Source organism: Podarcis cretensis (genome assembly GCF_951804945.1).
Source record: "Podarcis cretensis genome assembly, chromosome: 7".
Taxonomy (NCBI): Eukaryota; Metazoa; Chordata; class Lepidosauria; order Squamata; family Lacertidae; genus Podarcis; species Podarcis cretensis.
In genome coordinates, this window is record NC_137176.1 from 77,747,080 (window position 1) to 77,954,512 (window position 207,433).

A 207,433-nucleotide genomic window follows, 5' to 3' on the forward strand; every position below is an offset into this window, starting at 1 on the left:
AACTCCTTGAAAGATTCCATCAACGGTGTCTCCGAAAATTTTTACACATCACTTGGGGAGACAGATGAACAAATGCCCGTGTACTGGAGGAAGCAAAGATCACCAGTGTTGAAGCAATGATTCTTCAACATCAGCTTCGTTGAACTGGTCATGTTTTTCGGATGCCTAATAATAATAATAATAATAATAATAATAATAATAATAATAATTTATACCCCGCCCACCTGGCTGGGTTTCCCCAGCCACTCTGGGCGGCTTCCAACAGAATATTAAAATACAATAATCTATTAAACATTAAAAGCTTCCCTAAACAGAGCTGCCTTCAGATGTCTTCTAAAAGTCTGGTAGGTTTTTTCTCTTTGACATCTGGTGGGAGGGTGCTCCACAGGGCAGGTGCCACTACCGAGAAGGCCCTCTGCCTATTTCCCTGTAACATGGCTTCTCGCAGGGAGGAAACAGCCAGAAACATTGGGAAACATTGGCCTGCAAGTGCTCCAGTTGGAGAACAGCCTTTACCAAAGGTGTTATGGGCTTTGAAGACACTTGAATTCAGGACGAAAGGGAGAAACACGATAAGAGGAAGGTACATTTGTCAAACCCTTACCATGATCAACTCCCACCTGGAAAGCTATGTCCCCACTGTGGAAGGATGTGTGGATCCAGAATTGGCTTCCACAGTGACTTATGGAATCACTGTTAAAACTGTGTTCATGGAAGACAATCTTACTCAGCTACAAGTGATTGCCAAAGAAGAAGACAAGTGATACCTAAAGCTCTCAACCTGAGATGCTCATTTAACCTGTCTTCCTGGTGGGGTCACTTCTCAGTTCAGTTGTTGAACTATTAAAGAAAACCAAGTAGACTAATTTAGACTCGAGCAGCCAGGAGCGTCTTTTAAGTTTAAAATAATAATTAAAAAAATTAAAAGCTGGCTGTCCGTTCGTTTCATGCAATGCAAGCACCTACATGGTCTGTGGCAGAAATAAATTGAAATTGTGTGACAGATTGCTATTCAAAGCTAAAATTAAATAATCTGCCAACATGGAAGGGGAGAAAAAAATGCTTGGATAAATTTTTATTAAAATCTGCCTGCGAGCCATCAGAGGTGGGGGCCTTTCCTGATTACATTTTTAGACTGGCCATCTGGACTTCCCCAGGAGATGCTTTCTGAGAATATTTTGAGAGAATATGTTATGTGTCTCTTCTCTTCTCTTTCCAGCCCATGCTCATCAAATCTGGAAGGTGCAGGAAAGGAATGAGAGGTCAGGCAGTGGAGATGTGCTTTCGGGGGACCTGAAGGGGGAGAGGCTATTAAAACCTTGCTACTGGGCAAGAGGGAGAAATTTAATGAACCCTCAACTTCTAACAGCATTCAGCCCCATCCCTAGTAAACGGTTTCAAAACGGAGACCACCTCTTTCCTGTCGCTCATTTTTAAAAGTCTGTATTGAGTACTGAATTGGGGCAGATCTACACTATATGTACATTTAAAGCACATTCAATGCACATTTAAAGCATGTGACCTCCCACAAAGATTCCTGGGAGCTGTAGTTTGTTACGGCTGCTGGAAATGGTAGCTCTATGAAGGGGAAACGGCAGTTCCCATGACTCTTTGGGGATTTGTGTTGTTGTTAAAGTTGTCTGTTGCTGCTTCAGTTTTCTGCCCACTGCTTACAGATCATTTTAATAAATTAAACGGTATAGAAATTAATCATAATCATCACCACCCTCATCAAAATCAGGTGCATTAAATAGGCTTTAAATGCATAGTATGGCTCTGCACTGTTGGCTATTTGCAGTATGGTAGCACTGCAGAGAGCTTGCTGGGGAGACCATGCATTAAAAAGAAAGGGACTCAAAATAACTTAAGCAAGGTTTTAATTACAAAAAACAAAAACTCCATTTACACTAAATACATCAACAAACCAGACCCAACCACCAACCCAACCCCCAGGGTAATGGGAGAGCTAGGTGCTGCTCCTTATATACTACAAGCAAATGCTGACACACCTTAATCAATGCAACTCAGCAGCACCTGCTATGTTTCACAGCTGTAAAGCTGGGTCTCGTTATCTTGCTCTGGCCCTTGCTCTGGCCCCTTAAAGACATACACATTAGGTGGAACAATGATGAACCTTTACATTTAAAGTAACCATTCAACATTTCCCCTGCGGTTCATCATTGTGGAACAAAAACATAAAGCATACTTTGTACATGTTTTTCATGTGTAACCTTTGGAAGTGCTTTTGTAAAAATGTCTGCAATTTGATTATCACCTGGGACATATTCAAATACAATCATTTCATCAGCAATTAGTTTCTTTACAAACTGCAAACGTAGCATTTCAACAAGGTCATCAATCTTTGCAGTTTGATGAACCAGAAAAGATCCATTTTTGCCTTTCTCAATTTGCATGGATAAGTAATTTTTAGCTATGCCTAATTCCACCACATCAAATTTCTTCTGTAACTGTGAAACTACCTCTTCATATTCCTGTTTAGTTTTTGTAGAAATTAACACGTCATCTACATACACACATATTTTTGTTACAGAGTTTGCCCTTTCCTTTATAAACACACAATTGTCTGCCTTTCCTTGTGAAAAACCAATATCCAGCAATTCTTTTGCTAAAGTTTGGTGCCAATTCCTTCCACTTTGGTGCAGACCATAAAGGGATTTATTTAATTTGCATACCAAACCTTCAGCAGCGTCTATGCCTTCAGGGACACACATAAAAAATTTGTTCTTTTAAATCTGCAAACAAATATGCAGTTTTTATATCTAGGTGATAAACAGAATGTCCACGTTGTGATGCATCTTTTAACAAAAGTTTAACTGTTTCATATTTTACACTTGGCGAATAACACAAATCATAATCTTCGCCTGGAATTTGTTGAAAACCCTTAGCAACTAATCTTGCTTTGTACCTTACAACTTCATTTTTGTCATTCATTTTAACTCTATAAACCCATTTTGAATCGATAAGTCTCATATCTGGGGTTTGTGGTACAAGAGACCAAGTGTTATGCTCTTTTAAAGAAGCTATCTCGGAGTTCATAGCTTTATACCAATTTGCAGCTTGGTGCTTAGGTAAATTCTGAACATCATTGTAGCTTTTTGGCTCAAAAACCGCCTTATTGGCATACACAGTATTAAAATGTTCATCTGCAAATCGTTGTGGCTTCTGCCTCTTTCTATCTGAACGTCTCAGTCCGGAAGGAGAGTCAGACTCCTCAGACTTAATAGGACTAAGGGAACCACTAGTTTCAGGTTGTAAATCATCATTGTCAGACTGAAGAGGTGCCTGTAGGCTAAGCTCACGGTCAGAAAAATCAAGAGAATCTAACCTCCCCTCAGGTGCCTGTGACTTTAAATCATCAAACAAATTATCAGATTCAACAGGCTTTTTGTCTTTTTCCATTAATTCAGAATCACCATTTCCTGCTGCTGCTGCTTCTTCCTCTTCTTCCTCAGTACTATCTATACCGTCAGTATCTTGGAAAACAGCAACTCCATTCCAATTTACAGTTTGTATCATGCTTCTGGTAATATGAAATTTGCCAGTTGCTGGTATGTAAATTCTGTACGCCCCCTGCTGGTAGCCCATTAATTTTCCCTGAACACTACGCTCACCCAGTTTCTGCTTAGCGGGGTAATGCATAATTACATCTGAACCCCAAATGCGTAGGTATTTCAGATTAGGGCGTTTTTTAAACAGCTTCTCATAGGGGGTGACATCTAAACCAGAATGATAACTGCGATTTCTAACATAACAAAATGCATTAAGCGCTTCAGCCCAAAAGTCTTTGGGCAGATTAGCATCGTGCAGATAAGTTTTGACCCCTGCTTGCAGATCACGCTGCACAACTTCAACAAGCCCATTTTGCCAGGGACTTCGGGGGCAAGATAACTCATGAGTAGTCCCCTGCGCTTCCAGGAATTTCTCAAAATCCTCAGAAACAAATTCTCCACCCCGGTCAGAAAACAGGTTCTTAATTGGTTTGTTAAAGTGTGTTTTTACCCAGTTGCAAAAAACTTTGTACTTCTCAAATGCTTGGGACTTCTCAGCTATTGCATAAGTCCAACAATATCTACTATACTGGTCTATTTCCTCTTCGAAAGAAATAAACAAGCTTCGATTGTTGCAAACGTGGTGAGAAGCTCCTGAGTCCACAATAAAAGAATTCCACTTGGCACCTTTAATTCTTTTATGATCTGCAGTCCGAGCATGAAAAGCTCGCGGCTCATTTCTGTCTTTACGGTGCGATGTTGGCTGCTGAGATGACAACCGTGACTGACGAGCAGAAACAGGCTTAGGAGTACTTTGCTTTCTTTTGGATCTGCAGTCCTTTGCAAAATGTCCTTGCTTATTGCAGAACCAACAACGCTTTGCAGCTTTAAATGCAGTCGCATCACCAAAAGGTTGCATATGGCGTTCCTCGTTACTTCTGGAAATAGGAGTGCTTATGGCACAAGCCTCCCTTCTATCCAACTCGCCCATTAATCTTGCCGTCACCCCTTCCACAGTTAATTGTGCTGGTGGGACGGCAGATATCTGGCTAGCTATACCATCAAAGTCCTCATTAAGGGAACAAAGAATGATAAAAACATACTGAATATCAGGTATGTCCATGTCCCTTCGAATTAATTCGCCACGTATTGCCTCCAGACGTCTCAAGTGTGCTGCCAAATCACCACCAGGCTGCAACTTCGTCTGGTACAGCTGCTTGAAAAACGTCAATGCAGATGCTGACTCCTTTCTAACATGCACTGCTGCAAGACTGTCCCACATTTCTTTGGCAGTTTTCTTATTCCTTATATAGACTACTTGCTGGTCGCTAACTGCCAAATTAATTATCGCCCTGGCTTTTGCATCTCCTTTCGACCAAGCATTAGTTACAGGGTCAGGAGGGTCATCAGTCACATAGGTCCATACTTCCCTAGAGGTCAAAAGCGCCTCCACCCAAAAAGACCATAAACTATAGTTCTCATCTGTTAGCTGTGGGAAGACCAGAGCCTTCTCAGCTTCAGGAACCCGGTCAACCATTCTGGAAATCTTCCAGACCCACAAAAACTACACTAACAGGAGAAGGAGTTTTCAAACCTTTCTCAGAGTCCAAAAATATGCAGTCATCCACTCAGCAGCTGGGCCCATAACCAAAGATGTTGGCTATTTGCAGTATGGTAGCACTGCAGAGAGCTTGCTGGGGAGACCATGCATTAAAAAGAAAGGGACTCAAAATAACTTAAGCAAGGTTTTAATTACAAAAAACAAAAACTCCATTTACACTAAATACATCAACAAACCAGACCCAACCACCAACCCAACCCCCAGGGTAATGGGAGAGCTAGGTGCTGCTCCTTATATACTACAAGCAAATGCTGACACACCTTAATCAATGCAACTCAGCAGCACCTGCTATGTTTCACAGCTGTAAAGCTGGGTCTCGTTATCTTGCTCTGGCCCTTGCTCTGGCCCCTTAAAGACATACACATGAGGTGGAACAATGATGAACCTTTACATTTAAAGTAACCATTCAACATGCACATGGTCACCTCTGTAAACAAATGCTTCCTTAATTTTAAACAGCAGCAGAGAGAAAAACTTTATTATTCATACCCCACCCATCTGGCTGGGTTTCCCCAGCCACTCTGGGCAGCTTCCAAGAAAATATTTAAAAATACGATAAAATATCAAACATTAAAAACTACCCTAAACAGGACTGCCTTCAGATGTCTTCTAAAAGCCAGATACAGCGGTACCTTGGGTTACAGATGCTTCAGGTTACAGACGCTTCAGGTTACACACTCTGCTAACCCAGAAATAGTACCTTGAGTTAAGAACTTTGCTTCAGGATGAAATTACGCGGCGGCAGCAGCGGGAGGTCCCCATTAGCTAAAGTGGTACCTCAGGTTAAGAACAGTTTCAGGTTAAGAACGGACCTCCAGAACAAATTAAGTTCTTAACCCAAGGTACCACTGTAGTTGTTTATTTCCTTGACATCTGATGGGAGGGCGTTCCACAGGGCAGGCACCACTACCAAGAAGGCCCTCTGCCTGGTTCCCTGTAACCTCACTTCTCTCAGTGAGGGAACCGCCAGAAGGCCCTCGGCGCTGGACCTCAGTGTCCAGGCAGAACGATGGGGGTGGAGACACTCCTTCAGGTACACTGGGCCGAAAACATACCGGGAGCCAATGTAGGACTTTCAGGAATAGTGTTATGCGGTCTCGGCGGCCACTCCCAGTCACTAGTCTAGCTTCAACATTCTGGATTAGTTGTATGTAGTTTCCAGGAGATAACTAGAGCTTGCACCACTCTGGCGAGATAGTCTGTGGGCAGGCAGGGTCTCAGCCTATGTACCTTGCAGGGTTGTTTGTGAGGATAAAGTGGGGAACTTCCAGCCCCCTTTTGCTGTTCCTCCATATGGTTTTTTGACTTTAAACCAGGCTTGGACTGGACAACCATTTAAAAAGATAAGCTACCTCTTCTGTACTGATCTGAATCCTCGAACAATAGGATCCAGAATGCAGCAGTCTGATTGGTCCGCAGGAGGCACCCAATCCAGCTCCAGGTGGAAGTGAATCAGTGACCTGATTGGCCTGCAGGAGCAGCCAATCAGGCTTCTGGAAGAGGTGAATCCACAACCTGATTGGACTACAGGAGCAGCCCGGAATTAGCCAATCACCTGGGGCCCACTGTGTAAATAATGTATATATAGCTAGATGTTTTGGGGAAAGTTTCATTCATTGCTACTATGAGCTGAATAAAGAGCATGAAATTCACACTTGACTCCAAGTATATTTCACTACTCCACGCCTTCTATGATGTAGGCTCCATTGTTGTGGTTGAGATGTGCAAACTGATAATTTTCTTAGGCAGTGTCTGAACTTCTCGGCTGTTTTGTGAAAAGCGGAAATAATAGCATTGTTGGAGCAGTGTGTTCTCTACTGGACATGGGCCCCTGGAGAACTGCCCCTCAAAACTGCCACCCTCTGGGCGCATTTATATTCTTTGAAACAACTAACTCTACTTGCAGCCCTGCAGTCCTTCAGTACTGGGCTCTTGTACTGGGATATGTAAATCATGAATGCAATGCAGCAGAAAGTGACTTTTGCTAGGAGATTAATGTTCTGGATGAGATGCAGCACAGTCAGAAGTTCATTACCAATGAAAAAGTGATCGAAAGTATTAGGAGGAATAAAGAAGATGGCCTGCTAATTTATGGATCAGCACGCCTGTTCACGGATTTATTGGCAATATAGACTGTCAAGCTTGGGAGTCTCTTTAAATTTTAACGTTTAATTACCAATATGTGCTCCTGTTCTGGCTGTCAACCAATTAAAAGGTTTTTCATAGATCGACACTGGCTTTTTAAAGCGATTGCTCAATCCGTTCCATTTGCATACATTTGGATGTTGATAAAGCTCAGCACAGATAGTTTTGCAAACTTCCTGCAACAAGGTGAGGGTGAGGGACTGCATTTCACGAAAAAGGTTTGCTCACTGTGAAATACTTTCCAATGCTAATTCAAGGAGCGGGGATGCTCTCTTATTCTTAGCTATGCAACAATTTGGATTTGCAATGCCAACAGTGCAAATCTTTCTCATGCCTGCTCAGAAGTCCTACTGGTCACACTCCCGCTACAGCTCTGCACCCTGCCCAAGGGTTTTTGCCCGGCTAGAATGTGTCTTTGAACTCTGATAGTGCTTCTTTTTTGCCTGCATAGAGGATACAGAGACATGTGTGTAGAAACCTCTTGACTTTTTGCGTGGACGGAATCTATCCCACTGTGCAAAGGAGTCACACAAGCTGCTCTACCCAAATTTATGTTAGGGGCTGAGTGAGGAGGAACCTTCCCAAGAACAGGAGGACAGCATAGAATTACAACAGCCATAGTTCAGAGGCTGCAGAGGGGAGGAGCTGGGAAATATCGTAAGAGGAACAGCAGGAAATAGCAGCACCAGGGGAGAGACAGCTGACAGACTCAGTGTCTTTGGAAAACATTCCTGACCCCATCCCTCCCAGGAGAAGGCGGGCATTGAGAGTAGTACAACAGAAAGCTCAGAGGCAGAAAGCTCAGATCAGCCAATATAGGGGTGATGTATATGTTAGCAAACCAGACCTCCGAAGCTGCATTATGTGATGGCCTGGGACTTGGGCTCAGACTCGGAGCCAGAGGAGACTCAGTCTGCACCAGATCCTTTGCCTTAGGCGGCAGCTGAACCTAGTCTGGGGCCTGATTCTGAAGAGCCCCAGTCTGCACAGGTTCCCCTGCAACAAGCACCAGCTGGGCCGAGTCAGGGGCCTGAGCCTGCCCTGGCTCCAGATGTGGGGATTACCTCATTGCCTCCAGTTGGACACTCACTTACAGCTGCTCCACTACCAGTTGGGTCAGGAGAGGCTGAGGCGGCCTCTGGGTCTAGTAATCCACCAACATCTCCTGAGCTGTAGAGACTGAGGTCTGAGAGAAGGAGAGACCTTAGTACTCGCAAGAGGAGTGCTTGCCTTCGGGCGAGACAGGGAGGTGAGTCACTGGGTGATCAGGACCGGCTGTTACCCCGACAGAGATAAAAGGCTGCTGGACCCCGCCCCAGGTTGTGGGAGCAACGTTGCTGTTTGCCAGAACCTGCCTGTGATCTTGTGACTGACCTTGCCTGGTTTCCTGCCTTGGCCCTGTCAGACTGACTACTCGCAGAACCCTTGGATTCGGGACCGGACCTGGACCGTGTTACTTGGGTTACCCCCGGGCCCAGCACACATTTTATGCTTTGTGTGATTCACACGTCTCTCTGTGAGGAGCGAGAGAAGGGAAGACAGGCTTATCTCTCTTGCGGTATGAGACTGTAAAACTGTACTTTCACTTTTACGCTGTGGATTCTTCTGCTCTTGGAGCTGAGAGAGAGCACCATGATTGCTTGTCTGTATATTCTGTAAATAAATTAGTAGTTTAGAACTACAATGTCTCTAACTTCTTGCTGTGTTGAGCCAGAAGGATAGTGTGCTTACACCAGCTGGTGTAGGTTGCTGGGAGTGCCATGGAAAAGAAGGAGATGCCTTTCCCAGAGCTACGCTCACCGGAGTACGTACAGAGGAATGGGGGCTGCAGGCACCCCAGGGTGTTTTCTCTCAATAGTATAGTAGGAGAGACAGAGGAGGTGGTACTTGGAGCATAACCGTTATTATAAGAGAGACCACATTCCTTTGTCTCTCTCTGTGAATATTGAATAAATGACTTGGTAAGAACTCTTCTTGTTTACCTGCTTCTTGGCTGCTGCTGTGGGAGGGATAAGATTCCCTGAAGCCTGACAATTTACCTTTCCCCCCGCCTAATTTTTGCCTCTGGCCTTACCTACGCTCTCTCCTCAGGAGGTTGGCTATAAGCAGTGCCTTTTTTCTGGGGGTACTCATGGGTACCCAGCACAGCATATATTTTTTTCCTTACAAGAAAAGCACTGGGCTGAAGACAAAGGAGGGTGGTACTTGGGCCTAAGTGAAAGCAAACAAGCCTCACCTAGCTTTACCCCAAATTTCAATGTTAGCTAGAAATAATAAGTTCTCCTCTCCTTCATCTCTTCAAAATCAGTCAGCTACTATTTTTCATGCATGCACATAGACGCTCCTCTTAGGCAGGCCATCACCTGCCCCAAGTCCAGTTGAGTATCTCATTCAAAAGCACAGAGAGGCCCATAGCTCTCAAGAGACCAGCTCCAAACCAGCACGTTTTTTGCTCTATAGGACGCACCCGACCATAGGACGCACCTTGTTTTAGAGGGAGAGAACAAGAAAAAAAATTTCTCCCCCTCTCTGCTCAGTGCCCCTTCAGCGAAGCGGCAGGAGAAATGGAGCCCCTTCCATTTCTCCTCCCGCTTGGCTGAAGGGGCGCCGTGCAGCTCTCCCTCTCTGCTGAAGCCAGGAGAGTCTTGCTCTCCCGGCTTCAGCAAAAGGAACCCGAAGCCTGCGGAGCGCAGCAGGAACTCGTGCTGCGCTCCGAAGGCTGCAGGCTTCAGCGAAAGCAACGTGAAGCCTCCGGAGCGTGGAGGGAGCGCTCCCTCTGCGCTTCGGAGGCTTCGCATTGCTAGCGCTGAAGCCAAGGAGCCTGCATTTGCTCCATAGGACGCACACACATTTCCCCTTAATTTTTGGAGGGGAAAAAGTGCATCCTATAGAGCGAAAAATACAGTATTCTGTTCATATCAACTACTGATGGAACACCAGTGGGACATTTTAACCTATTAACTAGCAATCAGGGATGCTTTCTTTGCATTCTGAACTGCAGATCCGGAACTGAGCAGGGGATGTTTATAAAAGACCTTGATGCCCCTTCCAGCTCTAAAATATGCTCAGTTTTGCTGTGTCCTGCGTCCAACAGGTTGGAAATCTTATTTTCTGAATTCTCAGAGAATTCTCATTATCTGAATTCACCGTGTGTCTCTCATTTGGCTGTCTGAAAAAAGCACTTAAAAAATAAATGGCATCTAATGGTTTAGATGACCCACAGGCCATTTAGATAGATGAGGTTATTCTGTGTGTCACAAAGATGATTACCATCACAGTTGGCACTAATTAGCACCTTTGGTCCAAGCCCCAGAACCCTACCTCCACTTCAGATTTATTGCATCTAGATTTTTATCTAGCTCAGTTCCATGAGCCTGGAGCAAGGAGCAATAGTATGGAAACAAACCATTGCTTAATTTCCAAATGCTGGGATTTAAGCCTCCCTGGTCGACTTAGCCCTGGTAGCTATAAGATGCCAGGGGTCCAGAAACAGCAGGAGCCAGGAATGCAAAGTGCAGGTTGTTTAAAACTCTTCGTAAGATTGTGTTTTAATGTTGTAAACCACCTTTAGGGTGAAGGGTGGGTAAATAATAATACTAATAATAGGATCTTAATTGTTTTTTCAGTAGCGGTGCATCAAGGAAAGGATGGGGGAAATGTAGATCTGGATCAACTGGATCTCTGGGTGATTTGCAGCAGATTGGCCAGAGTTTCTGACTCCTGGTTGTCTAATAATTTCTGCATTGCACAGGGTGGGTCTACATGACTCTTCCAACTCTTCTGCAGTTCTTTGAATCTCTACGTCTCAAGGCGATGTGCAAAACAGAATAAAAATAGCTTTAAAATAGTAGAAGATGAGGTTAAGCTATACAAGAATGGGGATCTATGAAAGAGACCGGTTCATCCAGCTGGGGAAGGTTGTGTGGTCCCAATGTTTCATGTATTACCGACTTGACCTGTTCATCTTTTGTATGCCGTTCTAAAAGTAAACTATGTTGTTGTTGTTGTTTAGTCGTTTAGTCGTGTCCGACTCTTCGTGACCCCATGGACCAGAGAACGCCAGGCACTCCTGTCCTCCACTGCCCCCCGCAGCTTGGTCAGACTCATGCTGGTAACCTCGAAAACACTATCCAACCATCTCGTCCTCTGTCGCCCCCTTCTCCTTGTGCCCTCCATCTTTCCCAACATCAGGGTCTTCTCCAGGGAGTCTTCTCTTCTCATGAGGTGGCCAAAGTACTGGAGCCTCAGCTTCACAATCTGTCCTTCCAGTGAGCACTCAGGGCTGATTTCCTTCAGAATGGAAAAGTAAACTATACATTTTGGATAATTATTTGACATTGTTTTCTAACAAACCTTTTTGAAAACTTGATCCCTTTTCTAAGGCATGGATCCCTTTTCTAAGCACTGTGTTGCCACATGCTGGCGATGGTCATGTTTTCAACATTGCAAAGGAGTCCCTGCAGATTTCTCCCATGAAGAATCGAGTAAACCTCTCCAGTGACTGAGCTCTGGGGCACAGTGGAAACTCTCTCTGTACTGCTTGCCTAGGTTTATGGCTGAGATGCTGCTGTGTTTTTCAATCGATAAACTCTCTGCTTATCTGATTCTTGGGCCTTGTACACATCCTGATTGCAACCTATGACATACCCCACACAGAACTAATAACTTGTTGAAGGTCAACCTTACCCCCAGCAGGAGGAGGTGGACGCAGCAAGGCTGTCCGGGACACAATAAAAAATATGATGGATACTTTTCCCTCCCTTCGGCAGCAGTCATTCGATAATATCTATTTTTTCCAAAGTTTTCCACCCCCACACCCCCCGAAAAAGTGCAGCAAACAATATTGATTTTCTAGTCTAAATTTGTTTAAATGTCAATAGTTTGCTAACCTGTGGCTCTGTGGAAATGCAACTCACCCAAAGCTATTTTTGTCTACCCGTTTTGTCTCTGAATGGCACGTCAAGAAAGGCAAGGGGTTCAAGAAGTAAACTGAAGAAAACAGGTATCTAAAATCAGTCGCTAAGGCCAAAGTTGAAAACCAGTTTCCTCCTCCTCCTGCTTGCTTGATGGCTTAAGTAAGGATCAGAGAACCAGCAGGTAGAAAGCTTTTAAAAATGAGCACTCACACTTTACATTGTGGGTGCCCTTACAGTTCCCAGGGAACTGACTGGCAAACAGGGGCTGGCCTGCCTCTCAGTGTTAATTTTTGGAGGTTCACGCCCAGCCTCAGTAGGTGTGATGGCCTGGGACTCGGAGCCAGAGGAATCTCAGTCCGCACCAGATTCTTTGCTTCAGGCGGCAGCTGAACCTAGTCTGGGGCCTGATTCTGAAGAGCCCCAGTCTGCACAGGTTCCCCTGCAACAAGCACCAGCTGGGCCGAGTCAGGGGCCTGAGCCTGCCCTGGCTCCAGATGTGGGGATTACCTCATTGCCTCCAGTTGGACACTCACTTACAGCTGCTCCACTACCGGCTGGGTCAGGAGAGGCTGAGGCGGCCCCTGGGTCTAGTAACCCACCGACATCTCCCGAGCTGCAGAGACTCAGGTCTGAGAGAAGGAGAGACTCGCAGGATTACTGCTCGCCTTCAGGCAAGACAGGGAGGTGAGTCACTGGGGGATCAGGACCTGCCGTTACCCCGACAGAGATAAAAGGCTGTCGGACCCTGCCCCAGGTTGCGGGAGCAACATTGCTGTTTGCTAGAACCTGCCTGTGATCCTGTGCCTGACCTTGCCTGGTTTCCTGCCTTGTGTTTTCTGGTTTCCTGCCTTGGCCCTGTCAGACTGACTCCTCGCGGAACCCTTGGATTTGGGACTGGACCTGGACCGCATTACTCGGGCTACCCCCAGGCCCAGCACAGTACTCAAGTTTTATTGCTGGGAGGTGGGGCCAGTCCCATATATATATGGGGGTGGAGCCGGCAGTATCCAGGCAGTAGGCTTAGGAGATTCACCTTCCTTCCCCTCCCTTAGTTTAATGTTTTCTCGTTTGCAGGTTAACTTTTTCTTCCTGTTTAGCGGGTGCTGCTATGGTCTATGACTGGTTGCTGTAGTGTTGAAGGACCGGGAAGAATTTTTCCTGCACTGGGAGGTTTTGTCTTCCCTGTAGCAATTTGTCAGAACTTTGGCGGTTATGGCCTTGGGTGGAATCCTTTAGTCTTTTCTTCTCTATATGGGGTGTGTGTGTGAAGTGGTGACTCACCCCCCTGTGGCGGCGATTCCAGGGTCCCCCTCCTAAAGCAGTTATATATATGGGTGTCACTGGCCACACACTGAAAGGTCATCAGTGAATTACACTGCGTGTGGGGATATGGGCTGGGCTGCCTGCTACACTTATGTCTCACAGAGCACCCCCATATCCCATTTACCCTGATGAGCCCCAGTTCCCCCCGGCTGGGAGGGATACACGCCCAAGACCTAAGCCAAGGTCTTCCTACATTTGGAAGTTTAATAAAGTTATGGACTATTTTTAATTCCATATAATGTTTCCAGAGTCTTTATTCCTTCCTTATGATCCCTGGGGGCTGGGGCTGTTGCCGCCTGGTCATGCAATGGTCTGGAAAATTCAGTTGGTTCAAAACAGAGTCACAGGATATTACCCGGGATGGGCCAATTTGATCACACTATGCCAGTGCTTTAAGCACTTCCAGTTAGTTTCCAGTCCATTTCCAATTTGCAGTGCTGGGATTGGGTGGAAGGGGAAATTTCTGCCATATTGAGGGAACCTATCAAATTCACATGGCAATTGTTGTTGCTTTCATTGTTTCAAAGGTCCAACATGGATATTAAATCCAAGGAACTACTTTCCTTTTAAATCACAGCAGTTTAACTTGCAAAACACTGCAGGACTTAGAAGCATCGGCACAGTTACGTGAGGAAACTAGGCCAATGCTCAAAAATTAACATTAAAAGGGCAAGAAAAAAGGGAAGGCTTTTAATACTAGATGCTACAACTTTTATGAATTTTACAAACTGGTCAGCAAGAGAATCTCCTTCTCCAGCTTGTCTCCAACTCTGATTTCTATGAGGCATAAATGTAACATTCTAGCCAGCCATGCCCTTTGAAGGATACTCCATTCCATCTCCCCCACCTCTTGATTTTCCTTCCCACAACTCCGCAACCATCTGGCAATATTCTGTGGCCGCTGAACATACCCCGTGTCCATTGGGTTGGGTCTTTTTGATGGGAGAGGGGGTCTCCCCTTTAAGTCCCCCCCAAACTTTTTTTATACTTCTGGGAACCTTGACATCTCCCACCCCAACAAATTATCAGCTGATAGCCTGATACCTCCGTCTTGCACATGGATGTTGCTGCATTAGCTACATAACAACCCATGCTTGTGAAATGTGTTTGCAATTAATATACAGGATAGCAACAGTAGGGGTTGACCAGCAGATGGCAGGAAAACTGCATATTCCTGCTGTTTTGTTTGACGATGCTAAGCACAGTCTGTCCTGGGATAATGATCAACCATTCACCGAACATATGATGGCAGGATATACTTTTGTTTAAACTTAGCTCTGCTCCAATGAGTTGTAAAGGAGCGTGTGTCTGCTATTTAGAGCAAAGGGGGAACATGGCTGAGAGGAGCTGCAGCCTTCTGTTACTCACTGCTTCACTCACTTCAGGCTCCCCTGTCGGATGGTATTCTCCTAGCCAGACTCTTCTGGTACTCTGGAGAAAAGTCCCATTTGGATAGAGAGTGGGCGGAGGTCAGCACCCTTTTTGTGTTTCCTTTGTCCAGCCCCCACCCAAATCTTCCTTTGCGGATTGCTTAAACTCATACGTATCTACCTCAATAAACAGGTTCTTTCCAGCTACAGCTGGTTCACTAGCCAGAGCTGTCCTTGAACCAGAATAATAATAATAATAATAATAATAATAATAATAATAATAATTTATACCCCACCCATCTGACTGGGTTTCTCCGGCCACTCTGGGTGGCTCCCAACAAAATATTAAAAATACAATAAAACATCAGACATTAAAAACTTCCCTAAACAGGGCTGCCTTCAGATGTCTTTTAAAAGTCAGATAGTTGTTTATTTCCTTGACATCTGATGGGAGGGTGTTCCACAGGGCAGGCGCCACTACCGAGAAGGCCCTCTGCCTAGTTCCCTGTAACTTCGCTTCTCGCAGTGAAGGAACCGCCAGAAGGCCCTCAGCGCTCGACCTCAGTGTCTGGGCTGAACGATGGGGTTGGAGACACTCCTTCAGGTATACTGGGCCAAAAACATACTGGGAGCCAATGTAGGTCTTTCCAGATCAGTGTTATATGGTCTTGGCGGCCACTCCCAGTCACCAATCTAGTGGCCGCATTCTGGATTAGTTATAGTTTCCGGTTCACCTTCAAAGGTAGCCCCACGTAGAGCGCATTGCAGTAGTCCAAGCGGGAGATAACTAGAACTCCAGTAAACTCTTAGTTAGACTATTGCAGTGTGATTTTGAGGGCACCTTGAAGATGTCACCCCAAATGTCAACTAGTGCAGAATACAGCCAATGGAATCACATAACACAAGTTCTGCACAACATGTACTCCCTGCGTGAATGCTAACAGGACCAATTTAAGGAGTTCTTTCCAGTCAGAACTTGCTGGAACTCAGTTCCAGCACCTCTCAGGTGGGCGACCTTGCCATCCCAAGAGAATGAGGGAGGTGTTTATGGGTGAGTTCTGGCACCTCTCTCCCCCCCCCCTAGTAAAATAGCCCTAGCTGGATCTGTACCCTCCAACATTCCTCAGATGAAAATAGGGGCAAAATAGGAAGGAGGTTGGCAGTGGCGGTCATGGAGAGACCATGGAGAGGCCATGGGAAAGTGACTGGGCAAAGGCAAAACTGCTGGGACCCATGTCTAGAAAAGCATGGGACAAGCAGGACACTGTTCAGACCCATGCTTTATCGGGTCCTCCCTTAAAGAGGGAGGTGAGACCTGGCAACCAAACCCTGTGTTAGCCACAACACCCAATTGATGTAGGGTTCAATCAGGCCAATGGGACGCAGGCTAAATGAATCAAGGGACCTATTTATACCCATGCACGTGACCCAGAGCTTCCTCTTTCGGTGCGTGCATTGGAATACCCGCCCACCTCTCCCTACTTTTAGGGCTTTGCGCTTGACCTTGCTATGCCATCGTGTGCTGTCTGTCGTTGGGGACAGGGGCATGTCAGGAATTTTCCCCACTTGGCTGATTGGCTGTTGCCATTTGGGTTTTGCCTGCTGTGTAGCAAATCGTCACAACTTGTAAGGTTGCGGATAGGCTCTGGTTCAGGTGATAGGGATGGGAGAACGCTCTCGCCATCCCTATGTGAAGGGTATTCCGTTAAAGGAATCCAGGGACTCGATGGTTTGGTCAACCCCTGAGAGGGGGTTGTGCCCATGCCTGAGTCCAGGGGAGCATCTGGGGAGTGAACAGAGTCTGTTTCCAGGCTTTTCACCTGCCTCAGATGTTCACCCTTGGCTGACCTATGATAGAGCACTGGGTCAGTACCCAGTGCAGGGAGTAGTCAAACCAGAGCCTATGCAACCACTCACTTTCTGTAATCAATAAAGTTGTGGCCTAAATTTAGCCAAAAACCAAACCAAAATTTGAGTCTTGTCTGAATTTATTTAAGGGGAAGGTTTAAAGGTCTGAACACAAAACCAAGCACGAAGCGAGTGGAAGAATGGACCAGCCCTATGTCTGCGCTACAGATGGGTGGTGAGGAGCGCAGTGATGGGTTCTGACAGAGTGAGACATTGTCTCCTCCTGGAACAAAAACTCCATCCTTTAGCTTGTTCTTATAGATACTCTTATTTTCCTATGCAGTTGTGTGTTAACCTGCCCTCCAGTCAAAAAAAGGCCTCTAGTTCTGGGTCTACAAAGCGAGTAATCTGCCGCATATGAAATAAGGACTGAAATACTGATTGTGTTTATAAAAAGGTGCCTGTCAGAATGCCCATGGGGACAGGTGTTCAACTGTGCGTTGCCTTGAAAGCTATTTGGTGCAGGTAGGTGGCACCCATGCTTCAGTGCACATCATTAGGTTGTTGGTTTTTTTTATCCTTTTTTGGAAAACATTTCAGTAAAACAAAATAAAATGAAAAATAAAAAAGAAACAAAAAGTGCATAAAAGGGAATAATAATAATATACCTTCCCACTATAATTCTATACATACTTACTTAATACAATAGTTTATAAATGAAATGACTGTTGTAATACATACACAATTATTTATAACCTTCTATATTTTTTATAAATGTTTTCCAAATATCTTAATATTTGTCCATATACCTATATGTCTATATAAGCTATCCATCTGTATGTTACAAGAGTTGTCATATCTTCTATCCATTGCTTAAAGGAGACCATAGATTTATCTTTCCAGTGGATCAATATCCATCTTTTATCTGTAGTGAGGGCATGAAGAATCCATTTACATTGACCAGTTGTCAAATTCCATGTAGTAGGTATATAATTTAAAATAATACGATCCCTTGACAATGCATTATTCTTCAATATTATGATAAAAATACTTGACGTTCCAGTGGTATTTGATGCAGAATGGGTGCACATGGATCTCTTTAGCCAGATCCGGTGGATGGAGAGGAAAGCGATCGGCGTCTGGTGTTGGCAGGGAAGACAGCTCCACCAAGTGAACTCATGAAACACATTCATTAAAATCCAAGGGGTGGAAGAGATCCGGCAGATTTTATAAACATCAACAACTCTAACCGCTTTTTGATCACAAACAGTTTCTTCAGGTTGTTACAACAAACCGGAAAAACAGATATCATAGAACACACCACATCTCGGTGGTTAAAAATGGCACGTGGGCCTTAATTATACAGTTTGAGGCAAAGTAAGGCTGAGATTATCATCTTGTACAAAAGGGCAACATGCATGAGGGCAGGGCCCATCGTTTCATTATGAAAGGGCCCATTTGATCTAGGAAGTGGTCTGGGCTTGGCTGCTTTCAGATGGGTTTGGAAATGTCCTCGTTATGTAAGCCTGAAATAAGATCGGATGACAGCCCAAGAATGCAGTCGCTTTCAGAGATTTATCGCAAGCATCCAGGCCTTATGAAGCAGGGTATACCGGAACACCAAATGCATAACTAAAGCAACAACATTGCAGCAGCATAATTGTCTGGAAATGTATCCAGCTAAGTTTTGCACAGAGCTGACCCATTGAAATCAATGGACCTAAGTTAGGCATGTTCATTAATTTCAATGGGTCTGCCCTGAATTGGGTTAAGCACTGGAGACAACCTATTGTTTTGCAGCAACGGCATAACCTCCAACATTTCTGCGATGAAAATAGGGACGTCCCACTGCATAATGATAATTTTGCTATTTATACCCCATACATCTTACTGGTTAGCCCCAGCCACTCTGGGCAGCTTCCAACACACATAAAAACATAATTAAACATTGAACATTAAAATAAAAAAACTTCCCTATAGAGGATTGCCTTCAGACGGCTCGGGGGTTGCATAACTCCATACCCTCCAACATTTCTCCAGTGAAAATAGGGACATCCTAAGGAAAAATGGATCATTCCAGGATCAAATCAGAAACCAGGATGGCTTCTCTAAATCAGGGATGTCCCTGGAAAATAGGGATACTTGGAGCATCAGCAACTGTCAGACTCCAGATTCAGTCTATTGTACGTCATTTCTCAGGCACTTTTGGGGTTTGCAATGCTTCATAAACTCATTTAGGGTCAGAACCACAAAAATACCTACTATAATAACAAACTTTAGGGTCAGAGCCACCCTTAGACAGAGGATAGTTGAATTTCATGATGTCCAGCAGTGAGTATTGCAGCAGAGATTTTTTCAGCCACGGTCCTCCAAGGCCAAACTCAGTATTCACTCAAGCACCACTACATACATACATACATACATACATACATACATACATACATACATACATGTACAGTGGTACCTCTGGTTACAGACGCTTCAGGTTACAGACTCCGCTAACCCAGAAATAGTACCTCCGGTTAAGAACTTTGCTTCAGGATGAGAACAGAAACCGGGTGGCGGTGGCAGTGGGAGGCCCCATTAGCTAAAGTGGTACCTCAGGTTAAGAACAGACCTCCAGAATATGCTGCATTTCCAGTTCAAGCCATGCTCAAGGCTGCAACTTAACTACAACATAACAAATGTAGCAATAAACAATAAATAAAACATTTTTAAAAATGCACAACCAAACTGAATGATTTCCACAAAAATCACAAGGTCTAAAATAAAGCTACAGAAAACCACCACCAGCAGCGCTCCTAAATCATGGGTTTTCCCAGCCCATGATTCTGTTCAGCAGCTTCAGCTTTTGTAGCTGGAGTCAGTCAAGACCCCACCCTCCCAGTCCAGATGGGAAAAGGCCTATAAGGCAAGGAGCAGGTATTCCAGGACTCACAGCCAAGATAGTGTTATCTGGTGCTTTTAGGTGCAGATGCAAGGGTAACCATTTCATTCCCTTTTCTGCATTGTGATAGAAATAGAGTGTTATGTACTGAGTTGAATAGGATCCAAACTGCAGCAGTCTGATTGGTCCTAGAACAATAGGATCCAAATTGCAGCAGTCTGATTGGACCTAGAACAATAGGATTCAGAATGCAGCATTCTGATTGGTCCTAGAACAATGCAGCAGTATGATTGGTTGGCAGGAACAACCCAATCATGCTCCAGATATAAGTGAATCCACAACCTGATTGGCTTACAGTAGAATTCCAGAATTAGCCAATCATGTGCAGCCCATTGTGTAAATAATGTATATAAAGCAGATACTTTGAGGGGACTTGCATTCATTCCTCCTCACCACTATGAGCTGAATAAAGAGCATGAAATCACTTTGCGACTCTGAGTATATTTCATAGAGACACAGCAGCTTTGGCCAACCAGGTGCCTTCAAGATGTATTGGACCTCTATCAACTCTAGCTAATCCCTGCTGGCTGAGGCTGATGGAACACAGAAACATAGAAAACTTCCTTATAATGAGTGAGACCATCAATTCATCTAGCTCCATTCAGACAGGCAGAGGCATTCCAGGGTTTCAGGTAGGAGTCCTCCCTGGTCCTACCAGGAGATGGTGGGGATTGAACTTCAGATTTTCTACAAAGCCCAGCTCTACCGCTTAGCCTCCCCTCCCTCTTCTGTGCTTTTTGCAGTCCAAAACATCTGGAGGGCACCTGGTTGGGGAAGATAAGGCAGGAATGGGAGAGATGTCCTAAGGTGGTCATTTTGGGTGGTCACGAACAATGTGGAGCCATTGCTCAGTGCCTTGACAATGACAGCTCCTCATTAAGTGAGGAAATGTCTCACCTGGGGTGGAGGCTTGTGACGTCTCCCGTATGAGAAAGCCTAATTGTGCTTCCTGACGATTTGACTGGGATAACAAGGACAGCTCTGGAGTGTGCTGTTTGTCTAGGAGAGCAATCTTTTCCTTGTCTCGCCGCCCCTCGGCTCCTTGAACTGAAATTCTCACCAAATGCTTTCAAGTGGCTATTAGTGCTTGGAATAACCAAAGAACATTGCTAGGTTGGTATCCTTTTGGTTAGCATGACTGTGCCGTTACCCTTTTGTCTCCCGGAAAAGCAATTGTGGAGCGGGGGGAAAGGAACACTTGGGCTGTTCTCTTTTCTCTTTCCTGAGAACATTGCATGTGACTCATACAAAGATGAAGGGGCTGCCAGGGTCCCCACATCTACCAGGCTTTCCTTTTTTTGTGCTGATTTGCATATGTCTTTGGAATGAAGACTTGGGTTTTTAAAAATACAATAACTGACCTTTTATACAGACTCCAGAGCATAGTATGGTGGAAGAAACCAGAGAAACAGCATAACCAACAGAGCCACCTATCTGCTTTTCATATCTTATGAGTGATAGGGTGGCAGAAAGGGGAGCCAACAGTTGGTGGCGCTAGAGCCAACGGTGCTCCATTTGCCCTAAAGACCACATACCCTTCTGCTCTGGTCCTCTGTAAAATGAGAATAAGGTTGGCCCGTTTTCAGAGAGTTGTTGTGAAGATGAATGAGACAACTGCTCATGGACAGCTGATGGTAACGTATCTCATAGAAGTTGGATCCTCCTAACAGAGGGTCTATGTTGTGCTCGGCCCTGGAACTCTTCCCCAACCAGCTTGTGGGTGGGGCTTGCCCCGCTCCAGCCGATGGTGCCACAGTTATGCCAATGGCCTTTAGACAATTGGCAGCATTGGCAAGGTTGGGGGTTGGGGATATTTATTTGGTAGCGTGACGTGGGGACCTCCTTTTGCTTCACGCTGCCAAACACCTGCCCACCTACCCGTTAATTAGGTTGTGTTTGGCCTTGCTTTGGACTTCGGTTGGTTGCCTGTTTTGGAACAGGGGCCAGGTAGAAATTTTTTCCAATGTGGCAGATTGGCTGTGGCCACTTAGTTTTTGCCTACCTCTTAGCAATCATCACAACTTTGTAAGGTTTGGTGGTTAGGCATTGGTTTAGGGGAATGTGGGGAGGGAAGATGCGGCCATCTTTTCCAGCAATCAAAACGTCATCAAAAAATGGCAAGACCCCCGGCAGACCTCTTAACAGGCGTCCATGAGCCCTTGAAAAATCCCTGGGGCCACACAAACTCCAAATTGTAATCTGTTAACTCTGAACGCCCCTTTATGTGTGACAATAGTCTGTGCTTCCGCTGATTGTGGGGTTACTGGCAGCTGTTGGTAAGCTTGCGCCAGGTCAATTTTGGCAAACACCTTGCCCCCAGCCAGTTTAGCCAATAGATGTGATACGACTGGAATGGGGTATGAGTTTCCCCTGAGTGCCTTATTGATAGTACATTTGTAATCAGCACAGATCCTGACTTCCCCATTTGCTTTAAGGGGCGTGACGATTGGAGTCTCCCACTTAGAGAGAACTCCCTGCTTGACCAATTTATCCAGCTCTGCTTCGATCTTGGGTTGCAGTGCAAATGGCACTTGCCTTGGTTTGAGTCGGATTGGGGCCACCCCAGGGTCCAATTCGAAGTCAGCTGGGGCCCTTTATAACAACCCAGTTTTCCATTAAAGAGACCAGCAAATTCTTTGCATAATGCCTCGCTCATCTCAGGGCAGGTTTGGATTGAATTAAGCCCTGATATACTCAGTCCCAGGGCAGGGAACCAGTCAGTGCCCAGGAGACTGGGGCGACTGCCCTTCGCAATCACCAGTTTGAGTACCGCCTGTTTGTACCGGAACTGTACTCTCACGGCACACATTCCCATGACATGGATGCAGCCCGCTGAGTATGACTGCAAAGTTGCCGGGAAGGGCTCCAGAGGGGGCAACTTACCCCTGGGAAAGAATGTCCTCGCGGTCTGGTCCGACACGATAGTGAATCCAGATCCGGAGTCCACCTCCATGTCACACAGCTGACTCTCAATCTTCACCTTGACGTGTGTCTTGCCTTGCACTGGAAACTGCACGACCCTCCTGTTGATCTCCGTTACGTAGTGGCAGTCCTTTAGAACATGGTTTGCTGTGGGCGATCTGCGATGCTCCAGTCTAGGTGCTCCTGTCGCTCCCAACACCGCCAATCTACAGACCCTGGCGATGTGACCTGTCTTTCCGCACGTCCGGCACATAGCATCCCAGAAACGACAACTCTTCCGCTCATGGTTTCCGCCACAACCAGGGCACCTGCCTCGGTGATCTTTGTGCACTGTGCAGGCCTGACGCACTGACTCAACCCCATGGACTGGGCTCTGGCTCGGAGTAGTCTCTAGCTCGTCCATGGCATGCGCAACTTCTATCTGTGGCTTAGGGGCCCTGCGACTGGCATCAAGCTCCTCTCTTTCATAATTCTCCGTGGCGGTGGCCTCCTTCAAGGCTGAAACAAGGGTAACCTCTTCTTTGGCCACGATGCGTCTTCTGGCTTTCTTGCTGCTCAGACCACCGATAAACCGATCCAGGAGAGTCTCTTCCAGATCTTGGAAGTCGCAGTGCTGAGCGAGCTTCTGCAGTTCAATTAGAAATGCAGATACAGACTCCCCAGCACGCTGCTGCCTCTTATGAAACTCCATCCGCCGGGCCATCTTGGTCTCAGTAGGCGCTAAATGGCTTGTTAGGCAGGCAAGAATATCTTTGAGAGATGTCTCACTTAGCTTCGCTGGGGCAAGCAATGCCTTGGCCAGCTTGAAGATCTCAGGCCCACAGTAGCTCAGGAATGTGGCCCTTCTTTTGCTGGCATCGGTGATCCCTTGAGCCACTGCGAAGAACTCGAAGCGTTCAACGTAGTCTTCCCACGTGTGGGGCTCTGATGGCTGGAAGGGCTCCAATACCCTTGGACTCTCCATTGTCCTGTGGGCAGGGTCGTCTTCTCAGCTGGCCAGTGAGTCTTGTTCTTGGCTACAATCCGGACTCTGAGGCAGGGCTGTGTTTAACCGCTCCTCAGCATTCCGGATCCCATCCTCGTCGCCAGTTGTTGTGACGTGGGATTTGTGATTTCAGCTCTCTTGACATAATATGCTGGAGACAGTTCTCTAGTAACACTTCTTTATTAAAGCAACAAGACTGAGACCTGAGGAGGGGAGAGCTACATTTATAGGGACAGGGAACTAGCTAGAAAGGATACATTTTGGAGGGAACAATATCAGGCAATCACAGTCCCGTCTTTTGGAGGAAACCAATAAGACAGAGGATCCAAATACAGCAGCTTAAATAAACCAATAGTAGCTGTACCCTCTGGAACCAAAAGGCAGTTACTTTACCCTAATGCAAATACAGGCAATAATAATACAGATATAAAATCCTTTGACTCAATACACAACATAATGTATATAAAAGCCTGAGCTTTTCCAGGTTGGGGGGGGGGGGTAATTCAATCACTGTTTTACAAGCAGCAATAAAGAGCATGAAATCACTACAGGACTCCGAGTATATTTCAGTTACTTACATATTCATTGATGTGTAATTACTGCTGTGCTGGCAGGTACCACATTGCTTTGCTATTTTTCCTAAAGTGTAGTTTTGTTTACTTCTGGCAAGTTGTTTGTTGCTAGAGGCAGCCTGTATGCGCTGAGGCTGCAAGCCTAACCCCATCTACTCACAAGTAAGGGCCATTGGATTAAATGGGGCTTACTCCCAGGTAAGTGATAGTTAGGAGTGTCGCCTTAAACTCCTTCCTGCTGTGGATTTTAAAAACCAATGAATTGCATTATTCATTAATGGCCTTTTTGTATGGGAAGAAGTGATCTCTTTTGTTACCTGTGGACTTTAGCTGTGCTCCTAAAGTCCAAGCATCTTTGTCTAATCCTCTTTTAAAGCCATTCAGGTTGGTGATCATGATTGCCTTCTGTGGGAGGAAGTTCTATAGTTTTAACTATGGGCTGCCTGAAGAGCAACTTACTTTCATCTTCTCGCTGTGCCCATAGCCTAAATTTTTGTTTTAAAATGTTGCCCAGCTTTTCAGCCAAATCCCAATATTTGAAACATACATCAGCGTGAGCATTATGTGTCAGCGGAAACATGCACATGACCATTTTCTGAATAAAATATGCATTTATGGGGGAAGATGTTGCAATAAAAAGGGACTTATATGTGGCGGAAAAATATTACAAATGAGTGAAGGAGTAATTTATACAATCCATGGTGCAAAGAGCAAAATATCAACAGGGACAACTGTCCCCTGCCCCGTGATGGAAAGGAGATAGGATGAAAATACAAAATCAACCTAGCAAGATAGGCTGCAATCCTAATCTCATTTCTCCCAAGCAACCAAACACCCAGGATATATCTATTTTTTAAAAATCAAGTTTTTATTTTTTTATTGAGCAAAATACTGCCCCTTCCAGTTATTCTGAACTACAGTGGTACCTCTGGTTAAGAACTTAATTCCCTCTGGAGGTCCATTCTTAACCTGAAACTGTTCTTAACCTGAGGTACCACTTTAGCTAATGGGGCCTCCCGCTGCCACCACACAATTTTTGTTCTCATCCTGAAGCAAAGTTCTTAACCTGAGGTACTATTTCTGGGTTAGCGGAGTCTGTAACCTGAAGCGTCTGTAACCTGAAGCACCTGTAATCTGAGGTACCACTGTACATAGAAAGGGGGATAATTTAAAAACCGGGGGGGGGCGGGGTGTAAGAAGGAAGCAAACTGAGAGGAAGGAACTTTGATGGGATGGAAGAATGGATAAAATTCAGACGTTGCCGAGACGGCACATAAATGAGGTTGGGGCCACAGCTGCAGGTTGCACAGCTGTGCCCCACATACCGTATTTTTCGCTCTATAGGACACACTTTTCCCCCTCCAAAAATTAAGGGGAATTGTGTGTGTGTCCTATGGAGTGAATGCAGGCTCCTTGGCTTCAGCGATAGCAACACGAAGCCTCCGAAGCGCAGAGGGAGTGCCCCCTCCGTGCTCCAGAGGCTTCCCGTTACTTTCGCTGAAGCCTGGAGAGCGAGAGGGGTCGGTGCGCACCGACCCTTCCCGCTCTCCAGGCTTCAGGGATAGCCGCCTGAAGCCTGTGGAGTGCAGCACAAGTTCCCACTGCGCTCCGGAGGCTTCAGGTTCCTTTCGCTGAAGCCGGGAGAGCAAGACTCTCCTGGCTTCAGCAGAGAGGGAGAGCTGTGCAGCACCCCTTCAGCCAAGCGGGAGGAGAAATGGAAGGGGCTCCGTTTCTCCTGCCGCTTCGCTGAAGGGGCGCTGAGCAGAGAGGGGCAGAAATTTTTTTTCTTGTTCTCCCCCTCTAAAACAAGGTGCGTCCTATAGAGCGAAAAATACGGTAAATACACTATGAATTTCCTTAGCCCTCTCAACAACAAGCACAGATAAGCAGCGAGGAAAGATGACAGAGCAATGCGCTCCACTAGCAACATTGTGGTGTGTGACTGCCATAATGTCTAGCCTTGCCCTTGCAGTGTTCTGTTTCATAGATGTATCCAAGCACTTTAAACAGCCAACAGAGATCTCCTTCTAGGGATAATATGGGGATTTTTCCCTCTCTCTTTCTTAACGCTTGTGAAACGCAAAACAAACACGCACGGCCTTTCCAAACCTCAGGCCATTTACTTTGGCCACCAATACACCCACAGAAAGAGGGCTTTTCGATTTATATATTTGTACTTTCCTTACTTAGTATTGATTCTAAATAAAGAGGAAACCATGCTTGACGGGAAACCTATGAGTAAGGGCCTGCGAATTAAAGAGTTTGTTTTATCTGCCCACTTTCCTTTTACTGTTGCCAAAATAAAGACGACATCCCAGCCCCAAGCCTCTTTGTAGTAGTGAGAGGGTCCTAGATAGAACGAGTATCCTAGATAGAACGAGTATTTAACAGAACTTGACTTTTCTGAAAGACTTCTTGACATGCAAGCCCTTATCCCTACACCTGAGACTTGGTAGGGAAAAGGGGAGAAGGACAAAAACCTGAAGTCACACTTGGAAAGAGTCGCTAAGAGAAATCACAAGGCCAAAGAAGAGGAAGGTCACAACCCATTGAGCAGCTGGTGGGAAATCCGTTGGAACCGCAGAGCTCATTAAGCCCAAGCCTTGAAAACAATACAATAGGCACACAGGAAGTGAGGGAGAAGTCAGCCAGAGTTATTCATTCTTCTGGAATCTCTCTGGTGCCATGTGAGAGGCAAGGGTGCTTTTGGGGTCTCCACGAGTTCTGCTGGTGCCTAAAGGGCCTGTTTTGATGGACAGGTCAAAACGTAGAGCTTTCACAGCGAGATCATGATCCCGGAGCAATTGCCCAGAGGAGGCAGTTTTGAGGTCTGGTGTCTCTTTGTGGGCCACAGACATAAGACCACAGCACTTTGTGCGATTGAAGTGGTTCAAGGAAAGGGCTGTTTAATTGTGTGCAGACTGAAGCCGCCACAGGGCATAGTAATGGGCACCAACTTGGATGGTTTTGAAAGGGGGATTAGGAAACTTCTTGGATGAAGGGCTATTAATCATGATGGCTATATTACCTCTGCTTTCAGAGGCAATACACCTCCTGGGGAACAACAGTGAGAGACTGCTGCCCACTGAACTTGTTGGACTCATGTCCTGTTTGGGGGCTTCTCCTAGGCATCCGATAAAGCTACTATAGGGCTTTATTTCAGCTGGAACTTACAGGAACTCAGTTCTGGCACACCTCAGGTGGGCACCATTGCCATTATAAGAGAACAAGGGAGGTGTGGTGAGTTCCGGCACCAATTTTTCTTAAAAAAAAAAAAAGGCACTGAGTAATAAACTGTAAGCATTTTTGTGCATTTCTCCTAATACAGGCATTTTTGCAAGCCCTTTCCCTTAATATAATGCATGCTTGTACAGTGGTACCTTGGGTTACAAACACTTCAGGTTACAAAGACTTCAGGTTACAGACTCCACCAACCTGGAAGTAGTACCTCGGGTTAAGAACTTTATCTCAGGATGAGAACAGAAATCGCGTGGTGGCAGTGGAAGGCCTCATTAGCTAAAGTGGTACCTCAGGTTAAGAACGGTTTCAGGATAAAAACAGACCTCTGGAACGAATTAAGTTTGTAACCAGAGGTAACACTGTACGTTATTCTCACTCGCATTGGTGTGTACACTTTCCCAGAACAGATGAACTGTGGAATTTGAAGGACAGCTGCTTTTTGGTTTGCATATTGGCTGAGGAAGTGCAAATTAGGTAGGTTCACATTAAAATGTGAACTGGATGGATTTGCCCCCTTTCCCTTCCTTTTTGATATGCACTGCAGCCTTGCCAGAACTATCTCAAGCCACACCGAGTCTTTTGTGTAAGCCATATATACACAGTATCTGCATCCAATATACATGCTGTTGTGCACAATTCAAATGTGAAGCCATTCAGAGTACAGATGGGACAAAGTATTGCATTCTGGGAGCAGACCTTAGGACGACTTCCCCAACTTGGTGCCCTCCAGATATTTTAGACTACAGGGGTACAGGTGGATGGGAATTATAGCCCAGAATATCTAGAGGACACCAGGTTGGGGGAAATTGCATCAAGGGGGGTTTGTTGCAGAACATTTGTAACTCTGCAAACAGAACCGCTGGATGTGTGTGCAGCTGCACTGCGTGGTGAACTTTTGAACAACAGTTGGTGGCATCTCAGTGAAGAGGACCGTCAGACTGACTTTGCCCACCCTGGTTCTCCATGAGGTCCTCTTACATGTGTCCTCTTTTTCCAGGACATGTCCTCTTTTCAGGGGTAAGATTTCTGTCCGGATGCATTTTTTAAATTTGTCAAAATGTCTCTGGGTATACTTTCTGGATGAGACATACTAGACATAGTAAAGGTAAAGGACCCCTGGACAGTTAAGTCCAGTCAAAAGCGACTATGGAGTGTGGTGCTCTCATCTCACTTTCAGGCTGAGGGAGCCGGTGTTTGTCCACAGAAAGTTTTCCGGGTCATGTGGCCAGCAGGACTAAACCACTTCTGGTGCATGGGGGACCGTGATGGAAGCCAGAGCGCACAGAAACGCCGTTTACCTTCCCGCTGCAGTGGTACCTATTTATCTACTTGCACTGGCATGCTTTTGAACTGCTAGGTTGGCAGGAGCTGGGACAGAGCAACCGGAGCTCACCCCATCGCGGGGATTCAAACCGCCGACCTTCCGATTGGCAAGTCCAAGAGGCTCAGTGGTTTAGACCACAGCCCCATCCATGTCCCTTGTTGATGTTTAGTCGTTTAGTCGTGTCTGACTCTTTATGATCCCATGGACCACAGCACGCCAGGCACTCCTGTCTTCCACTGCTTCCCACAGGTTGGTCAAACTCATGCTCGTAGCTTCAAGAACACTGTCCCTTACATAGACATAACTGGTGGTTGAAGACTTGCTTTCCTCTTCTCGTCTCCTACACCCTTCAGCAATATATCACAGCTTCTGCAGCCTGCATATAGCAGGGGTATTTAAAATGAGAGTCGTCATAGCGTCCTCTTTTTTGCTCTTCAAAATATGGCAGGAGGGATTCTTGTTCAAGGTGAGCCTTTCCTGAATAGTAATGTCTTCCTGAGCTCTGGCGTGCTTGTTGCTTCCTTGTTGTCCTTTGTTCCTGACATTCGGTTTGCTCCTTGAACCTGCCTGCTATTTGGCTTTGTAGTTATAACTTGCACTCTGAGTCTCCAAATCTCAGACTCCAAGGCTCAGAGGGTCACAAGGATGGTGGTGGTGTTGGGGAGTTAAAGCTCTTCTCTCTGCTCTGCCACAGCGCATGAGGGATTTGAATGTCTGAGCATGACTTGCGTCGTCACTGTATGAACTTGGCGCACAGACCTTAAGAGGGTGCTGTTTGTTAATTTAAAAATTGCATCAAGTATGTAAGTACATACACTTGTTTCTGAAAATTGCACCAGTATATAAGGGAGGTGTCTCCTACACTTGAATCACCAACGAGTTGGTGACTCAAGCCGTGAGGGACATAAACATGCAATTGGTTATCAGACCCCATTATTCTATGCGGCATTGGGGTCGGGGAATAATCATTTCAATTTAAAAATCACAGATTGTCATCAATTATATAAGGCACCCACATTTGTTCAATGGATAAGTTTAAACCAATATTTTTGTTTTGTCTGTGAGATGCTATAAGAACATCAAACCAGCTCCCAGATGCAGGTTACACCATATAATTAGGTACTCTAGATAAACATTACTGTAGCAGCTGGAACAGAACGAACTTTTAAGGGACATCATGTTGATCCATTGGTAGGAATATAATTTTGACTTCAGCCAAGTAACGACGACTTGATGATAGCTTTACTCTCTTGTTTTAGTAAACAAAATTATATGCTTAGGAAATAAGTGAGATTTTTAAAGTGGGTTACTCAACTATACAGCTGTGCATTCCACTTTGACAAAAGTATGGTGAGGAGGAAGGAAAGGCAGGAGGGATGTGCAAGATAATAGTTTGTTTGTTTTTCTAAATATTTTATTAAATTTTCAAAATACATAATAAAACAGAAAAAAGAGAAAAGTATAACCAACCATTCAATAAAGCTTTTCCTATAACTAACTGGACTTCCTCACATCTCCTTACCCTGCGTTATTTATAATCAGAATGTCAGCAAATTATTACCTTATTTCATACCTTATTTTATACTTTCCAAATATTATACTTCTAAGTTTAAAGCAATTTTTATCAATTACTCATACCTTAAAATTAAACAAAATGTTGCCTTAAATTTTGACCTTTTCTTACTTATAACTTAATTTTCTATCTTACAAAGCCTATTTGCTGGAGCTGGTATTTTCTAAATCGTGCAAATACTTAACATTCATACAACTTATAATATTTTTGTAGATAATCTTTAAACTTCTTCCAGTCCTCTTCCATTGTTTCTTCTCCCAAGTCTCAGATTCTGCCAGTCATTTCAGCCAATTCCAAATAGTCTATCAATTGCGTCTGCCACTCTTCCAGTGTGGGCAAGTCTTGTGTCTTCCAGTACTTTGCGATGAGTATTCTTGCTGCTGTTGTCGCATATGCAAGATAATAGTTTTAATTTAATAATTCCGTTTGCTTTCACTTGGGGTGGGGATCCTGTGGCCCCCAAGATGTCAGTGGACTCCCATCAGCCCAACAAAACCGGAAGGGCCAAAGGTTAGCCAGCCCTGGCTTACACCAATAAGGACCTGCTTGGTCTTGTTATTCATTTGCTAAATTTATATTCAGTTGATTTCTTGTATTCATATCATGTATTTGCTTTACATATAAATGTGTAAGCAATCTGTCATGGCCTGGCTGGAAGCAGAGGAGTGGTTGGAGGCACCAGCTGGGGAACCCTCCAAGGGAACCCCCAAGACAAGAAGGCTCAGAGCTAGGGGTTGGGTCTGATGAGTAGAGACTATGAAGAATAGCTCTGAGCAGCTTATTTTTTTTTTTTTATTATTAAATTTTGACATAAATATATTTCACAAACATACAAAAGACAAAATGAAAAAGAAAAAACAGAAAAAGAGAAAAAAAACAAACAAACAAAACATGAAATACATACAACTTTGATGACATTGATCGACTTCCCTTTATCTCGATTTCGGAAATTATTATCTTGTTTATCTATCTGCTGTGTCTATTCCTTAATAAAACTTTTTACGTAGTAAGCGTTATCTCATGCCTACTGTGATTTCTATAAGTACATATGTGTTTCTGATCAACATTTTAATTTTCCCCTTGTCTCTATTTCCATATATATCCTAAATTTATCCCATTCATTGTTAAATTTTGCACTTCTTTGATTTCTTATTTTCTGTGTCAATTTAGCCAGCTCCAAATAATCGGATAATTTAAGTTGCCACTCCTTTAGTGTTGGGATTTTTGGTGTTTTCCAGTACTGTGCTATGAGGGTTCTGGCGGCCACCGTTGCATATTGAAAAAAGGTTCTATCTTCTTCTTTGATATCCTTACCAATTATCCCCAGCAGGAAGGCTTTGGGTTTTTTAACAAACGTGTATTTAAGAATTTTTTTTAATTCATTATAGATGGATTCCCAAAATTTTTTGAGAATCTCGCACGTCCACCACATATGAATGAATTCGCCCTCCTTGCTCTTACATTTCCAACACAGTTTATCGCCCGTTCTATACATTTTATGTAGTTTTACCGGCGTTATGTACCATCTGTACATCATCTTATACATGTTTTCCTTTAGTGTCGTGCATGCTGAAAAATTCATATCTTTACACCACAATGCCTTCCATTTGTCAAACTCTATGTTATACCCTAGGTCTACCGCCCACTTCACCATTACATCCTTTACTTCCTCGTCCTTGGTGTCCCACTCAAGTAACTGGTTGTACATTTTTGATAATAATTTTGTTTTACTTTCTATTATTTCAATCTGAAATCTAGATTTCTTGTCATTTATTCCGATCTTATTATCTTCTCTCCACATTGAATTAATTTGATGGTATTGAATCCAGCCAGTCAGCTTGCTTTTTATTTCTTCATAAGGTCTAATCCTCCACCCGGATTCTGTTTTGGTTAGTAAATCTTCATATGTCCATCTTTCCCCCTCTATATTTAATTTTTTAATTGTTAAAATGTCTATTGGTGATAACCACCAGGGCGTTTTCTGCTCCAGCAGTTTTTTATTCCTTTCCCACACTTCCAGCAGTGGCCCTCTGAAAATGTGGTTAGAAAAACCTTTATGAACCCTTCCCTTGTCTCGCCATAAATAGGCATGCCAACCGAATCTTAGATTAAACCCCTCTAGATCTAACAAATTTTTGTTTTTGATGACAATCCAGTCTTTTACCCAACAAAGACATGCAGCTTCGTAATATAACCTCAAGTTTGGAACCGCAAGGCCACCCCTATCTCTTTGGTCTGTGAGCAATTTAAATCTGATTCTTGGTCTCTTTCCCTGCCAAATGAATTTAGAAAGTAATCTCTGCCATTCTTTGAATATTGAGGTTCCTCTAATTATCGGTATATTCTGAAATAGGAAGAGTAATTTAGGTAGTAAGGTCATTTTAATCGCCGCCATTCTCCCCAACCACGAGAGATGTATTCTATTCCATGTATCCAAGTCCTTCATTATTTCTTTCCATGTTTTCTTATAATTATTTTCAATCAGATTTATATTTTTCATAGTTAACCAGATTCCAAGGTATTTTACTTTTTTAGTTATTTTAATTCCAGTTTGACTTTCAAGATCGTTTTTGGTTTCTTCTTCCATATTTTTGGTCATTATTTTAGTCTTTGCTCTGTTCAATTTAAATCCGGATAATTTTCCAAATTCCTCTAGTAGCTTTAACACTTTGCCGACGCTCTCTTTTGGTTCTTCCAATGACAGCATAAGATCGTCTGCATATGTTTTCAGTTTATATTCTTTCGCTCCTATTTTTATGCCACGGATCTCTGGAGCAGCTTAGGGTAGTAGACTTATCATATACCACATAATTTCTTGCTTGTCTGTTTGTTGCACTTACACCATCCTTTTCTCCAAGGACCTCACGGTGGCATACATGGTTCTCCCTCTCCTCATTTAACCCCCACAACAACCTTGAGGTAGGCTTGGCTGAGAGGCAGTGAATGGCCCAGTGAGCTTCATGGCTGAGTGGGGATTTGAACCCTGGTCCGACGCTCTAATTAGTCAGCATAGAATCTTGGGGTACAACCCCAAGCTTGTGGTTTCATTCCGTAGAGGATGATCCCAAAATATCTCTTTGTTAAGTTAATGGCTCTCACTGTCAAGTGTATCTTTGCATGCCTAAAGAGTACAAGTCACTGGTTGCCATGGAAACTACCAGCTTCCAGAAGATGGGCTAAATCGAGCACCCACACAACTGGAGGTGATGATATTGATGAGTCTAAGAAAACAAGAGTCTGAAAGCCAATCTCATCTTGGATTGGGAAGATATGCACAGGCTTGGCTTATTTTCTGTGCTGATCCCAAAGCTATGGCTTTCCTCTTACCCCTCCCCCAAAACCCCTAATGCAGTTGGGGTGGAGGGAAAGTAAGAGTTATTGGAGTGCTCATGCTATGAAACTTCCACCTTTTGCTCAGCTTGTGTGTGTGTGTAAATAAAATTATATAATAGAAACACCACAGTCTCCAATGACTTTCATACCATGGAAACCAGCCTGTGTTATGTGCTCGGACCCTTGAAATAGCACACGGAGATTGTGGCACATGTAACACCACAAAGGCAGAAAGAGCCAATAGCAATTAATTTAATTTCTGGCTAGATAATCAGGGGTAGAATACTGAATTTCCCCAGGTGCAAACAATTACAGTGGTACTTCAGGTTACATACACTTCAGGTTACAGACGCTTCAGGTTACAGACTCCGCTAACCCAGAAATAGTGCTTCAGGTTAAGAACTTTGCTTCAGGATGAGAACAGGAATCGGGCTCCTGCGGTGCGGCGGCAGCAGGAGGTCCCATTAGCTAAAGTAGTGCTTCAGGTTAAGAACAGTTTCAGGTTAAGTACGGACCTCTGGAACAAATTAAGTACTTAACCTGAGGTACCACTGTACTCTTCAAGCATCCAGAAAAGGAAACCACACAACCAAAATGCAACCTTGGGAGAGAGACATGGTGAGGTGCTTAGCCAGTGCACAAAAAATGCACATTTATTGCCCCCTAAAGTCTAAGGCTTCAAGACTGCAGAACGTTTGGGAGATGGGCTTGTAAGATCCAACATGCTTCATTGCCATGTTTATGTCTCTTTTCTTCAAGTGAAATTCGGAAGGGAAAGCAGTCCAAACCTTTATGCTCAATTGTATGCTAAGGAGTAAATAAAGCATTTTCTGGGAACAGGGATATGTCTGGTAACGCTATATTTAGGGAGCATTTAAAGAAACAGAAAATAAACAGGGCCATAATTCTGCATATGTCCAATAAACACAGCTTGGTTTTGATACCTGGGGCTATATTGACTTCAGAGCATCACAGAACATAGCATTAATTCCAACTTTGCCAAGCCCCCTCCCCCTGAAAAGTGTGTAAGGCTTAAAAATAATGGATCTATCTAGCTATATATGTGTCACCTTACCTATATTTAGGAGTTCCTAGCACATGAGGACTAGACACTGCTGTGATAATAGTCATAGTGGGTGTGCAGCAGGAAATCCATTTTTCCCCCATGGACGGAAGACCGGTCCCCACAGATGCTAAAAATGCAGAATAACTAACAAAGGAGGAAAATGCCCTTCTGAACTCCACCTGAACTTTGGTGTGTCTGCTTCATAAAAAGCAAACCTAAAAAATAATCTTGATGAATTATCTGTGCAGCCTTTTGAGACAACTGAAGAAAGGCAGGAGTGATGTGTCTGGTCGACCTGAATTCTTTTCTGGTACAAGAAACATTGGCATATCACCTGGCACGCTACCTTTTGAGATTGTCTGTTGCACTGTTGAACACCTCATACCACCAGGAAGTTCATCCTGATGTTTAGTCTAAAACCCTTTTCTGGTCATTTGAACCTACTGGTTCAGTTCCTATCTTCTGAAGCAACAAAAAACAAAGTTACTTCATTATCTAATTCAGCCATGGGTCCCCAGATGTTGTTGGACTACAACTCCCATCATCCTTGAACACTGGTCCTGCTAGCTAGGGATGATGGGAGTTGTAGTCCAACATCTGGGTGCTCAAGGTTGAGAAAGGCTGCTCTTTGTGATGGTCCTTCAGATACTTGAAGAAAGTTGTCTTACTGCCTCTTCATAGTCTATTGTCCAGGCGAAACATACCCAACCCATTTATCTCACCCCACTTTGTGGATAACCTTGTGGATACCATCGGTTGATATCCTTCTTAACCCTTTGAGGCAATCGATCATGTATCCTTCTTGCTGATCTGCCTTGGTTGGGGTTTGGAGGTACATGCTGTGGTGGTTTCACCTCTACATGGTCAACCAATTTCAGAAGATGGTGCTGGGGGGGCTATTACTTGACTCGCTGGCATCTGTGATGTGTGTCTTGCAGGGTTTTATTTACCACTCATGCATTTTAACATCTACATGACATGGATGAGATAATTTGGAGGTTTGGCATGAGGTGTCATCCATAGGCAGATGGCACCCAACTCAATTTTTCACCCATTATTAAAAAATCCAATTCATGCGAGGTGGTGATGGTGCTAAACTAGTGCCCGGGTGAGATAATAGACTGGGTGAGGGCTACTTGAAAGAATCACAGGTTGGTAGATGAGGAAAGACCTCCACCACACCACCCTCTGGCCTTGGATAGCTATTGCCCATCAGTATAGTCTAAAATGGACCATATTCTAACAGCATAAGGTTGATCCACATGCAAGACTCATGGCTTTTTATAAGCACCACCACTTTTGTCCCTGATGATGCCAGTGCTTTGCTCCCTACCATCTCTCCACTATGTATCACTCACTGGATAGCTCAGCTGGTTAGAGCCTGCTGCTGATAACACCAAGGTTGCAGGTTTGATCTCCACATGGGACAGCTGCATATTGCAGGAAGTTGTGCTAGAATGATCCTTAGGGTCACGTCCAGCTCTACAATTCTATTATTTATTTATTTTTATTTATTAAATTTGAATACCACCCTTCACCCATAGATCTCCGGATGATTCACAACGTAAAAATACAAGATAAAAACACAAAATAAAAACAATCGCAAATCAAAACAACAACCCCCAACCCCCTCCCACCTTCTTTCATGGTCTTCAGTGAAAGCCAGCAAGTGAACAGGAATAGAGCAAGATAGCTTTGCCATATTATTCTGAGACAGGACAAAAAGCGAGGTTGTCACGTGGAAGTGCCACACTTTGTCATTCATTATTATTTCACACTGGAGGCAGTATTTGTTTTCCACCCCCCATCTCAAACACTGATGTGTCTTGGGACAGTCATATGAGGTTGTCTTAGATCAAACAAAATGAAAAAAAATCTTTCCAGTAGCACCTTAGAGACCAACTAAGCTTTTGTGTGCTTGCCCACTTCTTCAGATACCTATGCGCACCAAAGCTCATAACAATAACAAACTTAGTTGGTCTCTAAGGTGCTACTGGAAGGAATTTTTTAATTTTGTTTCGACTACTACGGCAGACCAACACGGTTACCTACCTGTAATTAGATCAAACAAGTTACTGGTTCATTTAGTACTCTATCTATCAGGGGCATGCAACCTGAGGCCTGGGAACTGACTGTGGCCCTCCAGGCATTTCTATCTGGCCCTCAGAAATCTCCTCAGGCCACATCCCTCACTGGTCCTGTCTCCCACCCTCCTCAAGTGTTTTCGCCGGCGACCTTGAACTTGATAATGCCTCTCACTTATCTGGATGCAGGATCGATGTGGGAGCATGTGTCTAGTTGAAATGTACACAAGTGGCCAAAATTGTGGAAACCTTTCGGAAAACGTGTATTTCCGAGGTTTGATGGCTCATAACACCACTTTTTTTGGGCAGTAATTCCATAAAAATTATATATCAATGGAAAGATAATTTAGTGAAGAATGTAAGGCAATAACTTTTATGAAGGATTATTTATTACAACAGCAGTCGTAAAGAAGAAACATGAAGCACATATAAAAATGAACGCCTTCCCATGGAGTGAACCAAGTTTTTTAGTTCTGCAGCTGTAACAATGTGAAACCAAGATTGAATTATTACCTCTATTAACTGGGTTTTGTTGCTGGTTTGCTTCTTTCCATTGATATATAAGTTTATGGTACAGTGGTACCTCAGGTTAAGAACTTAATTTGTTCTGGAGGTCCGTTCTTAACCTGAAACTGTTCTTAACCTGAGGTACCACTTTAGCTAATGGGGCCTCCCGCTGCCGCCACACGATTTCTGTTCTCATCCTGAGGTAAAGTTTTTAACCCGAGGTACTTTTTCTGGGTTAGCAGAGTCTGTAACCTGAAGTGTCTGTAACCTGAGGTACCACTGTATTACTAAAAAAAAAAGTGGTGTTATGAGCCACCAAACCTCGGAAATACACTTTCTCTAAAAGGTTTCCACAATTTTGGCCACTAGTATACACTTCTTGTTGAGCCTTGACTCGGCCCCCATCCACCACCAGCCTGTGGCCCTCAAATGGTTCCCTGGAATGGAATGTGGCCCTCAGCATAAAAAGCGTCTTCTACCCCTGCCTCACATTGTCTTTTCAGAGAAGCAGTAGCTCTCCAGGGTCTGAAGGAGACTTTAAAAAAAAAAAAAAAAAATTGCTTCCTGAGATACTTTTAGTCAGAAAGATTGAACATTGGGGCCACCCTGAGGGCGCTTTGCATAAACGACTTCTCCCTTTGTTTCTGAGGAAACTGTCAGGTTTATTCCATTGCCTGAGGTGCTCGTAGCAGCCTGTTTGTGGCCATTTCTCACCCCAGGCCCACGAGACTCTTCACGACAATCCAATCGAAAGAAAAGATGGAAATCGTGGTGTCCCTTCCCTCCCAATCCAACACTTTCTCTCTCTCCCCCTCAACAACTCTTCTCTCACATCTCCAGTAAATGTCACTTCTCACTAAAGACATCCATTCTTCTGCTAGACAGTCTTTTAAAAACTCCCTGCAGATTAGACAGTGCTGTTTGGGGAGAAAGCAAGTCTAATGTCTTGTGACAATGAATCAATATGGATTTGATTAAAGCTTTCAGAAAGGCATCTCAAAGCATCTGCACTGCGTGATGCATTCAGGGTTAAGCCGATGGCTTTTTATATCCCTCCGTCCTGCGCTCTCCCCGGGAGATGGCAGGAATGGATTTGACGCCGTCTTGGAAAACTCCAAGATCAGCACTTTAAGAAAGAATTGCGCCATGCGCAGAGCAGTAATTCAGAACGTCCCGAGAGAAACATTGTACCAGGTAAGAGGGTATAGGTTTGCAGAATAAACCTATAAATAAGTATAAATAACTTAGGGTTTAGGGCCATTACCTATGGTTTTCCCAGTAGTGATGTATGGAAGTGAGAGCTGGACCATAAAGAAGGCTGGTCGCCGAAGAATTGATGCTTTTGAATTATGGTGCTGGAGGAGACTCTTGAGAGTCCCATGGACTGCAAGAAGATCAAACCTACCCATGCTGAATGAAATCAGCCCTGAGTGCTCACTGGAAGGACAGATCCTGAAGCTGAGGCTCCAATACTTTGGCCACCTCATGAGAAGAGAAGACTCCCTGCAAAAGACCCTGGTGCTGGGAAAGATGGAGGGCACAAGGAGAAGGGGACGACAGAGGACGAGATGGCTGGACAGTGTTCTCGAAGCTACCAGCATGAGTTTGACCAAACTGCGGGAGGCAGTGGAAGACAGGAGTGCCTGGCATGCTCTGGTCCATGGGGTCACAAAGAGTCGGACATGACCAAACAACAACAACAAAGGGCCATTACCTGATAGGGAACCAACATGTATTAGGGACATTATATAGGGAGTGTCATCTGCTTCCTTTTTTTGCATTTATAATTGAATTTATCAAATTCACACTTTCTGAAACAAGAACCAAAACACAGCTATCTTTTGAAATTTGTGCTTATCTGAATCGTGTGAAGTAGTTCTCCGATCCCAGTTTGCAAAAACGCATATATTAGGGGAAGGTATGCATGAAAATGAACCTATTTGTGAAAAGAACATAAAAATGCACTATGTTTGGGAAAATTGCTTGCAAAAATGTGTGCATTAGCAAAATGTGTATATAAAATGGGCTTGACGGAACAATGGTCTAATTCTGTGTAGGGCATATTCACATGTTCATAACTGTTGCTGTAAAGAGGGTCAGAAGTTGCAGAACCACAGATATCTCTGAGTGAGCAACTGGTGGAAGTGAAACAGTGTGTAATTTAAGGGTTAAATCTGTTATCAGTATGTCAGCTAGGCAGGGTATACACGGAGGTGTCACATAGAATCATAAAATCATAGAGTTGGAAGAGACCACAAGGGCCATCGAGTCCAACCCCCTGCCAAGCAGGAAACACCATCAGAGCACTCCTGACATATGGTTGTCAAGCCTCTGCTTAAAGACCTCCAAAGAAGGAGACTCCACCACACTCCTTGGCAGCAAATTCCACTGTCGAACAGCTCTTACTGTCAGGAAGTTCTCCCTAAGGTTTAGGTGGCATCTTCTTTCTTGTAGTTTGGATCCATTGCTCCGTGTCCGCTTCTCTGGAGCAGCAGAAAACAACCTTTCTCCCTCCTCTATGTGACATCCTTTTATATATTTGAACATGGCTATCATATCACCCCTTAACCTCCTCTTCTCCAGGTTAAACATGCCCAGCTCCCTTAGCCGTTCCTCATAAGGCATCGTTTCCAGGCCTTTGACCATTTTGGTTGCCCTCCTCTGGACACGTTCCAGTTTCTCAGTGTCCTTCTTGAACTGTGGTGCCCAAGCAGAGTTGTATGATCTCTACTGAGAAAGCACATATGCTAACTGGCTGTGTAGTTCTGAGGGAGTTCCCTCCCTGTATACTTGGTTGAATATCTCGCTGCTCTGTACAAGGCCTGAAGTCAGCAAGACAAAACCTCTCACTCTGTTTCTTCTCAAATTATAGACTCTTTACTATCCAGTTTCCTTAACAAAATTAATTAATTATTGACATTAACTTAGTTGTGGTTCCTGCATTGCAGGGGTTTGGACTAGATGACCCTTGCAACTCTCCAATTCTGTGTGAACAGCCCAAAAGACCACACAAGTCATATTATTATGGAAAAAATGGTTTATAAAACATGATCAACATCCAACCTGGAAATCCACCTTTTTAAATATGGTACATTCATCTTCTAAAACAATACTTCATATACAGCTTGTTTATGATATATTTCTACCATATAACATTATTTTTTAAAAATGAGCTGAATTAGGAAATTACATCCACGAGACCTCTCAACCTATACAGACGAACCTAAGAAACAATCTTTAAAAATCCACAGAATAAGAATGAAGGATGGGTCCAATATGAAACATCACATATGTGCAGCTTATAAATACACCTCCTCATTCCCTTTAGCTTGAAAATAGACAGTGTACAATCCATTCCCCCCCCCCCCTCTCTCTCTCTCTCTCTCTCTCCCCCTCTCCTTTGAGGGTGAAAACAGATGAAAAGCTTCCTAACACTGCAATTCGGTCAGCATTAAAAGTTGGCCAACGACAATCGATGCAACAATTGTTGCTGGGCCAGCCAATGTAATACCATCCAGTTGTTTTGAACTACAACTCCCATCACCCCCAGCAAACTTGCCCAATGATCAGGGATGATGGGAACTGCAGTCCACAACCGCAGGAGGTCACCGCTGCCTTACTGTGTCCCTGCTCAGTTGAGCTCCCCATTGCTCTACACCTGGTACCGGGGCCGTCTTACCCATAGGCACTAGGGGTGCGAGGCACCTGGGTGCCGGGCTCTCAGGTATGCCAGGCCGAGAGGCTAGGGCCCGAGAGTTGAGTCTGGGGAAGAGACGGCCCGTCAGTTGGAGCGCCGCGGTGGGCTCTTCTGTTGCCGTGAGTTCGGGGGTGACCAATCCAGCGAGACGCTGAGGTGGCCAGCTGGCTCTGCTCTCCTGCACGCCTGGGACTGGGCAACCGGGGTGTGTGTGTGTGTGTGTGTGTGTGCCAGGCAGATCGTTGCACCCCGGCACCGCATATGCTTAAGACAGCCCTGCCTCGTACACAGAGGCACTATTTTCAATTTTGTTAAAAAGAACCAAGTATTTTACTCGGGGAGAGGGTAAGGTTTGCAGCATGGTTCAAAGGCTGACTTTTGTCAATATTTATTATTATTATTAACCCCCAAACCTCACAAATAAACCCCAAACACACAGCTTTTAAAAGGTCCATTTTAAGAATTTTTGGGGCCCGGGGCAGATTCATATCCACTATGTGTGAGCACTGGTACCTAGGAGAAGAGGGGAAATCCTTTGGATGCCAATATTTCATACCTAGGAAATAGGCCCTGCTGAATCAGACCAATGGCCCATCAAGTCCAGGATCCTGTTCTCACAGCGGCCACCCAAATGCTTGTGGGAAATCCACAAGCAGGATAGGAGCACAAGGTTACTCGCCTTTCCTGTGGTTTCCAACAACTGATATTCAGTTGGGAGCAGCCTTTCCCAACCTGTGGGTCCCCAGTTGTTGTTGAACTACAACTCCCATCACCCCTAGCTAGCAAGGCCAGAGCTCAGGGATGATGGGAGTTGGTAGTCCAACAACATCTGGGGACCCACAGGTTGAGAACCGCTGCGTTAGAGGTTGGGAAGGGAGGGTTTTTGGGGGGCAGGGAGGCTAATGTGGAGCTGCCACTTGAAGAGGGAGCTGAAAAGCTCTTGTGCGTGAGTCAAGCAGCGCCTCACACTGCTTCGGATCCTGCTCTGTACCAGAGATAGAGGTGTTCCTGAGAAATAATCTGAAACTGGAGCTCTGTGTAGGCACTGGGGAAAAAGGCACCAGGCCACAAACTGGGGTGGGTACATTGGCGCCGCAAACACAGGCCTCTGCGTCTTGCTTTTGTGTGTTGAGTGTGAAAGCCTGAAGGAGAACTGGGTTTGAATCTTGCACAACCCTAGTTCCCAGTGCCGGGGAGGACCCTACTAAGCATGTTCAACAGGACATACTTAAGAGTTCCTATTGGGGGTTCATGCTCACCATGCAAAGGCCAGGAGTGAAGGGGATGCTGGCATGGGCGTGAACATTGGCCCTGCATCACCTACAATGGGGGTCAACCTGAAGATGCTGTGGACTACAGCTCCCATCATCCCTGATGCTGTGCTTGATGGGGTGATGGGAACGTACTGTATTTTTCGCTCCATAAGACACACTTTTTTCTTCCTAAAAGGTAAAGGGAAATGTCTGTGCATCTTATGGAGCGAATGCGTGGTCCCTGGAGATGAATTGCCCAGGGGCAAAAAGCAGATCATGCGCTTTTTTTTTTTTTTTTGAAAGCAAAAAACTGCTCCAGCTAAGGAAAAGACACTAAGGCAAACAAGAGGGAAGGGAGTGTTGAAAGGAAGCAGCTGATCGGCAAGCGATCGGGGAGGGAGATAAGGGACGCTAGAGATAAAGGAGGCTGCCTGGGAGGGAGGAGGTAAAAGCCCATAGATCCTCAGGATTTTTGCATTGGGTCACCCCAAATTCACCATCAGATCACATAGCACGTCCATGGCTACAGCCTGCACCAAAAAAATCACGCACCCACTGTTGTGTGGGGCAACAATGACGCAAAAACGTGGATCCACATGGATTCTCAGGATTTTTGCATTGGGCTACCCGAAACTCACCGTCAAATCACATGTCTGTGGCCACAGCATGAACCACAAAAATCATACATCCACTGTTTTGTTCAGAATATTTTTTTTTTGTTTGTTTTCCTCCTCTAAAAACTAGGTGCGTCTTATGGTCAGGTGCATCTTATGGAGTGAAAAATAAGGTAGTTCAAAGCATTTGCAGTGCACCAGTCTGGCTAGCCTTGCCCTGCTCAGTTGGTGCCCTCAAACACTCTTTTGAGCATCTGCGTAAGAACTATGTTGGGGGAGCGAGCGGACGAGCAGCTGCCCCCAGGAAATGACACCCTTGTTCCCCACCCCACAGATTCACCATATGGGATGCTGCGGCACTGACCTCTCAGCAAGCGGGTCATCTGTTTCTACCCTTAATCTCAAACTGTGGCCATTCAAGTTAATAAATATGTACAACATTCTAGAGTTCAGTGAATATAAATAGCAAATATTTGTTCTGGTATTTCTCTGCACATCTGTTTGATTTCACTGGAAATCTTGGACATCCTAAGATTCCAGATCAGGAGCTTAATGTAACAACAACAAAAATATTATTATTATTTTAAAATGATCTAGGATAGCTCTGAGCTATCCCAGTCAGACGTATAAATATAAATAAGCATAATATAGAAAAATATTCCCCCTCCCAATCCACATACAAAAATGTAATCGTTATTGCTAGCAGCAAGTGGAGTATGAAATACTGAATAGCTAAAACTATGCGCGCCTCACTTTCACCAAATGGATCTGGTTTCCAAGCATTTCTAAGAAAAGCTTCTGGTATAATTTGTACATCGAGAGGCTGTGGAGGAACTTGACCACCTTCCGGAGGCCTTGGATTGTCGTCTTGGGGAAATGGTATGTTTTCAAATGCTTCAGCCCATACGTCAAGCCCTTGATGGTGTCTTGGTCTCTATTTTTTACTCTCCATAAGCTGAGAAGCCTGAGAATCGGCTCGGAAGATTTGCACAGCCTCAGAATACGGTTGATTTCTTCCTTCCCCACTTTCTTCCCTGGCAAATTTTCCATCAGGATGCTGAGCTGCTCAAAGGTGATGTTGAGGTGGGCAATGTGTTTTGAGACACTGTTTTCACAGTGGTCAATGCCTGCAAAAGACAAATAGAGAAGCTGGTTTGTTTCGTGGACTAACAGGGTCGTAGAGTTGGAAGGGAGCCCAGCCCTCTGCAACACAGGAATCTCAGCCAAAGCATCTATGACAGATGGTCATTCAACCTCTGCTTAAAAACCTCCAAGGAAGAAGAGTTCATAAATAAATGTTTGGATTTGATACCTCGTTTTATCACTACCCGAAGGAGTCTCAAAGCGGCTAACATTCTCCTTTCCCTTCCTCCCCCACAACAAACACTCTGTGAGGTGAGTGAGGCTGAGAGACTTCAGAGAAGTGTGACTAGCCCAAGGTCACCCAGCAGCTGCATGTGGAGGAACGGAGACGTGAACCCGGTTCCCCAGATTATGAGTCCACTGTTCTTAACCACTACACCACGCTGGCTCAGTGTATGCATACACTGCTCTGCTTGTATACTGGTCTTACCTTGCTTAATGTTCTTGACCGCAGTGTGGCCATTGTTCTGCTCCTTCCATAATTTCAGTAACTGAAAGGTCTGTTCCTGAGGACTGTGCCTTTGTTTGAGCCTTTCTGTAGTTTCTGTGTTGACCTTTATACCTGGCAGACTATCCCTTAGCATGTTCAGCCAGTTGGGCGTGAGTTTGGTTGGAACGGCAAACCTGAAGAATGCTTCCTCACATAAGGTCACATCTAAAGAAAAAGAAGAAGAAGCGTGTTGATCTTTCAAAGTCTGTCTGGTCTGGATCAGCCATCCAAACATTGCACCTGTGCCCTTTCGAAAAGTATAAAAAATCCCTAGTATTGCTCTACCAAGGCTGCAGTCCTCTGCATGCTTACTTGGATGTAAGCCCTATTGAACATAATGAGACTTGCTTCCTGAGTAAATAAGCCTGGATTCTGTGAAACTACATTTTGACCTGTGTTATTTATTCATTAAATTTATGTGCTATTTTTTCCTCTAAGGACCTCAAGGCGGCATAAATGGTTCCCTCTTTCCTCATTTAATCCCCACAACAACCCTGTGAGGTAGGCTCGGGTGAGAGATGGTCCATAGCTGTCAACTTTCCCCTTTCCTTGCGAGGAATCCTATTCGGAATAAGGGAATTTCCCTTAAAAAAAGGAAAACGTTGACAGCTATGATGGTGACTGGCCCAAGGGCACCCAGTGAGCTTCATGGCATGGGGAGATTTGAACCCTGGTCTCTCCCTGGTCCTGGTCCGACACTCTCATTATTCTGCATAGAATCTTGGGGGTGCACCCCCAAGCTTGTGGCTTCATTCTGTAGAAAAGACTGCTCAAGCGGCCCCCAACTTCCTCTTTGTTAAGTTAATGGCTCTCACGGTCAGGTGTATCTTTGCATGACTAAAGAGTACAAGCGACTGGTTGCTATGGAAACTACCAGCTGGAGGTACTTTCCAGAGCTGGAGTCAAGCAACACCTAGGGGGCCCAAAGGTTCCCTACCATAAGCTAATGAAGTGCTTTCAGAAGTGTCACTCTGGATGAGGAGCAGAGCTGCTACACTAGCTTCACAGCCAGTGGATTGCTGTTGTTTATCAGAAAGGATGAGCGAGGCGAAAAGAGGATTAGACGAATTCATGGAGGAGAGGGCTTTTGATGTCTACTAGGCATGATGACTGTGATCTGCCTCAGCAGTTGGAGGCAGCCATGCTTCTGAATATCAGTTGCTGGTATTCAACATAAGTAGGGGAGTTCTCTTTTACACAGGCCCTGCTTGAGGGTTTCCTACAGGTATTGGGCTGGCCACTGTGGGAATAGGATGTTGGACTAGATGGGCTGTTGGTGGGATTCAGGAGCCTCTTCTTATGTTCTTATGGTGGTGGGAAGTTTGGCGCAGTGCAAACACACTGTCAGAATCAATCCAGTGTTCCTGCCAGCGTGTTTGCACCATTCCAACTTCAGCTCTTCCGCATTCCCTCGGGTTAAGCAATGGTGACCCCCCCTGAAGGGAAGGTCGTGTAACAGTTCTGCCCCACCCAGCAAGCTACATGGAGAACAACTTCTATTTCACATCAGTCAGCTGAAAACTATTCCTTGCTTTGAAGCACAAGACTAAACTAGTAGAAATACAACAACTGGTAAACTGGCACGTACCGATTCCACACTTCTGATCTGATCTGTCGCTTTTTTCTCCCTGGCAAACATTGTCACGTGTGGCGTCTCCCTTGCGCACCATTTTGAGACCCAGCGCGCTGCAGTTGGTGTGCTTCTGACAAGCTTCCTTGGATGACGTTTCATTGGAGAAATAGCCTTCTGGGCATCTCTCGCAAACCGTGTCACTTTCAGGGGTACCTTGGGACAAAAGAAAGAGACAATAAATACGCTTGGCAATCACTTTGTATACAGCACTTCAGGGGCTTCTTATATATATGGTGAAAGGCAGCATGAAAGACTGAGCAGAAAACCAATCAGATAAGTGCCTGATTTGTGTGTTCCCAAAGATTCTCTTTCAAAGGGGGAAGCTCGTTTCCCAGGACAGCTTCGCCAATTAATGTTTTAAATCTCATCTGCTTTGTTTTTGTAAATGGCACATTCAGAAGTCTCACATGGGGCAGTGCATGCCCCAAGGCACTGAACCACTTTCAAACGTAGGTGGAAAGACTCTCCTCCTGCAAGAGAGGGGAGTGGTTGTGGTCGGGAGCCTCCCACTCACATGGCTGGCACCCACGCCCACGGGCAGGCACCTAACCAGGTGCCTGCAAGAGGGCGTGTTTAGCAGCCTAAATTGCTGCGGCACCAGCCTTCCGGCCTCACTTTTCGGCGTCCCGTCGCGAGTCACCCACCCTCCACTCCCTTAGAGCTCAGGGTCTCAGTTTTCTTTGGCCTTGCTATGGACCTTAGGTTGGTCGCCCTGGTTGTCCGGGGGGCCTGGTAGGAATTTTTCCATTTGGCATTAGGCTTTTTGGTTTTTTCGCCTACCTCGTAGCAATCATTACAACTTTCGTGGTATTGGTGGGTAGGTTAGGCATTGGAATAATGTGTTGTGCTGTGTCGAAGGGCTAGGTGTGGCCATCGCCTGCCCCTTTCAATTTTGGGTATTCCGTTAAAGGAATCCAGCGGTCGTGTATTCTGTCCGATGCCTGCGTGGCGGGAGGCCATGGCACGACCCTCGGTGACATCAGGGGAGAGCTTATAGTTGGATTAGCATCAACAGGCTCCACCTACTGGTGAACAAACCCCCCTGTTTTAGACTCACCCCTCTCTGAGGGGGTGGAGTCAGCTGACATAATCCAATGCCTAAGCCAATACCTTTTCACTTGCTGTAATCAATAAAGTCGTGGCCTTTTCTTGCCCATTAACCTTATATCACGTGTCCTTGTGTTTTCATTCCACTACACGGGGATCGGGTCCTCGAACCAAGAGACAGCATTATTTGCCAAAACGTACTTCCTAATGTTAGAAAGTTCTTCCTAATGTGACTTCTGCACATCTAAAGCTCCCTACATATTTAAAACTAGTCCAGAGCTGGTCCAAAGTCAACTCCGCTCAGACAGTTGGGAAAAGTTGCTTGTCTACTAGGTTTGATTCCTATGGACCAGCCCAGCATATACCTGCCCTGAAGACCCCCCACATCAACACACGATGAGCTGCCATTTTATATTTCCCACAGTGACCCAGAGCAGGGCCGGCTCAAAACATTTCAACACCTAAGGCACCGCCTCTCCAGTGAAGAATGGGCGAGTGAAGATCTGAGTCAGGAGCAAGGATAGGAGGGGGGCTGCCAAGGAGGAGGGAAGGTCAGGGCTGGCCCAAGTGTGATGTGAGGTGAGGCGACCACCTTGGGATCCACAGGGTTAAAAGATCCAGCCTGCAAGGAATGCAGTGGCTGCAGCAGCTATGGTGCACTCCCTGGAGTCCAGATCTTCTGCCCCTGCCAGGGAGGGCACCAAGATATGGGTGGTATTTTTGCCCAAGTTCTTCTCAAACCTGGAGCAGAGCTGGCATTGCCCATGGACGATGTCATTTCTTTTCGCAAGCTTTGAAAGAATTCTTTCACCAGAGCACCGAAACCAGTGCTTTGGATAACTCCATGAAATGCCTTCTTTCCCTTAAAATCTGGCTTGTCACGCTCACGTTCGATGTGGCATGCCAGCCATGTGTTATAACCTGCTGGGTGGCTTAATAAACCCAGCCTGTGCAGGCAATCTGGATTTAACTCAAATGAAGGGTTTATCAAACACCTGATGGTCTGTGGTTCGTGGCTGCAAATTGGACAGGGCTGATTTAAGCCCCTTCTGAGCGGCTTTCCATTCCAACATAAATGGCGATAGAATTAAAACAGGTGTTGCATTTTTCAAATCAAGCTGGCATTTTCTGCCTTTCCTATGTAAATGAAAGCTCTTGCTGCACTTAGTTGATATAGATTTGAGCTAGAGTATGAAAATTAGAGTTCTGTAGGTAAATTATGCTGCTGGATACACTTAAATGAGTTTCCAAACATTTTAAAGGTAAGGAATAGCTCAGGAATGTGACACAGTGAAGAATATGCATCGATTTTCCTCTTTGGGCCTGGCTGGATTATTGTATGTGCCCTAAAAATACGATGCTAATATTTAATAAAAAATAATTCTAAAGAATGCATATTTGATGAAACTTCTGTTGTAAAGCAATCAACACAGAAGGTGTTATGTACGGGTGAAAATATTTTTAGGATCCTGGAGAGCAAGAAAGTTGGGGTTCTGTCCTTTACTAAAAGATCTACAATGATGAATTAAATGTGCAGTTAGGGAACAAAAGCTGTCATGGTTATTAAGATGCATAGCTTCTCACAGAAAAGCAAGAATTGTGATCCATCCATATTCAACACAGCAGAAACTCTAGGAGTATATCACCCTGATTGCCAGTAAATTTCTAGCCTTCAATTCTAGTGTTCACTTTTAAGCTCAGAAAGAGCATGGGTTGAGTGGTCCCTGTGTGAGTTACCCTCTGTTCTATATTTCTTTGTCAAAGGTTATGTGCAGGAGCTAGCAGCAGGGCCTTTTCAGAACTGGCCCCACTTCTGTGGAATTTCTATGTCAGGGTAGTTCACAGCATTAGTCTGAATGCAGTCAATGGGTTGCATTCAATCTTCCAGGAATGGATCTAATGCCTGCATACTCCTTCCTTCCTATGCTCCTTCCTTCCACTCTTCAACTGAATGGCTTAACACATTAATTCCTGGTTTGATCAAACCATAGTTTCCTGTTACATCCAGGCTGGCAGATTATGGTTTCAGCAAGGCCTTTGAACTAGAATTGCTTACTAGAACAAAACCAGTTTGTAATCCTGGAATGGAGGGACTGCTTAAATAACAGCCTGAAGTTTTTTGCACAACAGCAAACAATGGATTGATCAAACCACACATGAGGGGGAGGGGAGATCAGATGTACACGGGTCTCTTTCCCAGTCCCCAAAAATGAATGAATGTATTTTGGAAGAATGCATTACATGAGCTCATGTAAATATTTTTATATTTCCTGTTTGGCATGCTTAAAGCATTCAATCCAATGTCTAAAATGTAGCTGTAGTTTAAAGTACAATTTACGAGGATTTTCACACCTCTGGGCATTCTGGAAGCCACTTTATATGCAGCTAGCTAATATTTTTGCAGTAAAAGAAATATATTAAAAACCTACACTATGCATCTGGAGTTGAAATGAATTAGGAGACTGGTTTTCACTCCTCCTTAGCTTCACAAAATGATGACACTAGTATGTGCCGGGCCATTTTCAAGCAGATCCATAAAGTTTCTGCATATCTTTTTGTTGTCGTTTCTAGACAAGGATTCCTTTAGTCTTTATTTTCTAGATAGTGCTCTTCGGTGGCAGTATTAATTTCCATCAATAAAGAACATGCAACCTCTTTTATCTGTCTCCCCCCCACTCCTGAGAATTACTGGCTGTGCATATATATATATATATATATATATATATATATATATATATATGCATGCTTTTCTAGGAGTATCTACTTGCGACATTGGTAATTAATTACTGCCACACATTTGCGATGACTTTTGCTATTACACTAATATTGTTATAATTACTCTCTGGGTGCTATATCAGTCCGCACTTCTGCTGTTTGTCAAGGCGCACAGAGGCTTGAAGCAGCACTCTTCCCCCATGAAAAATGTTATTAGTTATAACCCATAAATACTGCATCCCAGATAATGTCCCTGTGAATGAGGTCAATCCATCATGTTTCTCATTAGAAGGCAATTTGCTGGTGCCATTAAATTACCCATTACAGTAAGAGCAGAACATTTTGCTACTGTGAGCAACATCACTTTTGGCAGCAGTCCAGCGAGATGTTTAGGAGGACAACGGCTGTTTTTCACAGGCGCTGCAATAAATTTGTGATCCATGCGTTGCCTCTGGGCGTACTCAAAAGTTGAAAGCTATGCAAGGGTCTCTGTGTGAGAGCTACACAACTGTGTGTGTGTGTGTTGGTTTTGTAGTTGCTGTTGTTGTTGTTTAGTCGTTTAGTCGTATCCGACTCTTCGTGACGCCATGGACCAGAGAATGCCAGGCACTCCTGTCCTCCACTGCCCCCCGCAGCTTGGTCAGACTCATGCTGGTAACCTCGAAAACACTGTCCAACCATCTCGTCCTCTGTCGCCCTCTTCTCCTTGTGCCCTCCATCTTTCCCAGCATCAGGGTCTTCTCCAGGGAGTCTTCTCTTCTCACGAGGTGGCCAAAGTACTGGAGCCTCAGCTTCACAATCTGTTCTTCCAGTGAGCACTCAGGGCTGATTTCCTTCAGAATGGAGAGGTTTGATCTTCTTGCAGTCCATGGGACTCTCAAGAGTCTCCTCCAGCACCATAATTCAAAAGCATCAATTCTTCGGCGATCAGCCTTCTTTATGGTCCAGCTCTCACTTCCATACATCACTACTGGGAAAACCATAGCTTTAACTATACGGACCTTTGTTGGCAAGGTGATGTCTCCCAGCAGCAAAACCAGGATGCTTTGGAGAATTTTGACTAGGCTGCCATGCACAGCTGTTGGGATACATTTGCCTTGCAATCCATGCAGGCACTTTCATAACTGTGAATCAGGGACGGGGAACCTGAGGCACCTCTGGTTTGCAGCTCCCATCACCCTGACCATCAGCTGGGGCTAATGCAAAGTTCAAGTCCAATAACATCTGGAAGGCCACAGGTTCACTATGTCTGATGTAAGCCAGCCTTGCAATAATAATAATAATAATAGTAATAATAATAATAATAATGTCCACTAAAGTTAACAAACTACCAACCCCCAACCCACCTGCTGTCATTCCAAAAAGCTGTAAAGGAGCGCAAGCCAAGATGCCTTACTCTTTGCATCGTTGAGTCAGCACGACTCCATGCACCAGTGTCCTCTTAGGGCAAGGAAGGAAAGAAGAAGATGCCGATTTGCATGGAATCTGTATAGGCTGATTCATATGCACAGCTGCAAATTTAGACTTGGTAACTGCAATTTAAATAGCAAGGCAAGGCAACTTGGTGTTAGGGTTCTTGCCGTTTGCAACAGGATTTGAACGGGACAGAGGACTCCTTTAAAGAGGAGGCTGTTCTCTGAAAAGCAAGACATATACAGCCCTCATATACATCTACTTGACTGCTTTGATCTGGGGAACGGGCGCTGTTTACAGGTGCCGCAGATTTGTTCTGCATTTGTATGAAACTGACCTATTCATGTTGCAAGCAGCACATGAACACTGGAACTCCCCGCCTATTGACACCTTTGCTTTGCAGTTCCTGCTAAAGACAGTTTTGTTCAGGCAAGCCTATCCAGGCATGCGGAAAGCCTGCGTGCATTTTAATCTGTTTTTATCTTAACTGTTAGTTTTAATTCTATTTTGAGCTTGTTAAATACTTGTTTGTAATTTGTCCTTTTCTTCTTTTCTCTTTTTTGGTAAGCAGCTTATAGGTTCTATTTACAATCAAACGGTACATGCATATTGTCTAGTAAATAAAAACATACAGTTGTTGCCCCAGGCTTGGACCCTTAAACTGAGCAAGTTGTCTGTGAGCAAAAGTGTTAAACAGACTCCCCTCCCTTGTTTCAGCCTCTCTGTATCCCGACCCTGCTGTCTGTCTCAGATCGCATTCATCTCCCTCTGGCACTCTGATTCCTTGCTGACTTGCTCCGGATCCTGACCGCCAGCCAGATTATATCACACTGACACTGAATTCTATGCACCCCAACAGGAGTTTAGCACAGCTAAAGGTGCCCCTTTGTTTGAACCTCACAACAACCCTGTAGATCAGGTTGAGAGACTGGGACTAGCCTAAGGTCACCCAGTGAGTTTCATGGCCAAGCAGGGATTTCAATCCAGCTCTCCCTGTTCCAGCACAGGCTTTCACTAATTGATCTCCCTTATATATAATGCTAGTGATCTGTGGTACGCTGAAGGTCCTGTGGGGGAAAAGCACATGCAAGAACCCATTGTTTCCCAGTACAGTGGTACCTCAGGTTAAGAACTTAATTCGTTCCGGAGGTCTGTACTTAACCTGAAACTGTTCTTAACCTGAAGCACCACTTTAGCTAATGGGGCCTCCCGCTGCTGCTGCGCCGCTAGAGCACGATTTCTGTTCTCATCCTGAAGCAAAGTTCTTAACTTTGGGGCCTCTATTTCTGGGTTAGCGGAGTCTGTAACCTGAAGAGTCTGTAACCCGAGGTAGCACTGTATACCAAAGGGTGTGTGTGCAATCTTCCTGGTCTGGTTTCCTGGAGAAGTTTCTTCCTCGCCCCAGGCGAACAGGCACGAGGCCATCTCTGGGAAACAGACACATACCTTTCTCAGCAACACCATATCCCGGCGGACATGCTGTGTGCTTCAAGCAGAATTCCAGTTCGAGGTACCGCCCTTCGATGCACTCGCAAACACGGTTCTGGGTGCTGCTGCATTCGACTTTCTCGTATTGCAGCTCCTTGCACACCACGTTGCAGTACTGGCACTCATCGTTGTTGTTCCATTCGTCTGCGTAGAACTGATCCGGGCAGGGGGCACACTTGGTCTTCGACGAAGTCGTGCAGTGCTGCTCAATGTAGGTTCCGGGGGGACACTGGTCACACAATATCTGACGGGAGGTTTCCGGGTCGTAATGGAGGTACTTTGGGGGAAGATCCTCCTGGACAGTCCACTTCACAGATATGTCCAACAACTAGCAGAAGAGACACAACACAGTGTTTTAGGTTACGTGGTTGGCAACACACTGGTGGTATAGCTGTTGCTATTTACATTTCTCAGAGGCATTGCCCTTAAAGCAGGTAGCAAGAGACAGGGGGACACCACTAAAAAGGCCCTGCCCCTTGTTGCCACCCTCCAAACACCCCTCGGAGAGGGAACTTGGAGAGGGTCCCCTTGTTTTGAGGGCAAATGTAGGGAAACTTTGAATGATGCAGTTTTGTTTGTGTGTGCCATCTGCAAATCAGCCAAACAGTGAAGGACGTGCAACAAGGCAGAGATTCATGAGGGACAGGAAGTGGGCATCTTAGAAATGCTCATATACAGTACAGAATCCTTCACATAACCTTCAGCTTCCTTTCTTAACATTAATGATGAAATAATTTTCTGCCATAGCAACTCATATAACTTACAGCACTGTTAAATGGCCTGTAGTACCCTTAACAAACATTGTGATGTTGTTGCAAAGTTCTGGTTAAAAAACCTACATGTTTTCAAAAATATCCCAGGATCAACAGGGGGTTTATTGTCCCTCCCTCACCCCCCCCCCATACAGAGAAAAGGATTTTGAAAGGGAAAATGACATTATATTGATTTCCTTTTCTATTGGATCTTTCACACCATTCTCCAAATGGAAGTCAAATGACATTTGAGCTCCACCCACTCGTGTGAAATAAATGTGGATTTGGATGACAATTGCAAAGACAGCCAAAGATCCTACAGGCATCTTTCCCTTCAATCACAGCCTTGTGAAAGTAAAGAAACTAGTTTTTCAGCATACAAAAACATTATTATATGTCTTGGCTTTGGGGTTTCACGCAGACCGCAGAAGAATGTTTGGATTTACTGAAAGAAACAAATAAAGCAGCCTCTGTTTTGCATCACAAACACATCCTGGTGTCTCCTTTGCTTTTGAAAAGGACTGTCAAAGTCTGGATGGGATCCAATGTCAAATCCCTAAACTGTGCTATTCACTGATTCAGGTAGGTAGCCGTGTTGGTCTGACGCAGTCAAAATATATTTTAAAAATTAAAAATTGTCCAGTGGCACCTTAGAGACCAACTAAGTTTGTTCTTAGTATAAGCTTTCGTGTGCAAGAAGTGTGCATGCACACGAAAGCTTATACCAAGAAAAATCTTAGTTGGTCTCTAAGGTTTTCCCAGTAGTGATGTATGGAAGTGAGAGATGGACCATAAAGAAGGCTGATCGCCAAAGAATTGATACTTTTGAATTATGGTGCTGGAGGAGACTCTTGAGAGTCCCATGGCCTGTGAGAAGATCAAAACTATCCATTCTGAAGGAAATCAGCCCTGAGTGCTCACTGGAAGGACAGATCGTGAAGCTGAGGCTCCAATACTTTGGCCACCTCATGAGAAGAGAAGACTCCCTGGAAAAGACCCTGATGCTGGGAAAGATGGAGGGCACAAGGAGAAGGGGACGACAGAGGACGAGATGGTTGGGCAGTGTTCTTGAAGCTACCAGCATGAGTTTGACCAAACTGCGGGAGGCAGTGGAAGACAGGAGTGCCTGGCGTGCTCTGGTCCATGGGGTCACGAAGAGTCAGACACGACTAAACAACAACAACAACAAGGTGCCACTGGACTTTTTTTAAAATATTTCATCTTGCTATTCACTGCTCTACATAATACAAGTGCAAATGGGTCCCAAGATCCATTGGGCCACCAATGTTTTTCCAGCAACGGGTGACTAGTGAGACCCTCAGAAGCAGGACATACAGGGCAATAGTCATTGCCCCTGTTTGTTTGTATCCAGGATCTAGTTTTCTGATATCTGTGGCTTCTAAACCTGGATCTATTTTTCACCTGGGTTTTTGCCTTTCACTTTCCATGCCAGCATGTTACCAAAAACCCATGAGGGGACAGAAGCCCACCCAAAACCAATGACCCACTGGCTCCTTGCTGGAAAGTGACATTTCCTCCTTCCCTGAGGGTTTATGTCTTTCCTGGGGGGGGGGGGGTTATGCCATTTTCCCACCACCTTTTCCATATGCAAGTCAATGGAGAGAGGTATTTATCTGAGGGAGAAAATGCTGTGTACCTGAAAACCTGTTGTGGAGGAGCCAATCCCCACCAAAGACCCTTGGGGTAACATGTTTCTTGCTGGGAGACGGATACTGTCCTCACTTTTTCTAAGAAACCATGCTCTTTTTTCCTCACACACCCGGATTCCTAATGTACCCACCCCAGAACAGTTCTCTTTGCAGGGGAACCACTGCAGCTGTCAATCTGAAATCTGTCAGGAGTCATCCCCTCAGTCAGAAGAGAGGACCAATCTTCATATCCCTGTGAAAGGGATACACACACACAGACACACACAATTTTTTGTTGTTTCATCTGATAACAAGAATTGCCAGTATTTAGAGATGACTTTAAATCCTAACAACATTCTAATAATAAATTCAGTTTATGCAAACTACTGGGAAGTTGATTTCTGTTCTTCTTTTCATATTGAGTATACTGTTGTTGTTTTTAATGGGGCAGAACCCACTGAGAAATGGGGCTTATACAGGGGAACATACCCAGTGGGCTGACTCCCATTTTTAAGAAACAGAAAATCCATTTTTCCTAAGTGTTTCTATATGATCGGCAATAATAACTCACTGAATACATGATCTACCAAATGCTCACATGAAGCAAAGTTGACAGATAACAGGAAGCATTCACAGTTATCTGATCAGCTGTTGCTCCATGTTGCACAACTTCTAGGTAACATCAAACATCACTTGGGTTGATTAGTCACCAGGCAAACTATTCTCAGCTATGAGATCACTTCTAAAATGTATTTGTAGGGTTGTAATCAGTGCTTATCACACTCAGAGAAGACCCTTGATGTTGATGGACACAATTCACTTAGGTCTATTGATTTCAATGGGTTTACTCAGATTATAACCTACTTGACTACTGCCCATAGATTTTGGATTCTTAGCTTTCCCAGAGTGGGGCATAAATATATGTTTCCCTAATGTACATCTGAGAAAGGTTAAAGTGGAAAAAGGGTAAAGGAGATTGCAAAAATAACAGACATCCCAACCCATTGATTTTGGGGCACACCTGGCAGTGTCGATGTTCTGTGGATCTCCTTATGAGTGAAGGAGCTGTCCCATTCTCTTTAACAGACATCTCCACACATGTAATGGGAGCCAGTAAGAGACATTTGCCCAGTTGAAGAGAAGAAGAGTCTGGATTTGATATCCCGCTTTATCACTACCCTAAGGAGTCTCAAAGTGGCTAACATTCTCCTTTCCCTTCTTCCCCCACAACAAACACTCTATGAGGTGAGTGGGGCTGAGAGACTTCAGAGAAGTGTGACTAGCCCAAGGTCACCCAGCAGCTGCATATGGAGGAGTGGGGAATCAAACCCAGTTCACCAGATTACGAGTCTACCACTCTTAACCACTACACCACACTGGCTGGGCACAGAAGAGCCACAAACTATGACCATTCGCATCAGGAGAACTGGTGGCCGAGCAGAAATTGCAATGCTCCAGAGATCTTTCTCCATACGATCATTTTATGGGAAGATTCCAGGGATTGTACCTTAAACCTTCTGCTCTGTCTGTCACCAGTACCTTTTCCACATCCAGCTACCGCCCTTAGACCATCAGAGCATCACGATAAATAATCCAGTACTCTCTGCCTATCTGAGCCCCATATATCCATACATTTGTGCAATATATAAAATTAAACATGGTATCTGACAAACCAGTCCGGTCTCACAGATTTGCTCCTGTTCTTTCCATCTGCAGTGGACTAAGGCTCTCGTAGGAGGGTCAGAACTAGGAGATTTAGATGGCCCCTATTTCTTGAAAATGCAGCATATTAATTCCTTCCTCTACCCCACACCCCAGAAGCCAGGAATGTCTCATCCCTTGTTAAAACTTCGCAGCCCACTACGATTTGAAAGCTAGCACACTTACTGAAAGACCTGAAGAGGAAAAGTCAGCCAGCGGAGAACAGAGAATGATATCAATGCTCTGATCGTGTCAGTTCCAAAGCAATCGTCAGTCTCTGGGCAAGGACTTACCACAAGTGTGCAGCACAGGAACTTGTTCATTGTGGTTGCTTTCAAACCCTCAGGGATCTGGGAAAGCAATCAGGCAGTTAGGGAGCGCTCTGGTCTCGTAGCAGCTTGCAAACAGTGGCCCAGCACATTAAAAGCTCGTTTATATATATATCTGCAGCCCCATGCAACAGGAAACCCTGGCTCAGCTTTGAGTACTCATTCCCTCCCCACGAGCAATTTCTTTTTGATTTTTTTTTTTTAAAAGGAACCTGTCGATGATTTCATGCAACTCCTTTCAGCGGTATTTAACCACAAGCTGGAAAAAAAAAGGAGGGAGTGTCAGGATCCGGGCACAGCGATGGGTTAACTAATTACTGTCTGGCAGTCACCGCCTCTGCTGTGTTACTGCCCACCCCTTTTCTGGGCAAAGAGGGGGAGTCCAAAGCAGACTCACCTCCAGGACAACAAGGGGCGAGTTATTCACAGCCTGGCTGTTCTAGAAACAAAAGTATAAAAATATCCTCCTGCAACCAGCTCATCCTTAAGGTGTCTTTCCTTTTTGGTAGTAAAGTTTTGGGGTTTTTTTTGCTTCCGATGCCCTGAACTAGAGCTGAAATGAGCAATCCTTCTCACTTTGTGATACATGGTTTTACACTTTACCTCCTTATCCAGTTGACACTGCTATGAAGGTCCATATTTTTACTGATGCATTCAAGACATTTTTTTCAATTATGTTTGACGCCGCCATAAACCCTGTAAGGTAGCCCATTCTTAGTCCTACAGTACAGATGGGGAAAGAGGGTTAAGACAGCTATAGCAGGTTTTCTTTGGAATTAAGTATTTTTGTTTGGCTCATGTGTCTTGTTTCTTTGAAATCGTCAGAATAGAAATATCATTTCAAAATGACGATGGGTAGGAACATATCAGGGAAGCTGCCTTATACCATCAGACCACTGGTCCATGTAGCTTGGTATATCCAACTCTGAATGGTAGCAGCTACTTAAGAGTTTCAGGGAGGGGGCATCCCTGTCCTACCTGGAGATGACAGAGGTTAAACTTTCCCTTTAAACCTTTAACTTTCAGCATATAAAGCAGATGTTCTACAACTGAGCTATAATCTTTCTTTCCCCCAGAGCTAATTCAGGATGAATGTCCTATTCTCATCTTCCCCTTGGCCGTGTTTTCCTCCCCATTCACAAGGCTGAGGAATTAAGCTCACAATTTCAGCAAGGGATTACTGTAAATGTTGAGATAAAGGTTGCCTACTGCATTAGATTCGTCTATCGGTGTTTAAATTTGTTCCTTCACAAAATAACATAGACACGAACCAACTGTGGAAGATGGAAACTGTTTGAAAGTGAATTTACAGACCTCCTCCAAACAAATGTACAGTTATCTGTCCTGTGATGTGGTTCGGGGGTTAGTGGGTTTGGGGAAGGTTCAATCTGAACTGGAGAAAAGTTGGCTGAACTAGGCACATATTGGCTAGTGCCCATGTTAATACCAACACTCCTCTACACGGCGAAGCCTCAGAGCAGTTTTGCAAGTGTTTCAAAAACGTAAATGCATGTTTTGTTTTGGGTTGATTTTTTTAAAAAAACAACAACCCAAGGTGGATAAGCAAATATGCACAAAGAAATGTGTTACTTAAAAAAGAACTTGCGGACAGCTCTCTCGATGCAGAAAGGCTAACACACCTCTTCAGCATGGGAAGAAACTTGCCAATTCAACTTTCATCTTGCTACTATGAGTGCAAGCACAGGTTGAAGTAAAATGAACTCACTGTGACCACAAGGCTTCACAACAACTCAGGCAGTGGGGGGGGGGAGGGGGGAGAGGTGTTCCTCAGACTCTCTGTCACTGATTATTTATAACTCAGAAATTCATCTCCTGCCCACCCACCCCCCGCTCTGAGTTGGTTCAAATGACCATTCACAAAAGGCAGATGATTCATATGACCACCTTGACTCCAGCCTTGCTTTTTTTAAAAAAAAAAAATATTTTTTATTAGGAAATTCAACAAGAATTTCAGTCCAGTTCATTTTGTTGTTTCTTTAAGTACTTTGTAAAAGCTTCCCATTCTTCCTTAAAATCACAGTTGCCCTTATCACGTAGTTTTTGTGTCAGTTTTGCCAATTCCACATAGTCCATCAGTTTCTCTTGCCACAGTTCTTTGGTTGGAATTCCTTCATTCTTCCATCCCTGTGCTATTAGGACTCTTGCTGCCGTTGTCACATACATGAAAATGTTTTTTCAGTTTCCTTGCTAATAAGGTGGAACAACGCATTGCTTTTAGGCCTGTGATTCTTTAAAGGGGCTGTTTTCATTATATATTTTTTGCAATATGCAGCTATTGAGGCTACAATTTGAAAGGGATCTCTAGTATGAGGTGTGTGTGTGTGTTTGTTGTGTTTGTGTGCATGCATGTTGGTGGGGAATGCCTTCTCTACTCTCACCTCTTGTGCAATTTTCCTGCCGAATATCCTCCCCCTGCTGTTTTTACTTCCCAGCCCCATAAGAGGGGGGTGGGGGAATATACAGCATCCCATATCCATTCCCCACTGGATTGGCGTGGTTGTGGGGGCAGCTTGGAAGGATTTTCCTTGGGGAAACAACCTGAGGGGAAAGGTTACAAAACCTCTCCTTCCTGTCCTCTCCTTCCAAACTCCTTCTATGGACTGAATTTCCAGAAAACAACAACAAGGACGCCTAAAAAGCATCACCAAGCTACACAGAACATGCAGTTCCGTCCTAAGTCTTCAAACGTCATTGCTAGCTCACCTGACCACATATACCTAGGTTAGTCATTTGTGGCTAACAGATGAAAGGGAAAAAATAAGTAACTTTCTTCCAGGTTACAAAAGTGTCTTGTCTGGCTTCCCAGAGGTCTGTTCTTATTTGCCATGATCAACCTGGTGTGCAGCTATTGACAACTCTGCTTATTATCACCATCATCATATCTAACCCGGATCTTTCTTTCCTTGGAAGATCACTAGCACGCACACTTGCTTCCGGCAGGAATCTTGGTTTTGGGATTCACACCAGTTTAATGCTTTGAATTTGCTTTGACGTTCAGCTTTGATTCATTCACATCTGTTAAAATCAAAGCAGGGCATTTTTTCTGCTGCTCTCTGGTCCCAACGGCAAACACCTGACCACAACCGCAGGTTCCGTAAACATCTTACATAAATCCCCAGATTCATAAACACCGATTCGCAAATAATGAAGCGACAGTAGTTTCGACAACATAAAGTTTTGACAGGGAAATGCTCTTCCCCCTTGCCTCGCCAAACTTAGCCCCCAGCATTCAAACTGACCAAAGAAGGGCAAGGAGGATGGGGGTGAAGAGGAGCAATATCATATAACCACATGTGGCCATGGCTATCCCAGGTGATTCAAAGGTAGGGATGGAGGGGGGAGTTTGGCTCAGTTAATATTTTTAAGGCGAACCTACCTAATTTGCACTCCCTGAAACACTGCATGAACATCCACATACAAAATTTTGAATTTTGTCCCACCTTGGAAGAATGGCAGATGCAAGTAATAGACTATATGGAGATGGCAGAAATGACTGGCAGAATCCGAGACCTGGGAGAAGAGTCGGTGGAAGAGGATTGGAAGAAGTTCAAAGACTACTTGCAGAAACACTGCAAAATTTATGAATGTTAAAATGATGTTGGAAATAGAAATAATATGGCATTAGTGACAAAGTTAGAAAGAGTATGCAAAAATGAATCAAAAAAGGGTGAAAAACTAGAGTTATGTTATGTCAAATGTAAATAATATGGTATAAGTAATGAATTAAAAAGAGAAGAAAGATCGGAGACATAATAGGTTGAATTATATAATTAACAATGAGATTTGAAAGAGGGTAAGGATTTGCTGAATTTGATTGGGCAAATGGGAACACAAAAAAGGGAGGCGTGAGGAAGTCAAGAAACAGGGTTAAATAAGTATAAAGTTTAAAATTGGATTTTTTCTTTTTTATGTTTTTTTACTGTCTTTTTTGATGATTTTCTTGGTGTATTTTTTTGTGTATTTTTTTTGTGCATTTTTGGCTATATCTGTTTTCTTTTTCCTTGTTGTATGTATGTATGTGTCTTTTTGTAAAACCTTAATAAATATTTTTTAAAAAAACAACAAAATTTTGAATTTTGCAACATTGTTCTCCAGCAAAGTAATGTGTTCAGAAATGCGTGTACTAGGTATTCTAATAATAATAATAATAATAATAATAATAATAATAATAATAATAATATTTTTTTATTTATATCCCGCCCTTCCCAGCTGAGAGCTGCTCAGAGCAGCTAACAACAATAAAGGTAACACAGCATTCTAAAATCAATTCATTCTTAAATCAATTCAATTCAAATTAATGGCAACCATTGGGCATATAAATGCATATACTTGTGAAAAGAACATAAAAGTGTGTTATGTTGCAAATTTTTGCAAATTTGGCAAAACTGCATGCAAAAACACGTACTGGTATATTAGTAGAAATTTGCACTGAAATACGAATGAGGACTTCTTTTCCCCAAAACTAATGTGCAGATTAATTCTGCAATCCTAAAGCTGCTGCTGCTACTGGGAAATCCAAAGCCTACATGCGCAAAAAGGCTGTCAATGGCTACTAGCCATGATGGCTATGCGCTGCCTCCATGGTCAGTTATGCTTCTGAATACTAGTTGCTGGGAACTACAGGAGGGCAAAGGTTTCTTGTGCTTGAGTGTCAGGGCTGGTTCAGCTGCAGCTCAGCAGCTCAGAGATTGGCAATAAAGTTGATACAATACAAACAGAGAAACCTGCCAGAACTGATGATCGGGGCCTCCCACTTCCCCCCAATTCTCCTCCCCATCCGGCTGTTTCCCATGCAGTGTTAACCCCCCCCCCACTTGGGGGGGCTGCGCTCTCTGTGCTTGTTGCTCTGCTACATGCAAAAGTCGCTGAGACCTTGGAGACAAGGGAGGAGGGGAGCTGAATACAGTAAGACTGGCAGGCTCCTGTGAATCTGTTGCAGCCTCAGCCTTCCCCTCTCCTTCAGCTGCCTGTCCTATGTCTGCAGTGCTTTCTGCCTCTTCTTCCTCTCTCTCACTTAAGCCTGTGGTTTGTTCAGCATCCAGCCATTCTGCCTCCCCCCTTCATCCTCTGACCTGCCTTCCATGTCCCAACACCACTCCCCTGGCTTGAAGCCTTCCTCTTCTGAGGCTTCTCTGGGGGTTTCTCTGGCAGGAGCCTCACAACACTCTTCATTGTCCAGCTAGTCTCTGCTTGTTGGTTTCCCACAGGCATCCAGTTAGCCTCTGTGAGAACAGGATACTGGACTAGACAAGCCCTTGGCAGGCTCTTCTTATGTTCTGTTTAACTGTCCATCCGAAGCCCTGCTAGGCTCTCAGCAGCAAGACATAAGTCAGGTCAGCAGAGCTCTTGCTCTTGCACTCCTCCAGGCTTTTGGGTTTTATTCCCCTTTGTTAAACACTTTCCCTCCTACTGGGGACAATCAGAAGGAAATTCACAGGGCCAGCTTCTGAGAACATACTACAAAGGCCAACTGCTGAATTGCCTGGGCTGTAAGCATTCAACAGAGCTAGGTGCACAGCTGTAATGGGAAACAGACCCAGGTTGCTGAAAAAGTTAGATTTAATTTTTCATTTTCCTGGAAATATAAGAATGCTGCGTATTTCATCATTTTGTAAAAACAGAAGAATCATTCTAGGAGTCAGCGCATGAGCCCATCTTGGCACAGGGCCACCACCCAAGTCTTCTTTTGGACTGTGCAGACGTTGTCAGTTTTTGGAAGAAATACTGTCACGTTTGGCTTTGTGATGCAAGATACTAATCAGGCCCGGGCACTGTCAGAAACACGAAGGATTATGGATAACTCAGTCACTGCCAAAAGCAACTGCTTCCCTTTGGGTAGTGCATTGTAGTGCCTCAGCAATCATTTTGGATGATCTAGCAGGTGTTTAAGCCACAAATTTTACTTGCATTTGCCATTCTAGTTATCAGAATGGTTGGTGGGAGGCTCTTGTTACGGATTTCCTACTGGATTTCTGTGAGCAGGCCTGTGTAGGTTATAGACATCACTGGTGTTTTTTAATTTTTTAATTTATTTCATGAAATGTATACAGTGGTACCTCGGGTTAAGTACTTAATTCATTCCGGAGGTCCGTATTTAACCTGAATCTGTTCTTAACCTGAAGCACCACTTTAACTAATGGGGCCTCCTCCTGCTGCTGTACTGCCAGAGCATGATTTCTGTTCTTATCCTGAAGCAAAGTTCTTAACCTGAAGCACTATTTCTGGGTTAGCAGAGTCTGTAACCTGAAGCGTATGTAACCTGAAGCGTATGTAACCCGAGGTACCACTGTACACCGCTCGATTGCAGAAAAAATCATCAAAGCGGTTTCTGAAGGAAAAGGAAAAGATAAAACAATACCATTATGTCTACAAAACTTACCCCTGCTGAAATCCCTCATGGCTCAGAGAGAATCTGAGTTTTTGGAAGGTGTGTGAAGGACAGCCACCTATAGGGTTGCCATAGTTTGAAGAGCAAAAAAAGAGGACACATTTGCCAACTTTTAGCTATGGATTACTATGACGACTCTACCCATGAAAAAAAGAGGATGTGTCTGGGAAAAACCCAGGACAACCTGTTTCCTGGGAAGCCTACTCCATATTCTCAGCAAATAAAATGGCCTGAATGGAATCTTACTGCCATGTTATCTATGGAACAGAAAAAGCAGCCTCTCTGGGTCACACGCTGAGAGACATCATCTAAAAACTACAAGCAGTCGCTTCTGCCAAAGTTTCATGAAACATGAATCAGGCATTGTTGGTTACACCCTGAAACCACCCAGTGCACACTTTCGGGGTGTGAGGAACTTAAATTAACAATGTAGCTGGTGTGTAAGAAGTTATTGGAATTTTGAGAAATAGGAACAGATGCTTCTCTAGCTTGGTCTAGCAAGGATCCCACATGAATGTAGCAGCAGTGCTACCAGAAAATGAAACAGTTATTAATATTCACTACCATTTACTGGAATAATACATTTAGGTCGCCTCCAGACTGTCAGTATTTTACAGGAGGGATCCATATCGGAAATTTAGGTTTGCACAATAGAGTGGATTTTAAAGCGCAACAAATCCACTTAAAAAAATTAGAACTTTTTGTGCTTCAGATGGGGGAATGCGCTGAAAAATGTGGGGCTTCAGTTACATTTGAAATTTTATTTATGTTTTAAGTTAACTTTTTTGCATGTGTCTATGACTGAAATTTTAAAAATGATTATTATTATTATTTATTTATTATTATTATTTTATAAGATTTTTATTGGGTTTTCACATTTTATAAACACAGACACACACACACGGACAAAGACAACACATATAAAATTTCATATCCTTACTTTCCTAACCCCAGTTCTTGACCTCCCCCCACCCCCCCTTCATACATCCTAATTCAATTAAATTAGCTCAGCAAGTTCATATCTCTCATCCTTTACATATTATTATTATATATATATATATTTAAAGAAATACTTAATTCTTATTACTTGGCCAAATTTTACTTATCCAGTTTCCTTATAAACATTAAATCCTTTTCTAAGGTCGACTCGAATTCCTTCCACGAATTTCCCTTTTATCTTAAAAATAGGTCATAATAATCAAACACAAAGGTCATAAACATATTTTTAAAAATTCTTTCCCCCCCCCCGCCCCGGTTTCTGTCCCTTCCCAATGTCCCCATGTCCACAAAAACAGTCTTTAGCCTGGATTCCTCACATCTGAGGCCTTTAAATCTCTGTCAGTCTCTCTCTGCCGATTTTGTTGGTAGCCCTCTTTGTTGGTCCTCAGGTCTCGAAGGAGTTCTAGCTCAGTTTCATCAGATTTTCTTCCATCCAAAGTACTTGACACCAGCTGCTGCGAAAGGTCAGCCAATCCATGCTCAAAGAGGAAGCCCCAATCATATTTCTTATTTCTTTTAAATTCAAATATTCCAAGTGTTCCAGGGGCTTCCTCCCTCCTCTTTCGCATCTCTCGCAAGTTTGTAATCCAAAGGTCTTCTTCTTTGTATTTTGACAATGTAGGCTTGTGGTTGGTACTCTCCATCTGTACTGGCCTTTGTTCCCTCTCCTCCTGTTCCGAAGTTATCTCTTCTAATTCAGCTGCAGATTTTTTCCCGGTCAAGTCCATTGTGCATTCAGCAGAGTTAATTATTTTAGAGTTCAAGGTTATAAGTTGTTTACTCATAACCGTAGTCTGCTCCTGCAACTTTCCCACAAGAAAGAACATTCTTTCTATTTCTGCCTGTAATTTTCCATCTGCAGCCATTGTAGTGTTTCAATGTTTCCCCTAGGGGGATTCTGGTTACTTAATAGTCTTTTCCCAACAGTCCGTTACTTTGTTATTTCACTGCTTTGTTCCCAACCATTTTAATTCAAATATAACAAATTTAGTCCAGAAAGGTGTTAAATAATAAGATTTTTAACTTTCACTGCCCGTTTGACAGCTCCTTTGACAGCTGTCAAACTCCTTGTTCCTTTTTCTCCAGCTCACATACAGGACACTCCCGGGTCTGGGGGGGTTTAAACAAAAACTTCTAAAATTCCAGTCTTACTCTCCAGCACAAATCTTCTTGTGTCAAATTCATGAAAATATTATCTTTTAAAAAACACCAAAAAGAAAAAACTCTCCACCTTAGTTCTCCGATCCTTGCTTTAAATCTTCTGTAAGCAGGGGGGGTGCGGACTTCCCTTTAGCACATCCCCCGATCGTACCGAATTCAAGGATAGAAATTTTAAAGTCCAAATTCCATTCTACTCACGGATTAATTAAAGTCCAAATTTCAGGGAAGAAAGTCAGCAGTCTCCGGCCATGGCTCGCGGCTTCGCTCCACTGCAGTAGCGGTCCACTCACAGCACCACGCCACTCCCCGTACCCTCTCCGCAGCCTTTAAAAAGGCTCTTCGTGGGTCGGGGGGGCGCTTTAGGTGCCCGCCGAGTCACCAAGTCCGCAGGCTTCCGCGCCTGCAGTTTCTGAGGGTCCCCGCGTCGCCGTCGCGGTAGAACCCTTCTCCAGTGGAGCCGATTCCCTCCGGAGCTCGGAGGGAATCCGCCATTAACCAGATCGCGCTAACCCGGAAGTCTGATTATTATTATTATTTAAAAAAGAAAGAAATGAATGTGGGATGGATGAATGAACGAAAGATTAATAGGAAGACACAGATAAACAACCTGCAAGTGAATTGGGATGAATTCAGCGTGAATGTTCATTGTCGTGTAACCTCCCAGCGAGCTGTATTTGCAAGGGACAAAGAGGGCATTCCATCACGTGACTCCGGGTGGTTTACAAAACAATACAGTGGTACCTTGGTTCTCAGATGCCTTGGTATACTCAAACAACTTGGAACCCAAACACTGCAAACCCAGAAGTAAGTGTTCTGGTTTGCGAACTTTTTTTGGAAGCTGAATGTGCTCCGTTTCAAGAGTTACACTTTCGTGGTTTGAGTGCCACACTTCCGTTTTGAGTGTTACGCTGAGGTCTTTCTGTTTTTGCTATTTATTTTGCTTTTTTGTTTTTGTGGCTTTGTGTGTGTGTGTGTGTGTGTGTGTGTGTGTGTGTGAGACTGCGTGGAACCCAGTTCAGCTACTGATTGATGGATTGATTGTGCGACTGCAGTACATTGTTTATTGCTTTCATTTTATAGATCAGTGGTCTCATTAGATAGTAAAATTCATGTTACATTGCTGTTTTAGGGGATGTTTTTAAAAGTCTGGAATGGATTAATCCATTTTGCATTACTTTCTATGGGAAAGCACGCCTTGGTTTTGGAATGCTTTGGTTTTGGAACGGACTTTCGGAACAGATTGAGTTTGAGAACCAAGGTACCACTGTACAAAGAACACAATATAGTAAGAATGTAATGATTGCAACATTGTAGATGTTCCTTTCCCCCCTCCAATTTTTTTATTGATTTTAACAGATATAACATATAAAACATACAAAAGAAAACACATTACAATACTACAAAAAAGAAAGAAAAAATAAGAACACATATTCCTTCTAAAGTTCATTTTAAATTCCATTGTTAACTGACTTCCTCAAATCCTCCCTAACTGAGTTTCATTGTATCACCTTGTAACAGTTCTCCAAGATCATATTTCTACTACAGTTAACTCCTTCAATTTACTATCTTCATCTCTTTTCTTATTGACTTAAATCCATATTACTATACAACATTCTTATTCTAATCCTAGGCCTGTTTGATGCTTTCAAGTACTTTCAAATTATCTTATATTACAATATTTAGCTAAGTAATCTTTAAATTTCTTCCAATCTTCTTGGTGTTCCTCTTTTTCTGATCGCGGATTCTTCCAGTCAGGTCAGCCAGCTCCAAAAACTCCCAACATCTTCATCTGCCATTCTTCTACCGTTGGTATTTCTTGAGATTTCCAATTTTTAGCTAACAGCAGTCTTGCTGCTGTGGTGGCATACAAAAATAACCTAACATCTTTTGGGGGCAATTCCAATCCTATTATTCCAAGTAAAAAGGCTTCTGGTTTCTTTACAAATGTATACAGTGGTAGCTCGGGTTAAGTACTTAATTCGTTCCAGAGGTCTGTTCTTAACCTGAAACTGTTCTTAACCTGAAGCACCACTTTAGCTAATGGGGCCTCCTGCTGCTGCTGTGCCGCTGGAGCATGATTTCTGTTCTCATCCTGAAGCAAAGTTCTTAACCTGAAGCACTATTTCTGGGTTAGCGGAGTCTGTAACCTGAAGCGTATGTAACCCAAGGTACCACTGTATTTCAACATTTTTTTCAACTCATTATAGATCTTTTCCCAGAAGTCCTTAACCTTAGGACACAACGTTGTAGATGTTTCTAACTAGCTTCTTATTGATGTAAACTCAATAAAACCCTACTTTCTCTTGCTTGATCATTGGATGATGTGGAGATGGGGGAGTCTTGGAAAAGGGAAGCCTTCATCAACCCATTTCACTTGTTTCTTCACACCTACAGGGATGGCTATTTGGGATGCACAAGCGAAGGCAGAAAACAACAGAACCGTGAAAGTTGAAAATTCCTGCTTTTGCTCTGAAGTGTTGTCCATAGAAGAACCTCCTTATTGATTCAGAACTATCCATGTTGCCAGCAGCATCTTCTTTTCCTCTTCTTCTTGCTCCCAGTATTTGCCTTCCCGTCTTGCCTGTTATGATCGTTAAAAAAATCTATTTTCTGTCCGGCCTGTCATTATAATAACTGAATCTATAAATGGACTTGCGCTTTAATCCTTCCTTCGCTCGCGGTGAAGGGAATGTGGAAGCTGAATACAGTGAGTCAATGTACGGTGGCAGGTGAATATTGTATCATCGAGGCAACCAAGTTTTTTTTCCAGAAGGATATTTCTGGAGCTCTATCAACAAGCAGCAGCCAAACAACAGCTTTCCTGATTCCGGCCGCATCCTTAAAAATAACTTAGCAAGCCAAGGCCAGCTCAGATGCTTGCGAGCCAACATGGTAACATAAGAACATAAGGAGAGTCCTGCTGGATCTGGCCAATGGCCCATCTAGGCCAGAATCCTGTTCTCGCAGTGGCCAACCAGATGACCCTGGGAAGCTTGGAAGAAGGATCTGAAGGCATGGCATGTGGTTGGCAGATCCATTTTCATGGGAAGCCCTTATTGGGATTAGAACACGCAATGTTTCTTCCTTCCCAAATGGAAGCTCTGTGGCAGAGCCATACAAAAGAAGAAGAAGAGGAGGAGGAGGAGGAGGAGGAGTTTGGATTTGATATCCTGCTTTATCACTACCCGAAGGAGTCTCAAAGCGGCTGACATTCTCCTTTCCCTTCCTCCCCCACAACAAACACACTGTGAGGTGAATGGGGCTGAGAGACTTCAAAGAAGTGTGACTGGCCCAAGGTCACCCAGCAGCTGCATGTGGAGGAGCGGAGACGCGAACCCGGTTCCCCAGATTATAAGACTACCGCTCTTAACCACTACACCACACTGGTGTAAGGTCCTTAAGTTCTGGCAAAGGTGCTTACCATTCATCTGAGGACTAAATAGAGGCTGCCTCTCCCTAGTACAGTGGTACCTCGGGTTACATACGCTTCAGGTTACATACGCTTCAGGTTACAGACTCCGCTAACCCAGAAATAGTACCTTGGGTTAAGAACTTTGCTTCTGGATGAGAACAGAAATGGTGCGGCGGCAGCGGGAGGCCCCATTAGCTAAAGTGGTACCTCAGGTTAAGAACAGTTTCAGGTTAAGAATGGACCTCCAGAACGAATTAAGTTCTTAACCCGAGGTACCACTGTATAGGAGATCTCCTACCATTGGCATTCGTCTGACTGAGTCCTGCTCCTAATACCATTGCTTTGCCAAAATAGTAAGTCATGAGGACAAGACATTTTGCTGAGTGCTCACCCCACTGCTGAGACAAGCTTTTCTAAAGGAGTTTGGACCTCTTTACCCCTCTTGGCATTTTGGAGATAATAATAATAAAAAAACCTTTCTTCTTTGAAAAGTCTTCAGGTGCAAAGGCCTGTTTTCCTGCTGTAATTGTGCTTTCACTTAAAAAAATAAAATCCTTGAGCTTTGGAAAGGTAGCTTAAAAATGTTTGAGAATAAATCTACGCTGGCATTTTGAACCGCTTTGAAACTGAGTTAATGATTCTTACCAGGGGTGCCAACTTGAATAAAATATTGGGGAGGGCAGGTCAGCTCTACCGCACACAACACAACACAACACAACACAACACAACACAACACAACACAACACAACACACACACACACCATTTGAACGGCAATGCATGCCCCTTGAGTCATGCAGAATAGTTTCTCTCCCTCCCTCATAACACTACAACTTGTAGACATCCAATGAATCTGAATCTGGAAAATTCAGGAGAAATAAGAGAAAGCACTTCTCCACACTGCATAGTTAAACCATGGGATTATCTTTACCAGAGAAGAATGGCAAAATAAGCTGTTGGATTATGCCGAAATGGCAAAACTGACCAGAAAGCTCAGGAACCAAGAACACCAAAACTTCAGTAAAGAATGGGGGGGGGGGGATTATAATTTACTTGAGCAACCACTGTAAGCTGATGAAAACAGTAGCAGGATTGCAATAACACTTATAATGTAGAAGATATTATGGATAAAAAGTAGAAGCATATAATTTGGATGATGAAATAATATGCAGTTGAAAAGGTTTATAATAGGACCCACGGAGGGGATGGTGGGAAGTCTAGAGATTCGGAGTAATCTCCAAATATGGATATGTATTTTGTATTGTTATAGCTCTGTGCTTGTAAAATCAAATAAAAATTATTTCAAAAAAACCCCAAACAAACATGGGATTAACTCCCACAAGATGTCGCAATGTCCACCAACTTGGTTTTCTATAGGCATCTGGCCGGCCACTATGTGAACAGGATGTTGGACTAGATGGACCATGGACCCGAACTAGCAGGACTCTTCTTTTGTCCTTGTTATTTTCATTCTTAACTAATTCCTGGTGCAGGTTAAAATTTTGGGTTTTTTGACTGGGCAGTGCCCATTCCGTTCTAGACTCAAAGTGATGGCCTACCACTTAATCCAAGAGATTGGTTATGTATGCATTGCAGGCATGAACTCTCACCCTTCAGGATCAAAGAGCTGCTCAGAGATGTTCCTCATCAAGGGGCTCAACTGATGTGGTCAACCTTGTTCTGCCATTAGAGGCTGAATTCCTAAGTGCCCTTATGGGAAAGGACCTTCTTCCAGAACATTCTTCTCCAATCTACCCATCTAGAAGGTCAAAGAGTGCATTGGCTTTGGTGAGATGGCACAAATATCCGAGAAATCCAATTCCAGGGAAACGACTGCTATGTTTGCTCAGTGCCCTCTTGATCTTCTTGGCCTCGGTTTGCTTACTCTATAATGAGCGCTATTGAAGTGGGCAGGAGTATTCCTGCAACATGATTCAAAGAGTCTCCATCCATCCAGACAGCTTTAATCGCTTGCGCAAAGACCCACTTTGACACTGAAAGCTCATTATTCATGGCTGTATCTGATAAGCCAGATTTGGCTGGTGCCAGTTTCAACATCTCCTCCAGTTACAAGCCATTGATCCAAAAGAAGCAGCAAAGTGTTATCTTTTTCTAAATCTATTGCAAGTTATGGACGTTGGAAGTGATACAAGATAAGCTCTGACCAGTACATTTTCTTGACAGATTTCTCCCGCCGCCACCTCCTTTCATCTCTGGCTAAATTATGCTTCATGACGCTGTGATTTGGTTAACCAGCGGCAGCAGAGTTCTGTTATTTCAAGAACAGTTATAATCTATACCTTTCTTCTTTTGGGGCATCAGATCAGCTCCATTAGAATGACAGGAGGAGCTCATTTGAGACCTGGGTTTGGAATTGAATCAGCCTTGGTCACTCTGATGGATGGCCATTATTGGGAAAGAGACCAGAGGAGTGTGGCCCTGCCTCTCTTGCTTGAAATTTTGGTGGCTTTTGATACCATTGACTATGGTATCCTCCTGGGCCAGCTCTGTGGGATGAGTATTAAGGGTGCTGTTTTCAGTGGTTCCATTCTTACTTGCAGAGAGTAAAATCTGGAGACTGTTCCTTGGACCCACATCAGTAATGTCATGGCATTTCACAGGCCACTATTTTGTCCCCATCTAAAGGAAGGCTTTGGAAGTGGTCATGAAGAGGTTTGGGACAACGTGTTATCAGTATGCTGATGAAACCCTACTCTGTTTCTCTGATTCAGGATAGACTGGGGACTGAATGCCACTGAGCTCAGCTGAGATGGAGATCTGTTGCACCCTAAGCTGCACGCAGTAGGTGGTCTAAACCACAGAGCCTAGGGCTTGCCGATCAGAAGGTCGGCGGTTCGAATCCCCATGATGGGGTGAGCTCCCGTTGCTCAGTCCCAGCTCCTGCCAACCTAGCAGTTTGAAAGCTCACCAAAAAGTGCAAGTAGATAAAGAGGTACCGCTCCGGTGGGAAGGTAAACGGCGTTTCCGTGCACTGCTCTGATTTGTCAGATGCAGCTTAGTCATGCTGGCCACATGACCTGGAAGCTGTATGCCGGCTCCCTCGGCCAATAAAGCGAGATGAGCGCCGCAACCCCAGAGTCGTCCGCGACTGGACCTAACGGTCAGGGGTCCCTTTACCTATACCTTTAAGCTGCACACAAATGGGCTACACAAAGGAAAACCGGCTAAAAACAAACCATAGCACTCACTTTGTTTTTACGGGTCAAGGTGGAAAGAATCTTTCTTGAACCATGAATCATGCTGCAGTTCTCCAGAACCCCCCAAACTGCCCTGTTACAAGGGCAAGAGAAACAGCTATGAAATGCAGTTTGCTGTCAAGCAACATCTGGCGTCTCTCCTTCTGCCTTAGATGGAGAGAAGAAACTGGGATGCTGCATTGGCTGCAGGCATCTCCTTTTTATACGGATGCATTGAAAGCAAGATAAGAAGACGCCTTTAGAAATTTCCCTTCTGCCTCCATGTGCTATTCAAGTACATATTGCTGCATTTCCAATGAAAACTTCTTCGTCTTCCTCTTCTGTGACGTGCTTCTGTTCAGGGTTCCAGACACTTCCTTCCCACTTGCTCCTCATACCCAAGGTTACCATTTTCTTCTCTTTTCTCCTCTGTTTGTAGGGCTGGCAAAGAACCTAATGCCAAAGAATCCAAGGAAAGGAGAACAGATTCCTTGAAGTTGTTGATCAGCAGTTAGCAGTACCTGCACAGGAACCCATGGTCTCCATTCTGAGATGAATTTGTTTCTAAATGTACAACTATACATGCAAATACATACATACATGCAAATACATACATCATGTATGTAGTGATGCATGGAAGTGAGAGCTGGACCATAAAGAAGGCCAATCGCCAAAGAATTGATGCTTTTGAATTATGGTGATGGAAGAGACTCTTGAGAGTCCCATGGACTGCAAGAAGATCAAACCAATCCATTCTGAAGGAAATCAGCCCTGAGTGCTCACTGGAAGGACAGATCCTGAAGCTGAGGCTCCAATACTTTGGCCACCTCATGAGAAGAGAAGACTCCCTGGAAAAGACCCTGATGTTGGGAAAGATTGAGGGCACAAGGAGAAGGGGACAACAGAGGACGAGATGGTTGGACAGTGTTCTCGAAGCCACCAACATGAGCCTGACCAAACTGCGAGAGGCAGTGGAAGACAGGAGTGCCTGGCGTGCTCTGGTCCATGGGGTCACGAAGAGTCGGACACGACTAAACGACTAAACAACCACAACAATACATGCAAATTAGAACAAAATGTAAAACTTAAGCACACATGCATCTTCTTTGATCCTCTTTTTGGGTGATCCCTTTCCTTTATTTATTTTCGCAAGGCATAAGTGGTCAATCCAGTCTCTGCAGCCTGGCATTCAGAGGTCCCTTGTAGCATGCTAAGTACTCCCTTGGCTCTTTTGTTGGTGTCCCCCACCCCATCGGTATGTCTCCCCTAAGGATTTTCTGTACTTCTGCAAACCTTGGGGTTCTCCCAAGCCCAAAGTGGGCGCTGTCATTTTGGATCCACAAAGCAATAGCATTCACAGCCCGTTGCTGGTAATAGAGAAAAGGATTGTTCGTGAAAGTTTAGAAGCGGAAGAAGCAACGCAGTCATTTTGCCTCTGTTAGACAGCTATAAAAAAATGTTTTCTTTAAGCCTAATTATGTTCGGTTTCAGCTGCCTGTTGGTGGGCATGTATGTGGGTCCCTCCTACAGTAGATTTCTGTGTCTTGTGGTATACTTTGTTTTGCAGAAGAATAGCAAGAATACTTTTCATTTTCATTTGGAATAGACGAGGGAGGGTATTTGCTCTCTCTCTCTCTCTCTCTCTCTCTCTCTCTCTCTCTCTCTGTGTGTGTGTGTGTGTGTGTTCTGGTATAAACTACCCAAACTGTTGGGGTTTTTTTAATAATAAAAAACCCCCTAGAGGAACTGAATCTTTTGGAAAATCCCAGTCAGTTAAAAAGGTACGTTTTCTCTGAAACTTCCAAGCAAAGTGGGAAAAAATGGGCAAAGATAGGTCTTCATGTGGCCCATCTCATGAGGATGACAAGGAGGGAAAAACATATGTAAATGTTTACCCTCTTTCATCCCCTTCCATTTTTTAAAAAGTAGCACACTTCCTATTGTTTTTGCATACAATGCGTAAATTGCCATCTTAGCTCCCTGCATCATTGATCTGGGATTCTGATCTCCAATAACCCCTTCTGTGTAGCATTTGAGGGAGTGGGCTGGGCTGAGGACCAGCAGTACATTCAAGACAATCTGTTGTTGTTGTTGTTTAGTCGTTTAGTCGTGTCCGACTCTTTGTGACCCCATGGACCAGAGCACGCCAGGCACTCCTGTCTTCCACTGCCTCCCGCAGTTTGGTCAGGCTCATGCTGGTAGCTTCAAGAACACTGCCCAACCATCTCGTCCTCTGTCGTCCCCTTCTCCTTGTGCCCTCAATCTTTCCCAACATCAGGGTCTTTTCCAGGGAGTCTTCTCTTCTCATGAGGTGGCCAAAGTATTGGAGCCTCAGCTTCAGGATCTGTCCTTCCAGTGAGCACTCAGGGCTGATTTCCTTCAGAATGGATTGGTTTGATCTTCTTGCAGTCCATGGGACTCTCAAGAGTCTCCTCCAGCACCATAATTCAGAAGCATCAATGCTTTGGTGATCAGCCTTCTTTATGGTCCAGCTCTCACTTCCATAATCTACTTCAATATCACTTCCATGATCACTTCAAGACAATCTACTGAGGTCCAAACTGCATGTGACTCTTAACACATGCAAACAGCAGCCATCAGTCAGGATCATGCTTGTGACAGATTGGCAGGGGCATCCAATGTTTCATCCTCTGCTGTTGGTCGATCGGAAATCAATGCCACCTCTCAGAAACTGTCATTTGCCTTACAAGGGTATAACGGATCCCCACCAATTTTATATACACAGTGGTACCTTGGTTTACGAATTTAATCCATTCCAGAAGTCCGTTCTTAAATCAAAGTATTCTTAAACCAAAGTGTGCTTTCCCATAGCAGTGGGGGACTCAATTTACAAATGGAACACACTCAACAGGAAGCAAAACATGTTCTTATTCCAAGGCAAAGTTCACAAACCAAAACACCTGCTTCCGGGTTTGCAGCGTTCTTAATCCAAGTTGTTCATAAACTAAGCTGTTCTTAAACCAAGGTACCACTGTATATATAAATTGTACTACAATTTGCTCTTTGTAACTTTAAAAGGTATGCACAATGTTAAACATTGCATGGAATTTTGCCCTGAGCTCATGGTGATGGCGGCTTTTTCATAACTTTATTTTGTAAATTGTAGTACAATAAAAAAACCAACAGTAAGGAAACAAATGGTTACAGATCCCTCATGGGTCGTTGTTAAAGTATATGATTGGAAAAGTATGTCAAAGGATATGATTGGGGAGGAAGTGATGAGCATTAAAATCAGATGAGCAATATGGGAAACAGCTATCTGATATAGCCCCTCCAAAACCCAGCATGGCTAGTTGAAGGTCAGGGCTCTCAAGAGAAGCATTTATAAAAGTTAGGAATGGAAACCCATGTCAAATTGATTAGATGTAGTTTTGAGTTCATGGTTGAGGCAAAAATTCATTATTAGGGGCTTGGTGGTTGGCGGTTAAACCTCACTGGCTGCAGTCCAAACCTTGGCTTCCAACTATCAGAGCTCAGCAAGCACAGCAGGGCCAATACCCCATCAGAAGCGCTGCCCCACTCAATGGCTAGGATGGAAGGTGGGGGACTAGGAACATAACCACACCAGGCTGGAGCTGGACAGCCGTCAGACCTGGAATGGGTCGGATGTCGTTGCACAACAGCAGTGGAAACAGCTGAGGATTTAACAGCAGAAAGCTGGCTTAGCCTAACACACGCCCCTCCAGTCCAGTGCAAGAGAAGGTTTGTATTGCTCTCTTTGCTGGTAGGCTACATCTTCCTCGAAATTGCTTCTTCTTTTATGGACTGACATAAACTCGTTCTACCTTTTCCAACTAAAGGGGGTGGGAATATTCCACAAATGGAAAGCAAACATTGACTCTGGGCGTCTCGGTTGATGCCCATTAAAAAATAACAACGGTTCATTATTTCACATTGTTGGTTTAGCTGTAAATAAAAAAAGACATTTAGGGAACCGAGGAAGTCAGACGTGTAGATTTGATAGGTTTCTCTTAATGGGAAAATGTCACCGAAACCTGAAATCCACTTTTGTAGCACCAAGTTAACTTCTGCTTCCCAGGAACTTTGCTGCCTGGCAATTCAGGCCAAATGGCACCTTGCATGTAATTCCCTGAAACTGTCATCTAATGGTGTCTTATTATTGGGCAAAAATAATCTTTGGGTAGGGGCGCTTACATGCAGACCATCAGGAGAGTTGGGGGGCAGTTGTCCAGGGTTGAGAAGGGGGGTTTCCTTGGCAGCAACAGCATCTGAGGGGTGGGAGCAGCAGAACTGCAATCAAAGCTCAGAGCCGCCATTTAAATTTCCCACAATTCCCTAGGCCAATGGGGGACGCAGTGGGCAGTACATTACCAAGCCAGCTTTACAGTGCTTGTTTTTTGACACAGAAAACCTCGAAATACTACCTTGGCTCCCTGCCCACTGCTTCAGCAGATGCTCTTACATGTCAGAAAGTAAGTAAGCTTTATTCAACGCCTGCAGGCACAGATTACACATGGCCACATTGGCACCAAGCATTTAAAGCACTGTTGATGCCACTTTAAACATTCATGTCTTCCCCCAAAGAATTCTGGGAACTCTAGTTTGTTAAGGGAGCTGAGGGTTGTTAGGGGGCTCCTTTCCCCCCCTCCCAATGTGATTTAACAATTAATTTCTCTTCACATGAAACTCTGGGAATTGTACAGTAGCTGTTTTTTACATTAAGTTGTATCCTCCCTTTTAACCTTCAGACATTTCTTGAAGACTTTTTTTTTATTGCCCACGGGCCCATTCAGTTGTTCAATTTTCTTTGTTTAGGTGAGTCAGTCATTCTTGTGACAGCTTTGCATTCTTTCATGATACATTATGTCCTGCACAGCCTTGTTGTGTTCTGTTAGTGGGTGATAGATAAGTAAATAAATAAATAAAAAGGTCAAGGTCAAGGACCCCTGACGGTTAAGTCCACGACTCTGGGGTTGCGGCGCTTATCCTGCTTTACAGGCTGAGGGAGCCGGCACTTGTCCGCAGACAGTTTTTCCAGGTCATGTGGCCAGCATGACTAAGCCACTTCTGGCGCAATGGAACACTGAAACCAGAGCAGCGCATGGAAACGCTGTTTTCCTTCCCACTGGAGCAGTACCTATTTCTCTACTTGCGCTTTTTGGCGTGCTTTCGAACTGCTAGGTTGAAATAATCAATATCAAAAGGAAATAACAATTTTCTTGCCTTTTAGGGTCGTTCCAGGCTCTGTGGTAGTGTGAACAATGACAAATCATTTCCATAAATAGATAAATCACACGCTGACTCATACAACACCCAGCATGGTTTGCCCAGGGTAGATTCTGGCATTTCTAGAGGGGTCCTTCAAGGGTGCTGAGTAAATGCACCTTCGTCTCTTTTGCTTCCTGATCCTCAATTGTCCCTTCCTCAAATGTCCCTTCCTCAAATGGCCTTCCAGAGTATTTTTTAAACGGATGTCAGACTATGACTATGGGCCTTTGTATGAAATGTGTAGCTTGGCCCTCAGATTCCCACTCTATGTGGCTATTCAAATATTTGTGCAAGAGTTATACGCAGAAGATAGTTATGACTCAAAAGCTTATTATGTCTTGACAAAGGTATCTTTGCTAGTGATCTGCCTCTGCTTAGAAATGGCCCAAACATATCTTGCTATGGGGGAATTGTTTTGGCAAAATGGTTCATTTGTTTTATGCCACAGAATATTCATGTAAATGCTTTGATGATCCCTATTTATAAAAATAGCAGGCCAGCCTCCGGACTTATTCTGTCCATCCATAACTGCTGTTTCTTTCCTTTCCAATGTGCTGCACACAGTTGTACTTCAAGCAGGAGCTTTGGGTATGGTGGGGCATATAACTCTAGGCCAGTGTTTCCCAACCTTGTGCCTCCAGCTGTTTTTGGACTACAATTCCCATCATCCCTTGCCACTGGTCTTGCTAGTCAGGGATGATGGGAGTTGTAGATCAAAAACAGCTGGAGGCACAAGGTTGGGAAACACTGCTCTAGGCAGATGAACAAGGGTTTGCATGCAAGAAAGGTAGAGACTTTGGGTGCCCATATTATATTATATTATATTATATTATATTATATTATATTATATTAATATGTTGTTGACATCTGTCTGTCCCGAGAGACAATGGAGTGTGCCTCCATGGGTGAAGTCAAACTGTTCCATTAGCCGTACGGGATTGAAGTTCCATGGTACGCAAGCTTGGGCAGTGTGTAAGCAGGTCCTGGGCTGCCAAGACTGTTGGAGCCTCCATACGACCGAGCTGTAATGGCTATTCCTCCGGACGTATCATCCAGGCTCTCCTCCAACAGTGATTAATGACCTAGGTCTTTGAATGAGACTTCAGGCACGCTGTCCATTGCGCGAGTACTCAGAAAGCAGCAGAAGGAGCCAGAAATATGTGTGCTACATTGCTACTTTATTTCTAACTACGCAAGACAGAAAAGAATATGCGTCTGGTCTCTGTGAGAGACAGAAAACAACATAACAAAGAAACAGGAAACCAGTAACTGCAACATCCGTCTCCCATCTCCCGTGAGACTTCCAACAGTCTGGAATGTCAACAGAGTCTTATGACTCCAAGAACTGCACAGTGGCATAACAGAAACCTAACAAAAACAACATGACCCCCCTCTTGGTCTCACTGATGTGGTCCAAAGGAATACATTTGGCACCAGCTTGGCTGCAGGAGTTGCCAGAAGGAGGTGCCATCCAACTGTCTTAGGGACTCCACTCTGGTCTTGTGTAGGGTTTACTCCTTAGACTTTTCTTCTCCTGAAGAAATCCCACAAGAGCCTTCCTTCTCCTAGATGGGCTACCTTCCTAGGCTGACAAGCCACATCTGCCCCTCACTTCTCTCTACAGACTTCTTGACCATTGGACCCACTATTGGTCTGGTCCGGTCAATCTGCTGGAGCCTGTCTTTGCATGCAGGGGAAATCCCTAACTCACCGAGGGTTTGAGATCCATCGGCTATCCTCACCTGGTTTAGCCAGCCAGTCAAAGCCATTCCCCAGTGTGTGCCTGCTGTTGCATGCTGACAGCTTCTAGGAGCCACAGGTGAGTGCTGAGTGGGGACCAAAGGTGGACCAACTACCCCAGAAGGAGCATGACATATCCCGCACCAGAGATACTCCTCCTCCCTAACATTCCATATACCCCATGGAATAATCAACACCGTCATAATGGTTTGTATCCAAAGTAGTGTTAAGTAAATTGTATCATCAGCCAAAGTATTTCCATTTGCACAACAGAACTTTCTTCCTTTTCCTCCCCCCTCAACCTCTAAATCTCTTCTAGAGGGTTCCCTGGGGGTTCCCCCAACCCTCCACAGCAGATTTGCGGAGGGCAAGGGGCATATGCAGGGGGAGGAGAGGGGGGAACATTCTGTTGTGCTAGCAGAAATCGTTATGCTAATGGGGCACATTAATTGGATGACACCCAGTATTCTTAATTATTGGGTTCTAACTGTTTTTAGAACGCTGTTTAAAAATGCTTTACATCATTGATAAGTTTGCCACCCTGATCTCCTTCAGGAGGAAGAGTGGCAAACAAATTGATTGATTGATTGATTGATTAAATAAATAAATAAATAAATAAATAAATAACAATAGTATAGTATTCCTTTCCCACCCTATACCAAAAGTTCCTGTGGCAGGTTACATAATAAAAACAAAGCAGTGAAAAAGCAACGCCACCCATAACCTCAAACTCATAACCCATCCAAGACGTTACAGAGATGACACCAAAATCAGTCCTTCGATTTTCAATACTAGGTACTGAGTAAGTCCTAGCATGTGTGGTCCTTGTAATTCAACATAATAAGTAATAAGGTTGATACGGCTAAGTTTGTCCCTTTCCGATGCTGCCAAAGGCTATTATCCATCTTCAGGGATGATGATGTCTCTAGAACTCCGTTGGTGGTCCTGACCATTCTTGGCAATGCCAGAGACAAATGAAGAAGCAAACAAACAGCCTTCTCTCCTGGGTCTGCATCTTCTCAGAATGGTTATGTGACTGCAACGAATGAGTCTGCAGCTCTGAGCACTGGCTATGTTACTGGGCAGAGGCACACAGTAAGGCAACAACCCATTTCCAACAACCAGTAATCAGTAAAGGCATGTGGTGCAGTACTCTTGAAAGGGGTGTCCACATGGAGCAATCCCAGGGCCCAAGTCCGCAGGTCATTTGTGCTGGTCTCCAGATCTCCTGCTCCTTCCCTAGCACAAATCTGTGTCATGTTGGACCTGTTCCTCAAGTCTTTTAAGTCCTTGGCAATGCCCCTGTGTTCTTGGAACCACATCCCTTCACAATGCAGAAAAGGGGCCATGTGTTTGAATGCACCCCTGAGAAACGTAGCCTGTCAAGTAGCAGGGTTCTGGTTATCAAAACAAGAGGACAAGGTTGCTGTAGTTGCTCTGTGGAGATCCTGAGGCAACATTTCCCATTCAACCCCATTTTCATAATGATTTCCCTTTCCTTCCGCATTCTCTGGAAAATTCTTATCTTATTGGCTTGCATTTAAGTCTTGCATATATTACTGTTTTCCCTGCATGTTAGTTGAAGCAGTTGTTTTTTAGGCCATTCCTTTTAGAATGTGTTCCAAATGTGACGTCTTAAGGCTAGTGGAGCATACACACACACTAGCCTGCTTCAGACATTCAGAGGAATGTGTGATGGGTCAAAGGGATTGGGAAAGACTGCAGAGCATTTGTCTAGCATGCAGAAGACTCCCAATTCAATCCCTGGTTGGATCAATAGAACTGTGGTGGCCATGTGTCTTACCTAACAGACAACAGTCCTATATTTCTTGGTGTCTATCCAAAAAAGTATTTGCTCCAAATCCGCTTAGAGATAAAGAACCACAAGAAGGGAGCTGCCCATCTTCTGAACAGCAGACTGGCAATGTACGCTAGTCACCTGGTCAGTCTTTCTCACTATGGTGAATTTTTGCACCAACAGTGGAAAATCAGCCGTGCTGTCTTCCAGAAATATACTCTCGTAGCATGTAGACCAGTAGGGGATGGACAGCATAGCTGGACCAGAGTCTGGTGATGCTGTTCCTCTGAAACCAGGGTGCTTATCCTCTCGCAGATCGGCTACAGAGTCAGCTAGCTACAGAGGGGGAAAGAAACAGCACTTTGGGGGAGAATAAAAGGAGCAGTTTCTGAGGGAAAGCGTTGGATAGGACTTGTCTTAGAGACGGCAGTTAGGGAGTGAGATTGGGAGAAGGATAGGGTTTGATTGAGGGACAACTGGTTCTAAGTTAAACATACACACAGCTGTGACTATCCATAGTGAGAAGACAGAGCCTTGCAGCTTGGATAGGGAGACCGGGTTGAGGGTCTGGGAAAGACAGGAATGGTCTGGTAGGGCTGAGTCTGAGCCAGGAGAGGTAGATCCTGTCAGAGTTCAGGCTACCTGGGTCTCAATATAGCCAAGGATGGGAGAGTTCTTCATATCTATCATCTATCTATCTCTATCTATCTATCTATCATCTATCTATCTATCTATCATCTATCTATCTATCTATCATCTATCTATCTATCTATCTATCTATCTATCTATCTATCATCTATCTATCATCTATCTATCATCTATCTAGCTACAGTTGTACCTCAGGTTACATACGCTTCAGGTTACATACGCTTCAGGTTACAGACTCCGCTAACCCAGAAATGGTACCTCAGGTTAAGAACGTTGCTTCAGGATGAGAACAGAAATCATTCTCCAGTGGCGTGGCATCAGTGGGAGGCCCCATTAGCTAAAGTGGTAAAAACATTAAAAACTTCCCTAAACAGGGCTGCCTTCAGATGTCTTTTAAAAGTAAGATAGTTGCTTCTTGCCTTGACATCTGATGGGAGGGCGTTACACAGGGTGGGTGCCACTACCAAGAAGGCCTCTGCCTGGTTCCCTGTAACCTCACTTCTCACAGTGAGGGAACCGCCAGAAGGCCCTCAGCACTGGACCTCAGTGTCCAGGCTGATCGATGAGGGTGGAGACATCACAGGGCATACGTGTTAATTGAAATGTTTTTTACCTTGCTTTTTGTTGTTTAGTTTGTTTTGGGTCAAATGTAAGTAATACCTGGCCACACCATTTTCCAAAATGCTATTTCTTTCCCTGCTATGCTGGTCGCTGGTTGCTCTGCTCCCCCTCTAGTGTCACATTTTAATTCTTCCTCACTCCGTCCTTCCCCTCCCGTGTCCTTTATTATCTGCCCCTCGAATACCATTGAAGGGGGGGGTGTCGGCATTTGAATGCAGTAAAAAAAGGTAAAAACTACATATGAGCAGTGTTTCACCCATAGAGCAGCATAAAATGAATAAAAAATTAAGCAATAAAAAGACAAGGTAATAACACATTATGAATGTAAAAAGTAGGACATCATGTGTCCATCTACATTATCAAAACCATTCCTTAACCCTTCCTTAATGTTAAAAACCATGTGTATAGATCTGACCCTGGAGACTGAATGTGGCCCTCCAGTCCTCTCTGCCTGGCCTTCAATACTCTCCCTAGGCCACTCCCCCTCTCCCCAGGCCACACCCCTTACTGGCCCTGCATTGCACCCTGAACATTTATTGCCTCTCTAGAATGCCTGCAGAGAAGGGTGTGCAAGTGTGTGAAGAAGCTAGGCTACGGGATAAAGGAACATTTTACATGAGTTGCTCCATCCACTTTGGCCTCTGGCTCTGGCCCTTGATAGGTTGCCCAGTGAAGAAGGCGACCCCCATCCCTGCTATATGAGCTATATCCCCTAATCAAGCACCGTCCCAGACATCCTATATTCCTCATTTCCTTAGATCAGTAGAGGAACGAAAACTCCCTTTCCTGGCAAGTGTAAAGTCCGTGACAGACGACAATTACAGCCAAAAAAACAGGTGCATTCTCAGAAGAAGAAGAAAGAGATTTGGGGAAAAAAAATGACCCAGTGAACGTCAGTCTCCTTCATGCTGCTTTTTAAAAAATATTTCCCACCTGGCCACACGTAACTTGGCAACAAGAGGTTTCTGCCTTCGCACGGTGCAATTTGCATTCATTTGTCGGTTCCTTCGCTGTCTTCCAGGGACACCAGAGAGACATCATTATGGGATTTTCCAAAAGGCTCCTGGCTATATTTAGTGATGGTGTGCAGTGAGTCAAAGCACCCACCTGTGTCCTCCACAAATAGACGTTATAAATAGCAGTGACTGAAGTGACTAAATCCCAGCTAAATAGCAGTGACTGAAGTGACTAAATCCAGTTTTAGCATGAATTCAAATAGTGTTCCTGGTTCCAAGAACTGTAGGCTGTAAACTAAGGGGGCGTGGATACTGGAAATCTCGCAGTTACTTTTACTACCGGCTGGGCTAGCGGAAGGAAGTTGGAAAAAGGAGACGTAACTTCACAGTGCTGTGATTCCTTTCCCTCCCCTCCCCATCATATCTGCTTTTTCACAAGTCTTTGCTTATTATTCATTAGTGCATTAGGTGCACAGCCAGATATACTACAAGCTTAGGTTTGCATGCTAAAATCAAGCTTGGTTCAGAAGCGTAACTAATCTGGATTCCTTTGCATTTTTGCTCATTTCAAAGGACAGGCTTTTCTGTTGTCTGTCTTGAACCTTGACTACACATATGGCTAACCAACAGTTTCCTTTAAAGGGATTATATTCTGGGAGAGCTCTAATACAGGTTTAGAGTTTGTTAAGGCTGCTGGAAGTTGTAGCTCTGTGAGGTGTACAGTTCCCAGGATTCTCTTGGGGAAACTCATGTGCTTTTGATGTGCATTAGATGTACTTTAAATGTATGGCATGGATTACTCCTAGTTTAAGAAATGGCCATCCAGCTTCTGTTTAAAAACTTCCAATGACTGAGAGCTTCTGAGGGAGTCCCTTCCACAGTCGAACAGCTCTTCCTGTCAGAAGGTTATTCTGAATGCTTAGCCTACCTAATGAGAGAATGCAGTTATTTTACTGTGCCTTAATACAACCCCAGGGTGGACATTTTCTTTTTGAAGTTGTGATTCTTCAAACATTCGCCCAAGTGCCTCCAAATTCCATGGTTATGAGTTGCCCAGGCAACTTCTTTGGAGCTGCCTGAAATCTAGGATCTGAAAAATTGTGAGGCCCCCATGTAACATTTCCACGTGGGAGGGTGTCCATGTGATGGATGAAAGCCCATCTTGTTGCTGCATGGTAACGCTTGCTAGAAACTCTTAGCTACTGTAGACACTTTCCCAGCACAGAGCAAGGCTATCCTTGTTTCAGAAAGCCCGCAAGCCTCGGGGGGAGAGAAACAGGGTGCCCATAAATCGCTCCACCAACTATTAAATTATAGCCAGCTACCCTTGAGAATAGCCAGGCTGTTCTAGGAACACAAGCAGCTATTATCATGGTGCCAGCAATACCACACAAATGGATGGGAAGGAAATAAAGACGAGCGAGCCCTGGCCTGCTAAAGCAATAAAAGAATTGAGGTGATTTTTCCATAGCGTAATGCTGGCCAGGAGACCAGGACAGACAAGGCTATTCTTGCAAGCAGAAGTTGTCTGATCTCCTGTGAAGTGGTTTCGGAGTCAGGATCTCATTTTTCACAACTCACCTGAAAGTCGCCGCCCACCCACGGCAAAGCAAAGGAAGCTGCCATTGCTGGGTTCATGTGGTTAGCATCTGAATCACCAACAGCCAGTCCATCAGGGCAAATGAGGCACTGCCACACCAACCTGTCTGCCCTCAGCCAGCCCCCACCTGCCTGACTTCTGACCTACAACCAGTCCAGGGGTTGCATTGCTTGTCAGCACCTTCCTCCTTAGTCTCAGTGTCGCCCCCTGTAGAATTCAGCAAGGAGGAGGAGGGTGGGGACAAAACTAGAATTAGCAGGCTCTGTCTGCAATTGCCTCTGGTGCCACCTACTGGTGGGTTCCTGGTTTTCTGCCCTACCAGACCCAACGAGCAATAGCCACCAATGCCAGCAGCTCTACTTCCTGTAGCACTGTTTTCTAAACCTAGATTAAACCCTTAGCTTAGACCATGTTCCTCAAACTTGGGTCTCCAGCTGTTGTTGGACTACATACAGGGGCCAGCAAGGTTTACCTTGCCTGGGCCGGTTCACTCCAGCAAAGATCCCTCCATGGGCTGGATCGTGCACGCCCCCACGATTTCTGGCGTCTGTGTCTGCACAGACGCGATTTTTGGCGCCACGAAAGCGAGTCCCCATGCACCGATTTAGCACAACATGCGGGAACTCACTAAGCGAGCGGCTCAGTTCAGGGGCGGCTCGTGAGCTGGTTAAATGACCCCCATTGGCCAGTGTGGTGTAGTGGTTAAGAGCAATAGACTCGTAATCTGGTGGACCCGGTTCGCGTCTCCGCTCCTCCACATGCAGCTGCTGGGTGACCTTGGGCCAGTCACACTTCTCTGAAGTCTCTCAGCCCCACTCACCTCACAGAGTGTTTGTTGTGGGGGAGGAAGGGAAAGGAGAATGTTAGCTGCTTTGAGACTCCTTCAGGTAGTGATAAAGTGGGATACCAAATCCAAACTCCTCCTCCTCCTCCTCTTCTTCTTCTGTTGCCGACCCCTGGACTACAACCTCCAAAATCCCAAGCTAGCAGGCCCAGTGGTCAGAGATGATGGGAGTTGTTGTCCAACAACAGCTAGAGACCCAAGTTTGAGAAACACTGGTCTAGGCCCTTAGTGAATGTGATCCTCTTTAGAAGTTGTTGGACTCCAGTTCCCATTCAGCTCCAGCCAGCTTAGCTAATGTCCAGGGGTGATGGGTGTTACAAGCCCAACAACATCTGGAAGGAAAAGATTCATTGCCTCCTCCACCAATCCACGTAGACTATTTCAAAATAATGAGCTCCAGCCAGTTCATTCACATTAAATACCCACATCCTTAGGGACGCTTGTCCACATTAACAATAAATGTTTTCTGCTTTTCATACCATATCAGAGCCAAAAACAAGATGTGCCTGAAAGGATGCTAAGAAGCAAGAATGCTTAAGGGAAGGAAACCGGAGGGGAGCCAATGAACTGAAACAAAGGAAAAGAAGGATCTGTAGCCATTTGGAACACATTTGCCAGCATTTATATCTTATAAAATTAGACCTGCGCTGCAAACACTGCAAGTCTTCTGAGAAAGCATCCCTCTTGTGAACAAATTTAATTAGCCGTGCTGTATAAGTACTCCCCAATCATCGAGAAGTCCAAAGATAATTCTGCTGGGCTTCATTTGGATGTAGGAGAGAGAGCTCTGGAACAATGGTGCCTTTGTAATATTTGCTTAATTGGCAAATATATACAAAGAGAGCATAAAGGGAGCAAGCAGGAAAGAAGCGTCACGTTCCCAAAGCAGCTGGGTGGACCTCCTGCAGGGTCTCTGGCTCCTACCAGGCCAGCTAAGTGCTCTCAGCCTCTCCAAGTGCTTACAATTGACTCTCTAGGCCTCCCTAAAACTCTCTAATGTGTGTTGCATTTTGCACTCTGGAACGAGACTCCACCAAGACCAGGAACATTTCTTTTGTTTTGTTATGTCCTTAAGAAGCCAATGAGAACTTTTGGAAAAGAACAAACTAAGCCCCATATCTATGCTGGCGTGGGTTGCTATTTTGGAGTTGGTTGCAGCTAGAGATGGAAGAGACGAACTTCCCCACAAATTGCATACCCACCCCTCAACTTTCTCAGTTTTATCCTGTTTCTTCATGTGAGAACAGCTGGGGGAGAGGCAGCTGGTGGACCGTTTGGGCAGCACGGAGCCTACGCGCCCAAGCCACCGTGTCTCACCATGGCTCGGGCATGTTGCAGGCCCTGCGGTGAGTGCCGCCCGACATTTTGTCTCCCCCCAGGGGTGACCCGCCCCTACTGCACCCCCTTCCTCCGTCCCTGCATGAGAGCACAGTAGCCATTTTGGGTGTTGAGATCTTGCACTGTGATCTTGCTTTGAAAAAGCACTTTTTTGGGGGGGCTGTGATCTCATGTGAGTCACACGATTCACACAGGAACGCGTCCTCGGAAGATGCGTATCCCGGTTTTTCATTTCGGCGTGTTACAGGGTATGCAAACTGAGATCCTGTTGGAATAAGCAACAGCCTTTAATTGAAACCCACTGTACAAGGAAAGAGACAGACAGACAGACAGACAGACAGAGAGTGAGTAGCAAACATTATGAGAGACAAAGTAGTATTTCACTTCCCGATTTTTCTGTATCGTGATACTTCCCATTTAGAACAAAGTCCATTTCTATCATTTTAATGTAAACCCCACCTTTAGGTCTCAAAGATCTTATCTACCTACTGGAATTACCCTTTCAGGCAGCTCTAATATTTTGTTCTCCAGAGTAGACAGAATGAACAACGCCCCCCCCCCCGCCATTGTAGTCAGGGGCTACCTTGTTAGGGGGTGTTCCAGAGGGGGGATGACTGAGCTCCAGGTTCCATCTACTTGGGTCCCTAAACCTTTCTGGCTCCTTTTTAATTAGCTGACAGGACTGATGAACATGCTGCAAAAACAAAGTAACACGGAGAGACCCCAGCCACTCAGGGACCTTAATTTGTGTGTATACACATAAATTAGCATATGCAAAATTTATGCAACTATGTGCCATGGGCCTGTGTCCCGAGTATTTCCTCTCTCCTTCTAGTGTTGTGATGGATTATCGTGATTTTGCTTATTGCTGGTATGTTTGTGCTTTTGTGTTATTGAGTTTGCCATACGGTTTTTGTCTTGGTGTAGCACCCTGCTTGTGGTTAACGCTTAGCTGGAATGAAATATTCAACGCAGCAATAGAGAAATTAAAATAATAATTTATTTGTCAGACAAATAAATATGAGGCACAGTGGTATATGGTTACCAAGCTCTGGCCTGGCCTCCTGCCATTATGGCCAGCACTTATATTTCCTTAATCCAGCCCCCTTGCTCCTCCTGTGGCTGCCTCTGTCCAATCAGCCTGGTTGAAATTCCTATTGGCTGTTTGCTAGAACCAATCACAAAAGATACACCCATTTCCTCTTGCCCTTTTATGGGAAACAAAAAGCTATATATTCTTCTATCTATAAATGACAAATAAGTAGTAATATATATCTTACATGTGTCTCAACAAGGAACCTTAATTACCAGCTCACCTCGCCCTATTGCCCTCCAAAACAGATGGTTTAATCTTAAATTTTTATCTTAAACAGATGTCAAGGATCTTGAGTTCACATCATCATTGAAAGATCTCCTTCTCTTGGAGGTCTTTAAACAAAGGCCTGACAACCATATGTGTGCTCTAATGATGTTTCCTGCTTGGCAGGGGGGCTGGGCTGGTGGCTGATGGCCCCTGTGATCTCTTCCAACTATATGAAATAAGAATCTAGCATAAGGATTTAACATTTCTTAGCTTCTAATTCCTTTGCATAATTACATTTAAGCCAATATATTTAATACATAACATAGATAGCCTTTTAGAAGAATAAACCTTCTCAAAGTAAAAAAGGAAGGAACATTTTACAGCCTCAAAATAAAATAGAAAGAAAACCTCTTCTTCTCTTTACACTCCCCTTCTCCAGCCAAGCCAGTCTATTTGTTCTTCGCCTTTTAACCTTAGGAAAATATGGCTCAAGTTTAATGGGAGGCACATGGTTTTATTTTACTATTTACCCACTCTTAATTATGTTTTTCTCTGCTTTTTTATCTTCTGTAATATGTAGGGTCAGTGTAACCTTGGCTGTCAGCCTGTAATTCCCTTTTTACGACTTTGAGAATTGTTTTCTGCTATAAATCAGGGGGGCCCCTTGTCCAGGAGAATAAACATCTTGTCAAGGTTCTTAGGCAGCTGGTCTTCTGCCTGGCATGAACATTTGAAAATCTTTAAGCTCATTTTAAAATACAGGCCCTGATCAAGCCTTAATAAAAATGCAGGCTATGATTAGATGCCTCATTGGGATGTATTGTTATTTTTCTGATTTTATGCCAGTGCTTTCAAAATGTTCTACGTTGCTTACAGCCTTTCTATGAGTCGAGTGACTAATAAATTGTAACAACAACAACAACAACAACCAACAACAACAACAACAACTCTATAATATAGCATAGCATATCATTCATATCATATCCAGGGTTATAGCATTCTTTCTAGGTCAGGAAACTGTGGTTAAGGCAAAACAATTGAAAGATAACTATTCACTGAATGAGAAATATCAGCTGGCTGATAGAAACAGGCCTCAGTGAAGCCCAGGCTGTATTGAGCTCCTGCCCGGCTTCTAATCATCTGACATATTCCTCTTCTAGAGGTCCTCTGGGAGCCAGCCTTGCATCAGCAGCAACACACAGTATAACTGGCCTTTCTCTCAGCTGGACAGGAGCCACCTGTCTATGAAAAGCTCCTGTGTACTTGGGCAAAGGTGTAAATAACCCTTCCAAACAGGCAAGGAAGGACTGCCTATTAGGGATGGATGAAACTGTTAAATCCACTTTCTCCTGAACATTTCCAGCATGTTAATGCAAATTTCTCCTACTTTTGACTAGCACGTTTCTGCAAGCAACGTTGCCTAATATGCAATGAATATTTGTATGTTGCTTTCGCTAATACATGCATTTTATGCACTTTTTACTCTTACCTACACATTTTTCATAACACACTGTTTGGTTGGAGAGATGTGAATTTGGAAGAATATTCGAATTCCGGTTCACGTATTCAAAAAAGCGACACTTAGGAAATTTCTCCTTATAATGCAAACAGAATTGAATTTCTCCTCCTGGTCCCTACTGGATATTCAGTTATTCTGTATAGCCTCAGGACCATTCTGTGCCAGGGAGAGCAAATTTGACAAGAAAGACCTGATGTGTATCACTTCCCAGATAACCGACTCCCATGTTTTTGCGGAAACATCTAGGATGTGCTTGCACTAGTAAGATCTGAATGCTCAAATTGCTTAGGATGGAACGTGTACAATTTCAATGCTGTGTTTTAGATTTTGTGGGCTGATGGTTTTTTAAATGAAAACAGGTTTCGGTTATTACTGCAGAAATGTTGCATAACTTGGCGCAGGAACCTGGAGAGGAGCAAGGAAAATGTAACACGAGTAGCTGATCCGTGAAAACGAACCGCCCCCCCTCCAGCCCATCGCTTGTGTTAACTGCATTTTGCTGAATCGTCTGATCATATTTATTAGGACCCCAAGTTTTAATCAAGCATCGTGTGCAATTAATTAAGGCACCAACGCAACTATGAGTTGAGCACACTTGACAATCCCATGCTGATATTACGCCATGTATCCAATGTGTGCTCAGCCCAGAAGGTCACACAAGTAGAAAATACAAAAAACAGCACAAAAACGGCAGGCATCTCTGTAAACTTTGCCAGTGCCCACCAATCAGGGACTGAGCCAGCAATGCCACCCACATATGAAGCCAATGAACTCATAAAGACGAGGTACACACCCACCTCCATCACCGCAGAAACACCATGCAAGATGCCAGACTGACTGACCCCCGTGCTAATCATCCCCAGGCATCTCTCAAGCCAAGGATTCGATTCCTCTTATGTTGTTCACAGACACTGTTTCAGAAGCATGCAGCACACAAAGGGAAGGAAGGATAGGCCACACAACATGACATTCGTACAGCTCACTGCGCAAGACACCTGCAGAGCGCATGCACACACTGTGATGGCCTGGGACTTGGGCTCGGACTCAGAACCAGAGGTGTCTCAGTCCACGCTGGATCCTTTGCCTCAGGCGGCATCTGAACCAAGTCTGGGGCCTGCTTCTGAAGAGCCCCAGTTGCACAGGTTCCCCTGCAACAAGCACCAGCTGAGTCAAGTCAGGGGCCTGAGCCTGCCCTGGCTCCAGATGCTGGGATTACCTTGTTGCCTTCAGCTGGGCAATCACTTCCAGCTGCTCCACTACCAGTTGGGTCAGGAGAGGCTGAGGCAGCCTCTGGCTCTAGTAACCCACTGACATCTACCGAGCTGGAGACACTCAGGTCTGAGAGAAGGAGAGACCTGAGTACTCGCAGGAGGAGTGCTCGCCTTTGGGCGAGACAGGGTGGTGAGTCACCGGGGGATCAGGACCAGCCGTTACCCCGACAAAGATAAAAGGCTGTCGGGCCCCGCCTCAGGTTGCGGGAGCAACATCGCTGTTTTCTAGAACCTGCCTGAGACCCTGTGCCTGACCTAGCCTGGTTTCCTGCCTTGGCCCGTTGGACTGACTCTTCGTGGAATCCTTGGATTTGGGACTGGACCCGGACTGCTCTGCTCAGGTTAACCCCTGGGCCCAGCACACACACACTTGCTGCCCTCTTAGGTCAAGGGTTCGAGACCCACACAGGGAAGAAAAGGCCTTATCACCAAGGCCAGGACACAAAATGTGAGTTGGAGGGTGCTGAAATCCCAAGGGAGCAGAAAAGACTATTTATGCATGCAACCACGGCTGCAAGGATGTTATTGGTCCAGAGACGGAAAGAAGATAAAGCTCCTACCAGAGAAGAATGACAGATCAAGTTGGTGGACTATGCTGAAATGGCTAAAAGGACTGGAAGAATCAGAAATCAGGAAGACCAAAATTTTAATAAGGAATGGGGGAAATTTATAACTTATCTTAAAGACCATTGTAAGCCGTTAAAATTGTGAGTAGGATTGGAATATCGCTTGTACAGTGGTACCTCAGGTTAAGAACTTAATTTGTTCTGGAGGTCTGTTCTTAACCTTAAACTGTTCTTAACCTGAAGCACCACTTTAGCCTCCTGCTGCCGCTGCACCACCGCTGCACAATTTCTGTTCTCATCCTGAAGCAAAGTTCTTAACCCGAGGTACTATTTCTGGGTTAGTGTAGTCTTTAACCTGAAGCGTATGTAACCCGAGGTACCACTGTAGTTTAATGGTGAATTTTGGACACAGTGGAGATGTAAAAGATTTGGATCATCATAAAAGATGCAGGAGGAAATGATTAAAAATAGGACCCACAAAGGGGAGAAGGGAAGTCCAGGAGATTCATTGGAATCTTGCTTTTATGATTTATGTTTTGTATATCTCTGTAAAATTTTAATTTGAAAAACCAAATAAATATATATATGAGAGTTTGAGCCTCCCTAGAGATGTTGGGATGAGTGCCTACCCTTCGATACACTGCTTCCAGTTGTTGGGTGAAGGGATACAGAGGAATCAGCCTTATACTGTGTCAGACCATTAAAGCAGCTGCCTCATACAAACCAGACACTCAAAAGAAATGTAAAACCACAAAATATTTAACACCTGTCCCAAACTGCTCGACCATACCATCGAAAACTGGTGGGCCTTAAATAGAAAGGAATGTAAGCTCTTTTTATATGCAATAACAGCAGCAAGAATATTATTGGCCCAAAAATGGAAGCAAGAAGAGTTACCGTCGATTGAAGAATGGAGGATGAAGTTAATGGACTATGCAGAATTAGATAAACTAACAGGAAGGATTTGAAACCGGCAAGACCAGAAATTCTGGACTGGAGTAAATTTACGGACTATTTGAAAAGTAATTGTGAAGAGCAGACGATGTTTGTAGGGTTGCAAGAAGTTTGGTGACGAGTATTATTAGAAGTATTGTAAAAATGGATAAGGGGGAGGATGATTTGTTAAGAGATGTAAAGGCAATATAAAGTTAAGAAATGCATAAGTGGTTAAAACGGTGGATCATCAGAGGTGCTGATGGAAGTCCAAAAAGATTGTATAAGTGATAAGTTTTGTGGTACATTTTATAATTTATATGTATGTTAAAATTAATAAAAATATTGTTTTTTTAAAAAAGAAAACTGGTGGGCCTTGCCGAGAAATGAATTCAAAATTTGTGGTTTTGCAATAAGCCTTCATTGCCTGCAATGGTGTCTGATGGGTGAAGAAGGACACCACACATGGGGAGGTTCATGTAATAATTGCAGACAGTCTGTATCCTGAGCCCAGCCCATTTACGGAAAGGGCATTACTGATCCGATGTCTGATGAAAATTCGCCGTGGCGAAAAGCAAATTTTGAACTCTATAATTTCAAGGAAAAACAAAAGCGAGAGCGAACATCACGCCCCATTCCGTGAAAAGGAGCTTTGATGTCTGTGGAGGCAAGGCCAGTTCTTCTTACTTGGCACATCTCTAGGGCTTGCACAGACAAAGACCAAATTCAGACACAAGAAAGGAAGGGATCGTCCACATTGCCGTTCCACAGATGATGTGGATTTTCCAAAATGAAGTTTAGAATTACGCTTTCTTTTTCCAGTGAGTTGGTAATGCTCAAATAATAGCAGGGAAGAAGAAACGTTGTGCCTGTCATTCTGGCTGGGAACATTTCAGTTCTTGCTGGGAAAGTTGCTTTTTTGGTAAGAGGATTAGCATGAGAATGCATCTCTTGCTGCCAATAGTATATGGGGTAGTGATTGAATTATAGAGGGGCAGAGCAGGGCATATACCCCACTTTTCACATGTGTCTCAAAGCGGCTTACAGCATCCCTAGTAACTGACCAGGCTAAACTGGGGTTGATGGGATTTGCAGTCCAACAACATCTGAAGGATTGCAGGTGTTTTAAGCAGGTGGTAGGGATGTGGGGCATAGCTGTCAACTTTTCCCTTTTCTTGCGAGGAATCCTATTTGGAATAAGGAAATTTCCCTTTAAAAAAGGGAAACGTTGACAGCTATGATGTGGGGGAAAATCAGTTCAGTGTGTATTAAAGCACACTATCAAATCTGTGGCTCTGTGGGTTAAACCACAGAGCCTAGGACTTGCCAATCAGGTCGGCGGTTCGAATCCCCGCAACGGGGTGAGCTCCCATTGCTCGGTCCCTGCTCTTGCCAACCTAGCAGTTTGAAAGCACATCAAAGTGCAAGTAGATAAATAGGTACCACTCCGGCAGGAAGGTAAACGGCGTTTCTGTGCGCTGCTCTGGTTCAGAAGCAGCTTAGTCATGCTGGCCACATGACCTGGAAGCTGTACGCCGGCTCCCTTGGCCAATAAAGCAAGATGAGCGCTGCAACCCCAGAGTTGGCCATGACTGGACCTAATGGTCAGGGGTCCCTTTACCTATCAAATCTGCACTTTTTGAAACAGTATGAGAAACAAAACAGTCATCCTTTGAAATCCACCCTTAGCTGAATTTTCCTGAATGAAGTTCTCCAAATAATTTTTACCCCCTCCCATATTAGGGGGGAATGTACACAAAAAATGAACAGATTAGTGAAAATAACATACAAAAATGCATGATATTAGGACAAATTGCTAGTCAAAAATGCATACCAAAATGTTTCAGTTAGATGGAATTCACCCTAAAATGCTGAAGAAATTCCATCGAGATTTTTTTTAATTATTTTTTTTTAAATCAAATTGCTGCAGAAATGTCGATAACTAAATTTAAGACTGGGGAAATGAGATATGGAGAGAACCACAATTAATAGATCCTTTCTGTCAGTTTGCATTTCTTAGTGCAGAAAGATGTGTAGAGATCTTTCCTATTCTAATTAATTCAAGACGGTTCTGGAAGCTTCTCTGTGTGAAAGAAACAAACAGGAGGTTCGTAATGTTTGGGTTATAGCTTTAGAGAAGCTGAGTACAGCTGATTTAAACTGGTGCTCTTATATGCTGACTATAAAAGTAGGGTCAGAAGGAGCCTGGGTTTCACTTTCTCTTTCTATCTGTTTTCCGTCTGGTGTGGTGTTCTGTACATAGTATGCTTAGTGTTAAGATTTAGACTTATTATAAGTCATTGTAAGTTTAAGTTAAGTCTGCCGCAACTGGATTTCTTATGGACAGTGCCAATCTTGATTGTATTGGATTTGTGACCATTATGCTCATTTGCCTTCAGAAGCAGTAGAGCTCTGTTGGATGAAATATAAATTTCCTCTGGTCTATTTTTTGGGAATCCTGCAATGTGTTTAGGTTTTTACTTTGCTAACTATACATTGGAATCTGCTTTGGATCAGTACTGAGTAGAATTCAATGACACTTTCATCTCCACCCAGGAGGCATTTGCTGGTATCCCATGAGTGTGCCAAACCCATGCACAAATTTACTGATTCCCCACCCACAATTGCGGATAGCTGCTTACACAAACTCTTGTTTGGGAATACATTGTTTTTCATAGCAACTGACCTTTGGGACATCTTGTCTGGAGGCCGGCCTACATTTCTGCATTTTCCACTGGCCTCCAGAACTTCTGACCTAAACTTAACTCTGATGCATGTGCTGTGTCAATAAGGATGCTTTTAGAACTTTCTTCTAACTGGGATTCATCCAGATGATTCTCATGGGCCTTAATGTCCTGTTTGCAATAAATTCTTTATTTCTGAAAAGGAAGAAGACACACACACACATTTTAGGCTGGTCCCAGACATTATGCAACAAACTCAGGATTCCTAATGCTGTGTTTTCTACATAATATAAGTGGTTGGTTAGAGTGCAAATACAATATCAGTTGGTTAGAGCAGGGGTCAGCAAACTTTTTCACTGGAGAGCCAGTGTGGTGTAGTGGTGAACCGGGTTCGCTTCCCCACTCCTCCACATGCAGCTGCTGGGTGACCTTGGGCTAGTCACACTTCTCTGAAGTCTCTCAGCCTCACTCACCTCACAGAGTGTTTGTTGTGAGGGAAGAGAAAGGAGAATGTTAGCCGCTTTGAGACTCCTTAGGGTAGTGACCAAATCCAAACTACTACTACTACTACTACTACTCTCTTCTTCTTCTTCTTCTTCTTCTTCTTCTTCTTCTTCTTCCCTCAGACCTTGTGGAGGGCCAGACTATATTTTTTTCTTTTTTTGGGGGGGGGAAAATGAATGAATTCCTATGCCCCACAAGAGATGCATTTTAAATGAAAGGACACATTCTACTTATGTAAAAACACGCTGATTCCTGGACCGACTGTGGGCCGAATTTAGAGGGGAACGAGCAGGAGGAGTAGAAAGAAGGAAATGTTTGAAACTGGTTTATCTAGCTCAGCATTGTCTTCATCAGGGATGGAGAGCCTGGGGCCTTCTAGATGGACTACAACTCCTACCATCCCCAACGGTTGGCAAAGGTAGCTGGAGTTGAGGCGAACTGGGAGTTCGGCATGATCTGGAAAGCCACAAATTCCCCATCTCTGGTCTATTTTAACTGGCAGAGGGCAGCTTCCCAGGGCTTCAGGCAAAGGCAAACTCGGCCCACCAGATGTTTTGGGACTACAATCCCCATGATCCCCAGCTAACAGGACCAGTGGTCAGGGATGATGGGAATTGTAGTCCCAAAACATCTGGTGGGCCGAGTGGGCCTATGCCTGCGGTAGATCTTTCTCACTCCTGTCTGTATTTTTGTGAAGTGCATTTAAGCTACAATCTTATGTCAATTTAGCTTTCTCAAAGTTTTATGTTTTATCAACCTTAGTTTCAGTTTGCTGAATTTATGCATCAATTTGGAATGTGTGTGTGTGTGTCCTCACAAAAATTCCTGAGAATTTTAGCATGCATTTCCCCTAAAATGCACATTTTGTTATGCAATTTTGCCTAATGGAATGCATTGTCGTATGCAATATTTTCATCATTATCTGTATTTTAAAACTAGCATTCCTCCAATATGCACACTTTTGTACACATTTCTGCACCGGGTAACTGCATCACGAAAGGAGAGCATCAAATCCACTTCTTAAAAAAAGAACGAAAACCAGACATTGCATAGAGTAACAGTAGGGAGTTTATTGAGGACAGGCAACCTCTTGGTAGTCTTACCACATGAGAGACCCAGTGGAAAACTGAAAGCCACCAATGCAAATAGCTTTGGAACAAGTCGAAAGGGAGAAGTTGCAGCAGTAAGCAAAAATGGTCGGACCTCAGGCCTCCTAACCGAAAAGATAAAGTAGAAACAGACCAGGCCTACTGAGTGTAAGGAGCACGTCTTTCACCATCATAATGTGTTTCAGTGGTTTCCAAACAAGGCCATTTAGAGAATATTTTTTCTATGAAAGAGTTGATTCTTAAATGATGGTGATGTTATTGCTGGATGCTGAAGCCTACCAAGCCCTTGCTCAGCTGGCATAAGCTTTGGACAAATCTCAAACAGACAGTGAGGAGCTTCAAAAGCATCTCTCTAAAATGGGAAACAGAAAAGAGGGCGAGGCTCACATATGTTCCAAATGAATGTCTCCATCTGCTAGGGTCAGTCCACTTATTCGCATTGTACTCGTCTAGCTTTTGCTCAGAGTAGACCCATTGAAATGAATGAACATGGCTAAGCGCTCATCCAAACTCACGTTGTGCAGATGCTTGATTATCGTCTACCAAAGCAACTGCTCTATTCCGAACTTAAAAATGGAAAGCGTAATGCTGGTGGTCAACAAAAGAGATTTAAAGACTGTCTCAAGGCAAATCTAAAAAAATGTACTATAAACACCGACAACTGGGAAACACTGGCCTGTGAGCGCTCCAGTTGGAGAACAGCCTTTACCAAAGGTGTCATGGACTTTGAATACACTTGAACTCAGGACTCAAGGGAGAAACATTGCTAAGAGGAAGGCACACTTGGCAAATCTACACCGTGATCCACTCCCACCCCGAAACCAATTTTCCCACTGTGGAAGGACTTGTGGGTCCAGAATTGGCCTCCACAGTCACTTACGGACTCATTGTTAAAACTGTGTTTATGGAAGACAATCTTATTCGGCTACGAGCAATCGCCAAAGAAAGAAAGAGGAAAGCAAACACGGGTCTGCACTTTAAAGCTCTGTGTCAGAACACTGCTTTTTTCATCCCAGAGCTTTCCCTATGAAAACCCGCTTGCTAAAACTGAAGCGCAACGAACAGCAATTCAGGTTCACCATGGATTGCTGTTTGCTCCGGTTCAGCAGCAAAGAGCAGGGAAAAGCTCTGGAACAAAAAAGTGCTCTGATGTCAGGCTGGGAGCTTTTCTCAGTTCTATCCTCCTCAGCCTGTTATGGGCAAGATATATTCGAGAAGGAAATTTGGGAAAGATGTATATTGGACTGGAATAAATTTAAAAACATATTACACCTGTATAAAACCATGTCAATGTAGTGGCTCACTAACTTGAGATGTTATTTTTTAGCATTATTGGATTGTTCCATTCACAATGTCTGTTGTGCCTTCCTATGAATCACGACTGGCTTTCTCTCTGTGTGTATAAACTTATTTAAATAAAGCATTATATATATATATATATATATATATATATATATATATATATATCTGCATGAGCCTTTCATTGCTAAAGACCTCCAGTTCTGGATATGTGTAGACCACTAGGAATTACTAGTAGCTGTGATGAGTAAAGGTTGGTTAAAGTGAGGGAACTTCTATTTGGATCAGGGTTTGTTTCCGCAAGGTCTGTTGAGTCTTTGCCACTGGGACACACTGAAGCTGTTATCCACAATGCAGTGGTATTTGCTGAAAAGTAACGGTAGGGTGACTCACACTGCTCTATGTTGCGCTCCAATTAAAAGCACTATAATTTGGCTGAGCGGTAGCTGTTTCAGTGGTTACCTTTCGGGCTCGAGGGTTTGTTTTGATGCGGCAGTGAAAGTTTACCCAAGCTGCATGCAGCTACTAGTCATGCCCTAAGGGACCATGCCATCTCAACATTGATTTCTTTCCGTAATGACTCATGCAACTGACTAACTCCAGTGTCTGTCCAGGTCAAAAAAATGCTGTTTGTTTGTTGTTGCTGTTTATTACTCTCTCTCTCTCTCTCTCTCTGTGAGATATATATATAGCTATATATATCTATTTCTATATATAGATATATAGGTAGATATAGCTATAGATATGAAGAGTTGACGATCTTTTAAAGTTACTGTGTATTTTAATCATGGATGGATTTTATAGTTGTAAATGACTTCGAAGCCATTTTGGCATATAAGCAGTATATAAATTAAATAACATTACTAATCTGTCTTGAAAGTGTTTTAAAGATGTTTCTGAGATGTTCTTATTGTTTTATCACTTGTTGGTTTGTTGCCCTGGGCTGCTTTGGGAGGAGGGGTGGGATTTATTTTCAACAAATAAATAATAGAAATAAATTTCATCTGGCCTCAGGCAGTCAAATCAATTGTAATCAAGTTCCGGCAAAAAAAAAATGTCTTTAGTTTCACTCACAGTGAAATAAAAAACTGTTTTCTAGTAGTATGAAATAGAGATATTCTGCAGTTCATAATAATACATCTCTGACTGAGAAAAGTCAGCCATAGAGCTGAAAGTACTTAACAGAACTTTTGAGGCTTCAATTTGGTGACTGAGCGGAGAAAATGTTACTAAAAGGTTTGCACAAACCATCAAAGTTCCCTTATACCCAGATGATGCCAGAGTGAGGAAAGGATATTTGATTCAGATATTTGATTCAGTTCACAGATTGTTCTGAAACAATATGTGAATGAAACTCAGCCATTCTTCTTAATTCACATTTCTCTGAATTTTGCAATGCAGTTCCCCAGCCAAGTAATGTGTGCAAAAGCATATATACTGGGGTAAAGTGTGCATAAGAATGCATATATTAGGAAAACTCCTTTACAAAGATGTGTATATTACAAAAAAAAAATGTGTATATTGTATTTGGAAAAAAATGCACTAAAATGCTAACAAATATTCATGAAGACTTAAAAAAATAAGTTTGCAAACTGCTGTGGAAATGTAGAGAACTGAACTTAAGATTGGAAAAACGAGAAACCGAATTTACAGATTTGCCTATGCCAAGAGCAGGAAGTTTTGTGCTATTCTGAAACTAGAGGGAGGACAGAAGCAGGAAATGGAACTATTGCTTCCTTCCTTTCCCCTGGTGTCTTCTGGGTAGAAGAGATTCCGAAGAAAACTGTCACTCAATAGCAGCAGGGAATTTGAAGCTACTACCCCTAAGTGGGACAAACACTTTGCCCTTCGTCATGCCCCTCCCCATCTCCAAAAACTCCTCACCCAATTTTGCATCCCATTAAAGGTGTGTTGAAATTAGGAGAGGCATTGCAATTCTACTGTCCCTGATTTTTAGACCGGGAACAATCAATCTGAAACTCTAGGGCAGCCTTCACAACCTTGGGTTGCCTGATGTTGTTGGACTACAACTCCCATCGTCCCTAGTGAGAAGGGCCAGCAGTCAGGGACGATGGGAGTTGTAGAACCAGAGACAAAAATTGCAAACATGCACTGGATTACAGAGAAAGCTAAAGAGTTCCAGAAAGACATCTACTTCTGCTTCATTGACTATGCAAAAGCCTTTGACTGTGTCGACCACAGCAAACTATGGCAAGTTCTTAAAGAAATGGGAGTGCCTGATCACCTCATCTGTCTCCTGAGAAATCTTTATGTGGGACAAGAAGCTACAGTTAGAACTGGATATGGAACAACGGATTGGTTCAAAATTGGGAAAGGAGTACGACAAGGCTGTATATTGTCTCCCTGCTTATTTAACTTATATGCAGAATTCATCATGCGAAAGGCTGGGCTAGATTCCTAGCCGGAATTAAGATTGCTGGAAGAAATATCAACAACCTCAGATATGCAGATGACGCAACCTTGATGGCAGAAAGTGAGGAGGAATTAAAGAACCTTTTAATGGGGGTGAAAGAGGAGAAAATATGGTCTGAAGCTCAACATCAAAAAACGAAGATCATGGCCACTGGGCCCATCACCTCCTAGCAAATAGAAGGAGAAGAAATGGAGGCAGTGAGAGATTTTACTTTCTTGGGCTCCATGATCACTGCAGATGGTGACAGCAGCCACAAAATTTAAAAATGCCTGCTCCTTGGGAGAAAGGCGATGGCAAACCTAGACAGCATCTTAAAAAGCAGAGACATCACCTTGCCAACAAAGGTCCGTATAGTTAAAGCTATGGTTTTCCCAGTAGTGATGTATGGAAGTGAGAGCTGGACCATAAAGAAGGCTGATCACTGAAGAATTGATGCTTTTGAATTATGGTGCTGGAGGAGACTCTTGAGAGTCCCATGGACTGCAAGAAGATCAAACCTATTCATTCTTAAGGAAATCAGCCCTGAGTGTTCACTGGAAGGACACATCCTGAAGCTGAGACTCCAATACTTTGGCCACCTCATGAGAAGAGAAGACTCCCTGGAAAAGACCCTGGTGTTGGGAAAGATTGAGGGCACAAGGAGAAGGGAACAACAGAGGACGAGATGGTTGGACAGTGTTCTCGAAGCTACCAGCATGAGTTTGACCAAACTGTGGAAGGCAGTGGAAGACAGGAGTGCCTGGCTTGCTCTGGTCCATGGGGTCATGAAGAGTCAGACACAACTAAACGACTAAACAACAACAATAAACCTCTGGGTACCCAAGGTTCAAAAAGGCTGCTCTCAGGAATATCCAAGTTATCAAACAGTCCACTGGTGAGTTGACGTGAAACAGATATTTACAGGTTAGAGGATGGGAGCAAGGACAGAAGATGTTGTGAAGGTCCTTTCAGTAAAATATTTGCGCATTGCTCGGTAAAAGCAATGTTTAAAGGCGAGGGAAGCTGAATTCTCATTCCTGACCATATAAGTCTCAAAGTCCATGTATTGCTACATCAATTTGGAATGCTACCACAGAGGATAAAGATACACTTTGTCAGAGTGCCCAGTCCATATGAAAGAAGTCCACATTAATGACGCTGCGATGGAGAGAAAGCAAAGTGCTGTGCTGTGGTGGGTATCCTGTCGCCCACACATGATGGGGAAAGACTCTGCGGGTTACTGACTCATGCCAGTTGTAGCTGATACTCTGTAGAGGAGAACACACACACTTGGAGAAATTCTTTCTGGTGCTGTGCTTGCTTGTGAAGCATGCAGGAGGCCGGAGAACGGCTGAGCCACAATGGGTTGCTCTCGCTGCTGGTTGCCAAGCAAAATCTATCTCTGGTGGAGATCGGCACCCTACAGGAATTGGCTTACCACACTAGCGCGAAGGCTTCATACCACGTTACCCGCCAGGCGTGGAGTGTGCCGCTCCATAGCCATATGTGGGCATTGCCTAGCGGTATTTGGGGAAGAGTTCCAAGCCCAGAAATGTGGCTGAAGCTTCGTGGATGGGTGCCGTTGCACATATATGGCCATTGACAGGACATGGTCAACAATAGCTGGGTAGCTCGATGCACATCAAAGCACAGATCCAATGTTCTGATTGGTCAGATCCACGCCACAGGCTTGCAGTGGTTTTGTGAAAAAGCTCAGTCATAGGAACTGGAGATTTCTAAGAGATAATGTGAAGGTAAAACATAGGCACCATTCTTAGCAGCTGTTTACAGCGTTATCTTCCATGGATTTGCCTAATTCACCTTGAAATCCATCCAAGGTGGTGGCCAACACTGCCCCCTGTAGGAGCATATTCACCCCATAGTTTAATTATGCACCACAATAAGTATTTTCTTTTATCCATCCCAAATCATCTTTTGTCCCTGCCATTTCCCCTTCTGCATATAATTTACCCCTTTGCTGTTCTGCCATCACCTCAGTCTCATGCCTCCACATCCAGTCTACTGCCTCCAAATGCCTCCTTTTACTTTCCTATCTGGCGTCAGAATTCTAAAGGGAGGCCCCAGCATGGCATTGCTGAATTACAACTTATTTAGGTCTGAACAGAGACCATGGTTTACTTTTCGACTCAGAGCCGGCGCACCCATGAGGCAAGGTAAGGTGACCTCCTCAGGCGGCAGGATTCCCAGGGGCAACGAGATCCTGATGTTGATATTTCTTTCCCCCTTGTTCCTGATGTAGATCTTTCCTCACCCCTTTTTCCCTGGCATGGAAGGGGCTGCCATTTTGGGATCCACCTTGTTGTTGTTTAGTCGTGTCCGACTCTTCGTGACCCCATGGACCAGAGCACGCCAGGCACTCCTGTCTTCCACTGCCTCCCGCAGTTTGGTCAAACTCATGCTGGTAGGTTCGAGAACACTGTCCAACCATCTTGTCCTCCGTCGTCCCCTTCTCCTTGTGCCCTCAATCTTTCCCAACATCAGGGTCTTGGGATCCACCTTAGGTGCCAATTTGTCTTGGGCCAGCCTACAGATGCTAATCTGCATAGTCACATTGATTGTTTTGCCACTTAACGCTGCTGTGATCAGTTTATTACCTATCACACTGCTGCTGAAAAGTGTTGCCACACAGTAGCTAAATCTGAATTGTCACTATCTGTAATTTTTTGACATTTCGCTTCCCTATGAACCTAACTACTTACAGCTACCCACCACAATTTTACATCTGCCACCCATCCACTGAAGACATTTCAGAAGTTTCAGCTGGTGCAGAATTCAGCAACCAGGTTGCTCATTGGGACGAGATGATTTGAGCACATTTCATTGATCCTGACCTGGTTGAATTGGCTGCCAATTTACTTCCAGGCCCAATTCAAAGTGTTGGTTTAGACCTCAAGGACTGCTTCTCCCCATATAAACTGACCCAGACTTTGCGTTCATCATCTGAGCTCCTTCTTCATGTGCCTTCTCTGTGTGAGGTCCAGAGGGTGGCAACATGAGAATGTGTCTTTTTTATATATAATAATTTTTATTAAATTTTCTGTTTTACAATTTCAAACAAACATTTTACAAACTTTAAAATATCTTGTGGCTTCTTCTCTTCCCTTGGTTCATTTTGCATATCTTACATCCCTGACTATTTTACTATATAGCCATTCAAATCCATTTTCCACTATTAACATCCATCAAGAATTATTCACTCTGTTGAATTTAACTTTAATGCTGCCAGTGTTTTCAGCTGTACACAGTTATTTTCCATATACTCAATAAACGTTTTCCAATATTCTTTAAAACATATGTTCTTGCTCTCTTATTCTGTATGTTAAATCTGCAAGTTGTGCATATTCTATCAACTTGAGTTGTCAATCCTCTTTAGTTGGGATCTCGCTCGCTTTCCATTTTGGGGCTAACAAAACATGGGCCACAGTTGTTGTGTACATGAATAACCTATTCTGACACCTGGGAGTTTCAGTCTGGGTTATCCCCAGCAGAAAGGACTCTGGGTTTTTTTGAGAACGTGTCTTTTTCTGTAGTGGTTCCCTGTTTGTGGAATGTTCTCCACAGGGAGCTTTGCCTGGCACCTTCATTATATATTTTTAGGCACCAGGCGAAAATGCTTATCTTCAACTAGGTCTTTGGCTGATTAATATTATAGCCTTTTAAATGTGTCTGAAGGAAGGGAGGGGTTATTGTTTTGGTTTAATTATTTACTTGTGTATTGTATTGTATTGTGTTGTATTGTATTTTGTGAACCACCCTAAGATCTTCTGATGAAGACCTCAGTTCTCAAATGTCTCAGTTGACAAACGTCTTGTAAACTCAATGCTGAAAACCTGGAAGTAAATGCTTCCATTTTTGAACTCGCCTTGGAAGTCGAATGGCTCCCGCTGCGTGTTTTTTCAATTTTCTCAATTGAATTTGAAGACAGCCCTTTGCGCCTCGGTTTTCGAATGTTTCGGAACTCTAACGGTCTTCCAGAACAGATTCCATTCAAGAACCGAGGTACCACTGTATATAAATGCAAATAAATGAGGTGTATCCTGGTCCACAAACGATTGTGTAGAAATAAAATGTGTTCGTCTTTTAGGGTGCCACAATCTGACCTCTGTGTGACCTTCTGAATGAGCTCTGTAATTACAAGCTTCCTCCATGAATGCTCAGAAATAGCTCGTCTTCCAGCACATAACGCCACGGCATGTGTGCTGATGATGCCATGCCCCCTGGGAATCCCTGTGCCATTTTCCTATCCCGCCTCACACCACCAAAATGTAATTCCCAGCACCAGTCATGGCACACAGCCAATTAGAAATTCAACCACAGGGCCACCCCTCTCCAAACATACTCGGGAACAGCGGGAGGTCAGCAAGGGTATGGAAGCTGACATTAAAAAAGAACATTTGTGTATCTGCCTACAAAGCAGCGTTCTTTGGGCACATAGCCTGCTGAATGTTACAAATGCATGCACAGAACCGAGACAGAGAAGAACTTGGGGAGCAGGGAGGCGAACGACACTCTGTGCTGGACAAATTGGCGCTCCAAAGAATTGGGAACATGGGACACTGTGCTGGTCCCGGGGGGGGGGGTACTGTGTGGCGAGGTCCGTGTCCAGTCCAGGGTCGAGGGTGTGCTGTGTAGGCTGTCCATCAAGGCTGAAGCAGGGTCCAAGGCAAGGAGTCGGGCGAGGTCAGGAACTCTGGCAGAAGAGCAGGACAAGGTGCTGGCAGGAACAGGTTACCAACAATGTTGCTCCCGCCACCTGGGACTGGGGCTGACTTGCCTCTCCTGGCCTGGAGGCGAGCACTCCTCCTGCAGGAACTTAGTTCCCTCCGCCTCTCTGCCCTGGGCCTCTGCAGCTCAGGAGAGGCTGGAGGGTTACCAAACCCAGAGGCAACCTCCTCTTTCCCTGATGGGGCTAAGAGTGGAGCACCTGCAGGCAATGGGTCCTCCATCTCCGCAGGGGCCAGAGCAGACTCAGCTGGTGCCTGCATCTGAGGATCCAGCACAGCTGAGGACCCTTCAGGTTCAGGCCCCAGCCCCGCCTCAGCTGGTTCTGGAGGCGGGGACTCCTGTGCAGGCTGGGATTCCTCAGGTTCAGCCTCTGAGTCCAAATCCCAGGCCATCACAGACACATCAGCTAACCTTTAAATAGAGTCAAGGTGCTGCGAGGGACCTCAAAAGGCATGTGGTGAGATGGCTTATTAGGGGGATATGGAGACAAAACATTACATACCGAGGGTGCTGTTTATAGCACATGACGTCGTCCCCCAAATCCTGAGAACTGTGGTTTGTTAAGGGAGGAACGAATTGTAGCTCTGTGACAGAGAAAATACAGTTACCATGGTTCTTTGTCATGTGCTTTAAATGTATGGTGGTGTGTAGGCCCCCTCAGTCTGCACCTTACTCCCATGTTGCTGCCTGAGGCACAGGGCAAGATTGCACCCCACCCGCCCCCCTCCATGAGTAGAAGCTGACTGGACTAGCACTTGAAATTTACTTGAATGGGATGGCATCCCACAGTGCACATGAGGGCCGCAAGCTAGTTAAGGGAGTGTATGACTGGCATAAGGCACACAGAGCCACCTGAGGGTGGTTGCCTCACCTTGCCTAATGGTAGGGCCGGCCACACAAAACAGCAGCAGAGAAATTACTTGCAGGCGTCCCAGCTTGCTGCATCAACCAGCAGGTTGATGGACATACTTATAAGTGGAACTACTTATGTAAAGGGCTCCACTTGCCCTATGGCCTGATAGCAAGAGTGTGTGGCGCTCCAGATGTTGTTGAATTCCCGACTCCCATCATCAACAGCCAACAAAGCCAATGGTCCAACATTAGGGAAGTTATAGTCCAACAACATCTGGATTTTCAAAGGTTCCCAACCCCAGCTATACATCAAATGGAGCTTTCCATCATTTGATTTTGAACACATGCTCCTCTTTGGTTTCCAGTGGAAGGAAAATTACTGTCAACTGTGGGACCTAACGAAATCTTGGCTTGTGATACATAGCTGGAAAACAGATTTAACTCTGAGCTTCTCCTGTGATCTGCTGTTGTATTGAATATTAATTTGACCCTTAAGGAAACATTTTGAAGTTACATCTGCTATATCAAGGGTGGACAGATTTCAGGCTTGCGGGATACATTTGGGGTTTTTTAATCCAGCTAGATCCACCAGCCAGAGCCAGGTGGAAAAGACTCCCCCCCCCCCAAGTCACCCAAAGATCTACCATTAGATTCATACCTACCTTCTGCTAACCTCTGTACTACAAGGGCATTTCCAAAATGTTTTGCTCGGTGGTCCTCCAATGGAACTTGGTATTTGCTTAAGGTACACTCGCTAGCCTGCCAATCTCTCTGATCTGGTAAATAAGAAAGTAAGAACTGCTTTGCTGCATCAGACAACCTAGCCCAATGGTGGCCAGGTAAACTGCAGCAACTGAGCTGGCCCCACCATTAGACAGAGTGAGGTGTCTGCCTCCGGCAGCTGATCCTGTTAGTCTTGTTTAATTTGATTTTACAAATTAAGTGCTGTGGGTGCCAGTCACAAAATGGATGCAATGGGGCATGGCACAAAAGAAAGGGGCTGCTCTCGGGGGTTGTTGTTGTTTAGCTGTTCAGTTGTGTCCGACTCTTCGTTACCCCATGGACCAGAGCATGCCAGGCACTCCTGTCTTCCACTGCCTCCCGCAGTTTGGTCAAACTCATGCTGGTAGCTTCAAGAACGCTGTCCAACCATCTCGTCCTCTGTCGTCCCCTTCTCCTTGTGCCCTCCATCTTTCCCAACATCAGGGTCTTTTCCAGGGAGTCTTCTCTTCTCATGAGGTGGCCAAAGTACTGGAGCCTCAGCTTCACGATCTGTTCTTCCAGTGAGCACTCAGGGCTGATTTCCTTCAGAATGGAGAGGTTTGATCTTCTTGCAGTCCATGGGACTCTCAAGAGTCTCCTCCAGCACCATAATTCAAAAGCATCAATTCTTCGGCTCTTGGGGGTATGAGAACATAAAAAGACCCTCCCTTCTGGATCAGGCCAAAGGCCTATCTAGTCGAGCATCCTGTTCTCACAGTGGCCACCCAGACGTCCCTGGGAAGCCCACAAGTGGGACCCAAGCTGGTGAATCTGGGAATCGGCCATCTGAGCTGCAAGCTGCTGCTCCCGCCAGGTCTTCCCAGAGCATTTCCCCTTTAATGTTTACGCTGTCTTTGTATTTCTTGCACTGTTATCTATCTACCATAAACTGAAAAAGGAGGGGATAAAAATGTGAACATTAATAAATAACACACGTTTATTATTAGATTCCCTCACACGCAACAGCCTTCCAGCACCATCGCAAAATTTCTGAACCTGTTCAAGGTGGGCATTAGCATTTGCTCCTAAATCTCCCCCAGTCTAAGCAAACCACTTCAAATCTAAACAGTTAACTCTGCAACAGGAAGACGTGTGTTCACTTTTCTCAAGGCGAAACGGGTGCTCCAGAAGGAATTGCATAAATATTTATGAAAACGGAGCAGGAAATATTTTCCCAGGGTAGTTTTTCTCTTCAGAGCTTTATCGGGTCGTGGAAGTTAGCGTTTATTTTAAACTTTAGATCTAAGAGCTCTGACACAGGAAAGAGCTGCCTTTTAACAAACTAAGCTGGGACATGTAGATCGATTACAGCGGGGGTCGGCAACCTTTTTAGGCCTGTTTTATTTCGTGAGCATGTGGTTCTTGGTGCATCCACTGTTGTTGGTTGTTTTGACAACTCCAGTTGGAAAGCAGGATAGAATCATAGAATCATAGAATCATAGAGTTGGAAGAGACCACAAGGGCCATCGAGTCCAACCCCCTGCCAAGCAGGAAACACCATCAGAGCACTCCTGACATATGGTTGTCAAGCCTCTGCTTAAAGACCTCCAAAGAAGGAGACTCCACCACACTCCTTGGCAGCAAATTCCACTGTCGAACAGCTCTTACTGTCAGGAAGTTCTTCCTAATGTTTAGGTGGAATCTTCTTTCTTGTAGCTTGGAACCATTGCTCTGTGTCCGCTTCTCTGGAGCGGCAGAAAACAACCTTTCTCTCTCCTCTATATGACATCCTTTTGTATATTTGAACATGGCTATCATATCACCCCTTAACCTCCTCTTCTCCAGGCTAAACATGCCCAGCTCCCTTAGAAATCTACTAAACCAGTGGTTTTCAACCAGTGTGCTGTGATACCCTGGGTTGCCTTGAATGATGGTCAGGGGTGCCATGGGTAACACTGGCCTCTGTCCCTCTTTCCTTCCCTCCTTCCTCTGCTGCCCTCTCACATCTCTGGCTCCTAAAGGCTTGCATAGCTATTTGCTGCAGCAGCCCTGGCTACTCCCCCCCCCCCAATTTTTAAAATTAATTTTCCATATAAAATTTTTAAGACAGACAAACAAATAAACAAACAGACAAAAATACATCTCAACCGTAATTAAACCAAACTTCATAACATTGTTAAGTGAATTCCTCGTATCCCCCGGTTGAATTTCAGTGTATATCATTTTAACGGTTTTCCAAAACCTAAATTCTTAAAAATTTAACTTAATCACTTAACATCTTTCTTTCTTTACAATTCAACTTTAAACATATTAATTCGTCACATTGCATATTTTAATCCTAAGCCTATCTGGTATTTGCAAGCTTTCCAGTTAAGTTAACACATTTAACTAAATAGTCTTTAAACAGCAGCCCTGATACTGCTGCCTCTGGGGCTGGCCAGGGCGTGCTGGTTGCCTGGAGCTGAGGCGGCTCAGAGACCAGGGAGGGGGGCTGCAGCAACTGCTCAGAGGGCTCCCAAGGAGAGGGGGCTGAGGGAGCACCACACAAGGGACGGTTTTTGAAAAAGGGTGAGAGGCTGCCAGCTCAGCAGGCAGGGGGTGACATAACTGGGCTCCTGAGCCCCACAGGGGTGCCGCAGAAAGAATGTAGGGAGGAAGCCATGGACTCAAAAAGGCTGAAAACCTCTGTACTGAACAAAAAACAGCATGTTCCTTCCTCCCCACATGGAGAAAATCTCCCTTCCCCCTTCCATCATCACTACAGTCGTACCTCGGGTTACAAACGCTTCAGGTTGTGTGATTTCGGGTTGCGCACCACGCTGAACCCAGAAGTACCAGAATGGGTTACTTCTGGGTTTCGGCACTTGCGTATGCGCAGAAGTGCTAAATCGTGCTTTGCGCATGCGCAGAAGTGCCGAATCGCAACCCGTGGCGCTGCGGGTTGCAGACGCTGCGGGTTGCGGACGTGCTTCCCGCACGGATCACGTTCGCAACCTGAGCGTCCACTGTACTTCGTATGTCAACAGAAACAACATCACATCTCCATCGGCCCTTATTTGGTTGGACTGTGTGCCTACGGAGTCTCCATTTTATGCTTCTAAAGGAGAAAATAGCCCACAAGCAGAATTACGGAGGAAATGTGAACAGGCAGGCCTGGTTCAAGACATTTTGCTGTCTGAGGAACAGCAGCAAATGCAAATATGCATTAAGGGGGCATCATACCCAAGGCCGGTCAAATTATTTTGGCAGCTGAGGCCAAAATCGCAGAAGCGCTCCCCTCACTTCTCAGGCAATAGAAATTATATATCCATGAATTAAATGACCATCAATTTGATACCCTGTCATGACCACCAATATCTGCTGCCTGAAGCAGCCGCCACACTCTGCTTATTTTTATGCTGGTCCTGTGAACAAGGAACTAATTATATTATTGAGTCCCTAGCAACACTATTTATAATACCACTTTGAACAGTCATGGCTTCCCTCAAGGCACCCTGGGAACAGAAGTTTGTTAATGGTGTTGAGAGCTGCTAAGAGAGTCTCCCCATTGCCCTCACAGAGCTACAATTCCGAGAATCTCCTGGCTAGAGGGCTTGTGAAATGCAACTCTGTGAGGGGAACAGGGGTCTCGTAACAACTCCCAGCACGCTTAGCAATCTACAACTCCCAGGATTCTTCAGTGGAAGCCATGACTAAAGTGTTGTTCTTGGCATCCGTCTGTCTCAAGAGGCAATGGAATGTGCCTCCGGGGGTGAAGGCAAACTGCTATGTTAGCAACACCTTCGTGGGGCGCAAGCCTGGGCAGTGTGTATGGAGGTCTTGAGCTGCCCAGATGACAAGACCCCACAAATACTGCTTAAAACATATTGTGCAGATGTGGTCTGAGTTCAGCAGGGCTTCCCGGGCCTCCCCAGCCACTCTGGGCGGCTTCCAACAAAATATTAAAATACAGTAATGCATCAAACATTAAAAGCCTCCCTAAACAGGGCTGCCAATCAAATCAAATTGTTATAACAAAGGGGCAGAAAACGCTATGTAAAAATTGCATATACGGTAATTTTTTCCCTCTCTGGCGCCTCCTGGTGTTGCATGTTTATAACGAATTCAAAATGTCATTTTTTGACTAATGTAGCTGAGTCCCCTGAGAACCAGCCCAAGCCATTTTGCAGCCTGAGGCAAAGAGCAAAATGGCACCGCCTCTCTCGCATTCCATGCACAGATGTGGCGGAATGGCAATAGGACTTCCACTGCACTTGAGAGGCGCAGGTCACCTTAGCAGGCAATGGCATAGGCAGCTCTGTCCTCCAACACCTCATTCTGCTCCCTGACTCTCCAGCATCCTTTTTTTCTGAAGTGCCCATGTCTCTCTCCGTCCAATGGTAGAGACGGCCATGTCAGCCTTACAGTGCAAGGTGTGTTTACACATTCTGGAGTCCCATTATCTCCAACAGGGATTACTCTCCAGGCAATGTCTTTAGAATGGCTGCCTTAATGCCTTTTCTATTATATTTCTCTGACAAACATAAGAAATCAGCTCTCAGATTCCAGCAGGCAAATACAGAGGCCGGCTTGTGCATTCAAGACATCTCCTCCGGCCACTGCACTTAATTATTTCACAGCCAAGAGATAAACTTTAATAAACAACTGTCACTGCTGCATAAATATATTGCACAGTGTATGCTAACACACACACCCACACACCCACACACACACCCACACCCCCCCCCCACACACAGGGCCTCTTGATGGCCTTTCTCTATTTAGCTCTAATCAAGCGGGATCTTCAATTGAGCTTGCTTTCCAGAGTTATATGGGAAATCTTATTTTAGCAATTATTAAGGCTGGAACGAGGGAGGGCATTTCCTGTGGAGCTGAACGGCGCAAGCAGCATGAAGAACCAACTTTGGAAACACGAAACCTCCCTGTTGCTTTTTCTTGTCCTCCTAGTGCAGATTTTTGGTTTGGATGACGACAACCGGTCAGCGACGGAGATCTGTTCCACCCATACCATTCTACCAGGACCAAAAGGTGAGCCTTCTGTGTGCTAAACATCTTTGCTGTTGCTGAAGAGACACAGCAGTGTGTGCTTCAGGGGAAACCAACACACTGCTTATGATTCTCCCCCCAGCTCTTGTGTCACATAGAATTGGGGAAGGAAGGTTGCCAACTTTTTGGCTGCTTCTGCAACTGTGCCTTTAAGAGCAGAAGACCTTGCAGGCTTCTGCAGCTAATCATGGCGAGAGCTTATATTTTGGTGCATCAGATTTGGTGCCGCTGAAGGTCCAAGCTCAGGCATTTTGCTAGTCAGTTGGCAATCCTTCGCAGAGCAGGCAAGAGACTTATTTGCATTTTAATCTGATAGACAATGCCTGTTGTGGAAAAATAATTAAAATGTCAGTTGTACAATGCTTAATCAGTGTTTTATTATGTAAACCAGGGGTGGGAAGCAGGTGGCCCTCCGGTCTTGTTTTCTCACTCGACTACAACTCCCATCATCTCAGATTACTGGTCCTGCTAGCTGGGGCTGATGGGAGTTGGAGTCCAGCAATATCTGGAGGGACAACAGTTCCCCATCCCTGATCTAAGCAACTGGTTGGGGAAAAGTAAAGTACTGTAAATTATAATGGAGCAGAAGAAATATGTAGTGTTTGTTTGGGTTATAAAGGGTTAAGCACCTCCCCACCTAGTAGTTGGAAATATTTTAACTTGAATTAGTTAAGCACCTCCCCACCCCCTGTAGTTGGAAATATTTTAACTTGAATTAATGCCAGGGCTATGCCCCTGGATTGAGGAGCAGTTACTCAGTTTGTGGTGCGCTGCAAAACATGGGATTTTTGCTGCAAAACTGTTGGCACTGGTTTGGAGTGATTTGGACACTGATGGTGTTAATTACAAACCCTGTGTTTGATGTATCAATTACAGTGGTACCTCGGGTTAAGTACTTAATTCATTCCGGAGGTCTGTACTTAACCTGAAACTGTTCTTAACCTGAAGCACCACTTTAGCTAATGGGCCCTCCTGCTGCTGCTGCGCCACTGGAGCATGATTTCTGTTCTCATCCTGAAGCAAAGTTCTTAACCTGAAGCACTATTTCTAGGTTAGCGGAGTCTGTAACCTGAAGCGTATGTAACCTGAAGCGTATGTAACCCGAGGTACCACTGTACCCAGTTTGTGGGGTGCTGCAAAACATGGGGTTTTTTCCTCTGCAAAACAACTGCAAAACTTGGGCACAGGTTTATAAGGGAACCCGAAATTCTGGGGTCCGTAGTTAATTATCGTGCCAACTCAATTGGAGGAGAGAGACAACTATTCTCTTTCCCACATTGCCTCAGTTCCAGCAGTGTTCTATGATTATGATTTCACTTCCACCGTATAAAAAAAGCTAGTGCAGCACAGTGGTGGCAGTGGCTGTTTGGTTAGCATATGAAACATTGAGGTTGGAAATCCCTGCCCAGTTACGCTGCTTGTTGGGGAACCCCATGAATCAGTCTGCCCCAGCTTGGACTACCTCACAAGGCTGTCGTGCAGATAAAAAAATAAGAGGGCAAAGACACGTGCTCACTGTTGCCCCACAGAGCAGGATTAGATCAAAGGGGTCGTTTTCAGTTGAACAAGAAGAGGAGAAATTTCTGAATAGAAAGAGCAGTCCCAGAGATACACCAGCACAGCTTTGTCATCTTGGCAAAAAAAGGACCATTCTGGGAATATGTCAGTATCAAAACCAAGCAGTGGGGCTTATGCAGGATCCTAACTCTGTTCAGCTCAGTCACATGACCTGGCAAATAGGGTGTTTTTACAGCCAAACTCTATTTTAAAGACTTGTTTTCGCTCTGAGAGGCTTGGAACTGCGTAGCCAGCAGCAGTCTTGCTCCTGAATAGGGTTTGGATCTGGCACAACTTTATCCTTGCTTACTTGCTTAATGCCAACTCCTCGTGAGTAGGAGCACTCTCACTGTGGTACACATGGAACCCTCATACTTTTATTTATTTATTTGCTTATTGAAACACATTTTAAAACTGCTTCGCATTTTAAAATCCAGTAAGTGTATACATAAATACAACATAAATGCAACTGAACAGTCTTGTAGAGACCGAAATACAATACCAAAACTAGAATTTCCTTCCCATTTCCCGTAAGTGCTCCAGATTCCACGCCGCCCCAAGAGGAGCACAAGACCTCAGACGTTGAACAGCATCTTCCCCACCAGTTTCTTTTTTTTTTTTAAATAATTTTTATTGCATTTTTCACAAAAAAGAACAAAAAAGCAAATTTTCACAAACATTACAAAAAGAAAATTTTTCACAAACATTACAAAAGAAAACGAAAACATAGACAAAAAAAAAGAGAAAAAAGGAGATTTTAACATAAAAAAACAAAGAAAAAATCCCTCACTTTCCAATTATAACCTTCAAAACCTTATTTTCCTTACTTCCACCCGCCTCCCGATCTTGTATTCTATGTAATAATTAGTTCAGCAAGCTCAATCTTTGTTCATTTTGATTCTTGATCCCTCCCTTTGTGCTCTTATTTAACTCAGTCACTAGAACCCCTTCTTTCCTTTTCAATGTCCTCAACATTCAAAGATTTTACAGTGTTTTTGTAGATAGACTTTAAACTTCTTCCAGTCCTCTTCCACCTGCTCTTCTCCTTGATCTCGAATTCTGCCGGTCATTTCAGCCAGTTCCATATAGTCTATTACTTGCATCTGCCATTCTTCCAGAGTGGGTAGATCTTTCCCCACCAGTTTCTGATTGTAAGCTCCTTGGGGCAGGGGACCTGCCTTTTGCTTACGTTTTTATTCTGCAAAGCACCACGCAAGCTGCTAAACAAGGTGCATTTCCTCCTCAGTTCTGTGTGGTCACCTAGAAGTTACGGTTGTGATAAAAGTCGTGGGCTAAAAATACACTGCAAGGATTACTCAGGGCAGGCCTGATAATCTCAGTGGCCCAGGTTGGCTTTAAAAGTCAGTCCTTGATAAGAGCAAATGGCTCAGCCTGCTGTCCTAAGTACACTAACCTGGGAGTCAGCAGCACTGAATCAAATAGGACTGGCTTCTGAGAAGATATGGTTGGAATTAAAAAGTGCCTAATAAAAAGGACTGATGAAACCCCTTGCTTAATAGATATTCAAGGCTGCCCCCAGGTGGCCACGAGAGATGCCTGTACTGCAGACCTTCATATCAACAGGCCTATTTCAATATTAAATGTGCTACTCTCACTTCCTGCAGGCAAGACCAACCTTGGCCTCTGCAGCTTTTTTCCAGGCTCATACAATAATTGTGAAATGATTAAATTCTTTATCAAAGAAATAAAATGACCGAGACTCTAATAAGGTGGGTTCTGCTGGTTTGATGTGTCTTTTGTACATTAGTCATAAAGGAAGCTTGGGTATTTAATGCAGGTATGCTGCAGAGGACATGGGTGGCGCTGTGGGTTAAACCACAGAGCCTAGGACTTGCCGATCAGAAGGTTGGCAGTTCGAATCCCTGCGACGGGGTGAGCTCCCATTGCTCGGTCCCTGCTCCTGCCAACCTAGCAGTTCGAAAGCACCTCAAAGTGCAAGTAGATAAATAGGTACCGCTCCAGCAGGAAGGAAAACAGTGTTTCCGTGCGCTGCTCGGGTTCGCCAGAAGTGGCTTAGTCATGCTGGCCACATGACCCGGAAGCTGTACGCCGGCTCCCTCGGCCAATAAAGGGAGATGAGCGCCGCAACCCCAGAGTCGGCCACGACTGGACCTAATGGTCAGGGGTCCAGAGCACCTGAATGAAGTTTGCAGGCCACTGGTGGTCTGGTGACTTCCATTGTCTTAGCCTAATTCTCAGGAATGCTATGAGGATGAAGAAATGAGTGAAAAATTGTACTTCATCCACTGAGAAGTACTTGGGAGATTATTAACACGTTAAGCATCAAGCCAGAAAAGATCCAGGTCTCGATTGGAAAAAATTTAAAGTTTATCTACAGAAACATTGTAAAATTAAGGAATGTTAGAAGGATGTTGGAATGAAGCTATGTGGTTTTAGCAGAAATGTTATAAAGGATTAAGTAAAAATGGATTGGTAATTAGTGAAAGAGGAGAATGTAAAATTATAGTATATTAAGATAAATTTTTAGGATAAAAACAAAGATGGAAAGGATTTGCTGAAATATCTAATTGAACTAGAATACAAAAAAGGGAGGTGTGAGGAGGTCAAGGAAATAAGCAAAGGAAAGAAAGTTATGTAAAGGTTGGACTTGTGTTTTTTCTTCTTTCTTTTTTTCTCTTTTTTTCTCTTTTTGTTTGTTTTTGTGCTTTGTTTGTTTAACTTTTTTTACTTTTCTTTTTGTAACCTTTAAAACTTTAATAAAATCTATTTAAAAAAAAGAAAGAAAAGAAAAGATCCAGGTCTCATTTTTCACCTAAAAGCAGCTGCAGGAAGGTCGGTTAACCCTTTCATCCCATCTTGCTTCCCTGATCTCACTCACCCTCAACTCCAAACTGCAGTTAGCCTCACATACAAGATTCCTTCATATGAACACACCAAGCTGCCTTGCATGGAGTCAAACTTTTTTTTTTTAAAAAAAAACTTTTTTCTTCCAAAATTAAAACAAAACATATTATCCAGAAACATAACATTCTTATTCCCCACCCCCATTTTTCCTCTTGTGTGTTGTTGGGTTACCAATAGCTGAAGGTACCATGAAAAGGGCCTCTGTGGAAGGTCTCAGTTCTCTCACAGGGTTACATAAAGTGCAATGGTCCTTCAGGTACAGTAGCTTGGTCCCACCCAAGCAGTTTAGAACTCTACCTTGGTCCATCAAGCTCAGGATTGTCTGCACTTACAGGCAGTGGCCCTACAGGATTTCAGTCAGGGAGTTTCTCCCAGGTTTACCTGGAGATGCCGGGGATTGAACCTGGGACCTTCTGCAAATAAGACCACCACCTTCTTAAAGATAAGCAGGTTTGGGTATGGGCAGGGCTTGGATGGGAGACAGCATTGGAACCACAGATGCACCACCTTGGGTTCCCTCACTGTGAGAAGTGAGGTTACAGGCAACCAGGGAGAGGGCCTTCTCGGTAGTGGCGCCCTCCCTGTGGAATGCCCTCCCATCAGATGTCAAGGAGTTAAAGAACGATACATAATAATAATACCTTTATTGTCATCAGTGGCGTAGCGTGGGGGGTGCAGGGGGGCCCCGGCCGCACTGGGCGCAACATCTGGGGGTTAGGGTTAGGGATAGGGTTAGGGGGCGCAAATCCAGGGTTAGGGGGCGCAAATTACTTGCCTTGCCCCGGGTGCTGACAACCCACGCTACGCCACAGATTGTCATTGTACAACCTGTGTACAATGAAATTAAACAAGCCTCCCCCCCCAAACACTCAGTCTCTTATCAAACAACACACCACCTCACAAGTCAATTTCACTATGCTGTTTTTCATTCAACGGCCTAACAGCCCACGGATAGAAGCTATTTTTTAGCCTGTTGGTACAGCTGATTGTAATTCTATATCTCCTGCCCGAGGGTAGAAGATTAAAGAGGTGATGACCTGGGTGTGAGTCATCCCTGAGAATTTTTCTCGCTCTCCTAAGGCAACGATCCCTTGCGATGTCATCTAGCGGACTCAAGGAACAGCCCATGATATCATGTGCTGCATTCACCATCCTCTGTAGAGACTTTCTGTCCGTGGCTGTCAGGCCAGCATACCACACTGTGATACAATATGAGAGGACACTTTCTATTGTGGACTGGTAAAAGGAGTTCATCAGTTGTTTTTAGAAGACACCTGAAGGCAGACCTGTATAGGGAAGTGTCAGGGGTTCAGGAGCAGAGGCACAGGGGAGAGAGGAAGCGGAGAGCGAAGGGGAACAATCCAAGGGCAGCGTAGGGGAGTATGACAGTGGGCCGAGAGATTCCATGAGCTTCTCCAGCGATTCGGAAGATTCCCAGAAGGGGGCACCGATGGCCAGGGCAAGGGGGGTCCCGGGAAGGACGCACCAGAAGCAAGGGGCCAGCGGCGACTCCCAAAGCAGCAGCTGGAGATCGGGACCAGCTTCCCCACCAGGGCGTAGCGGGGGGGAAGAGTCCCATGCGTCAGGGCCGGCTTCCCCTCCAGTGGGGAGAGAAGATGAGGCAGGGCTGACCACGCCCCTATCGCTGAGTGAGGGAACGGAGGGGAAGTCAGACCCAGCTGACCCCCCCGAAGGGGGAAGCAGTGACAGGAGCAGTGTAACGGTCAGGAGGAAGGTTGCCGGCTGGGCGCGCGCGCCAAGTTCAAATGTACAGGAGCGCGGGACAGCAGGGAGGTCGGATTGGGAGCCAGGTCCTAAAGCACGCCGGAAACGGGGAAGAATCCGGGGAATCAGCATCAGAAGAGTCCAGAAAGGGCGACACCCCAGCGGGCAGAAGGACCCAGAGGAGAAAGGAGCAAAGGAGGAGGTGGAGCAAGGCTAGGGTCTTGAACTGGTGTCGAGGGGGAGGAGATTCAGATGGAGCTTCGGCGGTCTAGGGTTGAGACGTAGAGCTGCGCGCCGCGGCTTTGAAATGGAAACTGAACCTTAATAAAGACTTTTGTATATAGCAAGAACTGGCGTTGGTCCTTTGTGAGCTGGGACCTTGGGCAGCTCTGACAGGAAGTTTTTAATGTTTGTTGTTTTATTCTGCTTTTATATAAGTTGAAAGCCACCCAGAGTGGTTGGGGCAACCCAGTCAGATGAGCAAAGTACAAGTAAAATAAAATCATCATCATCACCATCTAATGGAATAAACAATTGCCCATTGTGTGAAACAGGATACTGGACAAGATGGGCTTTTGGTCTCATCCGGAAAGGCTTTTCTTCTTCTTCTTCTTTTTTAATAATAATTTTTATTAGTTTTCCAATTTTAAAACAAAACAATAACAACGACATAAAAACATCCACCAATACAAACAAACACACAAATATAAATTCTTAACCTCATTTTCATAAGCCTCCTTTCTCGGACTTCCCCATACCTCACCTTTTTTGCATCCTTATTTTACAGTTTTTCAGCAACCCTTTTAGCCAATTAAATTTAAATTTGTTATCTTTCTCAATTTCACCTTAAATAACATTTTCAGCTGCAATTCTGCATCTTCCTTCCCCTTGACATTTTAGCACTCATCAATATTATAACAGTTCTTAAGATAAGCTTTGAACTTCTTTCAGTCTTCCTCCACCGTCTCCTTCTCTTGGTCACGGATTCTGCCAGTCATTTCTGCCAGTCCCATAAAGTCAATCACTTTCGTCTGCCATTCTTCCAGTGTGGGGAGTTCTTGTGTCTTCCAATACTTTGCTAGAAGGATCCTTGCTGCTGTAGTGGCGTACATAAAAAAAGTCCTATCCTTCCTTAACACCAATTGGCCGACCATGCCCAAGAGGAATGCCTCTGGTTTCTTGTGAAAAGTACATTTAAGTACCTTCTTAATTTCATTATAAATCATTTCCCAAAAGGCTTTAATCTTTGGGCAGGTCCACCAAAGGTGAAAGAAGGTACCTTCAGTCTCATTACATTTCCAACATTTATTATTGGGCAGATGATAAATCTTCGCAAGCTTAACTGGGGTCATGTACCACCTGTAAATCATTTTCATAATATTTTCTCTTAGGGCATTACATGCCGTGAATTTAATACCGGTGGTCCATAACTGTTCCCAGTCAGCAAACATAATGTCATGTCCAACGTCCTGTGCCCATTTAATCATGGCTGATTTAACTGTCTCATTTATTGTATTCCACTTCAGCAACAAATTATACATTCTTGATACATTCTTAGTATTGGGTTCTAGCAATTCGGAAAGGCTTTTCTTACATTCATACAGCATCCTCAAAAGACTATAATCAATTTATTTCACAAGCCAGAGCCCCCTTTTGACAAATGCATGGCATCACCCAATATCTTCCTCCATTTTTAATGGTGCCTCGTGACTCCTTGCATGAACCAGCACGGCAACACCCCTAGAACATGTTGAAGGAGTCGTGTTGTTGTTCAAGCACTATCCAAACTTCAACATGCTGCGTACTCGTCAAACCCTCCTGAGGACGTAGGAGAGGTGCGACTCCGGAAACATATTGAAGTAATTGCACGATCGGTTCAGCGCGTCGAAAAGAAAAGGAATGGGTGACCTCAGCCAAGGTTGGCGGGCTTGTTGCTGAGAACTTCAAAGGAATCTGAATTGGGTCCTATGTGTTCAGTAACTGGAATAGAAGGCAATTTGAAGGGGAATAATGGGAGTTCACCCTGCAGCTATGTGGTGTGTTTTGGAACGCTCGCCTTTCATTATTTTGACAAATGTCAATTATAAACTCCTTGACATCAGTCAGTGCCTCCAAGCCCTGTTTCTTGTGGTCACCGCTGCTGCTGCTGACCATCTTCCAGACCTAATAGTGGCACTTGCACAGCTCTGCTTCTGGAAAAGGGCGAGCTCAGTCTGAAGCGGAGTTTGCCACATTCTGAGCTCCCTGTTGGAAGTGCAGAAGGACTTCACCCCACATCCTCAAGGACTCTTGGCCGGACTCTTGTTCCTGTGGTCTCTGTCATCACTCCCTTCTTTTCTGACCTATGTGTTCTCCATGCTTTAAAAAAGAAATAATTTTAAAAATTTAATTAAAAATCCGAATTCCGTGCCAAATTCTGCAACGAGAAAATCCATGTTCTGCAACCTGCAGTGAAAGAGCATCTGGCTTGCACACACAAGGTCCTGGGTTCAATCTCTGGTATTGCTACGTAATAATAATAATAAATTATATAAAAATATATATATTTGTACCCCGCCCTTCCCGGTTCAAAAACCGGGCTCAGGGCGTCTAACAACAAATTTAAAACAATTGATGCAACAAAAAACAGCATAAAATACAGCATAAAATGTGAAGAACAATAAATTCAGAATTCAAAAATCACTTTAGGGGGGAAATCCATCCAATAAATATTAGATGATCACCAGGGCTAACTGGCTAAATTAGTCCTGTTTGGGCCAGTGTGGAGACCAGGGAAGAATTAGCTGTGGGATCCCAGAGCGGGTAATCTTCATAAAAAGGGGAGGGGGAGGGAAGGAAGGGGAATAAAAGATCAGGCTAAGTTCAAGTTGAAAGCCAGGTGGAATACCTCTGTCTTACAGGCCCTGCGGAAGGAAGTTAAATCCTGCAGGGCCCTGGTCTCATGGGACAGAGCATTTCACCAGGTTGGAGCCATCACTGAGAAGGCCCTAGCCCTGGTGGAGGATAATCTGACTTCCTTAGGGCCCAGGACCTCTAAACTATGATTATTCATGGACCTTAAGGTCCTCTGTGGGGCATACCAGGAAAGGCGGTCCTGTAAATACAAGGGCCCTAAGCCACAAAGGGCTTTAAAGATCAAAACCAGCACCTAGAGCTGGGAATATTCCTCAGTTTGAAACCCTGGAGAGTCTCTGCCAGGCAGTGTAGTCAACACCAGGTTAGATCAACCAACGCTCTGATAAGACAGCTTCCTACTCATATTTTAATAACAGTCGTCTTGTAACAAGGATGCCTGTGAAATCAACTTTTTGAGTCAGGAAGAAACAAAATCAACTTCAGAGGCAAGTACAGGTTATTCTCAACTCTTTGACTAACCTTCCACATGCCACCTAAATGGGACTTCCAGGCCACCTATGTTCTACAGATGATAGCTTGAGACCCTCTGGTGCAGGTGCAAGGTGCAGAAGTCCCACCCTCCTTGCACTTTATTTTCACAACAATCCTGTGAGGTTGGTAGGTTAGGCTGAGGGAGAAAGAGTGCAGGCCCAAAGTCACGCTGGTGATCTTTGTGGCTTCGGCCTGGGTCTTCTTCCAACTACTGAAGCCCCAAGAGCAGGTAATGAAGGCTAACCTTGATTTTGGCTCGAGCAGACACGCAAGTGCATAACACAAGAATGTGGCCTCTCTCCACAGCTGATCTGTGCAGCCTCTATGCCTTGGGTTGGCCAAAGGCACAAAGGCACAAAGGCAACAGTACTCCCTCAATGTCACTGTCCCTCCTACCCCAGGAAAAGGTATTCAGTAGCATACTGGTGTTGAGATGAGCGGGGTATGTGTGTGTGTGCCTCTCTTGGCAGTGCAGTTGCCCTCAGAAACCATTGGGATAATTTATTTATTTAGTCTATTTATTTATTTATTTATTTATTTATTTATTTTTAGTGTTGCAATACATATATGAGATATTTACATAGTGATACATATACATTATATTCGTAAATTCACATTTTCACATTTTATTATGTACCAACATTTAATCCATTTCTTATTTCTTGCCCTGTGCCTCCCTTCCACCCGTGCGCGACTTCCTTGTTATTATTTTGTAACTTTATTACTAAGACTGTAATTTTGTATCTTAATAATTAAACATTCAATCTTATACATCTGCTTAGCTTAGCTTAACTTTGTGAAATCAGTCTATACATATCAATAAATTCTTGTTGGAGTATCTTTTGGTCATGTATTGTTCTACACATTTCCATTCCTGTTTGAGATTTTGATTAGATTGCGTTCTAATTGTTGCCGTCATTTTGGCTAATTCAATCATTTCAAAAAATTTACGTTGCCAATCTTTCAATTTTGGTACTTCTTCTGATTTCCAATTTTTTGCAATCAATAACCTTGCGGCGGCTGTTGCATATAAAAAGATTCTCTTCGTGTCTCTGGGGATGTCATTTGTTATAATTCCTAAAAGGAATGTTTCAGCTTCTTACCATTTTTTTTTAAACATTTTTTTTTCAGTTCCTCATGTATATTTCCCCAAAAGTTTTTAATTTTATCACATCCCCACCAGACATGATATAAGGATCACCATTGGGATAATTTATTATGGACCTGGAGAAATGGAGTTCTACTACTTTCCTGCTACCAATCGGCCAGCAGAGTGGGTGCAGGCAGTGGCAGACCTACATTTGGGGGGGCCTGAAGCTTGAACTGTCATGTTGACTAGATGACCCTCATGGTCCCTTCCAACTCCATAATTCTATGAGGACCCCTTCACAACCAGCAACAAGGTCTGGGTAACCACTGTTATCATCTTCAATGGGGTTGTTCCACAACAGATCGCCACACCTTTACAACATCTGTGCTACCGACTCTCAAGCTTTGGGAATGTTGAAATATAAAGGTAAAGGGACCCCTGACCATTAGGCCCAGTCGTGACCGACTCTGGGGTTGCGGCGCTCATCTCACTTTATTGGCTGAGGGAGCCGGCGTACAGCTTCCGGGTCATGTGGCCAGCATGACTAAGCCGCTTCTGGTGAAACTGAGCAGCGCACGGAAATGCCGTTTACCTTCCCGCCGGAGTGGTACCTATTTATCTACTTGCACTTTGACGTGTTTTTGAACTGCTAGGTTGGCAGGAGCTGGGACCGAGCAATGGGAGCTCACCCCGTCGCAGGGATTCGAACTGCCGACCTTCTGATCTGCAAGTCCTAGGCTCTGTGGTTTAACCCACAGCGCCACCCGGGTCCCTTTCTTGAACTATAGACAAAGACAAAAATTAATCTCTCGATTCAATGCGACTCAAACTGGGTTTAGTGTTGTTGTTGGCATTTGTTGGTCTCGGGAGACAATGGAGGACTGTGCCTTCGGGGGTGAAGTCAAGCTGTAGGCAGACTAAAGTCACTTATGGGCCCCCTCTGAGATCAGAGCCCCTGAAGCTTAAACTTTGTTAGGTTCATAATAGATCTACCCCTGGGTAGAGGATTTCAAGGAATAATTTTACACAGCTCTAGAAAAAGCAAATGGGTGAGTTTTGGACCAACAAAAGACACCACGAGAGGGCAGCAAGAGTCAACTCTTGGTACATCTTCAAACTGTGTTGAGAGAATGTTCTTTGGAGAGGATAGTTTTCCATGGACAAAAAAATCAATTCAAGGTGGTCATAGTTTAGTCTTTTTTCTTTTGCTGACAATAACAACTTGGCTAACACACTGCCAGCAGGGTTGCCACCTCCTCTGTTTGCCCTGATCCTCTACCTTAAACCATAGCTGTCAACTTTCCCCGTTTTTTAAGGGGAATTCCCTTATTCCGAATAGCATTCCTCGCAAGAAAAGGGAAAAGTTGGCAGCTCTGCCTTAAACAATATGCTGGTGTGCAAGAATTAAGACAGCACTCTAAGGCGTCTGATTGTTTCCTTTGCAGCTATGCCTTTACCTGTATCACACCTGACATCAGGTGAGGGCAGGTGAGCAGGCCAGTGGTTCTCTGCAGTTTCTCCTTTCAAAATGAGGCCAGGATACTCTTTCCTAACCTGCATTGTAGCTTGTATCAGAGTGTCTGTTTTCTCCCTCTCTGCCCACTCACCCTGTGTGTTTGTTTTTGAAGGAGATGAAGGCAAAAAGGGAGACCAAGGAGAAATGGGCAAGCATGGGAAACTCGGCCCCACCGGATCCAAAGGTAAAGATGTGCGTGGTTATTTGCTGTGCCCTGGAAATGTCTTGGGCTCCCTCCACCTTCCCATATTCATTTCGCCTTTGGAATGCTCTCACAAGTGCTCAGTTATGCCTCTGGATTAATGGAAAAAAGAATAAACTCTGACCCTGCAATCATCATCTGAGGCCCTTTTCTGTATGCATTAGGATGCAACTTCAGAACGGTGACTTTTCAGCGGTGGCTCCCTGCTTGTGGAATGCTCTCCCCAAACCCGGCGCCATCGTTGCTGTCATTATGCACCAGCAAAAACATTTCTTTTACACCAGCCATTTGGCTTTTAATTATCAGTGGCCTCCTTCAGTGGGTGAGATGCTCAAATTCAGCACCAAAAGCAAGCCCTGATTGTAGAGGAACAATCAAACAGACTTTAAGCCTCCCAGATGTTTCCCTTGCAGCCATGGCTGTCCCACATCTGATGTCATTTTGGTGTGGGGCAGGTGGGCAGGGCTTGTGGAGAACAGCTCCACGGGCCAAACTGAATGGGCCTACTGAGACTTGAGAGCAGCCTTCACCATCCTGGTGCCTTCCATTGGCATCGTGTGGGCAGGGCCACAGGGGTGGTTGCCCTGGGCACAAAATTCTTAGGGGTGCAAAATTTCAAAAGGAAAAAAGAAGAGAGAAAATAGTAATAAAAAAAATAATAAAAAGCGCACCCTCCCCCTCACACAATAAATCTCCCAATGTTTGTGTGGATGGACTGAGGAATGGATTTGGGTGACAGCCAGTTGCTAGGGTGCCCTCTGCAGCGTTTTAGAAAGATACCCACTCCTGACCAACCCTCCATTCATCTTTCTGGTGTGCTTGACATTCATGGGGCGCTGCAACTGCCACTCGGGTAGGTTGCCGAGCTATTGATACTTCCTTCCAGCCTATCAGCAGGTGGTACCGAAGAGCCCTGCCCTGCTCTGTCACCCCCTTACCATCTGGTGCTGCTGGCAGTGCCAGCGACAACATGGAATAGGAGGAGAAGTTTGTGCCATGGGAGAATGAGCGTCCCCGCCACACCAGAATATCTGCAAAGGGAAGCTGATTCTGGCTCTGTAAAGCTGTTGATCTCTGGGGGAGCAATACTCATCTTGCCCCGGACTCTGGCAATCCATGCTATACCACTGGGCCAACAACGTCTGAAGGACACCAGGATGAGGAAGCAGCTTGTTTAGAGGAAGCAGCTGGCCACATACTGGGATGCCCCACGGTGGATACAGAAAGGGAGCACCCATCAAATACATTACGCATCAAGGTGTGGGGAGGAGGTGCCACAGTTTGAGCTATTAGGAAGTAGGATAAAATAGGGCAAAGGGTGACCAAAGAACATAAGGTGCTAAACAGGCCATTTATTGTACCAATGGCCCCCATGCCAGCTCTGTAGGCTGGCTGTGGACTTCAGCGTAAAATTTCGCGGCAAAATTGCTTCGTACTTCAGACAGCTAGTTGGGCACAAATAATGGCCGTATAAATTCTGTCCACACATTTATCAATGGCCTAAACACTTCAGGTTTTTGATCAATAAGATTTTACGACCGAAATACGTTCAATACGCAGCTATAATAAAACACTCTCTGGTGTGACGCTGCTTCATATTGCAAAAATGGGATTTGACGTCGGGTGGGGGGAGATAGGCTGCCTGCCATACACATTTATTGGCTCTTAAAAGAACCTAAATTGCCGCCTCTACAAAAACAGGGCTGCTCCATTTATTCACGTGGTTTGCAGCTTTAGGAGATGCTGAAGGAAGACGCTGGGACATTCCTCTCATGTGTTGTGAAACTAAGGCCCCGTCTGCACTATATGTTTAAAGCAGTATCATACAGCTCTTGAACAGTCTTGTCTTCCCCCAAAGTATTCTGGGAACTGTAGTTTGTTAAAGATGCTGAGAGTTGTGAGGAGACCCCTATCTCCCCCCGCCAGCCTCACGGAGCATAGTTCTCAAAGTGATTTAGCAATCAACCCCTCCCCTCAGGAAACCCTGGAAATTATGGGGGGGGGGGCGGGTAGAGATGTAACAGCTCCCAGCACCCTGAACATAACACAGTTCACAGGATTCTTGCAGGGGTGGAGCCATGACTGTTTAAAGTGGCACGATACTACTTTAAAGTACAGTCGTACCTCGGGTTAAGAACTTAATTCGTTCTGGAGATCTGTTCTTAACCTGAAACTGTTCTTAACCTGAGGTACCACTTTAGCTAATGGGGCCTCCCGCTGTCACTGCACGATTTCTGTTCTCATCCTGAAGCAAAGTTCTTAACCTGAGGTACTATTTCTGGGTTATCGGAGTCTGTAACCTGAAGCGTCTGTAACCTGAGGTACCACTATATAGTGCACATGGGGTCTAAAGTATATTTTAAAATGACATAGAGCTGCCATGGAGTGGGGCAACCATCACTGCATTAAGGTCTCCCTTTCCCCCTCCAGAAACACAGCCATCCTTTGAAATTCCCACTTATCCAGTTTTTGCAAAGGGTGGCGCAAGACTTTTAATCTCAATGGGGTTTGCTCCCAAGGAGGCATGAATAACAGCCTTCCCAGCTTGGTGTCGTCGAGATGCTTTTTGGACTAACAATGCCACCCATCAGCCTTGGCCATTGGCAATATTCCTTTTACACACACGCACACACACACAACCTGAGCGTCATCATTATGGCAAACACATTGCTGGTAATCAGTAAGCACTAGAGGGGCTTGTGGATTAAGACTGTCACATTCTGGTTTCAGCATCATCCTTAAAAAAGAAAAAAAAAAGCTTTATGAAACAAAAACATAACAAAACCAAAAAAAGATGCCTCCAGGCTCCTCAACTGGGAACTTTTAGTTTGGCAAATAAGCTTTGAAATTTCATACTGTTTCTTCTGCAAGAGTGCCGGCGGCGGGTGCGCAGAGCCATCTGCTGCCAGTCGGCTCAGAACCTCCAGTGCCGGTGAATCAAAGACAGTCCCTCTGTTGGATTGGGCTCTCAGAACATATGGGAAACCTACTGTTCGGCTGGGAAACAAGGGAAAGCATGAATGTTCACAGCTTCAGCTCTACAGATGGCTTCAGCGTCATGGCTGAAGCCTTGGCTCACTGGAGGAAACTAAATGTCCCCACTTCTTAAAAAAACAACAGTGTTGTTGTTGTTGCCACCACCACCCCTTAAAGGGCCTCTGAGCGACAATCAGAAATGTAACAAGGGAAATCTTTCCCATCACTGCACTGAGGAAAGATTTGCCCTGATGAATTTCTGCCTGTCACACGGCTATTAACTAGAACAGCAGTCCTCTCGGAAGAAGGCGGTAAGGTCATCTACTTATACAAGGTCATATGAAAATGGCGTGAGAATGAATAAAACGGGAACTTGTCGTGGTATTTCCTTCGCAGGAGACAAAGGAGCTGCTGGCGATATCGGCGACCAAGGGATCATGGGTAAAATTGGACCGATTGGCAGAAAGGGTAGGTTTGCCTTTAATACTTTTGGAATGTGTTGTGATGGCACAGAGCAAAATGTGGAACATCTGCTATTTACGCTTCCCAAATTAAACAGATGGCTTTTATTGCCAAAGAGAAAAAGAAAAAAGCAAGTCGTGAATTACATTAGGTCTTATGCCTTCAACCCATGACCGGCAGAGTAGAAGACCTGAGATTTACCAGGGTTGCCTAAAAGTTTTCGAAAATACATCTTATATGAATTCATTTATTCATTTCTTTGGAATTTCTATGCAATAGTCAAGCACACAGTGACCATTCATGACACCAGTGATTGACAATAACACACTCTTTGCGTGTTCAGACCCAGAAACCTCCCCCCTAAATAAATTCACACTTGACTCAAAATTTTGGTTTGGTTTTTGGCAGAATTTAGGCCACAACTTTATTGATTACAGAAAGTGACTGGTTGAAAAGGCTCTGGTTTGACTAGCTCCCTGCCATGCAGGTAGCGCTGACCCAGGGAACCAGCATAGTTCAGTCAAGGGTGAACACCTGGATAAGCGGAAAGCCGGGCACAGAATAACTCTGCCACCCAAATGTCCCCCTGGACTCAGGCACAGACACAACCCCCTCACAGGAATTGACCAAACCATCGGGTCCCTGGATTCCTTTAATGGAATACCCTTCACATAGGGATGGCAAGAGCGTTCTCCCATCCCTATCACCTGAACCAGAGCCTATCTGCAACCTTACAAGTTGTGATAAATTGCTACGCAGCAGGCAAAACCCAAATGGCACCAGCCAATCGGGGGAAATTCCTGCTGTGCCCCTGTCCCAACAACAGACGACACACAATGGCATAGCAAGGTCAAGCACACAGCCCTAAATATAGGGAGAGGTGGGTGGGTGTTCTGAATGCATGCGCCAAAAGAGGAAGCTCTGGGTCATATGCATGGGCATAAATAGGTCCCTTGAACCATTTAGACTGTGTCCCTTTGGCCAGATTGTACCCACCAATCAGGTGTTGTGGCTAACCAATTGTACCCACCCAACACAGGGTGTCTGTTGTCCAGGTCTCACTGCAATACATGCCCTCTTTAAGGGAGGACCCAATTTGCTAGCTTTAGTGTGCTAATTTAATACCTGTGGTCAGAGAGAAACTCTTGGTTGAATCCTAAATTAATAGAATCAAACTAGCTAACAATGCCCGTTCAGCACACTCAAGCTGAAGTATTCCTCTGAAGGTCTTCTCTTGGAGAGTGGTAACTTTAGAGCCACCAAGTGGCATGTCCCAAGAGAGGTCCTGCTATTTTCTGAACTTTGTGATTTTCCATGTATTCTGCCCCCTTTCCCTTATGGGATATTCCAGACCCCTTATAGAGTCCTTAAGTGGGTTCCCTATAGGTGGGGGGGGGAAATAACAGAGGCCAACCAGAGTACATTAAGAAGCAAAGTGGTTAGTAAGCCTGATCTTTATTCAAGGAACTGTTGCAACTCACCACACACAGGAGGGAGGAGAACCGTGAACAACTTTTGAAAATGTCCACCCTGTAGCCCCAAAACATCATACATACATCACAGAAGGAGGCAGTCTACAGCAGAAATCCTGCCTGCCAGGATACCTGAAAATGGTCACTGATTGCATTACCTGGGCAGCCTGGCCATTCTTTTGTGATGGTTAATACTTTAGTCCCCGAATCCAGGTCACAGGCTCACCTTATTCAAACACAAATACGCCCTTAAAGACAGGATTTGCAAGCAAAAAAGACAATGGGAAGGCTTTCCCCATTTGCCTCCCTTACTGCAGAGGAATATTTGAGGTTAAATGAGTCAAAATGACGTCAGGATTGCTCCCCCATACTATTTCAGACACATGGTTCATATATTTAGATATGTGTGCATTTATGGATATTTATTCTGTATCTGAGACCTTGAAATTTATTCTGTATCTGAGACATTAAAATTCTTATAACGCATACCAGATGTGCCTCCCTGCTTGCCCTTTACAGGCAAGAACTGAGCAGGAAGAGGAAGCAGTTTCTCATGCACTGTGAATTTGTGAGGGAATATTGACGGAAAGCTTTCACAGGCACCATAGGAGGTGCTACTGAGCTTCCTCATACCACCAGGCACCACACTGACAATCCCCTTGTCAGAGGCAAACCAGACGTGGCCCTAAGCAGGTACAACAAACCACATCTGTCTTTCTTAAAAAATTAATAGTATGCACTAGGGTGGGGGGCAATTTCCTACAGAACACCTGTGCATCTGTGGTGCCATCCTCCTTGGGGGACGCCTTTAGGGGTACGCTTGGCACTTCAATCATCTTTCATGTCAACAGCACCAAGCGGAAAGCCTATTAGTTCGCCCAGCCATTCATAGGCTGTTAGTTTCAGGAATGAAGGGTGCCTGTTTGTAGTTTGCAAGGATTTGTAGGGGTGCTGTTTTTTTTTTTAAAAAAAAGAATTTCTGGTTTTAATTACAGGTGTTTTTACCTGTTTTTGCACTTCACAGATTTCAGGTTTGTAATCATTTTAATGAGATTTATCTCATGGCATAACGCCATTGTACTCTGCCCTGAGATCAGTTCTGATAAAGGGCAGGTTCGAAATACCTTAAATAAATGACAAATAAATAAATAAATGGATACTCCTATTGGGCAAGTGGGACATTTTTACCCAAGGGCTAATAACAACTGGGGGAGGATTTTTTTTCACCTGAGGCTGCAACAAGGGGAAAAAAATCTCCCCATCCCACACGCTGAGGTTCCAGCAAAAAACAACAACAAAAAACCTTCCCACTAGTGGCTGCTATTAATATTTTAAGAAACACAGGTGTGGTTTGCAGTCATGACACATTTAGCAACATGTCGGGTTTGGATCGGGATGCTTCAGAACTCTTCAGCTGGAAACGATAGCGAGATTCCCAAGAAATGGCTGTGTGTGTGTGCACATCGCAAGCAATTGTGATTCTCTCACAATACCCAAATCAACTCTTCGAAAAACTATTATCGGTCTCCATTACTTGCTGCTCATGCATGCAGGAAGGCAGTACCAGGCGCCATCCAGCCACGAAGCCTCTGAACTTTTAATGGGTCAGCTATTAAAAGCTCGCAGCTTTGTCCACTAAAACAAAAGCCTGAGAGAGCTATTCCATGTGTGTTTACTCAGAAATAAATCTCACTGTGTTCAGTGGAACTTACTCCCATCCAAACGGGCCGGTAGGGTTGAAGCAGACCTGTTTAATTTGGCACATCCGCTTAGTCCTGTATCGGGAAAGCTTTTAATGTTTGACGTTTTGCTGTGTTTCTATTATGTTGGGAGCCTCCCAGAGTGGCAGGGGCAACCCTATCAGATGGGTGGAGTATAAGTAATAAATTATTATTATTATTAGCCCTGTCCATCTCTCAAACCTACTCTGCAAACATTACTCAACAGAGCAGTTCTGTTTTCTTATGTGTACATCCTGTGTTTTCTTCCTTTAATCAGGTGACAAAGGACTGAAGGGGTTATCTGGTGTATCTGGAGGAAAGGGCAAAGCAGGTAGGCCGTTTCGATTTATTTTTGGCTTCCCGAGCAGCTCCTGTCTGCGGGCAGTGATTCCATAGGTGCGTGTAAGCCAGGGATGGTAGCTCTCCCAATCTGGCCACCCAGCTTCCATCAGCCCAGTTAGCCTGGCCAATGGTCAGTGATGATGAGAGTTCATACTGTCCAGCATTCCTCAGGTGAATATAGAGACACTTCTCACTCCCCACAACTGAAAAATACACACCAACAAATACAGTCATACCTCGGGGGGAAGTAGCTTAGGGATGAGTATTTTCGAGTTGCGCTCCGCGGCGACCCGGAAGTAATGGAGCACATTACTTCTGGGTTTCACTGCTCGCGCATGCGCAGACGCTCACGCGCATGCGCGGAAGTGGCGAATTGCGACTCACACACACGTAGACGCACGGACGTTGGTTTCATTCGCTTCAGGATGCGAACAGGGCTCCGGAACGGATACTGTTCACATCCAGAGCTACCACTGTAAACTTTAGAAAGAGACAATATCAGACGCGGACACACAAATCATTTTAAAATAAAATCAAGACTCCTTGTGCTCCACTCTGCTTCCCTTGTTTTCCTGCCCTCTGCCTGGTCCTCATAGTCATAGGGCTGGGCCTCAGTGGCTACAGCCTCTCTTCCTCCTCCTTGCCCACTCGCCAGCAACTGCTACAAGATGCCCACGGGAGGTGGCCAGCGGCAACGGCCAGGGAGAGGCAATGGGATTGTCAGGAACGTTCCTTCCCAGAGTGAAAGCGAGGGCTCTGAGGACTGAGGGGGGTGGCAGGCAGAAATAGATGGAGGCTTGCTTTCTTCACATGCAGAGAGTGAAGTGAGTACCTCCCATCCGGGAATGCAGGCTGTAAATTTTCAGGACAGCATAAGGCAGACAGAGGGGCCATGGCTCTCAGACATGTTCTCAGGGGAAGAGGGGCAAACTGGACAATCTGCTCCTGAGTCTCCTCGTACTAGGAGGATGGGCAGAGTCCAGGCTTGGCGTCAAGCCCACAGAAGGAGGAGCAGCACTTCAGTGGGCTCGACTGACCCATCTAGTGAGGAAGACTGAGCTGTGTGCTCTGACTAAACTACTGTGTAAAGGTAAAGGGACCCCTGACCATTAGGTCCAGTCGCGGCCGACTCTAGGGTTGCGGCGCTCATCTTGCTTTATTGGCCGAGGGAGCTGGCGTACAGCTTCCGGGTCATGTGGCCAGCATGACTAAGCCACTTCTGGCGAACCAGAGCAGCGCACGGAAACACCGTTTACCTTCCCGCCGGAGCGGTACCTATTTATCTACTTGCACTTTGAGGTGCTTTCGAACTGCTAGGTTGGCAGGAGCAGGGACCAAGCAACGGGAGGGAGCTCACCCCATTACAGGGATTCGAACTGCTGACCTTCTGATCGGCAAGTCCTAGGCTCTGTGGTTTAACCCACCAATAAATCTGAAAGTTATAAAACTGTCAGCCTGCCATGTCTTGGTGTGAGAGGGAGGTCATAAATCCTGACAGGGATGCTCCCTCGCCACCGCTTAGGGCAAGCGCCAGCCCCTTCTCCTCCCCGAGCTCAGCAGCGTCAGAACTGGAAGGGGAAATAGGGACATTCCAGGATCAAATCAGAAGCTGGGATGGCTTTTGCAATTCCAGGACTGTCCCAGGAAAATTGGGGGACTTGGGAGGGTTTGGGAGTTGTGGTCCATCAGCATCAAGAGAGCTACAAGTTCCCCATTCCTGGTGGAGGAGAACATAGGAAGCTGCTTTATACTGAGGGGTAGCTTCTGTACCATAATAAAAGACAAAAGTGGAAAGGACCTAACAGAACCAGAAGACATCAAGAAGAGGTGGCAAGAATACACAGAGGAACTATACCAGAAAGAAATGGATGTCTCGTATACCCCAGGTAGTGTGGTTGCTGACCTTGAGCCAGACATCCTGGAGAGTGAAGTCAAATGGGCCTTAGAAAGCACTGTTAATAACAAGGCCAGTAGAAGTGATGATATTCCAGCTGAACTATTTAAAATTTAAAAATATGATGCTGTTAAGGTGCTACACTCAATAGGCCAGCAAATTTGGAAAACTCAGCAGGGGCCAGAGGATTGGAGAAGATCAGTCTACATCCCAATCCCAAAGAAGGGCAGTGCCAAAGAATGCTCCAACTACCGCACAATTGCACTCATTTCACACGCTAGCAAGGTTATGCTTAAAATTCTACAAGGCAGGCTTAAGCGGTATGTGGACCGAGAACTCCCAGAAGTGCAAGCTGGATTTCGAAGGGGCAGAGGAACCAGAGACCAAATTGCAAACATGCGCTGGATTATGGAGAAAGCTAGAGAGTTCCAGAAAGACATCTACTTCTGCTTCATTGACTAGGCAAAAGCCTTTGACTGTGTCGACCACAGCAAACTATGGCAAGTTCTTAAAGAAATGAGAGTGCCTGATCACCTCATCTGTCTCTTGAGAAATCTCTATGTGGGACAGGAAGCTACAGTTAGAACTGGATATGGAACAACTGATTGGTTCAAAATTGGGAAAGGAGTACGGCAAGGCTGTATATTGTCTCCCTGCTTATTTAACTTATATGCAGAATTCATCATGCGAAAGGCTGGGCTGGATGAATCCCAAGCCGGAATTAAGATCACCGGAAGAAATATCAACAACCGCAGATATGCAGATGATACAACCTTGATGGCAGAAAGTGAAGAGGAATTAAAGAACCTTTTAATGAGGGTGAAAGAGGAGAGCGCAAAATATGGTCTGAAGCTCAACATCAAAAAAATGAAGATCATGGCCACTGGGCCCATCACCTCCTGGCAAATAGAAGGGGAAGAAATGGAGGCAGTGAGAGATTTTACTTTCTTGGGCTCCATGATCACTGCAGATGGTGACAGCAGTCACGAAATTAAAAGACGCCTGCTCCTTGGGAGAAAGGCGATGGCAAACCTAGACAGCATCTTAAAAAGCAGAGACATCACCTTGCCAACAAAGGTCCGTATAGTTAAAGCTATGGTTTTCGTAGTAGTGATGTATGGAAGTGAGAGCTGGACCATAAAGAAAGCTGATCGCTGAAGAATTGATGCTTTTGAATTATGGTGCTGGAGGAGACTCTTGAGAGTCCCATGGACTGCAAGAAGATCAAACGCATCCATTCTTAAGGAAATCAGCCCTGAGTGGTCACTGGAAGGACAGATCATGAAGCTGAGGCTCCAATACTTGGGCCATCTCATGAGAAGAGAAGACTCCCTGGAAAAGACCCTGATGTTGGGAAAGATTGAGGGCACAAGAAGAAGGGGATGACAGAGGACGAGATGATTGGACAGTGCTCTCGAAGCCACAAACATGAGTCTGACCAAACTGCGGGAGGCAGTGGAAGATAGGAGTGCCTGGCATGCTATGGTCCATGGGGTCACGAAGAATCGGACACGTCTAAACGACTAAACAACAACAAAGCTTCTGTCCATCTAGCTCTACAGGCCTCAGCAATCCTGGGTCTTTAGTCAGGGACCTTTTGTCTAGTCCTACCGGAAGATGCCAGGGATCAAACCACAGCCCCTCTCCAGTGTATGCATTTGTCCAGTGTGATGTAGTGTGTCTGTGTGTAGTGTGGTGTAGTGGTTAAGAGCGGTGGATTCATAATCTGGGGAACCGGGTTCGCGTCTCCGCTCCTCCACATGCAGCTGCTGGGTGACCTTGAGCTAGTCACACTTCTCTGAAGTCTCTTAGCCTCAGAGAGTGTTTATTGTGGGAGAGGAAGGGAAAGGAGAATGTTAGCCGCTTTGAGACTCCTTCGGGTAGTGATAAAGGGGGATATCAAATCCAAACTCCCCCTCCCCCTCCCCTTCTTCTTCTTCTTCTTCTTCTTCTTCTTCTTCTTCTTCTTCCAGTGCTTTGTCCTTCCGACAGGCTGTCCCCCCACCCCTTTTGCAATTATCTAGCTTGTGAGGACGCCACACTTGACTGAGTGTGTTATAATATTTAGCCATTCAATGGTGTGTTCAAATGTTCAAACCACTCCACATAAAGTGCTTTCTTCTAATCCTTTGATAGTCTGGAGAAGCAGATGAGTATTATTATCTCTCTAGTCAAGGTGGGATGGGTGAGTTCAAACAAAAATCATGGAAAGGGTGAGGCTTTCCGATTTGTTTTTCTGTTTCTTAGCTGCTATGCTGCATCATACACATTGTGCGCACTGTGTTGTACACTGATCTGAAAACATAAGAAGAGGCCCGATAGGTCAGACCAAAAGTCCACCCAGCATCATGAGAACATCCATTCCAGCATCCTGGTCTCACGTTGGCCAACCATATGCCCTTGGGAAGCCCACAAGCAGGTCATGCACACAACAGTAATCTCCCTCTCATGATGCCCATGGAGGTATTATTCAACTAGGGACATAGGTGGTGCTGTGGTCTAAACCACTGAGCCTCTTGGGCTTGCCGATCAGAAGGTCGGCGGTTTGAATCCCCACAATGGGGTGAGCTCCTGTTGCTCTGTCCCAGCTCCTGCCAACCTAGCAGTGTGGTGTAGTGGTTAAGAGCAGTAGTCTCGTAATGTGGGGATCTGGGTTCACGTCTCCGCTCCTCCACATGCAGCTGCTGGGTGACCTTGGGCTAGTCACACTTCTCTGAAGTCTCTCAGCCTCACTCACCTCACAGAGTGTTTGTTGTGGGGGAGGAAGGGAAAGGAGAATGTTAGCCACCTTGAGACTCCTTAGGGTAGTAATAAAGCAGGATATCAAATCCAAACTCTTCTAGCAGTTGGAAGCACGCCAGTGCAAGTAGATAAATAGGTACCGCTGCGGCGGGAAGGTAAATGGCATTTCCATGTGCTCTGGTTTCTGTCACGGTGTCCTGTTGTGCCAGAAGTGGTTTGGTCATGTTGGCCGCATGATCCGGAAAGCTGTCTGTGGACAAACACCGGCTCCCTTGGCCTGAAAGTAAGATGAGCGCCGTACGGACTTAACCATCCAGGCGTCCTTTACCTTTTACCTACCAAATGTGCAACGTATCTGTGGAGAAGGAGGAATGAGGCCACCCCACCCCAGGGGTGTGACCAACACCCCTGACATCATACAAGCCGTGTTCCTTGACATTTGCACAAAGAGATGATGGTCTGCAAGGGGGCACAATGTGCATTTGTAGGATTAGGTGTCTCTTTGCAGACCTTGGGTTTTAAAAGGAAAGGTCAGAGGTTAAGGTCAGAGGGTGTCGGAAGCAGCGACAACAGTAGGGTTCCACTCCCTCTCCTTCTCTACTTTCAATGGAAAGTGAGTGGAGAAGACTTTGGCTCAAGTTTAGCAAGTTTGGGTCCAAATAGGGGTGTCGACTTAAATAAAATAATGGGGGGGGGAGGTATGCCCTACCCTGCACAATCAATCACATGACACAGAGCACCCACAACATATGAATGGCGGTGCCCATCAACTTTGGGGGGAGGGCGAAGACCTCTTCGGCCCCCCGGAGTTGGCTCCTATGGGTCCGACTAAATATTATTTATTCAGTTACTATTACTCCTTTCCTCCCAGGGCAGTGAACAGCAAAGCAGTCAAACAATAAAAACCGTTTAAAAGCATTAAGAATGTCCAAAAGCATTTTAAAAACAGCCACGCACCCTCGCAGCTAATAATTTCAAGGCTTGCTGGGGACAGTATATTCCCGCCATTAAAAGCCTAGGTTGAACAGGGTTGTGTTTGAATCCCTTCTGGGTTTTAATGAGGGAAGTAGACACACTTCACCGGGAAGGGCATTCCACAAACAAACCCACCACCAAGAAGGCCCCGTCATGGTTCAGCAGTAACCAGACAGCAGCCGGTGATGGCAGCGCCAATAATTCAGCGCCAGGAGTTCCATTGTGAAGAAAAAGGAGAGATAGAAAATAAATAAATAAATAAATAAATAAATAAATAAATAAATAAATAAATAGTTATATACAAAACCCCAGGTCAGTGATGCAACATTAAAACCTGGCACACATTAAGTCCCGATTTCTGTTATCTTAACACACTGAAAACTTTTGTTAAAGAAAGACATAACTCTTTTTTGTTTTTGTCACACAAGGGCTTTTCTGTTCTAAATCCAGTTTTTTTCCTTCTTAAGGGCACCAAATTATTTTTTAAAGCACATATTGACATTCTCCCTAAAGCAGAGAGAGTACTATGCAAACAAAGGAAAAATCTTGCGTAACGTAACTCTAATCCTTCTCCTTTCAACAGAGGAATTAGAAAGAGTTCAGGAGTACAGGTTGCCGGGGTGTTTTCGTTTTGGCCTTTTTTTTGCCAGGCCCAAACAGAATCCAAGGCCAGTTTGCAAGGTTGAATATTTTGGGTGTTTCTTGCCAGCCCAGCTGAAGCACGTGCTGAGGACTAAAGCAGTCCAGCGAAAAGGCCCTCAGCATTTTGCAACAAGCATTCATCCCGGATGCATGGCTGTGATAAACTGTGTGTATTTGAAATTACAGTATGCTAATAGGCTCTAGCTGCAAGATGACAGAAGCCCACTAGACAAAACAGCTGCAAGAGAGGACAGTTACCAAAGAGTCGTCAGTACCAAATCTTGTTCCCCAATCTTGGGTCTCCAGCTGCTTTTGGACTATAATTCCCATCATCCCTGACCACTGGTCTTGCTAGGTAGGGATGATGCGAGTGCTGGAGACACAAGTTTGGGAAGCACTGCCGCAGAGGAAGAGTGAGGAACCTTTGTCCTCCCCGAGATGTTGCTGACGTGAACTGCAACTCCCATCATCCCTGGCCATTGGCCATGCTTGCTCAGCATGATGGGAGTTGTAGTTCAGCAGCAACATCTGGAGGGGCAAAGGTTCCTCACAGCTGCTGTAGCATGTGGTCAGTAACAGTGGACAAAAGCCACCCCCACAAAAAAAAAAGAAATTACTTGCTCTCCTGTAGCCTCACCTGACTCTAGCAGACAGAGCAGCAAAAGTCAGCAGAACGCAGGTTGAGATTGCAGGTGGCAGAAAAGCAAAAGCGTTTTCTGCATTTTCCTCCATAACAGCTTGCCTATTTTCCCAGCCCACAAAAAAAGTATTTTTATCCTCCCTACTCCCACAGGAGCTTGAGGCAGCTTGCATTGAAAACATGACTGTAAAATAATCACATTGAAACCTATAAAAGACAGAGGACACACAGTGGCAATAAACATGCTTTTGCCAAAACATTGACTAACGCCGCTGGGCTGCTGCGGGAGACAGGCCCACGTTAAAAGTTCTGCCGTGTTTCAAGTCAGAGGCCTGGTTCATATATAATGAGAAAGCATGTTTTCCATTATGTGAACATGCTGTGATGAGCATCATGTCTGCAGGTCCACCCCCCTTCACATACCAGAGGAGAGTGGAGGTTTTTGCTGCTGCTGCTGCTGCTGCTGCTGCTGCTGCTGTTATGGAAACCACGGTTTCCTATTACAGTGGTACCTCGGGTTACATACACTTCAGGTTACATATGCTTCAGGTTACAGACTCCGCTAACCCAGAAATAGTACCTCGGGTTAAGAACTTTGCTTCAGGATGAGAACAGAAATCGTGCTCCAGTGGCTGAGCACCTGAACAGGGCTCCTTTGGCTTCCAAGTCTGGTTTGCGCCCTCACTAGAGTTTAAACAAACCATAGTCCCCTGACAAAATGTGGAACCATGAGTTGTTTAAAACTGGAAGCAGGAGCTTCTGATCTCCCCCGGTGGGTAAAAGAGAAGAGTGTGGACATGTTAGCTGGAGCCTCATCACGGCTCATTCCCAGTATGATGCTCATTCCTTAATTAAGAAGCAATGGCCGAATAAGCCAGGATTGTTACGTCCAAATTGTCCCATTGCACATTCTACCCCTGACCTTCCAGTGTTAAACAAAAAGGGGGCTTCTGTGTGCATTTGACTGAACACCCTTAGAAGTATTATAATGATTATTTCAATTTCTTAGCTGCCCTTCGCCATAAGGCACGGATTGGGTTGCAGCAACTTAAAAATGCAATATTAAAAAGAGTTTAAAACAATTTGCAGTCACAAGACGAGTCTGGATCCTAAAAAAAAAAATGACTTTCAGGTGTCAAAGGATGAGGTAAAAAGGTGCACATTCATCATACAACAGAAACTCCGCACTGAAAATTTCACATGCATTGTCCTGTCTAGAGGCAATTCTGCAATTTAGGAGCTGCCACAGGGAATGCCTTTTCCAGGGATACACCCACCCACGAAATTCTGAGTGTGGTAAAACTACCACGACGGCCCTTTCTGCCAATTTTAGTGCCCAAGAGGGTCTGTGGAGAAAGAGCTCCTACAAACGAGGACCTTCTGTTATAACGGTTCCCAATCTCAAGACTGCTTCTAAATGCAAGCTTTGTCCTCTGCTTCACAACTCATGGTTTGGCCGGGAAAATGGACAACATGCTACAACAAACGATGGCTTAGCTCAGTGCGGCACAGTACCAAAATGGCATGGGAGGAGCGAGGTGGCCTCTATTTCCCTTCTCAGAGCCTGTATGCTTCTGCATTCATGCTTCTGAGCCATAGTTTGGCTTTGCGTGGCAAAAGTCCCCTTTGCTGTTGTTGTTTAGTCGTGTCTGACAATTCGTGACCCCATGGACCAGAGCACGCCAGGCACTCCTGTCTTCCACTGCCTCCTGCAGCTTGGTCAAACTCATGCTAGTAGCTTCGAGAATACTGTCCAACCATCTCGTCCTCTCTTGTCCCCTTCTCCTTGTGCCCTCCATCTTTCCCAACATCAGGGTCTTTTCCAGGGAGTCTTCTCTTCTCATGAGATGGCCAAAGTATTGGAGCCTCAGCTTCAGGATCTGTCCTTTCAGAGACCACTCAGGGCTGATTTCCTTAAGAATGGATAGGTTTGATCTTCTTGCAGTCCATGGGACTCTCCAGAGTCTCCTCCAGCACCATAATTCAAATGTCCCCTTTAACCTTAGTTAAAGGTTAGCCAATATGTCTCCATGCTTTGGGTGCTGCAAATGGTCAGTGCAATTCCATGGGATGGACTCAACTAACTCATTTCACTAGTAGAAATCAGCACAAGGACTTCCAGTCATGCAACAGGGGTTTTCCTCCTTTCCTTTGGGCATTAGCCCTGCAACCCCAAACTGACTCAGGCGAACGGGTTGTGAGAACCTTCAGAGCAGCTTGCATGGGGAAAACTCCTTCCCGGGAGTTGTGTGGGGCATCAGACCACACCCAGGTCCTTCCTGACTTTATCATATGTATATTTGTTTTAAACAGCTATGTAATGCTTACCCACTTTGATGTTTTGGGTAGACTATTTGATTATATACCTATATGGGGTTAGGTGCTGTCTGTGACTGCGGGAAATATCGCAAAGTCGTTGGACAGCTGGACATCAACGTTGCTCGGCTCAAGAGTTCCATCAAGTTTGTGAAGAATGGTATGTTTCATTTCCTTGGTTCTAAAACTGCCATTTGGGAAAGGTGGCATAAAAATGTAATTAGGCGCCAGGCAAAAACATTCCTCTTCTTCCACACCTTTGGCTAATTAATCAACTTATGGCCTTTTAAACTGCGGGTGAGAATTTATTGCTTTTGTTTGTGACTATACCATAGCCTTTTATATACTGACCTTTTATGTTCTTCCACATCCGTTTAATGCTTCTAACCCTTCTTTTACATTCTTTTAGCGTCTTTTAGAATACAATAGTCTTTTATATATACCTTCTATTTTAATAATTTTAGCTTTCCAAAACATTTTACAGATTTTAAATGATTGTTCCCCACCCTACTTATGCTGGTCTATGACCGTAATAAATATTTGATTGATATGTATATTTTTGTTTTTATATTGTAAATCTCCCTGCTATCCTTGGATGAACAGTCGTGTAGAAATTTAATAAATCACAACAATAATGATTCGGGGCTTTTGAGGATATCCTGAAAAAGCCTGCTTTGTTAAAACGGGCTTTTTGTTTTTCTTCTCCAAGTGTTAGCAGGTATCAGGGAAACAGAGGAGAAATACTATTACATCGTACAGGAAGAAAAAAGCTACAAGGAAGCGCTGACTCATTGCAGGATTCGAGATGGGGTTCTGGCGATGCCGAAGGATGAGGCTGCCAACGCCGTGATCTCTGACTATGTATCCCAAAGTGGCCTCTTCCGAGTCTTCATTGGCCTGAGCGACATGGAGAACGAAGGGCAGTTCGTGTATGCCGACCGTACTCCATTGCAGAGCTACAGCAACTGGAAGGAAGGAGAACCTCAGGACACCTCCGGGCAGGAAGACTGTGTGGAAATGCTCAGCACCGGGCAGTGGAATGACACGGAGTGCCATCACACGATGTACTTTGTCTGTGAATTCCCAAAGAAGAGGAAGTAGGCACCAGAGGGAATCTGTGGCACACCCTATGATCACCCTGTGCTGGTCAGCTATTGAACTAAGAGTCTAGGAGAGGAATCTGCTCCCAATACACCAGGTATACAGAACTGGTGGCCCTCCATAAATTGTTGGACTCCAAATCCCCTCATCCTTATGTTGGCTGGGGCTGATGTCCCTTGGAGTTCAACAAACTCTGGAGGGACATTAACGATGACACTATAATTTGGATATTGCAATATTTACTACTCAATAAATCTTTTAGTATTGGAGCTTGAGATCTGGGCCTTCTGCTAGGTCTCTGCATTATCTTCAGACACAGCATCCTAAGCTGTTGCCTCTCGTCCTTTCTCCTTGCTTCCAACATCTGGAGCTCATCCACAGGCCTGATTATAGACAACCACTGGCAAACACAACGAGTGCCAAAGTCACAAGAGATAGAAGAAAGGGCATCCTTGATGTATGCATGTCCTTATCTGGCACCAATCCTCAGAATACTTACAGGCCAGTCCTAAGCAGCTTTTCTTCGGGGTACATCCCACCGAGTTCAATAGGACTGAGGCTTGGTCTACACATATAGAAAAATGAGAATAGAATACAGCTTCAGAGAGCAGGTGGTGGAGTTAATGCTTATGAATTCTGCTCCCCTCTTAATTATTGTATTTTAGGAACTACAGCAAATAGAGAGCCAGTGTAACAAGTAAAGATCTGGTTTTCTGTTTGGAGGCAGGATTGATCTTGTTTTTCTACACAGAAACAATCAAAATTGTTATCCCTTACTGGCTGTAGCACAGTCTGTTCTACCACCACACTTGGAACTCATTCCCCTGCATGTTGGTTCCAGCGTAAGTATATTTAGGACTTTACCCTTCCTCCGACACAGCAGCCTGGCTGCTTCTGATAAATTTCAGTGCAATGTCAGTGAGATTATTCCTGGGCTTCATTTCTCATGCCGTGTACTATATCACAGAATTGTTGTGAAGGTTAAGACACAATAAAGACTATAGCATGGTGCACTATGATGTACTGCATGATAAGTAGTCCTCTATAGAAATCCCACTTCTTCTTCTTACAATCAACTAAAAAACAGGCACCCACCTCCCACTCGTCTCCCTGTTCCAACTAGAGATGGAGGAGAAATTTTATTCAGTTCACATTTCAAGGCAAAGCAACATACTTCACATTTTGCAAAACAAGATGCAAAACTGAAACACTCCCAAAATTCACACTTCTCCGAATATTGCGACACAGTTTTCCAACCAAGCGATGTGTACAAAAATGCATTTGTACTGGCATAAAAAGTGTGCATATTTATATACTGGTGAAAATAACACAAAAAAAATGTGTTAGGGGAAATTGCTTTGACAATGTCTATACAGCAGTACCTCCGGTTACGAACTTAATTCGTTCCAGAGGTCTGTTCTTAACCCGAAACCATTCTTAACTTGAGGTGAGCTTTCGCTAATGGGGCCTCCTGCTGCAGCCGTGCCACTGGCACGCAACATCTGCTCACATCCTGGGGCAAAGTTTGCTACCAGGAGACCTACTTCCGGGTTAGCAGAGCTTGTTACCTGAAGCATTCATAAGGAGAACAGTACGTAACCTGAGGTTCCACTGTATTTGGCAAAAATCATGATAAAACCCTGATCAATTTTCACAAGGACTTAAAAAAAACCAAAACTGCAGAAAGATGTGGAAATGCGGAGAACTGAAGTCAAGATTGGAAAAATGAGAAACTGAGAGAAACCAAGATTGACAGACTCATTCATCCCTAATTCCAACCCTCGTGGGTGGGGAATGGGTTATTAGTTTCCTGTTCTTCTTAGGGACTTTTGCCAAGAGCTAGTTAATGAATCACAATAATTGTGAGTTTAAATGAGCAGAGAAACTTGATTCACAGGTTAGTTCAGGAGATATCACCTGAGTCACGAGCTTCCTGGGATGGGTGTTGACTAGTAGCGGGCCTCTGCCTGCCAAATTAGCACCACTGGCAGTAGAGATGATGAAAGAGAAGATAGGAATGGCCCCACGGCTTGCAAAAATGACAAAATAGCAAAGGACCAAGTACAGTCCAAGTCTAGTTGTCCTTTAATCAGAAGGACCCCATTATGACGCACCAAGAAAACACAAGAGGGAGAGAAATTAGTACATCATCTTTGGATACTGAGTTGTCCATGCCTATTGCAACTGGATCTGAAGCATGCTTGCTCAACAGAAAATCTGAGCGCTCCTCTTGTAAGTTGTGCATAAGATTTCTGCCTTGGGCTACTTTCACAGGTCATATAACCAAGAGCAGTGAAGCCAAAGGTAAATCCCTAGAGGATCATGGAGCATGTCTAAGATATATAACCAAGGCCTTTACCATCCAAATATTGGAAGCTCTCTCTGATGCGTTCACCAACGTGAATGGCTTCGGATATAGCTGCGCACTTTGTTCCTCAAACACAGGAGCTGCTTCTTTCGTCAAAGGCATCAGCTGTCAGTTTTGGGACAGAGGAAGAACAAGGGTGAAGGCTCTTCAGTTTTGCACAGAGCCTTTGGTTCCAGTGAATCACACGCCTCATTTCTGCAACAATACCAATGAAATACAGTCATTCACAAACAGCAGAAACAACTGTGAGTGAATGGGCTCTCAAAATTTGTATCCTATTTTTGGGCAGAGGAACTGGAGGGGCCATTTCACCAAATTTCTGCAGGAAAATGAGAAATTCTCCAAAAGTGTCCCTTGGCAGAAATAGCACAGCTTCTTTCTCCTCCTCCTCCCTGTTTTCTTTTTCCTTTTGAGCAAACAACAGTGAAACAGCATCCTCCACAATGCCCTAGGCAAAGAAGTTTAGATGCAATTGTTTTGTGGAGTATCTTCTACTCAGTACATGAAGGTAGTCAACATGGTGTCTTCCAAATGTTGTAGACTTGTAGACCACAACTCCCATCATCCCTGACCATTAGCCATGTTGGCAGAGGCTGATGGGAGCTGTAGTCCAGAACAGCTGGAGGGCAGCACCGGCAGAAGTACATATGGTATCCCTGCAATCTGTGTTCAAGCTCAAAAACACTAGGGTTGCCATATTTCAAACAGCGAAAATCTGGACAGAAAAGTTGTTGAGCTGTGTTTTTGTGTGTGGTTTTTTTGGCCAAAGTTGTTGAGCTTTTACTAGTTTTGCCCAGAGTTGTTGGGCTTTTTGGACAAAATCGCTTATAACTCTCAGTCTTGAACTATTTTTACGGGGAAATGGCAAAAAATGGCACTGCCGACGTCCACATTTTCCCGGTAATTTTCCTGATTTCTGCCCAGACACTTCTGCCAACTACAGTATTCCAGATCTGTCCGGGAAAAGCCGGAACGATGGCAACCCTGAAAAACACACTAATGCTGGGGGGGGGGGGGGGACGGACTCATTCCTTGGTGTTAAATATAGCCAAGAGGTCTTCCAGTTCAGTGATGGTTATACAGTGGTACCTCGGGTTGCATACGCTTCAGGTTACATATGCTTTAGGTTACAGACTCTGCTAACCCAGAAATAGTGCTTCAGGTTAGGAACTTTGCTTCAGGATGAAAACAGAAATCGTGCTCTGGCGGCGCAGTGGCAGCAGGAGGCCCCATTAGCTAAAGTGGTGCTTCAGGTTAAGAACAGTTTCAGGTTAAGTACGGACCTCCGGAACGAATTAAGTACTTAACCCCAGGTACCACTGTATTGATCTGTATTGATGCGAGATTTGTGTGGTATGTGAGAACTCCAGGGCAGAGCAAATGTATTTTCCCCTCAAGTGTTGTTGCTGCACCTTGCCTGCCTTCCTGCCACACCCTTAGCCATCCCCAAAATATTTCCCCACTGCGATGTTGCACCATGCAATTTCACAGCCAGAGTTTTACTCTCTTGATTTTCATTAGAAGGGTGGAATCTTGGAACGACTTGCAGAGTCCTGTTTAGCAGGAAGAAACAATGATCAACAGAGAAACCCTTAACAAATATTATAATGGAAGGTGCACAGGTCTGTACAAAGGCATGTCCATTCTTAAGAGATGATTCAGCACTTAAGCCTGTGTTTAATTTTAAGTGTGCATTTGGCATCCCAGTGCCAAACATTCAAGTCCTATACAGCCTCGGTGATTTTGACCAGAAGGTTAAACACAGGCTGAATTAAGAACGCTCCAACTGAAACCAACAGGACTTTAAAAAGGGCTTAATTGAGCAGGATCGTGTCCATTGTGTAGAAGTCATTCCTGCTGAAGTTCATATGGCATGCATATATAACAAAAGGTAAAAAGGTAAAGGTAAAGGACCCCTGGACGGTTAAGTCCAGTCAAAGGCAACTATGGGGTTGTGGCGCTCATCTCGCTTTCAGGCCGAGGGAGCCGGCGTTTGTCCACAGACAGTTTTCTGGGTCACGTGGCCAGCAGAACTGAACAGCTTCTGGCACAACGGAACACTGTGATGGAAGCCAGAGTGCATGGAAATGCCGTTTACCTTCCCGCCACAGCAGTACCTATTTGTCTACTTGCAGTGGCGTGCTTTTGAACTGCTAGGTTGGCAGGAGCAGGGACAGAGCAATGGACAGAGCTCACCCCGTCACAAGGATTCGAACTGCCGACTTCCAATCGGCAAGCCCAAGAGGCTCAGTGGTTTAGACCACACCACCCCCATGTCCACTATGCTTTTAAAGAACTATGATACAGTCATGATTTCCCCGAACAAATTTTGGAAGCCGATTGTGTGGCATCTTTAAAACTTTGCTCTCCACCCCACCCATCCCACTGCAGTTCCAATCCAGATCAGGGTCCCCATGCCTTCAATCTGCATTGCGAAAAGGTCCTTTTTTCCGGGGGGGGGGGGTTCAACATGGACTGATGGATGTTGTACTTCAGCATCATCTGAAAGAGCCAAAGCTTCCCCACAGCTGGGTTAAACGAAACAGTGCACTTCGTATGCACAAGGAAGAGAAGTTACAGTCACAGTGAACTTTATTCATTTTAAAGGTAAAGGGACCCCTGACCATTAGGTCCAGTCATGGCCGACTCTGGGGTTGCGGCACTCATCTCGCTTTATTGGCCGAGGGAGCCGGCATACAGCTTCCAGGTCATGTGGCCAGCATGACTAAGCCGCTTCTGGCAAACCAGAGCAGCGCACAGAAACACCGTTTACCTTCCTGCCGGAGTGGTACCTATTTATCTACTTGCACTTTGACATGCTTTCGAACTGCTAGGTTGGCAGGAGCAGGGAGCAAGCAACAGGAGCTCACTCCGTCGCAGGGATTCAAACCGCCGACCTTCTGATCGGCAAGTACTAGGCTCTGTGGTTTAACCCACAGCGCCACCTGCATCCCTTTATTCATTTTAGGTGTCTGCAAAATCTCGGCAGGGTACTGCATCGCCATTAAATTTTGACGTTGATGAGATGGCTATCTTTGACGAAAGCAAAATCTGGCAGGGACTGATTTGTGGCTGTGCCGCTTCACTGCTGCAGAACTCCAGCCCTGCTGAATTTCAGGAGCACAAAACTGAAATTAAACAGCCATGAATAGAACCACGGAGGACCAGTTTCTCTGGAACACACCATCTGCATGGGACTATGGTCTGAATGCCCCAAGCGTGTTCCTGGCTTAAATGCCCAGTTGAAAAAGACTTGCAGCTGCTGTGTGCCAGCAGAGGACCACGGAGCAGCTGCCACCTGCAAGGGAAACCTGTCTAATGACATTCCTCACTTGCCTTCCTTCGTAGAAGGACATGATCCAGCAAGCATCATTGCTGAAAATCTGCAAAGATGAATTTAAATCCTATTGGAGCAACCCTTTTGCTGTTGTTGTTCTCAATAAACTGGGACTGATCAATGCAACCAACACATAGGCAACACCATAGCTGTGCACTGAGGCAGCACTCAATTCCATTCCATTTCCATTCCATTTAGTGCTCATATGCATATTAATGGGAAGGGCAGGGGGAGTTTGCAACTTGGTTAACCCGGAAAATCGTGGGAGTTTTGTGCTGCAATCTTCCCACTGCTTTTATGCACCCCGCCATGCGAAAAAATTTAGGGTGGTATTCCAGCATACAGATATTTCCCATGGGTGATTCATGGAGGCACAGAACGGTGGAGATTGATGCCCGCTGTTGCATCACACCAAGCCCACCCGGTGAGGTAGAATGGATTTTCACTTGGAATGAATTTTAGGGCAACATGGTGGCATATTGATCAAAAAGCCGCAGTTCCATAGTGCAGCAGGCACTGCTGTGTAAACAGAATGATAGAAACCAGAATAGAAGTGGCAGCAATCTAACCAGGAAACAAACACAATAATCGCAATGTTTGAATCAGGCATAGGCAAACTTGGCCCTCCAGATGTTTTGGGACTACAACTCCCATCATCCCTAGCTAACAGAACCAGTGGTCAGGGATGATGGGAGTTGTAGTCCCAAAACATCTGGAGGGCCAAGTTTGTCTATGCCAGGTCTGAATGCATTCTGAGTGGTGCTTTTGCAGTAGTGCATTCCAGACGATCAAGCCCCATCCTATGCTCTTTTAATTCTCCCCATCCTATTCCTCCTTTGAGGTCCAGCTCTGAGGGCCTTCTGGTGGTTCCCTCACTGCAAGAAGCAAAGTTACAGGGAACCAGGCAGAGGGCCTTCTTGGTAGTGGTGCCTGCCCTGTGGAACGCCCTCCCATCAGCTGTCAAAGAAATTAACAACTATCTGATGTTTAGAAAACATCTAGGCAGCCCTGTATAGGGAAGTTTTTAATGACTGGTGTTTTAATGTATTTTTAATTTCTTGTTGGGAGCTGCCTAGAATAGCTGGGGAAACCCAGCCAGATGGGCAGGGTATAAGTAATAAATTATTGTTGTTATTATTAGTATTAGTATTAGTATTAGTATTAGTATTATTGCTCCAAAAGGGTTGCCTTTTATCTACACATAAGTGTATTTTACAGCCTCTGCTTAAAAACGTAAGAATAGCCCTGCTAGAGCAGAGCAAAGCCTCATCTAGTTTGGAGCAAGCTCCTTTAAATCCTTTTTCGAGCGTTGACACAATTTCGTTGTTGGCGGCTCATCTCTGAAACCCTCCCACACCAGAAACCAGAGTTTCTACGTCAGGGTAATTCCTATCCCAGTTCAGGATCAGACCTATGCTGTATCATTTTTATTACTACCAAGCACCTCTTTCATGCTTGAAAATTGCAACATGACTCCATAGATAGTTGCAACTATGCAGTCCAACCAGAATGTGGTGTGCTGGTTTGGCATAACACGAGTAAGATGAATAAAGATTTTTTTTTTAAAGGATCTTGAAACCTGATACACAGTCACAGGCACTTATTATAGCCACACCTACTAGGGTGTGTGTGGGTACAAAAATGAGAAATCCTGTTGGAGGTTTCTGAAACCTAGTAGAATGCTGCAAACAGGATTGGAGAAGAGGCCTCTGATTATCTTCCAGGAGTCTTTTTCATTCCATTTAATGAGAAAAATAGCCCAAGGCTTTCAAATTAATCCCATTTCCCTTCATTTTGTTGAATGTGGCTAGGCAGAGTATATGCATTATAAACAGAGAGAGAAAGAGACGCAAACTCATTCCAGCTCTCTGAGTAGCAAGAAGTTCCAAGGACACAAAACTTACCCAGGTGTGGCATCCATTAGAAGATAGTGGCACCTGCCCTGTGGAACACCCTCCCATCAGATGTCAAAGAAATAAACAACTATCTGACTTTTAGAAGACATCTGAAGGCAGCCCTGTTTAGGGAAGCTTTTAATATTTGATGAATTATTGTATTTTAATATTTTGCTAGAAGCCACCTAGAGTGGCTGGGGAAACCCAGCCAAATGGGCAGGGTAATAATAATAATAATAATAATAATAATAATAATAATAATAATTACTACTACTACTGGAGGCTTGTTGGTGTTTTTAAATGCTTGCAAATATATCTTCTTTTTCTTCTTCTTTGGTGATCGCTCGTAGCCGAGTAAGATTGTCTTTCATAAACACGGTTTTAACAGTGAGTCCGTAAGTGACAGTGGAGGCCAATTCTGGATCCACATGTCCTTCCACAGTGGGGACATAGGTTTCCAGACGGGAGTTGATCACGATGTGGATTTGCCAAGCGTGCCTTCCTCTTAGCATGTTTCTCCCTTGTGTCCTGAGTTCGAGTGTCTTCAAAGCCCATGACACTTTTAGTAAAGGCTGTTCTCCAATTGGAGAGCTTGCAGGCCATTGTTTCCCAGTTGTTGGTGTTTATACTACATTTTTAAAGATTTGCCCAGAGAGAGTCTTTGAACCTCTTTGGTTGACCACCAGCATTACACTTTCCATTTTTAAGTTTGGAATAGAGTAGTTGCTTTGGAAGACGATAATCAGGCATCCACACAATATATACAGTGGTACCTCGGGTTACAGACGCTTCAGGTTACAGACGCTTCAGGTTACAGACTCCGTTAATCCAGAAATAGTACCTCAGGTTAGGAACTTTGCTTCAGGATGAGAACAGAAATTGTGCTCCGGCGGCAGCGGGAGGCCCCATTAGCTAAAGTGGTGCTTCAGGTTAAGAACGGACCTCCAGAACGAATTAAGTTCTTAACCCGAGGTACCACTGTATATGCAAATATATAGGTTGTGCACAGCCTATGCAACAGAGGCACAGCTTGAGCACTTAAAAGTTCGCAGCACCCACATCAGATCTCCAGAGAGACAGTCAACACTCTTAAGTTGCCCACACAGCCCAAACTCAGCCTTTGTCGCTCTCTCTCAAATTGCAACCACAAGCACAACCCATGGTGCTTCCGGATAACCTGTTTATTGAGCATTCATTCTGGGGGAGATTCTTCAGGAACTGGAGATGATCAGTCAGGTTGTGTAACAGTGACCAGAGAAGGAATGACAGCTGGGAGGATCGCAGAAAGGAACGCCATGGTGCACCTGTATCAACACAACCAGACGCCTTCACCTGCCCCAGCTGCAGCAAAACATGTCTCTCCCTCATCGCGAAGTATTGGAAGACACAAGATTTACCCACCCGGGAAGAATGGCAGATGAAGTTGATGGACTATATGGAACTGGCGGAAATGACTGGCTGAATCCGAGACCAAGGAGAAGAGTCGGTGGAAGAAGACTGGAAAAAGTTTAAAGATTATTTACGGAAATACTGTAAAATTAATGAATGCTAGAAAAATGTTGGAATGAAGTTATATGGCTTTAGTAGAAATGTTATAAGGAATTAAGTACAAGCAGATTAATAGAGTATTAAAGGAAAAAATAAGGTTAGAATGTGTTAAGATAATTATAGGATTGAAAACAGAGGAAGATGGAAAGGAATTGCTGAAACAATTAACAGAATGGAATACAAAAAGGGAGGTGTGAGGAGGTCGCGGAAATAAGTGAATGAAAGATAAGATACTGAAATTATTTGATGTGTTTTAAATTGTTTTTGTTTTGTTTTGTTAGTTTAATGTGTTAGTGTTATGTAGTGTTTTTGTATTGTATTGTTCTTTTTTGTAGTGTTTAAATTGTTGGAAAAGTAATAAATATTATTTAAAAACAAACAAACATGTCTCTCCCACATTGGTCCCTACAGCCACAGCAGACGCTGTAACTCTTCAACACTTTGACTTCACCTCTAAAGGCACACTCCTCCATTGTCTCCCAAGGCAGATAGATGCCAACCAGTGCAGTCCAAATCAAATGCTCTCCAGTGCATTTTCCTGCCACAAATAGAACGATCTTTTGGATAAAGCAGATTTGTTGTGCATGAGTTCCCAGTCAACCATAATTGCACAACCTTAATTTGCTGCTATGTGCTTGAATCCTACCTGAAAATAGTGAAAGCGTGGAAGTACCTCTAGATAAGCATTTCCCAAACTTGAGTCTCCAGCTGTTTTGGGTTTTCTGGACTACAACTCCCATCATCCCTAGCTAGCAAGACCAGTGGTCAGGGATGATGGGAATTGTAGTCCAAAAAAAGCAGCTGGAGACCCAAGTTTGGAAAACACTGCTCTAGTCTAGATTATACATCATCCTTAGCAAAGGGTGGAAAGCAAAGACAGAGGATTCAGCTATATTAGTCAAGAAAACAACTTTTGAATGTGTTATAAACATGCAACACCAGATGGCGCTGGAGAGTAAAAAAATAAATCTATGTGATTTTCCAAAGCATTTTTTTTCTTTTGTTATAACTATTTTATTTCTGACTTATTTATAGCATCCCCCCCCCCCGTGTATAGATCTGCGAAGAGAAAGGTATCCAGTTCTCAGTTATTTCCAATCCACTGAAAACCATCAGCTGATTTCCCTAAGAAAAGGAAGATACTTGGCAACTATGCTAGGGCTGGTAGAGATGTCTCTGGCTCCACTGACCCTTACTGCCCCAACCCCCAGCCTCACAACAATACTAAAACACTGGTACATATCTATATAATGCTTTTGCAATCTGCTCAAAATGGCTCACAATCTTCTGTGAGTGGAGCAAATGGCTGGCATTGCATTTATGGAGCGGCTCCTCATGGCTGCTCCACCTGCCTTTTTATAAGGCTGGAGGAAGCGCAAACACAGGCTGGGTGGGTGGTTTTTGAAAAAAGGATTTACAAGCAATCATTTAAAAATAAATAAATAGGGAAAACAAGCAATGCAGAAAAAACAAATGGTGTGATGCATTTCAGAATTGTAGAAATCAAAAGACTCAGATGCAGGCATGGGAAACCTTCAGAAATTGGTGGGACTGCTCAGGATGAAATGGTGAAATCTGCTATGATTAAATGGGCACAAGATGTTGGACATAACATTATGATGGCTGACAGGGAACAGTTATGGACCACAGGTATGAAATTTACGGCATGCAATGCCTTAAGAGAGAATATAATGAAAATGATTTACAGGTGGTACATGACACCAGTCAAGCTTGCAAAAAATTACCATTTGCCCGAAAATAAATGTTGGAAATGTAATGAGATTGAAGGTACATTCTTTCACCTTTGGTGGACATGCCCAAGGATTAACACATTCTGGGAGATGATTTATAATGAAATGAAAAAGGTATTCAAATATACCTTCCTGAAGAAACCAGAGGCCTTTCTCCTGGGCATGGTCGGCCAATTGGTGCCAAAGAAGGACAGAACTTTCTTTATGTATGCAACAACAGCAGCAAGAATACTCATCGCGAAGTATTGGAAGGCGCAAGATTTACCCACCCGGGAAGAATGGCAGATGAAAGTGATGGACTATATGGAACTGGCGGAAATGACTGGCAGAATCCGAGACCAGGGAGAAGAGTCGTGGAAGAAGACTGGAAAAAGTTTAAAGATTATTTATAGAAATATTGTAAAATTAATGAATGTTAGAAAAATGATGGAATGAAGTTATATGGCTTTAGCAAAAATGTTATAAGGAATTAGGTACAGACAGATTGTAAATGTATTAAAGGGAAAAGATAAGGTTAGAATATGTTAAGATAAATTACAGGACAGAAAACAGAGGAAGATGGAAAGGAATTGCTGAAACAGTTAATTGAAGTGGAATACAAAAAGGGAGGTGTGAGGAGGTCACTGAAACAAGTGAATGAAAGTTATGATATCGAAATTGTTGGATGTGTTTTTAATTGTTTTTGTTTTGTTTGGTTGATTTAATGTTTTAGGGTTTGGGTTGTGGGGAGTTTTTGTTTTGTTTTTGTATTGTATTGTCTTGTTTAATTCTTTTTCTTATCTTTTGTAATCTTTAAACGGCTAATAAATATTATATTTTTTAAAAAAGAAATTGGTGGGACTGCAATGGATTCCCTATCCAATGGTCAGGGACGGTGGATGTTGCAACCCAACAATATCTGAAGGTCCACAGTGTCCCTTTCCTGCTGCTCTAATGCAAAGACAGTGGGACACAGGTGGCGCTGTGGTCTAAACCACTGAGCCCCTTGGGCTTGCCGATCAGAAGGTCAGCAGTTCGACTTCGCGTGACGGGATGAGCTCTGTCCGTTGCTCTGACCCAGCTCCTGCCAACCTAGCAGTTCGAAAGCATGCCAGTGCAAGTAGATAAATAGGTACAGCTGCAGCAGGAAGGTAAACGGCATTTTCGTGCGCTCTGGTTTCCATCACGGTGTCCTGTTGCACCAGAAGAGGTTTAGTCATGCTGGCCACATGACCTGGGAAGCTATCTGTGGACAAACACCGGCTCCCTCGGCCTGAAAGCGAGATGAGTGCCGCAACCCCACAGTCGCCTTTGACTGGACTTAACCATCCAGGGGTCCTTTACCTTTACCTTTTTACCTGATGCAAAAACCCAAAGAGTTGCATGTAAGAACTGGTGGTCATACACATCTGCATCTGCAAGAAGAGATGCATCCTGCTTCATCAACAGAGCCTGGATAAATACCTGTAAGCCTCTAGAGCAGGGGTCGGCAAACTTTTCCAGCAGGGGGCCGGTCCACTGTCCCTCAGACCTTGGGGGGGACACCATATTTTTGGGGGGGAAATGAACAAATTCCTATGCCCCACAAATAACCCAGAGATGCATTTTAAATAAAAGCACACATTCTACTCATGTAAAAACACCAGGCAGGCCCCACAAATACAGTGGTACATTGGGTTAAGAACTTAATCCATTCTGGAGGTCCGTTCTTAACCTGAAACTGTTCTTAACCTGAAGCCACTTCACCGCCACCGCACGATTTCTGTTCTCATCCTGAAGCAAATTTTTTAACCCAAGGTACTATTTCTGGGTTAGCGGAGTCTGTAATCTGAAGCATCTGTAACCTGAAGCGTCTGTAACCCGAGGTACCACTGTAACCCAGAGATGCATTTTAATAAAAGGACACATTCTACTCATGTAAAAACACGCTGATTCCCAGACCATCTGCTGGCCAGATTTAGAAGGCGATTGGGCCGGATCCGGCCGCCAGGCCTTAGTTTGCCTATCCATGCTAGAGGCACACCTGTGTCGGCAATGCCTGTGAGCTCACAAGCCTGCTTCTGCAGAGCGTTTTTCCTTGCTGGAACATAAGAACATAAGGAGAACCTATCACCATGTCCATACACACAAAAAGGTCTGCAGTCTAAAGCAGATCCTGGAAACCTAACTTCAGTATGGACAAAAAGACTTTCCCCCATTTGTTCGAATTATGGGTGGAGTGATGGAATTCTGCTCCGCTGCTGAACCTTGAGTAGTATCTGATGAACGTGAAACAAATATATCCGCATGGAGCGACAATGACAACTCCCAATTCTGCATTGTGAGGAATGTGCAAAAGCCCACTTCTGTGATGTGCAAAGGGGCAGACCGAGCATCTTTCCCCAATCTCAGGTGTATACTTGAAGAAGCATCCATGTGGATACCAGGTAACCACTATGCATCCTGCAAGCTGCATACACAAGATGCAAGAGGTGAGATGCAAATTCCCTCATCTGTAGCATCATCCCTGTCCTCTTTTGCATCTGGACAACCTAGTTCGGACTCCTGGCTGGCTGCTCTTCCCACATCTTTGGCTATTTCACCCCGCTTTCAAAGGCACAATTGGAACAGGAAGAGAACAAAACAGTAAGAGGTTACTATTTTACTACAATAGTAACAAAACAGGAGGGATGCGTGTGGCGCTGTGGGTTAAACCACAGAGCCTAGGACTTGCTGATCAGAAGGTCGGCGGTTTGAAACCCCGCAACAGGGTGAGTTCCCATTGCTTGGTCCCTGCTCCTGCCAACCTAGCAGTTCGAAAGCACGCCAGCGCAAGTAGATAAATAGGTACCGCTCCAGCGGGAAGGTAAATGGCATTTCCGTGCGCTGCTCTGGTTCACCAGAAGTGGCTTAGTCATGCTGGCCACATGACCTGGAAGCTGTACGCCGGCTCCCTCGGCCAATAAAGCGAGATGAGCGCCGCAACTCCAGAGTTGGCCACGACTGGACCTAATGGTCAGGGGTCCCTTTACTTTTAACACAACAGGAACATGCATATATTTACATATCAATGGTGGCCAACACTCCATGCATCTAGGCCAGGGGTGGGGAACTTTTGGCCTTCCTGATGTTGCTAAACTACAACTCCCATCTGTCTCAGCAAGCATGGCTAATGCCCAAGGATGATGGGAGCTGCATCAGGAGGCCCAAAGGTTACCCACACCTGATTAAAGCCATGAAAACTATCAGGCAGCAATAAAACTTGTACTAATCTTTACAGTACCACTAGGTTCTTGGCTGATTTTTGCTGCAGCTCAGTGCAGACCTGTTGAAATTGGTGCATTTCGGTAACTTTAGTCTTGATTTCAAGGGGTCTGCTCTTGAGTATGACTTAGCTGGGGAGTCACTCCAACAGCATTTCCTTACTCAGAAGCCCCCATCGAGTTCAATCCGTCTCACTCCCAAGCAAGGGTGCACAATGCTTTTAAAAAGGGGCCTTAGCTCAAGAGCAGAACATCAGCTTTGCATGTGTAAAGGTCTCCGGGTTGGACTGGGAGAGATCCGCGCCTGAAATCCTGGAGATCCCTGTTGCCACTCAATGTGGCCAATGCAGAGCTAGATGGGGCCATTGTCCGACTCAGTTTCCTATGCTCCTGAGCGTGTGCAAAGTGCAAAGTTCTTTTTCCTTCCTTCTTTCCTAGCCTTCCCCCCCAACACAAATCGGGCACCAGGGATGCCCCCTCCAGAAAAAAAACCCCTTAAAAAGGACTCGGTGCTTAAAGACGGCCAAGATTGACGCAGGCCAACTCTGTGTCAGCCTGTACAGCGCCGAGCACACGCTTTGCCTTGATTAAAGAGGCGTGTGGAAGAAGCGTGTGCGTGTGCATGCGCGCGCACGTGTGTTTGCGTTGCCTTGATCAAGACGGAGCCCCCTCTAGCTCGGCACCGGACGCGGGAAGGTGGGCGCCAAGGCCGCGTCGGCGATCGGCGAAAAGGGGCGGGGGATCGGCGGGGCGGCGCCCAGCGAGTACACTCTCCCGGCCCGCCACCTGCGCCTCCGCGCTTCCCTTTCTGGTCCCTCCTTCTTCCTTCCCTACCTGGCCGCGGCCACGTCAGGGGCTCCTGCTGCTGCTGCTGCTGCCGCCGCCGCTTCTGCTGCCTCTCTCCCTCCCTCCCTCTCGCCCGATCGCTCGATCCCTGCTCTGGGATCCCCCCCCCCTCACCTACCCCGGAGGAACCATGATCTCCTCCCGAGGGGGCGCCATGCCGCCGCCCCCCAACGCCACCGCCTACTACCCGCCGCCGCGCATCACCCTGCCCTCCGGCTTGGAGATCCTGCGCACCTACTCGGGGGCCTTCATCTGCCTGGAGATCGTAAGTGGGGGAGCGCGGGTGGGAAGAGAGGAGATCGGGGCGGCAGCAACAAGTGGGAGGCAGAAAGGGAGCACTCCGGGATCTCTCTGCCATGATTGTGCCGGAGGGGATTTTATGCAGTTGTGTTGCTTCGCTGGGCGCTAAAAAAACAACCACCACCAGTTGCAGTTTTTAACATTGGTTGAAAAATATATGTTTCCCATGCATGTTTTTCTCTTCCTAGCACTTCCCTAGCAGAAATGCACCAGGTGACATGACTGCCCCACACCTGCCCCTCTTCCCCTCTCAAACCAGGGCACATAGTTTGCTGGAATTTAGCAAGATGGATCCCCACCTTGAGTTCTTCCATGGAAGAAAGGTGGAATACAAGTGTGTGTGTGTGTGTGTGTGTGTGAGAGAGAGAGAGAGAGAGAGAGAGAGAGAGAGAGATCTAAACTGACACCAGGGTGAAAGGTGTACCTGTTCAATTGCTGCTTACCAAACACAGCTGTTAGTCATGAGATTCCCTAACCACTTCTTAAAATTGCATTTATCTATTCCCTCGAAGTCTTTCCTAGCTACAGCTTTTCTCATTTCCTCCCTGATTTGGATTTTAAAAAAATATTATATAGTCTTCAATCGATGTTCCATGTTTACTTGGTCTTTGAAATGATAGCTGCATTAAGGGCCAGTTGTGGGTTTAAATCATGTGACACGACCTCATTCCTAGAGCCCCCTTAATTGCTCACTTAATACTTATTTCTCTTCCCAACCCTACATGTCTTACTTGGACCCATGCCATCTTAGTTAAAAGCTTCCTGTCTTGCCTGATTTCGCTTATGCGGCGCTCATCTGTATAAGCCCCACGCTGTCTGAATAGCAGCAGCTTTCCAGGGTCTCAAAGTAAAAGTCAGAGATCTTTTAACTAGGTAAAGGTAAAGGTACCCCTGCCCGTACGGGCCAGTCGTGTCCGACTCTAGGGTTGTGCGCTCATCTCACTTAAGAGGCCGGGAGCCAGCACTGTCCGAAGACACTTCTGGGTCACGTGGCCAGCGTGACGAAGCTGCTCTGGCGAGCCAGCACTAGCGCAGCACACGGAAACACCGTTTACCTTCCCGCTATAAAGCAGTACCTATTTATCTACTTGCACTTAAGAGTGCTTTCGAACTGCTAGGTGGGCAGGAGCTGGGACCGAACGACGGGAACTCACCCTGCCGCGGGGATTCGAACCGCTGACCATACGATTGGCAAGTCCTAGGCACTGAGGTTTTACCCACAGCGCCACCCGCGTCCAGGACGCCAAGAACTTAACCTCTTAACCAGGAGCCAAGACCTTAACCTCTGACATTATGCATCCATCCAAAGCTCTGCTTCTGGGCTATGGCCCTTCCCCACAAATCTCCCCCTTCCCCACCCCCATCCAGCCTTTCCAAGGTGGCCAGATGCAAAAGAGACAGGGCACTCCATAGAAGAGGAAATTTCAGCAGGTGTTGCATCCCTCCACCGCAACTCTCTCATCCTGACCAGTTCATACACCCATTCCATTCAAGGTTAACTGGCTTGTTGTCAAAGCAGCCACAGAGTATGTGGTGACAGCCAGTCTTGGGTGTGGCTCATCGCAACTACAGATTGCAACCTTCTTGTACCATGGATAGCGAACTCTGCCTGCCCAAATGTGGTTGGACTTAGCCCTAGCCAGGATAGCTAGTGGCCGAGGATGACGGAAATTGTGGTCCACAGCTTCTCCAGCCCTCTTCTGTGCTATCATAGACACTGCTAAGCCAGGTTTAGTTTCAGAGTTCCCCTGGCACGGCTCCTGTAACGGCATGCAAAAATTCAAGAGCTGGCATTTCCCGCAGCAACGAGAAAATTTTATTCCTTCTATGCAGCTGTTAAAATCCATAGGAGCCCAGCCACAAAACTGGGTTGGCAACCTTGTTTTTTTTCTTATTCTCACCTGTGTGGATGTACCCAGTCTGCTACACCCTCCTCAGACACACCCACATTACAGGAACACCTCTCCCTACTATTCTCACCTGATCTCATTATTTCTCAGGATCATGCATGTGCCTTCCTGAACTTCATTCTTCCTCATGCGTTCAGCTCCACGATGCTTCCACTCCCTGTTACCCACATCCCTGGACCTGCTAAAGACAAATACTGCCCCCTCAAAGGAGTTTAATGGTAGCCCATGAAGGCGCTTTAAATCCAGAGTGTGATTCACAAAATGGACAGTCTATCATATACCATTTGCCTAACAAGCCAAACTGGAAATCCAATCACAGGCTTCCCTCTCTTAAAAAATGTCATTTAATTGTAGGGTAGATTCATTGAACTCTCTCCCACCGCTGCGCATACACAAATAATTTCAGTAATGGATTTCAATCTGTTCTCTCCCTTCTCTTTAAAAGTCATGTTTCCTGAACAAGTTTGCATGCTAATTGTTTGCTGTAGCAATTAAAATGCTTGCTGGTTCACAAGTAAATAAAGTACGTCTAGACTATACTGAAGCGATCCATACGTTGTTTGTGTGGACAGTTGTCTCTTGCACTCCAGAGTTGTAACTCCTTAGAGACAGGGAGCAATTGTGAAATGAATTGACTTTTGTGTTGCTCTCTCTTGGTAGAGATGCAGGGATATGGAGCAAGATTGCCTGCTTGAAATCCAAAGCTGCAAATTCCTATGCAAATAACCCGGGTGTAAGCCCCATTGAATGAGCTGGGACCTACTCCCAAGTAAACATGCATAGGATTATCTTGTATGTGCCTAGAGTTTTCCAGAATAAGCAAGTGATTAAGAGCAGAACAGCGTTTCCCTCTTCGAGATCGAAAGTAAATTCCCTCCTTGTTTGCTTAGTAGGGTCATAAATATTTAGCGACTGGGAAGCAAACGTCTTGCAGAGCTCAAGTTAGACAGAAGGCGCAAAATAGGAGCACAGGATCATGCAGATAGGTGGCGGAGTTAGTAAATTATCCAAGCAAGATCATGGAAGAAGAAGAAGAGGAGTTTGGATTTGATATCCCGCTTTATCACTACCCTAAGGAGTCTCAAAGCGGCAAACATTCTCCTTTCCCTTCCTCCCCCACAACAAACACTCTGTGAGGTGAGTGAGGCTGAGAGACTTCAGAGAAGTGTGACTGGCCCAAGGTCACCCAGCAGCTGCATGTGGAAGAGTGGGGAATCGAACCCAGTTCACCAAATTATGAGCCCACTGCTCTTAACCACTACACCACACTGGCTCAGTGGACTGGACAGTGTCTATTGCAGTGCAGGGAACCCTTGGCCCTCCAGGCAGTGCTGAACTGCAACTCCCAACAGCTCTTGACAGCATTGACCAGGGATGATGGGAGTTGTCGTTCAGCAACAGCCAGAGAGCCAAATGTTCCCCCACACCTGGTCATAGAGCCATGGAATTGACAGGGGTCTCAAAAACCATCTAGTCCACGCCCTGCTCAACACAAGAAAAACAGATCTGGGGCATCCCTGACTGATGGCTTGAAGACCTATAGTGAGGTACAGCCCACCAGCCTCCTAAATAATTGGGAAGCTGCTCTTATCATTAAGAAGTTTATTTTAAGGCCTAACAAACCCAGGGCAGTTCTGACTTACAGCAAGTATGGACAGAAGGAGCACACAGTTTGGCTGAAATTAAACAGGTGTGGTTAGTTCCTGAATGGGAGACTGTCCGAGAACCCTGCGAATGCCTCCTTGAGCTCCCTGGAGGAATAGAGAGATAAAGGTAAAGGTAAAGGTACCCCTGCCCATACGGGCCAGTCTTGACAGACTCTGGGGTTGTGCGCCCATCTCACTCAAGAGGCCAGGGGCCAGCGCTGTCCGGAGACACTTCCGGGTCACGTGGCCAGCGTGACAAAGCTGCATCTGGTGAGCCAGCGCAGCACACGGAACGCCGTTTACCTTCCCGCTAGTAAGCGGTCCCTATTTATCTACTTGCACCCGGAGGTGCTTTCGAACTGCTAGGTTGGCAGGCGCTGGGACCGAGCAGCGGGAGCGCACCCCGCCGCAGGGATTCGAACCGCCGACCTTTCGATCGGCAAGTCCTAGGCGCTGAGGCTTTAACCCACAGCGCCACCTGCGTCCCAATAGAGAGATAGAAGTATGTAATACAACGGGTTTGCGCTTAATTTCTGCCTGCAAAAGTGTTCTTGGTGGAAATGGTTCACCAAAATGCCCTACCTTCTTTGCAGTTGGCGGGTTCCCCCTTCCCTGCTGCTCCTTCAGCTCCACTCTTTTCTCCAACCAATCAGGGATCACGCAGCGAGCACAATGACACCCCATCTCCACATAGCCCATGAGTGTATCTCCGTTGCTGAGGCAGCCAAGGCAAGGCTCCCTGGCCGGATGCAGCGATTCCTCTCACAGCATGACAAGGATCATTGGTCCAGTTGCCTTGGCAACAGGGACATTTCTTCTCATGCACACCCAGGCACTGCTGCACCCTTTCCTGCCTTCCCTGGAAAAAAAAATCACAGGGGAAAGGTGTGCTTTTCAGGGTGTGCGGAAGCGCTAGCAAAAAACCAAGCCGTTCCGTTTTGACTTAGTCCTACAAAGTACTCCCTGTTTCCTCTTCCAAGCGTTCGCTTTGCCCTTCGGAAGGGCCTGAGAATGACCACCCTGCAGTCTGTGTCATTTGATCCCTGGCCAGGAGACCATTGGATCCACCATAAACCAGAGGCGTTGTGGGTGTGGGGGAGTGCCAGAGGGCCCATGGCTCCAGGCGTGGATTTTTGAGGGGGCAAATCTTGGGCTTAGGTATCCTGGGCCCGAATCATTCAGGGCTCTGTCTATCAACACAAAAGCCTTGAACCTGGTGCATGGCATGTGCTGCCCACATCAGCTGTCTAGCTATTGTTTCCTATACAGTGGTACCTCTGGTTGCCAGCAGGATCCGTTCCGGAGGCCCATTTGCGACATGAAAAGAGCGCAAACTGACGTGCCATATCTGCGCAGGTGCGTGGCGCGATTTTGTGCATGCGCAAGCGGCAAAACCCGGAAGTAACCCTTTCCGGTACTTCCGGGTCGCCGTGGAATGTAACCTGGAAGAACGTAACATGAAGCAAACGTAGCATGAGGTTTGACTGTATTCAGAATGGAGTGGCAATGTTCCAGGAAGTGAGGGAAGCTCCACTTCTGGCAAACGGTGACTTTCTAAAGTCCGGGACGACACATATTTTGTAAATACAGTGTGATTATTGTGCACATACGTTTCGGTTTTAAGACCTTCTTTTGTTTTGTGTTTTCCCTTTGTGTTCTCAGCTGTTCGGAGCACTTGTCTGGATTTTAGTATCCGCCACCCACGTCCCTTTGCCGCTGCTGCAGGGCTGGGTGATGTTTGTGTCGGTGACGGCTTGCTTCACCTCCATCTCCTTCCTCTGCGTTTTCCTCTTCAGTTACAGAGAAAGAATCGCAATTGATTGGAACCGTTTGGTAAGCATTTAAAAGGCAGCACATTGTCGTTATTATTATTATTAAATAGAAATCAGTTAATAGCAGTGTCTTCGGGGCTGTAACATTCTCTGGAAAGTTGGACCCAATTTGCAGATGCAGTCTCAAGTTTGTTAGCAGGTACAAAACAACAAAGCTAGAAAAAACACATTTTATTTATTTGATTTCAACCCCACCAAGGAACTGAAGGTGGTGACATACATGGTTCACCCCTCTCTGCATTTTACGACATCCCTGTGGGGTAGGCTAGGATAAGAAGCAGAGAGTGGCCCACGGCCACCCAGTAAGTTTTGAACCTTGTTCTCCCAGGTCCTGGGATCACACAGGACAGAGAGTGGTCTAAACCACTGAGCCTCTTGGGCTTGCCGATCAGAAGGTCAGCGGTTTGAATCCCCACAATGGGGTGAGCTCCCGTTGCTCTGTCCCAGTTCCTGCCAACCTAGCAGTGCGAAAGCACACCAGTGCAAGTAGATAAATAGGTACCACTGTGGTGGGAAGGTAAACAGTGTTTCCGTGTGCACTGGCTTCCGTCACAGTGTTCCGTTGCACCAGAAGCAGTTTAGTCATGCCGACCACATGACCCAGAAAGCTGTCTGTGGACAAACGTTGGCTCCCTTAGCCTGAAGCAAGATGAGCACCACACCCCATGGTCGCCTTTGACTGTACTTAACCGTCCAGGGGTCCTTTACTTTTACCTACCTTTTAGTCCCCCTAGGGCTCTTAACATTTACAGCTCAATAATTTGTATGTTTTCACTCCCAAGTAATGGATGCATAGCATTGCTGCAGTAATGTATAGGAGCAATCAGAATTTACTTAAAATGTCCCTCCAGTTATATCAAAGCAGATAGATATAGACATAGACTTAGAGGTATAGATATAGATGTTTTCTTTTGTATAAGTGCCTCCCAAAGCCATGGATATTATTATTTAATACTATTGTAATGATTGTTGAATGTTACTTTTTTGATATCGGTTACCTGTTTTAAAGTTATGTTTTATTATCACATTTTTGCATTGCATTAGATTATTATAAGATGTCCATTTTTTGTTTCTTCAGCTTGTAAAACTGCCTTGGGTGTTGTAAGATAGAAAGATGGTATACAAATTAAAAATGATGATAATGATGATGACGGATGATAAACTTCAATTTTTAAGAGAGTTATCCGTTCTTGTGTGAGAGGGCAGGGGACATGCCATTTTTATTAAAACCCCTACTGCAACATTGGAAAGAAGACTTTCCTCCCATCTTAGAGCACCTGACTTTTTCAACAAATGTGTAAATTAATGCTGAAACAATTTAGTTTATTATGATGCATGCAAATAGCTCCAAGGTGACAATGTGACAGCCACACTTTCCCATTAGCATTTTGTAAATCTCTGCTTTATTAGGAGGAAAAGTTGTGCATCTTTCACGACTAATTAGCAGTTACGCGGGGCAGAACATTTTCCATTTCATAAATTCATCAGTACCGAATAGATGTCAGTTGCAGATACAGTGCTAGGCAGGTCGTGGCCGTTTCAAAGCTTTTAGCTTTGTTTACTGAGCACAAGTAAAATAAACATGCTATGTTAGATCGCTCCTAGTAGTCAAATAATGTACGAAGGCACAACGTTGGCTACCTCTCTTCTAAGGCATCGGGGGAGGAAACCACCTTTTCAAAGTGAAAAAATTACAGTGCGAATTACCATATTCCAATTCATAATTTTCCTGTAAACTGCACATCACCGCTGATTCACAAGTGTGAGTTCATCGCTTATCACATCACGGCTCTTTGCTAAATGTGTGAACTCTCTCAACTGGGAAAAGTGCATTTGAAATGATATGGCTTCTCCTCTCCATGGGGATTGTTCTAGGATGATTCATTCATACTTATGCAAATCATAACTTGATGCTGCCATAAGGGAGTGATTAACATGCATGCCCTTGGCTGGCTAGTTGATGTCCAGGAAGACTTAAAGGAGCCTTCCTGGGTCCTCAGACATTGTTGGGTTACAACTCTCATCATCCCAGACATTTGCCTATACTGGCTGGGGATGATGGGAGTTGTGGTTCAAAAACATCTGGAGACCCAGGTTTGGGGAAGGCTATATTACTATGGCTGTGAACATGATTGCTTGGGACACTACTATTCTAGAATGAGGGTGGACAGAAATTAGCTGCTGATGCAGTTTTATGTCATCTGATCAAGTCCACAAAAATGTTTTGCTCTTAAGGAAGTCAAACCCTCCTGATGGGTAGCCAGGGTGATGTTCTCCAGATATTGCATCCGTAATGCCCTTCATCCCTGACCACGAGCTGGGAGATGATGATAGCTGGAGTCAAGTAACATGGAGCTTTTCAAGCAGAGGTTGGATGGTCATCTATTATGGATGCTTTAGCTGAGATTCCTGCATTGCAAGGGGTTGGACTAAATCAGTGATGGCCAAACTTGGCCCTCCATCTGTTTTGGGACTACAATTCCCATCACCCCTGACCACTGGTCCTGTTAGCTAGGGATGATGGGAGTTGTAGTCCCAAAACAGATGCAGGGCCAAGTTTGGCCATCACTAGACTAAATGATCCTTGGAGTGCCTTCAAACTTTACAATTCTACGGTTCTACCACCTGGAGGGCACATTGTGTTGCTCTTGAAGTACTGTGGACACTGGATTGTCTACAATGCTGCTCCTGCTCAGAGCAGACCCAGGCAAGCTACTGAAAATGACTACTTCATGGTCATTCATTCCAGTGAGTCTACTCAGAGTAGGACTAATATTGGCGGCAACCCAGAAACTCTGTGGAGGCTGTGCAAACTAGCAGAGGAGAGCAGCTTTCAAGACCGCATTATGCTACAGGGCCACTGGAGAGATTGTAAACCTTTCAGACCCAAATCGAAGCACTTAGAAATTCTCTCACTCCCGTGGGTGAACAATTCCATTAGTTTCAATGGAAGCAAATTTCAGCTGGGGATAGGCTTGTCAACATCTACTCCTCAATGTTTACGCCATGCCTGCAGAGATGGAACATTCGTGGTTTATCTGGGTGTTCCTTCGGTGTTGTTGTGGCATTATATCCATCTCTTTGTCTGTTGTGTGCGCGCAGAGTGGGAGCACTCTGAAAGCACTTTTGATCTGGAAAGCCACAAACACCTCCGTGTATGTTTGCATTCATCCTTTCCTTGCTTGCACAGCAAACAAGAAAGGCCCATGGCTCTGTTGCAGAACTCAGGCTTTGCCTGCACAACACACCCCAGTCTGCAGTGTCATGGAGAATTGCTTCCTCGTTTGACCTTTGTTTTACACCAGGTGCTTAATTTGTGTCAGCTAATGCAGGTCCAGGCCTGCCTGCTGTATGTCCCACACCAGGGAACCATCCCTAAATTACGTTGGGTCTTTGCATCAATTTTGCAGCATAGAGTTAGCCATATTGCCTTTCATCGCACACTTTGGGCTCCTCCATACAACCTGTTTGTTGAGCATTCATCCTGAACCGCTTGCACAAAGCTCATGCAGTGCTTAGAGAAGGCCTAGTCTGTATTCAGCATTTGTTTTTATTTGTCTGCGGAGAAGATAAACAGCAATGAGCATTCATCCTCATTTGTTTGTTTGGTGGTTATACGTCTTCCCATTCATCCATTGTTAATGACGGAAGGACCACAGCTTGATGGTAGAGCATCTTCTTCGCATTCACAAGACCGTGCGTTCAATCCCTGGCATCTCCAGGTGGCGCTGGGCACGCCTTCTCCTACCTGAAACCCTGGAAAACTGCTGCCAGCCAGAGTAAACAGTGCTGAGCTAGATGGTTTGACTTGGGTTAAGGCAGTTTCCTATGTTTATCCCACGCTTTATAGCGCATATCCCTGTCATTTTCCTGTCTGCAAAAGGTCTTTTAAAAAAAGCAGCTGATTTGTTATCCCAGAATCCTTTTTAATTTATGCAAACCTACATTTCCCTTGGGTTAAACCACAGAGCCTAGGACTTGCCGATCAGAAGGTCGGCAGTTTGAATCCCCGCCACAGGGTGAGCTCCCGTTGCTCAGTCCCCCCTCCTGCCAACCTAGCAGTTCGAAAGCACGTCAAAGTGCAAGTAGATAAATAGGTACCGCTCCGGAGGAAAGGTAAACGGCGTTTCTGTGCACTGCTCTGGTTCGCAAGAAGCAGCTTAGTCATGCTGGCCACATGACCTGGAAGCTGTCTGCGGACAAACGCCGGCTCCCTTGGCCAATAAAGCAAGATGAGCTAGCAACCCCAGAGTTGTCCGCGACTGGACCTAACGGTCAGGGGTCCCTTTACCTTACATTTCCTTTAGAGTGGCTTCACTGAAGTGGGAGCCAATCCTGGTGAGGGAGCTGTTCTCTCTGAAGTTTGGAGCTGTCAGTAGAGTCTGTCCTAGTATGGAGACTCTTCAGTGGTGCAACTGGAATAAATAAGGGAATAGGGGTAAAAATCTCTGGCAGCCTGGGGACTCAGCTATATAGCTGCAAATAAAATGTTTTAAGTGCAATATGCAATGTGACACTAGATGGTCGACAGTGAACTGTATGGAAAATTCAATGTATTTTTTATAAAATGCACAAAAAAGCATTTTCAGAACATTTTTTTTGTACATGTGTAGATTCCACCTGGGATTCCTTGTTTCCGTTACAGAGTGGAGGAGGTAGCAGCAGCGGTGGAGGAAGCCGCTTGGGTGCCTGGGGTGGCGCGCCCAGGGGCGGGGCGAGCCACCCATAGGGGTGGGGCAAACCGCAGGGCCTGCAGAGTCTGCCTGCCTCCTCCCACTTAGCCACCCTACAGCTGGTGGGGAGACAGCGGGCGGACTGTTTGGGCAGCACAGGGCCTGCGTGCGCCGAAGCCACCGTGTCTCTCCCGGGAGAGATGCATGGCTTGGATATGCTGCAGGCCCCACGGTAAGTGGTGCCCGCCATTTGTCACCCCCTTCAGTGGTCACACCTGGGGCGGCCCACATCTGCCACACACACCTTCCTCTGCCCCTGAATAGCAGTTGTGAGGGGCAAGACAGCTGAGTGGCATAGGGAAGCTAGTGGGTGTGATCCAGAGGTGTCAAGGGCATCAAGAGAAAGAAGCAGTGGGCTTGCTGGCATGGCTGCCATTTTAATTGTCCCACAATGCAACACCCTTTTGGAATGGGTGGGTCCTCATTTTGTCAGTTCTGTTCCAGTGGTTTTCTGGTTTTGTCTGTGTCGAAATAATGGTGTGGGTTATTGAATTTGGATCCCCAAAATCTTAAAAAAAACAAAAACATGCCTTTCCCTCTGGCAAAGGTTTCTGTCCTTCTACTAGTGACAGAGAACTTTATTGTACTGGTTGCCAAGGGGCAGAGGAAGTTCCACGCGGGTAGAGGAAATGAGATCACCTACCTTCTGAAAACACCCACAGAGACCTGCGCACACTGGGCTACTCATACGGGATGTATGTGGTCCCTTCATCGGCCAGAACCTTGAGCAAAGGTGTTGCCCGTTGGACAACTGAAGGCCTAGGAGATGAATGGTGGTCCTTAGTCCATGGTCACTACAAACTGCTTATTGTGCTGCTTGTTTCCTCAAAGGATCCTGGTTCCCTTGTGTGTTCCTAAGACAGGAACAGTAATTGAATTTCTGTGAATTGCCTTGTGGCTTCATCTATCATACACCAGGAGAATGCCCTTTCATATGATGGATGGAGTGGGTGCCTGTGTGAGAAGGGAAGGCCTTATATTCAAAGAGGATATTGCAGCGGTTCTCTGTGAGATCTCACACAGAGACACATTATGTACATATTTACACACACACACACAGCCTGCGTTTCCACTCACTGGAGCCACAAATCTTGCCACACTCTCCTTCCAGTTACCTCAAATGCAGTACACATTACTTTTTTTCTGTAGGGTTGAACAGCAGCTGTTCGCTCATATGAGAGAAACTAAAGAAGCAAACCTGGGGAGTTTGCTAAATGTTAGGAGGAAATCTTCCAGCCTACACCACCCCTGATCTGATCTTTTCCCTGGTGGGGGGGAAAGTATGCGGGACACATTTGGCATTTCCCGACAATATTGTTTGGTAGCTGCTGCAGGAGTGAGCAACTACCAAAACCCTAAGCACAGCGACATCCCATTTTTCCTTTTGCAAAAGGTTGCCAAAGGAACATTGGCTGACATCAGTCAACATCCCCTGTAACACAGGGTTAGGCCCTGAGTTCATTCCTGTTTTGTTTCTACCATATAAATCAAGGTTGGGAAACTTTGGGTCTGTGGGCCAAAAGTTTGAGTTTGTTTGAAACCTAAACAGCTTATCTCTTATTCCTTTGTAAGTGTTTCTAAAAACCGTTTTTGTAAACTCAGGGAAGCGTTTCAGCCCTGCTCTTTAGTTTGCTGGAAATCATTTAAAATCATTTAAGGTTTACAATGTTCTCATAAATAGGGCTATGTTTAAAACTTGTCATTGAGGTTTTTATACCTTTTTTGTAAACTCAAGGAAGCGTTTCAGCCCTGCTCTTGAGTTTGTTTGAAATCACTTTAAATCATTTCAGGTTAATAAAATTCTTTATTTCCTTCTGAGGAAACTGATTGGTTCAGTGAAACAAGTTTTGTAGCCGGCATCTCATAAAGTCTTTGTTTAATTCTAGGTTAATTTTTCCTTAATTTTTTGTTATTTAATTCAATTCTATAGTTGATTACATCTCGTTTCAGGGATTTTCACAGCAATTCTTTTGTTTTGTTTTGTGTAATTTCTTGGTTCCGTGACTGTATTTTTTTCACCGAAGGTGGCCCTCTAGGCTGCTGTCTCTGGCCCTTAGAATTCTCCTCAGGCCACAGCCCTCACTGGACGCCCAAGTATATTTGCTTGGCTGGGATGTGTCCTTGAGCTCTGATAACCAACCCTCCAACATTCTTCAGATGAAAATCAGGAAATGGGTCCTTTCGGTGCTGTGCTTCCATGCAAGTCAGCAGGCTCATACGAGAGCACAGCTCTGAAAGATCTTCCCGAACTCAGCGGTGGCAGTGCTGGAGAGGGAGAAATTGGGACATTCTGCCATCCAATCAGAAGCCAGGATGGCTTCTGTAATTTCAGTATTTCACAGGAAAACTGGGACGGCTGATGGGTGTGTATAATGCCTCTTGCTTCCCTAGAAGGGTGGTGGGTGGGTAGGAATTAGCCTACTGCAGAAAGGAAAAACCCACGTGTGGTGCCCTGCCTGCTTCAAACGACAAAGGCTGTGTGGAGTAGTGGTTAGAGTGTCTGACTAGGACCTGGCAGGCTCAAGTCCTGAAGCTCACTGGGTGACCTTGGGCCAGTCCTTGTCTTTCAGCCTTTCAGTGGTTGTGAGGATAAAATTGAGAGGGGAAGATGCAGGTTCCTCTGCCTTGAGCTCTGTGGAACAGAGGTGGTGTATAAATTTAATAACAAATATTAATCCTGCTTTTATTTATTTTATTGTTCCGCTTGAACCGACTCTTTATTTTAAATTTTCTTCCTTTTCAGGATTTCATTTACCATGCAGGTGTCTTTGTCTGCTATTTTGGGACCTTTCTACTGCAAGCGGCAACCACCTCTTTGCATTCTCACCCGGTGAAGTACACCGTCAATTTCGACACCACCAGGAACGCCAGTACCACTAGCTTTGAGAAGCTTCTAAGTGAACACGAATACAACTTGAGCATCGCAGCTGCCGTAAGTATTATAAAGGCACATCCTTAAAGGGGGAGAAGGGACAAGTTTCTCCCCCCTCTTCTCTCTCTTTCGGACCTGTCTTCCTCTCCTGACCATGAGAGGGCTCTGATGGGATACAGTGGGACCTCGGGTTAAGAAAATAATCCGTTCCAGAGGTCCGTTCTTAACTTGAAACTTTTCTTAACCTGAGGTACCACTTTACTTAATGGGGCCTCCCACTGCCGCCGCACCGCAATTTCTGTTCTCATCCTGAAGCAAAGTTCTTAACCCAAGGTACTATTTCTGGGTTAGCAGAGTCTGTAACCTGAAGCGTCTGTAACCCGAGGTACCACTGTACTGCAATGCCTTGAGGGCTTACCCAGGCTTCCTTTTGTGTTGTGTTCCTAGACAGTGGTCCACGCTTTAAAGCTCTGTGTCCGAGCAGTTACTTCTTTGTCCTGGAGGTTTCCCTGGGGAGGCCCACATTTAATCTTTTTCAGGCCGGAATAATAACAATAACAATAACAATAACAATAACAATAACAATAACAATAACAATAACAATAACAATAACAATAACAATAATTTATAACCCACCCTCCCCAGCCAAAGCCGGGCTTAGAGCGGCTAACATCATACAAGTAAGGCAATGCATAAAAACAAGCGATCAATACATTAAGATACATCCCACAATTAATTCAAACAAATTAAAATTAAAACTGGACAAGTGGCAATCTTCAGGTTAAAACTGAAGGCGGTTACCAACTGTTTTCCACTGATATTATAAGCACCTGTGAGCGGGCTGGGAACCTCCTTCGTGCTTGTTCTTATACAAGGAGAAAATGAGTCAGACTGAACCCTGACCAAAGGCCCGGCAGAACAGCTCCGTCTTGCAGGCCCTGCGGAAAGATGTCAAATCCCGCAGGGCCCTAGTCTCTTGTGAGAGAGTGTTCCACCAGGTCGGAGCCACAGCAAAAAGGCCCTGGCTCTGGTTGAGGCCAGTCTGTTCTCTCTGGGGCCCGGAATCTTTAGGATGTTGTTATTTGCATACCATAAGGTCCTCCATGGGGCATACCAGGAGAGGCAGTCTCGTAGGTACGAGGGTCCTAGGTTGTATAGGGCTTTAAAGGTTAAAACCAGCACCTTCAACCTGATCCTATACTTCACCGGGAGTACCCTACTCAAGCTTTGCCCACTTTAAGTAGAGAGCATCCAGTATACCTGAAGGAGCGTCTCCACCTCCATCGTTCTGCCCGGACACTGAGGTCCAGCTCCGAGGGCCTTCTGGCAGTTCCCTCATTGCGAGAAGCCAAGTTACAGGGAACCAGGCATAGGGCCTTCTCGGTAGTGGCACCCACCCTGTGGAATGCCCTCCCCCCAGATGTAAAAGAGAAAAATAACTAACAAACTTTGAGAAGACATCTGAAGGCAGCCCTGTTTAGGGAAGCTTTTAATATTTGATGAATTATTGTATTTTAGTGTTTTGTTGGAAGCCGCCCAGAGTGGCTGGGGAAACCCAGCTAGATGGGCGGGGTATAAATAATAAATTATTATTATTATTATTATTATTATTATTATTATTAGAAAGTGCTCTTGGGCATCACCTGCTGAGAAGGCATCAGGGAGTTTGAGGTGCTCAGTGTGCAAGGGGCAGCTTTCTCAGGGGAGAACGACTTACGGGTTGGTGTCTCTGGTGGTTTGCAGGTGGGGGGAGGCTGCCAGGGTGATTTCCCAGGTGCATTTGGGGGGGGGCGTGCTGCTCACACCACTGTTCCTGAGCCAGCCCTGTTCTATCTTGTGAGGCTGGAATCTGATCAAAGCAGGGCTGGCTCAGGGAGGGCGGAGCAAAAAGGATGCAACAGCTCCTCGGGGGCGAAGCTATATGCAAGGGGCGCATGGCGTTCTTCTCAGGCTGCCGTCTCCGAGCCGCTTTCCAAAGCTTCACAAAGTGGCACAGGCCTGGTGTTGCTCTGGCGGTAAGAGCTGGTATGTCATGGCACAGTTAAAGCACGCTCCGCCGCTGGTAGTTTGAGGGCCTCGGGGTTTGAGGGGTTGCAGCTCAGGCTTGGAGTCCAGGCCTAAACCTGGGTTCAACCCCTCCATGGCTTGCACTGCTGGTTTTCCTGATGCAGCTGGTTCTTTCTGCTCTCTGTCAGAATCTTAGTTGCTGTATAGCAGGCATTTTCAACAGGTAGATCGCAATCTACTGGTAGATCATGGGGGTGTCCCAGGTCGATCGCCACCCCCCATGTTATGTAGTGAAGTTTCACCCTGGGCCAGCAGGGGGATACTGTAGATAGTTTTCACTCAGGTCTGTAGATAGTTTTCACTCAGGTCCACGTCAGTTATTTTAGGCGGGAAACTCTGGGTTGTTTTTGCTACAATGTTGACAGCTGGCTGCCTATAAAAGCAGGCCGGCTGAGCTGTTTCCTAGTCAGTTCTATTCCAGCTTACAAAATAAAGAGCTGCTTTGGAGAAATCGCTGTGTCGTCTGCTATGTTAACCCACAACTTAACACCCCAGTTCGATCTCCCTCCCCCCAAAAAAAGTTCAACAACTTTTGCTTCCTAAAACAACCTTGGTAAAGGTAAAGGGTAAAGGGACCCCTGACCATTAGGTCCAGTCGCGGATGACTCTGTGGTTGCGGCGCTCATCTCGCTTTACTAGCCGAGGGAGCCAGCGTACAGCTTCCAGGTCATGTGGCCAGCATGACTAAGCCACTTCTGGTGAACCAGAGCAGCACATGGAAACGCCGTTTACCTTCCCGCCAGAGCGGTACCTATTTATCTACTTGCTCTTTGACATGCTTCCGAACTGCTAGGTTGGCAGGAGCTAGGACTGAGCAATGGGAGCTCACCCCATTACAGGGATTCGAACCGCTGACCTTCTGATCGGCAAGTCCTAGGCTCTGTGGTTTAACCCACAGCGCCACCCGCATCCCTCAACAACCTTGGCTTCTCAAAAAAAAGCTCAACCATCCTCCAATGACAATGGGTAGATCACTGCCATTTTTTTTTTAATACTGTGAGTCTCTTGGAAGTTGGACGTCCCTGCTGTATAGTGTCAGGATTATGACACTTCCTTGTTTGGGAGGTCTTGACTAGTGATGACCAGGCTTTTTTTTGGCAAGTGTGAGTGCTGTGGATGAGAGGGAGGGAGGGAAAGAGAAAGAAAGAGAGCACCACACCCTAGTGGTTTTGCCTGTGGTTTACGAAGCTGCAAAACAGGTTAACAGAGCAAGAGTAAGTAGGAAATCCATAATGTGGAGCTGAATTGATGCTGAGCTTACCCCATGGGTCAAGCTACTGCTCTTCACTACTGCTGCCTGTGTCACTTCTGCAGTGCTTAAATTGGGGGCAGGGCAGGGAGAGGAGCTTACGAGTTACGACTGACCCTCTTAGCTACATAGGAAGCTGCCTTATTTTGGCTCAGACTCTTTGCCCATCAAGCCCAGTGCAGCTTGCTCGGACAGGCAGCAGCCCTCCAGCATCTATCCCACCGCTTCCTATAACACAATCCCTTTAACTGGAAGTGCCAGCTATTAAACCTGCGACCTTCTCTGAGGAAAGTATGTGCTTCTCCACTGAGCCACACACCTTCCCCTGAGAGGCTGTGGGGAGGGCTGGAGCATTTCTCTAATGTCCAGCCAGGCTTCTTGGGCCCCCTTCCCCATTCATGCTTGGCACATGGGCCATTTCTGGCGATGCTTGGCCATCCAAACGCTGACACATGACTATCCATGGTTCTCCTCCTGTCCCTTGTCTGTTTCTTCAAAGGGTCCTCTTGAGCTTTCTCCCTCCCATTATGGCTTCTATAGTACTCCAGTCCTCAATCCACCCCTAAAGTCGATGTGCTTCCTTTGAGGACACACAGTGCAGATTAGTAATCATTTCTCCTCTCCAGGAAACCCTGGAAGCTATAAGTCAGGGGTAGCCAACATGGCGTCCTCCGGATTCTGTTGGACTACAGTCCCACAACATCTGAAATGTGCTGTGTAAAGTACTCCTTTTGCAATGTTTCTGAGAATGACATACTAGAGAATACTAATATTTCACCAGACTACAACACCCAAGATTCTTTGCAGGGATCCATGACTAGTTAAACCTGTCTAAAACATATAGTAAGGCTAAATCCGCAGTGTCTGCTTGGACATCCACATGAGTCACTGCCCTGGTTCCTTGTGACCCAAAAGGTGTGAATATCATGTGCAATCAGGGATTAGTTGTCTTTTTATAAGAACAAAACCTGGGTTGCATTGCTAAGCATGCTTACGTAAGGATGCACTTTGAGCTTGGTGGGGCTGGTGCTCAGATAGATCTGCTTTATTACCAAGGCGTTAGGGAGACATCAAAGCCATTAAGCAATCTATGGAGCACAGTCCCAACGTTAGAAAGAAACCTGGATTACGTTTTCCCTTTAACCCTTGGAGTGGTTTCAGGTTGAGAATTAATGCCAAATTTATATAACCAAAGTTGATGTCATCCACATTATTTTAGGGTGACTCACCTTAATGGCGTTGATGAATAGGTAGATCAAAGAACATGTTATGCAGGGAATCTCCCAGCAAGATTTCTCTCTCTCTCTCTCTCTCTCTCTCTCTCTCCCCACACACATACATACATACACACACTTTTCCTTTGTGAAATCTGAGGAATACTTTACTATCCCACCGACCCAACAGGAGCAGTTTTGCAGGTTTTAAAAATGTGTTGCTCTTCCCATTATTTTCTTTTAAAGGGATGATGTTTTAAGTGCCCTTTTAAGTGAGGGGAAATGGGAGGTTGGGGTTGGAAGAGGGCAGGCTCCTGCCTAAAGCTTGGAGAATAGGTGGGCCACTGGCGGAGGAAGAGGAGTGCGGGGGGGGAGCGCACCGCCCCCGGCAGCGTAATCCCAGTAGGGTGCCATCATGGCTGTTCCCTGCCCCCCCCCCACGCTGGGCTCCACGCCCCTGCAGGCGGTGTGCCCCGACCCCACCTGCTCTCTGCCCCGCCCCCGGTGCCGGAGCATGAAGCTCTCCACTGAGGTAGGTAAGCCACTGTGGCCAATGTTGGGGTCATTAATAATAATAATAATAATAATTTATACCCTGGCTCAGTGCAGCTAACACCAATAAAATTACAATAAAACATAATGGGGGGCAAACCAGTTGATTAATATATGGAAGAGGTCTCGGTGTTTTGATTTCTGGGAATGGAGTTGAGAGATGACCTAACCTGGGGAGAAAACAGCAAAGACCTGATGAAGAGAGCACAGCATACTTTCTGAGAATCCTCCGGATAAACAATCTCTCAAAGGACCTGTTGGTGGCATTTTACAATTGTACTGTTGAGAGTGTATTAACTTATGGTCCGTGTGTGTGGTTTGGGAGCTGCACGGTCAGGGAAAAAACAAGGCTGTCCAGGGTTGTAAAGACTGCGGAGAGAATAACTGGGTGCACTCTTCCCACCTTGGATCAAATCTATGCTTCCAGGTGCCATAAGAAAGCTGCAGAGATAGCGCAGAATAGTGTGTACCCCGGAAATGATCTCTTTCAGCTTCTGCCTTCTGGAAGAAGGTACAGGGATATGAAGACTAGGACTAGCCGCCTGAGAAACAGTTTCTCCCCAAATGCAATTCTGGTTTTAAACGCAGTATAAGGAGTCTCTATAGGAGTATATTGTATTTTAAAATGGGGTTTCAGAGTTTTTAGGGGGTTTTGAATGTCTTATGTAGATTTTTCAATTTCATTGTTCATTGAAGCATTGTTCAGCTTCCAAAAATAGTTCAAAAACCGGAACACTCTCTTCCGGGTTTTGATCGTTCGAGAGTCGATTTGTTTGGGGGCCAAGGCGTTTGAGATCCAATGTACGACTATAATAATAATAATAATAATAATAATAATAATAATAATAATAATAATATAAATCTCACTGCAAAAAGCATTCTGTTGTGGCAACCATAACCTTGATTTAATGAGCCATGTGGTGATTAGCTTTTATATCTGAGTTTCTGACTGGGAGGAAAGAGGGATTTGAAATCTAGTGAAACAGCCAATTTTCTACAGGAAAACTCACCTGGCGCTTTCTTCCTCCTTCTGCAGATCTTTGCCTTTGCAACAACTGTGTGTTATGGGTGCAGCACTACCCTGGCTCTACGAAGATGGAAGCTATAGCACTAGAAGCGACAAGGCAGCTAAAGGGCATCCCGTCTCGTTTGCGTACTTGTTCCGATGATCAAATGATGTACTACTTGTGGAGTTGCAAAGGATGCTTGGAACACATTTATATTTTTCTAAGATGTTGACACACACAAACATACACAAGAAGTCTATGTCATAATTATATATGTGTGTATATAATATATATATATATATATAATATATTTGGACAAGGGTGGGGGAAAACTTGCTTGTTTATTTCTCCAGTTTTCAGTTGCTTATGTTAACTGATTTCCTGGGAGCGTTACCCTCTGCTACAGATAGTATTATAAAGTTGAGTGATGGAATAGGGTTATCGTCGGCAGACAACTGCGTACTTTTTTTTTTTTTGGTGCTAAACATCTGCTTGCAAGAAAAGCAAACATCTCTACAGACGGGCTGTGTCTCTCGCACACACACAAACACAGGGAGGCAGCTATGAAACGATAACCCGCCGAGCATCCGCCTGAAAGCTAACTGTGTTCGCAGGCCTGCCAACATCAGCAGCTAAACACAACCTCCATTTATTTCAGTGCGGCATCCTTTGGCAACCTGGTTCCCTCCAGATGTTGTTTTGGTCCCGCTCCTATCAATTGTCATTCCACAACATCTGTAGGTTGGCGAAAGGTGCAGTGGGGACTGTGCTGGACTAGGTTACCAACTCCCTGGGTTTGGCCCCGAGTTGGGTTTTGCAGTCAATTCTCGAGGCCATTGGATAGTGTCAAACTGCTGCCTTTGAATCTTGAATCTAGGAGGTTTTCAGTAGTATTCCTCTAAAACAGTATAAAAATAGCTTACCATTCTGAAAGAGAAAAGGTGTAAACTTTTCTATCAATGTTTCCCCAGATTTCCAGTTTCTCCAGTGGGAAAACCAGGGAGGAAATTTATCCAACCCCATATTAATTTTCCCCTGTTTCCCTCGATCTTCACATCTGTAAGTGCCACCACCCTGAGCCCCTTTTAGCTCTCTTTTCACGAACTGGCAGCTCCATTCTGAGGCGTTGGGATTCCAGAGATCTGTCCAACGCCATGTGGGATTTCCGTGGAAGTCTCTTGAAATCATTTAACAATTTATCAGGAGCCATGCTAGGTGGGTTCTCCTAATGCTCTTGAACTGATGTCTATTCAGGCAGTAAAAGTAATATTTTTCAGAAAGTTGATTTCCCCCTTTTTTATTACTTTAAAAAGAAAATAATTTATGGAAAGGTGGGTGGGCGGGGGAGTCTTTTAATATTCATTCAGTCCTTATATAAGGCTCTAGCTTTAGTTTTTAAACTGTACTTTTCACCTGTAATCTTCAAAGCATTTTAGAGAAAAAAATTCTTGCCCAAGAGGAAAAATTTAGGTAAGCAATGTACTCAAAGCTTTAACATTAGCAGAGAATGGAAGTGTACTTTAAAAAAAAAGGCAAGCCAGGAATATTAATTGGTTGGATTTGAAATCATGACAACTAGCTAATTCAATAACCATATAGATCTCAAGTCGGCTCTTTCTATCTGGTATTTGTTGGACTGATAATATAAATATTTTTTACAGCTCTGAATTTAAATTGTGTATCAAAATTCCTTTTTGAAACGATTTGTGTTTCTTCAAGGGAAATAGTTATATTCAGTTTTAAAATACATACCTGTATTGATTAGCACTGTAGTTCATATGATCCACGCACAAAACAGGCATATTGTTTCAACTCTGTGTGGGCTGTATAAACTTGGATTTTATTTCTTACTTCTCCTGGTCCTGTGTGTCTTACTGCAACAATATGGAGTCCCTTTCCAACTTTTGCAGGCAAGATCTGGAAAGTGCCAATGTCTAAACTCATATTATCTAATTTATATTGCCGACTCCCGCACTTATCAGAAACAGCTTTAGATTTTGAAAGCCAATAGCTTCTTGCATTGACAAATTTTGTTTCAGCAACATGTATTTATATTGCAGAGCACCTCTAAAGCATTGTTCTCAGTGTGGAAAAAATGTATATTTGTGGTCAACTGTTGTGCAGATTTCTCCCTTGAATATAAATGTTTGCACTATTTCACCTGGCTGGGCAAGTTCTTAACCCATTTATGCTTTCTGTAAGTGTGGCATTTACGCTTTCTTCTAATGAAAGTTTCTTAAAGATCATGTGAATGGAACTGAGCCCAGATCTCCAGTTTGACTTCTTTGCATCGCCTCATTTTGTTGTGCTGCGAGACACCACGAACCAAAGGAAAGCATCGCCACTGCCTGAAACCAATGTTGAAATGGGAAAATGCAGCCTACACGGCAATTGGTAGAGGATTAGGGGCTCTGAATAGGAAACAGGCTGGATCCAGTCTAGGCATGACAGCCTAGACAAGATAAAGGTAGAAATTGGGTTTGGAGTGCAATTTTGAGAGGAAGCGGCAGAGTCCTATTGACTGGAGCAGGGACCTAAGCAATAAACAGCTTCACAAGCCAAGGGAAGGGCTGTAGCTCAGTGCTAGAGCATCTGCTTTGCATGCAGAAGGTCTCAGGTTCAATCCCCAATATCTCCATGTATGGCTGGGAGAGACCCCCCAACTGAAATCTTGGGAGAGCTACTGCCAGTCAGTGTAGAAAATATTGAGTTAGATGGAGCACTGCTCTGACTCAGGGGACGCGGGTGGCGCTGTGGTCTACACCACTGAGCCTCTTGGGCTTGCCAATTTGCAGATGCAGTCTCAAGTTTGTTAGCAGGTAGCACTTTGGGTTAAACCACAGAGCCTAGGACTTGCTGATCAGAAGGTCGGCGGTTCGAATACCCGTGACAGGGTGAGTTCCCATTGCTTGGTCCCTGCTCCTGCCAACCTAGCAGTTCGAAAGCACACCAGTGCAAGTAGATAAATAGGTACTGCTTTGGCGGGAAGGTAAACAGCGTTTCCGTGCGCTCTGGTTTCCGTCATGGTCCTCCGTGAGCCAGAAGCGGTTTAGTCATGCTGGCCACAAGACCCGGAAGGCTGTCTGTGGACAAACACCGGCTCCCTCGGCCTGAAAGCGAGATGAGCGCCACAACCCCATAGTTGCCTTTGACTGGACTTAACTGTCCAGGGGTCCTTTACCTTTACCTTTTTTTGCTCTGACTCAGTATAAGGCAGCTTCATATGTTTCACAGAGAAAGGGTACCGGAAAGGAGACGAAGAGATCCAAATGTACAGTGGTACTTCTGGTTGCGAACGGGATCCGTTCCGGAGCCCCGTTTGCAACATGAGCAGAACACAACCCGCGCCTGCGTGTCGCGATTTGCCGTTTCTGTGCATGCGTGTGACGTCATCTTGAGCTTCTGCGCATGCTCGAGCGGCGAAACCCGGAAGTAACCCTTTCCAGTACTTCCGGGTCGCCGCAGGATGCAACCTGAAAACGCTCAACCTGAAGCAAACGCAACATGAGGTATGACTGTATTGGCGAAGAAAGAATCTCCCCCCCTCTCTTTGATTGGTGCGTTCAGGTTTCCCTCTTGCCTTTGAAGCTGGCTCTGAAGTTTTGCGAAGTCGTTTGTACCTTACTCAAGTCACAAACGCCTTAAACCTGGGCTAGTAAGTTGGGTGAGGAGAAAGGGAGCTCTGTTGTCAGGAGGTTCAAACTGGATTTGTGACTCAACTAACTGAACCACAGCTGCTGCGGGGAGACTTTCTCAAAAGGAAGAAGGGAATTAACCTTTTCGTCTGCTTTGCCTCCAGCCTGGATGGTTCAGCAGAAGCATTTCCTGTTTGGCCTGGGAGCACCAGGAAAATAAACTGCCAAGGCCTCTCCGATTAAATAATACTCTCCCGCCTCGTAATCCTGCTGCTTCTGAAGCATTTGTGCTTGTGGCACATTGTGCCAATGAGAAACTTGAGAACTTATAGGAGGTTTCCAAGCCATGGGACGGAGCTCAGTGGATAGGAAGGTTCAGGACAGGCAAAAGAAAGAGCTTTTTCACACAGCACACAGTTGATCTTTGATTCTTCTTGTGTTTTTATGCCTCAATTGCCAAGGTGAGTGTTTGCCATTAATGCTGTCACAGCTAATGCACCACCAGAGGACTGAGTTGCCATTTATTTTTCTGATTTGTATATTTAATTCATTGTGCATATCCCAGGCTTGTTTTTTTTATAAAAAAATTAATCCCTAAAAATTCCAGCCCTACTCTCTCTCTCTCTCTCTCTCTTTGTATGTGTGTGTGTGTGTGTGTGTGTGTGCGCATATGCATGTTGGACTGGTGTTGTTTTTTAAAAAAACAAAAACCACCAATCTTGTGAAAAACAAGTTTTGAATGCTCACAAAGAAATTTATAAAACCAGAACTCTAAACACTGACTTTGTTTTTTGTGTTGTACAAAAATGACGTTTCGTTATATGTTCCGCACTACGCACACATGTTCTGAGCTCCATTAAAAAGTGATCCAAATATTTGGTGGTTGAAGCCACTGAGGAATCCAAGACGCACAAGAAAAGCGTTTTTCTTTTCTTTTTTAATGTTTTAGTTAGAAACAGTTCGGAATTGCAAGATGGAAGATGAGACTCGTAGCGGCCTTTCCACAGCAGGAACCTCCTGTTGATACTGGAGAAGAAAAAGATACAGACTCGAATTAGTGGGTCTTAAGTTACAGGAGGACAAATTTTGATTGAATGCTAGCAGAATCTTCCAGAAACTTGGCAATGGGATTAGTTACCAATTGGGCCTCCCCCTTCCTGGAGGTCTTCAGGTAGAGGCTGGGCAGCCCTCACCCCTGTGAGGTAGACCCAGAGATAGTGACTGGCTCCAAGGGATTTGAACGCTGGCCATTCCAATAAACTCAGCATTCGGGCTTTCCCTGCTGCAGCTTTTGCCAACGTGGCACCCTTCAGATGTTGTTGGACTACAATTCCCAGCACCCCCGTGGTCAGTCGCAACCTAGGAACTGTGGTTCCCATGGATTCCTGCAGCCACTATCTTCTCCTGTGGCTGCTTTTCATTATTGCGCCACCCTAGCTGCAAACGCCTCCAGCACGTGAATGAAGAGTTTGTTGTGATTCTCTTCAAGCAGGAGTTTGTCGGCCAAGACGCAAGCCACCTCTCAGCTCAAGTGATAGAAACTTGATTGAACTGCAGACAAGGACCTTGTCAAACTCCCTTTTCCAGCTGCCTCAAGTGGAGCTGTTAGATGAGTGCCAAGTGCACTTCAGCTCTTCCCCAAAATAAGAATCAACTTGCAGCTGTTGATCCTGGAAAAGTGCTGTTTGAGCTAGAGAGGATTCTCTCCAGCTGCACACCTCCCCCTTGCCTTATATATATATATATATATATTTAAAAATAATATTTATTACTTTTAAAGCTTACAAAAAAGAAAAGGAAGAAAGAAGACAAAAGAACAAAAAAGAACAAAAAAGAGAAAAAACAATACATAAACAATACAAAACACAACCTTAACACATTAAACTAACACAATAAACTAAACCAAACCAAACAAAAACAATTTAAAAACATACATATTCTATCTTTCATTCCCTTGTATCATTGACCTCCTCTCACCTCCCTCTTTGTATTCCACTTCCATTAATTGTTTCAGCAATTCCTTTCCATCTTTCTCTATTTTCTATCATATAAATGTCTTAACATATTTTTAATCTTATTTCCATTAAAATTAGTATGCTTATTTAAGCTTAACTCCTTATAGCATTTCAGCTAAAGTCATAAAATTTCCTTCCAACATTTTTCTATCACTCATTAATTTTACAATATTTCTATATATAGACTTTAAATTTCCAATCTTCTTTTACCATCTCCTCTCCCCAGTCTCGGACTCTGCCAGCCACTTCTGTCAACTCCATACAGTCCATCAACCTGGAGATCTTATGTCCGAGGCTCTTAACTCTTTTCCACGTCCCTTCTGCCAGTCTTCTTCATATTCTTTGATGCTAAAGAGCAGATCTTGGGGAAACTCCAATCCAACGATACTTTTATTCCTTCTCGACAGGTCAGCCAGATTTCCATAATCAGCCAGGATCCATAAAGTATTTCAGGGCATGTTTCAAAATTCCTCCAAATCCAAAGGCCCCCAGAACTCCAATCTCCTCCTGACCCAAATCCATATTCCAAAAGTCAGTTATTTTTTTTAAAAAAATAAATTTTTATTAACCGGCCAATCACATCGAATCAAACCACATCACATAAATTCCAAATTACAGTGCCGAATTTTTAAATTTTGTTGGGGGGTCTCATACTTCCAGATCCGAGGAGGGATTCTGATCTAATCATTACTTCTGCATTAATGTCCAAATCAGTCCAAATAAGTCCAAATAGATGTTCAAACAGTCCAAACACATATTCATAGTTCTTTCCAGTCTTATCTTGCTGTTTCCACATCACTTCTTAATCAAATATTTTCTCTTTGTCCTTTATGGTCTCTCCTGATGGTCTCCTTAAGCCGATATACACCGGTAATGCTCCTGCGTAGATTTCCCGTCGTGAACCTCCGTCCAGATGGTTCCCATAAATCATCACCTTCGGAGATAAGATCACTTTTTCCCTCGTAAATTCATAGCTCTGTCGTACTTAAAGCCTCTTTGATGAATCTCTCCCACGATATTCACTGTCCTCCCAGGCTTATTCCTCCGACAGAGCTTCCCAAGATGGCGACGACAACATTTTTAACTGCGTCAGAACAAAGCTCTTATACATTTCACAGTCTTCTAAAAACATACTTTGGTTCGAAAGTTTATCTCCACACAGCCTTAGATTCATAGCTTAAGTTCTTAAAACCTCATTTCTGGCTTTTGACTCTTGAAGGGAGGGGATTCTTGGGGTTAATCACATAAGTAAAATAAAACGTTTTTCCCCCTCCCCCATCAGTCTTTGCCATACTGTAGCTTGACGTATCTTCTCATAAATTAAATCTTGTTTTTCCAGAGACCTCTTTGTTGCAGTATTCACTCCTCCTCAATTCCTGAAGTATGTGCGTTTCCTTCGTGCCAAAATAGTTTCTTTTGAAGTTCTCGCAGCTAGTGGTGCAGGTCAGAGATGGCATCCAGGAGTGCCGACCCACGGGAGGATTTTGTGCCTAATGCCCCCATCCCCCTCAAAAATTCAGGGGTGGTATCGGGCACAGCAGGCATACGGCCCCACTCACCGTCTTGAGTGGGTTTAGGGAGGCTAATTACTCCCAACATAGCCTCCAAATACCTCCCGTGGGTCGGAGAGATGTTATTGTCGGCCATCTTCCTATGCGCCCCCTAGTGGGCCCCCCCATATTCCAAAAGTCAGTTAATCCCTGCATAGAGGGATCTTTCCAACTTTCCTTTTCTAGTCCAGGCCAGGCTCCGATCTTCAAAATCTGACTTTTTCTAGTCTCAATCATAAAGGGCCTCAACTTGTAGTCCTCAATTTGCCTCTGTAAGGCTAAGGCTCCCCCTTGTGTTACTTTAGGTTCGACAACAGCAACTTTCTCCTTCTCCTTTTCAGCAATTTGTCCTGTTGAAATAGATTCCTGTGCCAAATCCTGAATAATTTCTTTATTGGTGCTCACTTTTGGTTCCAAAATGTCAATTTTAGTAGTCATAGCATCCATCTTTTTATGAAGCTGTTCCAACAGGTGGCTTATCTCAGAAAATACAGTCCATAAGGCTTCTCCTGTCGACATTCTTGAATATCCAAGGTCAATCTCTAGTTCTCACAGTTCTTATCAAGCAGCTGGAGATTTCCCAGCTCCACTCTTGTAACAGTTTCAAAAGCTCTAGAGGGGAACAGTCTCCACTTGTATCAATCTTTTCCAACACAGATCAAAAAGTAAAGATAGTTTCAATTTTCAGATACTTTCCCTCCCTTTTAAACGCAGAAGCGGACAATGGAAACAATATATTTCTCTTATTTAACTGACTGTCAACATCCGTTATCTTCGCTGTCAATGAACTCTCCCGAAACGTCAATCACTGGGAGCCCGTTCCCAGATTCAGAGCAGTGGTAATTTAATTTTAATCACTCTCTCCTGCAGGATACACAGTCCAAAATTTCCCCCCTCTTCTCCTGCTTCCAAGGGACCCATCCCCTCTGCAGGGAGGTGGGACCGATTCGGATGGTCCGCCCCCGCCACTTAATGGATCCAAATGGTTTCCAGAGAGTGGTAGGGGATGCTTTATCCCATGTTGATGGCCTTTCAGCCGATTCCCTGGTGGCCCGCTGGAATGTGGAGTTAACCAGGGCTATTGACTGTTTGGCTCCGAAGCGCCCTCTCCGATTGCATGGAGCCCGGAGAGCCCCGTGGTTTTCCACAGATCTGAGGGCAATGAAACAATTGTTGAGACGGCTAGAGCGCCGGTGGCGGATAACCCATTCTGAATCTGACCGGACACAGGTTAGAGCTCAACGTCGAGCCTACCAAGTGGCGATAGCGACGGCGAAGAAGACTTTCTTCACCGCCTCTATTGCATCTGCAGAAAACAGCAGCAGGAGACTCTTTCAGGTGGTTCACAATTTAGCGGAACCACCTGTAACATCGGGGCCCAGTACGGGCCACATGTTCTCCTGCAATGATTTTGCAAATTTTTTTGCAGATAAAATCGCTCAGATTCGGGAAGAAGTAGACTCCACCGTGGGAGCAGGGCCGGGGCGGGAGAGTGCTAGAGTCCTGTCTGGTCAAGTTGTGTGGGATCAATTCCAATCTGTTACCTCCGAGGATGTGGACAGGCTGCTTGGACGAGTGAAGCCAACCACCTGTCTCCTGGATCCTTGCCCATCCTGGCTTATAAAAGCTAGCCGGGAAGGACTGGGCGATGGGCTTCGTGGGGTGGTGAATGCTTCCCTCCGTGAGGGAGCCTTCCCAGACCCGCTGAAAGAGGCGGTTATTAAACCGCTTCTTAAAAAACCATCTCTAGATGCGGCCAGTATGGCCAATTATCACCCAGTCTCAAACCTTCCATTCTTGGGCAAGGTGATTGAGCGAGTGGTTGCTGAACAACTCCAGGCACGCCTGGAAGAAGCGGACCATTTGGATCCCTTCCAGTCGGGATTCAGGCCTCATCATGGGACTGAAACTGCCTTGGTCGCACTGGTTGATGATCTCAGGCGGGCTAGGGACAAAGGTGAGAGCTGTTTCCTAGTTCTGCTGGATCTCTCAGCGGCGTTTGATACCATCGACCATGACATCCTTCTGGACCGTCTTGAGGGGCTGGGAGCTGGGGGCACTGTCATACAGTGGTTCCGCTCCTTCCTCCTGGGCCGTGTTCAGAAAGTGGTGGTGGGGGATGAGTGTTCAGACCCCTGGGCTCTCACTTGTGGGGTGCCTCAGGGTTCTGTCCTCTCCCCCATGCTTTTCAACATCTACATGCAGCCGCTGGGAGGGATCATCAGGAGGTTTGGGCTGGGTGTTCATCAGTATGCAGATGATACCCAGCTCTACCTCTCTTTTAAATCAGAACCAGTGAAGGCGGTAAAGGTCCTGTGTGAGTGTCTGGAAGCGGTTGGAGGATGGATGGTGGCTAACAGATTGAGGTTGAATCCTGACAAGACAGAAGTACTGTTTTTGGGGGACAGGAGGCGGGCAGGTGTGGAGGATTCCCTGGTCCTGAATGGGGTAACTGTGCCCCTGAAGGACCAGGTGCGCAGCCTGGGAGTCATTTTGGACTCACAGCTGTCCATGGAGGCACAGGTCAAATCTGTATCCAGGGCAGCTGTTTACCAGCTCCATCTGGTACGTAGGCTGAGACCCTATCTGCCTGCAGACTGTCTCGCCAGAGTGGTACATGCTCTGGTTATCTCCCGCTTGGACTACTGCAATGCGCTCTACGTGGGGCTACCTTTGAAGGTGACCCGGAAACTACAACTAATCCAGAATGCGGCAGCTAGACTGGTGACTGGGAGCGGCCGCCGAGACCATATCACACCGGTCTTGAAAGACCTGCATTGGCTCCCAGTACGTTTCCGAGCACAATTCAAAGTGTTGGTGCTGACCTTTAAAGCCCTAAATGGCCTCGGTCCAGTATATCTGAAGGAGCGTCTCCTCCCCCATCGTTCTGCCCGGACACTGAGGTCCAGCTCCGAGGGCCTTCTGGCGGTTCCCTCACTGCAAGAGGCCAAGTTGCAGGGAACCAGGCAGAGGGCCTTCTCGGTGGTGGCGCCCGGCCTGTGGAATGCCCTCCCATCGGATGTCAAGGCGATGGACAGCTACCTGACATTCAGAAAACATCTGAAGGCAGCCCTGTTCAGGGAAGTTTTTAATATGTGATATTTTAGTGTATTTTTCATCTCTGTTGGAAGCCGCCCAGAGTGGCTGGGGAAACCCAGCCAGATGGGCGGGGTACAAATAATAAATTATTATTATTATTATTATTATTAAGGGGGGGTCTAATAATTTCAGTCGATGGAAGTTTAATCCTTTACATAAGGCTTTCCAAGACCTTAACTTGTAAGCTCTTTGCTTTAGTCTATTTACAAAAGGGGAAGGCGGACTTCCTGTTTTGAACCTTCCCCGTTCGGTGTCAAATTAAGGTATTTAAAAATCCAATTTTCCGTTCTACTCACGGGCTGTTGTTTAAAGTCCAATTGTCCACAGGAAAAAGTCAGCGCTCTCCGGCAGCAGCAATGCGGCTTCACTCCGTGAAAGAAGCGGTCGATTCAAAGCACCACGCTGCTCACCCCACGTCACTCCGGATCCCCAGAACAGGGTTTCCCGCGAGTAGGGGAGGCGCAAAGGGTGCCAGCCGAATCCCAAGTTCACAGGCTTCTTCCGCCTGTGATTTCAGTGGGTCTCCGCCTTCGCCGTGGCGGTTCAGACCCTACTTTTCACGGAGCAAGTTCCTCCTGTTCGGAGGAGCTCCGCCATTGCCAGAGGCGCTAACCTGAAAGTCCCTGTCCCTCCCAAATTGACCTCAAATATTTCTCTGCAAGGTTGAAGGGAAATGGAAAAGCCTCCCCATTGTCTTTTTGTTCACAAATCTTAAGGGTATGTCTGTGTATGAATAGGGTGAGCCTGTCACCTGGCTCAGGAACTATGTATTTATCATTTCAAAAGACTGGCCAGGCTCCCCCAGGGTATCCAATCAAGTGACCATTAACAGGTAACCTGCCAAAAGGAGATAAACAACGCACTCAGATTTCTGTTGTAGACCGCCCTTTCTGTGATGTAGGTATGGTGTATCTGAGGGGTGGTCTTGAGCTCCAGGGCAGGGCAATTTTAAGTGTCTATATAAGGGCAGGCACACCTTGATTCAGGGTCCTCCTCCTTTCCTGCATGTGAGGGGAGCCCCCTGTTGCAACAGTTTAATAAAGATCAGGCTTAAGAGCTGCTTTGCTTCTCAATATTCTCTGGCTGGCCTCTGTTATTTTCTCTGACCAATGGAGAACCTACAGAGGACTCTATAAGGGCTCTTATTCCCCCATAAAGGAATAAGGGCAGATTTTTGTTTATTACACTGGCCACTGTGAGAAAAGCATGATGGACTAGATGGGCCATTGGCCTGATTCTGCAGGCTCTCATTATGTTCTCAATGTGTTTCCTGCATCCCAAATTGACCTCAATGTGTTTCCTGCATCGAACAGAGGAAGACTGCACGTTAAAAACATGTGTTCTCTCTTCCCATTTGACAACACAAGATGGAGCTCTAACCTAGCCTAGCACTTTTTCCTGGTCACATTCAGTGTCTTTTACAGAACACTGGCTGGAAAAAGAAGATTCTAAAGAGGCCTTTTCCTAAGGTGAAAGGGAAGGGCAACTTGGCATTTCTAGAAGCGTGCCCTGCATAGGCAGAATTGCTAACTGCGGAAATGACCACTCGGCCACTTTTAGCACATCGAGAGGAAGCAGGTGGCTTTGTACTAGCAGCTTTGAAGTTCTCCCATTCAAACTTTTTCTTCACCCACCCGGCTCTGTAGGTGTGCAGCAGCGCCTTCTCCTTCAGCGTGATGGCAAGGGCCATTGCTACAAGTTCTGCCCCTCTCTCAGGGTCCTGAAGCGACAGCGCTTCAGGTTGACGTCTTACAGGGCAATCTGGTGGCAAGATCTGCCAGGAAGGGCAGCTTAAGTGTGGTGCAGTGGTTAAGAGCGGTGGACTCGTGATCTGGAGAACCGGGTTCACATCTCCGCTCCTCCACATGCAGCTGCTGAGTGACCTTGGGCCAGTCACACTTCTCTGAAGTCTCTCAGCCCCACTCACCTCACAGAGTGTTTGTTGTGGGGGAGGAAAGGAAAAGGAGATTGTTAGCCGCTTTGAGACTCCTATGGGTAGTGATAAAGCGGGATATCAAATCCAAACTCTTCTTCTTCTTCTTAAGATGCAGCAGATCTCCGGCATTCAATTCTCAACTTTGGCTCAGCCAAAGATTTGCTGGCCTAAGTTGTTCAGCCAGCCAAGCCGAAGCTGACTGAATCAAAGCTGGTCCTCCAAAATGGGATATGTGTGGAAGCGGCAAAGCCAGAGAGGGGAAACTGAGGCTGGGTCTAAGCCTATTCAAATCAATCCTGTGACTGGACAACCTGGAATAGAACACTACGTTAAAGGCTTGCTTTTCCGTTAAAGGCAGAGGCCAGGCTTAGGCGAGAGCAGCAGCCCTGCTGCCGTCATTTACACTGACTTGCTGACACCAGTTTCTTGCTACCTAAGGGCTCGTACACATGTCTGCTTTTTGCATGGGTCCAAACGGTTTTGTCTTTCCCCAGCAACTTCCCCCTGGAAAACCCACTCTTTAGCAATCTGTTGGAAGGAAGGGCAATCCGCAGGAAACCCGATTGCTGTTTGCTTCAATTCAGTGCTAAACCGCAGGAAGGTGGCAGGGCAAACGGAAGTGTGGATCACAGAATCATAGACTCAAGTTGAAAGGGTTCCTGAGGGTCATCTAGTCCAACCCGCTGCAACGCAAGAATGTGCAGCTGTCCTTGCAGCCTTGGAGGTTAGGATGAGACCTTCGTCATGCTTGAATCCAAATAAAACCCTGGTCCCAAACTCATTTGCTTGGGATTAAACTCGCAGCTCTGTGCACACTCCCCCTGCTTTGTTGCAGCAATCCTACTAATTTGTTTCTGAGAGGTGAGGTGTGTACCCCTCCTCTTAGGACATAAATACTCTTCTGTTTGCACAGAATCATCCTGAGCTGGAGGATGAAAGATGAGCAGTCCAAAGGTCACTGCACGCTCTACATTTATAGGCACACCACGTACTCTGACTGTTTATGCCGTTTCATATGGGATGGCACACAGACAATTTCTTTTATGCCAAGTTGTTTTGGTGCAGTTAAATGATGTCGAGTCGGTGCCGGGGGTTAGGAATGTGCTTTATTGATGGGAAGTTGTTACGGATATGTGTTGTTGTTTCTGAATCACCCGTGTGTCAAGGCGATTCACAAGCATATCATAAAAGCAGCTAAAAATAGTTTTTTAAACAGTGCGAAACGTAACTGAAGATAGGTTGGAAAACAATGCCGAATGAGCACCTGTGGCAGAGAACTTTTCATCCAGCTGGAAAAGCTTGTTGAAACAAAAATGTCTTCCATTGTTTCTGGAAAGTGGAGGTAGTGGACACCTGTTTTATCTTGACAGGAATTCTGTTTCATAAGAGAGCCAGTGTGGTGTAGTGGTTAAGAGCGGTAGTCTCGTAATCTGGGGAACCAGGTTCGAGTCTCCGCTCCTCCACATGCAGCTGCTGGGTGACCTTGGGCCAGTCACACTTCTCTGAAGTCTCTCAGCCCCACTCACCTCACAGAGTGTTTGTTGTGGGGGAGGAAGGGAAAGGAGAATGTTAGCCGCTTTGAGACTCCTTAAAGGGAGTGAAAGGCGGGATATCAAATCCAAACTCTTCTTCTCTTCTTCTTCATAAAACAGGGGCCGCTACAGTGAAAGCCCTGCTTCAAGGCTGCGATGGAGCAAGCTTCCAATATTTTGGGGCCTTTGAGGAGCAACTCTCCTGAGGAATGCAGCAACCTACTGAGTACATAATGTGATGTGTATTTGGGTTTCTACAAGGCGAGACACAGTGGTGACAGCAAGAGACTTTATTGAGCAGATAGCTAACAGAACAGAACAGACAAACAGGGGAAAAGGAACTGCTTATATGTATTTCTGAAGCCCTGGGCTGCTCCCAACCTCAACACAATTGGCTGTCTAAATCCCCAAGCTCCTATGCCATTCACAGCCACGTTTCCCAGAGTAGGTTAAAAACCAATTCATCTTCACGCCTGAGAATTGTAGCTCTGTGAGGGGAATTGGGACCCCCTAACAAACTATGACTCCCAGAATTCAGAGGCAGGATTTAAACAAGGGACTTCTTGCTTCCTAGTCATCTCAGCCACAACACTTCCTCATTCTATCTGGGTTGTGCTCATAAATTCACCACTGGATGCGGCAACAGTATCTGGTCCAGAGGCACATTCCCACCTGGGTAACTAGTCCCAGGCCACAAAGTACAAGGAGCTCCATAGAAGGAATAAACCACCCCACCCATCCTCCTTCCGATCTTCAGGCTGTGTGTGCCGTTGCTTATGTGGTCAAAACAGCACCACCCACGGAGGAGGAGGCAGAAGCAGCAGGCTTGGGGAAACCCTCTTTCCATATGAACCTACCCAGACCCTGAGATCATCTTCTGAGGCCCTCCTTCATGTGCTTCCTTCTCAAGTGCCTGGAGGCAGTTGGAGGATGGATGGCAGCTAACAGACTGATGTTGAATCCTGACAAGACAGAAGTACTGTTTTGGGGGGACAGGGGGCGGGTGGGTGTGGGGCACTCTCTGGTCCTGAATGGGGTAACTGTGTCCCTGAAGGACCAGGTGTGCAGCCTGGGAGTCATTCTGGACTCACAGCAGTCCATGGAGGCACAGGTCAATTCTGTGTCCAGGGCAGCTGTCTACCTGCTCCATCTGGTACGCAGGCTGAGACCCTACCTGCCCGCAGACTGTCTTGCCAGAGTGGTGCATGCTCTAGTTATCTCCCACTTGTACTACTGCAATGCGCTCTATATGGGGCTACCTTTAAAGGTGACCCAGAAACTGCAATTAATCCAGAATGCGGCAGCTAGACTGGTGACTGGGAGTGGCCGCCAAGACCATATAACACTGGTCCTGAGAGATCTGCATTGGCTCCCAGTACGTTTCTGAGCACAATTCAAAGTGTTCATGATGACCTTTAAAGCCCTAAATGGCCTCGGTCCTGTATATCTGAAGGAGCATCTCCACTCCCATCGTTCAGCCCGGACACTGAGGTCCAGCTCCGAGGGCCTTCTGGCAGTTCCCTCACTGCAAGAAGTGAGGTTACAGAGAACCAGACAAAGGGCTTTCTTGGTAGTGGCGCCCACCCTGTGGAACGCCCTCCCACCAGATGTGAAGGAAATAAGCAGCTATCTTATCTTTAAAAGACATCTGAAGGCAGCCCTTTTTAGGGAAGTTTTTTAATATTTAATGCTGTATTGTTTTAACACTCGATTGGAAGCCGCCCAGAGTGGCTGGGGAAACTCAGCCAGATGGGCGGGGTATAAATAATAAACCTTTGGCTACAGGGTGGTAAATAAATTCAATAAATATACAAACAACAACAACAATAACAAAACTGTCAGAGGTCGTGTGCCTCTGGTAAAAAGTGTTCATATCCTGCTTTCAGGCTTCTCATTTGCACCCCATTGGCCATTATGAGAACTTGATGCTGGACTAAACGGACAAGCTGTGCAATGTTTCCAAGCTTCCATTATTTTATTTTATTTTATTTTATTTTATTTTATTTTATTTTATTTTATTTTAGGGTGGAAATTTATCATCTCTGCCCTTATTGTATTTAGAGCCGTTTGTGTGTTTGTGTGTGTGTGTATGGTATATATATATATGTGTATATATGTGTATATATGTGTATATATATATGTTTCTACAGAATCTAGCTTACCTTGGTGCAACATTGTGATTCTAGTAGCATCTGGTATGAAGAGCCTTGCCCATCATGAGATTAATCTGGGGTTTCTAGATCATAAGTAGACCTGATATAGTCCCAATGACATCACCATCCCAGGTAGGTGTCGTCCCCTGATAACATCATCACTGCAGGTAAGCTCAGCCTGCACCTTTGTGGCTTTTCATAGGAACTTGTCCATAGGAGCTGGACGTTGTTTCAAATTCCAACCATAAGATAGCTGGCGACTGCTAGCAGAGGGGAGAAGGGTGGAGTGTTATGAAGAAACATATCCAGGGAAGTCGAAAAGCAAGAATTAAAATATTTCCTATTGCTAGGATCTGAAAAAATATTGACTGTTCCCAAGGCTCAAATGTTATAGTGTGCCCCTTGTGGTTTTCTCCACAAGGCCTCTCCAACTATTTCCTTTGATGTGTTGCCTGTAGCGTAATAAACTTTAGCTAAGACATGGGAAGGGAGGAGGGTGGCACACAAAAAAAAAACCCAACCAGCTGGTCTCTTTGAAAGCACAGAAGAAATTAAATGGGAAACACAGACTGAAACAATGCACTTAAGGCACAATCCTGCATTGCAGATCCTCTGGCTGGTGGTGTTTGTTGCAATCCTAGCTCCACATAACTAGGAGCACACCATGCTTCTGAATTGCTGGGAATGACAACTGGGCAGAAAAATGTTGCCTTCTTTTCCTGCTTTTGGGCTTTTATTCAAGCCCCTGTGAGATCAGGATGTATTCACAAGGGGGGTTGTTTTTAGCAGGAACTTAGAGAAACTGAGTTTCCTTACCTTTTAAAAATTATTATTTATTTATTTTGTCGAGGAGACTGAAATGGATATACACCCCATGCCTGAGCCAAGAATCCACCTATATCTGTAATCAATAAAGTTGTGGCCATTTCTAATCCAGATCATTAATCCAGTTTATTAATCACATCTTACATTTAGCCTGGGTGTGGGACATTGCGACTGGGCCCGCAACAAACAAGCAAACAAACTTTGTGGTGAGTTCCTCCACCTTTCCCCCCCAGAAAAAAACACTGGTATTTACTCTTGCTCTTGCTAAAATTTATGTCTACACACACACACACACACACACACCCTTTGCCCTTTTGGCAGGAACATGAATGCATTTGGTTTTTAATATTTTTTAAACGTTTAAGAATTTGTTCTGGGTGTTAATGGTTCGCATTGTTTGCATTTGCATTCTTTGTGAGCAATCTTGGGGTTCTTTTTGGCCGAAAGATGGCATATGAGTACAGTCATACCTCGGGTTAAATATGCTTCAGGTTGAGCATTTTCAGGTTACACTCCATGGCAACCCGGAAGTAACAGAATGCGTTACTTCCGGGTTTCGCTGCTCACACACGCGCAGATGCTCAAAATGTTGTCACGCACATGCGCAGAAGCAGCGAAACGTGACCGTGTTACGTTCTACTCAGGATGTGAACGGGGCTCCGGAACGGATCCTGTTCGCATCCAGAGGTACCACTGTAAACAGCAACAAAGCAAAGAATTCTGAGAAAGCCATTTCCCGTTCCCGGGGAGATGACATTGCAGGCTAGGAGCAAGCTCTCCCCACGCGCACTGGGCAGGATAGCCCCTGCGTCATTGGATGTCATCCTTAGGCCATCCAATCCAGATGGTCTGGGGGCGTGGGCTATTTAAACTGCTCACGGCTGAAGACTCACCCCTGTTTCTCTCCCTGCTCAGTCAGTTCTCCCGCCCTCCCTCCCTTAGGTTAGGCTCTTTATTTCTTGACCTTGCTATGGACCTTGGCTGGTCGCCTTGGTTGTCCAAGGGGCCTGGTAGGATTTTTTTTTCCACTTGGCAAATTGGCACCGGCCATTTGGTTTTTTGCCTACCTCGTAGCAAATCGTCAGAACTTTGTAAGGTTTGGCAGTTAGGCATTAGGTTGAAGGTGAGGGGAGGTAATGGCCATTACCTACCCCTCTGAATGCAAGGGTATTCCATTGAAGGAATCCGGGGGGGCATGGTCTCTGTCTGAAGCCCCAGACGAGGGGCTAGGGCCATGGCACGACCCCTAGAGGAGACCCTGGGGGAGTTCCTAGTTGATGTGCATGAGCAGGGCTCCCCCTTTGTTGTTGTTGTTTAGTCGTTTAGTCGTGTCCGACTCTGTGTGACCCCATGGACCAGAGCACGCCAGGTACTCCTGTCTTCCACTGCCTCCCACAGTTTGGTCAAACTCATGCTGGTGGCTTCGAGAACACTGTCCAACCATCTCGTCCTCTGTCGTCCCCTTCTCCTTGTGCCCTCAATCTTTCCCAACATCAGGGTCTTTTCCAAGGAGTCTTCTCTTCTCATCAGGTGGCCCAAGTATTGGAGCCTCAGCTTCACGATCTGTCCTTCCAGTGAGCACTCAGGGCGGCTGATTTCCTTCAGAATGGAGAGGTTTGATCTTCTTGCAGTCCATGGGACTCTCAAGAGTCTCCTCCAGCACCATAAGAGGCTCCCCCTACTGGTGGTTAACCCTTCCAAGACTCCTGCAGACAGGCAGGAGTCAGATATAGTCATGTGGTTTCCAATGCCTAAGCCAATACCACTCACATTCTGTAACCAATAAGGTTGTGGCCTTTTTTGCCCATTAACCTAAAATACTGTTTCATGTGTCTTTATTCCACTTCCTGGGCGGGTTTGGGACCTTGCCACGCAACCGTCATTTTCCATTCACAGAGCTGCAGTTCCCAACATCCTTCTCAAACTACAATTCCCATGACTTTTTGAGGAGGGAGCTTTGAATGTGCTTTAAGGGCATAGTGTGTACACAGAGCCCAAGACATCTCCGTGTCTCTCAATGTGCTGAGCAGAAATAGAGCTGGAATGGCCACTGGATTTCAGCCAAGGTTAAGTTTTTAAGGAGGTTTCTCCTCATATTGGAAGAATTTTGAGGAAAGCTTATTAATTGTTTTGATAGGTACGAGTGACATTTCCACACACCCTTGCACTGTTCGTAGCTGAGAAAACCAGGGAGGAAATGAATCGCTTAACAACAACAAAGAGATACGCAGATAACATTATTCTCTGGAACAATAATATATTGCTCCAACATTTTGTGGGAAACCAAGTTGACTGAATTAATGCCAGCATCAGTTTCACCCTAATTTCATGAGGCTTCGCTGTAGGCTAGTTCCGTTTTGTGCGGAAGTGTTTGTTGCACCTTCTTAAGCATGGGGATTGATCAGCCTTGGGCTAATGCGCCTCCACGTTGCTCAGGTGTGAGCCAGCAGAGCCAAGATGCCTAATGGGGATGTTCATCAAGGTGCAAATGCATCTAGGCATCCGGGAAAGCAGCCTCTTTAGCCAACAGGTTGCCAATCTGGGTTTCCACATATATCATCCCCTTCCATTTCTGATGCTCTGAGGCGAGTACCAGGGCTTGTGTTGCCAGAATGGCACCACCCATGTCATGAAGGGAAGTATCAGCAAGCTTGGGGGGAATTCCAAGGTTTGCATAAGACCAAAACATTGTTTCGGGGGGCAAAACCCTAAGTAGGGGGAAAACCCCAAAGAAGACTGCATGGGCTCAGAAGAAAGGAAGCAATGACTAACTGTTGATCAGGTGGAGGAGGAAAAAATGGGTGGGAAAGGCTAATGGAATGGAATAATATGCTGGAGGGCCTGGCTGGCTGTCTAAGACACCAAACAGAAGCACTCCATACTGCAAAATAAAAAATTCTGCAGATCTCCCTTAGACCACAGCTTCTATTTGCTATTTAGGTCTGTCTCCTTAATGCTAGTGGTGGAGGAGTGAACACAGCCCCCCCCCCCCTTCATGCATGTGATGCCCCAATTTGGGTAAATCTTTCGACCTCAAAATAAGAAGGCAAAATATGCATGGGACAGGTGTTGATTTCTTGTTTTATTAGTGGGCAGTGGTATTTTTCTAGAAAAAGAGGTGCTGAAACTCACCATGAACCATGTTCTCTTATAATGGCTATGGTTCCCACCCGAGAGGTGAAAAAAAGCCCCTCTAGTGGGTATTATGTAACTGGGGGAAATATCATTGTTGTAACTTGAGCTAACAGAAGGAGGGTGTTCAGATGAGTTCCATATACTCAAGGGGTGTGTGAGTGGGTTCTAGGCTAGCCCCCCCCCCTGCAGCCACTAGTAGCAGACCAAGTGGCAGGGCAGAGGTGCTTACAAAACTGCCCAACAGGAGAGTCACTGCCTCTTACTGGGAGGGGGAGAAGAGAGGCAGTGGCAAGGTCAGCGCAGTGCAAATGCATCAGCAGAGCCCACCTGGTGCTCCTGCCCTCCCTGCTGCCAGTAAGGTTGCAGCCACAGCAAAGGTAGCATTTTTCCATCTCTGCCATATTAAGCAGTTGATCCCTTACCTTTCTTGCCCTGATCTGGCCACAGTGATCCATGTGATGGTCACCTTCAGGCTTGATTATTGTAACTCACTCTATGTGGAGCTGCCCTTGAAGCTGACCCAGAAACTCTAGTGGGTGCAGAATGCCGCGGCGAGACTCCTTACGGGGTCCTCACCGCAGGATCGCATTCATCCAGTGCTTTACCAACTGCACTGGCTCCCGGTGGAGTACACGGTCAGGTTTAAGGTGCTGGTTTTGACCTTTAAAGTCCTATGCGGCCTAGGACCCACGTACCTACGGGACCGCCTCTCTGATTGGCCCCGCAGAGGACCTTAAGGTCCAGAAATGACAACAGTTTGGAGGTCCCAAGTCGCAAGGTGGTTAGCTTGGTCTTAACTAGGGCCAAGGCCTTTTCAGAACTGGCCCCGACTTGGTGGAACACTCTGTCACAAGAGACTAGGGTCCTGCGGGACTTGACATCTTTCCGCAGGGCCTGCAAGACAGAGCTGTTCCGCCTGGCCTTTGGTTTGGACTCCGTCTGAGTTTCCCTCCCCTTATGGTTTTGATCTATGGGCTACTATTAAAATGAGGCTGCATTTTAAACTGCATTTTTAACCTGTATTTCAAATTGGTTCCCCCCCATTATGTTTTTATTGTAATTTTACTGTAATTTTACTCCCCTGAGCACGGCTCTAGCAGGGGAGGGCAGGGTATAAATAAATATTATTATTATTATTATTATTATTATTATTATTATTATTATGTCTGGCATGCAAAAGGTGCCAAGGTGAATCCCCGGCAATGAAAAGCATCAGGTCGCAGGTGGTGGACAAGGCCTCTCCCTGGGACCCTGGAAGGACATTCATGCGCTTGATTGACAAAGCACCTGGCCTCAGATGAGGCCGTTTCCTGTGTTAAAGCGATGCACCTCCTCAGATGCCTGCAATGTGTCAAGATGCTCCCTTTTCAGCAAGAGCTTTCAGCTATCATGAAATGGAGCTGGAGCAAGTATGTGAGTTAAAGGGGCTTGTGGTTGTTGTTTAGTTGTGTCTGACTCTTTGTGACCCCATGGACCAGAGCACGCCAGGCACTCCTGTCTTCCACTGCCTCCTGCAGTTTGGTCAAACTCATGTTGGTAGCTTCGAGAACACTGTCCAACCATCTCGTCCTCTGTCGTCCCCTTCTCCTTGTGCCCTCCATCTTTCCCAACATCAGGGTCTTTTCCAGGGAGTCTTCTCTTCTCATGAGGTGGCCAAAGTATTGGAGCCTCAGCTTCGGGATCTGTCCTTCCAGTGAGCACTCAGGGCTGATTTCCTTCAGAATGGAGAGGTTTGATCTTCTTGCAGTCCATGGGACTCTCAAGAGTCTCCTCCAGCACCATAATTCAAAAGCATCAATTCTTCGGTGATCAGGGGCTTAGCTGATGTTATTTTTAATGAGTCACCAGCAGCCGAAAGAAATCCACGTTTCCATTCCATTCACCACCCGAAGATGCCTCTTTAAATGACGGCGGATTCCAAACAAAATGTCACCGGAGTGCTTGCCTTGGAGCATCTTTTGTTTAAAGTATTTCCCTCTTATCTGCAGGATGGCCAAAGGGTGTTTTCTCTGGAGAGCTTGGTGGGCATTCATCTGCTGACTTTGAATCCCTAACTCAGACTTTCCCCAACATGGTGCCCTCCAGATGTTTGGACAGCAAGGGCCAGTGGGAGTTGTCATCCAAAACATCTGGAGGACACTGGGTCTGGGATGGCTGCCCTAACATTTTAGGAGCTGCAAGTCAGACATCATTTCCACCAGAAGAACCCCACTTACGTGGGGCAGAAACATAGTTCAACAACTAAGAAGGGGGCAGTTTGCACCCAGAAACACTATTTCCCATGCATCAATAATAGCCAGTGACCCCACAATATCTTTATAGGATTGGGGGATCTGTCTGGATGATATCCTTGGGTCTCTGCTTATGGTTCTGTGTTCCTGAGGTTTAGAATCTAGTAGAAGAGCCTTACTTACCTGTCATTTGTTAAGGTAATGGCTGCTCAGCTAAGCATCCCTCAGCATCTTAAAGAGGTTGCCCTGCTGCCAGAGAGACAAACTGGTATGTCTTTCCCCAGCTAATTTGGCTGGATGCCACATCATGTTAGGATGGAGAACCATAGGTGAAGGGAGGCTGTGGGGGATTAGTTTGGCTGATGCTGGAAGCAGGAGACACAGAGGCTTGTCCTGCTTTGAGCTGGAAACCAAACTATGGCATGGAGGTCTCCCTGGAAACCTAATGAAGAAGCAAGATCTATTGATGTGTACATGCTGTGAGCCTCTCCATCCCATGTTTAGCTTGTATATACAGTGGTACCTTGGGTTGCAGACGCTCCAGTTTACAGACGCTTCAGGTTACAGACTCCGCTAACCCAGAAATAGTACCTCAGGTTAAGAACTTTGCTTCAGGGTGAGAACAGAAATCATGCTGCGACGGTGCAGCAGCAGTGGGAGGCCCCATTAGCTAAAGTGGTACCTCAGGTTAAGAACAGTTTCAGGTTAAGAACGGACCTCCAGTATGAATTAATTTCTTAACTCGAGGTACTACTGCATGTGTAAATGAAACCATATATCCTGAAGACACCACAGTCTCCACTGACCTTAGAATCATAGAATCATAGAATCATAGAATCATAGAGTTGGAAGAGACCACAAGGGCCATCGAGTCCAACCCCCTGCCAAGCAGGAAACACCATCAGAGCACTCCTGACATATGGTTGTCAAGCCTCTGCTTAAAGACCTCCAAAGAAGGAGACTCCACCACACTCCTTGGCAGCAAATTCCACTGTCGAACAGCTCTTACTGTCAGGAAGTTCTTCCTAATGTTTAGGTGGAATCTTCTTTCTTGTAGTTTGGAGCCATTGCTCCGTGTCCACTTCTCTGGAGCAGCAGAAAACAACCTTTCTCCCTCCTCTATGTGACATCCTTTTATATATTTGAACATGGCTATCATATCACCCCTTAACCTCCTCTTCTCCAGGCTAAACATGCCCAGCTCCCTTAGCCGTTCCTCATAAGGCATCGTTTCCAGGCCTTTGACCATTTTGGTTGCTCTCCTCTGGACACGTTCCAGTTTGTCAGTGTCCTTCTTGAACTGTGGTGCCCAGAACTGGACACAGTACTCCAGGTGAGGTCTGACCAGAGCAGAATACAGTGGCACTATTACTTCCCTTGATCTAGATGCTATACTTCTATTGATGCAGCCCAGAATTGCATTGGCTTTTTTAGCTGCCGCGTCACACTGTTGGCTCATGTCAAGTTTGTGGTCAACCAAGACTCCTAGATCCTTTTCACATGTACTGCTCTCAAGCCAGGTGTCACCCATCTTGTATTTGTGCCTCTCATTTTTTTTGCCCAAGTGCAATACTTTACATTTCTCCCTGTTAAAATTCATCTTGTTTGTTTTAGCCCAGTTCTCTAATCTGTCAAGGTCGTTTTGAAGTGTGATCCTGTCCTCTGGGGTGTTAGCCACCCCTCCCAGTTTGGTGTCATCTGCAAATTTGATCAGGATGCCCTTGAGTCCATCATCCAAGGAAACCTTCATGCCAAGGAAACAACCTTGGAAACCCTGAAGTCTTCTACTGCTCGGAGACTGCAGTGCATGCAACATTATATGGGCCTTTGGGCACTGGCAGTTCCAGGAAAGCTGACATCCATCTCAACAAATAGCAAAAGATGGAGATTGCCCCCTGCAATTAGACCCATTTGCCGGTGACAGAATGTCACTTTCTGTTGTGACTAACCAATGATTAATGAGTAAAAGCAATTGCAAGAATCACAACGAATGTCAAGCTCTTGGACGAATGTTGATTATTTCCACTGTACCTTGGTTGTGCGAGCAATGGTTTTCTGCCCTGCAGCTACAACAGTTTCCTGGGTGTGCATGATATTCTAGGGTAGAAAAGGCCAGGTCCCTGCTGGAAGGAGCTTGCAATCTAAAATTTGACACAGGTGGAGAGGAATGGAGGGGAGGCAGGTAAGATTTGAAGTGTGAGACCACCAAAGTACCCATACCCCCAACACAACCCAAGGAGCAGCCATTTGTAGTCTAACAGCCAATTTATTAGATTTAGTGGTCTGCAAAAGGGTTGTTCCAAAGAGTAGGACAGGATCAGAGAGGGAGGACTTACTAAGCCCATCCAGTTTGTTCACGTCACCTGGAAAATTGGCCCATAACACTATTTTAAAGGCTTGTTTTCCATCCGCCAGGCTTAGGCCCTGCTGCAGAATGGGCTTTGGATCAGGTGCTAATTTTACACAAGCTTAAGTTACACCAGCGTGCTTTATGCCAGCTTCCTGTGAATGGGACTGCTCCCTTAGGTAGCTTCTCATCAAAATGGAAAGAAAATCAACTTTCTTGCCCATCCCTAGTTGAAATCCACAATACTCTATTTTTTGAAACAACAACAACACCGATTTGAAATTGCCTTGGCTATGCAACAAAGCCATTTGCCCATAGCACCTGGAAGAACAGTGCTTCCCCGAAAATATTGATGTTGTGGTCATTCTTTCCAGGACATTGGAACAGGGTGCAAAGCAAGTTTTATAGGCAAGCAAGGAGCCTGTGAGAATGAAGGGCTGGCATAGCTATGAATAAAAGGCATTCATTAAGAAGCGATACCTTTCTTAGTGCTTCTCCTTTGGAGTTGACATCAAAGACCAAGTTCAGTAAGGAATGTAGGGAGTTTTCTCTTTTCTCTACAGAAAAGGCATTTTTAAAAATCAGAAACAGGAGGCGAACTGAACACACCGTCCTCTCAAAAATAGTTTCAATCCTATCTATCAAGAGTTAAAATTTATGTGCTGTGATTCAACATATTCTCTTCTTAACAGAAAAACCCCTATCCTTTTTATAAAAGGGTGGGGGAATCAAGGCCAACAAAAGAATTAATGAATGACCACAAAGTCTCGGTTTCTGTTTCACATTGTGATGGAAGTTCTTTTGGGGGAGGGAAACACGTGCACATTCTTCCACATCCTAGGAGGCTGTGCATTATTGGCATTAAATCTTCCTCGATGAAATTTGGGCAGATTTTTAAAAAGCACATTTTCTGCCTCGCATGGGATTTAGATAATTGACACATGCAGAAACTTCATAACCTGTCAGTTGGAAACTTGCTTTAGACCATGGGTAGGCAAACTAAGGCCCGGGGACTGGATCCGGCCCAATCGCCTTCTAAATCCAGCCTGCGATCGTTCCAGGAATCAGCGTGTTTTTACATGAGTAGAATGTGCCCTTTTATTTAAAATGCATCTCTGGGTTATTTGTGGGGCCTGCCTGGTGTTTTTACATGAGTAGAATGTGCCCTTTTATTTAAAATGCATCTCTGGGTTATTTGTGGAGCATAGGAACTCGTTCATTCTCTCCCCCCCCCCCCATCTAGTCCTGCCCCCCACAAGGTCTGAGGGACAGTGGACTGGCCCCCTGCTGATAAAGTTTGCTGACCCCTGCTTTAGACTCAGTCCATCTGTTGATTCCACCTAGCTTGGCATTATACAAGACTGCCAGGGTTTCGAAGAGGAATCTGTGCCAGATCCTACCTGAAGCTCCTGTGACCTTCTTGTGAAGTCTGGAGATCAGCTATTTATTCCTTACCACTGAGCTATGACTCTTCAATGACAGGGACAACTGTTAAGAGTCATGGATACCACATTCTTGTCCTTGGCCTCAGGCAGCAAAAGGGTTTCCCTGAGCATCCTAAGACCATCTTGGTGGCCCATTTTGGCTCCTAGCCTGCCAGCACTCCTCAGCACCTGAGTTTGCTATCTGAGTGATGATGACTATAAGGAATCCCCATGTTCGGAGGCAGTATTCAGCTGAGTTAATATGAATCCCTGGAGGATCAACAGCAGGAGGGATCACGTCCATCTTGAGGGCTTCCTGGAGATGATGTCTGAGATTAGGCAGGATGCTGGACAAGAAGGAACCTTCATTTGTTCTTACCTTCTCAACAGGATGTGAACATTGATGTCCCATGATGTTTATAATGCCTTGTCAACTCTCCAGTAAATAGTAGCATCTCTCAGGAGAAGGAGGGAGGGGATAGAGGCCTTTCAGCTCGGCAACCAAAGTCAACTCCCAACTCTGGACTGAGGAGAGGCCAGTGCTCATTTGCTTATTCTGAAAATATGGCTCCATGTGGTGCTCTTCACAAACCCCTGTGCTAGGATGCACAGCCCAGGGCCTAGTTCGTTCTCTGTCATGTGCGCAACCAACAACCATGACGGAGACATTGTTCAGGCAAAATACTCTGCAAGTTTGTTTAGAGTTCCTGATTTATGATGATGGGTGTGATAGCTCAGCCAAGTCCTATCAACTAATAGCCAAGGGATGTGCTTTTCTTTTCGTTTTAGAATCAGAGAGATTTGTTTTCCTTTGCACTTGGCTATTTATTGTGGCACCCAGAGCGCTGTCCTGACCTCTTCCAATGGAATGGCAAAGGAGAGGGAAGATCCCATGAAAAGGTGCTTGATATCATAGAACAGTGACAGGGAACCTCTGGCTCAGGGTCTCTATGTGGCCCTCCAGGACACTCTGCCAGGTCCTTGAGCGCCTCCCTAAGCCACAGCTCTTCTATAGGTCACCCCTCAGTCCTCTCCCATTGCCAGGAACTTCACCAGCCATGATCCACACCCCTCTTGCGTGTTTTTGTTTGACAGTTGCTTTTAGGGGCTTCCCAAAAATTCCTGAACCACTGTTCTCCCCCTTCCCACCACCCAAGCTTCCCACCACCCAAGCTTTTAGTGGTTTTATTGTCCTTGATATTGTTTTATACTTGCACTCCAGTGATTATTAAACGGCTTAATATTTAAAGATCTCTTAAGTAGTATGCAAAAATACTGCATAAGCAGCCATAAAACAGTATCATAAAATCTGAGCTGCAAACATAAAAGCTACCAAACAGTAATGTAATGTAGCATTATGAAAACACGTACAGGGAGGTTCAAGAATAACAGAGTCCAGCTAAAATATATGCTACGCCATGAAGCCTTTTGCCATATAGGACCTGTCCTCCTTCCAGAGGGGAGTGGTTATGAGCGGGAGCTGGTTCCCATGTCGGCAGGGGGCATATTCGGCTCCCTGTGTCAGCTCTTCCCAGCTGCCGTGCCAAGCCCTCCTGCCAGCCAATAGGGCTGGAGTGTGGGCAGGGTTTAGCCGCACTTAAGTGACTGCGGCAGGGACGCAGGTGGCACTGTGGGTTAAACCACAGAGCCTAGGACTTGCCGATCAGAAGGTTGGCGGTTCAAATCCCCGCGACAGGGTGAGCTCCCGTTGCTCGGTCCCTGCTCCTGCCAACCTAGCAGTTCAAAAGCATGTCAAAGTGCAAGTAGATAAATAGGTACCGCTCCAGTTGCCTTGGTTGCCCAAATGGCCTGGTAGGAATTTTTATCCATTTGGCAAATTGGCACCAGCCTCTTGGTTTTCCACCTACCTCGTAGCAAATCATCACAACTTTCTAGTATTGGTGGTTAGGCATTGGAATATGTGTCGTGTGTTGGAGGGCAGGTTGTGGCCATCACCTACCCCTCCCCATGTTTGGCTATGCCATTAAAGGGATCCGGCGGTCGTGGATCCTGTCCGATGTCCTGCTGGTGGCTAGGGCCATGGCACAACCCCGGGTGATGTCAGGGGAAGCTTCAAATTGTATTTGCATCAACAAGCTCCTCCCACTGGTTGTTAACCCTAAAATGACTCCCTGGTGAATGGGGTGGAGTCATGCATAGATAGTTTGATCCAGTGCCTAAGCCAATACCACTCACATGCTGTAACCAATAAAGTTGTGGCCTTATTTAGCCAATTAACCTAAAATACATGTGCCCTTGTGGCGGGTCCTCTACTCACAACCAGATTTCAACAACGTATACAGTAGTACCTCGGGTTACATACGCTTCAGGTTACAGACTCTGCTAACCGAGAAACATTACCTTGGGTTAAGAACTTTGCTTCAGGATGAGAATACAAATCGTGCAGCGGCCCTATTAGCTAAAGTGGTGCTTCAGGTTAAGAACAGTTTCAGGTTAAGAACGGACCTCCAGAACGAATTAAGTTCTTAACCCGAGGTACCACTGTATTAACATTTGAAACAGGTTATTTTTAAAAAATTGAATCTTGGCATTAGTATGTTCACAATGTCGGTGAAAAACAAATATCTGAATGGCTGTCACATGGAAGATGGGGCAAGCTGGTTTCCTTCTACTCCGAACCAATGGATTTATGTTACAGGAAAGCAGATTCCAACCAAACATCAGGATGCTAGGAGTTGTTTGACAGTGGAACAGACTCCTTCAGTTAGTGGTCCCTCATTCATTGGAGGTTTTTAAGCAGGGCCATTTGTTGAGGATGCTTAAGTTGAGATTCCTGCATTGCAACTGTATGATTCATTCCTAAATAAGGTCTGGGAATGAAGCATAGTCTGATGTTCCTTAAAACCATTTCATTGAGACATCGTTGATTTAAGTAGCTCAACAAACGTGGCGCTACACTTCCAGGTTTGGAAATGTGGGTCACTTCAATCTGTCATCACCCTATGCCTCATGCCATATGCATTTTCTCAAGAAATGGTCTCTAAATACTTTGGACAAAGAGCAATGTCTGCTATTTATATTTTTGCCCAGAGTGCCAAGAGTGCGACGCAGCTGTGTACCTACAAAGTCACCCCTGGGAACAGACTAATAACAGAGCATAAAGGCTGCAATCCTGTAACTAGTCAATTACCCTCAAGTAAATAATTGAGAAGATGCACAGGCATACACACTGATACCAAGGAGGTTCAAGGAAGTGCTGGCTATCAGACATTTTGTTTGTACATTCAGTACTTTTGCCTCAAGATCAGGATCAAATATTGCACTAAATAAACCAGATGCATAAAGATTTTTGTGTGGGATTTTTTTTTTATAAAAAAGAAGAAGTTAAAAACTGCAAATTGATGCGTGGAGTGAGTTGAACTTAAAAGCTGGAAGAATGAGAAACTGAGAGAAATTGAAAACTCACAGATTTCTCCATCTTTACCCACAAAGGAATGCAACCTTCAAAAGAAGAAAAGGTGCCCACTCTTGATGTAAATGGATGGAGGTGTGGACTTCTATTGGACTGGGAAGTTGAGGCACACATGAGCTTTACGGCTACAAGTGCAGTGGGCTGGTGACCTGAGTGAGAGATTTGTAATAGCAGAAATTGTGACAAGACAGTAGTGTGGGATTAGCATTGGCAACAATTTTATTGATTACAGATGTGAGTAGGCTTTGGCATAGGCACTGGGTATGTATTCTTATCAACCAGCCAATCAGCTGATTGATTACTTCTTCAGGGTCAATCCTGGGTTCAGGGATCTCCCCATGAAGCAGATCAAATAAGGTAATCCTGCCAGGATGTCATTAGGGTCCATCTAGACCATTGGGCAGAAGCCTCACTCTGGACCCCTGAATTTCGATCCCAATTAGGGAGGGGGTGGGACTCTCTCCCCAGCCCAGAACTTAAACCAGGCATCCCCAAACTCGGCCCTCTAGATGTTTTGGGACTACAACTCCCATCATCCCTAGCTAACAGGACCAGAGGTCAGGGATGATGGGAATTGTAGTCCCAAAACATCTGGAGGGCCGAGTTTGGAGATGCCTGACTTAGACTATGGATCCAACCCAATGCCTTTTTTTCCAACAAAGTTGTGACAATTGCTATCAGGAACGCAACCCCACCACCCGAAAGACAAATTCCTTCCTGGCCTCAAATATGGTGACCAATTAATTCCACATCAAGGCCATGCTTCCTGTTTATCTCCAGGCAGCCCAAACCTATGAGCTGGGCAGGTGAGTTGTTTGATTGCCAACTGCACTGGCCATTCCAGGAGCAGCTGGCACTTACGCTGTCTTCAGCTCCACCCTCTACAGACCATGATTGGCCAGTTCAAATAAAATTTTAGCGGGAAATCCCATGAGCCCCCTTGGTTGGCTGAAGCCAATAATGACATTAACCAGCTGTGCAAGTGACAGACCCCCTCCCCCCAGCTACACTTGGCCACAACCACCACTATCCCCAAAGAGGTAAGGGGTCTTTGTCATAACAAGGTAACTTTCTGTACCATGCGCATCCTCAGTAATTCACAGTTCTCCCCTCAAGAAAGTCTATGCCGGCAGTGTGCTAACGTTCAGAGTGAGCTAAGTTAGCAATTTAAATAACTTTGAGGGGTGGGGAAGAGATAACAACGTTCAGCAGAACTTAATTTAAGATGACATGATGCGCTTATTCCTTAGGTATGTCAGGGGAATATTTATTCAAAGGGGGGAACCCCATAAATATGAACACAACATCTGGGCCCGACTTGGCTGTACATGTAAGAAGACTGTTGCAATCCTCAAATACCAGGAACAAAAGGGAACACCTATTGGCACGTCTTGAAGGGGGAAAAGGGAACATTTTTAATAAGCAACATGCTTTTCGGCGTTTCCGTCACCTTGGCTATTTCCAGCTTCTGCAAAGGGATTCTGAACGTGCTGTCATACATACATGTATCTCAGGGGTCATTCATGAGCAGAACTTTGAAGAACTTCTCTGGCTTTCCAGTGTATTTCTGAATGCAATTTGAAGTGTTATGTTTACAGCCCTCTCAGGCTTGGGACTTGGGCGCCTGAGACAAAAGATAGTAAGACGATACTTGGAACTGGAGTTCCAAGTACGAAAGCCAATCTCACGGGGGACTCAGTCCTACTTCAACGCTGTTGATAAGTGGGGAAACTCAGGCTTGGGTACCAATTATGGACATGTGCAGGACTCTCCTCAGGCCACACCCCTTCGCATCGCAAGTCTTTTTGCCTCGCTGGACTCTTGATCTTGCCTCTTGTCTGGACGGTGGTCAGAGAGGGGTGTGTTGCTGTGGAAACTATCCTACTGTACAAAGGTAATAGTCATGCACAGTGCTTTTTTTCTTTAAAAAATGTTTAGGGGTACTCTCATTTTGACTCAAGAAAACCACCATTTTATAGTTCAAACTGGGAAAAATT

At 45.1% G+C, this 207,433-nt stretch overlaps 3 protein-coding genes and 1 long non-coding RNA gene across 4 annotated transcripts; 2 read left to right on the forward strand and 2 right to left on the reverse strand.

The window, feature by feature from the left end:
- Positions 1–40,313: 40,313 nt before the first annotated feature.
- TNFRSF11B (TNF receptor superfamily member 11b) lies at positions 40,314–156,823 on the reverse strand. The gene is made up of 6 exons (XM_079984419.1): positions 156,728–156,823; positions 57,174–57,230; positions 52,737–53,106; positions 46,071–46,268; positions 44,423–44,647; positions 40,314–43,976 (listed from the first exon to the last, which is right to left on the reverse strand). The coding sequence occupies exons 2-6, from the start codon at positions 57,201–57,203 to the stop codon at positions 43,588–43,590; spliced, it is 1,212 nt and encodes a 403-aa protein (XP_079840545.1). The 5' UTR covers positions 57,204–57,230; positions 156,728–156,823; the 3' UTR covers positions 40,314–43,587.
- Positions 111,780–142,792, forward strand: COLEC10 (collectin subfamily member 10). Its single transcript, XM_079984511.1, has 6 exons — positions 111,780–112,109; positions 124,401–124,472; positions 127,863–127,934; positions 131,399–131,452; positions 140,737–140,832; positions 141,382–142,792. The coding sequence occupies exons 1-6, from the start codon at positions 111,971–111,973 to the stop codon at positions 141,771–141,773; spliced, it is 825 nt and encodes a 274-aa protein (XP_079840637.1). The 5' UTR covers positions 111,780–111,970; the 3' UTR covers positions 141,774–142,792.
- Positions 156,599–178,382, forward strand: MAL2 (mal, T cell differentiation protein 2). The gene is made up of 4 exons (XM_079984500.1): positions 156,599–157,004; positions 162,258–162,428; positions 169,904–170,092; positions 176,151–178,382. Exons 1-4 carry the CDS (start codon positions 156,870–156,872, stop codon positions 176,220–176,222), a joined length of 567 nt encoding a protein of 188 aa, XP_079840626.1. The 5' UTR covers positions 156,599–156,869; the 3' UTR covers positions 176,223–178,382.
- A 20-nt stretch (positions 178,383–178,402) lies between these two features.
- LOC307220603 lies at positions 178,403–181,315 on the reverse strand. The gene is made up of 2 exons (XR_013840976.1): positions 179,052–181,315; positions 178,403–178,766 (listed from the first exon to the last, which is right to left on the reverse strand). It is a non-coding gene; the product is annotated as an uncharacterized lncRNA (long non-coding RNA).
- Between the last annotated feature and the right edge of the window lie 26,118 nt (positions 181,316–207,433).

Bases quoted from the DNA above. Each gene is read 5' to 3' on its own strand.
- TNFRSF11B (XM_079984419.1), bottom strand. From the start codon at position 57,203: ATGAACAAGTTCCTGTGCTGCACACTTGTG. The intron at 53,107-57,173 runs GTAAGTCCTTGC...CTCTTCTGCTAG, and splicing joins TCCTGTGCTGCACACTTGTG to TTGTTGGACATATCTGTGAA. The intron at 43,977-44,422 runs GTAAGACCAGTA...TGTCTTTTGCAG, and splicing joins GGTCAAGAACATTAAGCAAG to GCATTGACCACTGTGAAAAC.
- MAL2 (XM_079984500.1), top strand. From the start codon at position 156,870: ATGATCTCCTCCCGAGGGGGCGCCATGCCGCCGCCCCCCAACGCCACC. The intron at 157,005-162,257 runs GTAAGTGGGGGA...TTGTGTTCTCAG, and splicing joins CCTTCATCTGCCTGGAGATC to CTGTTCGGAGCACTTGTCTG. The intron at 170,093-176,150 runs GTAAGTATTATA...CTCCTTCTGCAG, and splicing joins ACTTGAGCATCGCAGCTGCC to ATCTTTGCCTTTGCAACAAC.
- COLEC10 (XM_079984511.1), top strand. From the start codon at position 111,971: ATGAAGAACCAACTTTGGAAACACGAAACCTCCCTGTTGCTTTTTCTT. The intron at 127,935-131,398 runs GTAGGTTTGCCT...TCCTTTAATCAG, and splicing joins TGGACCGATTGGCAGAAAGG to GTGACAAAGGACTGAAGGGG. The intron at 140,833-141,381 runs GTATGTTTCATT...TTCTTCTCCAAG, and splicing joins CATCAAGTTTGTGAAGAATG to TGTTAGCAGGTATCAGGGAA.